This window comes from Cervus elaphus, chromosome 19, assembly GCF_910594005.1.
Source record: "Cervus elaphus chromosome 19, mCerEla1.1, whole genome shotgun sequence".
Lineage (NCBI taxonomy): Eukaryota > Metazoa > Chordata > Mammalia > Artiodactyla > Cervidae > Cervus > Cervus elaphus.
In genome coordinates this window covers 94,644,843-94,933,200 of record NC_057833.1, presented here as the reverse complement: position 1 = coordinate 94,933,200, position 288,358 = coordinate 94,644,843, and the positions used below count along the sequence as shown (strand labels likewise).

The following is a 288,358-nucleotide window of genomic DNA, read 5'->3' as shown; positions in this document are numbered from 1 at the left end:
TTGAAAAAGACAGAGGGTACAACTGTTACAAAGAACCTAAGGTAGGAGTATGACTCTGATATTCAAGAATCAGATTGATGCCATTGACTGCTGTAAAGTAAGATTGAGAGAGCAATGCAAGGTGATGTTCAAGTTGCCAGATCATGTAGTTCACGGGCTTTGACTGTGCAAAGACTGATAGAATAAAACCAAGCAAGTCAATAGTTCTTTAATGAGGTACCTGGAGAAAAACTCTTGATGACTCAGTGTACTACTAATCCCCTCTGCACAGAGCAGGAAAGATCTGTTCAGCTTCTTCTTGACTTTTCTATGTGACCTCTGGCTTCCAAGGATTAATCCAGTCCAAGAGTTCATGGTTCTGCATCAGTTGTCCACACCATGGCTACCATGAAACACAGTGACCTCACCTACACACAGACACCTGCAGGCATCAGCATCTATTTGACTCAGGAGAAACAGACACACAGGAGTTGATGGTGGAGGATAGTGAGCTATCTTCCTGTCATCAGCTTCACAGAATTCTTGCTCCACAAGCTAAAACTAAAATTTTCTTGACCAAATTCCACAGTATCTTTTCACTTTCCTATATCACAAAGAAAATAATAAAAGAAATTAAAATGAAGCTATTTCTACATCCCAATAGATAGCATTTATTACAAAAATTAATATGACAGTTTACAATGGATTTTGTGTAACTGATGATATTTTTCAAAGAACAATACTTTACTATAGACAACTGACAAACCAACAATCCGAAAAAGCTGTATAACACAAAGCTGTCACTGGATTCTTCACAGAGCTACCCAAGACTATGGAAACATACTTTCCTGAAATAAGTATGAATACAATCAAAACAACTGATTTTCAGCACTTATTATTTACTGTATATTATGTTAAATCCTTCAAACAACTTTGAATGGTAAGCTTTATTAATATTTCATTACTCCAGAGGAAGACATATATAGGAGCACATATACATCAAGTAGCAGAGCTGGTCTTGTCTGACTGCAAGTCCAGGGAACCCAACATCTATTTGCTGTTTATAAAACCACCCAAAAAGGTGGAAATACCCAAATCTAAATGATATAGAATACTTGCAAAGATATAAAGCTATATTACAAAACTCAATTCTAGTTGACCTGTTAAGACAGCAAAAGGAGAGTAGTCCAAAACTTGTTTGGACTTCTCTGGTGGTCCAGTGGCTAAGACTCCACACTGCCAATGCAGGGGATTTAATATCAATCCCTGGTCAGGGAACTAGATCCCATATGCCGCAGCTAAAAGATTCTGCATGCCTCAGCGAAAATAGAAGATTCTGTGTACTTCAACTAAGACCCAGTGCAGCTAAAAACAAACAAACAAACAAACAAACAAAAAAACAATCTTGTTTCCAAGGACAGGAGCTTCTGTGAAGCAAGTACTGTAACACTTGAAGATATGAGGGGCACACTTTTATCTTTCATTCAACCATCAATACAAAATGAAAGAAATTTTTCTGTTTGGAATATTTGTCACAAAACAAAGATCAAGACTATCAGATGGAACAATTAATACTTTGTGTTTTTAAAGTTCATTAAAAAATAATAACTTTCATATACCAAAAAAATTTTGCTATTCTTTTTCAAATTTTAAGTGATTTCATTTGGCATTTATTTTACTTTAATGTTCTCTTCTTCCAAATGTTTTCTATATCTGGTATCTATATCAAATAGAGATCATTTTTACCTGTTACTAAAATAATCCTGTCATGATATATTGGTTCATAATAAAAACAGACTATAAAAACACATTTTTTACTCAAAACAGCTGAAAATTGTAACATCATACCACCACAGAAAATTATTCACTATTATTATGGTCACATTATTTGAAAGCATGTAAATACAATGTTATGAAAATGTGGAATAATTTTTGATTTCAAGAATTTCTGAGAATTCCTGGAAATTCCAATCTGTCATTCCTGAATGATGAATGTTAATATCAGTTGGGGATTTGGAAAAATTATTCTGGATCATCAGCTTTCACAGCTTTTAAAGCAGCAGATCCCTTTTATCAAACAAAATCTACCTTGGAAACTGAAGCAAAGATAAAAATGAGGCTCTGGCTATAGGAGATAGCAGAAAAAAGAGACGTGATTCTGATATGAACTTTGTGGCCGAATTGCTGAGTGACTTTAGGGTCATTGCTTTTATTCCTCTAAGTCTTGGTTTCCTCATCAGTAAACTACAATTGATATAGCTCTTCTAGACCCCAGGCTTATTGTGGGAGACAGTTGAGATATTATGGCAAGAAGAGCTTTGCAAACCTGGGATGCTGTTAGGTTCAAAGCAGACAAAGGACTTCTATACTTCTGATACAACCCTTATAACATGGGCCTGATAGGAAAAGCAATAACCAAGTGCCCCAGACTCCACACCATCCTGGCTGCTTTCCAAGACTTCTCCCTCTCTCTGCTTGTGCCTTTCCCTTTTAAGGGTTGGGGCTTCAGGATGTAAATGAGACCTTGAGTTTAGATTGGAGTCATTCTATATACACATGGCCAAGAGGCACATGAAAAGATGTTCAACACTGTTAATTATTGGGAAATGCAAATCAAAACTACAATGAAATATCACCTCAAACCAGTCCAAATGGGTATCATAAAAAAAAAAAAAAAAAAAAACAAATCCACAAACAATAAATGCTAGAGAGGGTGTGGAGAGAAGGGAACCCTTACACTGCTGGTGGGAATGTAAATTGGTACGGTCACTAAGGAGAACAGTTTGGAGCTTCCTTAAAAACTAAACATAGAGTGTATATGTACCACAGCTTCCTTATCCATTCATCTGCTGATGGGCATCTAGGTTGCTTCCATGTCCTGGCTATTATGAACAGTGCTGCGATGAACATTGGGGTGCACGTGTCTCTTTCAGATCTGGTTTCCTCAGTGTGTATGCGCAGAAGTGGGATTGCTGGGTCATATGGCAGTTCTATTTCCAGTTTTTTAAGAAATCTCCACACTGTTTTCCATAGTGGCTGTACTAGTTTGCATTCCCACCAACAGTGTAAGAGGGTTCCCTTTTTTCCACACCCTCTCCAGCATTTATTGCTTGTAGACTTTTGGATAGCAGCCATCCTGACTGGCGTGTAATGGTACCTCATTGTGGTTTTGATTTGCATTTCTCTAATAATGAGTGATGTTGAGCATCTTTTCATGTGTTTGTTAGCCATCTGTATGTCTTCTTTGGAGAAATGTCTGTTTAGTTCTTTGGCCCATTTTTTGATTGGGTCATTTATTTTTCTGGAATTGAGCTTCAGGAGTTGCTTGTCTATTTTTGAGATTAATCCTTTGTCTGTTTCTTCATTTGCTATTATTTTCTCCCAATCTGACGGCTGTCTTTTCACCTTACTTATAGTTTCCTTTGTAGTGCAAAAGCTTTTAAGTTTCATTAGGTCCCATTTGTTTAGTTTTGCTTTTATTTCCAGTATTCTGGGAGGTGGGTCATAGAGGATCTTGCTGTGATTTATGTCGGAGAGTGTTTTGCCTATGTTCTCCTCTAGGAGTTTTATAGTTTCTGTTCTTACATTTAGATCTTTAATCCATTTTGAGTTTATTTTTGTGTATGGTGTTAGAAAGTGTTCTAGTTTCATTCTTTTACAAGTGGTTGACCAGTTTTCCCAGCACCACTTGTTAAAGAGGTTGTCTTTTTTCCATTGTATATCCTTGCCTCCTTTGTCAAAGATAAGGTGTCCATAGGTTCGTGGATTTATCTCTGGGCTTTCTATTCTGTTCCATTGATCTATATTTCTGTCTTTGTGCCAGTACCATACTGTCTTGATGACTGTGGCTTTGTAGTAGAGTCTGAAGTCAGGCAGGTTGATTCCTCCAGTTCCATTCTTCTTTCTCAAGATTACTTTGGCTATTCGAGGTTTTTTGTATTTCCATACAAATTGTGAAATTCTTTGGTCTAGTTCTGTGAAAAATACCGTTGGTAGCTTGATAGGGATTGCATTGAATCTATAGATTGCTTTGGGTAGAATAGCCATTTTGACAATATTGATTCTTCCAATCCATGAATACGGTATGTTTCTCCATCTGTTTGTGTCCTCTTTGATTTCTTTCATCAGTGTTTTATAGTTTAAGTAAGCCAGAAAGATAAAGAACATTACAGCATACTAACACATATATATGGAATTTAGAAAGATGGTAACGATAACCCTATATGCAAAACAGAAAAAGAGACACAGAAATACAAAACAGACTTTTGAACTCTGCGGGAGAATGTGAGGGTGGGATATTTCAAAAGAACAGCATGTATATTATCTATGGTGAAACAGATCACCAGCCCAGGTGGGATGCATGAGACAAGTGCTCGGGCCTGGTGCACTGGGAAGACCCAGAGGAATTGGGTGGAGAGGGAGGTGGGAGGGGGGATCGGGATGGGGAGTACGTGTAAATCTATGGCTGATTCATATCAATGTATGACAAAACCCACTGAAATGTTGTGTAGTAATTAGCCTCCAACTAATTAAAAAAAAAAAAAACAAAAAAAAACTAAACATAGAGCTACCATATGACCCTGCAATCCCACTCCTGAGCATATATTTGGAGAAAAACACAATCTGAAAGAATACATGCACCCTAATATTCATTGCAGCATTGTTTATGATAGGCAAGACCAGGAAGTAACATAATTTTCCATTAACAGAAGAATGGATAAAGAAGATGTGGTACATATATACAATGGAATATTACTCAACCATTAGCAAGAATGAAATAATGCCATTTGCAGCCACATAGATAGACCTAGAGCTTGTCATAGTGAGTGAAGTAAGTCTGACAGAGAAGGAGAAATGTCATATGAAATACTTATATGTGGAATCTAAAAAGAAATGATACAAATGAACTTACAAAACAGACTTAGAAAATGAACTTATGGTTACTGAGGGTAGGGATGGAGTGAAGCGATAGGGGATCTGGGATGGACATGTATACACTGCTATATTTAAAATGATAACCAACAAGTTCCTTCTATATAGCAAAGGGAACTCTACTCAGTGTTATATGGCAGCCTGTATGGGAGGAGAGTTTGGGGTAGAATGGATACATGTATGTATATGGCTGACTCCCTTCCCTGTTCACCTGAAACTATCATAACATTGTTAATTGGCTATACCCCAGTACAAAATGAAAAGCTTAAAAAAAAAAATAAAATGGAGCCATTCTATAATTAGTTCAGGTCAGGCAGTAAACCAGAAAATTTTACCCCTCACCACCTAAAAGTTATAGATTGTTAAATAAGGAGTGTTATTTATAAGGGATTCCACAGTTCACTGAAATGGGGGCCAGAAGGTTGTATTTCAGTCTGGAACTGCCATGAGATCCAGGGGAATGTGCCAGTTCCCCTCTTAACTTTGAAGGTCAGGAGGGCTTGGATGACGCCACTTCTCCACTCAGGATTCATGGCACCTCATTCGCTGGCTGAACTCACACAGAAAAAGGAATCAGTGGTGTTCATCTGTGTCTGCAGTGCTCTTGCTAAGTGGAGCTCTGACATTGCTCAGGTCAGGGAGCTCTTTTTGCAAATAACAACTGTTTACTAAAAAGTAATTTTCATGTTTACTTTCCATAACCTTGGTACCAGCTTTTAAAAAAATATTACTACATGTAAAAGCAAAAAAAAAAAAAAATGCTTGTTAAAATAAACTTTAACAAAAGTATATAAAGATGAAGTTTCTTCCACCCTCCAATCCTATCCCCCCAGTACGTAATCATATACTTCCAAACTTTTCTCTATGTTTATTCAAATATACGTGTGTGTGTGTGTGTAATTTAGGAGATTATTTTTTGTTTTCTTAGGGAGAGGGGGTGCTTGTTTATTTGCTTCCTATTTTTTCATGAGACCATTCTGTAATTTGCTGTTTTTTAAATATATATTTATAGTAGGCAGTTTCTAAGTCAGTACACTTTTATAATGACTGTCCTATTTTGTGGATATACCAAAATTTGTTTCTACATTTCTGTGTTGATGAATACTTGGATCTTTATACTGCCTTGCTATTAAAAATGATACTGCAAGGACAAAACAACTCAATTTCAGTGAGTACCATACAGCTTTCAACAGAAAGATTTGCTCAGGAAAGGCTGTCTGCTCTAACCTCTGCCAGGATACTGCAGGCCAAGAATTAAATTTTTAGCTCCAGGGTACTCTCTCTCTTAAAGATGTAGCTCCTAAGTTAAGGGCATTAACTAAAAATCAGCTTTCCTGTTTGTCTCCTGAATGCCAAAGGATATTACTTTGAAAAGAGTGATAAAGAACAAGAGAATGACTGTAGTGCACTCAATTTTTCAAATATGAAAACACATGATTGGTATAATTTACTGTCATCACATCAACATTAACACTATCATCATCTTATCAGTATTTGTAGGCAAACTCTTTCCATGGTTAAAGTATTGGATCTAATATAAAGTCTTGCACTAAGAGATGAGTCTCTCTATTCTCGTCTCAAGTTAAACTGCTTGGGGCTGGATGCAGGTCTGGAATCTTCCGTACAAAGTATTTGACAGGTGCTCTTTGAAGCATCTGGAGTGTAGTAAGAATTAGAAGGTGACTGAAAATATGTCATCCTCCCCTGAAAATTCCAGTCCTTATTTTCAGCTCTAACACACTGAGATGCAAAATTACTTCCACATAGTTCAAATACTTTAAGATAACTGGGTATCTTTTCCTTATTCCCAAATCTTTCTTCTGTACTAAACATCCTCTGCTTCTCAAACAAAGTCATATATCCAGACAAACTCTAAGATGACTCTTTAAAATACTTCAAGTTCCACAAACCTATTTGGGATGAGGTCCCAGGAACTAAGTGATACTTCAAACACGTTCTGAGCATTGCAGATTATAGTAAAACTAGGTGCCCTTCCTTGCCTGGACACTGGATATGTCCTAATGGAGACTGAATTTATATCAAGGCACATGAGATGGCTAAATCATACTGAGCATTGAGTCTACTCAATCATTTAGAGTTTTATTTATTTTGCATAAATGCTAGCAGCTTACCAATTAGGGTTTTATTTTAATAGATATCAATTGATATAATAAAAAGGGCAGTGGACTTAAAATCAAAATATCTGGATTAAATCCCTGCAAAAATATTCATAAAGTCATTCAACAACATAGAGCAAACTTATAAATGTATTATTTAAGTCTCTCAGTTTAAGTTTTCTCATGTTTAATTTGGGCTTGATAAAGGTTAAAGATGAAGTGTTTCATAAGTAATTTATAAAGAACTGTGTGATCATTAAGTACTGTTTTTAAAAAAAGCTTAAATGAGAACATTCATTAATTCTTTTTAATTCCACCATGTGAGTTGTGCCCAGCTATTTCTTTATTAAGAAACATTTGATAAGATATAAGAATTAGCAATTATATTAAATATACCTGTGTGCATGCTAAGCTGCTTCTGCTGTGTCCAACTCTTTACGACCCAATGGACTGTAGCCTGCCAGGCTCTTCTGTCCATAGCATTCTCCAGCCATGAATACTGGAGTCGGTTGCCATGCCCTCCTCCAGGGGATCTTCCCAACCCAGGGATTGAATCTGCATCTCTTACATCTCCTGTATTAGCAGGCAGGTTCTTTACCACTAGCAACAACCTGGGAAGCCTTTTAAATATATGTAAACCAAAACTCCCCTTCATGGATCACAGCCTTGTGGTGAAGGGGCTTGCATAACTCAATGAAGCTATGAGCCATGACATGCAGAGCCACCCAAGATGTACAGGTCATAGTGAAGAGTTCTGACAAAATATGGTCCACTGGAGGAGGGAATGGCAAACCACTCCAGTATTCTTGCCATGAAAACCCCATGAACAGTCAAAAAGATATGTCACCAGAATATGAGCCCTCCAGGTCGGAAAGTGTTCAATATGTTACTAGGGAAGAGCAGAGGACAATTACTAACAGCTCCAGAATGAAGTGGCTGGGCCAAAGTGGAAATGCTCAGTTGTGGATGTGTCTGGTGGTGACAGTAAAGTCTGATGCTGTAAAGAACAATATTGCATAGGAACCTGAAATGTTAGGTTCATGAATTAAGATAAACTGAAAGTGGTCAAGCAGGAGATGGCAAGAGTGAACATGGACATCTTAGGGATTAGTGAGTTAAAATGGACAGGAAGGGGCAAATTTAAGTCAGATGACCATTATATCTACTACCATGGGCAGAAATCCCTTAGAAGAAATGGAGTATCCCCCATAGGCAACAAGAGTCCAAAACGCAGTACTTGGGTATAATCTCAAAAATGACAGAATGATCTTGGTTTGTTTCCAAGGCAAGCCATTCAACATCACAGTAATCCAAGTCTATGTGCCAACCACAAATGACAAAGAAGCTGAAGTCAAATGGTTCTGTGAAGACCTACAAGATCTTCTAGAACTAATACTAAAAGAAGATGTCCTTTTCATCATAGGGGATTGGAATGAAGAAGTAGGAAGTCAAGAGATAACTGGAGTAACAGGCAAGTTTGGCCGTGGAGTACAAAATGAAGCAGTGCAAAACCTAACAGAATTTTGTCGAAAGAACACACTACTCATAACAAACACCCTTTTCTAACAACACAAGAGACAATTCTTCACAGACATCACCAGATGGTCAATAACAAAATCAAACTGATTATATTCTTTGCAACCAAAGATGGAGAAGCTCTATACAGTCAGCAAAAACAAGACCAGAAGCAGACTACAGCTCAGATCATGAGCTCCTTCTTGCAAAATTCAAGCTTAAATCGAAGAAAGCAGGGAAAACCAGTAGGCCATTCAGCTATGACATAAATCAAATCCCTTATTTAGAAATACAGGCAAAGTGATGAATAGATTCAAGGGATTAGATCTGGTAGACAGAGTGCCTAAAGAACTATGGAGGGAGGTTTGTAACATTATATGGAGATAGTGACCAAAATCATTCCAAAGAAAAAGAACTGCAAGAAGGCAACCTCAGTGGTTGTCTGAGGAGGTTTTACAAATAGTTGAGGAAAGAACAGAAGCAAAAGTCAAGGGGAAAAGGGAAAGATATACTGAATACAAGAATGCAAGGAGTACTAAAAGAAATTCCATAGCTTGAAGGGAAGTAAAAACAGACAAAACTCCTTATCTATAAGAAAAAAATGAAGAGCACATTATTACATATTTGTGAATAAATGTGAAAACTATTTTCACCTGTTAATAATTATAAATGACAACTGGTTGCCTTAGAAAAACATAACATTAAATTCCATAGTTTATAATTTGTGTGCATGTAAAACACTATAGCAATGACATATAGGATTGAGGCACTGAAAAGTGCTTTGCAAACTTCTTAATTTTAGTTAAATTTTAAGTCTAAGCAGACTGTGGTAATGTAATAAAAAAATAATACAAAGAGATGTAGTTAAGAAGCACTGAAAGTAGGATTTAGGACTACACTAAAGCTTTTGACTGTGTGAATCACAATAAACTGTGGAAAATTCTGAAAGAGATGGGAATACCAGACCACCTTACCTGCCTCCTGAGAAATCTGTATGCAGGTCAAGAAGCAACAGTTAGAACCAGAGATGGAACAACGGACTGGTTCCAAATTGGGAAAGGAGTATGACAAGGCTGTATATTGTCACCTTGCTTATTTAATTCATATGCAGTGACTATCATGCAAAATGCCGGGCTGGATGAAACACAAGCTGGAATCAAGATTACCAGGTGAAATATCTATAACCTCAGATATGCAGATGACACCACCCTTATGGTAGAAAGTGAAGAGGAGCTAAAGAGCCTCTTGATGAGGGTGACAGAGGAGAATGAAAAAGCTGGCTTAAAACTCAACATTCAAAAAACTAAGATCATGGCATCCCTCCCATCACTTCATGGCAAACAGATGGGGAAACAATGGAAACAGTGAGATACTTTATTTTCTTTGGCTCCAAAATCACTGCAGATAGTGATTGCAGCCATGAAATTAAAAGATTCTTGCTTCTTGGAAGAAAAACTGTGGTCAACCTAGACAGCATATTAAAAAGCAGAGACATTACTTTACTGACAAAGGTGCATCTAGTCAAAACTATGGATTTTCCAGTAGTCATGTGTGAATGTGAGAGTTGGACCATAAAGAAAGCTGAGCACCAAAGAATTGATGCTTTTGAACTGTGGTGTTGGAGAAGACTCTTGAGAGTCCCTTGGGCTGCAAGGAGATCAAACTTGGTCAATCCTAAAGGAAATCAGTCCTGAATATTCATTGGAAGGACTGATGCTGAAGCTGAAGCTCCAATACTTTCGCTACCTGGTGAGAAGAACTGACTCATTTGAAAAGACCCTGATACTGGGAAAGATTGAAGGCAGGAGGAGAAGGGAACAACACAGGATGAGATGGTTGGATGGCAATTCTGACTTGATGGACATGAATTTGAGCAAGCTCTGGGAGTTAATGATGGACAGCAAAGTCTGGTGTGCTGCAGTTCATGGGGTTACAAGGAGTAGAAAGCAACCGAGCGACTGAACTGAAAATTTTTCATCCCCCGAAGGATTTGAGTTGTATCAGCACCAGATAAGGAATTTCAGAAAGACATAGGCTTCATCATTACTCTTCCTCTCAAAATTTGGGATTTGGGGCATATGACTTACTTTCAATTGTTTCTTTATCCCTCCCCAAAGCAGTATGTTCCATGAGACATGTTTCACTCTTGAATTACTGGGGCTCGTTCATATGACCATCATAGATGTTTGCATTAATAAACTCCGTTTCTGAATCACTCTCATGAATTAAAAACAAAACTAACAAGTAGTATTATATTTAGCTGTAGTTTTTGGCACCACTCCGTTTTATGCTTTCAATCTAACATTATTTCAGTATGTGGATAATGTCCCATGTAATTACTACTGAGAGATACAATACGAATTTTAAAAATCTATTTCACAAGCATGATTGCAGATAGTATACATAAAAGAAAAGTGGAAAATTCCAGTACTCCACTCCCATATGCTTTCCCCTAACTAAACTTTTCCCATAGTAGGGGCACTGCCAAGCTCTCTTTAGAACTTAATCTAACTTACTTTTGTCCAGTTCTGTTTCTTTACAGTGTCAGGGACCCCCAGTTTCTGTCAGTAGGTTGTTTTCGTCCCCTTGGACCACAGACCTGAACCTCTGCAGTTTGAAAACAATACTTGTGCCTAACAAAAGTAATTAACAAATGCCATTTTTCTCTCAGAAAACATAGGCAACTCAGCTCCTCCATCTCTCTCTCCTGGCACCCCTTGCTCGCTCCCTCCAACATCAAACTGGCCTACTCCAACCCCGTGGAAAGGAAAACAAATGCCTGGGCCCGGCGCCCCAGGGTTTCCAGCCAGCACTGCATCGCCAAAGCCAAGTCTCCAAGCCAAAGGGCTGGTGGGGGGTGGGGGTGGGGGGGAACAGATGCAAATTAACAGGGCTCTTAGGAAAGACTGGTTTTTTCTTCTCCGTCCTGGACTCTGAAATCTCTGTCTGGAAGCCTTGCCTCACTGGTTCTAGAAAGTGCCTCTCTGATTACAGGCCGCCGTCGACTTTCCTAACCTCACAGGAGAGCTGTGACAACTAATTCTTCCTCATTGCCTGCGCCTGGTGTTTTTACTTGCTAGCAGGCTCCAAGCCGCGGCCGCGCCTCCCGGAACCGCTGACCCCGACCGCGGACCTCCCAGCGCAGGGGCGGGGCGGGGAGGGGAAGGCACCCGGGGAGGGTCCCTGCCCGGGACCCCGCCCCTGGCCCGCGCCCCTCCCCCGCGGGACTCTTCGGGTTTTCATTTCAAAATCCTTTTCTTCCTTCTTTGTTTTTCGCCGCCCCGCCCCTTTGTCTTCCTCCGCGGATAAAATCAGACCCCGGGCCTGGCGTCCCGGATGCCGAGCGGACAGCTGGCGGGCGGTGAGTGGGACCGGGCGGGCGGAGAGCTGGGTCGCGGGAGCCGAGAACAGAGGTTCGAGGCCGGCGGACTCGAGGGCGCGCGCAGTCCTGGGCTCGATGCGCTCCGCGCCGCATCCTCGGGAGGTTCCCGAAGTTTTGGGGCGTCCAGAGGGAGCCGTCTCCGGCGCTGGGGGTGGGGGGATCGGTGCTCCCCCCGGGTCTGAAGTCGGCGGCCGTGGCCTTGGGACAGAGGCTCTGTTGGGGAGACCGTCCCTCCTGCGCAGAAGCGGCCCCCAGAGACCGGCTGTGTTGCGCCAACTCGCTGCGCCCCTTTCCCGCGTATCCTGCGCGGTACTGGGCTCCACTGGGGTCTCGGGCTGGCCCTCCCTCGGCACAGCGCTGGGGACCTGGGTCAGGTCGACTCGCAGGTAGGTTTTGCAGTCACTTCCGGACGTGCTTTTCTGGCAGAACCCATCACTTTTACATTCAGGTAAACTGGTGGAGAAGGAAATGGCAACCCACTCCAGTATTCTTGCCTAGAGAATCCTGTGGATGGAGGAGCCTGGTGGGCTGCTGTCCATAGGGTCACACACAGTCGGACACGACTGAAGAGACTTAGCATGCATGCATGTATTGGAAAAGGAAATGGCAACCTATTCCAGTATTCTTGCCTGGAGAATCCCAGGGACAGAGGGGCCTGGTGGGCTGCCGTCTATGGGGTCGCAGAGAGTCAGACAACTGAGCAACTTCACTTCATACCTGGGGGAGGGGGCTTGCAGAGTTTCGGGGAGCAGTTGCTTTGTTTCTATAGAATAAAACGTTTATATTTCAAGACTTAGAGTTTCCTTTCATTTGCTTTTCTGGTCTTATCTTCTCTTAGGATCTACAATTTAGTTTTTACTTTTTTGTTGCATGTTTAGTAGGTATCCATTCAAACTAGTACAAAGATGAAGATACTATGCAGTAAGGTTTTCCCACCTTCTTAAAAGGGTAAAGCTTTAGTATTTTTTATTGGGTGTGACTACATTAGCAGAAGGATAACCTCCATCTATCTATCACAATAAACCTGTCACGGGAAAACTTGGAACACTAGCATCATTTCCAGGAAACCTGGAAAAGCAAAGAATAGTCATCATCATATCCTGTGACGTTGTTGTGTAGGCCAATGAGGTAGGCAGGAGAACACATTAACATTCTGATTAGAAAAGAAGACACAAAATTAGCCCTTTTTACACATAATGCATTTGTGTACCTTGAAAACAACCTAAAATCTCATAAAAAAGAGAGAATTTAATGAAGTGTCTAATTGCATCTAACCACAATTTTAAGTTTTCAATGGATATTATATATCTAAAATAGAATATAGATTAAGACAAAATAAGCCATTTAATTGGCATGAAATAACTTGGAAAATGTATTTATAAAGAGACATAAAGCTCTAGAGACATAGATGAAAATATGCTACATGTGAGAATGTATAGGTTGAAAATACAGTAAAATACATTGTTCTAAAGATATAATTTCTCTGAAAGAACATATAAATTAAACAACATCATAACCAATTTTTTGGGGGGAAGGTTGATTTCAAAACAACTGTTCAGCTCAAGTGGAAAAACAACTACATGCCAGGAAAATTTCAATTCAAAGGAAAGTGTATATATATATATGGGGATTTTTACTATACAATAAAAGGTATTATAAAGCCATAATGATTTAAAGGCTGTAGAATAGGGAATAGATCTACCAAACAAGGAAACTGAAGAGACATATAAGAGTAAAAGGAAAGCTTACATTTGATAAGAATACTTTTAAAGTCAGGGAATGGAGAAGAAATAACATTTAATTGATCATATAGGACAATTAGGTATTTATTTGGGTAACCTAATAATAAAGCTTGAACTTTGCCTCACTTTTAACATACCAATGAAATGTAGATGATTTAAACAATTTAAGTCTTAAATATATGAAACAGAAAAACTGAATGAGTATTTGTGAGTGTGGCATGTGGAAAAGCATTTTTGAGACTGATAGAAAAAGCTAAAGCCCGTGTAGGGACACGATTCTTAACATTTGCAAGAAAAAGAAAAAAACATACAAATGGCAATTGTTAATAGAAGAAGAGCTAGTTTTCTAATGTGCCTAGAACTCTCTTTAAGGACTGAGGATTAAACAATCCAATTTGAGAATGGAAAGTGTTGCTCAGTGGTGTCCGACTCTTTGCAACCCCACTGACTGTAGCCTACCAGGCTCCTCTGTCCGTGGAATTCTCCAGGCAAGAATACTGGATTTGGTTGCCATGCCCTTCTCCAGAGGATCTTCCGGATCCAGGGATGGAACACAGGTTTCCCACATTGCAGGCAGATTCTTTACCATCTGAGAATAAAGAGTGTCAATTCAAAGTAAGAGAAACACAAATGACAAGTGGTAGAAAGACCCTCAGCCATGTTAACTATCAGGAAGATGCAAAGTAAAATAGACTTTGCCTGTTTCGCAGATTTTGAAAGTGTGATAATTCTCTAATAATGTAATGAGATAAATATACTCTTAGTGGAAATGTATTGATAAAACTTTTTTATGGTGATAACAAAATTTTCAAATACTCATTCACTTACTGAAATTCATCATGCTCCTAAGTGTGCAAATAAATATATAAATAAATAAATAAATATGTGTGTCAAAGGTGGTCATAGTAGGATTGTTTTTAATAGAAAATTTGCACATAGTTTTGTAACCATTGATTGGAATTTGGTTATATAACGTATTGTACATCTACAGTGGATAATAATAGTTTAAAACATTTGTTAGTTCTAAGTGTTCTAAAGTGAAAATATGTCCAAAGTTTATTATAAATTGTAACGCAAACAGAAACAAAGAAACAAGTTGAAACACAGTATGTGTAAATGTTTGTGTACATCTGTATGTTTATTATATATATGTGTGCTTTATCATGGTCTGGAATTGAACCTGCGATAGCTCTGAGGATGAGTATATTATTATGTATATTCATGTTCTGTTACATAGTTCCGTAATATATGCATGTTTATAAATGAAAAGTAATGTTATTATAATAGGAAAAATAAAATAATAGTAAGGATCTTGATGGATATGTTAGTTGTCATTCAGTGTAGAAGAAATATATTTTCTATCACAAAGCTTTTCATTTTGCTTGCTCAGTTTGCTTTCTCTTTGAATGCTCTCTTTCAGGTTCTTTCTTGAAAATCCCTTCCTTTATCTGGTTCCTTAGTATTGATTGCTATGATTTCCTATAGGCACACAATTGAAAAGTTGAAAAGTTTTGCCTGAGCGATTTCACAGCCTGTTAACATTTTTATAAACAGAAAACATTGTAATTTTCATACCTTTTATATTAAAGTAGCATTGTCCTAAAATCACTTTTATAGTACTCATTCTTCAGGAAAAGAGAGACACTGTCCTTTAAAAAGGAAAGTATTTAAAATTAGACTACATTTTTGTAGTAGTCTAATTCTTTTTGACTTTTTAGTCAAAAGAATGTATGGCAAAAATGTAGTAAAAATTAATAACAAATTCAAGAAAATGTTCTTAAAGTTTTAATAATATTCAGATAAATAACATAAAAATAATTTATAAAAACTAGCAAACAGTACAATGGGCACATGATAAACAGGCAGTTCACAGAAATGTAACTGAAAGTGACTTTTAAGCATATAATAAAAACTGCTCAAGATATGGAAAATAAACCTGAAATATTTCACCTTTCAGTTTGCAGTGACAAAACTTTTGATAAAACATAGTGTTAGGAATGTAACACAATTTTGTCTGGGTCTGGTTTGTGAGCTGATTCAGATTCATAGAGAAGAGTTTTATAGTAATATTAAAATAAAAATGCTCAAAACTTTATACAGGCAATTGTGCTTCCAAGGATTTGATACACAAATACACAGAGAAGTACATATAAATTTATTTCAGCATTGTTTGTAATGGCATACAATTGGGAACAGTTTAAATTTTCATCAAATAGCCTGTTGAACTGTGGTGTAGTCATTAAAAAAATAAGGTTATATGAACTGAAGTATAATCAACATCAAGATATTTTAATAAATGAAAAAGCAAAATAAAAGCCAGTATATAGGAGACTACCATTTGTATTAGAAGTTATCAGATGGTAGAAAATCTGCCAGGAGACTTAGGTTCAATCCCTGGGTCAGGAAGATCCCCTTGACAAGAGAATGGCAACCTACTCCATTCTTGCCTGAAGAATTCCATGAACAGAGGAGCCTGGTAGGCTACAGTCTATGGAGTCTCAAAGAGTTGGACACAATTGAGCGACTAACACACACACACACACACACACACACATTTGTGTTTGCTTAGAAAACCTCTTGGAAGACACAAAATGCAAAGAGAAGTAGGGTGTAGGTAGGAGGGATCCTTTTTGTGATAAGAGTATGTGTACTTTTGCTGATAATATTTTTAAATGGCTATTTTTGTACGTGTAAGATTTCTTAGTATGATTTTATCGTAGGTCTTCCTGTTTTGTTACAGTTTTTGACACTAGAAGACTAACCAAAAAATGACAAAATAATATATTTTCTGGTAATCTTTCAGATATCATGATTGGCATGGTCATGTTTCCTAAAACATCATGATTATGTTACTCTTCTGCTATTTCTTATACTCCAAGTAACAGAGTAACATGCCCCTCTGAAAATTAAAATAAAGAAGCTTGATATTCTCTTTTAAACAGTTAAACTGTTTGGTAAAAGTTATGTATCAACTGTGACTATCAGTTTGCTCCTGTTTAATCAAATTCTTTTGTTTTAAAATAAAGCCACATAACCAACTTCTTCCTAAAATGAAGGAAATATCCTGTCATAGACTTTTGTTTGGAAGGAACCATGATGAGACTAAAATAAGAAAAATGTATAAAATATAAAAACTTAATATACATTGATCAGATTTTGCCAACATTTTCATTTATTCATAATGAAAATAACTGTTTAATATTGTATGACTGATTTCATGCAAATATATAATTAAATATTTATTCCATGTTCTAGATTCCATGTATCTCTGGGACACTTAAATTGTGTGTTTTATTCCAAGATAACAGACCTAAGTTTATCTTGTTAGTGCAGGCCTCTGTAATTGCTTTTTGAGTAAGATAGTTTCTTCATTCCAGTGCATGTAACAGCAACCTATTAAGTTGCGCAAGCGTGAAATAAGAATGACTGAATTGTTCGCAATCACTGGACTTTATTCATACTGAACCCACTCAACTATCCAGTCCCCTTGTAATCAAGACACTTATAAAACTAATCACCGCAGTACACCACAGGAGCCAAGACTTTGGTTTCAAATCTAGAAAGAGTATTGTGCTTGAAAGTGTGTGTAAACTTTTCATCTTTGGTGAACCTGAGTTCTTTTTAGTTAAAATCACTTTAGGAGAGTAGATTGTCAGTTCTGTTTCTCTTTATTTGTTTTCATTTCAGATTGTAAATTCTGTTATACATTTCTTATAGAAAAAATTGTAAAGGAAATATGGTTTGTATTTTAGTGTCTCTAGATCTTTAATACATTTTTAAGACAAAGCTATCCATGTTATAATTATGCAGATTATTATAAGCATTTTGATTATTTTGCAAATTATTTCTGACCATACTTTTTAAAGAAATGTGACTTTATAATGTTTCAGTATAATGTGTCTTCTTAGCTATTGTGCTAGATATTTATGTAGTTTAGAATTACTACTGTTTCATTCTGTACTACTTTTGTGAGAATGAGAATGTATCACTTAAAATCCTACAACAATATTTTGGATTTCTCTTTACCTTTAGAGGAAATTTACTTGGGTTTACAAATGAAGTTTGAGGGGAAAAAATAGGTATTGTATTAGTAAACTGAAGGTTTAATCGAATTTATTAAGGTAATAATTCTTTTAGAAGAGGGGTATTTTTGAGTGAAGGATAGACACATATAGATCTGAATTTGAGGGGGTCAAATTTGAGGGTGTCAGTGGGAGAGGGGGCAGTGAAGGATATGTAAAAACCACTTGGAAAATGGTTTCAAACCTCATAAGCTTTGTGAAAAAGTCTTCTAAAATTAGTGATTCTCAGAGTGAACCAACAGCATCAGCTCATCCTAAGTCATATTTGGAACAGTTCCAAACTTCTTTTATGTAATTATCCACCTCATCCTTGAAAATCATCATATGTGATTGCTGAGGTGCAGGACTTTTGTGCAAGAAGAAACTTTGGAAATTAATTATACAGGTATACTTACATTCTTGTCTGGGTGTGTTCTGTGTGTCACAAGTTCTATGAAATATTTGCATAGTTTTTCTTCAATTTCAACATGATGAAAGTTTTGTAATTTTGCACTCATGAGAACAAACGGAGTTATATTATTTGGATAATATATGTAGCAAATTTGACTTTCTGAAATATTTTTGATAAGAGTGGAGTGTTTAAGACAAAGATATATCTACATTCATTTTGAAAGTAGTAACATCAAATGATGAGTTAATGTTTGGAAAATCCTTGTAGAAGCATTGCATAGCCTCTTAATCCTTTTGAAAACTTCTGCTAATTACCCTTGAATAGCATTGTAACAAAAATTTTTAAAAAGACACTTGATTTAATGTCATAATCTAAAAATATTTATTCATTTAAAAATATCTTTAACAACTTGATCCAATTTAAAAATCTACACAAAATATCCTCTTTAAGTTTGTCTACAGGAGGTGTTAATTTTAATTTCAAATTTAATGTCTCAGTTGCTTTTGAGTTATTTTAATGTTGGAAATTTATGTACTTATAAAGGTGTTGAAAGAAGTTTTCCCAGTGGAAAAGAAGTAAAACACCTGCACGGTTGATCATGTCCCTGTTTCAGGGCATCATTTTCTTAGTTCTTTATAATAGGTACATAAATATATGTTTCTGTACTTGAATAATTAAATATGCACAGTAGAAATGATATTTAATTCCTTTACTTAAAAATTGAATCTTCACCCCCAACATGAGGGAATAGAGAAAATGAGAAAATATTGGGGCATTCTGCAACTCTTACTGAGCTATGGGGATTCCTCTTTCCCTCTGCTTTAGCCAAGACGGCAGGAATTCTCTGGACTCTGTCCACTTGGCAACTGCTACTGTGTGTCAGGCTGCATTAAAATAGTGTTACATCAGGAATACCAGAGAAAAATTAGGAAACTGATTCTGGTTGGAGAGCGTTTCCCATTATGCTCTTCTTCACCCAAGCTCTTGCTACTGTTTAATTTTCAGGACCCTTGAATGCCCAATCATTTTGTCTAGATTAAGTGCATTCGGTGGTATATGTTTACTGAATCTGACCCAAAACTGGAACATGTGACCTCTGAAGAATTTTTTTTCCTCTGGATTCATGGACCATTTCTCTCCTAATTATACACATACTTCAAAAACCTTACAAAAGGGAAGTTGAAAGGGAGCTCAGTAGAGGAGCCTGTTTTCATTTTAGAGGGTAAAAGGAGGGTACAGTAATCGTAGTGGGGAGAGCTAGAGAGAGCAGTGAGTTGCAGAAAGTAGTTTTCAGTCCATTTGGAATATTAACCTGGCCTCTGATGATGGTTTTGAACAACCCCTTGCCCAGTTTATAGAACTGTGACCTTAATTAGATTATTTAAACTCATGGGCTTCTGTTTCCTTACCTATGTAATGAAAATTACAAGCCATCTCAAGCAATGTATGCAAAGTTCCTAAAATCTCATAGATAATTAGTAGTTGTTATCTAAAACTGAGACCCAATGATACTATTTTATGTATATTGTATTGTATCAGTTCAGTTGGGGAATTAATTAGCTCTCAATAGTATATTACTGCTTAAAAATTGCTTTAAATATTCTCTAAAAAATATTAAAATTTTTCACTTAAAAATCTGATTTTCTATTTGGCCTCATTCAAGATATTTTTGCTTCCCTGCTGGCTCAGCTGGTAAAAGACTCCACCTGCAATGCAGGAGACCTGGGTTCAATTCCTGGGTTGGGAAGATCCCTTGGAAAAGGGAATGGCTACCCACCCCAGTCATCTTGCCTGGAGAATCCCCATGGACAAAGGAGCCCAGCAGGCTACAGTCCATGGGGTTGCAAAGAGTCAGACATGACTGAGCGACTTAAGCACACATGCAAGGTATTTTTTTTTTTTTTCCTCTCAGGTTAGTTTTTATTTTTATTTTTTTTTCTTTTTATTTATTTATTTATTTTTTCAGTGGGTTTTGTCATACATTGACAAGGTATTTTTAAACTGAAGTGTAAAAACAGTTATCTGCTTGAGAATAGAAATATGACTTGTTTACCTAGGCTTCCCTGGGGAACATATTTACATATATAAATATGTGTATAACAGGTAAACAGTTTATATGTCATGTGTTTGGTATATAAAATACATATTTAGTTTATATAAATAATTTAATGTAGTTATCACTACATACAAAGTTGTAGAAATAGTATGTGGTCAAGAGAATTACATTTGTAATTTTTATGATGAGCACAAAAATATAATACTATAGACAATACAAAAGTGACAAAAATTTAAAAATTTAGGGGAACTAGCTCCATGTGAGTCAACTAACAATCAAAAAGCTTTTAAAGAAAGGAAATTTTAGAATATGCAACCCCTCCTTTTTTTTTTGTTTTTCCAGAGAAAGTGGTGTGTAAAGTGCATATGTCCTGTAGTCCTTCATGATCCAGAATCTGTCTTTGCTCAGTTGTGTTCGACTCCTTTTGACACCATGGACTATAGCTCGCCAGGCTCCTCTATCCATGGGATTTCCCTGGCAGAATACTGGAGCAGGTAGCCATTCCTTTCTCCAGGGAATATTCCCAACCCAGGAATGGAACCTGCATCTCCAGCTTGGGAAGCGGATTCTTTACCCCTGCACCAGCTGGGAAGCTCATCTTCTTCCTAAGCTCTATTTATATGGCAAGAAATCTTGCTGCATAATTTTTTTGTAAAATGAATTCTTCACCTACCTCATTCCATTTACTAAAGTACATAAACTGACTCAGTTTAAAATTTACAGCAAACATTTTTATTATCCATGGTAACGTTACATATGAATTAGTCTCTATAATCCACAAAACTTTTGCTGAGCCAAAAGGGATAGATTAATATAAATGTATCACCATTACTGTAAAAAACATTTCAAAAGCCAGACCCACCCAATTAAAATGAATTTTATATTCAGAAGAGTAGCATATCTGAATTAGTTGTTTCTGCTTTATGATTTTATTGTCTGTCACCAGAATGCTGTGCCTCACAGAAACAAAAAGCTCATTGAATAGTACACACAGTTGACCCTTAAACAACACAGGTGTGAACAGTGAGGATCCACTTACATGCAGAATTTTTTCACTAAATAAGAGCTATAGAACTGCATGATTGGAAGTTAATTGAATCTGAGGACGAAAGTGAACCAGGGACAAAAGGATGAACCAGAAAGTTATAGGTGGATTTTGGACTGCTGAGGGTCAGCACCTTGAGTCCTCGTTGTTCAGAGTCAGCGGTATTGTTCTACTTTCAGCTCTGTCCCACCTCAAAAATAAATATTGAAGAGTTTTGGTGTGCAGGAAAGGCAGGCAGCTGCACTGAGTAAAAGAAAAGCCCGGGCAAAATAGTAACATGGTCTAGCCTCAGGGGAACTGGATCTCCAGTCTGATTCTGCCTGAACTTCTTAGTAACTATACAGTGTTGGAGAAAAGTGAAAGTGTTAGTCACTCAATTGTGTCCAACTCTTTGTGACCCCATGGACTGTAGCCTACCAGACTCCTCTGTCCATGGAACTCTCCAGGCGAGAATACTGGAGTGGGTTGCCATTTTCTCTCCAGGGGATCTTCCCGACCCAGGCATTGAACCCAGGTCTCGGGAGTTGGAGGCAGGCTCTTTACAGACTGAGCCACCAGGGAAGACACAAAGAAAGAAAGTGAAAGGCCTTGGAGAATACCCCTTTAAAAGAAAAAAAAGTTTGTTTATTAATTTTTGGCTGTGCTGGATCTTCGTTGCTTCGTGGCTCTTCTTTAGTTTCAGGGAGTGGGACTACTCTTGCTATGGTCCATGGGCTTTTCGTTGTACTGACTTCAGTTTTGGAACACGGGCCCATGAGCTCTAGGGCTCTCCGGCTTCAGTAGTTGCAGCATGCAGGCTCTGTAGTTTTGCCTCCTGGGCTCTAGAGCACAGGCTCAGAAGTTGTATCACATGCGCTTAGTTGCTCTGTGGCATGTCGGATCTTCCTGGGCCTGGGATTGAACTCGTGTCTCCTGGATCGGCAGGTGGGTTCTTTACCACCGAGCCCCCAGGGAAGCCTGAAGAGCCTTTTTAATAACTTCTCTGTGCCTCAAGTTTTCACCTCTATTTTAGTATCTCTTCTATAAAGCTTTCTATGAAAATAATATTTGTAAACTTCCGATGAAGATGTTTTTAAATTATTTTTTTGAATACAAGTTAAAGATAGAAAGGGATCAACAATAATGGGTGATCTGATTTGATATATTGGCTACAAAAATAATAATCAGTTTTTGGGCCTCCAGTCCTTTTCATCCATCAAGAAATGTAAAAAATGTAAAAAAATATATATATATAAAAAAAGAAAAAAAGAGAGAGCAAAAGAACACATAATACATCTAATGAATTTACTGCAAGAATCTAGTTAAACCCTAAATGTATACAATTTGGGGTGGATCAGAGGCCATATTTCTGGATGCCTCTGTCAAATATGACTTGAACTAGTTTGTTTTCAGCAGTGATTTCAAGGAGGCTACCCCTAAACATGTGTGTTTAGATTTTCTTTCTTTCAAAAAAGTAGTTAACCAGCTATTACAATATTCAATCCAGAATCCACAGGCAAGCTAAATCAGAGACAATGCATCTGTTGCTTTTAAACCTCCAATATGGGGGCTGTTTCACTAGGCAGCCATCAAATTTACACTTGTCTTTATTTTGCTTTGTTTGAATAAATTAACAAGTTTAATATGATGTGGGATCTTCCCCAGTGGCTCAGGAGCAATAGATATTTAAAGGGTCACTTATAAAAGGAAGCATCAACAATTCTTTTGAATATAAGTTAAACATTCAGAAAACTAAGATCATGGCATCTGGTCCCATCACTTCATGGCAAATAGATAGGGAAACAGTGGAAACAGTGGCTGACTTTATTTTTGGGGGGCTCCAAAATCACTGCAGATGGTGATTGCATCCATGAAATTAAAAGATGCTTACTCCTTGGAAGGAAAGTTATGACCAACCTAGATAGCATATTAAAAAGCAGAGACATTACTTGGCTAACAAAGGTCCATCTAATCAAGGCTATGGTTTTTCCAGTGGTCATGTATGGATGTGAGAGTTGAACTGCGAAGAAAGCTGAGTACCAAAGAATTGATGCTTTTGAATCATGGTGTTGGAGAAGACTCTTGAGAGTCCCTTGGACTGCAAGGAGATCCAACCAGTCCACCCTAAAGGACATCAGTCCTGGGTGTTCATTGGAAGGACTGATGCTGAAGCTGAAACTCTAGTACTTTGGCCACCTTATGCGAAGAGTTGACTCATTGGAAAAGACCCTGATGCTGGGAGGGTTTGGGGTCAGGAGGAGGAGGGGACGATAGAGGATGAGATGGCTGGATGGCATCACCAACTTGATGGACACGTGTTTGAGTAAACTCTGGGAGTTTGTGATGGACAGGGAGGCCTGGCATGCTGCGACTCATGGGGTTGCAAAGAGTCGGACACGACTGAGCGACTGAACTGAACTGCAATGAAAAGTTTCTGAGTACCTACTATTTTGTAATACTTTTGCATTAGTGGTTCTTTAAAATCTATTAAGCCATCATATCAGTTAAACTTTCTCTTTCAGAGGAGCACATTATTATTTTTAATATTTAAGGAATTAAGAATTCTATTCACTGGGATGGTAATACAAAAGAAAAATTTCCATAGTATATGGGCAAAGTTTAAAGGAAGATAGTATTTAATATTGAGATGGTCCCTTAGATATGATTTATGTTTAAACTGAAGAATACTTGTTAGAAAATAACAAAATATTCCCTAAACTGTAAAAAAACCTTCACCTATAGAACATGAATCCTTCTTACATTGTTTTAGTGTTAGGGAATGGGCAGAGATAATGTACAAATATTTATGTAAATAGAAATTTTATAGCATTGATCATAATACCAAAAAAAGTCTAAACAATAAACATGGAATAGTTTGAACAAATTAAGCTCCAGTCATTGGTACCTAACATTTAAATATTAAATTTATATAATTTAATATAAACATTATATATAATTATATATACATATATATAATTATAATAACATTATAAACAAATATATAAATATAATTAATATAAACATTAAATATTATATAAATGTTAAATAAATATCCACAGTATTTCTGAAATGAGTGACAAAGGTGTGATATCTTTAATATAGTTTTAATTTTCTACTCTTTTAAAAGTGTATTACTAAATAAATCCATTTATCTTAATAACATAAGATAATTAATGTCACTGCCCTAAACTAGAAGCAAATCCTGCAGACACTTAGCTGTGCTTTACTCATTTGTCATTATTTTAGTGGCAAATACAAAAAAGCTCTCCAGCAGTATCTCCACTTTCTTTCTTCTAGTTCTTTCCAATTTGAAACTCCTTACAAGCAATGCTCATGAAATCACATCCGGTAAAACAGCTACTGACCCAGTTAACCTCTTGGACTGTTTAATAAATTGATAACAAATTGTTTAATAAATTGTTTAACAAATTGGTAACAGACAGACAAGAAGTTCAGGCAAGGTTTCATTGGGGTTCATGCTGCAGCGCGTGGAGCGAGAACCAAATGCAGGTGGCCTTGCTAGTTCCCCAAGGAGGCGGCAGGCTGCTTTCCTGAATGGGCTGAGGACGGGGGCGGATCAGTGAGTGGAGAGGAGGCATAGCTTAGGTGGCGTGCCCACCCCTCCCATGGTGCTGTGTGCAGTGACCATGCACAGTACTCTTCTTCTGCTCTAGGCACTTCAGAAATGGTTTGTGGTCTTTTTGTATCTTACTGTTCATAACTGCCCCACTCTGCAGGCCTGTAGTTATTTTCAGTCCCTTATAGTTTGTATTCTGTTGCTCAAGGAGATGAGGGTTCCAGTTTCCAGCCTGTCTTAAAACCCTAATCTCTGATGGTAGGAGATGGGAATTTTTGGTGCCAGCCTAAAACCCAGGATAAAGTCTTACACATGGATGCTGAGTAATCCATGATAAATGACTGAATGACAGACAGCATTTTTTAAACTACATTTTAATACAGACATGTATTCTTGGTCTCTTTACCAGTTAGTTAATTTTACCTAGTGAAGTGCACACTTGTCCAGGATTTGCTCTGTGCCAGGCACTGTGTTAAATGCTACCCGAATGTAACCTTGGTCAGTCTTCACAACAGTTTGTAAGGTGGATCCAACTGTCATCATGTCTATGACACACAGGACTGAGGAACAGAAAGGTCACTCAAGGTCACAGAGCTATCTGTCTGTCTGGGATTGATTTGTCTGAGCCACTATCCATCCTGTGTGAAGTGCGCTGGCATACACAGTTTACCAGCTACCCTCCTCCAAGTATCCTATCTTGTCTGCAAAGGATATCACCCCCTAAAGGTTATATATTAAACCCAACTAGGGGACTGTGGTGGCTTCCTAGGTAGCTTAGTGGTACAGAACCCACCTGCCTATGCAGGAGATGCAGGTTCGATACCTGGGTAGGGACGATCCCTTAGAGAAGGAAATGGCAACACACTCCAGTATTCTTGCCTGGGAAATCCCATGCGCAGAGGAGCCTGACAGGTCACAGTCCATGAGATCACAGAGTTAGACACAACTGCGTGACTAAACAACAACAAAGGGACTGTGATAGATGGACTAGGACTTTGCAAGACCCAGCTGTATTTCCTGCTGCTACTCAGAAACTGAATAGACAGAAATTTCAGACTACTCAGAAATTGTATAGACAGGGACCTCTTGCTTCCTTTTCTCTCTTCTCACAGTGGAAGGCACTGGAGGCAGGCAGAGCCCAAGGTTTTAGATTTCATATGCAGGTTTCCAAGCCTAGTGCCTAAAGAACTGCAAGATTCTCATGTGCCCAGAGTCTCTCTTGCCAAGAGATTAGGACTGCTGCTGCTGCTGCTAAGTCGCGTCAGTTGTGTCCGACTCTGTGCAACCCCATAGACGGCAGCCCACCAGGCTCCCCCGTCCCTGGGATTCTCCAGGCGAGAGCACTGAAGTGGGTTGCCATGTCCTCCAATGCATGAAAGTGAAAAGTGAAAGTGAAGTCCCTCAGTCGTGTCCAACTCTTAGCGACCCCATGGACTGCAGCCTACCAGGCCTCCATCCATGGGATTTTCCAGGCAAGAGTACTGGAGTGGGGTGCCATTGCCTTCTCCGAGAGACTAGGACAGATTCTAGTAAATTGTTGTTTAGTCGCTCAGTCATGTCCTTCTCTGAGACTCCATAAATAGTAGCTCGCCAGGCTCTTCTCTCCCTGAGATTCTCCAGGCAAGAATACTGGAGTGGGTTGCCATTTCCTCTTCCAAGGGATCTTCCCACCCCAGGGATCAAACCCGCGTATCTTGCATTTGGCAGGTGGATTCTTTATCCCTGTGCCACCTGGGAAGCCATTCTGGTAAATATTCAACTGTGAAGAGCTGCTGCTCATTTTTTAGTTTTGTGATTGAAGTTTCAGACATCCCTGGTATGGCTGTAGGGCTTTATTGTGGTTTTATTGAACTTTGCCAGTGTGTCACTGTTTACAAAGGTGAAATTGCAGAGTGAGAATATAAAACAGCTGCAGTGTTTGTTACAGCAAGCAGTATTCAGGAAAATGCTCCTTGCTGGGAGATGCCATTTAAGATATCAGCGCTGCCTTGCACAGCCGCAAACCAGCTTCCCCAACCTCATCCTACTATGTCCGTGTCTCTTTTCCCTCTTAATTACATTTCACTTGGCTTCAGTTAACCTGTAAGTAACTTCAGCCTTGAAAATGCCAAGGCCTCTACAATTAAGAGATCTGTGGACCGTGTAATGCTAGCCTATTACGGAGACACAGCTCAGTTTTCTGATTTCCACTTGATAGAAAGCCAAAAGTCAGCCTTAGTTCAACTTTTGGCACTTTTTCACCTTGCTGAGTGAGAAATCTGAAACAATTCAGTGAATTTTAAGAGAAGATTAAGTTAGCAACATTCGTGATTGTACCAGTTGAACATTATCCTGCTTTGTAGAACATTCTTGATAAAAACCATATTGTAAAGTTTACATGAAAGGGGAAAGAATTTAGAGTGGTGAAAAAAAGAAACCAGTGGCTCAAAGAAGGGAGGAGGTGAATTCCATGAGTACCTGCAGCTTGTGAGGCAATGTGTAGGTGTACTTTACTTTAAATTCATTGATATCCATTACTTTAAAAAACATTTTTATAGATTTAAAAGTTTTTCAAGATTTGTTTATTTTTTCAAGCTGTTTTTCAATCACTCAAATCACATTTGAATGCTAATTTCTGCCTGGTGTGGTTGAGAACTGTTATTTTTCTTTACACTGTGACAACCCGAACGTGCCTGGTCAAAGGTTTCGCCTGCCTTGTGCTCAGTTCACTTCAGGTCAGTTCAGTCGTTCAGTCGCTCAGCCGTGTCCGACTCTTTGCGACCCCATGAATCACAGCATACTAGGCCTCCCTGTCCATCACCAACTCCCGGAGTTTACTCAAACTCATGTCCATTGAGTCGGTGATGCCATCCATTCATCTCATCCTCTGTCAACCCCTTCTCCTCCTGCCCCCAATCCCTCCCAGCATCAGGGTCTTTTCCAATGAGTCAACTCTTCTCATGAGGTGGCCAAAGTATTGGAGTTTCAGCTTCAGCATCAGTCCTTCCAATGAACACCCAAGACTGATGTCCTTTAGGATGGACTGGTTGGATCTCCTTGCCTTGTGTTAAAAATACAGTTTTCCAGGCCCGCACCCCAGAGGTTCTACCTTGCTTTTGGCGTCCAGAATTGCATAATTTTTCCTTCGAGTTTTTTTTTTTTTTCACAAAGATGTTTTTATTTTGTTTATTTTGGCTGTACCACTCCGCTTATGGGATCTTCCTTCCCTGTCCACATGCTTGGCCATGAAAGCATGAAGTCCTAACCACTGGACCACCAGGGAATTTCCATCCTCTAAGTTCTTTTTGTAATAAAATTATTCAAATTTCTATCTTCACTTAGCTCTAGCAGTTGTTAACATTTGTCATTTTGTACTATGCTATGTACTGTTTGTCACTATAGACAGATGGATGGATAGATGGATGGATGGATGGATGAATAGGCAGTTGGATAGATATCTAGATAATTTAGCCCCTTTTCACTAAGGCACTCAATAATCTGTTCTAGTTACTTTCTGTCACATATCTTTGACAGCAATCCCCAGGCTTAATATAGAAAGGAACAACGTAAATTTAGTTAGAAACTTACACTCAACATATACCTGTCACATGGTTCGTCACAATAAAAAAGAAGCCCTTTTTATTGTGAATAATGTCATACATACAAATATGCAAATTTAAACATACATATACTCTTTTAAAACTAGTTATAACCCATCACCCCTGTTCATACCACCCTGTTAGAACTAGAACATTAGCAGGAAGTTCAGGCCCCTTGAGGATCAGCGCTGAACACTTGTCCTACATCACTTCTCCTCCATATGTAACCATTTTCCTGAATTTTGTGTTAATAATTCCCTAACTTTTCTTAAGTTTTCTCCCATACATGTATCAGAAAAAAGTTTTTGTTTCATTTTCCTGCTTTTGAATATTCTTAAATGGATTCATATGTGTTCTCCTATGATTTATTTTGTTTTTTTTGTGTTGTAATTTTGAGATATATCAGTATTGATGGGTATGGCAGGACTTCCCAGTGGTCTCAGTTGTAAAAAGTCCACCTGTCAATGCAGGAGATGCAGCTTAGATCCCTGGGTCAGGAAAATCCCCTGGAGGAGGAAATGGCAATCCAGTCCAGTATTTTTGCCTGGAAAATCTCATGGACAGAGGAGCCTGGTGGGCTACAGTTAAAGGGGTTGAAAACAGTTGGACATGACTTAGTGGCTGAGCGTGCACGCACACATGATGAGTATAACTGTACTTTGTTTTCTCTACCGTATACTGTTACACTTTGTGAATATACCAGATTTTATTTATCCAGTGTACAACTGATGGAAATTGGGAATGTTTTCAGTTTCTTTTGATATGTAGTATGTCAAGAACATTCTCATGTATACCTGTGTGTACTTGTGCAGTCACTTGAGGGTACAATCCTAGGAATGTCCAGAATTTAAGGTTCTAGAAAGGTATGGGCATTTTCCTAAACACCAGATATTACCATCATTAAAGGAATAGGACCAGTTCCTAGAATTCTTGATTGGCCTGTAGTTGAGTCTGTATTTGCAGTGTGTACCAGGAAAGTTTTTACTTTTGTTGTTGTTCAGTCACTAACTCTTGTCCAACTCTTTGTGACCCCATGGACTGCAGCATGCCAGGCTTCCCTGTCCTTCACTATATCCTGGAGTTTGCTCAGATTCACGTCCATTGAGTCAGTGATGCAATCCAACCATCTCATCCTCTGTTGCCCCATTCTCCTCCTGCCGTCAATGTTTCCCAGCATCATAGTCTTTTCCAATGAGTTGACTCTTCTCATCAGGTGTCTAAAGTATTGAAACTTCAGCTTCAGCCCTTCCAATGAATATTCAGTGTTGATTGCCTTTAGGATTGACTGGTTTTATCTCTCCTTGCACTCCAAGGGATTCTGAAGACTCTTCTCCAGTGCCACATTTCAAAAGCATCAATTCTTTGGCACTCAGCCTTCTTTATGGTTCAACTCTCACATCCATATGTAACTACTGGAAAAATCGTAGCTTTGACTAGATGGACCCTTGTCAGCAAAGTGATGTCTCTGCTTTTTAGTACTGTGTCTAGGTTTGTCATAGCTTTTCTTCCAAGGAGCAAACATCTTTAGTTTCATGGCTTCCCTAGTGGCTCAGACAGTAAAGGATCCACCTGCAATGCAGGAGACATGGGTTCAGTCCCTGGTTTGGGAAGATCCTCCGGAGAAGGGAATGGCTGCCCACTCCAGTATTCATGCCTGGAGAATTCCATGGACAGAAGAGCCTGACCAACTACAGTCCGTGAGGTCATCAAGAGACAGACACTACTGAGTGACTAACACGTTCACTTTTACTTTTAAGACACAATTAACTCCAGCTCCAGAGAAGGAGAGGAACTGGGCCAAGACTGGTGGGCCAGGCTTGGCAAGAGCCTAGAATCTGCATACTGGCTTATGCAGTGGTGACATTCACTGGGTCGACTGAGTATCCATATTGACTACTCACTCATATAGTGTTCCAGTGCTTCTTTGACATATCTATTCTGCATTGGTAACTTTTCTGCTCTACTTGAACAACACAAATGACCACATTCTGTACTCTGATAAGCAAGATGATTCATTGGAAAGAACATGGAAAGTACTTCAAAGTACTTAAGTTTAGCAACATTTTCCATTTATGTATTAGATGGTTTTTGTTTGTTTCTTCCACTATTATACTGTTTTATTTATTTTTTGTTTTCAGTCTTTCTTATATATTGGAGTATAGTTGATCAACAATGTTGTGTTAGTTTCAGCTGTAGAGCAGAGTGATTTAGTTACACATGTACCTGTATCTATTCTTTTTCAAATTCTTTTCTCATTTATGATACTACAGCAAAAAGAGTTCTCTGTGCCTACCCAACAGTAGGTCTTTGTTGATTAGTTATTTTAAATATAGCAGTGCATACACGTCAATCCCAAATGCCCAGTCTATTCCTCCCCCAACCTTTCCCCTCTGGTCACCATAAGTTTGTTGTCTAAGTCTGTGGCTCTGTTTTGTACGTGTTTGTTATATCATATTTTTAGAGTTGACATAAAAGTGATATCATGTAATACTTGTCTTTCTCTGCTTGACTTACTTCATTTAGTATGATAATCTCCAGATCCGTCTGTGTTGCTGCAAAGGGCATTATGTCATTCTTTTTAATGACTGAATAATATTCCATTGTGTGTATATATACACCACATCTTCTTTATCCATTCCTCTGCTGATGGACATTTAGGCTTCTTCCATGTCTTGGCTATTGTAAACAGTGCTACAGTTAACATTGGGGTGCATGTATCTTTTTGTAGCATGTTTTTCTCCAGCTATATGCTTAGGAGTGGAATTGCTGGATCATATAGTAGCCCTATTTTTAGTTTTTTAAGGAACCTCTAGACTTTTCTCTATAGTGGCTGCACCAATTTACATATCCACCAACAGCGTTGGAGGGCTCCCTTTTCTATACATCCTCTTCAGCATTTGTTGTTTGTTGATTTTTTGATGATGGCCATTCTGACTGGTGTGAGGTGAGACCTCATTGTAGTTTTGATTTGCATTTCTCTAATAATTAGAGATGTTGAGCATCTTTTCATGTTCCTGTTGGCCATTTGTATGTCTTCTGTGGAGAAAGGCTGTTTACATCTTCTGCCCAACTTTTGACTGGGTTGTTTGTTTTTTCAATATTGAGCTGCACAAGCTATTTGTAAATTTTGAAGATTAACCTCTTATTGGCTGCATTGTTTGCAAATATTTTCTCCCATTTTGTGGGTTGTCCTTTCATTTTGTTTATAGTTTCCTTTGCTGTGCAAATTGGAGATAATACATGAAAAGTCCTCTGCCTTTTCCTGACATTTAGTAAGCATTCAGTATAGCTTTTGATGATGTTCTCTCTTTATTTGTCATCACACAGAACTAAGAAACCTGAAATATTGAAATTCCTTTCTCTAATAATAATCTTTTCCCCTTGATTTAATTAATGGAATCTCTCTCCTAACCCACCTCTTGTTTCAAATATCATCTCAACATTTTTACTTCTTTGAATTATTCTCATAATGTTTTTTAACATAGTTTTTGTTTAAATGTTTAACATGTCTTCTTTTAGCCTCATCTTAAACATAACATGTCTTGATTTAAACTTTTGATTCCTACCTTCCCCAGTTCCCAATTTTCCCACCATCTTCCTCTCTAGTGGAGTTACTGGCATCACCATCAACTTAGATACCCTGGGTTAGAAAGTGAGACTCATCCTTGACTCCTCTCTTTACTGAGTCCATCACCAACTCCTGTAGGTTCTGCTCCCAAATCTTTTTATGCGTCTGACCACATCTGACCCTCTCTGTCACCTCCAGTCTAAACCAGCATCAGTTCTCACATGGATTACTGCTGCCATCCCTACTCCACTGCTTCCAATCCTGCACCCTCAAGATAAAGTTTAAATCGATCTGATCACTCCACTGATTAAAGTCTCCTGAAGACTCCCCCACTGCAATTACAACAGATTCCAAACATTTTACCATGAGTTTTAGGTATGATCAGACCTCTGTCTCCACCTCTGACCTTGGTTCTCTTCTTTCCCTGTATTCCTGTCACACCTGAACTCTTTCTCTCCCTTGAATATCACAAGCTTACTGTTATCTCAGGGCCTTCTCATTTAACTTTCTTGTCTCTCTGGACCTCTTCCCCATAGTTCAGCTAGCTGAAAGGTCACCTCCTGAGAGAGGCTTTCCCTGACCCTCGGGGAGCTCCCCATCCATGTTTTCCTTACTTTAACTTTGTTTTCTTCATAACCGTACTATCTAAATTTAATCTTAAATATTTGTTGACATGTTCCACCCCACTGGAATATAATTTCTAGCAGAGTGCCCATCTGGTTTACTGCTGCATTTTCAACACCACGTAGAAAATAGGTGCTAGGGAAATATTTGTTGAATTAATGAAGGAATGAATGAAAGGTAACTAGAGACTAAAAGAATCACAGAACTTCTTACTTGTATCACTAATTAATAATAGTAACTATGTAAATGTATAAGGTAAAAATTAGGTTTTTTGTTTTGTTTTGTTTTCAGGTTTAATTGGAATTCTTCAAAATGTCAGGTAAGTTTTTGTGAATACATTTCAATATGCTGTATTTTCAATTGTGAATTGTGTGATTCCTTTCCTTAAAAAATTGGATTCTATTTCCTTTTGAAGTTACTTATTCGTGTTTAATATTTGAAGAATATATATACATATATACATTTATTTATTCATTTATGTATATGAGCATTCTTATTTATCTTTGACAGAAAAGGATTAAAAGGGATTTAGAGTGGCATATAGGTAATGAAAGAAATTTCTGATTGTATGTGGGGGAAAATTAGGTAAAGGAAAAATGCAGGTGGGAAAGTAAGTCTGCAAAGAGAGGTAATAGTTAAAAATATATTGATAGGTTGATATCTAATATACATACTGAGTTGCTTTTTATAAGAAATGAGTGTATTTAATATTGGTCATATTCATTGATGCATACCAACAGAAAAAATGAATATATTCTGTAATCATATTATCATTTCCATTGTAAACCATGCACCACCTTTCTCACCCCTAAGATCTCCCCACAACCCCTAAGAAACCTGCAGATGAAACAGAGAATCAAATAAAGTCACCTGATCCAAGGCCTGGTGCCCCTCCTGAATACAGTTCCAGTTTTGTACCAGGTAGGTTAAAAATTCGGAAAGAATCTTCCCCCTCTCCAGAAAACCATCCTCATAGTTAAGATTGCTTTTAAAATTAACTAATTAATTAATTGAATGATTCAGTAAATAAATATTTAATGCCTACAGAGGGCCAAGTAGTTTACTAGATGTTAATTAGAATCCTATTCCTGTTTTCATAGGATTTACAGGCAACTAAGGAAGGAAATTGCACAAACATTGATGGCATTCTTCTTGCTTAAGAATGAAATGAATGTTGTAAGTGCACAAAAGCAGTAACGCTTCTATGGGGGATTGGAGGGAAGCACTGAGGAAATCAAGCTTTACTGGCACAATGAGAAATTTCTCAATCAAAGGAAAGAACACTGTGTCCTGAAGCTCATGGTCATGATGGTCTGGTCTGAGGCATTCATGGGACAAAGGCCAGGAGAAGTGCAGAATAGTGGAGGCGAATGGCTTCAAGTTCTGATTAAGGAGCTTGTTGTTCTGCAACTATTTTTGTAAGTCTGAAAACTCATACTGTATTCAGGGACTCAGCAAAATGGATGCTCATAAGTATGTGGGCAGTATGTAACTTTTTAAAAATTAGATAGTCTTTGACTGAGGAAATAGTTTTAATCAGGATTATATTCATACACATTTTAATGATTTAGAAAATGATAAAGTGTAGTGCTATTTCTTTAAATATATATTTAAGTATATGTTTTGAGATAGAAACAAGTGTTAGGCTGTGGAAGAGCGGAAGAAACCCCGGTGTCCACAGAATACTGGCAAGGGTGTTCTCTTGGCTCCAGACATACGATCCATGGAGCTCAGGTAGCCTTTGTCTTTGCGGTGCTTTCTGAAGTTAGGGCTTCCTTTTCCTCTTTCCCTCATGTGTATGTGTGTTATATGAATCTGAGCATACAGCCCCTGTATGCTCATTACTGCTTAATGCCTGCTAAATCCAAATTTTTGACAATCCTGGGTCATAATTTCACTGTATCTTTACTGTATTTTACTTTGGTGGCTATCAAATTATCTACATAATCTATCTCATATTCACCAGTCACTCTATATCCAAGTACCTAGGTTATACTAGAACAGAAACTATACCATTTCTAAGAAGTAAGTGTTGGCTATAAATCACCTTCTGTGCATCTGGGAAAGTGTCTGTTCCCTTCTGTATCAAAAAATTAGCAAGAGAGCAGGATACAGTCTTCAAATTAAACGAGTAGGTAAGTTGAAAAATATTATGATGAAGAGCTAATGAATTTTCATATATGAAAATCGCCAACAAAAATTTACTGTGATCACCATCTAGTGGCTGAACGATATACTTGCCTATACTGATGCAAATTGTGTCCCTTTAATTCACATTAAGGAACTGGAAATACTATACTTGAAATACTTAGCTTTAATGAATTTCTTAAGGTTCAATTATATATTCCATTTGCATTATATTACTGGATATTTATTCCCACTGAAAAGAATTTTGACCCAAATATATTTAAAAGAATAGTTAATAAAGAAACCTTTGTTATGTATAGTCTATTGGAAGAGAAAATGACATGTATTTTTAAAGTAAAAAAGGATAATAATAGTCAAAATGACTAAGAAGATACAAATTCCATAAAGCCGTATTTCTCACACTAGTAGTGGTAGGACAATGCTCCAAAACAAAGTTATACAAAGTTAAACATGTTTTATTGTGTTGTGTTTTCTTGCAGAACAATCAGAACTTTTAAGAGCAGTTTTAAAGCTTAAAAGGGAGTATAAAACATATACCATTTCCCTCATGTATCATGCTCTTCTCTTAACATCTCAGAATAATGCATTCTTATAACATAAATCATTTGATTATATACATTTTTATATAATTTTTTTAGAAATATAGTCTCTATACTGAATAGCACCACAATCTAAATAGTAATTTTCTTGCTAATTTGTTGATCTTCAGATTTTGTTCCATGAGATACTTTTATCCTAAGATTACATGGTTAATACCACAACTATTAATCATCAACTCATTAAAACGATATAACAGTTAGTATTTTTGAGATAGTTTGTATGACGTTTTTTAATAATAGTTCTAAAGAGGAGAGAGAGATCCAATATCTACTCCAGTTTGGCTACTCTTGAACATAGTTCTTAAAGAAATTAAAAGTATTTCGTTAGCCAAAAAATTCGTTCAGTTTTAAGTACAAATAAAAGGCATATTTTTCATTTCACCAAGAACTTTATTGCCCAATATATTCCCTAACTAAATGAACTTTTTGGCCAACCCAATACATTCTTTACAACAAACTGAATTTTCTCCATTTTTTCTAAAGACATTAGCTCTTTTTTCTCACTCAGCTCTAATTTGACATTGTTTCTAGTTGCTGTTATTTTCCTTTAGTCTCTCCTGAGTCTGTCTCTATCAAGAGCTCTGTGTAAACTACACTTAAAAACTGGTGTTCCCAGAGGTCCTTGGTCTGATTCCCTGTCCAGCCCCCGGCTGCACCACCCTGTCCCCTCTCTCAGCTCTTTCGTTTACCTGTCTTTTTCCACTCTCATTCGTAATCTTGGGAATATCCCATGGTTTCATTTGCTTTTAACCACTTATGAATCCCTTTGTTGTTGTTTAGTTGCTAAATTGTGTCTGACTCTTGTGACTCTGTAGCCCACCAGGCTCCTCTGTCCGTGGGATTTTCTATCCAAGAATACTGGAGTGGGTTGCCATATCCTTTTTCAGGGAATCTTCCCAGCCCAGGGATTGAACCCTTGTCTCCTGCATTGCTGGCGGATTCTTTACCACTGAGCCACTAGGGAAGCCCTAGGAATCTTTCAGCTCCCACCCAAATCAGTCTCCCCTGCTCTAAACTTACATTTCTACCCGCCTGTAGACCACTTGCCCTTAGTGACCTGGGATCTCAAACTCAGTGATCCTCAATACATCTTTGGCATCTTGTTCCTAAACACATACCCCCTATTCTTTCTCTACACTAGATTCCTGCAGTCAGAAACTTGAGACCCTTTCCTCATATCATGTTACCAAGACAATAGGTCTCTTTAAAGTCGACCATTGTTTTTCCACTTTCTACTCCTTTCATCATAATTAAATTTCCTTACCTCCCATCTAGACTCTTTCAGGCACCTCCTGCCTCAGCCAACCTTCCTATTCATAAAGGCTCTACTTTTCTTTTTTTTTTTTTTAATTTTTTTATTAGTTGGAGGCTAATTACTTCACAACATTTCAGTGGGTTTTGTCATACATTGATATGAATCAGCCATAGATTTACACTTATTCCCCATCCCGATCCCCCCTCCCATCTCCCTCTCCTCTAAATGGAAAACTGGTCACTCCAGTTTGCATGTTATCAGCATAAAGTCCTTTGCACAGAGTAGAGGTCTTTCATCATTATCCCTTCCTCCCACCTTCCTTTCTGCTTTGTTTGCTAAATCTTCACATAAGGCCTTTACCCATGTGGTACTGAGCTTTCCCTATGCAGCTGCTCATTTTGTGCCTGTTATGTCTTAAAACCTTTCCCAGTCGTGAAGGTGCTAACTGGGTCTCATGTGTCAGCACTTACATCATAGGGTATCTCCTCTGCCTCAGTTCCTTGCCCCTCCTCTTTAATCCCTTCATCCACCATGCGTCTACCTATGTGAGTGTTATAGACCTAGGTCCTCGGACTATTTAATCAATAGAAATTGAAAAGATGCCAGACGAGAAATTCAAACAGGGCTTACTGAGGCTCATGCTACAGCAAGAGGAAGTGAGAACAAGTAACAGGTGCCAAGTAGGTGAGGTAGTCCCTTAAATGGAGTGAGGGAAGGGGTGAATCAGTGGGTTGGACAGGACGCATAGGGGGTGGTCTGCCCACCCCCTTAGCTGTGCTGTGTGCAGAAATCATGGGCAGTATTCTCCTTTTGCATACATAAGGTCATATTTCCTTATGGTATATTTTAGTTTCTGTAAGGTTTTAGTAATGGCTCCATTTTCGTTCCTCACTTTAGTAATTGAAGTCTATTTTTTCCCTTGGTCAGTGTGGCTTAAGATTTCTCAATTTGTTGATCTTTTAAAAGAACCTACTTTTGGTTTTGTTGATTTTGTCTATCTTTATTTTTTCATTTCACTCTCTTCCATTTCAATCTTTATCATTTCCTCCTGGTGGCTTTGAGTTTGGTTTATTTCTAAGGTGGAAAGTTGGGTTACTGGTTTGAGATGTCTCTTTCTTTCTTTTTGGCTGCAAGGGTCTTTGTTGCTCTCCATGGGCTTTCTCTAGTTGCAGCAAGCAGGGGCTATTCTTTTTTGTAGTGTGTGGGCGTCTCATTGTGGTAGCTTCTTTTAAAGCAGAGCACAGGCTTTATGGCCTGCAGGCTTCAGTGATTGTGGCCCGTGAGCTTAGTCACTCCAAGTCATGTGGAATCTTCCTGGAGCAGAAAACAAACCCATTTCTCCTGCATTGTTCTTAACCACTGGACCACCAGGGAAGTCTAAGATATTTCTTTTTTAATGTAGGTGTTAATAGCTATAAATTGCTCTCTAAGCACTGTTTCAACTACATCCCATAAGCTTTGGTATATAATGTTTTTATTTTATTCATCTCAAAGTATTTTCTAATTTCCCTCATGATTTTTTTTTATCCCTTTGATAATTTAGGAGTACATTATTTTATTTCCTCATATTTGTGGTTTCCCAAATTTCCTTCTGTTATTATTGATATCTGGTTTTACTCCATTGTAATAGAATATATTTTGTTTAGGTTTCATATGTCTTAAATTTATTGAGACTTGTTTTGTGGCTCAGCCAGTAGGTCTGTCTTTGAGAAGGTTCTGTGTGCATTTGAGAAGAATGTTATAGAGTTTATTGTTGGGTGAAGTGTTCTATACATTCTGTTATGTCTAGTTTCATTTGTAGTATTGTTCACACTTCTGTTTCCTTTTTGGTCTTCTGCTCATGTATTCTACCCATTATTGTGAATGGGATATTGCAATCTCTAACTATTGTTTGCTGAATTGCCTATTTCACTTTATATTTGTCAGTTTTTGCTTGATATATTTTGAAACTCTGTTTTTCTGTTTTTAGGTATGTATAATTGTTAGGTCTTCTTGACAGAGTGCCACTTCTGTTATTATAAAATATCCTTTACCTCTAGTAATAGTTTTCATCTTATTTTTATTAATGAAGTACTAATACATGCTACAACATTGATGAAACAAAAATATGCCACAAAAAGCAATCAGGTACAAAGGCTATGTATTACATGATTTTATTTATATGAAATGTCCAGTTTAGGCAAATCTGTGGAGGTAGTAGTTTCTAGGGCCTGGGAGAAAGGTGGGGAATGATTGGTAATTGGTATAGGATTTTTTAGGCGGTGATGAACTATTCTGGAGTTAGACAGTAGTCTTTAAAAGAACCCCTTTGCAGTTAAGTAGACCTTACCATCTTTCTGACTGTAAACAATATGTGTGTTTGCTTAGTTGCTCAGTTGTGTGACTCTTTGCGACCCCATGGACTACAGCCCACCAGGCTCCTTTGTCCATGGGGATTCTCCAGGCAAGAATACTGAAGTGGACTGCCATGCCCTCCTCCAGGGGATCCTCCCAACCCAGGGATTGAACCCAGGTCTCCCCCATTGCAGGCATATTCTTTACCATCTGAGCTACCAGAGAAGACCTTAAACAATAGTACCAATAAACACAGTAGCAAAAAATTTGCCATTCTAACTGTATGCTAGGCCCAGTGAAGTAGGAATATTATCATCTCCAAAGAAGGAAACTAATGCATAAAGGCTAACATGTTAACTTGATATTTGAACCTTACTTCTATGCCTATGAAATGGAAATAATTACTTCATAAGATTTAAAAGTATTAAATGAGTTAAGGATAAATCCCCTTAGTGCATTTCAGTACATTCTATATACTCATAAAATGGAACACCTTGTTATTTTTAAGTGATGGTTGTGTGATCCATATCATTTCCATGTAAAAAGTCATGCTGACACCACCACATATTGTAGCATTCATAATGTATAATTCTTCCATTTGTTTTTGAATGCAGGGCCCACTGGACCAGCTATCCCTCCACCTGCAGGCTACCCAGGAGGCTTGCCTATGGGATACTATGGTCCACATCAGCCCAGTACCTTCCCCTTGTACATGCAGACTAGAAGTATCTGCCCCATCCAGTACCAACCTGGAAAATATCCTGCACCACAACTTTCTGCTCCAGTAATATGGATGCCAACGCCGACTCCCATACCACACTGTCCTCCGGGTCTGGAATGCCTTGCCCAGGTACTCCACACAAATCCAAATTATTTTCTTAGAAAGGATGACTGGGGATCCAAGAAGAAGAGACTGGATAGAGTACATGAAGGTAATGGGTCAGTGATGACAGATGTTTAATTTGTGTGACTATAGGAATGGTGATGATAATTTCAGGAATGGGAATGGGGAAGAAAGAAGATAGGGATTTGTTTTTTGTGGTACAAATATGACTCTCCTGAAGGGTGTGTGCTGAATTTTAAGACATTCACAATGTCCTGTTGAACGCAGTTTAAAAAATAGCAATAGGGATAGTAGAAAGTCTATGAAAATGTTAATTAGGTTGTCATTTGTTTAGAAGTAAAGGGTGAACAACAAGAAAAGCAATGTTACAAAGAACAGAGGACAGTGAATGAGTCACTCAGTACCTTTGCTTTTTTTCACTACCCATAGTTTTCATCAGCCAGTCCTGCTTCCTCCCAAAACACACAATGTAAATAAAAATAGAAGCCATCCAAGAATATTGTCCATATGCTGGGAAAGATGAAGGCAAAAGGAGAAGGGGATGGCAAAGGATGAGATGGCTATATAGCATCACCAACTCAATGGACATGAATTTAAGCAAACTCTGAGAGACAATGGAGGACAGGGGAGCTTGGCATACTGCAGTCCATGGGGTCTCAAGGAGTCAGACACAACTTAGCAACTAAACAACAACAACAATAGCAAGGATATTGTTTCAGGCCAAGTTCCAGAGAACCACTTTTCACAACATAGAGACTCCCTAATTTTCATGTATATGGACATTTTAGGATCAAGACAGCTATTTCAGAAACTGGAGCAATATGCCAACATGTTTGTGTACTGAATGGTATTGTTTTAAAACCCATGTCAGAAACAAAAATGTTGCTTAAAGAAAATAAGATAAACCTAGTATTGTAAATACCTTAGAAACTACTAAATTATGTTCACATTTAGAAAAAGCAAGTGTTTAAAAATCTTAAAAGCAAGGGACTTGCTCATTTAATACTTGTCTCCCCACATAGTCAACCAAATGTTCCTTGGCATTGACATGTTTCTCTTTGACTTTATATCGGAGAAGGCAATGGCACCCCACTCCAGGACTCTTGCCTGGAAAATCCCATGGATGGAGGAGCCTGGTAGGCTGCCTGGTAGGAGCCTGGTCCATGGGGTCACTAAGAGTCGGACACGACTGAGCGACTTCACTTTCACTTTTCACTTTCACACATTGGAGAAGGAAATGGCAATACTGACTGTTAATCCTGAGCCCTGAAAACCATTGTTACAAAGTTATAGTGTTGATCTTGAAAATAAAACCACTAGATCAGGAAAATTTGGATTTTACATAAACCAAAAACTTCATTAAATTATTGTTTGACAAAATATTGATGAAATACAGAGCCTTCAGGTAAAGTGCTAGAATAACCCCTGTATTATTTTGGAAGCTTATAAAATGCTTATAAGTTAATCAGGTTTAAAAAGTTTATTTTTTCATAAACTTTCATATTTTCTAAAAACAGAAAATTTCCTTAGAAATCCAATATCTGATGTCATTTTTTAAAAAAATGTATAGCTTTAATATTGTTCATTCAAATATTTAAAAATTTTCTTAATTTCTTCTATTATTTTGAATGAAGTTAAATGAACATATTTTATGCATACTGTTTTCCCTTTTAGGAGTGTTTTTAGTTTAAAAAAATGTAAAAGAAACAAAACAGGTTTACAGCCAGACAAACCTGGCTTTTTATTCTAGCTCTGTGCCCTCCTCGTTCTACCTTTAGTAACTTTTCTAACCTCTTGGTGCTTGAATTTCATCATCTATAAAATAGTACTAATGATACCTACCCAATTGGGCTGTTAGGAGAATTTTTAATGAGATAAAGTTTATAATATGCCTGATATTTCTGGCACAAGGACCCACCCAGTGGATAATAACCTGTGCAGATATTATTACTTGAAACACCTTATGTATATGCATGGAAGACAAAGAGCCAAGCATCCAGGCATTTTCTTTTATATAGTTTTCTTTCTCTCTCTCTCTTTTTTATTTTTTCTTTGCACCACTTGAAGGCATGTGGGATCTTCATTTCCTGACTAGGGACTGAACCCATGCCCCCTGCAATGGAAGCTTGGAGTCTTAACCACTGGACCTCCAGGGAAGTCCCTGTCCTAGTGTTTTGCTATCTCATGCGCTAATTACATGAATCATTCTCAGGACTATCCTGACACTTTAACATCCAGGCTATCAGGTTTACGTTATTTCTAGACACTGGATTGGCCAGTGACTTCACACTTGGTTAGTACTGCTTCTTAAAACTATAGCATCTTACTTGATAAACTCCATTCACATTAATAGGCATCATTTCTTTAGCATATTTTGCTCAGCAGTGGAAGCTCTTACCAAGCAGTGAATACTTTTACATTTTAGTTATAGGTATTAGAGAGCCCCTAGATTTTTTCAAAGGGATTGTAAAGCAACCCTGAGTGGCCGCCTTTGATAATTTTATAAGACATGTTTAGACTCTAACCTGATTGAGTTTTTATAAAGAAAATATTTTAGTCAAATAAAGATTGTATCCTCTCTATGCCCTCCTGTAGTTGATCATGCCACAAAACTTTCATGTCTGTTTACATTTGTAAATCCATGGCTGATTCATATCAATGTATGACAAAACCCACTGGAAAAAAAAAATAATAATAAAAAAATAAAGAAAGAAAGAAAGAAAGAAAAAAAAATTTTGCTTATTACCACATTAATGTGGTGTTCATTAATTAGAGTATTCAACAAATAGTTGGTGAAATATGGCATTTCAGGCAATGTTTTGGGACTCAAGGATTAGGAATGATCTGATGATCTAAGTGGGGGCAACAGAGTATGAGATGGTTGGATGGCATCACTGATTCAATGGACCTGAGTTTGAGCAACTCTGGGAGATAGTGCAGGACAGGGAAGTCTAGCATGCTTCAGTCCATTGGGTCGCAGAGTTGGACACAACTTAGCAACTGAACAGCAACAAAAATTATGTAAGTTATCTAAAATTACAGAGATATGATTAGTCTGTCTTTAAGGGGGTTTCTTTTCTGCTAGAATATTCTTAAGTATAACAGATGATGGGCCAGTCAAACTGTTTATCTTTACAGTGACCCCTAAGTTAAGGAAGAAGTTGATCTGATGGTATGCCCAACCTCCATTTTCAAGGGATCAAATCCCTAAACATTTCCTCTCCTTTGCCCTATTCCTAATCACATACTTCCAGCTCTTTGGGTCCTCCCCTGTTAAAGTAGGCACTAGGGAAGCAGCAGCTCAAGTGAATGGAAGTTGGTGTATTAACCTCTTTCAGAGGTACCTGTGAAGATTGGACATTCCTGTGGAAGAAAATTGGCTTCTCTGTGGCTGGTCTATGTTAAACTGTCCTGAACTTTCTGATATCTCCAGTCTGTAGGTGACATGATGGACGCTAGGAGCAATTGATGTCAACACAGCTTATTCTAGATGCTGTTACTGGAGCAAGAAAATGATTTTATAATATTTTAAACAAATGTTTCAATATTTTTTGGTGGAACTGAAGGAAAGTGTTCTTTCTGGATAGCTCTGTTAATAACCACCTGATCAGGTCAGTTCAGTTCAGTTCAGTCGCTCAGTCATGTCTGACTCTTTGTGACCCCATGAACCACAGCACGCCAGGCCTCCCTGTCCATCACCAACTCCTGGAGTCCACCCAAACCCATGTCCATTGAGTCAGTGATGCCATCCAATCATCTTATCCTCTGTCGTCCCCTTCTCCTCCTGCCCTCAATCTTTCCCAGCATCAGGGTCTTCTCAAATGAGTCAGCTCTTCGCATCAGGCAGCCAAAGTAATGGAGCTTCAGCTTCAACATCAGTCCTTCCAATGAACACTCAGGACTTATCTCCTTTAGGATGGACTGGTCAAGTGCCAATAGGCTAATTTCACTTCATATGTTTTTGATTCCATTCAGTTTCAAAAAGGTGTTCTTGTATCCATTGATATGTTTTAGCCTCTATCTCATTAGTTTTTTTTTTCTAATATGGGTTTAATTTATGTCTGCTATTTCTCTCTCCTAATTAATTGCTTTGTTCTATCCCAACAGTTGGACAACATACACGTTCTTCAGCATTTTGAACCCCTGGAAAGTATGTATGATTTTGTAGTGTCCAGTAATATTTGAATCAGGTGAAAATTTGCATTATCCAACTTCTAGTTCCTTATTTATATTGATCATTTTTTAGTGTTTTAAAGAGAAAAGACTATTTTCTATTGCCCTATCTTCAAGAAAGTAACAAAGGGACTTACTTGTGTAATTTTGTCTATTTACACATCATACCTAAGACTTCAAAAGGACTTATATTTTATTTGGTCGAATCTCCTATCCTTTATCCATCTTAACTCCTCCATATTCACTTTTCATGGACAAGGAAAGAAGAAGCCAAGAGATTAGTTGAGTTAGCCAAGGGCACCCTAGTCAGCTAATCAGTGGAGGAGCTGGAAATAGTCTCTGTCTGCTGAGTTCTAAGTCCATGCTATGGAAGTAAGAAGAAATCAAGGTAAACACAATGCCTGTTCTCCCAAATTTCCTGACCCTCACTGTACGAGATTCATTTCATTCACTTGACCACTACATGGAGCCTTTAACTTGTCTTGGTTGATTTTCTTATTTACAACTAGTGATGACCCTAATCATCTCAGCATATTTCATGAGCTGATTCATTCATTTATGGTCCAGTGGATAATTTCATTTAAATAGTTTTATAATTAAAGTTTTCTGAATTCAAATACTACAGGTATATCATTTCCAGTATTTGTTTCTATGTGGAAAAGTTTATACTGAACGTCTTAAAAGAAATGTTATAAATTTTCAAAATAACTTATATACTTTTAGGACAGGTGAATATTATTGGCATTCTAATCATTGCATATTTTTCATTAGGAATTTTTTAAAAAGCTGTTTTGTTTTAGACCCCTGTCAAATACTACAGAAAGACTTCGTGGGGCCCATTTTAACTGCTTCTAAAATAAGAAATCTCTCATTTTATTTTTAGTGATAACAGGTTTTGAAACTAATAATAGATATGATATTAAAAACAACATGGGCCAGATGGTTTACTTTGTGACTGAAGACACAGATGACTACACCAGGAATGCTTACCGGACATTGAGGCCCTTCGTGCTCCGGGTCACTGACTGTATGGGCCGGGAAGTCATGACAATGCAAAGACCTTTCAGATGCACCTGCTGCTGCTTCTGTTGCCCCTCCACCAGGCAAGAGGTAAGAGGACAGATGAGACAGAGGTTTCACCCATTGTTTTTTCCTGATTCAATTCTTCACCGCGCAGTTACGCTCCTTCCAAAGCCACTCAGGAGGGGACTTTCATAGCAAAGCAGAATGGAAGCTAGTGGGGAGGAAGGGAGCCAAATGCCAAATAATCCTACCTATGAAGAATCACTAAGGCAGTTTTCTAGTGGGTTCATGTCTTTGGGTGCTAATTAGGGGGATCAAGTACCAATTAAGGTTATTTACTACTGAAGTGACAGCACGCATGCAGTCAAGTGTTTGAAATTCTATCAGCTGTATCTGTTGAACTAGAAATTAGCAATTCCATGGACTATAGCCGGGCAGGCTCCTCTATCCATGGGATTCTCCAGGCTATAATACTGGAGTGGGTTTCCATGCCCTCCTCCAGGGGAACTTCTTAACCCAGGGCTCAACCCCTCCTCTCTTACATCTCCTTCCTGCATTGGCAAGCGGAAAGACCATTACCTACAACTCATTTATCTAAATGTTCCTATATATCCCTAAATAAGTTCACACTAAATATAGACACACTTCTAAAATCGGAAGGAACTTCAGATACTTTTACTTTACCCATTATATCTACACCTTGTTACAGATAAAGAAAGGGTGACTCAAAAAAATAATTTTTTTGGTGGTGTTACAAAAAAAATGTTTTTGGAGGATGGTGTTACATTTGGAAGATGGTGGAACTAGAAAGCAAATGTGTCAAGTTACACTTTGGTTGTTCTTCTATAATCCACACTACCCTTGGAAAATTGTGTGCTGCAAGGAAAAGAAAAGCAGTTTCAGAGAGTGATCCAAGAGAATTTGAATTTCAGATATGCCACTGACTTAAAACTGGGCAATTTACTTAACCCAGTGGTCCCCAAACATTTCGGCACCAGGGGCCAGTTTCATGGAAGAGAATTTTTCCATGACCTGGGTCAGGGGATGGTTTGGAGATAATTCTCATAAGGAGTTCACAGCCTTAGTTCCCTAGCGTGCGCAATTCACAGTAGGGTTCATGCTTCCCTGAGAATCAGGTGCCACCACTGATCTGACAGGAGGCGGAGCTCTGGCAGTAATGCAAGTGATGGGAAGCAAGCAGCTGTAAATACAGATATGCCTGCCACTCACTTCCTGCCATGTGGCCCATTCCTAACAGGCAACAGACTGGTACCAGTCCATGGTCTGGGGATTGGGGATGCCTGATTTAGCCTGTTTGAGCCTCAGTGTTCTTAATCCATGACCTGGGCAGAACAATATCCCTTAGATTTATTGAGATTTTAATTATATGTTAAGTACCAGCCTTTGCAATAGAATTAACTTATAGCCCTTGATTTATTATTTATAGTCTTGATTTATTTATTTATTTATTATTTATAGTCTTGATTTATTCACCTATAAAATGGATATATTGATAGTACTATCTCATAGGATGATTATTTTGAGGATCATGTAGTAAATAAATGTCAGCTGTGTTACCGCGTATGTGTGGGCTTAGTCACTTCAGTTGTGACCGACTCTTTGCAACCCCCTGGACTGTAGCCTGCCAGGCTCCTCTGTCCATGGGATTCTCCAGGCAAGAATACTGGAGAGGGTTACCATGCTCTCTTCAAGGGGAACTTCTTGACCCAGGGATTGAACCTGTGTCTTCTGCAGCTCATGCATTGCAGGCGGAGTCTTTACCGCTGAGCCACGGGGAAGTCCTGTTAGCACAGTGCCTGGAAAATGGTGTAGTGCTCAGTGAATATTAGCAATTGTCAGATAGCTTACTCCTCTGTCACTATTGTCTTTGTAACAACTGTAATATTTGAGATGAATCTCCACCTCATCTGATACTTGTATGCACATTCTGTTGTCTTCACAGCATTTAATTTTCAGAATGCCTCTTTCCCTTAAGTTTTCTATTATAATTGTCATGTCTGAGTTGTCAATCTGAGAAGCTAGCATGTTACTTTTTTGTGGATTGTGCCACAAGACATGGCCCCCTAGGTCAGGGACAAAGAACTTTATTACATCCCAGTAAGCAGCATGAGGGACTTCTCTGGTGCCTCAGATGGTAAAGAATCCACCTGCCAATGCAGGAAATACATGGTTGATCCCTGGGCTGGGAAGATCCCCAGGAAGGATCAGCAACCCAATCCAATATTTTTGTCTGGAAAATCCCACAGACAGAGGAGTCTGGCAGGCTATTGTGCATAGGGTAGCAGAGAGTCGGATAGGACCTAGCAACCAAACCACCGTCACCAGGCAGCATGAGCTGCAGCACATGTGCATGGCTTGCCTCCTCCCCACATTCTACAGAGATGACTCAGAGGATCCCAAGTAGATGCTCCATATACAACTGAGGGACACAGAGCCTAGAGAACTGACCATTTTATAACTAGCAGTAATTTTGTCCTGAAGGGAACAGGGCCTCATCTCTCAAGGCTGATCTCTGATATACTACCCTAAGATATAGCCCAGGAAAAATGGAAGACTCTGCACCAATGACAGTTTCCCTAGTTCTGGAGAAAATTAAGAACACATCGTGTGTGTGTGTGTGTGTGTGTGTGTGTGTGTGTGTGTGTGTATAAATATGGCATCTTCACCCACCTCTGTCCCTGCTTCATTTGGCAGCTGGAGGTGCAGTGTCCTCCCGGCATCACCATGGGCTTTGTAGCCGAACACTGGAACCTGTGCAGGGCCGTGTACAGCCTCCAAAATGAGAAGAAAGAAGATATGATGGGAGTACTTGGGCCGTGTTCCACCTATGGCTGTGGTTCAGATTCTGTTTTTGAGGTAAACAAATATAAACATGTTTCTACAATTTTTTTTTTTTTCCCAAAGTACTAACAGGCCCCAGAATGATCTGGCTTTAGATGATTTTTGTATGTGTGTGAATGAATAATGTGAGGAAAGAGTTAACTAACAGGTTGACATCAAGAAGTTTTCAAATTATTTTTAGGGGATTGCTTAATGCTTTCCACAAGCATTTTTTCTGATTTCCGTATTGGATGAAAATAAGAAGAAACCATTTAAAATATTCAACCTGAGAGTAAATAGGCTGACCTAGTGCGTTCATTTTATTCTTGGATGTTTTTCACTGACCATTTTACCAAGGATTTCCAATCAGAATATAGGTCCTGAGTAATGAAGAGGCCCCACATATCACAGAACAAATAGAGCATCCCTGAGGTTGTGGAAGCTAGAAGCCTGCTGCATCCTGAAAACACAATACAGTGCTCATAACTTGGAATTCTCCAGGCCAGAATACTGGAGTGGGTAGCCTTTCCCTTCTCCAGGGGATCTTCCCAAGCCAGAAATTGAACCCAAGTCTCCTGCATTGCAGGTAGATTCTTTACCAGCTAAGCCCTAAGGGAGTCGAATGATATCTTAGTACCCTACAGTTCTGACAAAGGAGATTCCTGGGCTCCTTAAAGCATTCTTCCTAATGCTTTGGAATTCAGCAAGACTCATAATCTAAAATTGCTCATTCAAATATTTTCTATGACACCCAATAAACTTCCCTTAGTTCTTGTTTTACATAAGTATATTGTCAACCATTACTTACTTATTAAAAGACCATTGTAGATAGGTAGAAAATGAAGATAAGCCAGATTTTGAGGGCAGGATGTTTGGATCATTCTAATTACCAAAATTGCTCAAAATTCTCCAAGCCAGGCTTCAGCAATATGTGAACTGAGAACTTTCAGTTGTTCAAGCTGGTTTTAGAAAAGGCAGAGGAACCAGAGATCAAATTACCAATATCCGCTGAATCATCGAAAAAGCAAGAGAGTTCCAGAAAAACATCTATTTCTGCTTTATTGACTACACCAAAGCCTTCGACTGTGTGGATCACAATAAACTGTGGAAAATTCTGAAAGAGATGGGAATACCAGACCACCTGACCTGCCTCTTGAGATACCTGTATGCAGGTCAGGAAGCAACAGTTAGAACCGGACATGGAACAACAGACTGGTTCCAAATAGGAAAAGGAGTACATCAAGGCTGTATATTGTCACCCTGCTTATTTAACTTATATGCAGAGTACATCATGAGAAACGCTGGGCTGGAAGAAGCACAAGCTGGAATCAAGATTGCTGGGAGAAATATCAATAACCTCAGATATGCAGATGACACCACCCTTATGGCAGAAAGTGAAGAGGAACTAAAAAGTCTCTTGATGAAAGTGGAAGAGGAGAGTGAAAAAGTTGGCTTAAAGCTCAACATTCAGAAAACTAAGATCATGGCATCTGGTCCCATTACCTCATGGGAAATAGATGGGGAGACAGTGGAAACAGTGTCAGACTTTATTTTTTTGGTCTCCAAAATCACTGCAGATGGTGACTGCAGCCATGAAATTAAAAGACGCTTACTCCTTGCAAGGAAAATTATGACCACCCTAGATAGCATATTAAAAAGCAGAGACATTACTTTGCCAACAAAGGCCCATCTGGTCAAGGCTATGGTTTTTCCATTGGTCATGTATGGAAATGAGAGTTGGACTGTGAAGAAAGCTGAGTGACGAAAAATTGATGCTTTTGAACTATGGTGTTGGAGAAGACTCTTGAGAGTCCCTTGGACTGCAAGGAGATCCAACCAGTCCATCCTAAAGGAGATCAGTCCTGGGTGTTCACTGGAAAGACTGATATTGAAGCTGAAAATCCAGTACTTTGGCCACCTGGTGTGAAGAGTTGACTCATTGGAAAAGACCCTGATGCTGGGAGGGACTTGGGGCAGGAGGAGAAGGGGACGATAGAGGATGAGATGGCTGGATGGCATCACCGATGGGCATGGGTTTGAGTAAACTCCGGGAGTTTGTGATGGACAAGGAGGCCTAGCGTGATGCGATTCATGGGGTCACAAAGAGTCGGACACGACTGAGCGACTGAACTGAACTGAATTAACAAAAAGTGATATTTGTGTGTTTTCCTTGTGACAAGTGCCAGAATCTCCCTTTTAGAAGCTGAAGCCCTTTGAGATTCTGAGACAGGACTAGGGCTTTCCCGGTGGTCCAGTGGTTAAGAATCTGCCTTGCAATGCAGGGGATTAGGTGGTCAGGGAACTAAGATCCCACATACTACAGAGCAACGAAGCCCTTGCACCACAACTGCTGAGCCCAGGGGCTACAACTAGAGTCTGCGCGCCGCAACGAAAGGTCCCGGGTACCACAACTAAGACCCGATGCAGCTAAATAAGTAAATAAATACTTTAAAGAACACAGCGCCCACAGAAGCCTGAGTGATTACATGGATTCTATGAAGTGCAATAAAGCAGACCACCTTGGATTGTAGCCCGCCAGGCTCTTCTGTTCAAGGAATTCTGTAAGCAAGAATGCTGGAGTGAATTGCCGTTCCCTCCTCTAGGGGCTCTTCCTTACCCAGGGATCAAACCTGGGTCTCCTGCAAGGTGGGGAGATTCTTTGCCATCTGAGCCACCAGGGAAGCCCCAAATAAATAAATACTAGAAAAAAGAAAAAGAAGAAGAGCCAGGACCCATAGAAGTCTGAATGATTACAGGGATTTTGTGAAGTACAGACCATCTTACTTTTGTTAGCTTGTTTCCCTCCAGTGGAGAGACTCCCTCCCAATCTGTAATTCCCACCCTTTACTTTAGGAAAAGAATTTCAAAATCAGTTTAAATCGTACCTCCACTGAAAGGCTTTCCTAATAACTCAGTGGAGGATGAAGAAAAGAACATGAGGCCTGAGAATTGTAAGATATTCCCCTGCTCGGTTGTTAACCAGTTCCAGGGCACTTAACTCTTCCTGGCCATAATTCCCTATTTGAAATTTTATTATTACTATATTCATTTCCTGCCCTGTGCTTGTACTGAAAAGTAGTGAAAGCGACCTCAGGGTGAACTGCTTACAAACAGGAGAATAAAGCATATGTTTTAACACCTTTTAATCATCCTGAAGTCATATTCTTGTCTTTCTAGATCCTGTCCCTGGATGGTGTTTCCATTATTGGCAGTATCACTCGGAAGTGGAATGGTGTGTTATCAGCAATGAGCGATGCTGACCACTTTGAAATTCACTTCCCATTAGACCTGGATGTGACCATGAAAGCCATGATTTTTGGAGCTTGCTTCCTCATTGTAAGCCTTTTGCTGTTGAGCTATTCTGAGAGAATTATTCTTTATGATGAAAGGCAATAAGGTTTGAAACTGACTCTGCCACTTACTGATTATGTCTTGTTCAGTCACTAAGTCGTGTCCGACTCTTTGTGAGTTATATGTCTTGCAAAGTGTTTAACACTTGCAAGCCTCAGTTTCCTCATTTGTAAAATGGAAATGGAATATGTATGTGTATACACACACACACACACACACACACATATATATATATATGTATTTTGCAGGGTTATAAATATTAGCTATTATATTAGTAAAGGAGCCAGGACCATGCTTGAAAGATACTAAGCATCCACTCAATGTGATTGTCATCACTGCATGTTACTTATTATTCTCACTACTTAAAGATGCCTGTCCTTTGATTTCTTAGTGAAATAAAATAAGTCTAAAGCTTATGTTCTTTCTCTTCACCCATTACCTCTTTGTCAATATACTCCTTGGTGTTGTACCATCCTATATTTATTAGGTACAATTCCTTTGCTGTATTTCTATCTGATTAATGGCTAATATTATTAAGTAAAGCATCAAAATAAAATTGGTAGCATTTACCTTAAAATATCTATTTAACATATTGCAATTGATATATTTAACTTGTTTAATCCTTTTTAAAACATGTTTAATTTGCATTTCTCTGATAATGAGTGATGTTGAACATCTTTTCATGTGTTTGTTAGCCATGTGTATGTCTTCTTTGGAGAAATGTCTGTTTAGTTCTTTGGCCCATTTTTTGATTGGGTCATTTATTTTTCTGGAATTGAGCTGCAGGAGTTGCTTGTATATTTTTGAGATTAATCCTTTGCCTGTTGCTTTGTTTGCTATTATTTTCTCCCAATCTGAGGGCTGTCTTTTCACCTTGCTTATAGTTTCCTTTGTAGTGCAAAAGCTTTTAAGTTTCATTAGGTCCCATTTGTTTATTTTTGCTTTTATTTCCAATATTCTGGGAGGTGGATCATAGAGGATCCTGCTGTGATTTATGTCAGAGAGTGTTTTTCCTATGTTCTCCTCTAGGAGTTTTATAGTTTCTGGTCTGACATTTAGATCTTTAATCCATTTTGAGTTTATTTTTATGTATGGTGTTAGAAAGTGTTCTAGTTTCATTCTTTTACAAGTGGTTGACCAGTTTTCCCAACACCACTTGTGAAAGAGGTTGTCTTTTTTCCATTGTATATCCTTGCCTCCTTTGTCGAAGATAAGGTGTCCATAGGTTCGTGGATTTATCTCTGGGCTTTCTATTCTGTTCCATTGGTCTATACATCACTCATTATCAGAGAAATGCAAATGAAAACCACAATGAGGTACCATTACACACCAGTCAGAATGCCTGCTATCCAAAAGTCTACAAGCAATAAATGCTGGAGAGGGTGTGGAGAAAAGGGAACCCTCTTACACTGTTGGTGGGAATGCAAACTAGTACAGCCGCTATGGAGAGCAGTGTGGAGATTTCTTAAAATACTGGAAATAGAACTGCCATGTGACCCAGCAATCCCACTTCTGGGCATACACACTGAGGAAACCAGATCTGAAAGAGACACGTGTACCCCAATGTTCATCACAGCACTGTTTATAATAGCCAGGACATGGAAGCAACCTAGATGCCCATCAGCAGACAAATCGATAAGGAAGCTGTGGTACATATACACAATGCACTATTACTCAGCCATTAAAAAGAATTCATTTGAATCAGTTCTAATGAGATGGATGAAACTGGAGCCCATCATACAGGGTGAAGTCAGCCAGAAAGATAAAAGACCAATACAGTATACTAACACATATATATGGAATTTAGAAAGATGGTAACGATAACCCTGTATGCAAAACAGAAAAAGAGACACATATGTACAGAACAGACTTTTGGACTCTGTGGGAGAAGGTGAGGGTGGGATGTTTCGAGAGAACAGCATCGAAACATGTGTATTATCTAGGGTGAAACAGATCACCAGCCCAGGTGGGATGCATGAGACAAGTGCTCGGGCCTGGTGCACTGGGAAGACCCAGAGGGATCGGGTGGAGAGGGAGGTTGAGGGCGGGGATCAGGATGGGGAATACATGTAAATCCATGGCTGAGTCATGTCAATGTATGGCAAAAACCACTACAATATTGTAAAGTAATTAGCCTCCAACTAATAAAAATAAATGGAAAAAAAAAACATGTTTAATATAGATTATCAAGTTTTTCCTCATTTCAACAATGAAAATTTAGTTAATTGGTACCCCAAGTGGAAAGTTTATTTACTTTTCACAGTTTCACATTTGCAATTGCTGTTCTTCTTATTAGGTTCTCTTCATGAAGATTTCACGAAAGATTTCATGATTTATTCTTACCTGGAATGAGAAGATTACCTGTTAAGTTATAAAGAGTAACATTTTATGCATTGCACTTAATTACTTATGCACTGTTTTATTTATATAATTATTTATCTATCTAATTTGATATTTATTACACCTATAATTATTTTTCTAATTTCAGGACTTCATGTATTTTGAAAGCTCTCCACCACAACGTTCAAACATTCATCATGATTGATGGAACCGCACATCAGCAATGGTGATTAATTAAAGAAAAATTTAGAAAAGTTGCCTGGGCTCATAGTCAGCCCTCAACTATTCACAGATATATTTATCTGCTCTTGAAGATTAATGTTGTTGGATGTTAGCATTGACAGGTAGGCTGAGAGTGTAAGTGGAAGAACACATCTAAACGTGTTTCAGTTGCTTATCTGTCTACTTGGTAGACATGGAGTTTGCCATGAAAAAACTATGACTCATTAACCAAGTGAATATATATATATATATATATTCATATATATGGTGAACTTCCAAACACTTTAAACATGAGATAAGAGGAATCCCAAAGCTCTTACACTAATTGATAGTAAAATGATAGACTTTTAAGGGCAATCTTTGTTGAGATAGAGTCATATAGGCTCTATCTCTAACCCTTTCCTCTCCATCATGTCCAGTTGCTGAAGACAAGTTTGATTCCAGGTGAAAAGAATGATACACTTCATTATTAAAAGCAAAAAGGAAGGCAGATAGAAATATTATGTTTTATTGCACAAGAAAAATTTTACTTGTGCAAATGTATCAGAAATTTGTTTTGCAAACTTATGAAAATTTCCATGGAAATTTTTATTTTATTACAAAATAAAACATGTTTTTTATATCATAAAGTTATATTTCCCATGCTTCATTTACTAGCATACACAATCAGGAGCTGTCTCCCTATGAAGATAGGGTCAGACAATCAGGAAAAGAGGTGACCAGGGCCATGACCAATCTGGATCTCTGAGCAATTTAGAGACATCAGTGCCCTTATGAGAAGCTTTCATTTGATACATTTAACCTCTCTTGGCTATAGATGACTTACATATAAAATAGGTTTGGTCAAATCTCTAGGACTGCCTGTTAAACCTTTGTATCTCATTTGATATGACACAGAAGAGATGATTTTTTTTTTCTCTTAAAAGAAGATGCCTGATTCAAACCAGGCTGTTCAAATTGCAAGAGTAGGAGTTTCACTTTTAAATTTTGAAATGTGACATTCTCTGTAGCATTTTGTAAATGCAAAAACTGCAAAAGCAGATACTGTGTAATATTACTTTGCTGTTTTTTATTTAAATGATAGATAAATCTGTATCTAGGAAAAGAAAATGATAAAAGAGCAAACATGCTACTTCTCTGGGATCTATAGCTTATCAGTAAAGGTTATTTAGACTAACATAGTAAATGTAAAAATTATACTTATTTGTATTAGCTAAAAGCACACTTAGTGAACACACTCTGATAAATCAGCTTGCCTCTACTGCACTTTAGTTTCCTATTTGGACAAGAACTGTGTTCTTTCAACACAACAAGTATATAGAATGGAATGTGTTCTGCTGCTGCTTATTAAAAGAAGCAAGACTGAATGTGCTTAAGTATGAGATGAAAGCCTTTGCCCATTGAATTTCCTATTGAAGTTTGTATTGAAGTGAAAGAAAGATGCCTCATTTTTAAATTATATTCATGTTTTCATGATAAGTGTTGTTTTACCCAGTTTCTTGCAATGTTCATTTTTATATGCTACTGTTAGCTTTCTAAAAAAAAAAAGTAAAATCTGTTGCTTTCTAAGATAATAATTTTATTTGGAAAGGTACTTGTAGTCTTAAATAGATGGATATATTATTTCTTATAATGATGTATGACATTTGATATAACAAGTGAGACAATAGTATTCAGAAAGTTTACTATATAAACTTTTCATTTTTATTTGCTACATCCCTACATTCTAAGGCCTGATGCATAATACTAGGAAAAAATTAGTTTTAGCATGGCATTTAAAATTTCTATTTAAAGTTTTTGCAGTAGTAACATGTCTCTTGCAATTTCCTTCTTTAAAATAATAGTTTCTTATGTTTTTATACTACAGTTTATATTATAACTTTTATATTTCTTATATAAAAATAAGAAATATATAAAAATACACAATATTTCATTGTGCAAAATTGATCAGACTGATGAACACAACAAGCTGTTTTCTGAAATGTGTGTGTTTTCATGTTTCATCATATTGTTTTTGGCTTCTAAATAAATATAATATGGTTTATAGTGAAATACTGTTTTATTTTTGACTTGTGATTGAGTCTTTGCAATAGACTGTTTGTATCCTCCCTCAACAAAATTTATGGGTTACCCAAGTGTGATGGTGTTTGGAATAGAGGCTTCAGGAGGTGAAAGGTCATGCAGGTGAAGCCCTCATGAATGGGATTAGTGCCCTTATAATCTGCCAACCTTGATCTTGAACATCCCACCCTTCAGAGCCATCAGAAATCAATGCATTGTTTAAGCCACTCAGTCTACAGTATTTATGTAATAGCAGCCCAAACAGACTAAGAAACAAATTGGTACTGAGAAGTGACAATGGTGCATAACAAATATGTAAAAATGTGGTACTGGGTGAGGAATAGAGGCTAGAATTTTGAAGTGCATACTGAAGAAAACATAGGTTGCCATGAACAGAATTTTAAAGATGATTCTGATGAGAGCTCAGAAAGAGGAACACTGTAGAAAACACCTTAATCTTCTTAGAGAATACCTATCTAACCATGAATAGGATGTTGGTAGAAATATGGACAATAAAGACCAAGATGGAAATGAGGAACTGATTATTGAAAACTAGAAGAGATTCAATCCTTACTGTAAAGTAGCAAACAAACAAACAAACAAAACTTTGGTGAATTGTGTTTCTGTTTAGCCTTTGGTGAAAGGTGGAACTTGCAAGTGGTAAAACAGAATACCAAGCTGAAACAATTTCTAAGCAAAATGTTGAACTGCAACTTGGCTCTTCCTGACTGCTGACAGTAAAATTCAAACTGAGAGACTGGACTTAAAGATGAGATTGTTAAGCCACAAGGAAGCAGAATTTAAGATTAGGAAAATCCTCAGCCTATCCATCTTGCAAAAAATGAGACCACTGAGGGTGTGGCCAAGTGACTGAGAAGGAGGTTAGTATGGATCTGATTGGAAACCAGGTACTACTCTCCAAGACAATGAAGAATGATCCCCAAAAGGAATTCAGAGAGAACCAAGCTGCCACTCCCATCACAGTCCCTGAGTGCAAGGGCCTGGGGAGCAGAGTGGTTCAAAGAAGGGCCCACCAGCACCTTTGGGACCTTGGTGCCAGCTATTGGGTGCCACCTCACAGGTAGGGCTCTGGTCTCTGTAGTCTGGTGCCACACCCCGACACTGAAGACACGCTCTGGTGTTGGGTTGGCCAAAAAGTTCGTTTGAGTTTTCTTATACCATGGAAAATCAATGAACTTTTTGGCCAGCTCACTAGCCCACAGTGCAGCACAAGTCTCAGGGGGTGCCCTTCCAGAGAGCACAGACTGCAAACTTTGGTGATGACCATCTGACCTGTCTCCACTGGCACAAGCCTGGCAGAGGGGGAGGGAGAGGCATGGCTGCCTCCACCTAGATTTCAGAGGATGGGGCCATCTGGAAGAGTCATGGACCAAGGACCCCAGACCCAGAGAACCATGGAGCCCAGGCAGGGAGTGGCTACAGGCCTTCCTGTGGAGCGCAGGGGTGATACTGCCATCCCAATGGGTCTAGAAGACAGAGCATTGAGTCAAAGGAGATTATTCTTGAACCTTAAGGTTTAATGTTGTTTGTGCTCTTCTATCTTGGATGTACTTGGGACCTGTCCTCCTTTATTATTCTCTGTTCTACCCTTTGGGATTGGAAATGTTTATCCTATGCCTGCCCTACCATTGTATTTTGGAAGCACATGTTGTTTGATTTCACAGGTTAACAGCTGGAGAGCAATTTGCCTCAGGTTGGATCATACCTTGCGTCTCATCCATATTTGAGTTGAATAATACTCAGATAAGACTTCAGACTTCATAGGAGTAACTAGCTTTCTAGATATAACCAAGCTATTTATGAGTACTTATTTCAATTCTGCTTATTTAAGACACATTTAAATTTTAAGTATGATTTCAATGCCAGTATATCATGTAGAAAATCTGCTAGAAATTGTAACTGTCATTTAAGACATTTTTTCCTTAACGACAGATTTCCCAGAAATGTTACCAAAAATATGGCTACTGGACTAATTTACTAGTTGAATTTTCCAACCAACTAGATGCTAAATTAAGCTCAAGTATAGAGTAAGCAGTGATTCCAGGGAATGGCCTCCTGCCTGTGATGGGACTGCTGGCTACTTTTCAGTCCTTTCTCCTCCCAGTATTCAAGATTTAATGTAATTTATATTGAAAGATGAAAGTTTGGGAAAGCTATAGGCCTGGATTTAATAAACGAATACCAAGTTCAGATTTTTGGCTAGAAATATCTGCTATTTAAAATGGATCTATTACCTTAAGTTGGTTGACCATCACAGTGCATTTCTCATTAGCCTCAAGGTCTCCTAAATTGTAAAACAAACCCAGAAGAGAGAAAAACAAAATAACACATTCCAAATGTAGTCAGAGTGAGGCAACATAGTGTGCTACATGATTACACATAATAGCACCTGGTAGGAATCCATTCAGTAGACGTTCACCTCTGCCTATTGAATGACAATAAAGTCAGTGGATATATTTTTGCAATTGTTATGGTGGTGTTCTTTAGTCACTAAGTCGTGTCCAAGTCTTTTCTCCATGGGGCCTGCCAGACCCCTCTGTGCATGGGATTTCCCAAGCAAGAATACTAGAGAGGGTTGCCATTTTCCTTCTCTAGGGGATCTTCCTGACCCAGGGATTGAACCAACATCTTCTGTGTTGGCAGGCAGATTCTTTACCACTGAACCACCAGGGAAGTCCAGTATTTGTTATCAGTTCAGTTCAGTCACTGTTGTGTCTGACTCTTTGGGACCCCATGAACCGCAGCATGCCAGGCCTCCCTGTCCATCACCAACTCCCGGAGTCCACCCAAACCCATGTCCATTGAATCGGTGATGCCATCCAGCCATCTCATCCTCTGTCCTCCCCTTCTCCTCCTGCCCTCAATCTTCCCCAGCATCAGGGTCTTTTCCAATGAGTCAGCTCTTCACATCAGGTGGTCAAAGTATTGGAGTTTCAGCTTCAAAATCAGTCCTACCAATGAACACCCAGGACTGATCTCCTTTAGAATGGACTGGTTGGATCTCCTTGCAGTCCAAGGGACTCTTAAGAGTCTTCTCCAACACTACAGTTCAAAAGCATCAATTCTTCAACGCTCAGCTTTCTTTATAGTCCAACTCTCACATCCATGCATGACTACTGGAAAAACCATAGCCTTGACTAGATGGACCTTTGTTGACAAAGTAATGTCTCTGCTTTTTAATATGCTATCTAGGTTGGTCATAAGTTTCCTTCCAAGGAGTAAGTGTCTTTTAATTTCATGGCTGCAATCACCATCTGCAGTGATTTTGAAGCCCAGAAAAATAAAGTCAGCCACTGTTTCCACTGTTTCCCCATCTATCTGCCATGAAGTGATGGGACCGGATGCCATGATCTTAGTTTTCTGAATGTTGAGCTTTAAGCCAACTTTTTCACTCTCCTCCTTCACCTTCATCAAGAGTAGCCAGTAAAAAGTTTTAACATGCTCTCTACTATTTCACTCTATCAATCATTACTTTATTAAACATCTACTCCATTCAGACACTGGGATACTTGTGAGTCAGAAGGAAGCACAAATGTGAAAAGGACACAATTATTAGCTCACAAGCTAGTGTGTGAGACAGATTTTTAAGCAGGACCAGTGTGGACATGTGTTCAATGGGATGTTGGAACATTCAATAGAGACCATGTCACTAGCATGATCTCAAGTGTTGGGTGACATATTTCTGTCTCATTTCCTCAGATAGTTCAGGCTGGCTGGTTGTGTCATATGCTCAGGTAAACTTCTTGTCACTGCTAGAGATGAATAAGATGAGTTTTACAGCGTGTTGGCAAACTGAATACATGGTAAATATAACTGAAATGATCAATTTGACAAATTTTTATCAAACAAAGTAGGAGTTGATGGTTTATTACAGTAAATATAGAGCCTAGGACAGTGATGCATTTAAGATGCTCAACAAACATTTTGTTATCTTAAAAGCACTTATTTATGTATAATTGACACATAATATTATAGTGGTGTCAGATATGTAGCATAATTATTCATTAATTGTAAACATTACAATATGATCACCACACTGAGTCTACAGGCATGCCTGGCAGATACTGCAGGTTCAGTTCCAAACCAACACAATAAAGCAAACATTGCAATTAAGTGATTCACACAATTGTTTTGTTTGTTTCTCAGTGCACATAAAAGTTATGTGAATACTATACTGTAGTCTGTTAAGAGTGAAATAACATTTGTGTCTAAAAAATAAATAGTTTTAAAATAGTTTAGTGCTAAAAAATGCTGTCATTTGAGTCTTTAGCAAGTTGTAGTAACATTAGACATCACTGATCACAGATTACTATACAAAATATGACAGTGATGAAAAAGTTTGATGTATTGAAAAGTCACCCTAAAATATGACACAGAGACATGAAGTGAGCACCGATAGACTTGCTCTACACTGTTCAGTTCAGTTCAGCTGCTCAGTCGTGTCCGACTCTTTGGGACCCCATGGACGGTAGCACACCAGGCCTCCCTGTCCATCACCAGCTCCCAGATTTTACCCAAACTCATGTCCATTGAATCGGTGATGCCATCCATCCATCTCATCTTCTGTTGTCCCCTTCTCCTCCTGTGTTCAATCTTTCCCAGCATCAGGGTCTTTTCCAATGAGTCAGCTCTTCGCATCAGGTGGCCAAAGTGTTGAAGCTTCAGCTTCAACATCAGTCCTTCCAATGAACACTCAGGACTGATCTCCTTTAAGATGGACTGGCTGAATCTCCTTGCAGTCCAAGGGACTCTCAAGAGTCTTCTCCAACACCACAGTTCAAAAGCATCAATTCTTCAGTGCTTAGCTTTCTTTATAGTCCAACTCTCACATCTATACATGACTACTGAAAAAACTATAGCCTTGACTAGATGGAATTTTGTTGGCAAAGTAATGCCTCTGCTTTTTAATATGCTATCTAGGTTGGTCATAACTTTCCCTCCAAGGAGTAAGCATCTTTTAATTTTATGGCTGCAATCACCATCTGCAGTGATTTTGTAGCCTCAAAAAATAAAGTCTGCCACTGTTTCCACTGTTTCCCCATCTATCCAAGGTTGCCATAAACCTGCAATTAAAAAAAAAAAAAGTAGTATCTGCAAAGCATAATGAAGTAAAATGAGGTATGCTTGTAGTTTCTATCTGTCATCATACAAAATTAACTTTTAAGATTTATTCTCTCGGCAACTTTCAGGGATGCCCTGCAGTACAGTGTTACAGACTGTAGTTACCATGCTGCACATTATATGCCCATTACTTATTTATTTCATAAGTGGAAGTTTGTGCATCTTGACACCCCTCACCTATTTTGCCCACTACTTTCCTCTCCCCTCTGGAAACCACAATTCTGTTCTCCGTACCTATGATTTTTGTTTTGTCTTTTGTTTTTCAGTCGTAAGTTGTGTCCGACTCTTTGTGACCCCATGGACTGCAGCACACCGGTCTCCCCTGTCCTTCACTATCTCCCAGAGTTCGCTCAAATTCATGTCCATTGAGTTGGTGATGCTATCTAACCATCACATCCTATGCCACTCCCATCTCCTTTTGCCCTCAATATTTACCAGCATCAGGGTCTTTTCCAGTTAGTCAGCTCTTCGCATCAGGTGGCTGAAGTACTGGAGCTTCAGCTTCAGCATCAGTCCTTCCAATGAATATTCAGGATTGATTTCCTTTAGGACTGACTCATTTGACCTCCTTGCATTCCAAGGGACTCTCAAGTCTTCTCCAGCACCACAATTCAAAAACATCAGTTCTTCGGTGCTCAGCCTTCTTTATGGTCCAACTCTCACATCCATACATGACCACTGGAAAAACCATAGCTTTGACTAGACAGACTCTTGTCAGCAATGTGATTTGTTTTTTAGATTCCACATATAAAGGAAATCATTCAGTAGTTATCTTTCTCTGTCTGACTAATTTCTGTAGCATAATGACCTAAGGTCCATCCATATTTTCATAAATGGCAAGATTTCATTCTGTTTAAGGCTGAGTAGTATTCCATTGTGTATGTGTGGATATGTAGATAGAGATATATACCTATATGAAGACAGAAATATACCACAATTTCTTTAGCCCTTCATCTTTCAGTAGATGCTTAGGTTGTTTCCATAGGTCTTGACTATTAATTGAAAACAATGCTGCAATGAGCATGGGGGTGCATGTGCCTTTTTTGAATTAATGTTTTTGTTTTTGTTGGGTAAATACCAAGAAGTAGAATTGCTGGGTTGTATGTTAGTTCTATTTTTACTTTTCGGAGGAACTTCCACAATATTTTCCATAGGGACTGCACCAATTTACATTCCCATCAACTGTACACAAGGGATCACTTTCTTCCATGTCCTCTCCAACACTGTTATTTTTTGTCTTTTTATTGATCACCATTCTGACAGGTGTGAGGTGATGTCTCATTGTGGTTCTGATTCACATTTCCTGATGATTAGTGATGCTGAATATTTTTTCATGTGCCTGTTGACCATCTGCATATCTTCTTTGGAAAAATATCTATTCATATTCTCTGTCCATAGTCTGGCTTTTTGCTATTGAGTTTTATGAATTCTTTTTGTATCTTAGATATATGCTTTCCAAAGATTTTCTCGCATTCAGTAGGCTGTCCCTTCATCTTGTTGATGGTTTCCTTTGCTATGCAGAAGCTCTGATGTAGTACCACTTTTTTTTTTTTTTTGTTCAGTTGCTTTACTTTCAGAGTAACATCACACTGCCAGCAAGGCAGTGGAAAAAACACCTTGATTGTGCCTGCTTGCCAGCTTCAGTCATGAAGCAAGAGAGAGGCTTTTGTGTGTGTGACTGCAGGCTTTAGCAAAAGAGTGGGAGAATGATGTGACGACTCACGCTCATGGGTCCCCTGGTCCAAGCCAGGGAGCAGTGGGCGCTTCAGCTTCTCAACCACACCAGCTTTAGTGAGGCAGCAAGAGGGTGTCGCAGTCACATATGCCCTGCTGTGCTGTCAGGGTAGAGGGGAGTATGAAATCCACTATCACCTATTTCCCTGGAGAGAGTCCTAACACCCCACTGCCTCTCCAGCAGCACTAAATTTGTTTAGTGTTCCTGATACTTTGGTTAGGTAACAAATGATTCATTTAAAATGGTGCCGGCTCTAATGGAAAAAAAAAACCTAAAAAGTATTTATATGGTTAGATAGATTATATATACACATATATTTATATAAATATATGTAACTGAATCACTTTGCTGTACGCCTGAAACTAACACAAATTGTGAGTCAACTATTTCAATGAAAATATTTTAAAAACCAGGTACAATAAAAGTATGATATTTAAATGCAAAAATAATAAAATGGTGCCAGTTCTTCTGTAATTCAGGCTCAGATAAATTTATTTGGGGAGATTTCAAGAACATTTGGAGAAGGCAATGGCACCCCACTCCAGTACTCTTACCTGGAAAATCCCATGGATGGAGGAGCCTGGTGGGCTGCAGTCCATGGAGTTCCTGAGAGTCAGACATGACTGAGCGACTTCACTTTCACTTTTCACTTTTCACTTTCATGCATTGGAGAAGGAATGGCAACCCACTCCAGTGTTCTTGCCTGGAGAATCCCCGGGGCGGGGGAGCCTGGTGGGCTGCCGTCTATGGGGTCGCACAGAGTCAGACACGACTGAAGTGGCTTAGCAGCAGCAGCAGCAAAAACATTCTTTTTTCCTTGAACAGTTTTAAGAAAACATGTTGCTCAAATTGTCTTAGCTAACAAGCATTAAATATGATTTAAGTTTTAATTTTTCTTATAACATAAAACAGAGTTAGAAATTAGTTTACAAAAAAAAAAGAAAGAAAACCTTGGTTTTGCAGCAGTCAACACATAGAGGGTGCCAGAGAAATGCAGTTAGAATAATAAAACCTATTTATCTAGTTTTACAGAACACCTTTTTCTGTCCACTATAGGGGGCAGCACCAGCTCATGGATTTCTTTAGTAAACTCTGCTCATTTTTTCATCCGATAATATATCGGTACTAATCTGTAACTTTTAGAATCTGAGGACTTTAGAGTTAAAAGAGCATTAAGGACTATCTGCCCCCTATTCTAATATAGAAGCAAAGAAATTGAGAAAAGCCATGGTCATGTAGTCAAAGTTACACCAGCAATTTGCATTAATTCTAAAACCAGAAGTAAAAACTATCTCCATTCTTTCCCTGTCTCTCTCACTTTTTTGCTGTACCATGAGGCTTGTGAGATCTTAGTTTCCCAACTAGGGATTGATCCCAGGGCCACAGCAATGAAAACACTGGATCCTAATCACTGGACCCCTAGGGAGTTCCCGGATCTCCATTCTTTACTCCAATTTCCTTCTACCACACCAGAAATTTAGCAGTGATTGAAAACATTTTAATGTAACATTTTTCATAGCACTGTACTTTTAAGCAATAAAAAAACCAAAACCCAGTTTAAAAATTTTCTAATGTTCTAAATCATTTTTAAGCACAGGCTTACTGAGTCTACAGCACTTCATTGCACCATACCAATTTCATACAGGTCATCTAACTATAAAGGAGAAACTAAATTACAATGTTATAAAACCAACAACTTTTAAAAACATTTAAAATGTTTATGTCATGAGTAACATAGAGGTTTACTTATTTATTCATTTATCCACTGATACTATGATATCTTCTATAGTCACCACTCAGATCTGAGTTTAATTTCCTTATTAAAATATGTCTCTTTTTTTTTGGTAAAAGTCTATTCATTATTTGAAAAGTTTTCTTGCTTTGATGAAATACAATTTTGGGTTCAAAGTGGACCATCAGTTAGGCAAAGACGATCTCACCCTTATCCTGAGTAGGGTAAAGGAAATGCAGACATATGGGCAATTGAAGACAACTCTTGCCCAGATGTGTCCTGATCCGTCTGCTGGCCCAGCAGATGGCATGGAACAGATGACGTGGCTGGGGATGTCAGAATATTTCATTCAGGGATCTGGTGGTTGTAGTGACAGCAAAGAGGATTATTCCTGGCAATGCTCAGCCACTATTTCACCCCCTTAGGTTGTCATTACTTTTTTTTTTTTCCTAGTTAGACCATTTTTTATTTTTCTATGTGTTTTCTGTGTTTGTATATCTCTCTCCATATGGCTTTGTATATTCCTGTTTACAACATGTTCATGGCACTTGTTTGAGACACTGCCACAAGACTTGCCTGGACATGGAAATCAGGGAGAGCTCATGCTATTGTCTTCACTGATAGCTCTATAACTTTCAAAGAGAAACTGTATTTATATTGCTGATGTTTTGAAACATTTATCTCGTGAATGAAATTCACGGTGAGGTAGACAAAGGAGGGAAGCAGAAGTTCTTTTTATCCTGATAAGGCTGTTTTAAGGATATGTGGGGTTCTCTGGTGTAGAATCAGTTGGGGCTTCCCAGGTGGTTCAGTGGTAAAGAATTCGCCTGCCAATGCAGGAGATGCAGGTTTGATTCCTGGGTCAGGAAAATCCCCTGGAGAAGGAAATGGCAACCCACTCCAACATTCTTGCCTGAGAAATCCCATGGACAGAGGAGCCTGCCAGGCTATAGACCATGTGATCACAAACAGCCGGACATGACTGAATATGTATGCACTAAGTCAGTTCGGCTCACTGCCCCAGGCAGAGCTGGTAAACAGGAGGGTCCCTGGCGGAAGCTTGACCTACAAAACTTACCTCGTAGAAGAGGTAAAAATGTGTGCTCCCTACAGACATGCTGCCTCCCCAAAGAGAGGCAAAAACAAGCAACTGCTTATGTCCAGTTCCTTCTTTCAAACTCACTAGCTGGTAAATCATTCCGCTCCGTGAGGCGAGTGAATGAGGGGACAGAGCATGGCCAGGGGCTTTCTTCAGTGCCAGCGCCATCACGTGGGACATCAGGAGTGGAGGGTGATTGGAGGAGAGGGTGTTCTGTCCTTCAAATCTCTTCTCACCTTCTTCCCTTCTGATTTCACTGATTCACAGGGAAGGCTTGAATAACCTTAATATTTTCTTAACATGGTGATGTGACAAAGTTCTGGTCCATTACATGTGAAGTCTGGCCACTTCTTTAGGAGATGAAAGACACATATCACTTGCCTCTAGTTGCTTCCTCCTTCCTTGCGGCTGGGAAAACAGATCAAGGTTTTAATAGTTGATACCTCTGGAAATTAGAATTGGGAAAGTTCATCTTTATTTTTACTATTATTATTACTTTTAGTTTATTTGTCTGTGCCAGGTCTTAACTGTGGCATATGGAATTTAGTTCCCTGACCAGGGATTGAACCTGGGCTCCCTGTATTGGGACCACCAGAGAAGCCCCTCATATTTATTTTAGATGCTCTTTTATTGCTTGGATTTATTATAATAAATCATTATTATAATTTTAAAAATGAAAGATAAACTTAAACAGTTTCCTAGAGCTGGCTGTCTCTAGGATGCCATATTTTTGGCTCCCTAATTCTGAAGGAGCATTGAAATTTACTGGGAGCTTTTCCTTAACTGCAGTAGGCTAAGAGGCTGTCCCCTTAGACAGTGATTTAATTGCTCCGGGGTAGGATCTGGGCGTGAATGTTTTCAACAAATCCCTTAGATTTCTGTGTTGTACAGTACAGGATGAGACTCACTGGACATCAGTTATTAGTTCCTTGTTGTTCCAGTGTCACCTGGAATGCTTTAAAAAAAAAATCCCGTGCCCGCTGAATCTCAGAACAACTGCACCAGAATCTGGAGTTCCTTGGGTGATTCTTATGTGTGCAGCCAAGCTTGGCAACAGCTGTTACTGCCTCCAAGCCTCCAGGAAACTCCCCTCCAATTTGCTTGTTTAACTGTTTCCGTGTCCTAGCTAAATGAATAGGGTTGCTAGATAAAATACAAGATACTCCTTAGTTAAATTCGAATTGCAAATATCAATTTTTAGTAAAAGATTATTCCATGCAATATTTGAGACTCACACACACAATATTATTCAGTGTTTATAGGACACTTGCATTTAACTGGGATTTTTGTATTTTCACTTGTGAAATCTGGCAAGCCTACAAACAAAGCAAATGCTATTCCAAAGCTCACAGAACAGTAATGTAAACCTTTGTATGTAAAGGAGCTTTAAGAAGGTAGAATTCTTGAGGAGGAAGCAAAGAGAGATCACATTACTAATGTCCAGTAAAACAACCGAAAAGTCTTCTTCATTCATCCCTCTAACCCAAAAGTCCTAGGTTTTATAACAACTGGCTCAGTTTCTATGCTGGATTCTCCACCCAATTCAATAAATAAGCCTGTTACTCCCCAAACTCTGCTCCTGTCACTCCCACTCCACCCTCAATCTATCCTCCTTCCAGCCAACTAAATCAACCTACTTTGAGATGTTGCTCATTTTTTGCTGAACCATACAGAATAGGTACTAAACCAAGAAAAATCACTGATGGGTTGGCCTGTGTGTGTGTGTGTGTGTGTGTGCATGTGTGCATGTGTGTGTGCAGAACCATTAGAAGTCTTTCTGTAGGTATTATCCTGCTTTTAAAATTCATGTGGAAATGTCAGCTTCAGGAGACACAGCCTATCAGTGTTCAACTAGGAATTTGGGTAAATTTACCTCCTAACTGCTTCTTCCAGCATCAGTTTCAAATGAAGGTCACAGACTCACCTTCAGTCAATGGTCTATTGAAGAGAAAAACATGCTATTGTCTCTGCCAGCTTGTCAATTTCATCATCTAGAATTTTTCATTAACCACACAAATCACCTGTATAGATAAAAAAATACACAATAAGAAAACAGGAATGCTTAAATTGCATACAGCATCTAATATTCAATTAGGAGTGGGGAAGCTTGCATAAGGTACGTATTGGGTGTTTTCTGTAGAGACATGTGCTGTATCAGAAGAATATACTAGATTTTGGGGGATCCAGATTTCACTCTGGATACCTTGCTAACCTATTAATAAGTGACCCTCAGCTAGAAATAAAAGTCCTGTACTCTTCCATTTCCACATCTGTAAAATTAAAAGCACAATTCCTGACTTGTTTTGATAGCTTTGTTAATATGAGAATTTCAATAAGATGATTTACGTGCAGAAGACTGAACTATTTCAAGCATCAGCATTTTTACTAAGTACAAGATAAGAGGAAACAGTAATATGGCTTGCTTTGTTGTATGTATACAAGGAATCTTAGCCACTTTCTTTTGTAGTCTATTTTCAGATAACAAAGCAAACTGGTCCAGAAATATGCTCAAGGGATGAAAGAAATGCTAGTTAGTAGGCCAATTGTAAGCACTGATTTTTTTTAAAGAAAAAAGGAACGATAACAAGTGCCAAGCCACAAGATTCATTTCTTTAGAGGCTCCTGGCATCCTAACTGGGGATCGTGGATTTGTTAAATGATCATATTCCCTTCCCTTGGTTAGATGGAAGCATTAAGTCATCTGAACCAAGGATGAGTCACAAACTTACGGGAAGATCCCCGAAGTCTGAGTGGTAAAGTCTATGAAATGGAAAAAAATGCATATGGATGCCCTGTTGCTCTATGTTTATAGATTGGCTAGTTTAAGTCTCCCTAATGAACCAGAATCACTTCTGTTTTTAGAGTTCAAGGAAACTGCATTACATTTGGCACCTTTAAATTGGAATATGTGATCATTTGGATAAGCTCTGGAGGCAAGTATACTATAATAGTTGTCATGAAGACTAAAAAAATAAAATTGAAGGGCATGTTTATTGTTGTTTAGTCTCTCAGTTGTGTCTGACTTTGCGACCCAATGGACTATAGCCAGCTAGGCTCCTCTGTTCTTGGGGATTTCCAGGCAAGAACACTGGAATGAGTTGCCATTTCCTTCTCCAGGGTATATTCCCCACCCAGGGATTGAACCTGTGTCTCCTGCCTTGGTAAGTCAGCAAGTGGATTCTTGACCACTGAGCCACCAGGGAAGCCTAGGGCATTTTCAAACCCTTCCCAAAAGAAAAGAAAAGCAATGAAAGGAACCATATTACCTAGTTACATACAATGTATATGTTCAATTCCTTACACTAAATTCTTTACAAGCATGTCTGCCCACATTAAATATTATATATTTATATATCTCTTTAACAGGGGTGTACATCTACTTCCACTGTATTTATACAATGTATCTCACAGAGAGTGAGGCTGGTGTGGAGAAACTTCTGTGGTCTTGGTCGCTAACACAGTTTTGAAAATCATCTTTTAAAAATGACTTCCCAAACCACAAAACTCAGTTTGTACCATAAACTCTATGATTCCACTGAATCACTCATGACATTTACTCACTTATCTCAAATCTACTCATGACATTCACTCACTTATCTCAAATCTTCTCTTAAAGATTATCCAAATTAAGAAACTGCCTTCTGAAAACCTTGCAGTAACTTTCCATTTATCCATAAGTTAAAACAAACTGTGTTTCCTCTCTGGGCCATTCTTCCAAGATCTTAAGTTTATTTTCCCTTTCTCTTCACAGTTTACTTCCTCAGAAAGACACCCTCTAAACCCCCTATCTAAAATATTCCCAAATCACCCTCTCATTGTCAGTACCTAGAACCATCAAAAATATTTGTTTGTTTATAATTACTGAGCAGGCAGGGATTTTGTTTGTCATGTTTATCACTATAACCTTACTGCCTACAACGGTGACCAACAAGAAGCAGAGACTAATGAATGTTGAATAAATGCCAATGAACAGAGACAAAATAATACACTAGCCTCTGTGAGGATCATTTCAAAAGAGGAATGTAAAAGGATATGAATTAGCACAGCATCATTAGGATAATTGTACAGCCGTGCTGGCTCCTTTGAATGAGACACACTACTCATTTGGAAATATTCATAAGCCATATAAATTTTTTTTGTTAAAAAATACATTATACAGTTGATAAGTGCAGAATGTTGAGACACCAACCCTGCACAGAGTGGAAAATCCAAGTATAACTTCACAGTGGACCCTCCTTAGCCTGAGTCCCACATCTTTTGGATTCAACCAACCAGACAGTGTAGTACTGTAGCACATTATTTAGTGGAAAAAAAAGAGAAAAAACTCATGTAGAGTGGCTTCCCTGGTGGCTCAGACAGTAAAGAATCTGCCTAAAATGCAGGAGACCTGGGTTCAATCCCCGGGTTGGGAAGATCGCCTGGAGGAGGGCACGGCAACACACCTCAGTATTCTTGCCTGGAGAATCCATGGACAGAGGAGCCTGGAGGGCTACAGTCCTCAAGGTTGCAAAGAGTCAGACATGACTGAGCGACTAAGCACAGCAGAGTACATACCGCACAGACTGGATCCATGCAGTTCACATCTGTGTTGCTCAAGACTCAGCTATACATATTCCACTAGACTCTGCTCTTACGTTCTTTTAAACCTTTTGGCAAGAGATACAGTAAGTCCTCTATATATGAATCTTCAAGTTGTGAACTCTCAAGGATGTGAACATGTGTCTCTTTCCAGCAAGGAACCAGAACCTGTGTCATCAACATCAGGCATGAGTGAAATTGGAGCTTGCCCTCCACTCCTATTGCTGACGATGCTTCAGCTCTACCATTTTCCATCTCCTCTCCCTCCTCCAATCAATAACTCTTCTTGCCTGTTCACTCGATGTCAGCCCCTGTATGCCAGCTGTTACAAGGTATTACTGTACTTTTCACGGCACTATACTATAGAATTAAAAATGTTTTCTTTATTGTTCATGTTTGTTTTTTATTTATTATAAGACTATTGCAGTATACTATGACTATATAGCCAATTGTGTTAGAGTACCTAGGCTAACTTCTTTGAACTTAAAAACAAATTGGACTTACGAACATACTCTCGGAACAAAACTCATTCATACAGAGGGCGCTTACTGTATTTAACTTCTGACTATAGCTTTTCTCCTGTGATACAAGTCTCAGGATAATTTTCTCCTTAACCAATTTGCTCTGCAGAAATCCTTTCTGCCTAGGCTCTCTCTGATGACTGGGATTAGGAATTGAACAGATGTCTCAGAAGTAGGCACAAGAGCTTAGGAGATGTTCGTTGGACTCTTTTTCATCTCAGAACAATGGGTTGCTGGTAGATGAAGCTACTGATTGAGGAGATAGGAGTTTACTATATTGTTTTGGACATTTGTTACAAGGGGGAAATAAGGAGACTTTTTAGGGGGTGAAATAGTGAACCTGGGGCAATGTCAATAGTTTCTGGAAGGGAGGAGTGATATTTGCAACTTTTTCTTGTCTTCTTTGTGGTTGTATCAGGAATGGCACATCAATTACAGATGGCAGAGTCTGGTAAAGTGTTTGTATTTGAGCCTGAAGTTCATGGAAAGGCATAATTAGTGATTTTGTTCATGTCTATGTTGGGAAGACTTATTCAAATTGGTAAATACTTAACAACTAATGGGCTTCCCTTGTAGCTCAGTTGGTAAAGAATCCTCCTATAATGCAGGAGACCTGGGTTCAATTCCTGGGTTGGGAAGATCCCCTGGAGAAAGAAATGGCAACCCACTCCAGTATTCTTGCCTGGAGAATCCCATGGACTGTAGCCCGCCAGGCTCCTCTGTCCATGGGGCTGCAAGAGTCAGTCACGACTTAGTGACTAAACCACCTAACAACAATAATAACTTAGCAGGCTATTGACTCTGGGCACAGAAACAGAAACTTGGGCACAAGAGAACTCTATCAAGATTAACTTAGCTAATTTAGCAGAAGTAAACAAAGCTAAAATATAAATTTGTTCAGAGAGAGATGCCAGTGAGAAGTAAACCGACTCTTGGGTTAAAGACAAGACACAAAACTGATATGATATGATCACCAGGTTGGCTGACATGCATGCCCCCACACACATAGGTATGAGCGCACATACAAACTCGCATAGCTCATAAACATTCTCACTCACATACATGCAGACACAGCGCTAAAACAAACACATCAGAATGTAAACTCTGGTCACTTATGAGTGATTGAATTATGAGGGATTTTATTTTGTTTCTACTTTATTTTTCCATTTTCCTTGCCAAACTTTCTCGTTCGATCTCTTCAAACCCAGCTCGGCTACCAGAGAACCCTAATCCTTCTACAGCCCGGTCCAGCCAGGTCCCCAGCTGTCCAACCCTCCATCTTACTCCCTGGGCCCTGAAGCCTTTTGTTGCATCTCTTGTTTATTCTTCATCCCCGGGTCCAAGTTCACAGGGTTCGACTGTTGTTTACCTTACACTCCAGAGAATAATTTCCATTGTCTGGAACTCAGGCAGTTTTAAAACATTGTCACAAAGTTCTTTGACACTAAACCTGATGAGTGGTAGGGTCTATGTCCTCTCCACTAGAATACAGGCAGTCTTGTGATGGACTGTTTCAACCAATCCAATGTGGTGGGAATGATACTGCGTGATTTGTGAAACTGTGCCATGAAAGGCATTGCAACTTCTAACTTGTTTTCTGAAATCTTTGCCCCGAGTCCCTGTGCCAGGCCTGACCACCTTGAGCCTGCCATGTTGTGAGAGCCTCGGACCCATGGAAACACCATGCATAGGTGCTAAGCCCAGTAATGAAAGTAAATGAGCCCTTAGCTGATTCCAGCTCTGTAGGGTTCCTCCCAGTCTTCAAATCTTTCCAGCTGGGCTCCAGACATGGAGAAGCAGAGTCAAGCTGTTTATACTGTGCCCTGTCTGAATTCTTGACAGGAGAATTTTTGAGTTTAATGAAATGGCTGTTTTAAAGTGCCCTGCCAAATTTGAGGGTGATCTGTTACACAGCAATAGCAGCTATAACAGGAAACTTGAACCCAACTTGAGTCAGATTTCTGACAAAGAGCTGAAATCAGGTTTTTTTGTTTGTTTTTTATGGCTCAGGAGCCAAACACAAGCATTTTCCTCAGGTTGATATAATGCTTTTCCCAAGTGATTCATCAAACCAAGGAGCCTGAATGAGAAACTCTGCTTCCTATTACACAGATGCCCAAGGACACCCTAGGAAAAGCTAGAGATGCCTCAGAATATGTTATATACTTTCCTTAATAAGGAAATACCCTTAATAAGTCATTCCTTTCTCAGTGAAACTTTTGCATCCTTGGAATTTTACGACTTGTTTTCTTCACTTTCCAAGTTCTATAAATCTTCTCATTTCCTAAAAAGCATGCATTCTCTTGCCCCTTGGCCTTCCATTTTTTATTTAGCTAAGGATTTTCATCTTCGAAAATTTTCTCCAGGTTTTACCTAAGGTCACATATACCTGTAATGTCAGAGATCAGAAGAGGAGATGAGGTAAAAGTAAAGACCAAGAATAGAAATTGAAAACGGAGAAGGCCTTCCCTCGTGACCCAATTGATAAGAATCCACCTGCCAATGTAGGGGATGCAGGTTTGATCCCTGGTCCAGGAGGATTCCACTCACTGTGGAGCAACTAAACCCATGTGTCCCAACTACTGAAGTCTGCACGCCTAGAGCTCACACTTGGCAACAAGAGAATTTACCACTTTGAGAAGCCCGTACACTTCAACAAATAGTAACCCCTGCTCATCTCAACCAGAGAGAAGCCTGGGCAGCAATGAAGACCCAGCACAGCCAAAAACAAAATAAATAAATACATAAAGTGTAAAGAAGACACAGGAGAAATTTAGAAACTAAAAGAATGTCAAAAGAATGATCATCCTTGGTTATTTACAGTGTCAGTATGCTCCATGTATTATGCTATTTCAACATTAACAGCAGTCTTAGTGATGAAGTTATTTTTATTATTCCCATAATAAATGTATGTACAGATTTTCCCAGGGTGGCAGGGGTGATAGTCATATCCAAGAATCTGATATGATATCCTACCATTTTAACCATAAGACCATACAGATGACAAATAGCCAAAACTATTTCATAATAATACTAAATGCTTCACTCATTATCTAAAGAGTATGCCGTGGGGTTTTCCACTATATATTGGAAACAGCTGCATAACTCAAATGACCAATGCATTTCAAATTTCCAATGTACAATGTTATAGTATCATGTATGGATCAAAGACGCACTCACAGTGAAAATAGACAAGTGGATTTTAATTTAATGGGTGCCAAAAGGCCACAGACATGGTTTCAGATTTCACTTTGCAATTAATTTTTCAGAAACTACTACTTTTCAAATTTTGATGTGGCATCAAAGAGGAATATGAAAAGTCAATTACAATAATCTTGTCTTTTTAGACTATAGATTTGTGTGAGACTAGATATCCTCCATATAATTCAACCAAAAGCAAAAACATTACTACAAGTTGAATGTAGAAAAAGTTATGAGAATCTAGCTGTTTTTTATTAAGTCACATATTAAAAACACTTACCATTCTTCCTACTAAACTTTTTGCTATGGAAAATATAGGTTTTTTTTCATAAAATATGATATTGGTGTTACATATAATGAGTTTTTCACTGGTACTGTAAAATCAACAAATAACTATTATCAAAAAGTCTGATTTAATTTTGCATGTGGTAAACATCAGTGAATAAATAATCAAAAGGTCTTTGGGAGCTGCCTTAGGCAATTTGGGCTGCTACAACAAAATATCTTGGACTGAGAGGCTTATATAATAAATATTTATTCTTTTAGTTTTGAAGGGTTAGTTCAAGATCAATGTGTCAAGAGAATCCATGTTTGGTAAGCACCTCTGCCCGATTTGAAAATGGTTACCTTTTTCCTCTATCTTCACCTCTTTCCTCTATGGCAGAGGATAAGAGAGGTCTTTTTAAATGGGCATTAATCGGACTTCCCTGGGCTTCTAGGTGGAAGAATCCACCTGCCAATGCAGGAGACACAGGAGACAGGGGTTCAATCCCTGGATTGTGGAAGATCCCCTGGAGGAGGGCATGGCAACCCACTCCAGTATTCTTTTTATTTTTGTAAATGAAATATTTTAATAATATTTAAATATTTTAAAATCTTCCTTTCACTCCAGTATTCTTGCCTGGAGAATCCCATGGACAGAGGAGCCTGAAGGGCTACAGTCTATAGGGTCAAAAAGAGTCAGGCATGACTGAGCATGCAGATACGCAATCAGACTTTCTTGGTGGTCCAGTGGTTGGGAGTCCACCTGCTAATGCAGGGCACATGGGTTCAATCCCTAGTCCAGGAATATCCTACATGCCTCGAGGCAACTAATCTGGATGCCACAACTAATGAATCCCCAAGCTCTAGAGCCTGTGCTCCATGTCAAGAGAAACCACTGCAATGAGAAGCCTGTGCACTGCAACTAGAGAAAGCCCAGGTACAGCAAGGAAAACCCAGTGCAGCCAACAAATAATTTAAAATAAATAAAAAACAAAAGGACACTAATACTATCATGGAGATTCCATCCTCATGACTTCATCTAAATCTAATTACCTACCAAAGACACCATCACCAAATGCTATCACATTGGTGGTTAAGGCTTTGGTATATAGATAAATTAATTTTGGGGAGACAAACTTTCAGTCCTTCCAGATATTTAATAATTTTTAAGGGTGCAAGGTGTTCCTAAAATAAAAAAAATAAAATTGATAATCTCTGGTCCAGACATTGGGTGGATGTTAATATGGTGTCAAAGATGTGGGCCTTTTTATTTTATTATAATGGAATTTGCAGTGTATAAAAGTGCTTTAGGAAAGTGCAAAGAGAGGTTGCAGGTATGGGTTGCAGTATGTGAGTTTAAGTGACTCATCCCAGAACACAGGTGGAGGTTCCTGCCTGGGAGGATCAGTGACAACAATGAATGAAGGTACATCTTTGGGGCAACGGGAATAGGGAGAGAGAGAAGGCAGGTGACTTCAAATTGGTGACTTCCTTTAAACTGGTGACTTCCACTTTTCTGTTAAGCAGAAGACAAAGGATTCTTTTGAGGTTCCAATTGCGAGTTGAATCTTGAGGAAAAAATTAGAGAACACTACAAACCTTTATGGGAATGAACACGAAAATTCCCTGGGAGCATGTAGTCTTATGTTGGCAAATGATTAAAGATAAAGTTTTGAATTCCTGAAACTACCTATGGAAAACCTTCATCAATTTTTCTTTTTCCTTTTGGGAAAGTCACTATTCATAGTCTTCTTGCATGTCCTACCATAGATTAAAAGCAATGTGGTTATTTCAAATTTAGCTGGTAGTTTAAAAGGGTAGAGCAAGAGTTATACTATTCATAAGGTTGAAAATTCACACTTGATCAAAAATCTCTTCCTGGAATTAGCATCTAAAGTTCCTTAAAACAGAACTTCATTGATATAATTTTAAAACTATGTGGTGGATTCTACCCTGTTTCTGTCACAATCCAGGATGACATGTCTGTTTTTCAAGCAATTCTCTGAAAGTATTTAAAAATGCTATATCAGCTTATTCATATTTCAGAATGATGAAAAATGTTTTCATGGGGGAAGTTGGTTTGGAGTTAGAGGTTGCAAGGCAGATGGAAGGCTTTGACATAACTCTGGGCCTGCCACGCATCAGTGGACTGGGCAGTGAGAGAAGGTAATTTTTGGGGACAAGTTAGTGGAGAAGCAGAAGATCTCAAGGTACAAAATGTGACCTTGTACATAATTATGGAATCATCCTACATTTTACAATCAGCTACTTCCCTTTAAGAGGGGCTACATGTTTTATTGCTGAACTGCACAAGAGATTAGTGACACTATCAGTGATGTCAAATTGTATCATTCCTTGTGATGATCCAGGGAAATATAAAATCTGTGTCTCATGTTCAATCGCAACACCTTCACTCTGTCAGGGGACAAAACCTTTCTTCAAGTAATGCATCAAAAAGCCACACAGATTGCTTTAAAAAAAAATCTCGCATAGAGCTTTCATTTATTTATTTATTTGTTTACTTCACCATGCAGCATGCAGGATCTTGGTTCCCAGAACAGGGATAGAAACTGTATCTCCTGCAGTGGAAGAGCAGCTGGATCACCAGGGAAGTCCCTAGATTTCTCTTATAGACAGACATATGATGGTCTCAGCAACAATTGATGAGAAAAGCACAGTATCAACTTGGATTGTCTTGCTGGTGATCAAGGGTCAAAGTCTAAATCTTCACCTTAACCTTTGAAGCTTTGTGCTGCGTCCTCTGACAGTAAGATCTCCTCTCCCCAATTCCATTTTCCTTCTCTAGTCCATTTCCTCTCACACACTCTTTACTCATTACTGGTCAGCAATTTGTGTTGGCTCTCCTGCTTGTGATCCTCAAATCCTCAGAGTAGACTTTCCTCAGCTCCTTTTTCATCTAGTGAAATTCCACTCACTATTTAGGTCTTTGTTTAAACATTTTCTCATTGAAGTCTTGCCTGGCTACATTAGCTTCCCGTGGTCACTCAATTCCAAGCACTTTGTGCTTCCCTTTTTCATGACCCTCAGCATGGGCTTCCCTGGTGACTCAGATGGTAAAGAATCTGCCTACAGTGCAGGAGACCCAGGTTTGATCCCTTGGTTGGGAGGATACCCTGGAGAAGGGGATGGCTTCCCACTTCAATATTCTTGCCTGAGGATTCCATGGACAGAGGAGCCTAGCAAACTACAATCCATGGTGTTGGACATGACTGAGAGACTAACACTTTCACTTTCATCATGCCTGTAATTTCTTTTTCCACCTCGGTCCTCTCTGATAGATTGGAAGTTCCAGGAGGACCCTGGGAATATTTCTGTTGAGTTCAACACACTCTAGCCCCAACACTCTGGATGTCCACCAAGTTTAAAACTTCACAAATGAATTAAAATATTTGTCAATTAATAAAGCATCAAAATAATTTTTGTTAAAGATGTTCTTATCTAGACCCTTTGAACCACATCTACTGATTTAAAATACCATTAGTACACTTTATTCCTTCAAGGGGAAGTATTAATAAAACCAGTGTATTTTAGTTGGAACAGATATGTTTCTATTGACAGAGAAAACAAGCATACGTTATCTTCAAAAACTTCTTTAAAACATTTCTCTCATGATCACCTCATTCCTTTAGATCAAATTTAAGTTGTATTGAAATAGTAATATAATTGCATGCATGCTTAGTCATTTCAGTTGTGTCTGACTCTGTGCAACCCTATGAACTGTAGCCCGCCAGGTTCTTCTGTCCATGGGCTTCTCCAAGAAAGAATATTGGAGTGGGCTGCCATGCCCTTCTTCAAGGAATTGTTCCAATCCAGGAATAAAACCCATATCTCTTATGTCTCCTGCACCGGTAGGAGGTGCTCTTTACCACTAGCACCAACTGAGAAGCCCATTAATATAACTACATATTGTCAAATGCACAAATATTACATGGAATCCAATAAACAATCTATGTAAACAGTTTAAGAAACAGGACATTTCCACCATATGGAAAACTCTCTCATCTTGCTTTTCAGTTGATTCTCCTTTTACCCCTCACTTGGCCAACAAAGTTCCATAAAGTCAAAGCTATGGTTTTTCCAGTAGTCACGTATGGATGTGAGAGCTGAGTGCCAAAGAATTGATGCTTTCAAACTGTGGTGCTGGAGAAAACTCTTGAGAGTCCCTTGGACAGCAGGGATGTCAAACCAGTGAATCCTAAAGGAAATCAAACCTGATTATTTGTTGGAAAAACTGATGCTGAAGCTGAAGCTCCAATATTTTGGCCACCTGATGTGAGGAGCAGACACACGAGGAAAGACCCTGATGCTGGGAAAGACAGTAGGCAGGCGGAGAAGGGGATGACAGAGGATGAGATGGTTAGATGGCATAACTGACTCAATGGACCTGAGTTTGAGCAAACTCAGGGAGATGGTGAAGGACAGGAAGCCTGGTGTCCGTGGGGCTACAGAGAGTTGGACACAGCCGAGCGCCTGAACAGAGACAAGCCTCCGACCCCTGCAACAGTTACTGTTCTGATTTCTACAGCCAGAAACACAAAAAGCAGCAACTAATACAGGCAGCCATATGAACGAATCTCAAAAATACTATGTAGAGTGAAAGAAGCCAGATGCAAAGAACACAGACTGTGATTCCTTTTCTGTGGATAACCAGATTTTAAAATGCTTTCTCCAGCATGACTCTGACTGCCATCATGTACTGATAAGGATCACACAGGAGGCATACAGGAGGTCCTGACCCTCACGCTGTGAAGGCAGGCACATGGGAAACATTTTACAATACGAGAAAGAAAGCTAATTCAAAAATTCCTCCTTCAAATACTTTCTATTCTTTCAAATTTCATCCAACACATTGTACTTCTTTCTTGAAATTTCTAGCCCCATGAATGTAGCAAATTACATTGTATGTATAATGATTGTTAGAGGCACACCAAGACCTACTTACCTATACAATAAAAAAGCAAGCACATGATTAAATAAATTCCCATGTTAGTTACTCAGTCATGTCTGACCCTTTGCGATCCCATGGACCATAGCTAGCCAGGCTCCTCTATCCATGGAATTCTCCAGGCAAGAATATTAGAGTGGGTTGCCATTCCCCTCTCCAGGGGACCTTCCTGACCCTGGGATTGAACCTGTGTCTCCTGCATCGCAGGTGGATTCTTTACCATCTGAGCCACCAGGGAAACCAAAATTTCCATGGCCCCAAATTAAACTTAACACACCTTTTTAAAAACTGGAGTATAATTGCTTTACAATGTTGTGTTATTTTCTGCTATACAACAAGTTGAGTCAGCTATATGTTTACATATACTCCCTCCCTCTTGAAACCTCCCCCTGCCAGTCCCATCACTCTAGGTTGTCACAGAGCAGCAGGTTTACCTCCCGATGCTATAAAGCAGCTTTACACATGATCATGTATATATGTCAATGCTACATATCCAATTCATCCCACTCAGTCTTTCCCCATCTTGTGTCCACAAGTCCTAAACTTTACATATTTAGTCCCTCAAAACATATACAACTTTGTCTGTAAAAAATTCCTTAATTCTATACTGTGGAGAAACAGCAATATTATATGGTAAACAGTTAATATGAAAATGAAGGTCTTCTAAGGAAATCATCATGACATCAGGAAAGTTATTAATAAAACACAGTCAAGATGAACAGATTTTACAAAGCACTGGCATATGTATTACTGACATCAGAAAGAAGTTTTGTGAACCAGGTAGAGTTTTGTAAAGTTGCCCATAATTGTCTCTTGTTTTTCCATTGACTTGGATTACCAAATGGGGGACATACTTCTATAGAAAATATTTTTGTAATTTCCCTGTTGGTTTGGTAGTTAAGACTCTGCCTCCCAATGCAAGAAACATGGGTTCAACTCCTGGTTGGGGAACTAATATCCCTCATGCCACGAACAACCAAGCCTGTTACTCCACAGCCAGAGAAGCCACATGCTAGGGCCACAACTAAGACCCGACATAGCCAAAAACAAATAAAACATTTCCCATTCCATATTGTTTCAATCCTGATAAAATACCACACTTGCTTTGTGTTTTCAATTTTTAAGTGCCAGTTTTGTGATAAATTCTAAGTTTCACAATAAGTCACTGTAAGTAGAAATATAATACTGTAAACTAACATTATTTTTGATATATAATAAAAGTTTAGAAGGTCAGTTTTCATTCCAATCCCAAAGAAAGGCAATGCCAAAGAATGTTCAAATTACTGCACAACTGCACTCATTTCACATGCTAGCAAAATAATGCTCAAAATTCTTCAAGCTGGGTGTCAACAGTATGTGAACCAAGAACTTCCAGATGTTAAACTTGGATTTAGAAAAGGCAGAGGAACCAGAGATCAAACTGACAACATCAGTTGGATCATAGAAAAAGCAAGAGAATTCCAGAAAAGCATCTACTTTTGCTTCATCGACTACACTAAAGCATTTGTCTGTGTGGATCACAACAAACTGTGTAAAATTCTTAAAAGAGATAAGAATATCAGACCACCTTACCTGCCTCCTGAGAAACGTGTATGTGGTCAAGAAGCAACTGGAAATGGGACAGCAGACTGGTTCCAAATTGGGAAAGCAGTACTTCAAGGCTGTATATTGTCACCCTGCTTATTTAACATATATGCAGAGTACATCATGTGAAATGCCAATCTGGATAAAGCACAAGCTGGAATCAAGATTGCCTAGAGAAATATCAATAACCTCAGATATGCAGATGACACCACCCTAATGGCAGAAAGTGAAGAGGAGCTAAAGAGCCTGTTGATGAAGGTGAAAGAGAGAATTAAAAAGCTGGCTTAAAACTCAACATTCAAAAAGCTAAGATCATGGCATTCAGTCCCATCAATTCATGGCAAACAGATGGGGAAACAATGGAATTAGTGGCAGACTTTACTTTCTTGTGCTCCAAAATCACTGCAGATGGTGACTACAGCCATGAAATTTAAAAACGCTTGCTCCTTGGACAAAAAGCCATGACCAACCTAGACAGCATATTAAAATGCAGAGACATTACTTTCCCAACAGAAGTCCATCTAGTCAAAGCTATGATTTTTCCAGTAGTCATGTATGGATGTGGGAGTTGGACTATAAAGAAGGCTGAGAGCTGAAGAAATGATACTTTTGAACTCTGGTGTTGGAGAAGACTCCTGAGAGTCCCTTGGACAGCTAAGAGATCAAATCAGCAAATCCTAAAGGAAATCAACCCTTGAATATTCACTGAAAGGACTGATGCTGAAGCTGAAGCTCCAATGCTTTCGCCACCTGATGTGAAGAGTCAACTCATTAGAAAAGACCCTGATGTTAGGGCAGATTGAAGACAGGAGGAGAAGAGGACAACAGAGGATGAGGTCGTTTGATGGCATCACCGACTCAATGGACTTGAGTTTGAGCAAACTCTGGGAGATGGTGGGCAGAGAAGCCTGTTGAGATGCAGTCCTTGAGGTCACAAAGAGTTGGATACAACTGAGCTACTGAACAACAATGAAAGTTTAGAATTTGACTGGAAAAAAAAGTATGGCTCAACCAAATACCCCTCACAGGACTGAAAAAGTACAAAGACCAATAGTTAATCTTCCCAAAATGATAGATGGTGACAGGCTTGACACCAGTTTCTTAGGGTCTGCACCAAAAATAACTGGAGAAATGGAGATTCATATATAAAGATGCAAAAGAGATCAATTAAAAACACAGAAATTCAATTAAGCTATTCATTACATCTGGGATGGGGAAGGGGTGGGCTTCGCAGGTGGCTCAGAAGCCTTCTAAGGTGGTAAAGCCTGCAATGCAGGAGACCTGGGTTCCATCCCTGGATTAGGAACATTCCCTGGAGAAGGGATGGCAACCCACTCCAGGACGTGGTGGTTAAAATCATGTATGAAAAGTCAATCTCCTATTTTACTAAAGTAAAAATGTATCAATTAGTGAAACCTTGGTTTAAAAATGAATTGGGTTTTTACATGTGACAGAAAGTGGGGGAGAAGTAAAAGTGCTCATTCATTCATCAGATATTTATGGCACGCCAGGAATTTTCAGGGCTTTATGACAGGGTTGTGTGAAATATAAACATGAATCAGGCCTGGCTCTGTGTCAAAGGAGAATATAACCCATGTGTGAAGAAGTATGTGAACTCTGAGATAGCAAAGGTGATGAAGAGATGGAGATGAAATACAATGCAGGGCAGAGAGGGAGGGAGCAGCTGCCGCTGCCAGGATCAGGGAAACCCTTTAGTGATAAGATGATGAACTGCTTCCCTTTTTCAATGGAATGTCCAGACACCACTAAATTCATCCTTTAGTGACTACATTCATCTTGATCATATGCTTTAATAAGAACATACCTTTAATAATATGTTGATCTCTTGGAACTTATACATCCTTTAGAGATAATTTTTTCTATCGGGCAAGATTAGGGTAGTCCCTCAGTTTTTGATAAACCAAAGTCTCAGAATCAGAATTATTAGATACACTTATACATTCATTTTCAAGTCTGCTCTCTGCCCCCTCTCAAATTATTTTATTAAAATCACTAGTTTTTCCTTAGGAAATGATAATAGAAATATAATTATTTATGACCAACACAGATACTTATTTGCTGGGTAAGGCTGAGGGAAATACATTTTCTTATGTGTTATTTATTATATGCAAGTGTGGTATGCATATTTCTTGTATAACCTTATAATAATAAACATTTTCTGCTTTCTATGTGCCAAGAAATGTACTGAAACTTTTCACACTTTGCCCCTTCAATCCATCAAGCACACCATGCGCTAGGTACCACAATATTAATACTCCCATTTTACTGATGGGGAAGTTGAGCCTCAATGTAGTTAAGAAACAGAAATCTGGTTAAACGTAGCAGATTAAATACATGCGTTCATGTCTGCTTTCTCCAGAAATCCCACTGAAATGTAAGTAAAGGAATAAAATCCAAATGGGTAAACCCAAGAGCTGATATAAATAGATAATAAGGATAATACCTGCTAACTGTATTAGCAGGGCGGAAGAAGCTGAAACCTGATTGCCTGCAGAACAAGGATTTCAACAAGAAACAAAACAGTTCTTACTAGCCAAAGGCTCATAATTTGGAACTATCAAACACCTTGGACTATGAGTTTGAGTTGTAGAGCTATAAACAAAAAGATTGGTTTAAAGTCTGTAGAGGAAGGTCTATGTAGATCCCCTATCCTACCTGGCGTGGCCTGAAACCTATCCTTCCTTGATTTCCCTTCCCTACCCTCCCAGAGGATGGAGATTTATTCTCTGCAGAATATAAAATAGAGAGGCACAGACTCAGGGACCCAGATCTAATGAAAATGATAGAAAATACAACACTGAAAACAAGATAGCTAAATTTTAAAAAATGTAAATAATTATTAATTCCAGGAAAAGCAGAAAGCATATAAAAAAGAAAATTAAACCAAAGTAAATTATCTAGCTTAAAAGTAAATGATATTTACATGACCATAATCTTGCAAATCTTAGATATTATTCAAACTAAAATCTTAGGTATTATTCAAACTAAAACTGACATACTTTGGACAGTTTGAAGAAGTGTGTGTGTGTGTGTGTGTGTGTGTGTGTGTGTGTGATGAGTACTGAATCCTCAACTTCCTTTGTAGTCAGTCAACAAACACATAATGAGATATGTCGGCTGTCAACAATTACACGGAGCCTCAACTTTGTTTAAGTTTCCAAAACAAACTCTCTTCAAGTGACTCAGGAAACCAATCTTTCTTCAAAAAGATCGCCACTAGCTAAACAATCTCTTTCCACCAACATGATTGGTTTAAGGATGACCTTGTGACCTGCTTCTCACCAAAGACACCAGGGGAAGTCTTTCGATACTTTTTGTTATTGTTGGGTGAGTGGAGCAGCTTTTGGACAAAGACGTGAAAAAAAAAGCTGCTTCCTTTCTTTTTCTGGATATCTTCCTGTCAATGTAGTCCCCAGAACTCCTGCATATGTCTTACTACTAGCCCAAGAATCAAACTGGGCATGTCAAGAACATCAGGAAAAAAAAAAAGGGCCAGAGGCCTAACATGCTGTGCCCAGGGATCTCCTTACTTCTGGATACCTTTTTGATATTTGAAAGTAAATTCTCTTTAATTTAGCCAACCCAAGATTAAAAAACCAAGTCAAGTTTTCATAGGTGCTAAGTGGTAGAAGTAGGATTGGAAACCAGGTTTGCTTGAGTCAAAGAGCTGAGATAAACATAATGCCATATCATCAGTATCTTCAAGATATACTTTAAAAATGAAAATTTTGTGACAGAGAAAGCAATTAGGGCATACAAAAGTTAGATGACGTGCCCTCCTAGTCAAAAGAGAAGACAACTTTAAAACCCTAACAATTTTCATTGCTTTATTTTTGCAATAAAAAATGGCATTTTTGGTAACTTTTTCTTTTTTGGTAACTGAATGATCAAAAACCAATGATTTTCTTGGTCTACAGTATACTTTCCAAGAAGACTGATATTGTGAATTGATGTGGTCAAAAGAAACATGAAAACACATAATATTCCGTAATTCTGTTATTCGGCTATCTACCAAAATCAACACACTTTATTCTTCAGTTCAGTTCAGTCACACAGCCATGTCCAACTCTTTGTCACCCCATGAACCACAGCATGCCAGGCCTCCCTGTCCATCACCAACTCCTGGAGTCCACCCAAACTCATGTCCATTGAGTCAGTGATGCCACCCAACCATCTCATCCTCTGTCGTCCCCTTCTCCTCCTGCCCCCAATCCCTTCCAGCATCAGGGTCTTTTCCAATGAGTCAACTCTTTGCATCAGGTGACCAAAGTATTGGAGTTTCAGGTTCAACATCAGTCCTTCCAATGAACACCCAGGACTGATGGCCTTTAGGATGGACTGGTTGGATCTCCTTGCAGTCCAAGGGACTCTCAAGAGTCTTCTCCAACACCACAGTTCAAAAGCATCAATTCTTCAATGCTCAGCTTTCTTTATAGTCCAACTCTCACATCCATACATGACCAATGGAAAAACCATAGCCTTGACTAGACAGACCTTTGTTGACAAAGTAATGTCTCTGCTTTTTAATATGCTATCTAGGTTGGTCATAACTTTCCTTCCAAGGAGTAAGTGTCTTTTAATTTCATGGCTGCAGTCACCATCTGCAGTGATGTTGGAGCCCCCCAAAATAAAATCTAACACTGTTTCCACTGTTTCCCCATCTATTTGCCATGAAGTGATATGACCGGATGCCATGATCTTAGTTTTCTGAATGTTGAGCTTTAAGCCAACTTTTTCACTCTCCTCTTTCACTTTCATCAAGAGGCTCTTGAGTTCTTCATTTTCTGCCTTAAGGGTAGTGTCATCTGCATAGCTGAGGTTATTGATACGTCTACCGGCAATCTTGATTCCAACTTGTGCTTCCTCCAGCTCAGCGTTTCTGATGATGTCCTCTGCATATAAGTTAAATAAGCAGGGTGACAATATATGGCCTTGAGGTACTCCTTTTCCTATTTGGAACCAGTCTGTTGTTCCATGTCCAGTTCTGTTGCTTCCTGACCAGCATATAGGTTTAAAATGACAAAAATATATTATCTCTAGAGAATTTAAAATATTGTTTGATCTGGGAAATTAGGATATACAAAGTAATGTAATATCCAAAAAATCAGAATGTTAATTTTTCCTTTATGAAATTTTAATTTAGACATATTTTAGACTACAGAAACATATAATATGATTTACTTTACTACTTAACACAGTGATTTATGCATGCATGAAGATATTCAAAGTGAGAGAAGTGTCTGATTCATCTTGGAATCCTGAAGACATTGTGTCTGCACGGTAATTATTTGTTGAATGAATAGCTGAACAGTGCTTGCTTCGGCAGCACATATACTAAAATTGGAACGATACAGAGAAGATTAGCATGGCCCCTGCGCAAGGATGACACGCAAATGAATAGCTGAACAACTACGAACCGAATTTAAGGAAATCACGGGTGGAATAAAGAGAAAATAGGATTTTCTCCTTTGTGATGGACTTGGGGCAATTTTTCTGTGTGGATACTAGTGACATTTACTTCTTTTGATGTAGGCAATTATCAAATAACTGAAGAATTAAAATGGAAACAGAGTAATTGATATAATATTTCTCAATTTCAGAGATTTTTAAATTTTTAAAGAAAAAATTCAATTCTTGTTGAAAAATGTGTTCTTTAAATGATTATTTGCCTTTTATAGTCTATACCTACCATGTAGAAATTACCCACAATCCTTTGCACCTAAATAGTGTTTTCACTTTGGGCTAAAATTGGTGTTAGTTATTTCTAAATTGTGATTTTTAAGAGTCATATTAACCACTGAGAAAAAAAAAAAAAGTAACACTAGAGCGGCAATTAAGAAAAATACTGTGATTGAAGTCAAAGATAAATTAGAGGGCAGTCACCAAATGGCTACCTGCAAGGAATTCACTGAACATTTCACATAAGATTCAAAGAGGCTCAGAAGAAGTCAGCAAATGGCCTACATGATCATTATGGCTAACTTCAAAAAGTATGAAGAGGCTCTGTGAATTGTGATCTGTGTCTATAGTACAGAAAATTATATCTGATGCAAACCATCCCTTTTGGAAACCTGTAATGGAAAATGTTCAAAGAAGACAATACTTATAATTCTTGGTGCTTCTTTCAGACTGGGCATGGTGTGTTCTTCCCTATTGCTACAACCTTTACAGTAAATTTTCTTTCCTCTTAGTTTTGTTGCAAAAATATTTCCTTAGTGTATGTCAAAAAATTCATTTTTCAGATTTCAGGAATGATAGATTAAAAATAGTACTAGCACTTCATGACCTGCTTCTAAATAATATCCATTTCTCTAAGACAAAAGCTTTATAATTTTCTATTTGCTCTCTGTTTTTTTTTATGACCTCTAATATTAGAGTTACATCTGTTTTATTGTGTGATGAATCTGTTTATTTTCTTAGTTAGGCTCTGCTTCATTTCAAATTAGCATTCTTGGAGATCACACCAAATTACATTATAATTCAGTTATTTAACTCAGTATTCTGTTGAATTAAAACCTTGTAATCAATGTATGCTAGTTACATTCTATCAAAAACAGCTCTTCCACAGCAGAGATGATCACAGCAGACTAGCTGTGGTAGGTCAGGGCACATAAAGAAGTAAACAACAGTGAGTGCTAAGATAATGCCAGGCCTTGAGAAGGTTCAGAGGTTGGGGAAGAAGCTACAGAACTCTGTTCTCTGGAGATATATGAGACTACAAGGAAAAATCTCTTTCTAAGATGAAGAAGGCTATCAGACAGGGAACCAAGATAATGACTAAGATGTTTGAGCTAAGGTGTGTAAGGAAGTGCTCAGTCACAGAGGAATAACATTAACAATGGACTGTAGAATGCCAGACTCCTCTGTCCATGGAATTTTTCAGGCAGGAACATTGGAGCAGGTTGCCATTTCCTTCTCCAGGGGATCTTCCTGACTCAGGAATCGAAACCACATCTCTTGTGTCTCCTGAATTGGCAGGTGGATTCTTTACTACTGTGCCACCTGTTGTTTTTCAGTCACTAAGTCATGGCTGACTCTTTGTGAACCCATGAACGGCAGTATTCCAGGCTTCCCTGTTCTTCACTATCTCCCAGAGTTTGCTCAAACTCATGTCCATTGAGTCAGTGATGCTATCCAAGGATCTCATCTTTTGTCACCTCCTTCTCCTCTTGCCTTCAATCTTTAAACAGCATCAGGGTCTTTTCCAATCAGTCAGTTCTTTGTATCAGGTAGCCAAAGTATTGGAACTTCAGCTTCAGCAGCAGTCCTTCCAGTGAATATTCAGGGTTGATTTTCTTTGGGATTGACAGGGTTGATTTCCTTTAGGATTGACTGGTTTGATCTCCTTTGCTGTCCAGTGGAATCTCAAGAGTCTTCTCCAACACCATAATTCAAAACAGTTCTTCAGCACTCAGCCTTCTTTATGATCCAACTGTCACATCTGTACATGACTAGTGGAAAAAAAAAAAACCCATAGCTTTGACTATATGGACCTTTGTCAGCAAAGTGATGTCTCTGCTTTTTAATATGCTGTCTAGGTTTGTCATAGATTTTCTTCCAAGGAGCAAACATTTTTAAATTTCTTCGCTGTCCACAGTGATTTTGGAGTCCAGGAAAATAAAGTCTGTCACTGTTTCCATTGTTTCCCCATCTATTTGCCATGAAGTGATGGACCAGATGCCATAACCTTAGTTTTTGAATGTTGAGTTTCACTCTCCTCTTTCACGCTCATGAAGAGGCTCTTTAGTTCTTCGCTTTCTGCCATAAGGGTGGTGTCATCTGCATATACAAGGTTATTGGTATTTCTCCTGGCAATCTTGATTCTAGTGTTTGTTTCATTCACCCTGGCATTTCACGTGATATATTCTGAATGTAAGTTAAATAAGCAAGGGGACAATATATAGCCTTGATGTACTCCTTTTCCAATTTGGAACCAAGCTGTTGTTCCACATCTGGTTTTAACTATTGTTTCTTGACCAGCATACAGGTTTCTCTGGAGACAGGTAGGGTGGTCTGGTATTTCCATTTCTTTAAGAATTTTCCACAGTTTGTGATTCACATAGGCAAAGGATTTCATGTAGTCAATGAAGCAGGAGTAGAATTCCCTTGCTTTCTCTATGATCCAATGAATGTTGGCAATTTGATCTCTGGTTCCTTTGCCTTTTCTAAATCCAGCTGTACATCTGGAAGTTCTCAGTTCATACATTGTTGAAACCTAGCTTGAAAGATTTTGAGCATTATGTTGCTAGCATGTGAAATAATTGCCTGGTAGTTTAAACCTTCTTTGCATTGCCTTTCTTTGGGGTTGGAATGAAAACTGACTTTTCCCAGTCCTGTGGCCACTGTTGAGTTTTCCAAATTTGCTGGCAGGTTTGAGTACAGCACTTTAACAGCATCATCTTTTAGTATCTGAAATAGCTCAGTTGGAATTCCATCACCTCAACTAGCTTTGTGCTGCCTGGGAAGCCTCTAAAGTAACAATACCATTATAAGAAACTGAGCAGCGTGTAGGTTCAGAGTTGACTAAGGAAGATCCATTTTGGTGCTGAGCCCAGAAATTGCTGATTTTTGACTAGACTCATTATAGTGTCAATGCTTATGGAAAGGATTGGGGCTACATTCAAAGGATAGGAAAAGGAGTGAGTTAAGGTTTAATGATGCCTAAGGTTTATATCATTTTAGGAATCATTTAAAAAAGACACTAGAGTTACAAGTATAAAATAAGATAAACAAGTAAATACTTATATAGAATAAGAAAAGAAAACCTAACAACCTAACAACTTACTGGATTCTTAGGGATTGAGCCTCCTAAGATCTCCTTGGATAGTTTCTGAGAAATGTTTTCTTAGTAATTATTCCTGATAAACTGGCTTTCTTCCCAACCTCAGACACTGTACAATCCCCAGCCACTCCTAATACTCACAGAGGCCTTTGCAACTGAGGAACATTGACACCTAAACTTTATTGGCTTTAGGGCAAATCTACCTCTGGACAGAGATGATTCCAGAGAAAAGGGTGAAATTGTCCTGAGAAGCAGGAGAATGAGGGAACATGAAAAATCATGAGAAATTGTTGAAGAGAAATTTTTGACACAATGCTGTGGTTAATCATAATTAATGTCATTCTGGAGTTCCCTATGTCATAGCTTAAAACTGGTAAAATATGTTTGGAAGGCTGAATGCAGAAGCCACAGACTTCTGCTCCTGACTTTGGAGGGTGACTCATGGCCGAGAGAGCTCTGTCCCAATCAGTGCGACTAGTCACAAAACATCTGCCAGGATCATCTTTGGAATGCTTGCACTCTCTGGCTTGCTTTACTATCCTGGCCTGCGCTCCCAGCGTTTAATCTGGCTGCATTTAGTTTTACATCTGACATCATTCTGCTAGGTACAAGGATTTCACAAGTCATAGCTGCCAAGAGAAGATTCTATATAATCATGCTCAGATGACTAAAACATATAATGAAGTTTTTTTTTTTTTTTTTTTTTTTAAATGGTACTTTGTCTAGAAGTGCTGAATGAGAACCAGGATTCATAAATAAAGGGTTTTTGAAGCCAAAGAAATAAAAACCTTCAGAAGATAACCCAGGCACATTTCCCCTGTGATACATAATTGTTTTTGTTGGATGAAGAAATCTATTTTGCTTACCATATGTTAAGCAACTCACTTTCTTTTCTCATACGGGTTTTGTTTGGATTTCCAGCTCTTGAAAAGTCACTTTGGAAATTGTTCCCCACAAGTTGCAGCCTGAAGATTTTGAAAGGAAAATAGCTTGAGTCACAAGCTGGACCCACCATATATAGACAAGACCTTCAGACTGGTGGCAACTTACTCCCTCTACAATTAGAAAGGCAGACTCCTGACATGGGCAGGAAAGCTCTGATTTAGTTGAAGAGTCACAGAATGAAAGAATGAAAGCTTTATTTCACAGGGTCCTCCAAACCCTCATTTCCAGTTTGTATCTTACAGTCTTTCCTGCCCCCATCTAAAGTGTGATATTAAACTCATATTTCCAGTGCTAAAAATCAATGACCTTTTCTCAGGTTTCCTCCTCCCCTTTCCAAGTCTCTTTTATGTAGATGTTTTCCTGTTTGTCTGACTTTTATCAGTTTCCTTTTGCAGACTCCTCTCCTCCTCCACCCCCTAAGGAGTCTGTCTTTCAGTTTCTTGGCTGTCTGGTTGTTTTTCCTCCTCCTCTATTTCATTTAACCCCTCCCTTCCTTTCAACTCCCAAGGCTATTATATGTGTTTCCAAGACTTTACTTTTCATTCACTCAACAAATATTCATTGAATAAATACCTTTGACTTACTTTTTCCCACTCTTACACCCACATTCAAACCACTAAATTTTGTTGACTCTACAATCAAAAATTGATTTTGAAACTAACTTTCTTTTATTGTTACCAACCCAGTTGAAACCAGCATCATCTGCTTGACTATTGCATTCGAATCCAAACTGACCTTCACACTTGGTGACTTATTTTCCCAGCCATCTCCCTTAGTTTAGTCTCACTCAGTGTGCAATCCCTTTCAAAACCTACATCCAGTCTTGTCACTGCTCTGCTTGTAGCCATCCAAGTGGCACATGCTCTCTCTCTCTTCCAATTGTGGTAAGAACATGAAACATGAAATCTACCCTCTTAACATATTTTTGAGTATACAACAGAGTAGTGTTATCTACAGAAACAATGCTGTACAGCAGATCTTTAGAACTTGCTTATCTTGCAAAACAGAAATTTCTCCCCTGTTGTCAGTAGTTTTGCCTTCCTGTCTTGACCCAGCCTCTGGCAACCACCATTCTCTTCTTTGCTTCTATGATTTTGACTATTTTAGATACAAGTGGAATCATATAGTATTTATCCTTCTGTGACTGGCTTATTTCACTCATCATAACATTCTCAAGGCCAAAGTTGATACTAGGCTCTACAGAGTCACACTGTCTGATTATCTGTCTGTCCTACTCATTGCTTGTTACCCCTTTCAGGTTTCATCTCTTACTATTCTTACTCACAGTTACTGAACTCCTGCTCAATTCCTCTTGCCCCCTTCCAACACTTCTGATATGTTCTAGCTCCGGGGTCTTTGCAGTTCCTGTTTTTCTTCCCAGACATAGCTCCCTCACACAGCATGACTACCTCTCCCTCACCATTTTCAAATCTTTGCTCAAGCATCATCTTAGCAAGGCCTCCCCAAGACTCATCTCCTCAAAGTTTCCGTCTACCTTCTCCTTCTTGGTTCCTTTTAGTTACCTTTCCTTATTTATTTTCTTTTTACACTCTTCCCTATTATGTGTTTATTATCTCCTTCTTTACATGAGGGTAAAAGCTACATCATTGACAGACATTTATTTGTTTTTTCACTGATATATCTGTCTTACCAGCATGTAGAACAGTGCCCAAACATATTAAGCACACAGTGGGTATGTTTTGAATGAACAGATGAATGAATGAATACATGCTACTATGTGCCAGTACTAAGCACAGTAATGAAGAAAAATTAGATCCTATTCTCAATAAACAAATTGTCTTATGAGACAGACTTGGTTAAAGAGTTAGAAAACATACATCATCAAAATGTCTACAAACAGTCATCAAGATACTATAAAGCTACAGTCATCAAGACAGTATGGCACTGGCAAAAAGACAGAAATACAGATCAGTGGAACAAAATAGAAACCCCAGAGATAAATCCACGCACCTATGGACAACTTATCTTCAACAAAGGAGGCAAGAACATACAATGGAAAAAAGACAATCTCTTTAACCAGTGCTGCTGGGAAAGCTGGTCAACCACCTGTGAAAGAATGAAGCTAGAACACTTTCTAACACCACACACAAAAATAAACTCAAAATGGATTAAAGACCTAAATGTAAGACCCCAAATTATAAACCTCCTAGAGGAAAACATAGGCAAAACACTCTCTGACATAAATCACAGCAGGATCCTCTACGACTCACCTCCGGGAGTAATGAAAATGCAAGCAAAAACAAACAAATGGGACATAATTAAACTTAAAAGCTTTTGCACCGTGAAGGAAACTATAAGCAAGGTGAAAAGACAGCTTTCATAATGGGGGAAAATAATAGCAAATGAAGCAACTGACAAAGAATTAATCTCAAAAATATACAAGCAGCTCATACAGCTCAATACCAGAAAAATAAATGACCCAATCAAAATATGGGCCAAAGAACTAAACAGACATTTCTTCAAAGAAGACATACAGATGGCTAACAAACACATGAAAAGATGCTCAACATCACTCATTATCAGAGAAATGCAGATCAAAACCACAATGAGGTACCATCTCACACCGGTCAGAATGGCTGCTATCCAAAAGTCTACAAACAATAAATGCTGGAAAGGGTGTGGAGAAAAGGGAACTCTCTTACACTGTTGGTGGGAATGCAAACTAGTACAGCCACTATGGAGAACAGTGTGGAGATTCTTTAAAAAACTGGAAATAGAACTGTCATATGACCCAGCAATCCCACTCCTGGGCATACACACTGAGGAAACCAGAATTGAAAGAGACACGTGTACTCCAATGTTCATCACAGCACTATTTACAATAGCCAGGACATGGAAGCAGCCTAGATGTCCCATTTGCAGATGAATGGATAAGAAAACTGTGGTACATATACACAATGGAATATTACTTAGCTATTAAAAAGAATACATGTGAATCAGTTCTAATGAGGTGGATAAAACTGGAGCCCATTATACAGAGTGAATTAAGTCAGAAAGAAAAACACCAATATAGTATATTAACACATATATATGGAATTTAGAAAGATGGTAACAATGACCCTATACGTAAGACAGCAAAAGAGACACAGATATAAAGAGCAGACTTTTGGACTCTATGGGAGGTGGTGAAGGTGGGATGATTTGAGAGAATAGTATTGAAACATGTATATTACCATATGTGAAACAGATCACCAGTCCAAGTTCGATGCATGAAACAGGGCACTGAAAGCCAGTGCACTGGGACAACCCTGAGGGATGGGATGGGGAGGGAGGTGGGAGAGGGCTTCAGGATGGAGGAGACATGTACACCCATGGCTGATTCATGTCAATGTATGGCAAAAACCACTACAGTACTGTAAAGTGATTAGCCTCCAATTAAAATAAATTAATTAATTTTAAAAAAGTCTACAAACAATAAATGTTGGAGAGGGTGTGGAGAAAAGGGAACCCTCTTGCACTGTTGGTGGGAATGTAAATTGATACAACCATTATGGAAAACAGTATGGAGATGTTTTTGAAAACTAGGAATAAAACCACCATATGAGCCAGCAATCCCACTACTAGGCATATACCCTGAAGAAATCAAAATGAAAAAAGACGCACATACCCTAATATTCATTGCAGCACTACTTACAATATCTAGAACATTGAAGCAACCTAGGTGTCCCTTGATAGATGAATGGATAAAGAAGCTGTGGTCAATATATATGATGGCATATTACTCAGCCATACAAAAATAATGCATTTGAATCAATTCTAACGAGGTGGATGAACCTAGGGCCTATTATAAAGAGTGAAGTAAGTCAGAAAGAGAAAGATAAATATCATACAGTAACACATATATATGGAATCTAGAAAGATGGTAGTGATGAAATTATTTGCAGGGCAGCAGTGGAGACACAGACATAGAGAGCAGACTTATGGACACAGTGTGAGTGGGAGGAAAGAGAGAGTGAAATGTATGGAGAAAGCAACATGGAAACTTAAAATACCGTATGTTAAATAGATAGCCAGTGAGAATTTGCTATATGACGCAGGGAACTCAAACAGGGGCTCTGTAACAGCCTATCGGGGTGGAATGGGGAGGGAGATGGGAAGGAGTTTCAAGAGGAAGGGGACATATGTTTACCTGATTCATGCTGATGTTTAGCAGAAATCAACAAAATTCTATAAAGCAATTAACCTTCAATTAAAAAAATAAACAAATTGAAAAAAAAGAAAAAAGAGTGGAGCAGGGATACCTAACCCAGCCTGAGATAGGACAAGGCATTCAAGTTGGGCTTTCCATAGGAGACGTCACCTGAGCCTGACAGAAGTTAGCCCAATGAAAGAAGATAGGAGAGGTGTGGAGAAGAACCTTTTATTCCTCCTGAGAGCACTCTTTTTTTTTCCTAATTAATTTTTATTGGAGTATGGGCTTCCCTGCTGGCCCAGACTGTAAAGATTCTGCCTGCAATGTAGGGGATCTGGGTTTGATCCCTGAGTCAGGAAGATCTCCTGGAGAAGAGAATGGCTACCCACATCAGTATTTTTGCCTGGAGAATTCCATGGACAGAGGAGCCTAGCGGGCTGCAGTCAATAGCGTCATAAAGAGTTGGATACGGCTGGGTGACAAACACTTTTTCGCTTTCGTAGTTGATTTACAATGTTGTGTCAGTTTCTGTGCACTGAATCGTATAACCACTCTTTTTTAGATTTTTTTCCCATATAGGTCATTATAGTTCCCTATGCTCTACAGTAGGCTTTCCTTGTGGCTCAGACAGTAAAGAGTCCGCCTGCAATGCAGGATATCTGAGTTCGATCCCTGGCTTGGGAAGATCCTCTGGAAGAGGGCATAGCAATCCACTCCAGTATTCTTGCCTGGAGAATCCCGTATACCTGTACCAAGGATCCTGGTGGGCTAAGTCCATGGGGTCGCAAAGAGTTGGACACAACTGAAGCGACTAACATATACACATGTTATACAGTAGATCCTTATTAGCCATCTATTTTAGAAGAGTTTTTTAACAGAGGGATAATATGAACAAAGGCATGGTGGCTGAGCAGATGCTGTTGCTATTACTGCTTCTCCATTTCTCCTCAATTCTCCTTACCATTTCTGAGCATGCCAACCTCAATTCTCACGGCCAAGATCTGCACATTCTTGGGGAGTGGCTGTGCCTGTGAGCATAGCAGGCTGGGGATGTCTGAGAATGAATGAGTGCTTCTAGCCCTTAGTCAGCTACTGATGAGTATTAGCATATGTTTATATATATAAACATTTCTCTGCCCCTTGACTAGGATATTTCAGTGGGGTGTACTTTATACTGGTTTCAGTGGGGTGTACTTTATACCGGTTCTGTGGGATTGTGGTGACCTACTGTGGTAGATTTAAAAATGTACCTATTATTGGCTAGTTCTCTTTCCAGTGTCACTTCACTTTCAACTATCCCTTTTCCTTGAAACTTCCAACAAACTGCTGGTCCTTGAAACTTGGCTTAGGGTCTGCCTCTAGAAGAACCAAGAGGAAGACAGTGACTACTTCCCAAACTCTAGAGAATAGAAATGATAGTCTTTGATCTGCCTTGGGAGATAATAAAGCAAACCAGATTGGTTATAGGGAGAGGTGATCAGGTTTGATAGTGAAGGAATTTGAATTCTAGGTTAAGAGACGTGGCTTGCATCCAAATTTCTTCTGAAATCTTTGAGTTTGGGGATAAAATAAGCAAAAGGATGTCAGAGTATGATGAATCTAACTGTTATATCTGGGGCAGGAAGGATCTCGAGGGAGGGCGATCATTTAGGAAACAGTTTAGCACAGTTAGGAGTGCCTTAGTGAAGTGGCAGTAACAATGGAAAGGAACAGAGGAGAGAAAATATGAGGGGAAAAAATGACAGGATTAGGAGTCTAGTTCTGTGTGTTGCGGGGAGGGAGGTGGGGGGAGGAGAGAAGTAGAAAATGTCTGAGGCTTTGTGAGTTAAAAAGCAGCAGTATCATTAACAGAGATGAGGGAGCTATTGAATAGGATTTGGATTTCATGAGTTAAAGACATTCGGAGTTTGTGCCAGTGGAATGTCCAAGTAGAAATGTTCAGCAGACAGCTGGAAATATAAGAAGGCAGGAAGGATTTGGTTTCAGAATTGAGGCTCTCTCAGACAGCGATAAATGTGTCTGGCTATTTTGAAAAGCCCAAAGAAACACTTACTTTATACAAGTCGTATAGTCCTGACCTTGTGATTCTCAGTAGAGGAGGAATGTCATAGTAACCTGCAATTATTGGTGGACTTCACAGTTGAAACAGACAACCCCTTGTGATGTGGAGAGGCTGAAGGTATGCATGGGGGCAAGAAGGGGACTGAGAGGACAGAAAGCTAGGTTCTAACCATTGCATGTTCTTGAAGATAGTAGACAACCAGGGAAGTGAGGAATCAAGTTCAAGGAGTTTGGCAGAATTCAGGCGCAGTAGACAGGTTTGCAATTCTGGAGACTGAGATTTGGCCAAAAGAACAGTCGTTTCCAGCAGAGTCCTTATATTCAGAGGACTGATGCTGTTTGTTTTTGCCTAGTTTTGTGGAGCAGCGTTGGCCAGACACAGAAAGATGTTATTAAGGAATCCCTTCTTTAGCCTTTCTTCTTCAGGCTAAGCAAACCTTATTTCATTCTTCCAGGTCATACTTTCCATTTCTTTAATTATTTGTTACTCTTCTCTGAACTTTCTCTAATTTCCCTCTTAAAATACCGAGACCAAATGTTACAAACACAGTAACAGCTCTTAGATCTGGACACAGGAAATGCGGCTTTTTCTAAGGTGTCACACCCAGGTATCATTTCTTTGCTGGTTTTCCACCTGTTTTTAATGTGAACATCAAGTACTCATCTAGATATCATGCTAATTTCAGACACAACGTGATCATAGTGAAACATTTTTTTCCCCCAGTAATTTTCTGTTTTAACTTCAAAAGCTCGGAGTTGGAAAGGGTATTGGCTCAAGTCAGTCTCCCGAGCCCCCTCGCATCCCTCGCCCTTATTTTAGGAAAATGGAAAACTGCCATACTGCCGGTCTGATTCCTTTCTCCCATAAAGTAGGTAATGTCATGACATATATGAGGTAAATTGTCAGGCTTTTACCTTATTTGTGCGTTTGCCTCTGCTCATCCCAACAGATGAAACACTGGGCTAGCTGAAATGTGATGAGAAGTATTACATTAAACGGAATTTGCTCAGACATGAGTCAAAATTGGAAGCAAGGGAGGACGCGCCAGGGAGCCGCGAGATGGCTCTGACAACATCTCTGGGAGTAATTTTCCATGTGGACCGCAGGAGGATCTTGTAAGGCACAGCCCCAGGTTAAACATGCTGGACTCTGATTCCGCAGAATTTAAAAGCCATTACTGGAGAGAGTCTACGGCTCTCCTGGCGCGGGCAGAGGAAGAAGAAATGTTCAATGGATAATAAAAACTTTCGGTTTACAGAGTAAACTAAAAACAGGGCCTTTCTTTCACAGGGTTTAGAAACTCGCCTCTGCGTTAACGGGGGTGTGGGGTGAGAGTGTGGGTGTGTACATCTCCAGCGCTCAAGGCCTGGCGAGGCCCCACTCAGCCAAGATTACCGAGATTTGTAGTCCCTTCTGACCCGAGGGTAGGATCTAAATCCAGAGGAGAACAGATTCCCACCCTCTGAGGCTACCGGGAAGCTCGGGTCACTGGGGGAACTCAGAGTAGGGAGCGGGGAGCGCCGCCCGCCGGCCAGACTGCGGGCGTCTCCTCCCCGCCGCCTCAGGCCCACTCCCAAACCGAACGACCAGCTTCCTGGTTCCATCCAGAAGCCCTGCGTGAGCCTCCACACGTAGCCGCAGACGGCTCCTTAAATAGGTCGGAGTAGAGCAAACAATCCCAGACGTGGGGCTGGGGCAGGCGAGCCGAAGCGACCAGTGCACGCAGCGGCGCGGCGGGTCAGCCGGCGGCCAATAGCCGGGGTGCAGCCCGCCCCGTCGCCTCCCCCTCGGGGAGGCTATAAGTCGCCCGCGGCGCCCGGGGCGCCCGCCGCCCTGTGCTTCCCAAACCGCCGGGTTTCCCGCGCCGCTCTCCGCCGCGCTCGCGTTGCTGGCCGCCGGTCCCCCGCGCACATTCTGCCCGCCCGCTCCCGCCTGCTGTCCTCGACTCGGGGCGGACCAGGGGTCCACGCTCTCGCGAGAAGTGCGCCGCTGCCGGGCGGCTGGGGTGCCGGAGCCAGCGCGGGCCCTCGAGGGGCCGAAGATGGGGTGGTGCTCTGTGAAGACGCAGCTGCTGCTGCTCCTGGCGGCGCTGGTCCTCCAGCCCTGGAATCCCTGCCTGGGTGCAGACTCCGAGAAGCCCTCCAGCATCCCCACAGGTGAGCGCTCCCGCGGGCCGCCCTGTCCCGCGAGGCTGGGCCGGATGGGCGGTTCATTCATCCGCTGGCCCTTCGCTTGGGGCCCGCCAGGTGAGTAGGTGGAGGGGGACCGGTCCCTCCCAGGTCCGCGGAGGTTGATTTGGAGCGAGTCTGTCCTTCCCCCAGGACCATCGAGGTGGGTGGGGCGGACTGTTCTTTCTTCCCAGCACCGCCCAGGTCTTCCCCAGAACTGAGCTCCGGCGGTGCTGGTCCCGGGAGGAATGTACGAGCATCCGCCCTCATGGGCTGTTGGAATCCTCCGGAACCGGAGAGCGCACGAAGTTTTCTTCAACACAAGTTGGGGGTTTCATTTTGGACTTGGAGGTCCCAGGGTTCCAACACCTTTCCTGCAACTTTACTTTCTCCTCTTTTGCTGGAGTTGGCAGGATTTATCCTTACTGGACGAGGCGGTACTCCGTCTGTGACCTTAACACGGGGCTCAGTGTACTTTCTGATTGATGCTGACACATTCCTTCCAGCGCCCCAGGAAGCTGCCGGTAACACCTACCACCTGCCAAAAACAACGCTCACAAACCTTGGTTGTTTTCAGTAAGATGGCTTGGCTACCCAATACCTCCCTCCGGGAGGCAGCTTTCCTCCTTGGGGATTTGGAGGGAACGCTTCTCTTGCCTTTAGGCACACTCTCCCTAAGCCTGATGCTGTTCCTTGTTTTCAGAAGGTCTAACTGCAGTCCATAGTTGAGTCAAGGTCATTTAAGACACAACTTTTTTACATTTAGCAAGATTAAAGACGACCTCACCACATGTTCGTGGAAACATACTTTGCATCCACTTACTGCACATGCGATATCCTTGGGCTTTTCCACTTTTGTACACTAACTCAATGCTCTCTGAAATTAGATCTCGCATTTAAATGTCCTTCTGTATTGCTTTTTTTTTTTTTTAATTAAGATCATTTTGTCTTTTGGGAGTAGGTGAGTAAATAGGGCTCTTTCTGTTTGAATTTTACTTAAGCACAAGGACAGAAATTTCTATTTTAGGTCTACATTCCGAAGTTGACATTTGGTGTAAAACCTAATCAGTCTATGTAAGCAATACATTTGTCTTCATCTGTAAGTGTTTCAGAAAACTGCAGTGGAGTACGTTGCCCATCTTTCTACATTCCTGCCAAACAACAAACAGTACATGCTTTGTTAGCTTGAGAAACTTCAGCATTCAGATAGATTTTTGTCAGTTACAGGATACTTTTATTTTTCTCAGGTATATGTGATGGCTTCAAAGTGAGTTTCTCAACCCTTTGTGGTTCCTTTAAATTTGAACTAAAATTTTTTCATTACTTTACAATTATCTTTTAGTGTAACATCTAGATAAGAAAATGCCTTCAGCAAACTTGGAGACAAAGAATAATTCCCAGGAAAATGACTTTCTTTGCTGAAAACCCAAGGAAACTTACTGGGAAATAAAATAACCTCTAAGGGTTTTGCTGCTTTTAGAGGGACCTCTTCAGCCTTTGCATATTTTATTTCACTTCATTCTCAGCACTCCTTACTTTTTGTAGAAGACATCTCTTTGTGGTTGCGTTTAGGTTTACATTCAAAATCATCTTCCTTTCCTAATGTGACTTTTAAATTTCATGGAGGTGGACTGTAAAGTTTGAATGGATTGTGACATCAGAGAAGGAAATTTCAGATATGAATGCTTTTTTTTTTTTCAGAAAGTGACCACATAAAACCCACTGCTGAAATCTGAAGACTGGTTGTGGTGAATGGGCATGGGAAATTCAGAATCACATAAATTCAGAAATATATTGACTTATAATAGGTGGAGCTCCTAGTTGCCAGTTTGATCATGAACTGTTGTATAAGTAGATGTGATAAGCTAATATATATATATAGATGGTACAGTGCTTGATAACATAGGGAGAATCATGGATTGTGTTCCATTTTCTTTCTAAAATATTACAACTGAAAATTGCTTAATTGAAAACTTACAGTGCTTGATAACATAGGGAGAATCATGGATTGTGTTCCATTTTCTTTCTAAAATATTACAACTGAAAATTGCTTAATTGAAAACTTACAGTGCTTGATAACATAGGGAGAATCATGGATTGTGTTCCATTTTCTTTCTAAAATATTACAACTGAAAATTGTTTAATTGAAAACTTTATGTCAGTATCAAGCATACTTCAGAACTCTGTGTTGTCTAGCTTACTCAATAGGAGGTGTTTAAGGAATACTATCATCTCTAACCCCCTATTTTTGCCAATATATCCCAGCTAGCCATGAAGAAATAGATTAGACCAGGGTTTTGTGGCCTTATTTACATTTTGAACCAGATAACTATTACATTTTACAATGTTTAGTAGCATCCTTTGTCTCCACCTATTGGATACCAGGAGCACCCTTCTTCAGGTGTGAATATGATATATGTCTCAAAATGGAAAATAATCATATGTCTTCCAAGGGACACAATTGCCCAGGATTGGGAACCACTGGATTAGACAAATCCACTTGTATTTGAGGCCATGTTGTGTTATAGTATTACTAGGATGATGTTAGCCACTCTAAACTTCCCTGATGGTTCAGACGGTAGAGAATCTGCCTGAAGTTCAGGAGATCCGGGTTCAATCCCTGGGTCAGGAAGATCACCTGGTGAAGGGAATGGCACCCCACTCCAGTATTCTTGCCTGGAGAATCCCATGGACGGAGGAGCCTAGTGGGCTACAGTCCATGGGGTCGCAAAGAGTTGGACATGACTGAGCGACTAACGCTTTCTTTTGGAAACAAATATTTATAGTGATTTTCAGTTTTTTCACTGTAGTAGAGAATGTACTGTTTGAATCACATTAATCAGTTTTTGGACTATAGTTTTTCCTAGCTTTGATGCTGTGTGTTAACTGAAGTTGAAAATACTGCTTTTTGTTCTCTTGACTGAGAGTTCTGCTATGTACTTCATTCATTCCTGTTTGATTGCCACTTTATTCTCAACATGGAAAGACTCTGAAGAGGATTTGGTTAAAAATAATCATTTTCTCCTAGAATCATTTATAGGAATTTTGCCTTAAAATTTTATTTCCATGGGAGCTTTCGAGTCAAAACCCTCCTAATGAGTGTCAGCAAATCAAGTTCATTCCCTAATTTATGTTTCCTGAACTTTTCTGCCTTCTCAGTGAGAGAAGGAAAACAGTGGATGTATTGCTGCCAAGGATTTCTAATCAAGTCTCCAGACATGGATCAACATTTTGTGTGTTTTCTAAGGTACCTTGACCATCCATGGTCTAAATTGGGCAGAAACCACGTCTTAGGGAAAAATGGAGGAAGTGGTTTCAGATGTTTCTGTCAAGACCAGTATTTTTCAAGCATGTTCATTTATAAACTCTTTAATTTACCCTGGCACATTCATGGAGGAAAGGGAAGGTTGTCCCTATCTGCTGATGTAAACTGGCAATTACGGGGTGGAGAGGAAAAGACCGAGGTCCTGGAGAAACCTCCAGAAGAAGAGAGGGAGGCTTGTCCTCTGTGTACTTTCTGTGTCCTGGGTTCCAGCCATATAGACTGACCAGCCTCTGCCTTGCATTCATATAAAAATAGACATATGAAACAATTCAGGAGAATGAGAGGACCGGAGATGAAAATGAAATTAAGATATCCTTTTCTACCCATCACATTGACTAAAGCATCTAAAAAATAAATTCTGATCACACCAACTGTTGTGAGGATGAAGTTTCAAACTGTCAATGGAAGCACAACACTTTTGGAGAAACATTAGTAATATCTGGTGAAATTGAGAATCAACATATCCTACAACCCTAGATGTACGTGTACATGTCTCTCAAATTTGTGTCTGTTCTCCTTGGAATTCTGTTCTTTATTTAAATCTAGCTCCTAAGAAATTCTTCCCCTTACTATCTTTTTTTTTGGCTCTCTTTCTAACTTCTTAATGCTGTTGATTTATACAAACCATATCTGCTTTGTAAGATAGATGTTTATGTTTAATAAATGGTACATTCTTTGGCCTGAGGGTTGAGTCTTTTTCCTTTTTATGCTCCTCATATTACCTTTCCTGTTCTTTTAACACAAAGAAGATTCTCTGTTAATGTTTGATATGTTTCAGGCCACCTTGAAGAATTATGAAAAGTGGCATGCAGTCAATGGGATTGCTAGCTGTTTCTTTCCCTGGGGTTTTAACTAAATTCACTTTTTCTCCCTGGGACCCACACAGCATCATGATCAAGGAACTTACCCATGAAACATCAAGCTAGGTCTTGTTTCTGAACAAGTTTTTGGCAACTCTCCTCCACATGTGGCATTTTCTGCTCTACGTACCTTTCTCAATGTAAAATCACAGCTTCAAAAATAATTTCAGGTGTCTGGATACCATGATTCTCTTATAGACAGTGAAATGGATGTTTGGATGGTGTGTCATTTACAGAAGATCAGATAGCTGAAAGCAAAAGAAGAGGGCTTCTACCCTTTCTTCAGGCCACACTCCATGTCTTTCCTGACCATTGTTCTGTTGGACTTTTGGGACCTATGGGAAAAATATAGAAACTGGGCATCAGAGATCTGAAAGAAGCAAAAGGGCTACTTTGCTAAAGAGCACTAATTTGTAGGTTTGTGTAAGTGGAGGGGAAAGGGACAGAAAGAGCCTAAAGAAAACCCTTTGCTGATACTTGTAGCAAACTACAGCCCATGGGCCAAATCCAGTGAACTACAAACAGCTACTTGCTTTTGTATGGCTAGTGAGCTATTGATGGCTTTCATATTTTTAAAAAGCTGAAAAATATCAAAAGAAAAATAACATATCATGACATGTAAAAGTTATATGAAATCCAGTATTCAGGGTCCATAAAGATTTATTGGCTCATAGCCACATTCATTCATTAACGTATCATCTGTGCCGGGCCTGGTACTACAAGGCAGAGTGGAGTGGTGATTGTCACAGAGGCTGTATGGCCGGCACATTCGAAATTATTTCCTCAGGCCTGTACAGAAACCCTTTGCCCACTTTCAGGAAACGATGTTCCCACTTAAGCCATGTCTCCTGCAGATCTGCTGTTCCCCTTGGAAAGAGTCGGACTGTGGACAGTAGCAGCTGGCTCCGGCATTTAAGAGGGCTGTTTTTCATTTTAGACTTCGCCAGTGATTTCTGTGGCATTTTGAATTCAAACAGAGAGCTTCTCTGTTACATCTTTTTAAACCTGGTGTTCAATACTAACTAGACATGTACTTTGGTGTAAATAGTGTGCTTACGATACAAAATGAATAAAACACTGTTGTCCATTGGAAAGGAGATGCATATTTCTTCTTTAGAGCTTTTGTGTGTTCTAGATATTTGGTCTGGAAACTTGGTTATGAATTTGTGGCTTCATTCCTTGGAGGAAATATTTAGCACATTTACCAATGAGTATTCTTCTTCAACCATTGCTGTAAAACTTAGGCTAAACTGAAATTGCTGCTTTTAAAATGATGGATATATCCTTTTACATTTTACTTCTTTGCATTTGCTGCAGTGTTTGCCTCACTAAACTAAACTTAAATAACAGATCTAATTTTAACAACAATTGAGATTTTAATTAGCCAAGAAATAGTTATGCAGAGGAATAGAATTATAAATAGTGTATTATGATTTGTTGTCATTATGCTGCTTACTGTGTTTTTAAAAACTGAAACATAGTTGATTTGCTACTTACTACCTTACAGTCTATTATGTTGCAACCTGTGTTTGATTATGGTGCTGCTGAGTTTATTACTACCCTCTTAACCGTGTCACAAGAGTGCTCCTTTAAAAAATACTGATTATGATAAAATAAAATTACAGAAACCTTAAATTAGTTTTAATGTTTCCCATTCAGGATAACTTTATTTAAAACAAAATTCCAAGACTGGAGCTATGTTATTTTATACTTGGGGGAAAAATTTCCATTTCATGTTTGCTTCTGTGTGTTGAAAGAGACAAATCAACATCTGTTAATGATTTTGATTTAGTTTTTAAATATAAATCTCTTAAAAAAACTAATTCAGGTGAGTGCGTTTACATATTTAATTACTAGATGGATTGATAAGTATTTTTCAGGCCTTGGTTATGTTAGTAGTATATTGTAGCAGTTTTTTGGAAAATAACAATCATTTTTTATTCTGATTGAAATATGAATATATCTCCTGCCTTAAATTTATTTCTTAAAGATGTGATTATTTGCAAAGATGCTTAATTTGTTAGTGTGGACATATACGTTGTTTACTCTTTATATTCTGCTACAAAAAAATTTGGTTTAAAATTTAGTTTGTATAGGGTTGGAATTACATTTTATTTAGTTAAGGAGAAAATTTTGAATGAATGGTGAATAGATAATCTTTACTTTATAATCAAAATCTTCACTAGAAATAGAAGAAAACACATTGTAATTTCATGCTTATTATTGTTAATACATTCTCTAAAACTTTTAATACAAATAAGAATTTTCGCGGACATACAGCTAAAATGAGGGGGCTAAATGGTCAGGAAAAGTGCTTCTTCTAGCAAACATGATCAAATTTATAAAATGGGATACAGTTATAATTAAAACTCATTTGTTATGTTGACTTTAATATTACTTTTATTATTTTGAATGCATAGACGTCCTGGTGTTACTACATTAAACGATCATCTGCTCATTTACTTTAGGGTTACATACTCAAATTTTTAAAAGGACTTCTGTTTATTTTTCTAGTTACTGCTAATCTATTTCAACATTTCTTCCACGGAGAGAGAGAGAGGATTTTCCTCTGGTAAAAGTGCTGTGGTTCTACTTTTCTAATGATGTGAACATTATCCGGTAAAGATTCTTATGGCAGGAAGGAACTTGCAAGCATACACAGTTTTCATTGCTCTCATCACCAGCCCCGTTCAGACCCAGATATTCAGGGGCACTAAGGGAACACTGAATATGTATCATGCCATGCAGCTTCACTCTGCGGGCACAGCAGCAAGTGGAAGAAATACGTGGAATCCTGGCAGCCTTGAATTCCTGATTCTGGGGCATTGTTCAGAAAAAGCCCCAGAAACTCTGCATCTTAGTTCCAGTGACACAGATCCCCAACATAGAGCCAGTGTCCCATCAGTGAGGCTCTGTCATAGACTAGTCTGCTTTACTGGTTTGAAGTTACAACCTTTACAGAGCCTAAGTTGCTAATTACTTATAGGTGCTACATATGTGGCTAACATATTATTAACCAGAGACTTATTAATACGTCTTTTGTTACCCAAGTGTTATTGACTGTAAACTTTTCAATATTCACTTACATAACAAATTGCTGGCCACAGGCATTGATTCCTGCTTTAATCCCCTGGTCAATAATGTGCCAGGAAGGAAGCCATTTACTTTTAGATTTTTAAAATGCACTCTCAAACTGATTATTTAAACATTTAATCCTTTCTTCCTGGGTCTAGGAGTATACTAAACACCAGTGGCTATTTTAGCTTGCCAAAGAAAAAAAGCAAATATATTAATAGAATTAATTTCTTTTTTTTTTAGTTACCTGGCTAACAGTTTGCAGGCAGAAAGATTCAAATGACCTCCCTAATTCAATTCCCTGGGGAAGTCCTACAGTGCTGCTCTGCAGATGGTAAACCAGCCCTCTGATGGGATTTTCCAGTCCTGCCTAAGCCAGCTCTGAGGCCCCTTGTCTTCCAAGGCTCCCCGCTCCCCGTTCTCCTGCACTACCACAACTGTGACCAGAGAGCCTTGCTCATCTAGAGCCTCTGAAATTCCTGCCGGCCATGTCTAGAGAGGGACAATTCTCCTTTTCTTCTTAGTTTAAACAGGGTTGGAATTTTTTAAACATTGACATTACTAGGTAACCAAGAGCAAAACAAAACAAAACCCCAAACTGGAAAACCACCAAAAGCAAAGCAACGAACATACAAAGTAGAGACTCACAGTTCTTGCCCTATTCTGACTTTAGTTAAAGGCCTGCATACCTGGCACATCCTTAGGGATTTATAGATTATGTGTCTTTGCTCAGCTTTCCTTTCTCCACTCTTCCATCCCAATTCTCAGTTATTCTCACCATTTTATTTTACCCAGACAGATCTTTTTTTTTTTCCAGGGTTGGAATCCACAAAGTCCATAATTAGATAAATGTTATTGTTGTTCAGTTGCTAAATTCTATCCAACTCTTTGCGACCCCATGGACTGCAGCGCCCCAGGCTTCCCTGTCCTTCATTATCTCCTGGAGTTTGCTCAAATTCATGTTCATTGAGTTGGTGATGCCATCCAATCATCTCACCCCTGTCACCCTCTTCTCCTCCTGCCCTCAATTTTTCCCAGCATCAGGGTCTTTTCCAATGAGTTGGTTCTTTGCACCAGGTGGCTAAAATATTAGTAGGTTGTAAGATAATAAAAAATATACCTTTAGTTTGGTCTCTACTCCCCAGTTCCTGCTAATATTTGGTCTTTGAGCCTGGTTTCTGACATAAAACTGCTAAAAACCCTTGTAATTTCCTGAGTGATAAGAGTGTCTGACACAGAGTTCCTGTATCTCTTAGAATTTCCTGGGTGATAGGAGCATCTTTTGTTCTAATGAGATAACTCCTCGTAGGCTCATGAATGGGACGGGTCACTAGAAAGACCAGACTATCATTAGAAGCTTGAAACTTTCAGCCCTACCCCTCCATATTCTGGAGAGAGAGAGGGTTTTGAAAACCAGTTAATAATTGACCTTGCCTATGGGATGAAGCCTCTATCAGTTCAGTTCAGTGGCTCAGTTGTATTTGACTCTTTGCAACCCCATGAATCACAGCATGCCAGGCCTACCAGCCCATCACCAACTCCCAGAGTTTACTCAAACCCGTGTCCATCGAATCAGTGATGCCATCCAGCCATCTCATCCTCTGTCATCCCCTTCTCCTCCTCCCCCAATCCCTCCCAGCATCAGGGTCTTTTCCAATGAGTCAACTCTTTGCATCAGGTGGCCAAAGTACTGGAGTTTCAGCTTCAGCATCAGTCCTTCCAATGAACACCCAGGACTAATGTCCTTTAGGATGGACTGGTTGGATCTCCTTGCCCTCCAAGGGACTCTCAAGAGTCTTCTCTAACACCACAGTTCAAAAGCATCAATTTTTCAGTGCTCAGCTTTCTTCACAGTCCAACTCTCACTACCATACACAATCAAACATCATAGCCTTGACTAGATGGACCTTTGTTGTCAAAGTAATGTCTCTGCTTTTTAATATGCTATCTAGCTTGGTCATAACTTTCCTTCCAAGGAGTAAGCGTCTTTTAATTTCATGGCTGCAGTCACCATCTGCAGTGATTTTGGAGCCCAGAAAAATAAAGTCAGCCACTGTTTCCACTGTTTCCCCATCTATTTCCCATGAAGTGATGGGACCAGATGCCATGATCTTAGTTTTCTGAATGTGGAGCTTTAAGCCAACTTTTTCACTCTCCTCTTTCACTTTTATCAAGAGGCTTTTTAGTTCCTCTTCACTTTCTGCCAGAAGGGTGGTGTCATCTGCATATCTGAGGTTATTGATATTTCTCCCAGCAATCTTGATTCCAGCTTGTGCTTCTTCCAGCCCAGCATTTCTCATGATGTACTCTGCATATAAGTTAAATAAGCAAGGTGACAATATACAGCCTTGACGTACTCCTTTTCCTATTTGGAACCAGTCTGTTGTTACATGTCCAGTTCAAACTGTTGCTTCCTGATCTGCATATAGGTTTCTCAAGAGGCAGGTCAGATCGTCTGGTATTCCCATCTCTTTCAGAGTTTTCCTCAGTTTATTGTGATCCACACAATCTGAGGCTTTGGCATAGTCAAAAAAGCAGAAATAGATGTTTTTCTGGAACTCTCTTGCTTTTTTGATGATCCAGCGGATGTTGGTAATTTGATCTCTGGTTCCTCTGCCTTTTCTAAAACCAGCTTGAACATCTGGAATTTCACGGTTTACATATTGCTGAAGCCTGCCTTGGAGAATTTTGAGCATTGCAATTGTGTGGTAGTTTGAACATTCTTTGGGATTGCCTTTCTTTGGAATTGGAATGAAAATTGACCTTTTCGAGTCCTGTGGCCACTGCTGAGTTTTCCAAATTTGCTGACATATTGAGTGCAGCACTTTCACAGCATCATCTTTCAGGATTTGAAATAACTCAACTGGAATTCCATCACCTCCACTAGCTTTGTTCATAGTGATGCTTTCTAAGGCCCACCTGACTTCACATTCCAGGATGTCTGGCTCTGGGTGAGTGATCACACCATCGTGATTATCTGGGTCATGAAGATCTTTTTTTTGTACAGTTCTTCTGTGTATTCTTGCCATCTCTTCTTAATATCTTCTGCTTCTGTTAGGTCCATACCATTTCTGTCCTTTATCAAATCCATTTTTGCATGAAATGTTCCTTTGATATCTTTAATTTTCTTGAAGAGATCTCTAGTCTTTCCCATTGTGTTGTTTTACTCTATTTCTTTTCACTGATCACCGAGGAAGACTTTCTTATCTCTTCTTGCTATTCTTTGGAACTCTGCATTCAAATGGGAGTATCTTTCCTTTTCTCCTTTGCTTTTTGCTTCTCTTCTTTTCACAGCTATTTGTAAGGCCTCCTCAGACAGCCATTTTGCCTTTTTGCACTTCTTTTCTATAGGGATGATCTTGATCCCTATCTCTGTACAATGTCATGAACCTCAGTCCATAGTTCATCAGGCACTCTATCAGATCTAGTCCCTTAAATCTATTTCTCACTTCCACTGTATAGCCATAAGGGATTTGATTTAGGTCATAGCTGAATGGTCTAGTGGTTTTCCCTACTTTCTTCAATTTTAGTCTGAATTTGGCAATAAGGAGTTCATGATCTGAGCCACAGTCAGCTCCCGGTCTTGTTTTTACTGACTGTATAGAGCTTCGCCATCTTTGGCTGCAAACAATATAATCAACCTGATTTCGGTGTTGACCATCTGGTGATGTCCATGTGTAGAGTCTTCTCTTGTGTTGTTGGAAGAGGGTGTTTGCTATGACCAGTGCATTCTCTTGGCAAAACTGTATTAGCTTTTGCCCTGCTTCATTCTGTACTCCAAGGCCAAATTTGCCTGTTACTCCAGGTGTTTCTTGACTTCCTACTTTTGCATCCCAGTCCCCTATAATGAAAAGGACATCTTTTTTGGGTGTTAGTTCTAAAAGGCCTTTAGGTCTTCATAGAACCATTCAACTTCAGCTTCTTCAGCGTGACTGGTTGGGGCATAGGCTTGGATTACCGTGATATTGAATGGTTTGCCTTGAATACGAACAGAGATCATTCTGAGACTGCATCCAAGTACTGCATTTTGGACTCTTTTGTTGATCATGATGGCTACTCCATTTCTTCTAAGGAATTCCTGCCCACAGCAGAAGATATAATGGTCATCTGAGTTAAATTCACCCATTCCTGTCCATTTCAGTCTGCTGATTCCTAGGATGTCGACATTCACTCTTGCCATCTCCTGTTTGACCACTTCCAATTTGCCTTGATTCATGGACCTAGCATTCCAAGTTCCTATGCAATATTGCTCTTTAAAGCATCCGACCTTGCTTCTATCACCAGTCACATCCACAACTGTGTATTGTTTTTGCTTTGGCTCCATCCCTTCATTCTTTCTGGAGTTATTTCTCCAGTAGCACATTGGGCACCTACCAACCTGGGGAGTTCTGACCTTGGAAGTGGGGTAGCTCATCTTGGCCACCGCCCCTGACCTGGGACGTGGGGTAGCTCCTCTGGGCCTCTTCTGCGACGTCGCAGACTGGCACTCTCTGTCGCCACCCCTGACCTTGGTAGCACTTCACAGTCATGCTTCTGCGCGGTCCGTTGCAGCCAGTGCGCTTCTGCAGAACGCCTCTATAGAGATCCCCAAAGTACAGCACTTGGAGTGCTTCTGAATCTACAAACCAGGAAGGTGGTATAAAGTTGACTCCATGGCGACAGAAGCTCTCACCCTTGGGACCCTGTAGACCTCTCCCTGTGTATTTCTTCATCTTGCTATTCCTTTGTATCCTGTAACACATATCTTCTGTAATAAATGGGCAGTAGTAAGTCAACTATTTTCCTTGGTTCTCTGAGCCTGCTAGCAAATTACTAAGCCCAAGGAGAGGAGTCTTGGGAACCTCTGATTTGTAGCAAAGTCAGGCAGAAGTTGTGGATAACCTGGGATCCTTCTGCTTGTGATGGTATCTGAAATGGGAATACTTATGGGACTGAGTCCTTAACCTGTTGGGTCTGTGCTAATTCTGGGTAAATCGAATTGAATTCCAGGACACCCGGGTGACATGGGAGAAAGGGTCTGTGTGGGTGACAATTAATATTTGAAAATTTAATTCAATGAGTATTAATTGAATGTCTAGTCTGTGTTCTGATTTGACTTATGTGGAGAAAAAGTAGAAAACCATGAAAAACAAAAGCTCATCAGGCTCAGTGTGGTTCCACATTGAAATTCTAAGCTGCTTACATGGAAAATAATGTGTATTAAAACTGAACAAATTAAAAGGGCACTTATGATGAAGTGGCCTGTTGGGAAGACCATAGACATCTGGGCATCAGGAAACCTACATCTAAGTTCCAACCCTTTCACTCACTAAGAGCCAGTTACCTTTCTTCTCCAGACTTCTTTGTAATGTATGCTCTCTAGTTCTCTTATTTGATGTTTCTGAAATTCTAAATGTCAGGGTGTGTAGTGGAGACAAAGTGCCTCAGGAATCAGAAAGAGGCCTCAAGGAAACTATCAATGTTTTTGTTAGGCCAAAGAAAGCATAGATACAAAGTTGTTTGTATTTTCAGATTTTAATTATTCTGTCAGAAGCTGGATTTAGGCTTTGATATTGTTTTTTTCTAAATAACTTTTGAGTTAGAGGTAAGTAAGTAAGGCCAAGAATAACGAGAATTAAATTTACATTTAAAAATATTCCAAGTGTTTCAGTGTGAGAGGAGGAAACAATCTGGTGTTTATATGAAGCTGTTTTCCATCTTCTGAGGAGAATCATATATCCTACAGTACATTTAAATACTGTAAACTGTTTTTAACGGCTTCACAGGTGGCTCAGTGATAAAGAATCCACCTGCCAATGCAGGAGATGCAGGAGATATGAATTTCATTCCTGGGTTGGGAAGATCCCCTGCAGGAGGAAATGGCAACCCACCCCAGTATTCTTGCCTGGGAAATTCCATGGTCCATGGAGTGGCAAAGAGTTGGACATGAGTGAGCACAAACAACTGTTTTAAAAAAATAACTATATTTTCTGTTTCAGTCTTAAGTCCTGTTGATTTACACAAATGATGCTGGTAACTCCTTTGAAGTTGAATTTTTTTTTAAATTAAATGTGCTGTTTAAGAATTGGAAGTGCTTCTCCAAATTGTTCTAAAACACTTATCAAATCACCTAGATCTACTTTTTTGAGGCATTAAATATCTTGAAAATATGATTGCATGTAGTAAACTAGAAGCAAGGTAAATAAAAAGAAAATCAGCTCATGGGAGAAAAGCTTTTGTAAGCACTGTGTTGTGTATGCATAGTGTTTGCTACTCACAGAAATAGCTGCTTTTTGTTAATAAATATAATTTTATTTCTTGGCTGTGCTGGGTCTTTGTTGTTGTGCAGGGTTTTCTCTAGTTGCAGTGAGCAAGTCCTGCTCTCTAGTTGCAGTATGTGAATTTCTCAAGGTGGTGGCTTCTCTTGTTGCAGAGCATGGGCTCTGGGCCATGAGTTTTAGTAGCTGTAGCTTGTGGGCTCAGTAGTTGTGGCTCATGGGCTTAGTTGCTCTGTGGCATATGGGATCTTCCCAGATCAGGGATTGAACCCTTGCCCCCTGCTTTGGTTGGTGGACTCTTCACCACTGAGCCACCAGGGAAATCCTGAGGTAATTATTAAGCCTTGAGAATGGAGTAGAAATTTGGAATGCCATTTGGTCTGGACTTTTCTTTGATGTATTGTTCAATCAATGTCACAGTAATGTGTTTGCACCCCTGGAATGGATGCAGTCTTGGACCCAGACCTTGGAGGAGGTGGTGGTGTCCTTTGCTTCTTCTCTTTTTCTGGCTATTTTTCCTACAGCTGTAGATGGATTTTATGTAAATTGAAGGAAGCAGTTCAAAGAAAACAATTGGATGGTAAAGAGGGTGGCGTAGTTTTGAAAACATACAGTTGTTACCTTTTCAAATGTAAGATTGTAAAAAAAATCACAGAAACATTTAATCTGGATATGGTTTTTGGAGACTAACTGTTATTTAGCAAATAAACAGGTATGTTTATCTGTTTAGCAGATGTTTCTCCTGTAGAGTAGGTAAGGTTGAAGAAAAGTCTGTTTCATTAAAATAATTAACCTTTGTATTATTATAAAATAGTTGATGTATTCATGTCTCTCAAGTGTGAGCATGAAATTTTTCTGCAGGGTATATAATCCCAAATAGCCCAGTCTTTCTTCTCCATAGCAAGTCCCTGAATGACTCTGTTATACCAGTGACAACAGCCCTATGGCGGCTTACAGTTTATGGCTGAGTTGGTAAGTAAGGTTTTTTTAGGTTGAGGTAAAAGATAAACTAAGAAGCTTATTTTTGCCATGCCCTCCTCCAGGGGATCCTCCCAACCCAGAGATTGACACCTGATCTCTTACATCTCCTACATTGTCAGGTGGGTTCTTTACCACTGAGAAGCCCCAAAAAATAAACTAAGAAGCTTATTTTAAGCCATATAGGTAAACCTAAGAAATGTTCACAATGGACAGTTATATCTCCTTTTCTAAAATTGAATTTAAGTTCTTCATTGATGTAAGGTATGACTTTTTCTTAAGTATCAGAATGGTGCATGTTTGAATGAGTTTAGAGCATATCTGAATTGTAGAAAATCCTTGTGAAAAATGAGTCTTACTGTGTGAAGAGGAGCCTTACTGTGTGACAGGAGGTGGAGATGAAGTGGAGAAGAGAATGTGAAATTGCTTGCGGTTCTGTTAGAAAAGTATACAATATGTGATTCTAATGGGTTCAGGCACTTAATTCAGAAATACCTGAAAGTGTCACTGCTTCAAATGCTGTCAGAGGGGAAATTTGCTTATGTAAAATTGGACATGCCCTAAATGGAAATATAGGTTTGAATAGTTTCGTATGAGGCATTTGTTTACCTGGATTATGCTAAGTGATGGCATAGCATGTTGTATTAACCTTAATAAACTGTACATCCCAGCCATCGTTGCTCTATGTGACTCTGTTCTGCAGTTTTGTGTCCATGGATCCTGGTGGGTTGTGCACACTGACAATGTGCAGTACTGGATTTGCTTTACATTTGATCACAAGGAATTAGCTGGTTGCTGTGGCGATTGGCAGAGGTTCAGAAACCTAGACACTGTGACTCTGTGTTGCCATCCATGGGTGTGTTCCATGGTGGAAAAAATTGCTTCACATTTCTTGAGTTTCTGATAAATTGGGGTGCAAGTCCATTGTGCTTTGAATTATCTGGAAAGCTGTTTTGATCCCACTTTCAACCTGAATATATTATTAAGAGTTTGAGGAAGATACTAGTTTGCTCTTCAAACATTGGGTCAATTGCAAAGGCATTATAGAAGGGAAGTTTGCTTTCTGAATACAGCCAGAGAGGGTTCACCATTCAGGAAGGGGCTAGACACCTCCAAATGGAAGTTGAAGGCAAGCCAGAGCTTACCTGACTTACTGGGAAAATGATTTATTTTAAGGCCAGATATTCATAACTGATTATATGCTAATTATGAAAGATTCTGCATGGAAGACAGTATAGGATAATGCTAAGGAGATGGGTTTTGGTATCAATCTGTATTTAAAGTCCATGTCTGCCACTTATTTGCTGATTGTCCTGGAAAGAAGTTACTTAACCTCTCTAAATCATAGTTTAAAATGGTAACTGCCTTCTGCATTTGACTTGAGGATTAAATATGCTAATACCAGTGAAAGGCTTAGCACAGAGTCTGCAAACAGAAATTGCTCAACACTGCTACTAGCTAAATGTATTATTTTAAGGAGTGCAATTCCCATTAACATTATTTAAAGTGGAGCATATGATGCATGAAATGAATTCTTGTGTTCTGATTGATAATGGAGAGGAAAGTGTAGGCTGTCAGTGAATAATAGAAAATAAGTTTTAACAAGTTAAGCTATAAAGACAACTTTTTCCAGGGGAACCCAAAGAAAATAAATAAGTTTAGCAGTATAGTTTCTTTGGTGATGTTCTTTGATTATTTACTTGATTTCAGAATTTTGAAGTCACTTTTCCTCATTTCTCTTTTTTCCTTTGATATTCAGATATGTTGAATTTTAACCACTATTTTTTCTCTTTCTGTTTTTGTTTGTTTGTTTCATCTGTAGTGGAAAGCATATATGTATATATTTAAATATCTCAAAGAGATAAGGCTTTTCTTTTTTTAGACATAGTCTTAAGGCTATTATCACACCCAACAGTCATTCCATCATATTGTCTAATACTTATTCAGGTTCACTTTTGCTCCCTGTTCTCCAAACTGGCTTTTAACAGTTGGTTTATTTGGTCAGGATCCATCAATTTCTCCTAAACACCCCTTCAAGCTATCGTCATTTTAGTCTGTAGTCCAGACTGCAGATCTGGACTCTGGCAGCTTGAAGGCCAAATTCAGCCTGCCTACTGTTTTTCAGAAAACTTGAACTAAGTGCTCTGTTTTTAAAATCAGGAAAATTTACTTAAAAGTCTGACACTTATTTCTCTTGGGATGGGTGGGATGGGGAGGAGACTAGGAGATCTTGGATTTGCCCTCCCACAGGGCAGATGATGATAGTTGACTGGTGCTCAACTATCAGAGGGGCTCCCCCTGAAGATGGTGCTTGTGTGCTCCTGTTCATCGTAGCTCCCCCAATGCCCCCTGTTCCTGCCCCTCCCACCCGCCCCACCGGCCCCGGCCTCTTCTCTATTTATTGTCTGTCACAACTCCAGGTCTGGGTAACACCACAGAATGAGATAGTTATACTTGCTTCTGAAATTGTTAAATTGTTGTTTAGTTGCTAAGTCATGTCTGACTCTTTGCAACCCCATGGACTGTAACCCACCAGGCTCCTCTGTGCATGGGATTCTCCAGGCATGAATACTGGAGTGGATTGCCATTTCCTTCTCCAGGGGATCTTCCTGATTCAGGAATCGAACCTGGGTCTCCTATGTTGGCAGATTTTTTACTGTTTGAGTCAGCAGTGAAGCTCTTAATTTGCTTCATCTTTCCATACTAATTTTTCTTAAGGCTTGTAGCTTTCAACTGAGGATTTTTTTTTCCCCCTCCATGTAATGTTTGGTAATGTCTAGAGACATTTTTGATTGTGTTGAGGGATGGGTGCTACTGGCATCCTGTGGGTAGAGACCAGGGATGCTGCTAAAACATCTGGCAATGAACAGCAGAAGACAATTGTGTGTGCTTCGGCAGTCATTCATGTTCGACTCTTTGCAACCCCAGGGACTGTAGCCTGCCAGGCTCCTGTTTGTGGGATTCTCCAGGCAGGAATACTGGAGTATTCCCTTTTTCAGGGAATTTAAGAGAATTAGTTCGCCCCCAAATGTCAGTAGAGCCAAGGCTGAGAAACTCTGCTCTAGTCAAATGGCACATTTCCAATTTTACTGCCTTTTTTAGAAACTTCCTGTGCTGTCCCTATTTCCAAATGTGCTTATCATTATTTCTCAATTTTCACTTGATAATGCATACTTAGACTCCTTAGTCTAGCCAAGATACCATGATTTTATTTTTTTAAAAGTCATTTCTGTTTTTCCAGTTTGTTCCCACTGTCAAAATCCAAATTACCGTTTTTTTTTTTTTTTCAATTTTAAATGTTGTATTTTTTTGCCATACCACAGACATGTGGGATCTTAGTTCCCCAACTGGGGATCAAACCTATGTTTCTGCAGTGGAAGCCTGGATTCTTAGCTACTAGACCACAAGCAAAGTGCCCTCTACATAATATTTTCAAGTCTTTGGTTTTGTCCGTTCATGTTTTTGATGACAGTTTTCCATGTTATTCTCCAAAAATTATCTTGTTAGAACTGGGAACTTTTTAGAAAAATAATTTACTTTAATTGGAAGATAATTGCTTTGCAATATTGTAGTGGTTTTTGCCATACATCAATATGAATCAGCCATAGGTACACATGTGTCCATCCTGACCGCCCCCCCCCCACTTCCCTCCTTACTCCATCCCTCTGAGTTGTCCCAGATCATTGCCTTCGAGTGCCCTGCTTCATGCATCAAACTTGCACTGGTCATCATCTATTTTATATATGGTAATATACATGTTTCAATGCTATTCTCTCAAATCATCCCACCCTCACCTCCCATATAGTTCAAAAGTCTGTTTCTTACGTGTGTGTCTCTTTTGCTGCCTTGCATATAGGGTCATTGTTAACCTCTTTATAAATTCCATATATATACATTAATATACTGTATTGGTGTTTCTTTTTTGGATTTACTTCACTCTGTATAATAGGCTTTAGTTTCATCCACCTCATTAGAACTGACTCAAATGCGGTCTTTTTTATAACTGAGCAATAAAATGCAACCCACTCCAGTATTCTCACCTGGAGAATCCCATGGATAAAGAGCCTGCAGTCCATAGGGTCACGAAGAGTCAGATTCGACTGAAGTGACTTAGCACACAATATTCCATTGTGTGTATGTACCACAACTTCCTTATCCATTCGTCTGCTGATGGACATCTAGGTTGCTTCCGTGTCCTAGCTATTGTAAACAGTGCTGCAATGAACACTGGGGTACTTGTGTCTTCAGTTCTGATTTCCTTGGTGTGTATGCCCAGCTGTAGGATTGCTGGGTCGTATGGCGGTTCTATTTCTGGTTCTTTGAGGAATCTCTATATTGTTCTTCATAGTGTCTGTACTAGTTTGCATGTAGAACTGGGAACTTAAAAAAATTTTTTTAATGTATTTATTTTTGGCTGCACTGAGTCTCCATTGCTGCATCTGGGCTTTCTCTAGTTGTGGTGTGAGGTCTTCTCATTGTGGTGGCTTCTGTTGTTGCAGAGCACAGGCTCTGAGTGCCTGGGTTCAGTAGTTGTGGTGCATGGGCTTAGTTGCCCCAGGGCATGTGGGATCTGCCTGGACCAGGAATCGAACCCATGTCCACTGCATTGGCAGGCAGATTCTTAACCACTGGGCTACCAAGGAAGTCCAGAATGGGGGACTTTCTTAAAAATGATCTATTTTAACACTTTCTCTCATTACTGTTTCTGTTTCTCCAATTCAAGAAGCTGCATCTGGGGGAATTAGATGCTACATACAAGGTGTCTCCTAGTTTCTTGTTCCCCTGTCTGTGCTGGGCTCCTGCAATCAATATTATTTGCTAGCTTATAATCTGTTACTTAATTGGAGATTTAGTATGTTATTCTCAGCCTCTTCATGTGAACTGGCTTCATATTCTCAGCTGGATTTTAAACTGCAGGAGTACAGAGACAGTATCTCTTATTGTTGGTACCACATCTGTGAATTGCTGTGCCTCAGACCTTGAAGCCTATGGAAGCTTCTTTGCCTTTAGACCTTACAGAAGGGTAATCAGACAACACATGCCGCATCAGTCACAACGGATGAGGCAAGTGGGCACCTCTGTGTGTCAGTGCTCTGTTCAGCAGAGAGAGGCCAATCTAGATGTATTGAGCAGGAGGTGATTTGACAAAAGAAATTACGGGGTTACACAACTGTTGAAAAGGCTGAGCCTCTGGCCTTGACTCCTGGAACAGCAGAGAGCTGATCAAGCTAAGAGGTTAGTATCTCATTTCCAGCTGGGGGGAACCAGAAGGCCTCCATTAGGACTATTGAAGCATGAGTATGTGGCTATAAGTGGCATCCTGGGATCAGGAGGCTGCCTCCGCTGACTTGTGCACTGGAAGCTGGTGACTAGACTCTAGAAAGCAGAATTCAACCATTGCCTCTGCTGCATACCTATCTGTGTGTCTCCCTCCTGCTCTTGCTCCACAAAGTGGAAGACTGGAACACTGAGGTAGGGTGACCCCATGTCTTCCTGACTGTGTTTGCCAATAGAAATGGCCAGAAATGGTGGGAAGCCTGTCTCTCTTCCAAATTTCATAGTAAGGTGTCTGAAAAGAGGGGCATGATTTTCATCTAGAAGCTTAGCTCCAAAGGAGTTGGGGAAATGTAGCTTTAATAGTTATTTTTTCCATAACTTACCTCAGTAATTGTTCTCCCTGAAGCTTGAGAAAACATTCAAAAGTTTTAGAAATCTATGTCTTTTTGATAGTAGGAATGCAAGTGTGGGCTCAGCATTATGTGAAACACAGGCTCAGCTTCTTAAGAAGGGCTCTCTTATAAAGTTTGAAGATTATTACTTTCCTAAATTTCAAAAATTACTGAAGATAGTCATGGAAAAATGAAGTAAAACCATAAAATAAAGGTAAGTAAGTAATAAGAATTTACCTCCTCTTGCCCTCCATTTTTAGGCCAGCCCAGTGGTTCCTAGCTTATGCGGGAACAATGTAGTGTAGCTATCTCTAATTACCATTTTACAGTGTTTGTTTCACTTTCAGCTATTTATTTTTGTTTTCTAGTCCTTTCATCTTATACAACACCCTGTTAATTTCAGTAAGTATTTAGTTGGCTAAAGTGTCTTTTATGAGATGAAACAACTGGGACTTACTCAAGGCTTTTGGAATTTGCAAAGGTCAAGAGATAATGGAAAAACTCTAGCTCATTTAGGAAGGAAGGATTTTTTTTGACACCACTTTTTAAGTATTCATGAAAGCAAAAGTACAAACAAGCAAACAAACCCCCAAAACCTTTGTGAATTACCATAACTACGCTTCATAATTATACATTTATTTTTAGTGATTTTTATTGAAAGCTTGGTTTTCATCTAACGCTTTTTTACATTTGTAGTTTCTCTGCTCAGAGCAGAAGCTATAAATAGTCTTGTGGCTGAAAGTTCTGCTGAGCAAATCTACAGAAGATTATCTTACATTAAAATTAGAAGTTGGTTTTCCTCAAAATTTCTTAGAGTTGGGACGTGCATATGTGTTTCATTTTATTCGACTTTTCTAAGTTCTTTCCAACTGCCTATGACACTTATTTATTTTTAAATTATATTTGTTTTGCTTATCACTTGTGACAACTTGCTTGTCATTTGTGACAATAAATGGCATCTATTTTAAAATTACACTTGTTTTGTATCATTGTGACAATCATGTGTCTTTAACTCTTAAGGGTTAAAATGAAGAAACAAACAGAACTAGATTGGAAATGGATGGATTTGGTTAATAATTACGTATGTAGGTTTAATATGCTACCATGGCAATTTTAGCTTTTTGGTTGGGTGTATGTTTAAATGAAACACTTCAAAACTTTTTGCTTGAATTTTGATGAAGATAAAAATAAACCCATGGTGAAACTGGGTTTATTTTGATGACATGTGCCCAATACTATAATGTATGCACAGTATGCTGTCAGTTTAGCCTTCTCTAATAATGTTTTTATCTATAAATCATTCTGAAAGTTTTAATAAGAAATGACAGAGCTCTTGTAAGAAATGGTGAAGCACCAGGAGGAATCAGTAAGAACTTGGATATAACAAACTTCATGAAAATTGTATAACTTCATTTAAAAATTGCATTTTTGGTTCCAATGAAAATGAAAACATTTAAAAATATTCAATTTGTTCATAATCCCACTATCATTAATAAAGGATGTAAAATATTTTGATAGTACCTTTTCCTGTACATATATCCTCATATGTTTTCTTTATAAAATGCTTTCAAACTGTGGTGTTGGAGAAGACTCTTCAAGAGTCTCTTGGACTGCAAACCAGTCAATTCTAAAGAAAATCAACCCTAATTATTCATTGGAAGGACTGATGCTGAAGCTCCAGTACTCTGGCTACCTGATGGGAAGAACCAACTCATTGGAAAAGACTCTGATGCTGGGAAAGATTGAAGGCAGGAGGAGAAGTGGGACGACAGAAAATAAGATGGTAGGATGGCATCACTGACTCAATGGACATGAGTTTGAGCAAACTCCAGGAGATGGTGAAGAACAGGGAAACCTGGCATGCTGCAGTCCATGGGATGGCAGGGTCAGACATGCCTAAGTGACTGAACAACAATGACAACAATATCCAGTATGTAACAATACTGGATATATAGTTTGCTGTTTTGTACTAACAGAAATAATATCATAGGGATGTTCTCAAAAATGAGTTTTGGTGTCTATTTTTACAGGATAGGCCCAAGAAACAAAGTATTGAAATCAAAGGATATGGGTTCTTATATCTCTTGTTCTGTATCCTTGAGTCACTTTCCAGAAGGTTGTATGGATTTTCATCTTCCCTAACAGGGTCCCAGATGATCTGCAGTATGAAATTCTGCAGCTTTACTTTTTAAAGAATCTCTTCTAGTTTATAGGGGAAAATAAAGTGTGCCTCTCTTTATCTTCCTTTTTAAATTTCTTAAATTTATGGTCAATTATTTCTTTCCTTGCCAAAATAAAATCTTTCATTTTTTTAGGCACTGTTATTTCTTCTGTGAGCAGCATATTCATATCAATGAAGCATACATCTTAGTTGAGTGAGAAAGGACAATAAATAGATGTACCCAGTGGATACAGGTACTAAGAAGAAAGTAAAATGAGATTGGTGACAAGAGTGCTGAGATTGGAAATGCTATGTTGGGTGCTTCTTCCAGAGAAGGTTTTTCTTAGTGGTTACATTTGAGCCCAGACCTGAAGGAAGGGGTTTTGTTGGGAGGAGTGAGCATTATCAGCTTCCCAGGTGGCTCGGTGGTGAAGAACCTGCCTGCCAATGCAGGAGACACAGGAGATGCCAGTTCAGTCCCTGGGTTGGGAAGATTCCCTGGAGGAGGAAATGGCAACCCACTCCAGTGTTCTTGCCTGGAGAATCCCATGGACAGAGGAGCCTGGTGGGCTACAGTCTGTAGGGTCACAAATTGTCAGACACGACTTAGTGAGTAAACAGCAGTGAGCGTTACAGGCAGTAGGAATGACTAGAGCAAGTGTCTTGAGTGTAGAATGTGTTTGGCGTGTCCCTGGGACAGCACATTTCCCTGTCCCCGCAGTGGGGCAGGGAGGGCCAGGCCCTCCAAGAGGCGATCAGAATGACAGGACCAGACCACTTGGGGACTATTGAAAGGTTGTTGCTGAAAGATAAGACGCCGGGATTCTTGGCCTCCAGAGGAGACAAATTCAATCTGGGGCCAGAGACGAGGCTGGATCACTCAGAGCTTTTGTGTAATAAAGTTTTATTAAAGTATAAAGGAGATAGAGAAAGCTTCTGACATAGGCATCAGAAGGGGGCAGAAAGAGTACCCCCCTGCTAGTCTTCAGCTGGATGTTATACAGTCCCTAGCAGTCTGTTAATGAAAAGAAAGGAATGTCTTAAAACTCAGAATGGCACCAGGCCCCTCATCCATAAGATGCATTTTGGGATAATCTTGGCACCAGATGATTCATCCCAGGCCATAAAACGATTGACTTGAATCTTGTAGAAGGGCAGATTACCATACAAATAGTTTCATTTACATAGATTAGGGGAACAATATCTGAGTATGACATACTGGTCTGTCAAGTAGGTTCTGAGCCATTTGGCGGAACCGACTTCATGACAAAGTCTGGGGTAAAAGTATAGTACATTAACATAGCTTAAGACAAACATTTTCATAAGAAAAATGTATTGGTTAACTCAAGGTTTGAGAATAGCTAGCTTCAGGTGAAACCAGATGTCATGTTAACACAGTATTTTAAGAGAAACCTCCTTTTAAATTTGTACAGAGAAGGGGAAAAAAATATCCCTAGTTTGTTTTCTCCTGCTGCTTAAGAGAGAGAAAAATGTCTGACACTTGCAGCCTATTTCCTCCATTTGGAGACCTGGCCTTCCTGCCTGTTACCCTCTCACTATGGTATGGAGCTTGGGTTTGATGGAGAACAAGAAGGAAACTACTGAACAGTTTTGAGACAAAAAGAAACAAGATCTACATGGATTAGAATAAATTGCCACCTGTGAATGGAGAGGGCTGAGTTTCACCCCCATCCATTCTCCCACGGCTTCTCTGCTAGGTGGCTGGATGTAGTACAACTGCTCAACTATATTCAGGGGCCTGCAGGGGACATGTAGACATGTCACTCTGGTGGCCCTGTAGAGAAGATCGAAGTGGGTACAGGTAAATGTGGGGAGATCCCTTAGGAGGCCAAGTGTCCAGGGAGGAGATGATGCTGTCCAGGCAGACAAGGTGGATTTGTGAGGCTGGATTCTGTCTTGCTGGTAGAACTTGCAGATTGATTGGGGCTGAATGTGAGAGGAACTTAGGAATTAATACTTTACATGTTAAACATTTAAATTTGGGAAATCTCTGGTGGTCCAGGGGTTAGGACTCTATGCTTCCATTGCAGGGGGCACAGGTTCCATTCCTGGTCTGAGACCTAAGATCCCCACAAGCTGTGTCCAAGGCCAAAAAGAAAAAAAAAAAAGTTTAAAGTTGTCAAGTTCAGTTCAGTTGCTCAGTCGTGTCCAACTCTGTGAACCCATGGACTGCAGCACGCTAGGTCTTCCTGTCCATCACCGACTCCCAGAGTTTACTCAAATTCATGTCCATTGAGTCAGTGATGCCATCCAACCATCTCATCCTCTGTTGTCCCTTTCTCTTCCTGCCTTCAGTCTTTCCTAGCATCAGGATCTTTTCCGATGAGTCAACTTGCCAAAACCTACATTAATTAGGAATAACTGCTGGCCATTCTTTATAATCTCCCTTTTGTTTATGTGGATCGAAACTTCCTAATGAAGGATTTTGGTGACTATTTTACAGTTATTTGAATAATCACCGTTATTAAAACTTATAGTCCTTTTGTGTGTGTGTGTGTGCCTCTAATGTTGGTACTGAGGTGTTTTTTCAGTAGAATGTGAGTGCTGAGAAACAGGCCCCCACAACAGAAGTTGTGCAAGGGAAGTCAGAATGTGAAACTCCAGGAAGAAGGCCAGAGCAGCTGCTGTGATTCACTAAGCTGTGAGTTTGGAAGCCAGCAATCTGCAAAATGGTAGTTAAAGTGCTGAAAAATTACAAAGCAGCTTGAAGCAGATTTTTAAGTTTACAAGACTTGTCATGTAACCAGAGCAAGTAAGATAGGAGGAGATAGGATGGGGGAATACAGGTTCATGACTGTGGGCTCAGTGCTCGTGTACCACCCCTCGTTGGCTGGGGTTTTCACTAGGCATCAGTGCGCTTGACTTGACAGGAGATCAGAATGTGCTGATCACGCCCTTCTCTCATAATTTGATGCAGTCTGTTAATCAGAAGGCTTTATTGTGAATTTTGCATTCTTTATTATTTTTTATGCTTAAGTTGCATTTAAAGACAAGCACTGGGAGATATATGTGACCGGAAACTTTTCCCCTTTCCCCTTGCTTTCCATTTAGTTCAGTGGGAAAGTTAATCTTGTGAAATGAGAGGTTTGGGTTTTGTAGGATTTTCACTGATAATCCTTTATATAAAAACATAGCTACCATGCAGCTGGAGAAATGTCCCTCCTGATTCTGATATGTGCCACTCTTGGCTTTCAGAAGCAGATGGAGGGAGAAACAGTGGAAAAAAGAGACTGAAAATGAATATGCAAAGGGAGGAAAAAAAAATAGAAGAGGGAAGCATGAGAAGGATGCTTTGGTACAGCTGGACAGGGACAGTGAATGTGGCACTAAACCGTTCCGCTGATTGAATCAAACTTAAACACTTGTTGGATTACCTGATTGTCTGTTTACTGGGGGGCGGGGGGTGGGGTGGAAACCCAACACTGTACACATACTGGTGTAGGTAACAAAAATCTGTTTTAAAAAGTTTCTTTTAATGAAGAATCCTAAATAACTATAGATGGTAACTTAATTTGTAGTTTATTTAGACTTAGTTTCAAAGGGCTAAATATTTCCTTCCTCTTTTTGAAAAGTAAGGAAGGAATGGTGTTAAATTGTAACTCAGTAATTGCTTTTCTGACAGGAACTGAGTCAATGACTCAGAAAGGGACATTGTTACCAACCCTCTAACTCTCTGGGGGCAGAAGTGAGAATACCCAGAACAAATGACAGAGATGGCGCCTGAGATTTTACTACTGCTGGATCATATTGAATTCACCCCTTTATACAAACAGCACATTTCTTCACCTGAAACCATCTTTCCCTTCAGGTCTCGGTTTTAATGTAGTTCCTCAGAATTCTTCCCTAACCTTCCAGTTTAGAACAACTCCTGTTAAAATCTCTCACCTCCTTCTTGTTTGAATTCATTCTTAACATTTACCACAATTTCCACTTATACTTATTTATGCAATTGGTTGCTTGCTATCTGCCACCCCACCCCACCCACCCTTATATTGTAAGTTCCATGAAGACAGTGATTTTTTTAATTAATTTTTATTGGAGCATAGTTGCTGTACAATGTTGTGTTAGTTTCCACTTACAGCAAAGTGACTCAGCCATATGTATATGTGTACACGTATCCTCTCGTTTTTGGATTTCCTTCCCACTTAGGTCACCACAGAGCTCAGCGCTGAGCTCAGGTCCCTGTGCTATACAGCAGATTCTCATTAGTCATCTATTTTATACATATAAATATGGCACACACATACACATGCCAATCCGAGTCTCCCAGTTAATCCTCCCCCAGCCCCTCCTTGGTTTCTTTCTATACATTTGATTTCTACATCCGTGTCTATGTTTCTGCTTTAAAAATAAGGTCATCTATACCATTTTTGTGAAGACAGTGATTGATACTTCCAAAACTATTTATTGAAGAGCCTGTTGATGAAAGTGAAAGAAGAGAGTGAAAAAGTTGGCTTAAAACTCAACATTCAGAAAACTAAGATCATGGCAACTGGTCACATCAGTTCATGGCAAATAGATGGAGAAACAATGAAAATGGTGACAGAATTTATTTTTTTGGGTTCCAAAATCATTGCAGATGGTGATTGCAGCCATGAAGTTAAAAGATGCTTGCTCCTTGGAAGAAAAGTTATGACCAAACTAGATAGCCTATTAGAAAGCAGAGATATTACTTTGGCAACAAAGATCCATCTAGTCAAAGCTATGGTTTTTCCAGTAGTCATATATGAATGTGAGAGTTGGACTATAAAGAGAGTTGAGCGCCAAAGAATTGATGCTTTTGAACTGTGGTGTTGGAGAAGACTCTTGAGAGTCACTTGAACTGCAAGGAGACCCAGCAAGTCCATCCTAAAGGAAATCAGTCCTGAATATTCATTGGTAGGACTGATGCTGAAGCTGAAACTCCAATACTTTGGCCACCTGATGCCAAGAACTGACTCATTTGAAAAACCCTGATGTTGCAAAAGTTTGAAGGTGGGAGGAGAAGGGGATGACAGAGGATGAGATGGTTGGATGGCATCACCGACTCAATGGACATGAGTTTGAGTAAACTCCGGGAGTTGGTGATGGACAGAGAAACCTGGCGTGCTGCAGTCCATGGGGTCGCAAATAGTCGGACATGACTGAGCGACTGAACTGAACTGAACTGAACTGCTATTGACAACTAGGCGTTGGGTCTACATTGCTCCTGCAATTTACATTATACTCGTGTATTTTTTTTTTTCCCGTTTTTTAGCCATTGTATCTCTAATGTTTAGCACAGTGCCTATTTCACAGAGAACAGTCAGTGACTAGTTGGTGAGAGAATGAAGATAAAATTCAGTGAGGATTATTTACAGAGCTCAAAGGTGGAGTGGAGTCAAGCCTTAAATCTGAAGTTGAGGAATATAAACTCCTGAGACTAGGGGCTCCTTTTTCCTATCCCAGGCTGAAATTTCCTGATCCCCTTGCTTCTGTGGTGCTCCTTTGATGCACAAGAGTCTTTCTCTGACCACAGTGATCTCCCTCTCTGAAAGGAGAAAAAAGAACTCAGAAATTCTGCCCGATGAATTGGTTTGAGAAGAGTTCTGGACTCTTTATACATGCAGGGTCCAAGATTATATCGTACAAAGGATGAAGAGTATGGAGGTTTTGTCTAGAGTGTTCGCTTCTTGTCAAATACTACTCTTTTTATTTTGGCAGAAGAGTTTGTAGGTAGGTTGTGTGAGTGCATGTATGTGTATTTTCTTGTCCAGAGGAGTTTTAAATTTTTCCCACACCACTTGAATAATTATCGAAGCAATACAGGTTTTCAGCAAATAACCAAGGAAGCCTGAGATATTTTTCAGTGCTTCAGCCTGAGAATGTTTTAGGTCAACATAACTTTCAGTATGAAGTAGGACCTCCTTAATGTTAGATTTTATTTTGTAAACTGCATCTGGGTAGCATTTATAGTTCAAGTAGGCTACAAGATACATCGCTAAAGACTTCGTGTGGTAGTGATCATTTTATTATTGGTGAACACTTAAAAGTGTAGCAATTTTACTTTTAACACAGGTAATTAACTTCATACTTTTATTTTTTGGCCATGATTAATCTAAACCTCCAGCTGTTTCTTTATGTTACTTATGATTAAAGATAGGAAAATTATTTGCTGGTTTATTTAATACACATTATGTACAAATGAGTTTTCTACCTCAGCATACATAATACAGTATAAAAATCAGAAGGAGGCAGTTACTCGAGAAATGTGCCATGTTACTGATGGAAGCAGACATTCTGATACCTAGATATCAAAATAGAGACTGTAAAATTAAAGGTCAGCAATAAGATGTGAAAAATACTGTCTGGGCCCACTAGGAATGGTGATAAATGGCTGTGTAGAATGTGTTTTGGGGAATTACTGTATCACTGGAATGTACAGTAAGAAATGATCACAAAGCATCAGGAAGAGGTTATATTTGTTTAGCATTCTTTGCTTAATTACAGTATTTTATACAATGATTTCTATTAAAGAGTGTTTAGAGAAAGATCAAAAGATTGCACAACTTAAATAATTGGAATTCTCAATGACCAAAAATGCAGACAGAGAGTAATTTGTGAATTTAATAAATCTTCTCTATTCTCATTTTAAACCATAGTGTTTATTTCTGAAAACATACATATAGTGTTATTTGATGTATATGTGCATATTTAGCAATATACTGTTTAGGGCATTATTGTGAGTTTTCTTCTACTTGGAGAATTTGGAATTAATAGGAAGTGAGGAGTGTTGGAGAGATGCCCCAATGCTAAGAAATACTGCATGCTTTATCCCTGCTTCCAGGTGCCAGTGAAATAAGACTTTACGGGGACCAGCTCTCTGATGAGTTGTGCCAGGACCCCTGCGGCAGTGGGAATGTCTTCTTTGATTCCGGTGTGTAGAGGCTTCTTGAGAGCTCAGATTTTTGAGTCCTTGCAGCAGCTGGCCCCATTTGATACTGGCCAGGTTTTCTAACTAGGGCATCTGCAAAGGGTCCCTGAATGAGCTGTTGACTCAGTAAGATACATTCTGACCCAGTATATAGGAGCAAATCCTCCCCCACTCCCTGGGGATTTCTACTGGTGAGATTAGGTTACATTCAGAAGGGAGCTATTTTATAAATATCTGCTTTAAATATGTATTTTTTTAATGACTACTTCATCCCTTCCTATGTTTTGTTCTTTTTGAGGAACCAGTGGGTGAGGTATTAATTGACCCTGATTGTTAAGGAGATGGGGAAAGAGAGGGCAGGGAGGGTCAGGGTTTTCACAGTGACCTTCCTCTAACAGGGCTGTTTGCCAGCAGCTGATATTTCTTCTCCCCAGTTGCTTTTCTGCGTACATGTTCTAATCCTTGTAACACATTTCTTACTAATGACTTAAAGAGATGGCATTTATACAGGAATGTGCAAGTATGGCTTGCATATTCTACAAAAATAGATTTAAAGAGAGAAAACCTCTGCATGTTGATTTCTCAAACCAGTGAAGATCTAAGTAACTATTATGGATACAGAAAAGTTTTACATTTTAGAATGAGCTCAGCCATCCTCTGGTTTTATGTGTTAAAATAAAACACTTGATCTACATTTAGGTTATCTGTTGGTTGGAGTCCATAACTCCTTCAGGGACAAACAAGTATCACCAAAAGACAAGTTACAGGGACTTGTCTAAAGAGAAGTTAGAGGGACTTGTCTCCACCTCAGGACAGGAATTGTGGCATTTAGATTTTTTACCACTTTGAAGGTCACAGTAATTGCCTTTGATTTAAACACTTACCATTTTACCCAAGCAGCAGACGAATCATTTAAGGTTAATCTTCTTAAATAATCTAGAGTCCTTCACTACTGTCTTTCAAACCCCACTTTTAATGTCAGTCAATCTTGTTTAATCTGCTCTCAAAACATATCCAGGTAGATCACTTTATATCTTCTTTTAAAGCTACTCCTTGGTGCATGTCACCATGGCCTAGATTATTGTAATCCTGTCCCAGTCAGGCTTCCTAACTTTACTCTTGACTTCTTCCAGTCGTAGCAACCAGATGAGCCTGTTAAACTTCAGTCTGATTATGGAGCACAGTATGCTATAGCAGTTATGGGCACAGACTCTGGAGCCAGGATGTCTGGGTTCATGTAGCAGTCTTGCCATATATCCTGTGTTTAGTTTGGGGCAACATATTTAAATATAAAATTGAAGTAACAGTATATAGATTAAAAGTGTTAGTAGTATCTACATGATAGACATTGCCAAAGAAAGGCAATGCCAAAGAATGCTCAAACTACCATACAGTTTTACTCATCTCACACGCTAGTAAAGTAATGCTCAAAATTCTCCAAGCCAGGCTTCAACAGTATGTGAACCATGAACTTCCAGATGTTCAAGCTGGATTTAGAAAAGGCAGAGGAACCAGAGATCAAATTGCCAGCATCTGTTGGATCATCAAAAAAGCAAGAGAGTTCCAGAAAAAACATCTATTTCTGCTTTATTGACTATGCCAAAGCCTTTGACTGTGTGGATCACCACAAACTGTGGAAAATTCTGAAAGAGATGGGCATACCAGACCACCTGACCTACCTCTTGAGAAATCTGTATGTAGGTCAGGAAGCAACAGTTAGAACTGGACATGTAACAACAGACTGGTTCCAAATCAGGAAAGGCGTACGTCAAGGCTGTATATTGTCACCCTGCTTATTTAACTTATATGCAGAGGACATCATGAGAAATGCTGGGCTGGATAAAGCACAAGCTGGAATCAAGATTGCCGATAGAAGTATCAATAACCTCAGATATGCAGATGACACTACCCTTATGGCAGAAGGTGAAGAGGAACTAAAAAGCCTCTTGATGAAAGTGAAAGAGGAGAGTGAAAAAGTTGGCTTAAAGCTCGACATTCAGAAAACTAAGATCATGGGATCTGGTCCCATCACTTCAAGGCAAATAGATGGGGAAACAGTGTAAACAGTGGCAGACTTTATTTTGGGGGGCTCCAAAATCACTGCAGATGGTGACTGCAGCCATGAAATTAAAAGACGCTTACTCCTTGGAAGGAAAGTTATGACCAAGCTAGACAGCATATTAAAAAGCAGAGACATTAGTTTGCCAACAAAGGTCCTCCTATCAAGGCTATGGTTTTTCCAGTGGTCATGTATGGATGTGAGAGTTGGACTGTGAAGAAAGCTGAGTGCCGAAGAATTGATGCTTTTGAACTGTGGTGTTGGAGAAGAGTCTTGAGAGTCCCTTGGACTGCAAGGAGATCCAACCAGTCCATCCTGAAGGAGATAAGTCCTGGGTGTTCATTGGAAGGACTGATGCTGAAGCTGAAACTCCAGTACTTTGGCCACCTCCTGCGAAGAGTTGACTCATTGGGAAAGACCCTGATGCTGGGAGGGATTGGCGGCAGGAGGAGAAGGGGACAACAGAGGATGAGATGGCTGGATGGCATCACTACTCGATGGACATGAGTTTGAGTAAACTCCGGGAGTTTGTGATGGACAAGGGAGGCCTGGAGTGCTGCGATTCATGGGGTTGCAAAGAGTCGGACACGACTGAGTGACTGAACTGAACATGGCAGACACTATTACTAGTAGCAGCAGTTGTAGCTGTAATAGTAATAGTATTGATATTTTAGCAATTGCTGTGTTGTCGTTTTACTCAAAATCCTCTAGTACCTTCCCATTGCATTTGGAGTAGAAGTCAGAATCTTTGAAATGCCCTTCTGGGTCCTGCACAACCTAACCACTCTGATTTCTATACGCATCTCATTTTCTCCCTTGCTTAGTCTCCTCTGTGTTCTGTAGTGTACTCCCTGCCCCCTTCCCCCGAAGGGCATATGAGACCTGAAACTGGCTCATTCAGATTCTTCATATTTGTTCTTTCCTCTTATTGGAAAGCATCCACCGAGATATCTGCAGGGTTAACTGCTCCTTCCACCTCACACCACTTTCTTGATGAAACTTGACTATGCTATTCCCAATGCCAGCAATTTAAGCCTGTCTTTAGCCCTGTAAATTAGAAGAAATTATTCTTTGTTTTGGTTTTTGCTCTTCTGCATTAGAATGTAAACTCCATGATGGCAAAGATTTACTTTTTGTCTCTTGTGTCCACTCTGGAATCTTCAAACCCTGAAGAGTGTCTGTCATATAGTAGGCACACAATAATATTTATTGAAGGAGTGATGAAATTATGGCACTTTAACACTGTTAATTCTCTGTCAGACTCTTCACAGACATTCCTGTCTCTTACAGCTCAGTGCCCCTGGCCATGGCCTCTGTGGTCTGCTACGTCTTGGTTGACAGTTGGTCTCTCTCACTGATAAGTTGTGATTTGCAATTTAACCATTTCCTGTCATTCTGGATTCTGAAAACACTATTATTTCCTCCTCATTTCTGAGTATCTCATCTTATCCCATCTTTGAGGCCCACCTGAAATGTTTTTCTTTAGTGGCACTACCCGCAGCTACTCTTGGCTTCTTTTTTCATTATTTTATTTCATTGTGCTGTTATCTAGAGAGAGCTCAATATGTATGTGTTTACTGGCATACCTAGAATCTAAGTCTTATAATGTGATCCCTGTTCAGCATTATCAGCATCTCCTGGTGCTGATGCCTGGTGCACAGAAATTATTTCCAAATCTCTCTTAAGATATAACAAACCAAAAATTCTGGGGATATGGTACAGAAATTTATATTTTAATAAGGCTTTGTGTATTTCTGATACAAGCTGATGCTTGAGAACAACTGGACAAGAACATCAGCATGATGGACTGGACTTGGAGTGCCTGGATTCTTACTAGTTAAATCTTCAGAGTTTAGCAATCCCCAGAGATGGAAGGAAACTAAAGTAGGTGTAGAAGGCCAGAGGTAGAATGTTCTAAGAATGAGTAAACAAAACCTTTTCTCTGAAACATAGAAACTGGGAAATATGTCTACAGGATAAAGGTGAGCCAGGGAAATGGACATCTGTTAGTGAATGCTTAAGTCCATGATTCAGATTTTCTTCCTGTGGAGTTAATTTTGAACAGTAGAAGGTTAGCAGAGAACTTGGAAGTTGTAGCATTAGCTTTGGGCAAATCTTGAGAAGGGTAAGCCACTCTAAGACTGAGGTGGCACATGGCCTTTCCTGGATAGTAAACACTTGGGGTACCAGCTCTGAGCCTGGAATATTTTGACAGGAGCTAAAATTGAGGAAGAAGATACAAAACCAGACTCAAGTCATCTTTTGAAATAATATGTTATGATAGGTATCTGACCACTGGTGGGAAAAGTGGACAGAAAACTCAATAACCAAGGAAAGGAACATGTCTCTGCAGAAGAGCTTGGAATTCAGGAACCTGAGGACAGAGACTAGGTTGGTGTGAACTCTTGGAGCAAGGTTAAATGGCCTCAGGGGTGATGTTTAGAGGCCGGGGGGGGGGGGGTGAGGGGGTGGGGGGTGCTGATTATCATAGAAACATTAAAGTCAACAAATTGTGTCAACATATAAAATTAAATATTTTGCTTGAAGACAGGTGATATACATTATACACTTTCTGTCTCTTTATTGCCCAAATGATAATAGACTGAAATGAAACACTTAAAAATAACTGCTCTTTGTGTATTCTCTGTGTTAAGCGCTTTGGTAATGTCTAACTCTTTGCAACCCCATGGACTGAAGCCCACCAGGCTCCTCTGTCTATGGGGATTCTTCAGGCAAGAATACTGGAGTGGGTTGCCATGCCCTCCTCCAGGGCATGATCCTGACCCAGGGATTGAACCCAAGTCTCTTACATCTCCTGCACTGGCAGGTGGTTTCTTAACCACTATTGCTACCTGGGAATCCCAACTTACTCTTTATGAGGGCTTATTTTAATCACGTAAGTGTGTTCACTATATGATACCAATCTTTTAATTTTTTTTCCCTTAATTTCCAACTGGAATTAAACTGTACTTCAAGCACCAGGATAATATAAACTCATGTTCAGAAAGACCTTTGGGTTCCTGTTAAAATGGACCTACAAACACGTTATAATGGGCACTAACTCAGAACAGTTAACATGGTCAAGGTTTTATTAATATATTGTTTTGAATAATGTAAAATGGTAAAAGGTCAATTAGGTAGATTTCCTCTGTTGCTGTCCTTCAAACATTCCAAGTCCCATGTTGAGGTGCACACTTATCCACAGAACACCATCCCCACCCCATGGAGTTAACCTAGATCTGAATGTGGTACAGGGGTTTGGATTTGATTTGAGGCTGTTCTGGGAGGTTAGCCATCTCAAGGTCCTGAGGTTAATCACCCACAGACTTGTTCAACAATGACTTGTCAATGAGAATCATCCATGTATGTCTTTTAACATGTGACCTAGTTTAGAATTCAAGGAAGTTACTCTTCAAAATTGAAAGAAGAAATAAGAAGGAGGAAATATCAGACACACAGACAACAGGGAGCTGATTGGGTCAGAGATAATTCCATCTTAGGTGAGTTTTTGTCAGTGTGGCAGATGGAAACACATAGAGAACCTTTTATGTGGGGCTTTATAGCCAATTGTTATAAAGTGAATTTTACTTAGAAAAAACATATTACGGGACAGAATTATGTTCTTGTTACTTTTGGTGTTTCCAGTATTTGTATACTTTGAGGCATTCTTTTTTTTTTTTTTTTTTTTTAACTATCTTTAAAAAATCACAAATCACCTTGCAATCATAGTTGACATAAAAATATTTTTCTTTAAAGCATTAATGTATTGATTTGACATAGGTTTTAATAATTCAGAATGGAACCCACAGAATTCCTTGTTTGGAATAATATTAGAGAAAACCTCAACAGATTTCATCATGTGGTTAGGTTTAACTTCAACCATATGATGAAAGAAATAAATATGAAAAAGTGATACTATAAAAAGTGGAGGAACATATGAAAAATTATTTTGTAATTATAATATGTGGAAAGACTTTCTAAAATATAATACAAACCTAGGAATGTAAGAGTTAATGGCTGATAAAAACAATGTTGTAGGAGGAGAGATTTTTGCCTGGCAGAAATCAGAGTCAAAACAAAGGTCAAATGATAAATAGTAAATGGGAGGAGTCTTGGGTGTTCATTGGAAGGACTGATGTTGAAGCTGAAACTCCAATACTTTGGCCACCTGATGCAAAGAGCTGACTCATTTAAAAAGACCCTGATGCTGGGAAAGATTGAGGGCAGGAGGAGAAGAGGACGACAGAGTCTGAGTTGGTTGGATGGCATCATCGACTCAATGGACATGGGTTTGGGTGGACTCCAGGAGTTGGTGATGGACAGGGAGGCCTGGCGTGCTGCAGTTCATGGGGTCGCAAAGAGTTGTACACGACTGAGCAACTGAACTGGACTGAAATGGGAGGGAATTTTTGACCCAGAAATTCTTTTTTAAATTTATTCTACAGATACAATCTTACATGTATGAAATTACTTATGTGCATCATTATCAATTGCAGCTTTTATGTACAGTATTAGATTGGAAATAATTTAATATCTGCCATTAGTATGGTGGTAATCAAATTATGGTTCATTCATATGATTGAATACTCTGCTGCTGGATTCCATTTGAAAATATATCAAAGATATGTAAAGGTTTTTAAAATGATGAAAAAAAATTAATTGCAAAAATAACAAGAAAACAACAAAATGGCAGTAAGCACATGTCTATCAATAATTATTTGAATGTAAGTGGATTAAATTCTCCAATCTAAATATGTAAAGTGGCTGAATAGTTTAACCAAAAAGACTAAGAATTATCTGCATGTTGCCTGCAAGAGCCTCCTCTAGATATAAGGAAACACATAAACCACAAGTAAAGGGATAGAAAAATATATTCCATGTAAAAGGAACCCAAAAGAAAAACTGGAGTAGCTGTACTTACATTAGACAATGTAGACTTTAACACAAAGACTGTAATAAGAGACAGAAAAGATTCTACATAATGAAAAAGGGGGTAGTCAACAAGAAGATACATCATTTGTAATTATTTATGCACTCAATATCAGTTCAGTTCAGTTCAGTTCAGTCGCTCAGTCGTGTCTGACTCTTTGCGACCCCATGAATCACAGCATGCCAGGCCTCCCTGTCCATCACAAACTCCCGGAGTTTACTCAAACACATGTCCATTGAGTCGGTGATGCCATCCAGCCATCTTATCCTCTGTTGTCCCCTTCTCCTCCTGCCGCCAATCCCTCCCAGCATCAGGGTCTTTCCCAATGAGTCAACTCTTCGCAGGAGGTGGCCAAAGTACTGGAGTTTCAGCTTCAGCATCAGTCCTTCCAATGAACACCCAGGACTGATCTGCTTTAGGATGGACTGATTGGATCTCCTTGCAGTCCAAGGGATTCTCAAGAGTCTTCTCCAACACCACAGTTCAAAAGCATCAATTCTTTGGCACTCAGCTTTTTTCACAGTCCAACTCTCACATCCATACATGACCACTGGAAAAACCATAGCCTTGATTAGATGGACCTTTGTTGGCAAACTAATGTCTCTGCTTTTTAATATGCTGTCTAGGTTGGTCATGACTTTCCTTCCAAGGAGTAAGCGTCTTTTAATTTCATGGCTGCAATCACCATCTGCAGTGATTTTGGAGCCCCCAAAATAAAGTCTGCCACTGTTTACACTGTTTCCCCATCTATTTGCCTTGAAGTGATGGGACCAGATGCCATGAACTTAGTTTTCTGAATGTGGAGCTTTAAGCCAACTTTGTCACTCTCCTCTTTCACTTTCATTAAGAGGCTTTCTAGTTCCTCTTCACTTTCTGCCATAAGGGTAGTGTCATCTGCATATCTGAGATTATTGATATTTCTCATAGCAATCTTGATTCCAGCTTGTGCTTTATCCAGCCCAGCATTTCTCATGATGTCCTCTTCATATAAGTTAAATAAGCAGGGTGACAATATACAGCCTTGACGTACTCCTTTTGCTATTTGGAACCAGTCTGTTGTTCCATGTCTGGCTCTAACTGTTGCTTCCTGACCTGCATATAGGTTTCTTAAGAGGCAGGTCAGATGGTCTGGTATGCCCATCTCTTTCAGAATTTTCCACAGTTTGTGGTGATCCACACAGTCAAAGGCTTTGACATAGTCACTAAAGCAGAAATATACATTTTTTCTGGAACTCTCTTGCTTTTTCAATGATCCAGCGAATGTTGGCAATTTGATCTCTGGTTCCTCTGCCTTTTCTAAAACCAGCTTGAACATCTGGAACTTTACGGTTCACGTATTGCTGAAGCCTGGCTTGGAGAATTTTGAGCATTTCTTTACTAGCGTGTGAGATGAGTGCAATTGTGCGGTAGTTTGAGCATTCTTTGGGATTGCCTTTCTTTGGGATTGGAATGAAAACTGACCTTTTCGAGTCCTGTGGCCACTGCTGAGTTTTCCAAATTTGCTGTCATGTTGTGTGCAGCATTTTCACAGCATCATCCTTTAGGATTTGAAATAGCTCAACTGGAATTCCATCACCTCCACTAGCTTTGTTCTTAATGATATACTCAATATAGGAGCACCTAAATATGTGAAGCAAATATTAATGGACACAAAGGGAGAAATAAACAGTAATATAATAAGAACAGGAGACTTTAATACCCTGTTTAATCAATGGTTAGATCATCTAGACTGAAAAATCAATAAAGAAACATCGGCCTTAAATTACATGTTAGATCAGATATTTACAGAAAATTCCATGTAAAAGCAACAGGATGCGCATTCTTATGAAGTACATATGGGACATTTTCCAGGACAGGTCATGTGTTAGGTCACAAGACAAATCTTAATTCATTTGTTGTTGTTCAGTTGCCCAGTCGTGCCTGACTGTTTGCAACCACATGGACTGCAGCACGCCAGCCTGTCCTTCCCTCCCACCTCCCGGAGTTTGCCCAAGTTCATGTTTATTGCATCATTGCAGAAGGAGAAGGTGTCAGAGGATGAGATGACTGAATGGCATTAACAATGCAATAATACATTTAAGAGTATTCAAATCATATCAAATATATTTTTCAACCACAATGGTATTAAGGTAGAAATTAATGACATGAAGAAAAATGGAAAATTCACAAGTATGTAAAGATTAAGCAACATGTTACTGAACAAGCAATGAGTCTAAGAAGAAATCAAAAGAGAGAGAAAATATACCTTGAGACAAAAATGGAAATGTACCATTCAAAAGTCTTTCTACTAACTTGGAGCTTCATTTGTTCTCTACTTCTGGTTCTTTGAGTTGTAAAGTTAGGTTATTATTTGAAACTTTGCTTGATTGTTGAGGTTGGCATTTATCACTATGAGCTTCCTTAGAACTGCTTCTTCTGTCTAATGGGCCAATTCAGTTTCCTAGTAATCTGTCTTTTAAAGTCAGTTTATTTTTTAAACTCTGATTTTATTATTTATTTATTTTTGGTTGTTCTGGGTCTTCATAGCTTTGTGCAGCCTTTCTCTAGTTGCAGTGAGTGGGAGTTAGTCTTGCAGTGCGTGAGCACCTCACTGTGTGGCTTCTCTTGTGGAGCCTGGGCTCCAGGCCTACAGGCTTCAGTAGTTGCAGCTGGTGGGCTCAGTCATTGTGGCACAGGGCTTAGTTGCTCCGTGGCATGTGGGATCTTCTTGGACCAGGGATTGAGCCTGTGTCCCCTGCTTTGGCTGGTGGATTCTTATCCTCTGTGAACCAGGTTTGTCCTCTTAGTAATCTCTTATATGGAAACTTCAACTTGTTAGCCAGTGTGAGGAACTAGCAAGTTGTGAGGTATTATTCTGAACTGCCAAAATATATTCGATGCCATAAAACTCTCAAGGCAGGTGAGGAGGTGCTCCTGTACAGATTGTGTTCATTTTACGCTATGTGGGTACAATGGGAAATGCCCTCTTTAAAAATATGTAATTATAATGTGTTCATGGCAACGTGGAATGAGAGAAGCAAATGTTTCAGTGTACATGAGGGTGATGAATGAAAATTGGGCCTTTTGTTTCCTTTTTAGCCCTGCCACACTTTATCAGGTCTGCTTTTAATTTTGCATCCCAGATTGATTTATTTTCATTCCTTTAGGTTAGGCAAGATTGTTTAAAAAGATTTTTTTTTCCATTATAGGGAAGTAGGGTTCATCTTGGCTTAGCACCTCACCCTTACAACTTTGTCTCAGATGGGCCACAAGTGCATCTCAGGGTGGCCTCTGACCTTGGACAACTGTTTTGTTTTTGTTTTTTTCAATTGTAGGTGAATTAGCAGTAGTGTATTATCTCAGTCCCTGCTGTTTCATTCTGGTAATTAACTTTATTATTGATACCCTTTGGTTATGAGTCTAGGAAATATTTTTAGTGCATATGCAAAACGTGGAATAAAGAGCATAGATCAGATTGTAAATCAAATGCAATAATCTATTTGAAAAGACTACACAAACTTGAGACCAGATTTCTGGCAGGCAGTTCATAGTCTCTGCTGAAGCATTTGGCCAGCAGATGGGTTACACCATTGCACTCAAAGGAGGTTCATTCTCATTACCAGTGTCTTTCTATTTTAGAGGTTGCTGTAACCTTTAAACCTTTGGAATTCAACAGATTGGAGCTGCTCTGTTTGTGAAAGGGCTGATCCTTTTTCCTTTGACATTAAAATTACATTCAAGGTATGCGTTTCCTAACTTTTGAAGAGATCAATTTAGTCTCCAAGTCGTAAATTCTGGAATATGATTCTGTATTAGTTTTATAAATACTTGTAAAGATAGCAAACTGCTTTTTCAAGACAGTCCATTCATTCTGGACTTTTTTTTAAAACAAACTTTTAAATTTCTATTGGAGTATAGCCTATTAACTGTGTTGTGATAGTTTCAGGTGAAACAGCGAAGGAATTCAGCCATACATATACATGTAACCATTCTCCCAAAAACTCCCCTCCCATCCAGGCTACTACATACATTCTGGGTACTTTTAATTGTACTTCATATTTAATATGACCTGAATGTTTGTGTCCACCCAAAATTTGTATGTTGAAATCCTAATCCACAAAGGTGGGACCTTTGGAAGGTGCTTATGTCATGAGGTTTGAGTCACAATGACTTTGATTAGGGTTTTTATAAAATAGGTTCTGAAGATACCCCAGCCTCTTTCACCATGTTAAATTATGAAGGCACATATAGTATGAGATGTTTGATCCTGTGTGTGAGAAAGATATTCATTAGGTCTACTTAAGCTGATATCCAGAGATCAAAGTTTATTCTTATTTGCCTTATATAACACAGTTCTCATAGATGAACGCATTTCATCAAATAGGCATGTTTACTAGTCAACACATATGTTACTACAGTGGCCTGGACATTTGTGTCCCCCTCAAATTCATATGTTGAAATTCTCACCTTCACTATCCAAGGACTTTGGGAAAGACTTCGGTCATGAGGGTAGAGCCGTCATGAATGGGATTAGTTTTCTTATAAAAGAGACTCCATAGGGACTTCCCTGGTGGTCCAGTGGCTGAGACTCCAGGCTCCCAATGCAGAGGGCTCAGGTTCAATCTTTGGTCAGGAAACTAGATCACACATTCTGCAACTAAGAGTTTGCATGCCATAACTAAGACCTGGGTGAAGCCAAATAAATAAATATTTAAAAAGAGAGAGAGACCCCAGAGGGCCCCTAAGCCCCTCCTCATGTGAGGACATAGAGAAAAGGCACTGGCTATGAGCTGAGAAAAGAGGTACTTCTGAGGAGTGGAGGCTGTCTTAGTGCACTTTGATCTTGTGGTGCCCAGGGCCTCTGGAGGTCTTAATCTGACCCTGTTTCACTCGATATATGGTGTTGACCTTCTGGTTCCAGAAGAGTTTATCCTAACTTAATGTTCTCCTGGACCATTTGCCATCCAGTCTGTTACACAAACTAGCAATACTCACCCTCTGTAGTCCCACTACCCATATTGCTAGGGTGACCAACTCATCCTGGACTTTTCAAGTGTGAAAACTGAAAGCCCTGTATTCTGGGAAACTTTTTAGTCCTGAACATACTGGAATGGTTGGTTACCCTACATGCTTCCTTTCCCCCACTACCCCCCAGCTCATCTCATTTGTTTTATGTCTGTGTGTTGTCCAGAGTAGGGCTTCATATGTGACTCAATGGTAAAGAATCTGCCTGCCAATACGTGAGATGCAGGAGATGCAGGTTCAATCCCTGGGTCAGGAAGTAGGAAATGGAGTGGGAAATGGCTCCAGTATTCTTGCCTGGAATATTCCATGGAAAGAGGAGCCTGGCAGTCTGCAGTCTATGGGGTTGAAAAGAGTTGGGCATGACTTTATGACTGAGAACATTGTCCAGAGTGGGCTGTGGAACTTAGGCATCCATCTAAATACTAACATGTGTGAAGATGTTCCCTATGTAGCATTAATGCTTGGAAGTTATTTTTTTCTTTAAGCCTTTCCTTGCTCCCCTTTTTCCTACAGAAATACTAAGGAATTCTCTGATGTCTCTTTGACATATACTTTTTAGGTTTTTTTCCTCGAAATTGTGGCGTGAATTGCACTTGAGGAATTTTGGTCTCTTGAATTTCTTTCAACAGTTCCACAAAATAAAATGTATTTTCTTGCCACCTAGACTCCATGACTTCAGTGTGTCACAGTGTTTAAGTGACTCAGGGCTTAAAAAAAGCAACAAAATTGTGTAATGAGACCTAGAAAAGCCACTTTTTTTAGTAATTAAGAATCATCAATTCCTGATTACCACCAGTTGCAGGTTCTTGGACAAGTCTGATTTTCTCTTTAGGTCTTGGTTTCCTTCCTTATAAAAAAAAAGTGGATTTTGCTAGACTAAACTCTGGGATCACAGTTTATGTTAAAATGAAATGATTCTCATATGTATACCTACGTTGATATTTGACAGAAAACAACAAATTCTGTAATGCAATTATACTTCAATTAAAAAATAAATTAAAAAAATGAAATGATTCTCAACCAGTAGAGAAGCAGGGTGTGATCATCTTATCTATTAAATATTTCCTTATGGATTCTATTTGGAGTCTTTTCTGTATCTCTCTAGCGTGGCCTCTGAACCCAGAATCTAATAGTCAGGTATCAGATATATAATCAGTTAGGCCCTTAGTGCCTTTTTCAGATGAAGACTTGCTGCCTGTAGCTAGAAGCATAATGGGTAAGCTCTCCCCAAAACAATTCCCAGGCTCCCCAGTTCAGTAGGAGGACTCAGATGATTCAGCATATCGTCATATTGATAGCTATGACTGTTAACATTGAAAGAATACCAAGCAAAGTCAGCAAAGGGAAAAGACACACAGGCAAATTCCAGGGAAACCAGACACAGCTTCCAAGAGTCTTTTCTCAGGGGAGTCACCAGCAACCAGTTGTGATCACACATGTGAAATGTTATTTATCGGAAACACTTGTTAGAGACTTGTTAGAGACTTAGGTTTTTATTCAGGGCTGGTCACAGAGGCAACTTCTGTACCAGAATTCCAAAGTCCTAGAAGGAAAGCTGGTGTTCAGCATAAATACCTTGTTTGTACAATTCAGATACAAGGAGCTGCTCTTATCTGGGAGTGATGGAAATCGTCTCCAAAGTCAGGTTTCCAGATGCCAGTTGGGCATCAATCCTGCAAAGTAAGATTGAAGTCTTAGGCTTGCTATGTTATCTTTTTTGTACATGTAATAAAACAAATTTTGCTTCCAGTCTCTTGACCTCTTACCACCAAGTGAGGCACGTGAAACACTGGAAAGAAATGGACTGTGGGGAATAACTGAAATTCCACTTTCTGCTATGCTGGTAACTTGGGTGACTTTGGCTAAGTTAAATTATTTAACCTTAGTTTTTCCATCTGTGAATTGGATATGATAATGCAAACTACACAGGGATTTTTCCGGGAACAAATTATTTTGTACATCCAAAGAATCTGCCTGCAGTGTGGGAGACCCAGGTTCAATCCCTGGGTCGGGAAGATCCCCCTGGAGAAGGAAATGGCAAACCACTCCAGTATTCTTGCCTAGAGAGTTCCATGGACAGAGGAGCCTGGCAGGCTACACTCCATAGAGTTGAAAACAGTCAGACATGACTGAAGGGACCTACCATGCACACAAGCACAGATAAAACATGACATCCATTGTTCCTGTATCTGCTCATTCAACAAAATGTTTATTAAGAATCGATTGCATGCTAAACGCTATGAGAGGCCCTGGAGGTATAGGGCTGAGCAAAAAACATCCTGCCTTTTTGGAATTAACAGTCTAGTTGGGGAAAGAGACTCTAATCTTGAATAATAACTGAGCAAATTAATATATAATTATAGTTTGTCATAAAGTGCTCCAAAAGAGAGGTAGAGAATGCAGTAGGAATGTATAATGGGTATTGACCTGCTTGAGTAGGTCAGAGAAGATTCCCCTGAGAAAATGGCATATATGTGTGTGTGTGTGTGTGTATAAGAATCTCAATGAGTTGAATAGGCAGGGGCTACTTCAAGAGATCAGAGGAGACATTAGATAAAGCCTTTGCATCCGCAATTATCTTCAGGGTGGGAGGAGGGAGCAGGCCATTGTTGGAGAATGGAAAAGAAGGTCTGCAGTTGGAGGAGAGAGAGCAAAATGGAGAATAAGATCAAAGAGGGGAGAGGTAGTCAAGAACAAGTTTGAGGTAATGGAGCTTGGTCACCATTCTAAGAGCAATGGAAAGTAATTTAAGGATGTTTAGCAGTGGAGTGATGTGGTTAGATATCTAAGGCTTCTGAAAGATAAGTCTGCATTGTAGAGATATGATTGGAGTGGGTGTAGTGGGGTTTAGGAGTGTATTGTGGAAATGGACTAGTCATAACTTGAGTAAACTTGCTTGGAGATGGAGAGAAATGAAAAGACTTGAGAAGATGTATGTACACTTTCTATATTACTTTAATAAACAGCTTCCACTTGAACTGTTTTTACATAGATTTTTTCCGCCATTTTAGTTGCCATCCACCGCCAGCTCTTATCTGTAAGGGATGCATTCCAAGACCCCTAGTGGATGCCTGAAACTGTGGATATTCCCAAACCCTATATGTACTGTTTTTTCCTATACATATTATGTATCTATAATGAAGTTTAATTTATAGGTTAGGCACAGTAAGAGATTAACAACAATCATTAATAGAATAGTTATAACAATATAATATAATAAAGGTTTTGTGAATGTGATCTTTCAAAATATCTTATTTATAAACTTAATGCCTTTTCTATATTAATTAAGGACTTAACCATGCACTATGGCTGTGTCTTTTACAGTTTGAAGTGAGAAAGTTAATCTAGAATGCATTTCTTTTTCTTTCTTCACAATTTCACAGATAGAGGATTTGTTCTTAGTGTAGATCTTAGAAATCTCAGCTCTTTTTCCTTATTAAGTCAGAACTTTCACCTTTTCATTTAAAGGAAGCACTTTATGGCTCTCTTTGGTGTATTTGAATTGCCAACATTACTAGTCTTGTGCTTTGGGGCCATAAGAGTGACTTATGGCCCCAAAGCACAAGTCAAATAAGGGTAACTTGAAGACAAGCACTGTGATGCTGTGACAGTGGATCTGATAGCTGAGACAATTACTAAGTGACTTATTGACGAGCTACACTCGACAGGGCAATGATTCAGGTCACGGGTGAGAGAGAGCAGGATGGCAAGAGATTTTACCAAGCTACTGTGAAGTGAAATATTTTCTGCCATATTGATGAGCAAGAAATGTCACAGCCATCAGCGATTCCAGCCCTCCAAATGTGAATGAGAGCTCCCTGAAGGGAATACAATGTCTGTGATCCTGCAGATGCTGCCACACCCCATGATAATTGATGAGAAGCTGGAGGGAGGCGATGCAAGAAGCCGCCATCCACCATATCTGCCACCCCTTAAGGTGAATAAGGAATCAAGGACATAAACAATCAAGAAACAAGATTTGGCCCCAGATCGCTGAGGTGCATAGGGAAGGAATGAATTCAGTGAGCCCAGAGACTTGCCTCTTTCCATACACAGAGAAATGCTAGATACCTTAGCTTGATATCTGGCTTTCCTTATTTAACAATAATCTTTGATGTTCAGACTGTCTACCTCTTTTGCTGAAAACATGTATATGGCCTGATTCCCTGTCCTGCCTCCTTGGAGCATACTCTCACGGCTACAGTCTCCCAGGCCCGGAGTCCTTAACATTCCCACCAAATTCTCTGCTTTCAGGTTGTAACTGAGTTTTTAGTCAGTTCTACTCAGAATGGTGTACAGTTTAACAACTTATGAATTATTTATTTTGAGAATTTTCCATTTAATATTTTCAAACCATGATGGACCCATGGGTGACAGAAACCATGGATAAAGGGACAGTGCTATACCAGTATTATGAAATCTTGAAAGTTGAAAGACATTTGTAGGATGTGGATGGACCTAGAGACTGTCATACATAGTGAAATAAGTCAGAAAGAGGAAATCAAATATTGTATATGTGGAATCTAGAAAAATGGTATAGATGAACTTATTTACTAAACAGAAGTAGAGACATAATCATAGGAAACAAACTTATGTGAAAAATACCGTTGGTAGCTTGATAGGGATTGCATTGAATCTATAGATTGCTTTGGGTAGAATAGCCATTTTGACAATATTGATTCTTCCAATCCATGAACACGGTATGTTTCTCCATCTGTTTGTGTCCTCTTTGATTTCTTTCATCAGTGTTTTATAGTTTTCTATGTATAGGTCTTTTGTTTCTTTAGGTAGATATACTCCTAAGTATTTTATTCTTTTTGTTGCAATGGTGAATGGTATTGTTTCCTTAATTTCTCTTTCTGTTTTTTCATTGTTAGTATATAGGAATGCAAGGGATTTCTGTGTGTTAATTTTATATCCTGCAACTTTACTATATTCATTGATTAGTTCTAGTAATTTTCTGGTAGAGTCTTTAGGGTTTTCTATGTAGAGGATCATGTCATCTGCAAACAGTGAGAGTTTCACTTCTTCTTTTCCTATCTGGATTCCTTTTACTTCTTTTTCTGCTCTGATTGCTGTGGCCAGAACTTCCAACACTATGTTGAACAGTAGTGGTGAGAGTGGGCACCCTTGTCTTGTTCCTGATTTCAGGGGGAATGCTTTCAATTTTTCACCATTGAGGGTGATGCTTGCTGTGGGTTTGTCATTTGTATGGAAATACAAAAAACCTCGAATAGCCAAAGTAATCTTGAGAAAGAAGAATGGAACTGGAGGAATCAACCTGCCTGACTTCAGACTCTACTACAAAGCCACAGTCATCAAGACAGTATGGTACTGGCACAAAGACAGAAATATAGATCAATGGAACAGAATAGAAAGCCCAGAGATAAATCCACGAACCTATGGACACCTTATCTTTGACAAAGGAGGCAAGGATATACAATGGAAAAAAGACAACCTCTTTAACAAGTGGTGCTGGGAAAACTGGTCAACCACTTGTAAAAGAATGAAACTAGAACACTTTCTAACACCATACACAAAAATAAACTCAAAATGGATTAAAGATCTAAATGTAAGACCAGAAACTATAAAACTCCTAGAGGAGAACATAGGCAAAACACTCTCTGACATAAATCACAGCAAGATCCTCTATGACCCACCTCCCAGAATATTGGAAATAAAAGCAAAACTAAACAAATGGGATCTAATGAAACTTAAAAGCTTTTGCACTACAAAGGAAACTATAAGTAAGGTGAAAAGACAGCCGTCAGATTGGGAGAAAATAATAGCAAATGAAGAAACAGACAAAGGATTAATCTCAAAAATATACAAGCAACTCCTGAAGCTCAATTCCAGAAAAATAAATGACCCAATCAAAAAATGGGCCAGAGAACTAAACAGACATTTCTCCAAAGAAGACATACAGATGGCTAACAAACACATGAAAAGGTGCTCAACATCACTCATTATTAGAGAAATGCAAATCAAAACCACAATGAGGTACCATTACACGCCAGTCAGGATGGCTGCTATCCAAAAGACTACAAGCAATAAATGCTGGAGAGGGTGTGGAGAAAAGGGAACCCTCTTACACTGTTGGTGGGAATGCAAACTAGTACAGCCGCTATGGAAAACAGTGTGGAGATTCCTTAAAAAACTGGAAATAGAACTGCCATATGACCCAGCAATCCCACTTTTGGGCATACACACTGAGGAAACCAGATCTGAAAGAGACACGTGCACCCCAATGTTCATTGCAGCACTGTTTATAATAGCCAGGACATGGAAGCAACCTAGATGCCCATCAGCAGATGAATGGATAAGGAAGCTGTGGTACATATACACCATGGAATATTACTCAGCTGTCAAAAAGAATTCATTTGAATCAGTCCTAATGAGATGGATGAAACTGGAGCCCATTATACAGAGTGAAGTAAGCCAGAAAGATAAAGAACATTACAGCATACTAACACATATATATGGAATTTAGAAAGATGGTAATGATAACCCTATATGCAAAACAGAAAAAGAGACACAGAAATACAGAACAGACTTTTGAACTCTGTGGGAGAATGTGAGGGTGGGATGTTTCAAAAGAACAGCATGTATACTATCTATGGTGAAACAGATCACCAGCCCAGGTGGGATGCATGAGACAAGTGCTCGGGCCTGGTGCACTGGGAAGACCCAGAGGAGTCGGGTGAAGAGGGAGGTGGGAGGGGGGATCGGGATGGGGAATAAGTGTAAATCTATGGCTGATTCATATCAATGTATGACAAAACCCACTGAAATGTTGTGAAGTAATTAGCCTCCAACTAATAAAAAAATTAAAAAAAAAAAAAAAGGAAACAAACTTATGAACAAGAAGGGGGAAAATAGAGTGGTGGGATGAATTGAGAGATTGGGATTGACATATATACATGATTATGTATAAAAATAGGTAACTAATGATAATCTAGTGGAGGTGAAGGAATTCTAGCTGAGCTATTTCAAATCCTAAAAGATGATGCTGTGAAAGTGCTACACTCAATATGCCAACAAATTTGAAAAGCTCAGCAGTGGCCACAGGACTTGGAAAAGGTCAGTTTCATTCCAGTCCCAATGAAGGACAAGGCCAAAGAATGTTCAAACTGCTGCATAGTTACACTTCATTTCATGTGCTAGCAAGGTAATGCTCAAAATCCTTCAAGATGGGCTTCAACAGTACATGAACTGAGAACTTCCAGATGTACAAACTGGATTTAAAAAAGGCAGAGGAACCAGAGACCAAATTGCCAAGGTCTGTTGGATCATAGAAAATGTAAAAGAATTCCAGGAAAACATCTACTTCTGCTTCACTGACTACGCTAAAGCCTTTGAATATGTGGATCACAACAAACTGTGGGAAATTCTCAAAGAGATGAGAATGCCAGACCACCTTACCTGCTTCCTGAGAAGCCTATATGGAGGTAGAGAAGCAATAGTTAGAACCGGTCATGGAACAGTGTACTGGTTCAAAATTGGAAAAGAAGTATGTCAAGGCTGTATATTGTCAAGCTGTATGTTTAACTTATATGCAGAGTGCATCATGCAAAATGCTGGGCTGGATAAAGCACAACCTGGAATCAAGATTGCAGGGAGAAATATCAATAACCTCAGATATACAGATGATACCACCCTTATGACAGAAGCGAAGAGGAACTAAGCTTCTTGATGAAGGTGCAAAAGGAGAGGGAAAAGCTGGCTTAAAAATCAACATCCCAAAAGCTAAGATCATGGCATCCGGTCCCATCACTTCATGGCAAATAGATGGGGAAACAATGGAAGTAGTGACAAACTATTTCCTTGGGCTCCAAAATCACTGCGAATGGTAACTGCAGCCTTGAAAGTAAAAGACACTTGCTGCCTGGAAGAAAAGTTATGACCAACCTAGACAGTTTATTAAAAAGCAAGCAGAAACATTACTTTGCTGACCTATGTCCATATAGTCAAAGCAATGGTTTTTCCACTAGTCATGTATGGATGTGAGAGTTGGACCATAAAGAAGGCTGGGTGCTTAAGAATTGATGCTTTTGAACTGTGGTATTGGAGAAGACTTTTGAGAGTTCCTTGGACAGCAAGGAGCTCAAACCAGTCAATCCTAAAGGAAATGAACCCTGAACCTTCATTTGAAGGACTGCTGCTGAAGCTGAAGCTCCAATACTTTAGCCACCTGTTATGAAGAGCTGACTCATTAGAAAAGACCCTGATGCAGGAAATGATTGAAGGCAGGAGGAGAAGGGGACAACAGAGGAGAGATGGTTGAATGGCATCACTGACTGAATGATGATGGGCAAGAGTTTGAGCAAGCTCCAGGAGATGATAAAGAAAAGGGAAGCCTGACATGCTACCGTCCATGGGGCTCAAAGAACCTGACAGGCCTGAGCTACTGAACAACAACAGAGAATCTCCTCTACAGCTCAGGGAACTCTACTCAGTGCTCTGTGGTGACTTTAAAAAGAAAGGATATATCTATGCATGTATCTGATTCACTTTGCTGTACTTTAGAAAGTAACACAACATTGTAAGCAACTGTACTCCACTAAAAATTAATGATAAAAAAGAGATTCCATGGTGTATATGTACCACAGCTTCCTTATCCATTCATCTGCTGATGGGCATCTAGGTTGCTTCCATGTCCTGGCTATTATAAACAGTGCTGCGATGAACATTGGGGTGCACGTGTCTCTTTCAGATCTGGTTTCCTCAGTGTGTATGCCCAGAAGTGGGATTGCTGGGTCATATGGCAGTTCTATTTCCAGTTTTTTAAGAAATCTCCACACTGTTTTCCATAGCGGCTGTACTAGTTTGCATTCCCACCAACAGTGTAAGAGGGTTCCCTTTTCTCCACACCCTCTCCAGCATTTATTGCTTGTAGACTTTTGGATAGCAGGGTACCTCATTGCGGTTTTGATTTGCATTTCTCTAATAATGAGTGATGTTGAGCATCTTTTCATGTGTTTGTTAGCCATCTGTATGTCTTCTTTGGAGAAATGTCTGTTTAGTTCTTTGGCCCATTTTTTGATTGGGTCATTTATTTTTCTGGAATTGAGCTGCAGGAGTTGCTTGTATATTTTTGAGATTAATCCTTTGTCTGTTTCTTCATTTGCTATTATTTTCTCCCAATATGAGGGCTGTCTTTTCACCTTACTTATAGTTTCCTTTGTAGTGCAAAAGCTTTTAAGTTTCATTAGGTCCCATTTGTTTAGTTTTGCTTTTATTTCCAATATTCTGGGAGGTGGGTCATAGAAGATCTTGCTGTGATTTATGTCGGAGAGTGTTTTGCCTACACCATGGAATATTACTCAGCCATTAAAAAGAATTCATTTGAACCAGTCCTAATGAGATGGATGAAGCTGGAGCCCATTATACAGAGTGAAGTAAGCCAGAAAGATAAAGAACATTACAGCATACTAACACATATATATGGAATTTAGAAAGGTGATAACGATAACCCTATATGCAAAACAGAAAAAGAGACACAGAAATACAGAACAGACTTTTGAACTTTGTGGGAGAATGTGAGGGTGGGATATTTCAAAAGAACAGCATGTATACTATCTATAGTGAAACAGATCACCAGCCCAGGTGGGATGCATGAGACAAGTGCTCCGGCCTGGTGCACTGGGAAGACCCAGAGGAATCGGGTGGAGAGGGAGGTGGGAGGGGGGATCGGGATTGGGAATACATGTAAATCCATGGCTGATTCATATCAATGTATGACAAAACCCACTGGAAAAAAAAAATAATAATAAAAAAAAAAAGAGATTCAGCTCTTGAATAAATAACTGATAGAGGTGGAGATTGAGTTATATAACTTACTGAGATTTGCATTTCCACTACAACCTCCCTTACACATTTATCTTTTGAGGAGAAAAAGTAAGACACTGTCTAACACATATGTAGTATCATACACTTTATATACATTAACTCATTAACCATCACAGCAAGCCTATCAGGTGCTATTATTACATTTATATTATAAGTGAGAAACATGAGACACAGAGTTTAAGTAACTGACCCATTTCAAACAAGTAATAAGTGGTAGGTCTGAGACTGGAACCCATATAGTTTGTTGTCAGATCCATATGGCCAACCACAGTGGCAAACTATAATGTTTAGGCCAAATCCGGCCCATAACTGTTTTTATGCAGCCAGCCAGAAAACCTAGAAAAATTTTTTTTTTAATTTTAGAAATGTTTTAAAGAAGAAAGAAAAAAAGAGAATCGTGACAGGGATTACATATAGACTACAAAGCCTAAAATATTTACTATTTGGACTTTTACAGTGAAAGTTTGCTGGCTGTTATGGTAACCATTCCTAGAAAATGTGTTCCTTGAATAGGAAGTTGAGCACCACTGAGTTTTAAAGATGAAAGATACTTCTTTCATAAAATGAGTTATAGCAGAGTAAGGGCAATGTACTCAGAGCTCCTTCTCGGGTAGAATTTTTTTTTTTTTTATTTTTGCAAATTTAAAATTAAGACTGAATGTAGAGCAAGTTTCTTGGCAAGATAGGAGATTTATCCCTCTGAGTAAGATCAAAGGTAGCTGGGCTGGTGCTGAGTTACTGAATGTGCTGCCTGTCATTAAGACAATGAATTTCATCTGGATTTATGGGCTGATCAGAGAATCATTTGGAGACAGGACATATCAGCCAAAAACTTTCTATTTTAAAGCTACGATTTGTTTTTGGAAAGAAAATTTAGGTCAACACTAAAAATTGATAAATTCTGTTATTAAATCAACATCTAGAGAAAAAACATGACTCTAACAATGTGTTTTTCTCTGAGCTGTAAATTTATTAAGAGAGAACATAGTGTGGAGTTTGTTTGTTTGTTTTTGCCTTTCTAAATAAATTGTCTTGATTTTTGGAGAAGTTGTGTTATTCATCTAAATTTTTCTAGAGAGCTAAGTATTAAGGCACTAAAATATTTATTAAACCTTACTATAGTGCTAGGTATTTTGGTGGACTTTGTATATATGATTATAGAAGGATTTTTTTTTTTTTTTTGGCTCTGATATGATTTTCATTTGATAAACGGTTCACATCAACCACACCCTATTGATGCCTTACATGTTTCTTGCTTGTGGTAACTGCGTTAATCCACTTTCTGACAAGAGTCAGGCCGTGGCTTTAGAGGTTATATTTGGCCAGAGTTGGACTTATATTTTCTTTACCACATTCTTAGACTGGTTTTGTTAGTGGTTGATGGGTGCCCATTTTTCAAGCCCATTTTCTCAACATCTCACTTGATCCTTTTGGTTGTTGTGGGTGGATTGGGTGAGGTACTAACTATAGTTGTTTAAATTATAATATTCTTTGTTTAGAAAATTTTTTTCTGTCTATTCCATTTTTCCTTTTCAGACTGTTAAAACAAGTTTTACACTGAATATTTTTCAGATTGGAATATTATGGATTATGCTTTTTAATTGTAGGAATTTCCAAACATACGTAAATGGAATTCAGTTTTAAGCATCATCATATGTGGGCAATCTTGTCTAATTTTTTATCTTCCTCCTCCATTGCCTCCTATCTACCCCTAAGAATTTTAAAACAGGTCACAAACACTATATCCTTTCATTGGATAAATACTTGAATATTTGTCTCTAAATTATCAGGACCCTTTAAAAAATATCAGTACCATTATTAGCATGCTAAAATGAGCAATAGTTTCTTAATATTTACAAATATAAGTTGGTGTTCAAATTTCCCTAATTTTCTCACAGATACCTTATTGGCAGTCGACTTTCCATGTCAGGGCCCTAATAAAGGCAGTGATGTATGTTTGGTTGCCTGGTCTCTTAATTCTGGTGGGATATGGTATGTTAGTTTCCCTTTCCTCTTTTTCTCTTTTGACATTGATTTTGGAGATCAGTGGTCTTCTGTCCTAATACTTCTGGTAAACTTATGGTATGAATTTTCCTGGAATCTGAATTATGTGTTAAATGTAGCTTAAAGTTTTTAACAATAATACGTCATAAGACAATGGGCAAGTTGAACTGTTGAACTACTGGCTGGCAAGAACTTGTGAATGGTACACGTCAGCACTTTCTTCTTTTACTTCCCCTAGTTTAGTAAAATTTATCTTTCTCACAGCTATAATACTAATAGCAGGTAAGAAGAAACAAACATTTGTATGTAATGTTATTGAAGAGACCTTTCTTTGATGAAATTACTTATTAACTTGGTTTTGCTTTTTTGTAATTAGCAGTAACACTGAAACAACAGGAGTCTTTATTTGCATAGGATTACCAGACACAGTCAGGCTAGGTATTTTTAGTTTTGCCTTCTGAGTCATTAGATTAGGTAATATTTCTGTCTGCCTGAGGGTCTGGCCAACATTACTTTCCTATTAAGGATGGTGAAATCCTTGCTGTTAATTTTTTGCTGAAAATTATAAGTATAAAGATCCGTCTAGGCAAAATCTGTAAACTTATAGCTAATACTCTATGATTTATGTAGAAAAAGCTAATAAAGCTGTCTTTAAATACAGTCATTTTATGATAGCAAAGAGTACTTAAAAAGTATTTCCTTTACTCTTATGAAATAGAATCTAGTATTCTTTTATTCAGAATTTATTGTGAATGCTAATGTGTCAAGTTTTCTTAATTGATTAAGCCCTGTTTGAAACTTTACAAATGAAATTTTGTTTTTTAAAAAAGAATAATTTATTGGAAAAGTGCTGACAGCTTTATTGAAAATGACTTATTTTTGCTTGAATATCTGTTTCTCATAATGGTGAAAGTTATGTGAGAAATACACATTTCTAGAAAAATATATGAGTGTTAGTATTTATCTTCATGGTAATGTTTTCCTTTTTGTTGATTGACTTGCTTGAACTGATTTCAATAAGTGTGTTACACTTATTTATATTTTGTTTATTTTCAAAATTTGATGATTACCTGGGATCATATGAAATAGTTTTTAATTGTTATAATACATTAATGCTATGTATTTCATTTTCAGTGGTTGTCTATTGTTTAGGAGATACTTAACACTGTAAATTTTTTCTTATTGATAACAGTAATTGAGAGTCAAATGACATAACTCAGTGCTTAGAATGTTGAAAAGACATTTTGTTTTCATAGTTAATTTTGCTTTCTTAGTCCACTGGTCCTCCGATACCCTAAGGTTTAAAAAAGAAAATGCTCTAGCACCTTTGGGGTTTTCTGATGTATTTGTTTCTTTTTTGCATTTGTCCAACATATCTTTTCCTTATAAGCATTTTTCCTTAATAGCTTCTATAGGTAATTTGAGATGACTCCTTAAATATATTTTCTTCTATTAAGAAGAGGTGTTTTGTTAGACTGAAAATAATAATCCATTATAAAATGATGACTCAAAGCTGTGTATTTACTAGGGCAGTGTTGATTTCGGTTCCTTTTATTCTTTCTTTATTTATTTTTTTCCTTTTATTCTTTAAAGAAAAAACAAAACACTGAAGGTGATATAAATGTGGATTTTATAGACTTCACATTTACAAACATTCTTTGATAGGAAAAATATTAAGATTCTGTTTCTAAGTATTTTTTCCCAATTTGTCATAATTTATTTGAAAAAGTTAGGATTGATCTCATGATCAGATCTTTTTGTTTTGTATGTGTGCTTTGAGGAATGTAATGTCCTCTGAACCTAATTGATGTGTGTATTCATCAGTGATGATTTATAGGTGGCAATAAAGCTGGTTGATTAGATAATATGTAGGAGAGTTTGTCTTTACAGATAAAACCTTGTGCAATTTTATGGAAGTGTTTCTGTTAGTGCTGAAATCCTCCATTGAGGGCATGCTTTATCGTAAATATTAATATACTTTCTTACCATTAAAATAATTCATTATTTGACAGTCTGTCATTTGGTAGTAATAGAACCAATTTTAATTGCCTAGTTTTTCAACAGCTCTTTGTTTAGGCTCATGTAGACTAACAAACCAGAACATTCCCATGGGTTTAATGGGGTCTCTAATCACTATAGTGATCTCTGTAAAGTGTGAGTAGTTAGACTCTTAGTAAACTGTCTTATGTTATTCCCTCTGTCTTTGCAGATAAATTATTGGTCATAACTGTAGCAACAAAAGAAAGTGATGGATTCCATCGATTTATGCAATCAGCCAAATACTTCAATTATACTGTGAAGGTATGGTATATCTTTTAATTCATGGAGATTTTAGACTGTGTGCCTGAAGTATGTTTTTCATAATGAAAACAATAACAACAGCAACATGATCTATAATCCACAGGAGGGAGATGAAATTTGATTACAAAATTGTTGTTAGTTTACACTTACTTGATTGTTTCAGATAGGTTTCGGCCTTGTAAATACTATGCCACTCAGACAATAATTTCCTAGTATTCACTAATGCTTTGTATAAACATGTTCTATAAAACAACAGAAGGATATTTAGAAGGATATACACACACACACATATATATTTGTTTTGCGGAGTCTTATATGGGTATAATTAAGATTTTATAGTAATTTTTTCAATTTGAATTTTTTTTTTTTGTAGTGGGTTTGTCTACCTTGGTATATTTATTCATTTAGGAGAATTGGAAACATTACTGTGAAGCAGATACTTTTTTTGTTCCCTTATTGGGAGGTGCTTTTCTTGTTTTTTGTTTGTTTTAGAGGAATTTAGTAACATTATAAAAGGGCTGTATGACTTATCTCTAGGAGAATATCTTATTGATAAATGGTCAGAAGAAACTTGGGAAATTTGGTAGGACTAGTAAACTGAGCTATGAAAGACCTGCTTTGTTTTTTTTTTTAAAGTTATTTATTTTTTAATAGAAATAAGGCTCTATCAGCTAAGTCTTTTCCACATATAGAGGAGAAGAGGGAGATATCCCAAGGTAGGAAAAGAAACAAATGAATTTAATACATTTACACAACAAAACAATAAAACTTAAAAAAAAAACGAGAGAGAGACTGCTTTTTGCTTAGGGAAAAAGTGAGCTGTTCTAGAATATAATGTGCAAAAAAGATAATATTTGCTACATAACTGCTAGAAGACTAAGTACATATGTTAATGTAGAACAACTGTTAAAAGAATCTAACTTTGCTAAAGAAAGAGATCTAGGTGTTTAATATAGGATAAAGGAGAAATACATTAGAGAAGTTTGTTAGGATACAGAGGAAATACTGTAGTATTTCCTACATGGTAATGGAGAAAAATTATGGTAAGATAATTCTGAAATCCAATGAAGGACATCATAAGGGTTCAGAATGGGGAGAGTGTGGTACATTTCTTATGTGTGAGACACTGTTAGGACCTTTATACATGGCATGCTGTTGATTCATTATATAAACCATGTAAGGTAAGTATTACTTTGCTTATGAGCGAGGAAATTTGCCCCAGGGCATGTAACTTTAGGGGGTCAAATCTTGGACCCCAGCACCCTTTCTCTGACTCTGGAACTTTTGATCCTTCTGCTGTCTTTCCATTATGTGGTCCTGAAGTATGGACCTCAGACCACCAACATCAGCATCAGCTGGGAAACAGGAATGAGGCTTCTTAGGCTTCTCTCCACCTTCTGAATCATAGACCGGGAGTTGGGCCCAGCAATCTGTTTTAACAAAGCCTCTATGTGATTCTGATGCATACTAAAGTCTGTCACACTGATGGAGTGGAAAGAAAATAAGAGACTAGAGCTGAATCAACGCAGCACTACATAAGACCGGGTGCTCAGATATTTAGGCCCAGTATCACTGTAGTATTGGAGAAGTCCAAAAGGTTGTGGAACAGAAGTATAACAAATGTCAGGGCCAGCAGAAGCCACTTTTTAGGTCAAGAACTAATGTTCTAATAGACTAGCTCCAATATAAATCCAAATTCCCACACTAGTGTTTCTTTCTCCCTTCAATATAAGTAGTGAGGAAGTGCTGGTAGGGATCTGAGGCTGGGAGTCCCACAAGCTCTACCAGCCAGGCTTGTATTTGGCTCAATGGTAAGTAAATTTAGAATTAATAATATTTATTTTCTAAATTAATTTTATATTTCTCTTTTGCATTCTTAATTTCATTCCCTCTGAATTCACAAATCTTTTAGTACAGCGGTCCCCAACCCCCAGGCCACAGGCTGGTACCAGTCTATGGCCTGTTAGGAACCTGTCTGCATAGCAGGAGGTGAGCGCGGGTGAGCCAGTGAAACTTCATCTATATTTTCAGCCATTCATTGCTCATGTTATGTTATGACCTGAGCACCACCTCCTGTCATCAGCAGAGGCATTAGATTCTTATAGGAGAGCATGAACTCTGAACTGCACATGTGAAGGATCTCGGTTGCATGCTCTTATGAGAATCTAAAGCCTGATGATCTGAGGTGGAGCTATGAAAATGATGCTAGTGAGGGGAGTGGCTGTAAATACAGACTATACATTGTATTATATATCACAATATAAAAACGATCCCCAACCCCGGTCCATGGGACAATTGTTTTCCATGAAATTGGCCTCAGGTGCCAATATGGTTGGGGACCACTGTGTTAGCAGATCCTTGTTTCAGGAACTTCAGAGTTTGTTTTGATGAAGCAAAGGTCCAAGGTGTGTCTGTGGCAGAGGGGCTCATAGGCTTGTTTCCTGCTTCTCCACAACCTGGGGCGTCAGCAGGCACACAGTTCAGGAGGCAGCTGCTGAGGCTGGGCAAACAGAACCCAGGATGACTCAGGTTTAGCTCTGAGTAATTGTGCTTAGGTGATTTCTTGCACTGATAAATAATTAAACTTTTGAGGGAAACATGAGCTTAAGATTCTTAAGGTAAGGATGATGGCATTTGACCTGATGCCCTCTGTGTTTCCTGGGATAACCAATTTGGTGTCAGCAGGGAAATAGCTCAAGGGCCCCATCCAGGATTCACTGAGCTTCCAGGGCTCCCCCTTGTTGATCAGACAGATTTCTTGCCAGATTGAAAAGTGATCTGGAAAGTTTCTTCATTTTTCTTTCCTTTTCATTTCAGTCTGAATAAAGAGAAATAAGATATGAGAAATACTTTCTGTGGCTTCCCTCATCAATCCCCAACTTCCTTGGATTAGTGTCTACTTTTGAAATGTTAACATTGAGAATGGCATTTTATGGGGTGGATAACATTAAAGAATTATGACCTGACCTAGGCATCAAGTTTTTTTCTGTCTAGCATCATGAGTGTAGCATTTAAAGAGTGGTGCTATGTTATATTGTACAAGCTGCTGGTGACTTCCAGTGTTTATGACACTTCATAACCTGAGTTTTGCCTGGGGACAAAATGTTGATTTCATTTACAGGTCCTTGGTCAAGGAGAAGAGTGGAGAGGTGGTGATGGAATTAATACTATCGGAGGAGGCCAAAAAGTGAGATTGATGAAAGAAGTCATGGAACATTATGCCAATCAAGAGGATCTGGTTGTCTTGTTTACTGAATGGTAAGAGAAACAACTTGTAGCTTTTTTTTTTTTTTTTTTCTGTCAGTTGGTGCCATCCTTTTGGAAGACGCCTTTTTTTTTAAAAAAAATTTAAAATTAAAAAAAAAAAATTTGGCTGTGCTAGATCTTCGTTGCGGCACACAGATTCTTCATTGCAGTGCATGGGCTTCTCTTTATTTGCGGTGCATCGGCTTACTTGCCCCGGGGCATGTGGGCTCTTAGTCCTCTGGTGAACAATCTAATCCATGTCCCCTGTGTTGGACAATGGATTCTTAACCATTGGACTGCCAGTGAAGTCCCAAATATGTGGCTTTCTAAGTCTGTATTAAATTATTTTAAAAGAGTTGAAATTCATACTTACAGAATATATATTATTTTATTCACAATGAATCATTGTTTTAAAAAGTATATATTATTCATAATTATAAAACCATGGTCTGACATATTTAAGTAATATGATCAAATTTGATGAGCTATCATAAATACCAATGGGAAGACAAGGCATAGGCTAAAATTTTTGTGAAATTCATGTCTTAACCCTGATTTGAGATAGAATAAAGATCATATTGAACCTTTCTATTGAGAGAGTAGCTCAGTGGATTCTGGTTGTCTAGGAGGAAATAGATAATGTAAGTTATAAGCGAAAAATTTTTTAAAAAAAGCATGTTTAATAAGAAAGAAAAATCTTTCTCATATGTAAATATCTTTTCTTCTACCAAATGTGGAGTGTTTGCTGTGTTTCCTTATCTTCTCTCTTTTTTTAATAATGTCAGGTTGTCATGAAGCAGTATTGGTAGACACCTTTTGTTCTACCATTTTCCCTACATTCTTTTTTATTTTTTAGTCATTGGTTATCATTTTAAATCTCCTTGCATTTTCCTCTTTAAGTTAGGGAAGTTTTTATATCTCTCCCTCAATTTGAAGTCCAAAACCACAAATTATTATGGATGAAAATAAGAACAGTGCTTTATATGTATTTGTTAAATAAAGGCAGAAATTTTGAATTGAAAATAGACATACTGGAGTTCTGGTGCCATCAATACTTACAAATTTTGAAAGGTTCATATATTTGCATCTTTAGAATTTCCCTGTTGTCTCCCAGGGAAAAATAAAGCTCTGCTTATAGTTACTTATTCTTGCAACATGAGATTGATGTTTAGCTTGTGTACCAAGACATTTTCTACAGACTCTATTATATATATATATATAATCTATTTTATATACATATATATATATATATGTATATAAAACCCTTAGGAAAATAGAACAGGATGTTCATATTAACTGTTTGTATTAAACATTGAGTATGTTTGGTTTAAAATTACCAGCCATTTTGGTCAGCTTGAACTTGCCACATGTGTCTCTTGATTTTGACTTGGAGGCAAATTCTCCTTGTAAAAGTTACCAAATATGAGCCAGCAGTTGTTTTGGGTTCCTGAATCTCTTTCTGCATTTTAGGAAGAATTACTTTTCCTCACCCTTTGCTCGTTTATCAGACTACGCCTCCCATTTAAGGGAGCCCCCCCATTTAAGATTTAGGTTTGGAAGAAACTGGTTTAGTAAGGGGCCAATTGGTTTCTGATAAGAAAAGGGTCACTGTGAGATATCTGAAGACAACTGGAGGTTGCGTTTATTTATTTAGTTGATACTTTAAGACCCAGTGTGACCAAAAGATAACAATAGAATTTTAATGGAAGGTCTAGTGTGTACCAGGCACTGTGTTTGGGATATATCAGTGAACTGAGGATAAAATTTCTTGACAACTGCCTCTGTGAAAAGAGCCAGCTAACTGAAATCACACAGGCCCATCTCCCCAAGCTCTAGTCTAAGAAGCAGCGGTAACATTTTCTCTTTCATGACTCACCATATCTGTCTTCCTGGAGAAACCTAGGGATGATGAGACAGTAACCAAGATAAGAAGGATGGACAATTGGTACCACTTTAGAGCTCTTTTATTTTATTTTTCCTAAAAGACAATACCCTTTAAAAAATATTGTGGACAAGTGATCAGTACAGTTGAAATTGTGGGTAATCCAAAATCAGGGAAAAATGAATTTGACTCTAAATTATTTGAAATAGGAAAGCCATTTTGCAATAGAATTGTTACTCTCCTAATTAACCTTACCTCCAGTTAAGGCTACAGTTCAGAATATATTCATTTTAGTAAATCAAACCAATTACTATTTGTTATGTGAGATTTTAGGGACAATTTAACTGTACTAATTAGTTTTATGGAAGTGTTCAGTTCAGTCGCTCAGTCATGTCCAACTCTTTGTGACCCCATGAACCGCAGCACTCCAAGCCTCCCTGTCCATCACCAATTCCCGGAGTCCACCCAAACCTATGTCTATTGAGTCGGTGATGCCATCCAACCATCTCATCCTCTGTCATCCCCTTCTCCTCCTGCCCTCAATCTTTCCCAGCATCAGGGTCTTTTCCAATAGTCAACTCTTTGCATGAGGTGGCCAAAGTATTGGAGTTTCAGCTTCAACATCAGTCCTTCCATTGAACACCCAGGACTGATCTGCTTTAGGACGGACTGGTTGGATCTCCTTGCAGTCCAAGGGACTCTCAAGAGTCTTCTCCAATACCATGGTTCGAAAGTATCAATTCTTCAGCACTCAGCTTTCTTTACAGTCCAACTCTCACATCCATACATGACCACTGGAAAAACCATAGCCTTGACTAGATGGACCTTTGTTGGCAAAGTAATGTCTTTGCTTTTTAATATGCTGTCTAGTTTGGTCATAACTTTCCTTCCAAGGAGTAAGCGTCTTTTAATTTCATGGCTGCAATCACCATCTGCAGTGATTTTGGAGCCCAGAAAAATAAAGTCTGCCACTGTTTCCACTATTTCCCCATCTATTTGCCATGAAGTGATGGAATTTGCTATTTATGGAAGTATAGGTCACTATTATATAAAAAAAAACCCAAGATTTATGTACTTAATTGTTTAAATAGTCCTTAAGAAAATAGCTTTGTTGAGATATGATTTATATACCTTGACATATGCTCACTTTAAGTGAAAAACTCAAAATTTTTATTAAATTTACAGAGTCGTGGAATTGTTGTCACTGCTCAATTCTGGAACATTTCCCATATCTTAAAATGATCCCTAGTGTTCATTGCAACAGACTTTTGTGAATTAATTTGAAAGCAATCTTATAACATCACTTCCATGGGAATACGTATTCTAAACTGACTTTTGGATGAACATTTAAAGTTAGAGACAGTGTTCATAAATATACGAAGTTAAGATTTACCATATTTAATTTAGATAAGTAAATAAATATTTAACAGGGGTTTGGATTATTCTTAAAATGAACACTGAAACTCTTCATATGAGAAAGTGCCACGAACTTTTTTTTCAAGTGACTTCACCTGCCTTGTGTGTGTGTGTGTGTTTTATTGCAGTTAAGATGCTTTGTGAAATTGACAGTCTCCTCTTGATTCGAACAACTACCAGTATACATAATGGATCTGATGACTTTAACAGACTGGATAAAGTATGATGAGCTCTTTTGAAGTAGGCTCATAGAGATTTTGGGGACACATATTGTAACATGTGACTACCATTCTGGTTTTTTAAAAATTCAGTCTACCTTACTCCTACCATTATTTATCAAGAGCTTATAAATTGCAAAGTCAATTCCTTTATCTTACCTCAAAGTCATAAAGTTAACCATCTTTAAGCAAATACTTCTATGAACCAAGGAGTTGCTATATACCAAAATCTTGGGGTAAATATTTTCAGGGAGGAAATAATCATTTTGGTGAGTCCAGTAACCACCACCAAATATGCCTTTCAAGTATTTCATATATTTCAAATATTTCATAAAGGATTCTTTCTGTAAAAAGCACATCTGATTAATGACATTTACATTTAGTGCCACCACAAAATATAAATTTCAGCCCACATCACAATCTGATCAAGAAATGGTTTGTTGTTGTTTTGTGGAATAAGAGAAAGCAACACTTCAGAACATTGATTTTTTTTATTTTTTATTTTTAGTCAGCTTATGAGGCACTCACTTAATTGCTTATTGAGCTTTTCACCTTTACAGTTTGCTTCGAATGCTGAACGACTGTAGAATGGTCTATGCTGAGTTCTTCAGCAACTTCCTGTGTCATTTAAGAGGATCAGCTTCAATGATTCTCTCAATTGATCGTTGTCATCTTCCAATGGCCGGCCACTGAGCTCCTTGTCTTCGAAGCTCTCATCTCCTTTGCAAAACTTCTTGAACCACCACTGCACTGTACACTCATTAGCAGTTCCTGGGCTAAATGCATTGTTTATGTTGTGAATTGTCTCCATGCTTTATGACCCATTTTAAACTCAAATAAGAAAATTGCTTGAATTTGCTTTTCATCTAACATCATTTCCCTAGTCTAAAGTAAATATAAAATAAATAGCAAGTAATAAGTCTTGAAAAAAAACAATTAAAGCTAGAAATGTGCATTCAAATGATGTATAACATAGCCACATTTATTTAGAATGTATTCCACCATCAAACAGCAAATTCAACAATGCAAAAACTGCAGTTACATTTGCACCAACCTGATAGTAGTTTTCTAAATGACTCTGTTATGGGACTCAGTAAACACTCACTGAAAATATAGGGATGAGCTTAGTCACAGAAATCTTTGCTGTTAGCATATATAGCATATATACTATTCTCTCACTTTGATAATACATTACTAATTTCTGTTCACTTATCATATTGAATTGTAATTGTTTTTATGCTTCAGATAGTAAAACTGAGGGTTATACCTGATTTGAATATTGTCAGGATATTTAGCAAGGAATCAATAAATACTAGCTAAGAGAGAATGGCATTAAAAGACGGAGAAGCATTTTTCAAGAGGCAGAAGTATGATGGATGCTTTAAAACTATTTGTAAAGATTTTTTTTTCATTCATTTGGAGAAATGAAATGACTTATAAAGGCAGCAAAGCATCCAAACTCTCTAAATCTCAAAGATAGAAATTATTTTAAAAATTGATTGTTGGTTAGAAACTATGTAAATGCTGCTGCTGCTTTTGATCTTTCCTGTGTTGACCAATGTTTGTTTCTTTTAGCTTCTAATTCAATATTAGAAAAAGTGACATCAGTGAGCAGATTTTTCACTTGGTATTCAGAATACATGTCTTGAGCAAAAACTTTGACCCAGGTACTGAACTTAACACTATAGAAAAAGAGATCCACAAAGATCCCACTGTGAAGGAATCTCATATTGTACTAGTTCTGCAGACAAAACTGAACTGACCTAATTTAAACGAAAAATTTATTTTCATGGTCAAACATTGGCGTAATCTCTTCAGAATCATTTACTTTTAGAAAATTGGGGAAGAGTGTTTTATTGGATCATTTTGCTAATCGTTTGTGAACATAGTTTTTATGATTTTGTCATTGTTATAAGAAATATAATTTGTATTTATTAAAATTCTATAGGTGACCAGATCCTATCTTATTTTATTCTATGAAATAACCATGTTGTATCTTTCATAATTTGAGCTACATTCCCAATATGCCTACATTTTATATTGCCTTTGATAGTTTATTGGCAAATAGTTTATTGGGAATAGTTTAGTGGGAAATGACAACCCACTCCAGTATTCTTGCCTGGAGAACCCCATGGACAGAGGAGCCTGGTGGGCTGCTGTCCATGGGGTCGCAAAGAGTTGGACACGACTGAGCAGCTAACTAACACACATAGTTTATACAGAAGACAGAGTAAGATTTCTCTGAAAGCAAAGCTTTTTAAGATTGATGGCTGTAATTTTAACTAATTATGGCAGATTTATTTGATAGACTTCTTGTCAATGAGGTGTGCAGACACAAAGAACCTAGTCATTAGCAATGGACAATATTTCATTATATTAGTATGAAGGAAAGCCAAAACACATCAGAGTTTTCAGTTTCTACATGGCTTTTTAATGTTTTCCCTTGTTTTTGAAGCAAAGGTTAAAACCTTTAGCTGTCACTTAAACATACTGCATTGCCTTCAGGCTCATCCATGATGTGAAGTATGATTAGGAATTACATGGGAAATGAATGACTTTTTTAAAAAATTGTTCAAATGTTCTTATTAGTGTTTACTGACTATATTAGTGGGTATGTTGGAATAAGGAAGAACCAGACTGTATACAAAAGAAGGATTGGTTGTTTATATATTGCTAGATAAATGGTACTAATTTGTCTACTTTTTGTGTGTAGACATAAACCAGATTTTCCCCAAACTAGATTATCTACAAACCAGATTACCTACTCCTTGAATCTTTTTTTTTTTTTTGAGTAAATATGTATTATTAAGCATCTGTGACTGTGTAAAATATGGTGCTAGCTGCTATGGCTATATTGGTGGTGGGGCAGGGGTTGACTGGGACAGAAATCTTGCCCTCTGGATAGGCTTTTCTATCCACAGCTTTGTATGTGTTTTCTGGCGTAGCTACATAATAATACTAATATTACATAATAATAATGTAACATTACATAATAATATGTATATATTATTGTATATAGTATATTGCATATAATATGTAGTAATATTATAATACTACATAATAATAATATTATTATAGCTACATAATAATAAATGCTGGGGATTGAAAAAAAGCTTCTTGCTTTCTTCACTGATTCAACGAACACTTAGTTGTGTGTGCACATGTGTGTGTGCTGTCACTTCAGTTGTGTCTGATTCTGTGTGACCCTATGGACTGTAGCCTGCCAGGCTACTCTGTTCATGGGATTCTCCAGGCAAGAATGCTGGAGGAGATTGCCATGCCTTCCTCAAGAGGATCTTCCTGACCTCGGGATCAAACCCGAGTCTCACGTCTCCTGCGTTGGTAGGCAGGTTCTTTACCATACTTACTGGGCACTAAGTATGCATCAGATTGGAAAGTTCTAGTGTTGCAGAGATAAGTTTAACTATCATTTAAAATTAGAGGGAGATTTTCATTTAACCATTTATTTCACAAGTAAAGAGGCTGATGCAGAGGCACCGAGTGATGACGACCCGTGGTCACACCGATCGCTAGCAGCGTGAACAGCTTGAGGTCTTGCCACGGTGTCTCCTTGGCTGCCCTGCCTGCTGGGAGTTACCGCAGGACTTGGCTACTCTCAGGAAACTGTCTGGAGAAAATGACTCTCCACCTGGGCAGTGTCCTCATTTGACCCCTACCTCAGCCCAGCCTCGGTAGGAGTATTATATTCAGAAAATGAAATTACGGTACCATTAAAAAAAATCCTCCCAGTAGTTGTTTTTAAAATAGTCCCTACTTTGTCCAAGTTTATTCTTTCCCCTTCCTTCGAAATCCCTACGATAAATTTAATCATTTCTCTTGTGATTATTTTGTAATTTATTCAGCAAGTTCAACTGAGTAGACATTTTCAACTGCTTTATGAAAATGAAGGGGGAGTGGTTCTATAGTATTGTTTTTAGCATCAATTATCTCTGAAAAATATAGATATGTATTTAAGATGAAGACATGATTAAAGAGAGAATTATCAGGTGTATTGCTTCTTGCATGCTTCATTAGACTTTAAGCTTTTAAAAACCAGCTGCTAATAGTTTAGGTAATCATAACTTTTGGCTTAAATTCATATCAGTACTGATGAATAAAGTGTGGGTTGGGGAGGAACAAATAAATAAGATTAGGAAACACTTCTGCTGTTTTCCTCTCTGACTTAGGTGAATAATACACAGATGAATAAAGTCATGTATTTGGCATGTGAAGGAAGACAATGTAGTCTAGTATAAATAGTCACTGCCAGCATGAAGTTCAGTTCAGCTCAGTTCAGTCACTCGGTCGTGTCCAACTCTTTGCGACCCCATGGACTGCATGCAGCATGCCAGTCTTCCCTGTCCATGACAAATAGAAAATGACACATTCTGTGGAAAAAGAGAGGAAAAGAGTTGTGGGGATTAAGAGGATGGAAATGATCTTTTCCATTTATGCTGCTCACGTAGAGGTTTGTAGAGGAGGTGAGATTTGGATGAGGGTGAGTGGTTTGAATCTGATTGGGAAAAGATGTGCTAAGCTGATGAAACATTATGATTAAAGACATGGAAGACAGATTAAATAATTCAGTGTGACTTCGGAACAGATTATTTAATGGAAAGTTAATGTGAGTCTGATTCATTTAGATTTTATTTTACAGGCCAGGGTTTGTTAGGCTGTGATCTGGCCCAGGCTCTTTTCTGTAAATACTTTTGTTGTAGCACAAGTGTGCTCAGTTATTTACATATTGCCTATGGCTGTGTTGTACCACAATGGCAGAGTTGAGTCATCCAGCAGAGACCATATTGCCCTCAAAGCCTAAGGAATTTTCTCTAAAAGGCTAGATAGTAAATATTTGCTAAGTCCCGCTTTAGACCATAGTTCTGATCCAGTCAAGGGACTGATCCAGTCAAGGGACTGGCACAGAAAGGCTTTCAGGAGAGTTTGTCAGATGGTCCTTATTGGAGGGGATGGGTGATGGGGAGGCTTATAAGATTTTTGAATTAGTCTAGTCCAGTGTCTTCTAGTGGCAGTGGAGCGGCTTTAAATTCTAAATAGATTAAGTAGATGGAATCAATGGGTTATGGAGAAAGATTTGATGAGAGAGGCCATGGAAAGGGAAGAGGCAGCGCTGAATAAAGGATTTTCAACTTGAGTGACTGTATGGTTGATCCTGCCACAGAAATAGGGAATGCAGAAGGACAAATGCTTGTAAAAGTTTCAGTGACCTGTCTGAGATAGAACACTGACGTGCCTGGTAGAGGACTCAGAATGACCACATAAGGTGACAACTTTATGGTTTTTGCAGGACCCAGGAATATTTACCACAGTGAACTGTGGAAAGTTTTATCTTATTCTTCACATTTAAATGTATCAAGTTCCTATGAGCATTATTTTTATGACCGTTTTGGGCATTTTTAAAAAAGTTTGACCTTTTGAGTTGATGTGACCAACGTCATTTTAAGTAGAAAAACTTTCTTGCCCTTTGAAAAGTTTTAAATCCGTTCAAAAAAACTTTTTTAAAGTACTTCAACACAGAAATAGCAGTGCTACTAGAATGAAGTGAGAAAGTTTCAACAACCTTAAATTTTTATTCAAAGTCAAATCCTTACTTGAATCATGTGAAGAGAATTTTTGCTTACATTTTGATCTATAGGAATTGCTTTTTGTTATAAAGGTAATACCTACTTATAAAATTGTGAAATTATCAGAGTACAAGTTGCCCACAACTCCTCCTTTTCAAGCTGTTGACTTTTGCTAATAGTTTGAGATATACTGTGGAGATATTAAGTCCTTCGCTGGTGTTACAAAGACAAAACAATCATTTGCCAACTGTACCTTTATAACTTCGAATACATGTTATTTGTTGTTGTTTAGTTTCTAAGTTGTGTCTGACTCTTTTGCGACTCCATGGACTGTAGCTTGCCAGGCTCCTCCATCCATGGAATTTCCCAGGCAAGAATATTGAAGTGGGTTGCTGTGGCCTCCTCCAGGGGATCTTGCCAACCCAGGGATAAAACCTGTGTTCCCTGCATTGACAGGCAGATTCTTTACCTTTGAGCCACCAGGAAAGTTTGAATACATGATGCTACCTGCAAAATATCTGAATCAGTTTGGTCCAAGTCTCCAATCATATGATTCTCTGACATAAAGAGCTCTTTTTATCCATCTCTCCAGACAGTTTATGGGGTCCTGTACCTCAGAGGGTTTGTTTTATTTGCCTTACCTCTCAGGGCTTAGTTACCCTGGTAACTGGTCTTATAAAGCTAGTTTTATTTCCTAATCTTCAGTATTTAAAAAAGAAAATTATATCAGCAACTAGTAGTCTGGAGGAAAATACCCTGTTAGAAAAGATAGGGTTATCCTACAAGGCAGAAATCTAAAGTGGTCATACTTATGAAATCAGTTGTACTTATTTATAAGAAAAAGAGAAATATTTATATAAATATTTTGTGAAGTCAGATTAATTTAGTTTTTCAAATAAACATGGAGGGGAGTTGGCTTGAGGTTTTAGTCAAAACAAATTTATTCTGATTTAAAATTTACCTTAAAATGTGTATTTGGCTGAAAATAAAATTATTTAAAAGTACAGGCTTGTGTAAATTTGAAAGTAAGTTTTTGTCCTACCTCTCATTTCTTCAGGTTCCTTTCCTATAGTAACAAAAATGTTAATTTTGTTAACTTTTTTGAAAGATTATTGTGGTGTTAATTTTTAATTTTTGTAACAATAGCTTGATGAGATATAAGCACTACTTTCCCCATCATTTTATGCTTCAAGCAACAGAAGCATAAAGAGTTTGTTACTAACTTTCCTATGGTTACTCAGATAGCAAGTGATAGAGCTGGAATTAGAATTAGAAACCCATCTGTTAGACTTCAGATTGTGTGAACTGAATCACTTTATGATTATGTTATTAACAGTATTAAAAATTTTCTACCCATTGATTCTAAAAGAAAGAAAAAATTATGTCAAATATGTTTGTGTGTGTGTGTATATATATACACACACACATATGTGTATATATATACACACACATATGTGTATATATATAGATACACACACATATGTGTATACACACACATATGTGTATATATATAGATAGATATGTTTTAATTTTGAAGTTTTTTTGTAACATAAAAAGCAATGATAAAATTTAAATTCTCTAGGACAATTTAGAATGAAAAAAAAATGGTGTAGCTCTCTGAATTCAACTTTACTTTTACTAAGTTTTAAAAATTGCCTAGGCATAATTGCTAAATTTAGTTTCACATTAGCAACATTTCAATCTTCTTTAAAAAAAAAAAAAAGATTCAGAAGTGGACTATCTGGTGGGAGTGAATATGTCAAGTAATTTTTATTTGTAAAGCCTGGTTCACCATGAAAGGGAAAGAAGAACAGAGGGTAGGCAGCTTCCTTTTTAAAGCCCAGGACTTGGAGGTTGTATGAACACACCAGTTCCACTCACATTCCACTGGACAGACTTGGTCATGTGTAATGGTCAGGCTTCAGAGTAGTCTTTAGCCATGTGCCCAATTAACATATGGGGATTCCATTATTAAAATAAACGCACAGGAGTGTAGATGGGAGTCAGCGTCTCTTCCACACATGTGTTCTTGCTAAAGTAATTTTATAAAGTTTCATTGGATTTTTGCTTCTATAGATATGAGAAGCATATCTCATATGAGGTGTTTTATTTTGATGAAATAAATCATGTATAGGCATGTATGCTCAGTCATGTCCAACTCTTTGCGACCTCATGGACTGTAGCCAGCTAGGCTCTTCTGTCCATGGAATTTTCCAGGCAAGAACATGAGTGGATTGCCATTTCCTTCTTCAGGGAATCTTCCTGACCCAGAGATTGAACCCATGTTTCCTGCATCACCTGCATTGGCAGACAGATTCTTTACCAGCTGAGCCATGGGGGGGAAGCCCAAATTCATGTACAGAAAGTTAATAAATGTTGCCTGATACATACTACTATCTTAGCATATTAACAGACTCCTCAAGAGCAAGTCTGGCAAAGTGTGAGGAACAGCCTCCTTACTCCCCAATTCAAATATCATAGCAGGGGCTTCCTTAGTGGTCCAGTGGTTAAGACTGTGCACTTCCACTGCAGTGGGCATGGGTTTGGTCCCTGGTGGGGGAACTAAGATCCTGCATGCAGCATGGTGTAGCCAAAAAAAAAAAAAAAAAAAAAAACCCAACAACTTCCCCAATCCTTCCTTGCTGGTATCCCCTTCCTGCCTCTGCACCACTTCAGGTATCACAGAAGTGCATTTGAACTACTGGCTATTAGGAAGGCCTGGTGCTGAATTAAAGAGCATTTGTTTACTCTTCTTGCTTGCCACCTGGGATGTCAGGTCATGAAATTATCATCTTTGGTTTTGAGGTACTCTAATGTTAAAAAAGATGCAGAAGAATTTGTGGTTGTAGCAAAAATAGAGAACTTATTGAAGAGAGGAAACAGGTAGTGTGTGTTGCGTTTCATATTATAAGTCATTGTGATTCTATGGATGAACTGTGGGTAATACAGTCTTCAGAAGAATCAATGAAACTATAAATTTAATTTTTAACATTTTAAAATATATTGGGCTTTAAAAAGATACATGTCTGTATGCATTTATTTTAGGACTTCAGGCTAAATAGTTATTCAAATTTAAATTTATACTGATGACACTTGGTAGGTAGAAACATTTTGTCAAAGGTAATGAAATCTGCAAAAATTATTATATAGATGAGTACAAATTAAAAAGAAATATTAGGCAGTTACAATGGCAGCCTCTGTCAGTAATAGCACATCTACTATGTCATACAACAAGTTATTGATTTTAAACTTTTCAACACTTTTGGAATTTTGATTTTGGAGAGTAAATGATTATTGAAAAAATTAAGACTAATACTAAAAAAGCTGTCTTTTATTTGGACTTCATTGCCAATGTAACTTAAACACTAATAATACATTCCATATAATTTCAGTTGAGGGAAACTTGTTTGGTTTACTCTGCAAATAGTTGGAATTAATTTGATGTTGGATTCTAAATTCTCATTTTTATTAGAGAATAATAATCTCTTGGTTTATATCTCTAAATTTTGACAACTGTATTTTAAAATTTCTTTTTTTCCCCTCTCATCGAACAGCTTTAATGTTATATTTGCTGGTGGTCCAGAAGAAGTTCTAAAAAAGTTTCAAAAGTCAAACCACAAAGTGGTCTTTGCAGCTGATGGAATTCTGTGGCCAGATAAAAGACTAGCAGACAAGTATCCCATTGTGCACATTGGGAAACGCTACCTGAATTCAGGAGGTGAGTAAGATACTGGAAGAAAAGTATAATGCGAGTCATAGATTAAAATATTGATGAGACCACCTTTTAAAAAAAATATAACTATAGATATGTTTTAAATAACCATTATCTTCTTATTACTATGGAAAAATTATATCTGTTTAAATTCACAGTGCATTTTATAGTTGACAAAGCATTTTCTCATGTATTATATGATGCTCCTAAAAATACTAGTAATGGGTTATTACTAGTGTAAATGTTATTTATGTGTAAATGTTATTATTTCTACATTATAAGTGAGAAAACCATGTTTCCCTAATTTAAGTGACTTCTCCAATAGGCATTCACTTATTAAAGGAAAAACTACAGGGATTCTGGTCTTCTGACTATAATTTCATTAAGAATTTTCTGGCTCTAGGTTAACAGGCTTAGTAAATTCCCTTACTTAGGAAAGAGTGCAAGCTACACTTGAGTAGCTTTAACAAATAGGCATTAACTTTATCTATATTTTAAACAAATGGCCTGGTGACTCAGATGGTAGAGAATCTGCCTGCCAATGCAGGAGATCCAGGTTTGATCCCTGGGTCAGGAAGATCCCCTGGAGAAGGGCATGGCAACCCACTCCAGTATTCTTGCCTGGAGAATCCCATGGACAGAAGAGCCTGGTGGGCTATAGTTCATGGGTTGCAAAGAGTCAGACACAACTGAGCGACTAACATTTTGGCTTTCTTTCACTTTTATTTTCTTATTTTAAATATATCAGAGCAAATGATTTGTCTTGAAATCCCTAGTCAAAAAGATTCAACATTGAGTGCCTAGGTGAACTTAAAGTCCTGCCTTAGCTATACCACTATGAATTAAGAAATAAATGATCAAGTTTCCCCCTCCCAATCAAAAAATAAAATGAAGTTTGACTTTAGACATTATTTTATTTCTTTAGACTGAGATTAATATAAAAATATGGCCAGAAAACATGGATATAGGACAGGTAACTTGTCAGAGAAACAATGTTGGGTGGAAATTGCAAGCCACACTGGGAAAACAGATTTAATTGTAAATTACATAAAATAACCGATTGTATTCAGGCCAGTTCAAATAAGTGCTGTTTGAGATAGTAGATCTGGGTTCTAGACTTCACTCAGTTACTTTTGTATATGAAACTTTTGACAAGTAACTTAGTTACAGTTCTACTCACCTGCATTTTCTTTTAGAAACCCATTTCCATGGTGATTCTTTGGAACTCCGTCAGCCCATATAAATTTGCTCTTCTGAAACCTTAAATCTTAGTGTGTACTGCCAAGTTTCAGCTCACTTTTTTTCTCTTCAGTACATTTTTTGTTCAAGGTTTTGGGGATCTCCTAACCATTTTCTTTTTCTCCTAACTTATCTACCATCTTTGGGTTTTACTTCAACATTCAAGTCAGAACCTAGGGTTTCTCATATTGTTCACACTGTCCTCTTAAATTTACAGTACAGATGGCTGCCTGCTTTTGACTTCTCTGTCTGGGCAATTTTAAATGAGAATGAGAGCTCCATTTGCTCCCAACTGTCAGACCCTCAGTGACACATGGCTTATCTTTTACCCTAAGTCCTAGATAGATTAAAAGCCACCTAGCTATGGAATTCTGGGATGAGTTTTACTTTGTATTTATTAGTTTTTCTAAAAATGACATGCTTAGTGAAACATAATATATGTAAAATCTAGATAGTGAAATATTTACTCAAATCTCAATTTCAAACAGAGGCACAGTACTTTGGAAACAGCAAAACTAGCGAGTGCCTTTGAGAGCAAGTTTAATTAAGGAGAATGTGTTTATAAGTGAGAAAGTGATCATGTTCTGCTGCTGCTGCTGCTGCTGCTAAGTCGCTTCGGTCGTGCCGGACTCCGTAGAACCTTGTAGAAGGCAGCCCACCAGGCTCCCCTGTCCGTAGGATTCTCCAGGCAAGGGTACTGGAGTGGGTTGCCATTTCCTTCTCCAATGCATGCACGCATGCCAAGTCGCTTCAGTCGTGTCCGACTCTGTGTGACCCCCATGGACAGCGGCCCACAGGCCCCTCTGACCATGGGATTCCCCAGGCAGGAATACTGGAGTGGGTTTCCATTACCTGCTCCAGGGGATCTTCCTGACTCAGGGATCGAACCCAGGTATCCTGCCTTGCAGGCAAATTCTTTACCATCTGAGCTACCAGGGAAGCCCAAAAGTGATCAGACAGGGATATCAGAACATCATCCTTATTCTTTCTGTAGTCAGAATAATTAAAGAAATGCTAGAAAATCTAAGTATATTCAATAAAGTTTATGTAAATTTATGAATGATACATAGAGTTATTTAACAGATATGAATTTTGTTTGTGTGTACCTCATTTAGTTAAAAAAATCATCATGGAGAGTAAACATGTTTCCTTATGAGGAAAATGGTGGAATATTAGAAACTTTACTCTTCTGAAATAATATGGCAGTTTAATAGAAAAATGTAAACCATAAACTATATATCACATGCTATGAAAATAAAAGTAGTTCCTTCTCATTTTTAAGGACATTTGTAATTTATAAAAAGGATAAGGAAACATAATTTTTGAAAAACAGTAACATAAACCATTGGAAAATGTCATATGTTGCTGCTTAGACATGTTTTTTTAATCACAGATTTGTTTTAAGAGTTAAAAAATATATATTTTTCAGTGTTTTAGGATTTTTCTAATTTGGCAAAAATGAGGAAAAAATGAGCCACGAGTGATTGATTTAGTCATGTTTTCGTTTTGTCTTGTTTTCTCTAGTTAATATTCCTGCCTATTTCTTTTAATTCTTTTATTACTATGAGAACATTTTAATTTTGAGGATAATAAGTTAGATTTCTTTTCAATTCTCAGGAGTGAAATTGCTCCTTGTTAAAAAGTATTGTATATCAGTGAAACATAGCAGCTTGGCTGCATTTCTGAGATTCAGAGGGAGACTCAAACACGGGAAAAATGATCCTGCTGTCTGTGTCTTTTATAGACAACTGTTGTTGGCATATTTAATGCTTGTGCTCTAAGGCCAAGGTAAAAAATCCAATTTTAGACTTCCTTTTTCCAGACCATGACAAAACCTAGCCAGAAAATGGTTTAGCAGACATAGTAATGACTAGCTCAGTGAAGGAAAAATTCCCAAAATGTCCTAGATATAAAATTTCTTTGGGATGTTTGCAGTCAGTGACAAATCCAACATTCTTTTGATTGCGTTAACATCTCTGGCACTGACATCAAAACCACTGTAGTAGAGATTTTTTTTTTTTTTCCCCAGAAACAGTGAATCTTTTACACAGGATCTAAGAACAGCATTTCAGAAGAAAGAAAATTCTTCTGATTCTGACTTTTTCCTAGTAACTTTTTTTTTCCCTGACATGTGTTTGAAAATATTAGTTCCCTCTCTTGTATCAATTAATTTGGGGAGATGGGTTGAATGGATGGGTTGTAGTAGCATGGAAACATATACACTGCCGTATGTAAAATAGATAGCTAGTGAGAATTTGCTGTATCACTCAGGGAACTCAAACTGTGGCTCTGTGACAACCTAGAGGGGTTGGATGTAGCGGGAGGTGGGAGGGAAGTTCAAGAGGGAGGGGACATATGTGTACCTATGGCTGATTCATGTTGATGTATGGCAGAAACCAATGCAATATTGTAAAGCAGTTGTCCTTTAATTAAAAATAAATAAATTAAAAAATTAATTTGGGGAATGTGTTTATTCAAAGAGAGACTTTTATTTGCACTTGGTAGTAAAAGCTTTTTCTGTTTGAATTTATATATGAAACAAAGGACACTCAATAACTCATATTTCTCTCATGGTGAGCTGTGAAATTCTAAACTATGGATTAGGACTAATAGCTTTACAAATCTATGCAACTGGTCTATGAAATTAACACAGACATGAGTTTTGGTCTTTGAATTCTAAATCCTCTATTCATTCTCTTTTCTATTGCAGGATTTATTGGTTATGCTCCTTATATCAACCGTATAGTTCAACAGTGGAATCTCCAGGATAATGATGATGATCAGTTATTTTACACTAAAATTTACATTGATCCAATGAAGAGGGTAGGTAATAGCTCTCACTTTCAACGTAATATCTGGGTTCAAGTGGCTACTGGCACTCCAGTCACTGATCCATATTCTGGGCAATTTTACAGGCAGAATAATTAATAAGGGGCCATCTCAATTGTGTCAATTCTAAGGAGCCTATCAGGAAGTCTCACAAAATACTTTCTCATATTTTTCTTTGATTAGAACATATTTGTTTGGCTACCCATAATATGGAAAGGGTTTCCCTGGTGGTTCAGTCAGTAAAGAATCTGCCTGCAGTGCAGGAAACCGAGGTTAGATCCCTGAGTCAGGAAGATCCCTGGAGAAAGAAATGGCAACCCCCTCCACTATTCTTGCCTGGGAAATCCCATGGACAGAGGAGCCTCGTGGGCTACAGTCCATGGGGTCGCCAGTGTCGGACATGACTTAGCGACTAAACCACACACCACACCATATCACAAAATGCAGAGGAGTTTTTTTCTTTATTTTGATCACATGTGTTCTACTAAAAATCTGAATTCTCTTATTAAGGGGAAGAATGTTGGGAACTAGAGCACCTTGCCTTAAACCCTAAGGACAATATTCCTGAGATTGATTTAAATGGAACTTTGGAGAAAAGTAAAAACAAAGTTCTTTAATTTGATACTGAATGATACTATTTTCAGTATAATTACCTATAAGTTAATGTTCCATAAGTTTATTTTGTATAATCAATACAGTGCTAAAATTTATTCAATTGTGTGTTTCAGGGTACTGTCATTAGGAAACAAGTTTTTTTTTTTTTTTTTTTAAGTATATTTTATTTTTTTTTCCATTTATTTTTATTAGTTGGAGGCTAATTACTTTACAATATTGTAGTGGCTTTTGTCATACATTGACATGAATAAGCCATGGATTTACATGTATTTCCCATCCCGATCCCCCCTCCCACCTCCCTCTCCACCTGATTCCTCTGGGTCTTCCCAGTACACCAGCCCTGAGCACTTGTCTCATGCATCCCACCTGGGCTGGTGATCTGTTTCACCCTAGATAATATACATGGTTCAATGCTGTTCTCTCGAAACATCCCACCCTCGCCTTCTCCCACAGAGTCCAAAAGTCTGTTCTGTACATCTGTGTCTCTTTTTCTGTCTTGCATATAGGGTTATTGTTACCATCTTTCTAAATTCCATATATAGGTGTTAGTATACTCTATTGGTCTTTATCTTTCTGGCTTACTTCACTCTGTATGATGGGCTCCAGTTTCATCCATCTCATTAGAACTGATTCAAATGCATTCTTTTTAATGGCTGAGTAATATTCCATGGTGTATATGTACCACAGCTTCCTTATCCATTCATCTGCTGATGGGCATCTAGGTTGCTTCCATGTCCTGGCTATTATAAACAGTGCTGCGATGAACACTGGGGTGCACGTGTCTCTTTCAGATCTGGTTTCCTCAGTGTGTATGCCCAGAAGTGGGTTTGCTGGGCCATATGGCAGTTCTAATTCCAGTTTTTTTAAGAAATCTCCACACTGTTTTCCATAGTGGCTGTACTAGTTTGCATTCCCACCAACAGTGTAAGAGGGTTCCCTTTTCTCCACACCCTCTCCAGCATTTATTGCTTGTAGACTTTTGGATAGCAGCCATCCTGACTGGTGTGTAATGGTACCTCATTGTGGTTTTGATTTGCATTTCTCTCATAATGAGTGATGTTGAACATCTTTTCATGTGTTTGTTAGCCATGTGTATGTCTTCTTTGGAGAAATGTCTGTTTAGTTCTTTGGCCCATTTTTTGATTGGGTCATTTATTTTTCTGGAATTGAGCTTCAGGAGTTGCTTGTCTATTTTTGAGATTAATCCTTTGTCTGTTGCTTCATTTGCTATTATTTTCTCCCAATCTGAGGACTGTCTTTTCACCTTGCTTATAGTTTCCTTTGTTGTGCTAAAGCTTTTAAGTTTCATTAGGTCCCATTTGTTTAGTTTTGCTTTTATTTCCAATATTCTGGGAGGTGGGTCATAGAGGATCCTGCTGTGATTTATGTCGGAGAGTGTTTTGCCTATGTTCTCCTCTAGGAGTTTTATAGTTTCTGGTCTTACATTTAGATCTTTAATCCATTTTGAGTTTATTTTTGTGTGTGGTGTTAGAAAGTGTTCTAGTTTCATTCTTTTACAAGTGGTTGACCAGTTTTCCCAGCACCACTTGTTAAAGAGGTTGTCTTTTGTCCATTGTATATCCTTGCCTCCTTTGTCAAAGATAAGGTGTCCATAGGTTCGTGGATTTATCTCTGGGCTTTCTATTCTGTTCCATTGATCTATATTTCTGTCTTTGTGCCAGTACCATACTGTCTTGATGACTGTGGCTTTGTAGTAGAGCCTGAAGTGAGGCAGGTTGATTCCTCCAGTTCCATTCTTCTTTCTCAAGATTGCTTTGGCTATTCGAGGTTTTTTGTATTTCCATACAAATTGTGAAATTATTTGTTCTAGTTCTGTGAAAAATACTGTTGGTAGCTTGATAGAGATTGCATTGAATCTATAGATTGCCTTGGGTAGTATAGCCATTTTGACAATATTGATTCTTGCAATCCATGAACACGGTATATTTCTCCAACTGTGTGTGTCCTCTTTGATTTCTTTTATCAGTGTTTTATAGTTTTCTATGTATAGGTCTTTGTTTCTTTAGGTAGTTATACTCCTAAGTATTTTATTCTTTTTGTTGCAATGGTGAATGGTATTGTTTCCTTAATTTCTCTTTCTGTTTTCTCATTGTTAGTGTATAGGAATGCAAGGGATTTCTGTGTGTTAATTTTATATCCTGCAATTTTACTATATTTGTTGATTAGGTCTAGTAATTTTCTGGTAGAGTCTTTAGGTTTTTCTATGTAGAGGATCATGTCATCTGCAAACAGTGAGTTTTCACTTCTTTTCCTATCTGGATTCCTTTTACTTCTTTTTCTGCTCTGATTGCTGTGGCCAAAACTTCTAAACCTATGTTGAATAGTAGTGGTGAGAGTGGGCACCCTTGTCTTGTTCCTGATTTCAGGGGAAATGCTTTCAATTTTTCACCATTGAGGATAATGCTTGCTGTGGGTTTGTCATATATAGCTTTTATTATGTTTAGCTATGTTCCTTCTATTCCTGGTTTCTGGAGAGTTTTAATCATAAATGGGTGTTGAATTTTGTCAAAGGCTTTTCTGCATCTCTTGAGATAATCATATGGTTTTTAACTTTCAATTTGTTAATGTGATATAGTACATTGATTGATTTGTGGATATTAAAGAATCCTTGCATTCCTGGGATAAAGTCCACTTGGTCGTGGTGTATGATTTTTTTTTAATATGTTGTTGGATTCTGTTTGCTAGAATTTTGTTAAGGATTTTTGCATCTATGTTCATCAGTGATATTGGCCTGTAGTTTTCTTTTTTTGTGGCATCTTTGTCTGGTTTTGGAATTAGGGTGATGGTGGCCTCATAGAATGAGTTTGGAAGCCTACCTTCATCTGCAATTTTCTGGAAGAGTTTGAGTAAGATAGGTGTTAGCTCTTCTCTAAATTTTTGGTAGAATTCAGCTGTGACGCCATCTGGTCCTGGACTTTTTTTCCTGGAAGATTTCTGATTACAGTTTCGATTTCCTTGCTTGTGATGGGTCTGTTAAGACCTTCTATTTCTTCCCGGTTCAGTTTTGGAAAGTTATACTTTTCTAAGAATTTGTCCATTTCTCCCAAGTTGTCCATTTTATTGGCGTAGAGCTGCTGGTAGTAGTCTTTTATGATCCTTTGTATTTCAGTGTTGTCTGTTGTGATCTCTCAATTTTCATTTCTAATTTTGTAGATTTGGTTCTTCTCCCTTTGTTTCTTAATGAGTCTTTCTAACGGTTTGTCAATTTTGTTTATCTTTTCAAAAAACCAGCTTTTAGCTTTGTTGATTTTTGCTATGGTCTCTTTAGTTTCTTTTGCATTTATTTCTGCCCTAATTTTTAAAATTTCTTTCCTTCTGCTAACTCTGGGGTTCTTCATTTCTTCCTTCTCTAGTTGCTTTAGGTGTAGAGTTAGGTTATTTATTTGCCTTTTTTCTTGTTTCTTGATGTAAGCCTGTAATGCTATGAACCTTCCCCTTAGCACTGCTTTTACAGTGTCCTGTAGGTTTTGCGTTGCTATGTTTTCATTTTCATTCATTTCTATGCATATGTTGATTTCTTTTTTGGTTTCTTCTATGATTTGTTGTTTATTCAGAAGTGTGTTATTTAGCTTCCATATGTTTGTATTTTTAATAATTTTTTTCCCTGCAATTGAGATCTAATCTTACTGCATTGTCATCAGAAAAGATGACTGGAATGATTTCAGTTTTTTTGAATTTACCAAGGCTAGATTTATGGCCAAGGATGTGATCTATTCTGCAGAAGGTTCCGTGTGCACTTGAGAAAAATGTGAAGTTGATTGTTTTGGGGTGAAATGTCCTATAGATATCAATTAGGTCTAGCTGGTCCATTGTGTCATTTGAAGTTTGAGTTTCTTTGTTAATTTTCTGTTTAGTTGATCTATCCATAGTTGTGAGTGGGGTATTAAAGTCTCCCACTATTATTGTGTTACTATCAATTTCCTCTTTCATACTCGTTAGCGTTTGCCTTACATATTGTGGTGCTCCTATGTTGGGTGCATATATATTTATAATTATTATATCTTCTTCTTGGATTGATCCTTTGATCATTATGTAGTGTCCTTCTTTGTCTCTCTTTACAGCTTTTATTTTAAAGTCTATTTCATCTGATATGAGTATTGCAACTCCTGCTTTCTTGTGGTCTCCATTTGCATGAAATATTTTTATCCAGCCCTTCACTTTCAGTCTGTATGTGTCCCTTGTTTTGAGGTGGGTCTCTTGTAGACAGCATATATAGGGGTCTTGTTTTTGTATCCATTCAGCCAGTCTTTGTCTTTTGGTTGGGACATTCAACCCATTTACATTTAAGGTAATTATTGATAGGTATGGTCCTGTTGCCATTTACTTTGTTGTTTTGGGTTTATGTTTATACAACCTTTCAGTGTTTCCTGTCTAGAGAAGATCCTTTAGCATTTGTTGAAGAGCTGGTTTGGTGGTGCTGAATTCTCTCAGCTTTTGCTTGTCTGTAAAGCTTTTGAATTCTCCTTCATATCTAAATGAGATCCTTGCTGGATACAGTAATCTAGGTTGTAGGTTATTCTCTTTCATTACTCTAAGTATGTCCTGCCGTTCCCTTCTGGCCTGAAGGGTTTCTATTGATAGATCAGCTGTTATCCTTATGGGAATCCCTTTGTGTGTTATTTGTTGTTTCTCCCTTGCTGCTTTTAATATTTGTTCTTTGTGTTTGATCTTTGTTAATTTGATTAATATGTGTCTTGGGGTGTTTCACCTTGGGTTTATCCTGTTTGGGACTCTCTGGGTTTCTTGGATCTGTGTAACTATTTCCTTCCCCATTTTAGGGAAGTTTTCAGCTATTATCTCCTTGAGTATTTTCTCATGGCCTTTCTTTTTGTCTTCTTCTTCTGTTACTCCTATGATTCGAATGTTGGGGTGTTTCACATTGTCCCAGAGGTCCCTGAGGTTGTCCTCATTTCTTTTGATTCTTTTTTCTTTTTTCCTCTCTGCTTCATTTATTTCTACCATTTTATCTTCTACCTCACTTATTCTGTCTTCTGCCTCTGTTATTCTACTGTTGGTTCCCTCCAGAGTGTTTTTGATCTCATTTATTGTGTTATTCATTTTTAATTGACTCTTTTTTATTTCTTCTAGGTCCTTATTAAGCATTTCTTGCATCTTCTCAATCTTTGTCTCCAGGCTATTTATCTATTACTCCATTTTGTTTTCACGATTTTGGATCATTTTTATTATCATTATTCTAAATTCTTTTTCAGGTAGATTCCCTATCTCCTCCTCTTTTGTTTGACTTGGTGGGCATTTTTCATGTTGCTTTACCTGTTGGGTATTTCTCTGCCTTTTCATCTTGTTTAGATTGCTGTGTCTGGAGTGGCCTTTCTGTATTCTGGGAGTCTGTGGTTCCTTTTTAATGTGGAGGTTTCTCCCAGTGGGTGGGGTTGGACAATTGGCTTGTCAAGGTTTCCTGGTTAGGGAAGCTTGCATCGGTGTTCTGGTGTGTGGATCTGGATTTCTTCTCTCTGGTGTGTAATGGAGTGTCCAGTAATGAGTTTTGAGATGGGTCTATGTGTTAGGTGTGACTTTGGGCAGCCTGTATGTTGACACTCAGGTCTATGTTCCTGCGTTGCTAAAGAATTTGCATGGTATGTCTTGTTCTGGAGCTTATTGGCTCTTGGGTGGTGGTTGGTTTCGGTGTAGGTATGGAGGCTTTTGGATGGTCTCTTATTACTTAAAGTTCCATGTAGTCAGGAGTTCTCTGGTGTTCTCAGGTTTTGGACTTAAGTCTCCTGCCCTGGATTTCAGTTTTATTCTTCCAGTAGTCTCAAGACTTCTCCAACTATACAGCACTGATAATAAAACTTCTAGGTTAATGGTGAAAAGTTTTTCCACCGTGAGGTTCACCTAGAGAGGTTCACAGAGTTACATGAAGAAGAGGAGAGGAAGGAGGGAGATAGAGATGAGCAGGAGGAGAAAAAGGGGGACTCAAGACGAGAGAGACAGATCTACGTAGTTCTCCGTTCCCAAAGTGTTCCCTGTAGCCCAGACACCCACAGAGATTCACAGAATTTGATTGGGAAGAAAAGGGGAAGGGAGGAAATAGAGGTGTTCTGAGGTAGAAAATGGAGAGTCAAAAGTGGGAGAGAGTAATCAACACACTCCTGAGTAAAAATGGGTACTGAATATTGGATTCTTAAATGTCCAAAATTGATATCAAATACTGAAAAACAAAGATTAAAAATCTAGGGTAGAGGTTAGACTCTTAAAAGTAGAATATTAAAAACAAAAACAAAAACACAAAAAATTTTAGAAATATATATGAAGTTCAGTTTAAAAATATGCCTTCTCCTTTTTTTTTTGCAAGGTTATAGTGAAATGAAAATGAAAATTAAGGAGTAATGTTGGAGTAATAGAGGACTTTAAAAGAAAATAAGAGAAAAAAAATAAAACTAGAAAAAACAATTTTTTTCCTAATTAAAAAAATACTAAATATATATGAAAATGAAAATGAAAGTTAAGGAGTAATGGAGGAGTAATAGGGAATTTTAAAAGAAAATAAAAGAGAAAAAATAATAAAAGAAAAGAATAGAAAAAAATTTTAATTAAAAAGAAAAAAAGTAAAAATATATCTAGGAATTTCTCTGGAGCTGTTGCGGTCAGTGTGGGTTTGGTTCAGTTTCAGATAGCTCCTCCTTCCAGCTTATGCTTCTTGATATCTGTAGGCCCCCTCCGGTGTAGTCAGTGTTATCTATAGGGATTTTAATCTGTTGCACTGGTCCCTTCTGAAGCAGTTCCCTTTGTTTATTTGGCTTCTGTTTGCCAGTCTCTTCAGTGTCTAATTTCAGCCCCAACACAGGCGGGCGGAGGTGGTCTCTTGTTTAAGTTCGCTTGTTCAGCCGCGCTGCAGGGAGGGAGGGGCGCTGCAGACAGATATCGCTGGCCTGTGTGGGGAGCACTCACAGTGTTCTGGCCACACTGGGTTTGCCCCCCTCACGGATGTGTGTTCTCCCCGTCTACACTGCTCAGGCTCCTGGCTGCTCTATATGGAGCGGGCCCTGTGTTGCGTGCGGTTCCAGTTTTCGGGTATTCCACAAAAGTGTGGACTCGGTTGGGCCTGCGTTTTGTGCCTTCCCCAGCCCTAGCAGCTCAGGCCACCAGGAGCTTGACAGGCGCACTCTCCCCGGGTGTGGTGCGCCTTCTCCCCTCCGCGGTTCCAGCCTCAGTTTCCCAGCGTGACAGTCGGGTGCGTACGCCTTGTGTCTATTCTTGGGAGCTGGCCTCTAGCCGTGCCCCTCCCGGCGAATGTCGACCATCCAGAATCTCAGGAAATCTTTGGTTAGAAACTGGAGGCCTATTTGCAGTTTGGTAGGGGGTGCCATCTGGGACCGAGTTTGCCCCTTTCCCCTCCCCTCTGCCTCCTGCCTCCGGCAGGGATGGGCCGGTCTGCAGCTGGCTAGCTCTTCTCTGGAATTGTTCAGTCTCTTTGTTCTGTGAACGGCTGGCAGTGTGGTCGGGCCGGTTAATTTTCTTTCTCTCTCTCTTGCTATCCCACAGTTTAAGTTGCTATCTCAAGTTAGCTCCCTCCGATTGCCCTCAGGGCATTCAGGCTCAGTCCTTACCCTAAGCAATGCCTCCTGCTCCTCTCCGTTCCGCCCCCACTTGCTGGTGGTGGATGCGGGCGTCTGGGGTACTTTAATGCTGGGAGTTGCTTTTAGGCATGTAATCTGTGGGTTTTGTTAATTTTTCCTCCCAGTTAGGTTGCCCTCCGAGATTCGAAAACTTCCCCCAGACCCGCCCGTGAGAGGGTTTCCTGGTGTTTGGAAACTTCCTCTATTATGACTCCCTTCCCAGGACGGGTCTCTGTCCCTAGCTCTTTTGTCTCTCCTTTTATCTTTTATATTTTGTCCTACCTCCTTTCGAAGATGATGGGCTGCTTTTCTGGGCGCCTGATGTCTTCTGCTAGCAGTCAGAAGTTGTTTTGTGAAGTTTGCTCAGCGTTCAAATGTTCTTTCGATGAATTTGTAGGGGAGAAAGTGGTCTCCCCATCCTATTCCTCCGCCATCTTGGCTCCTCCCCCTAAAGTATATTTTAGAGTGAGTTTGCACTGTGTCTGCTTTTGTATTTTTGATAAATACTATCTAAATATTTTCATTAGATACTTCTTAAGAAACTTTATTCTTAATTTTTTTTTTTTTTTTTTTTTTACTGTCTCTTATGTGCCTGACACAACCAGCCTGAGGCCTTGATCTCTCATTCGAGAGGAGAAACCTACTCTTGGCATGCGTGCTAGCCCTTGCAGCTTGATGCCTGTCTTTCTGAGTGTAATTCCACAGTGAAAGTGTTCTGAGTGTTATTTAATTGCTTTTGCTTTAGGATGCTTCCTCTAAAATCTCACTGCTGGGTCTGTAGTATTTTTAGTTGTGTAAATCCTATTTATGTTTTCTCTAGGCATAAGATTTAATGTGGTTAGCATGTGTCTTAGTCTGCTTGGTTTGCCATAACAAAATATCATAGACTGGGTGGCTTAAATAACAGAAAATGTTTTCTCAGAGTTCTGGAGGCTAGAAGTCTGAGATCAGGGTGCCAGAATAGTTGGATTCTGGGGAGAACTCTCTTCTTGGTTTGTAGATGGCAGCCACCTTCTTGCTTCTTTCCACATGGTGGAGAGAGAGGTAAGAGATAGAGAGTGAAGTTTGGGTCTTGAACATATGAATTTTCAGGGAACACAAACATTGCATCTGTAATAGCATACAAAGACAATTTTAAAAATATAATTTCAGAGCAATGTAGCTGAAAAATTGGTCCGTTGAGAATAAGGTTGTAAAGTAAATTAATGTTTAATGATTAGTTTGTCTTCCAGGGAGCAAGTGTCTTAATTTCATGGATGCAGTCACCATCTGCAGTGATTTTGGAACCAAAGAAAATAAAATTTGCCACTGTTTCCAATTTTTCCCTATCTGTTTGCCATGAATTGATGGGACCAAATGTCAAGATCTTAGTTTTTTAAATGTTGAGATTTAAGCCAGCCTTTTCTCTTTCTTCTTTCACCTTCATTAAGAAGCTCTTTAGTTCCTCTTCACTTTCTGTCATTATATTGGTATCATCTGCGGGGCTGAGGTTGTTGATATTTCTCCCAGCAATCTTGATTCCAGCTTGTGATTCATCTAGCCTGGCATTTTGCATGATGTGTTCTACATATAAGTTAAATAAGCAGGGTGATAATATACAGCCTTGATGACCTCCTTCCCCAATTTGGAACCAGTTTGTTGTTCCATGTCTGGTTCTAACTGTTGCTTTTTAACCTGCATACAGGTTTCTTTGGAGACAGGTAAGGTGGTCTTGTATTCCATCTCTTTAAGAATATTTCACAGTTTGTTGTGATCCAAACAGTCAAAAGCTTTAGTGTAGTCAGTGAAGCAGATGTCTTTCTGAAATCTCCTTGCTTTTTCTTTGATCCAACAGATGTTGGCAATTTGATTTCTGGTTCCTCTGCCTTTTCTAAATCCAGCTTGTACATCTGGAAGTTCTCGGTTCACATAACTGAATCCTAGCTTAAAGGATTTTGATCATTACCTTGCTAGCATGTGAAATAAGCCCAACTGTACGGTAGTTTGAACATTTTTTGGCATTGACTGTCTTTGGAATTGGAATGAAAACTGACCTTTTCTAGTCCTGTGGTCACTGCTGAGTTTTCCAAATATGCAGACATATTGAGTGCAGCACATTAACAGAATCATCCTTTAGGATTTTAAATAGCTCAACTGGGATTCTATCACTTCCACTAGCTTTGTTTATAGTAATGCTTCCTAAGGCCTGCTTGATTTCACATTCCAGGATGTCTGGCTCTAGATGAGTGACCACACTATCATTTTTATCCATGTCATTAAGACCTTTTTTGTGTAGTTCTTCTGTATATTCTTGCTACTTCTTCTTAATATCTTCTGCTTTGGTTAGGTCCTGGACATTTCTATCCTTTATTGTGCCCATCTTTGCATAAACTGTTGCCTTAGTTTCTCCAGTTTTCTTCAAGAGATCTCTAGTCTTTCCTATTGTATTGTTTTCTTATTTCTTTGCATTGTTTACTTAAGAAGGCTTTCTTATCTCTCCTTGCTATTATCTGGAACTCTGCATTCAGTTGGGTATATCTTTCCCTTTCTCCTTTGCCTTTTGCTTCTCTTCTTATAAACCTGTTTTAGCAGTCAGACAGATGATACTGCATAATAATAATTATGAGGTTGGGTTGCATAATAATAATACCCAACCTCAATAGCTTAACATAACATATAACATGGGTCTTTCTGAAGAAGTTTATTGGAATAATTTGTGTTTCAGATCTTTATATTTCCCCAAAGAGCAAACTTTATCAACATGATAGTGTTGTTTGCTGTTTCTTTTGCATTTTAAATATTTTTTTTTCATTCTTATTTTTAGGAAGCTATTAACATCACATTGGATCACAAATGTAAAATTTTCCAGACCTTAAATGGAGCTGTAGGTATGCTTCCTAAATAGTGGGTTACTCATGTGTGCAAATGAACACCAGTGTTTTCAACTGTTTATCATTTTTTATATTCATTTTGGAGCTATGACTAAGGTTGACATGTAGGTATTGCAACTGTTAAGCAAAATATTGGAGTTAAGCTGAGCTTGATATAAATGCATTCAGTTGAAATCATTTCCTAAGAATAGTACAAAAAGATAAACTTCAGCCCTTAGGTAACTTAACTTTATTGATTTATGGGGACTCTAGATATAGTTTTAAATTAATTACACTTTGTTATTACAGTTTTCAGTATCAGCTTTTAATATTGTGAATTACTCAGCAGTATTAAATTATTTTAACCTAGGTTAAAAGTAACTGGTAATGAGACATGTACACTGTGGAGTGTGGTATATGTGTGTGTGCATGCCTGTATATGTTTTCCTGGTAGACATGTATTTAGATAAAAATACATGAATACATTAAATTTAATTAATTGATACATTAAAAAAGTACACTGATACATTAATGCATTAATACCTCACAAATTAAAAATATATTGCAATTTGATATACTTCTTTAAGGCAGTTCATAAATAAAAAGATTCTTAGAGTGGAAGGCATTTAGTTCGGAGTGCTCTGGAAATATGAGGAAAGGAGCTTGAAAACAACAAAAAAGTTTCTGCTCCTACTTTCAGTTCCTTGTGCTGACTTATGTATTCCTGGAATTAGCATTAGGCCTGATTTTCAAGAACTGGAAGTACTATCAATGATGGCCAGTTGTAGAAACCTAGCTTTTGCCTGGCAGTTTTCTACTTGCTAGACATATATTGTTGTGATCTTCATAATAACCTAGAAAAGCAGGCAAGGATCCCATTTTACAGATGAATAAATTGAGACAATAATTTAATTCATTTGGGATTACATCACTTTCAAAAGATAGAGACGGTATTGCGAAGATGCCTTCTTTCAACCAAGACCTCTCAGTGCCTTAGCTGTTTGCCAGCACCAGGTTGGAGAAAGTTAGGTGCTTAGAATCTGCGTCTGTGTCAGTCTTGTCCTTCATTTTGGACATCTGCTGACTTGAAGCAGGCAAAGTTTCTCAAAGTGTGGCATATGGAATAGTATGCATGAGAAATTTTTAACAAACTAAAATGTATAGATAGATGTGTACATGTATATGTGTATATGAACACATACATACACATTTTAAATGACTAAAATCTGTCTTTTTTAAAATCCAGATGAAGTTGTTTTGAAATTTGAAAATGGAAAAGCCAGAGCTAAAAATGTATTTTATGAAACATTACCAGTGATGATTAATGGAAATGGGCCCACCAAGGTGAGTCACAGTGGACACCTTTCTCTGTTTCTTTATTTCTTGAGGATAGATTACAGAGAAGTATATATTGATAGAATGACTTCTTCTCCTCCTTCCCCTTTTCCCCCTTCTCCCCCTCTCCCTCCTTCCCTTCCTTTCCACTCCCTGCCCCATTTCCTTCTCTCCCACCTTTTCCTCCCCCTCCTCCTCCTTTAATATCTTTAAGAGGCTTGATAAATAACAAGGTTCTACTGTATAGACAGGGGTATTCAATACCCTCTGATAAATCATAATGGAAAAATGTCTATTCATGAATTGTTTTGTATATACATACATATATATATATATATATATATATATATATATACATACACATACATATATATATGCACACACATATACACACAAACATACACATATATGGTTAGTGATATTGTGCTTAAAACAATGTTCTGGGATACCAAGATGATGCTTGGCTTACCCATAAGTACATAGAAAAGAGATTATTAGATAAATTTGTATTGTGGGAAGAGAGATGGGAGATGAAGTCTGCTATTTCAGAAGAGTGAGAAGCCTGAATTCCAATAAAAGCTATATGCATGGGAAGACAGTCAAGGAAAAGCCCACATTGGCAGCCTTTCCACCATAAAAATGGAGAAAATAGATTACCCTTCTCTAGTTACTTTCCACCTTGCCTTTCATCACATTCCAGCCCTCCTACAGAACCTTGGCTATGGACTCCTTTATCTGTCTGATAACAGTTTTCCCAGCTCTAATCTCTCCTTCTCATCAGCATTTTAAAGATGTTAAGTCTTTCTCATTCTATGAACCTATCCAACACAAACTGTAACATCCTTCTCAATCTACATTGCTTCCCAGCAATGTAGGACATTTTCCTTCCCCTCACAGCCACACTCTTTAGAGACTATTGCTCTTCCCACCCCCCAGGAATGGCTCCTGCCAAAGTGTTGTGTTGTGATATCCTTGTTGAGGAGTAGACACTAAGGAGCTCTCATGTATCTTTCATCCAAAGATAACGTTTGATGATGTTCATCCCATTTGGTTCAGTTTGAAATACTTCCCTTTGCTTCCATCATGCTCTGCTGGTTTGTCTAATAACTTTCTGGCCATTCCTCATTCTTTTTTAGTCTCTCTATTTTTCTTATATATATATATAATTTATTTTCTTATTTTTGGTTGTGCTGGGTTTTCCTTGCTGTGGGTGCACTTTCTCTAGTTGTGGCTAGTGAGGGCTGCTCTCTAGCTGTGGTGCTAGAGCTTCTCACTGCGGTGGCTTTTCTTGTTGCAGAGCACAGACTCTGGGCACATGGGCTTTAGTAGTTGCAGTGCAGAGGCTCAGTAGTTGTGGCTCTCAGGCTCTAGAGCCCAGGGTCAGTATTTGTGGTGCAGAGGTTTAGTTGCTCAGTGGCATGTGAGATCTTCCCAAACCAGGGATTGAACCTGCGTCCCCTGCATTGGCAGGAAGATTCTTAACCACTGGACCACCAGGGAAAGTCCCTTAATATAAATTTTTAAAACTTAACACTTTGTGTAGTGAAATTCAGGGGTCCGATGGTCCTCTTCCTGTACTGTTTTAGTTATTCTAAAACAGTTTATTTAGTTTTAGTATTCTATAGGTATCTGTCGGAGACATTCTTTTCTCTGCATTCTTAGGTAATCTGCTTCATTCCCCAACCAGCAAATCTCTCAGTGCTGATTATTTTCAAATCCTTGCTGTAGCTTCTATCTTTCCTGAGCTCTGAGTTTGAATGCCCAATTGTTAGATTTATCTGTGTATCAAATAAGACATGGAGCTCAAGACCTTCAGTTCTTTCCCTCTTCCATCCAGTTGATTAGCCACAACCTGGTGTTTGTTTTGGCTGTAGATGCCTCTGTCTTCCAGTCCCCCTGGAGAAGTAAATGGCAACCCACTCCAGTATTCTTGCCTGGGAAATCCCATGGACAGAAGAGCCTGGCGGGCTACAGTCCGTGGGGTCGCAAGAGTTGGACACGACTGAGCGACTAAACTGACCATCCAATCCAAGAGCTATACCTTCTAACTCTGTGCATGGTGGTTTGACTAATTTTCTTAGAGTCAAGAGCAACTTTTTAGTTCAGGCCACCTGCAACCTCTCACCAATAACAGTCATCTGCTAGCAACTTGGACTTAGAGTATTCTGCAGAAGCAAAAACCCAGTCACATTACTCAACCTGTGTGCTGCCCCTTATAGTCTTAGGTATGAAGTTCCACATTCTCAACTTGTTTTGTAAAGCTCTTTTTTTTCCCTTTGAAGTTTGCTTCTGATTTAGGTGTCCCCAGTCTACCATCCCATCTGCTCTCCTACTCTTGATACTATAATATCTATACACCATTTCTCATTCTCATTCTCTCCCTCAACTCCTGCCATACTGAGTTAATTTAAACTTTGCAAACGTTTCATGTTTCCTCTGTCTGCAAGTCTTCTGTACATGCACATCACTGTTCTGGAATCCTCTGACCCTGATTCCTATCTGCTGTACCCATTTATTAAATGCTATTCGTCTTTTGTGTCTGCTTAGTCACTCAGTTGTGTCTGACTCTTTTGTGACCCTTTGGACAGAAACCTGCCGGGCTTCTCTATCCATGGGACTCTCCAGGCAAGAATACTGGAGTGGGTTGCCATGCCTTCTTCCAGGGGATCATCCCGACCCAGGGATGGAACCCATGTCTCCTGTCTCCTGCATTGTAGGTGGATTCTTTACCTGCTGAGCCATTCATCTTTTAGGTGTCAGCTTAGTCTTTATTCCTCAAGTTTCCTACATGCTTTTATAATATCTGGAACTTTGTCTATCACAGAACATAATACCACACACAGGGATACCACACAGGGATAGGATTGACCTGTTTTAAGTTTTTGTCTCTTACTGGGTCTGTAAGCCTAGGTATTATAGAAATCGTATCTATCCTGTTCACTTTTTGTTTTGCCAGGCTTCAACACATGTGCAGCATATATTAGTCTTTCAATAAATTGTGGTTGAATGTCAAGGTCTATAAATAGTCCTATGACGTAGCATTATTCTTGGGAATAGTGAAGTGGATTTTTTTCTGGCAGGGCAAAATATTCATGCAATATGTGTGGGTCCCTGTAACTGTCCCTAGACAGATAAATGAACTTCTACAGCCAGACATCTATAACTAAATAGTGTGCTATTTCTCCTTGGTAATGTAATACTTGAATCAAACTTTAAGAGGGCGGTTGGTCCCAAAAATTTAGCTCTCTTGAGTGAGGCCTGGTATTCAGTGATTTCATTGTATTCACCAGTTTTTTCCAGATTTCCAGGGTAATGCTGATAGTTTTACAAAGTGATTAAAAGACTTCTCATAAGAACACTAACTCTAGTCCTTAGTCATTTAGAAAGTTCTGTATGTACTAAGAAATTTTAAGTCTTCCAAGCAACATTTTTAGTTTGGGCTCTCTGTTTCTGGCATTTCAAGCAGTATGATGATCCCATTATATTTTCTGTGACATGACCTTATAATTCTATTTGGCAGCAAAAATGAAGTAATTTTTTTATTGTAAAATTATATTTGGTATAATATAAAATTTGAGAAAGGACTATATAAATGAGCATTCAATGAATGCCAATACTTTATTTAGTAATATGTTAAAAAATATCACATTTTACCTAGGATAATGAAGAAAAAAAAAAAGCAGATTACTCTTTTTAGATACACCATTTTTATTTAACCATCATAAAGATGAAAGGATTTTTATATATTTTGTATGTTAGCTTTATTTATTATTTTATTTAGTAAGGAATGATTATAATGTCAGTGGTTTTGAGCCATAACCTCATGAATGTTAATATTTAAGCCATTTTTATTTAAAAATGTGCATAATGTATAAATGATAAATTGTTGATAATGTGTTTATAGACCAAAGTATGTAAAGATGAGTTTATTTCTTAGTTACTTTCTTGAAATTTCATGCTATTAGGAAGAACAACTTTTAAATTATAAATAATTTAAAAAATTACTTATAAGCCCACTACATCTCATTGTGTTTTCATTCATGGTTGCTTTCAGTCTTTATGTCCTTGCAATATGTACCTTTGAGCATTCATGTTTTTCATTTGTTTTCATAATGATGTATAAACCACTTTGTTGCTTTTAAATTAACATTTTATTTGAAATATGTTTTTTATTTATTATACATAATTGTCTTCATACTTGTCCAGGTATAATCTAATATAAATCAGTTTTTAGATAGAAACCATGATTTCTGGTTTGAAGTTTTGCTTTTTATTCTTGAAACTTATTTACTGTTAGTAACACATCGTAAGATGCTTATTTTAATTCCTAACTTTTTTCTTTTAAATATCAGATAATGTACTTCTTAAGGTAAATCATTATGAAATTGGTAGTATTTATACACAAACAGAAGTTAGACATAAGAAAAGCAGATCATCTAATCTGCACATGAAAACAAGTCATTTCAGAAATGAATATGATCTGCAATAAAATAGGGACTCTAATTTTGTGCATATAAACCTCAATGCTTGGGTCACTATGACCTTGAATACCTGGGTGACTTGAAAAAAAATGAAAGAAAAAAGAAAAGATTCAGTTGGAAAAGTTTCTCTGCCAGTGACATGACATCACCCTTGGAAATGTTTCGATATTGTGAAAACAGGATTAAGAAAGCCCTACCACCTAGTAGCTGGGGACTTCCTGGAACAGCCTAACTACATAAACAGCTTTCTGCACTTTCCAAAGCTGCCAGCACAAATGTCTGTGACTTTTGATGAAGAAAACAGATGTAAACAAAGGGTAAGGGTGATGAGTAACCTCTGCCTGTGTGATGAGAGATCCAAAAAGAGAGAGATTTCCAGTCTTAGTGATCTCTGAAAATCCAATAGACGTAAAAAGTAAAAAAGTTATGAAGTTTAAATTCTGAAAACTAAAAGTAATGTCTTTTATGCTCTAAACTTTTAAAAAAGATATTGATTTTCATATTCACCTAGGGGTCCTAACAGATCATCAATAATTCATGAAATAAATATTTAATTTCATATGAGATTTCTGAGATGAGGAAGGTGCCAGTCTATATATAGGTGGGAATTTTAGATATGTCCAACCATGGGGGGACTTTTTTTTTTCTTCTAAAAAAATTATTTCCCAGGATATTTAAAACAAAATTGTGTATTTCTCACCAGCTTTTTAAAAAATTCCTTTTAGAAATAATGCTTAATAGAGAACCCATTTAAACATGAATCTCTATTTTTAATTCAAAATCATAATGTCATATAGGACATGAATAATTAACATTTGCACATATAGTTTGACAATAGTAAAATTTTTGTTTTTATTATAGAAACATATTCAAATCATTGTACTGATTCTTGAAATGTCATTAATGATATCATAACTACATATTTTCTGCCTCATAATTTGTTTCCTGACTTTTCATGTAGTACAAGAGGGATGTGAATGAGTTACTTTTCCACGTCTTATAATTGTGCTATACAGAATAATGTGACTGTCTATAATATATGTAAAACAGAGGTTTTCTCTTTGTAATTATACTGTACTTGTTTCAATAGCCTTTGCTTCAGTTTTAGCACAATAGAAATATTTGAATGGAATACCAAATATTTGAAAGGAATCAGATAAAATAGTACTGAACTAACTTCTTTATCTATTCTATACCATAAGATCTCTTTTAAGGTCTTCAGTTCAGTTCAGTCACTGAGTCGTGTCCAACTCTTTGTGACCCCATGAACCACAGTACGCCAGGCCTTCCTGTCCATCACCAACTCCCAGAGTCTCCCAAACACATGTCCATTGATTTGGTGATGCCATCCAACCATCTCACCCTCTGTTGTCCCCTTCTCCTCCTGCCCTCAATCCTTCCCAGCATCAGGGTCTTTTCAAATGAGTCAGCTCTTCGCATCAGGCGACCAAAGTGTTGGAGTTCCAGCTTCAACATCAGTCCTTCCAGTGGACACCCAGGACTGATCTCCTTTAGGACGGACTGGTTGGATCTCCTTGCAGTCCAAGGGACTCTCAAGAGTCCTCTCCAACACCACAGTTCAAAAGCACCAATTCTTCGGCGCTCAGCTTTCTTTATAGTCCAACACTCACATCCATACATGACCACTGGAAAAACCATAGCCTTGATAGACGGACCTTTGTTGGCAAAGTAATGTCTCTGCTTTTTAATATGCTGTCTAGGTTGGTCATAACTTTCCTTCCAAGGAGTAAGCGTCTTTTAATTTCATGGCTGCAGTCACCATCTGCAGTGATTTTGGAGCCCAGAAAAATAAAGTCAGCCGCTGTTTCCACTGTCTCCCCATCTATTTCCCCTGAAGTGATGGGACCGGATGCCATGATCTTAGGAAGCTAGAAAAATTCAGTTGGTACTTCTGTGCATTTTTGACTATCATATTTAACATATGAACATTTTTTTCTTTTAGTTCATCTCATCTTTTCAATGAAAAATTAATGATTATGCAAACATAATGAGGATTTTAGCTGCTTCCTTTTATCAGTAATATAAAATTACAGCCAAAGCTAATTTGTTTTAGCTTCACTGTGTTGAGGTGAGATAATTATAGTTTATGACAAGAAATAATAAGGAAAAAATTTAAAAACTTTAGCTGTTTCTACCATTCTAGGGGTTAAAACTGAAGGTTAGAATGTTTAGTAATTTCTTTAAGTAAGGTCAGCAGAATTTTTCTTAAAATGTTTATATGCTGGGGACGTTCAAGATAGTTTTTTGAGGGCTCAGAGCATCTTTCAATGTGTTTACCTCTCTCTTCCATCCATCTTCCTCCACCTTCTCCTAAATCCAAAACTTAATGAAGGATTTTATAGATAAATTTTATGGATAAATTATCTATAAAGATTTTATAGATAAAATGAATGCCAACAGATGATTAAGGAGAAGGGGGGATAAGTCACAAAAGAGATGCTCTGAGATATATGAAAGGGGTAGGTGGGGAAACAGTGTCATACTTTTTTTTTTTTTTCCTTCCTGTTTTATAATTGACACATAGCACTGTATAACTTTAGTAAATATCTGTCATCTCATATAAGTACAAAATAAAAGAAAAAAATGTTTCTTGTGATGAGAACTCAGGATTCGTTTCTTAACAACTTTCATGAATAACTTAGAGCAGTGTTAATTGTATTTATCATGTTTATTACATCTGTAGTACTTATAGCTGAAATTTGTACCTTTTGATCACCATCCAAGTTCAGCTCGTCCACCTCTTGCCTCTGGTAACCATATATCTGATTTCTTTTTCTATGAGATTGTTTGCTTGCTTGTTTCTTTTTGAAGTATTATAATTGCCTAAAATACTATGTTAGTTCTTGGTGTACAGCATAGTGATTTGATGTTTCTGTACTTTACAAAATGATCACTATAATAACTCTAATTATCATTATATCACCATAAAAGGTATTACATTATTATTTACTACATTCTTCACACTGTTCATTTCATGCACGTCTCATTTATTTTGTACCTGGAAATTTGTACTTATTTATCTCCCTCATCTAAATTTCTCATCCCACCACTCTCATCCCCTCTGGTAACCACCTGTTTGTTCTTGTGTCTATGATTGCTTATGACTAGTTATGTTTATTCATTTGTTTTTAGATTCCACATATGTGTGAAATCATATGGCATTAACCTTTCATTGTCTGACTTATTTCACTTGGAATAAAATCCTCTTGGTTTATCCATGTTGTTGCAAATGGCAAAATTTCATTCCTTTTATGGCTGAGTAATATTACATTATATATATATGTATATATATTTCACAATTTCTTTATACATTCATATAATGATGGACACTTGGGTTGCTTCCATATCCTAGCTATTGTAAATAATGCTTCACTGAACATAGGTGTGTATATATCTTTTTGAATTAGTGTTTTTGTTTTCTTGGAAAAAATATCCAGACATGGAATATGTGCATCATATGTTAGTTCTGTATTTCATTTTTTGAGGGACCTTCATCCTCTTTTCCATAGTGGCTGCATCAATTTGCATTCTCATCAGCATTGCATAAGGGTTCCCACTTTTCTACATCCTTGCCAACACTTGTTACTTGTATTTTTTGATAGTAGCTATTTTAACAGGTATCTCATTGTGGTTTTGGTTGCATTTACCTGATGATTAATTTTGTTGAGCATTTTTTCATCAGTCTGATGGCCATTTGTATGTCTTCTTTGGTGAAATATCTATTTAGATCCCCTGCCTGTATTTTCACTGGGTTGTTGTTTCTTTTTTTTTTTTTTTAATATTAAGTTGTATGAGTTCTTTGTATATTTTGGATATTAACCTCTTTTTTGGACATAGCATTTGCAAATATCTTCTGCCATTCAGTGGGTGGCCTTTTTGTTTTGTTGATGGTATTTTCATGTGCAGAAGTTGTTATATGTGCAAAAACTTTAAGTTTGATTTAGTCCCATTTGTTTATTTTGCTTTTGTTTTCCTTACCTGAGGAGGCATAACCAAAAACCACTGCTAACAACCAATGTTAAAAAGCATACTATCTATGTTTTATTCTATAAGTTTTATGGTTTCAGGTCTTAGATTTAATTCCTTCATCTGTTTTGAGTTTCTTGTTGTATAATATATGGTATGAGAAAGTAGTCCATTTTGGTTCTTTTGAATGTAGCTGTCCAGTTTTCCCAGCACCATTTATTAAAGAGGCTGTCTATTCTCATTGTATATCCTTGCCTTCTATGTCATAGATCATTAACCATATAAGTGTAGGTTTATTTCTGGGCTGTCTATTCTATTCCTTTTATCTATGTGTCTGTTTTCATGTCAATACTATATTGTTTTGATTACTGTCCTTTGTAGTATAGTGTGAAATCGGGGAGCACAATACTTCCAGTTTTGTTCTTCTTTCTCAAGATTGTTTTGGCTATTTGACTTCTTTTGTTGTTTCATATAAATTTTGGGACTATTCTAGTTGTGTGAAAAATGCTGTGGGTATTTTAATAGAAATTACATTGAATCTGGAGGTTGCTCTGAGTAGTATGGACATTTTCACAGTATTAATTCTTTTAGTCTGTGAGCACAGTTTATCTCTTCATTTAATTGTGTCTTCCTCAGTTTCTTTCCCCAATGTTTTATAGTTTCCAGAGTACAAATCTTTCATTTCCTTGATTAAATTTATTCCTAGGAAATTTATTCTTCCCTATGCAATTGTAAATTTCTGGTCAATTATTATTAGTGTATAGAAATGCAATAGATTTCTGTGTCTTGTTTGTATCTTGTAACTTTACTGAATTCATTTGGTAGACCTAATAGTTTTATGTGTGGAGTATTTAAAATTTTCTATATATGGTACATGTCATCTGCAAACAGTGGCAGTTTCGATTTAGATGAATTTTATCTCATTTTCTTGCCTAATTGTTCTGGCAAGGGCTTCCAAACTATGTTGAATAAAAGTGGGAAGAGTGGGATCCTTGTTTTCTTCCTAGTTTAGAGGAAATGCTTTCACCTTTTCACCACTGAATATGACATGAACTGTGGGTTTGTCATATATGGCCTTTAGGTTGAGGTATGTTTCCTTTGTAACCACTTTGTTGAGAGTTTTTGTTGTAAAATGGATACTGAATTTTGTCAAAAGTTTTACTGCATCTGATTATATGATTTTTATCTTTTATTTTGTTAATGTGGTGTTTCACATTGAGTGATTTGAATATATTGAACTATTCTTGTGTCCCTAGAATAAATCCTACTGAATCATGATATATAATCCTTTTAATGTGTTACTGAATTTTGTTTGCTTATCTATATTCTGTTGAAGATTTTTGTATTCATGTTTATCAGGGATAATTATCTATTATTTTCTCTGTTTTCATAGTATCTTTGATTTTGATATCAGGGTAATGCTGGCCATGTAGAATGAGTTTGAAAGCTTTCCTTCCTTCCCCTTTAGTTTTTTGAAATAGTTTGAGATGAATACATATTAAGTCTTCTTTATATGTTTGAGAATACCCTGTTTTATCCCTTCACTTTTTGTGTGATTTTAGATGTCAAGGGAGTACTTTGATGGAAGCATGTATATGGAGCTTGTTTTTCTTTTAATCCATTCAGCCACTCTATTTTCTGGATTTGAACATTTAGTCCATTTACATTTAAAGTAATTATTGACAGACATGTACTTATTACAATGTTGTTAGTTGTTTTCTGGTTATTTTTGGTATTCTTCTCTGTTCCTTTCTTCTCTTAGTCCCTTATGATTTGGTTACTAAGTTATGTTTGTGTTATTTCCTCCTTATCTTTTGTGTATCTATTCTATGTTTTTGATTTATGGTTACCATGAAGTTCTTATATAGTAAATATCAGTATATTTTAAGTTGACCATTGCTCAAATTTGGCTGTATTCTAAAAACACTACATTTTTACTCCCCTCTGCCACATTTTATGTTTTTGGTGTCTTATTTTACATTTTTTATTTTGTACATTGTTAAATAATTACTGTAGATAATATTTGATTTTACTAGTTTTGTATTTTAACCTTCATACTAGCTGTATAGTTGGCTGATCCATTACCTTTACTATATATTTGGCTTTACTGGTGGTATTTTTCTCTTTTATAATTTTCATATTTCTGGTTATGTTCTTGTCTTTTCTATAAGGAAGACCCTTTAACATTTCTTATAAGGTTGGCTTAGTGGTGATGGACTCATTTACCTTTTGCTGTTCTGGTAAACTCTTTATCTCTTCTTCAATACTGAATGTTAACTTCACCAGATAGAGGTTCTTGGTTGTGTTTTTCCTTTCAGTACTTTGAATGCTACTGCTACTGCTAAGTCACTTCAGTTGTGTCCGACTCTGTGCGACCCCATCCCCGGGATTCTCCAGGCAAGAACACTGGAGTGGGTTGCCATTTCCTTCTCCAATGCATAAAAGTGAAAAGTGAAAGTGAAGTCGCTCAGTCATGTCTGACTCTTCGTGACCCCATGGACTGCAGCCTACCAGGCTGCTCCGTCCATGGGATTTTCCAGGCAAGAGTACTGGAGTACTTTGAATATGTCATGCCATTCCTTTTGGTCTACAAATTTTCTGCTGAAAAATCAGCTGATAATCTCACAGGGTTTATTTTGTATGTGACACATTTGTTTTGTTTTGTTTTGTTTTTTGCTGACCATAATACTCTCTTTATCTTTAACTTCTGACATTGTGATGGTAGTGTATTTGTGTAGGTCCCTTTGGATTGACTTTATTTGGAATTCTCTGGGATTCCTAGACTTGAATGTGTTTCTTTCACCAGTTTAGGGGAATTTGCATCCATTATCTCTTGAAATATCTCTGTCCCTTTCTTTTCCTTCTGGGAACTCTATAATACAAATGTTAGAATGCTTATTGTGCCCCAGAGGCTCCTTAAACTATCCTCATCTTTTAAAATTCTTTTTTCATTTTGCTGTTTTGATTGGGTGATTTCCTATTAGCCTCTCTTCCATATTGCTGATCCTTTCCTCTGCATCATCTAATATGCCTGTGATTCCCTCAAGTCTCTAACTTAGCTCCATTTCATTTAATTCTTTTTCTGAGGTTTTGTCTTGTTCTTTTGTTTGGAACATATTTGTCTCCTCATATAAACTAATTTTCTGTTTCTGTGTATTAGGTAGATCACCTATTTTCTCCTGGTCTTTAAAGAGTGCCTTTGTATAGAAGGTGTCCTGTGGGGCCCAGTAGTGTGGCCCCTCCTGGCCAACAGAGACAGGTGCTCCAGGACTGTCCTCTGTGTGGGCTGTGTGCACACTCCTGTTATCACTGAGTTACAATTGCTTTGGGTGCACTAGTATATGGGGCTGGTTCCCAGTACAACCACCTGTAAGGCCTGGCCACAATCTGACCGCTCCTTTATACTCAGAAAGTTTCAACAGATCCGTGCCTCTTAGGCACATGCCCTAAAATTAACAAATGAATTTCCTTCTTGTATGACCCAGGCACTATTCTAACTGCTGCCTCTGCACTGGGATTTGGAAAGAGTGAATCTGTGCCTGCACCCTTTAAGAGCAGTCTCAGTTTCCTACAGGCTTCTGGCTCTGCCACATGTAAGCCCCTCTGGTGTTAAAGCCAGATTTTATGGTGGCTCATCTTCCTGGTGCAGGTCTTCTAAGATGGGGAGCCCAATGTTGGGCTTGGGCCCTTTGGAGAAGACCCCGAGGACTGTGATCCCCCCCTGCTTGTGGATTGCTCCACTGTGGGCATGGGTCCTGACTAAACTGCATCTCTGCTCTTCCTACCTGTCTCATTGTTGCTTTTTCTTTTTATCTCCAGTTATGGAAAATATTTTCTGTTAGTCTTATGGTCGTTCTCAGAGATGGTTCTCTCTATGTAGTTGTAATTTTTGTGTATGTGTGGGGGGAGGTGAGCCCAAGATCTCCCTACTCTGCCATCTTGTTCTACCTCCCCTCCCCACTCTAGTTTATTATTGATAGGGTTTGTGGGGTGGCTCTAATTAGAACTTATTCTAGGTCTTTTTTAATCTACAGGCTTTCTTTTCCTCAAGTCAGTATTCCAGAATCACTGCCCAGAAGCCTGGGTTATAGTGAGTACCATAGTTTCTCAGAAGACTTTAGTGCCTTTTGGTAATAAAAGTATATACAATATTTGTTTTGTGTGGTGATGGTGGTAAGAGGTCACATTGGCACTAACCCATTCCCTGTACATGTCTAGACTGAGCCTTTAAGCATATTTATATTATTACTAAATTACTGTTCACATAACTGCTTTTATTTGTTTTGATTAATAAGTTTCATTAGCTCAATTAAAACTGTGTTAAATTGTTTGACATATTTCTTTAATGGTGTCTCTTCTTATTTTTGATATAATGAAATGTGACTTTTATGATGTATAATGCATTTTTTGGCATTTCTAGACAAAGTTTGCTTTCATTTATATTCACAGTCTGTAGAGAACTTTGTTCATTGTGTATCTCTAGGTGACAGATATTCATAGAATTATTAAGGGGGTGTACCTAATGCAGAAAGCATGCTTTGAAGTTAGAGGTTTGTAGAATGAAAGTACATTGATGGGAAAGTCTTACTTTTGTTAAGTGCAGTTTTCCTTCTTTTCCAGATCCTCCTGAATTATTTTGGAAACTATGTACCTAATGCATGGACACAAGATAATGGCTGCACTCTTTGTGAAGTGGATACAATTGACTTGTCTGCAATAGATGTGAGTGGAATTGACTCTGGATGAAATGTAGTAATAAAAGTATATTTTCATGAAATGCAATGATTTGTAAAATAAAAACAACACATTATTTTATAGTATTGATAATTTGGTAGATGATAGATTTATAAATCTAAAGCAGGATGACAGAAAATTGCTGGATATGTATATTTCTAGAAAAACCAGATGATAATTGACCCCAATTGACCCTAGTAAAAGGGGCTTAGTTGTTAATATTTACTAGCCTGCTATGAGTGGGAATTCTTGTTTTTAGCCTTTAACTTGGTCAAATTTGAGGAAAATAATGGTTATAATGTTTCAGTATTTTTATTGACTAATTTTATCTGTGCTTGATTTTCAAATCTGATGATTTAAAAATAATAAATAACTAAGGACTGTTTTAGTATTTTATATATAGTAACTCATATTAATTTTACAAATCCCATAGGTTTGACTGAGGTTTACAGATGAGAAAACTGAGGTACTTCCACATTAAGTAACTTACCTAAGGCATGCAATTTTTTTTTTTTTTTAATATTGGAAGTGTGATTTGAATTTAGGCAATCTGGTTCTAGACCCTGTAATTTTGACCACTGTGCAATTTTGCCTAGATGTCACATATATATTATATGCCAGGCATAGTGCTACTTTATACACAGATTTCATACAGAATTATAGCTATGGTTTGCCATTTATACTTTGAAGATAAACATGCCATTGGAAGTAATTATTATTTATGTATAAAATGTTTTATGCATCCTTCTGTCATCAACCAGAGCAGTTTTAGGATATCCTGTAGTAATATTTTTCTTCCAAAAAATGGCTCTTGTAATTTGGAAGTCTATTACGTGTATGAACAATGGGTTCTAAGGATAATTTTGTCATTAAGACTGATTGTTTCCTTTACTTACCATAATTTTGTTGAATATCTACAGCATGCCAGATAAGTGTAGACACAAATAAAATTCCCCTTAATATAGTTCTGGTGACTTCTGGACCCATGCAAATTCAAAATAATCTCACTGTAAAGTACTAAATGTCCTGAATTAAGTAGTTTCTGTTTTTATCACTGTCTGAAAGGGAGGATAAAGAGTAATTTGTTCATATTTGGGTGAGTCTGAATAGAGCCCTCTTTTACCTGAAACTAAGATTTTTTTGGCCAGTCTCTGAAATAACAAGCTGAATATTTCCTATCTGGAAAGAAAGCCAGAAAATTTCTGAATGAAGCTGCATCATGAAGATGTTTAAAAATTCATCCTGATCTTTTTTTCAGAAGAGTGCTGTCTTCTGGAGGGAGAGTTAAAATTTTTTATCTGTTTGGTTTCCTGTTAACATAAACTTTCTAGTGCCAAGACAGAAAAATATTTATATTATAATTTTTTATCTTTTTTTTTTGCACATAGGAATAACTTGATTCTCAAGCCGTTTTTGTCTTACAGACTGCTAGAAAGGAAAGCCATTTTATTATAAAAATAAATTTCTCATGTATTTTATTTATTTAGTAATTATGCCTATAAATATTAAAATTATATGAGTAGTTAAGGTCTAGGGCTACCATATTCTAAGATGTGGGCCATAGGCAAGTTTCTTTATATGTAAAAATGATAATGGTTGTCTCAGAGGATTGGTAGGAGGCTTAAAGAAATTACACATATATGTTTATGTATGCAGTGATATTTTATATGATAAATTATATATATGAAATGCTAAGCTTTGAATAATACTTAACTGTTATCATCATTGGTGCACTGTTGTTATCATTAGTGTATAAAATGAGCTTAGATTGATAGTGGAGATGTAGCGTGTTGAAGCTTAACTCTTTACCTACTAATTCATGTGTTCTGAGTTGCTCTAAATCTCCTTTTCCTCATGTTGTAAATTTGGGATAATAAATGACTTCTAAGGTTATTATGAAATTTAAATGACAAGCATCACTTCATTTGATAAGGGAGAGTTGTCATCCAGTTTTTACTCATTTCCCCTATTAAATTGAGAACTCCTGGAAGGTAGATTTTTTTTTCTTTAATGGTTTGTCTTTGTTTATTGACTGAGTAATAAATATTTGGGTAACTGAATGAATACATACAATGAATTGATATATACAACCGTGTTTGAGTTGTACTTCAATCCACACAAATATTAGGTTATCATCCAGATGACAGAGGAATACATGACATATTATGTGTGAAAAGATGGGGGAGAGGTACCTAATTTGGCGCTGAATATATATGGCACTTTAAAAAATCTGTAATCTTTATTTTTAGAAGTTTTTTGTTATTTAAAATTTTTTCTTGGTCAATAGTGTGATGTTCTTATTTGTCTTTTCTTTTTACCTTTTGATCTCCTTCACCCATCTGTATATAATTTGTAATTTAAAAATCTAAAGTTAAAAAAAAAATCTAAAGTTAAGCTTCAAGACATAGATTTAAAAAGGTATTATAAAGAAATCTTTCATATAGTTCCAATAAAAATACCATACTATTGCATGGTTATTTACTTATGTTTCTGCCTTCCTCAACCATTTGTAAGTTTGCAAGCCAGGAACTTTCCCTCCATTTTCTAAATGTTTCTGATCACGAGGATTGACTAATAATAGATATTTCAGAATTTTTCATGAAATGAGTGACAGATAAGCCATCTTCTAACACTTACCCAAACAGAAATTGAGAAAATATACAAAAATCAATACAAGATAAGATATATTAGGATGCAAAATAGCTTTCCTTATATATAACATAATAATGAAGCAAAATAAAGAACTATCAGTAAAATGATATTAATGATTCATACATAAAGTCTCATGATTTTAGTAATGAGACTTAATGAGGTTTCTCATAATAATCTCTATGATTACTTTATTTGAGGCACAGATTAACCATTCAGTTTCCAAGCCATAGAAACAAACAAGGAAGCACAGTTAACATTTTGATTTCTGAGATGAAGCTGTCAAAATAGATTCATATATAAAGAAAGTTTCTTTTAGGACTACTTTAAAGGGAACATTAAATAGTAGAGGAAGCAATAACTTTAATTATAGTGTCCCTGTAGTAAATATAGTAGTGAGGTTCCTCTTCAACTTGAATCATAATGTCAAGATGTTATTCAGTAAAAATCATTGATGGGGTCCACAAAAATGTATTAGAGAATTGCCACTGGGCAATCAACGTTATGTTGTACTGATATTATAGTATGTTTTGTGCTGTATTGATTAATACTTGAATAGAATTTAAAGTAAACCCATGCTAATGATAATTTGTTTTTATGTTTGACATAAAACAAAGGTCTATCCAAATGTAACAATAGGTGTTTTTATTGAGCAACCAACCCCTTTCCTACCTCGATTTCTGAACACATTGTTGACTCTGGATTACCCAAAAGAAGCACTTAAATTCTTTATTCATAACAAAGTAAGTATTTGATAAATGAATTATTTTATATGAAAACTTTGATCTTAGTTGAAACTATTTGTTATTATTTGTTCATGTCTAAAAAATTTTAAAATTTGGGTTAAATTATGTGGGGGTTTTGAAATCATTACTGCTTTGCCTCTTTAGGGGGCTTCCCTTGTAGCTCAATCAGTAAAGAATCTGCCTGCAGTGCAGGAGACTCGGGTCCAATCCCTGAGTTGGGGAGATCCCCTGGAGAAGGAAATGGTGACCCACTCCAGTCTGATTGCCTGGAAAATCTCATGGACAGAGGAGCCTGGTGGGCTGCAGTCCATGGGGTCGCTAAGAGTTGGGCAGGACTGAGCGACACTCACTTACTCACTTACTTGCCTCTTTAGCACCTAAGTATTTTCAAATACAGTAACTAGTATCATAGTATTGAGATGAGCCACATGAAGCTGTCAGTTTTTTTGTGGATCAAAAATGGTTGACTATCAGCCATTTTAATAAATTTAACCTAATATATAGTAAAGAGATGTCAAAGAGTCTATAGTCCTTTGCCTTTGGGTTCGTTCTGGTACTTACTTTTATAGAACTGGTCATAAAATCATAGCTAATGATAATATCTGGGTTTCCCTGGTGGCTCAGATGGTGAAGAATCTGCCTGTATTGCAAGAGATGCGGGTTCAGTCCTTGGGTCAGGAAGATCTCCTGGAGAAGGGGATGGCAACCCACTCCAGTATTTTTGTCTAGAGAATCCCATGGATAGAGGAGCCTGGCAGGCTACAGACCAGGGGATCGCAGAGTCGGATGACTGAAGCAACTCAGCATGCACTCAGTGATAATACTTAACATCAGAACTTGAAATGTCTTCCAGATACAGTATTGTTTTGATTAATCACACAATGGCATACTCTTTCCCAAAGGCTTTTGATACTTTCATTTCCTTCAAAAAATATTCAGATCCTCCCAAATACCTCCCACATATAGTCTAAACTTAAAGACATTTTTCCTCAATGTTTTTCCATTTACTTATCTCTTTCATGTTGAAACTGTTGACATTTATTATCATCTGGAGAAACTCAGTAGCCATGAACTATATATTTTTTTTCTCTCTTTTGTCTTAATACATTTAGTTTGACATTGTTCTTTCTTTCTGGTATACATATCAGCTATTCATTCGCCTTTTCCAGAGACTATTTTATTTAGTATATCTGCAAAAAACTAGCACAAATAAGTTTTAAAGGGTGAATGCATTGAGCATTTGCTTTTTATAAAATGCATTGTAATATATTACTTATATTAAAGTATTTTCTTTTTATGGAATGTGTCTTAAACTTTTCCTCCTTTCATAGGACCTAAAACCCCTTGATAACAGGAGTTTTTATCTTCTTTTATTTAAAATATTACCTCTCTGCAGCTTTTGTATGATGTCATTTTAACGAGCTGCGAAAAACTTTCAAAAATACTTGTGAGATTTGATAAATAAAAAGCTCTGAAGTTCTCTAATGATGGAGATAATCTTATCTAAATTTTAGCAGTCAAATCACACTAGTTTGATGATTTTTGATGTTGATTATTTTCTCATAATATTTCTTTATCAATAAAATCTTATCAATTTTCCCTTCTTTTTGTAAAAAAATGACTCTTTATATGACCATAAATTTTTCTCTCTGATTAAAATAACATTGTAATATTTATTTTATAAAAAACATAACAGATTAATCAGTTAGGTTTAATAGATATTTTTATGGATATTTTATAACACATATCTAAGATTCTCTACCACAAGCCTTTTTTCCCTCTCAAGTTAGAAATGTTTTATAGCACTTAAGGTTTAAGTATTAATGCAAGGATCTGTCGAGAAGTAAATATTAAAATAATTTTAAAGTATCTTTTAAAAAATTCCTAAATATCTTATTTTAGGTTCTTCCTGTGATATTTAGATGGCATTTAAATATATAATGTGTTTAATACAGTTATCATTTTGTCTGTAATTGAGTGAATATGTGAATTGTGGAGTTCACAATTTTGAATGTGAAGTCATCCTTCCATATGAAAACTTCAGTTGTCTTTTCTCTCACTTCTTTTTTTTGAAACTAATTTTCAATTTTTAAAATATGTTACAGGAAGTTTATCATGAAAAGGACATCAAAGTATTTTTTGATAAAGCTAAACATGAAATCACTACTCTAAAAATAGTAGGACCAGAAGAAAACCTAAGTCAAGCTGAAGCCAGAAACATGGGAATGTATGTTTTAGCAAATATAAATTCAACCAGTATCTACTAAAGAAACTTTTCTTCAAAATTAATATTCTAAACTTGGATGTCTCAACTGTGTGTTCACATGTGTGTGTATGTGTGCATGTGTGTGTGTACATGTGTGTATCCATACATGAACAAGCCTCTGCTTTAGAACTATATCTATGTTTGAGTGTATTTATGTCTAAAGGGCAATGAAAATTATTTACAATTTTCTTTTAATGGCTGAGAGTCAATATATTTAATGAAACTATTAACTTCAGGATTTAAATCCTCAGACAAATGAGTCATGTGACTGATGTAACAGTGATTTAAATATGTATTAGCTGAAGGTTTTGTGGGACAGAAATGTATGTTTCAGATATTTTAGTTACCTCCTGGGCTTACCCAGTGGCTCAGTGGTAAAGAATCTGCCTACAATGCAGGAGCCACAGGAGATGCGGGTTTGATCCCTGGGTTGGGAAGATCTTCTGGTGGAAGAAATGGCAGCCCACTCCAGTATTCTTGCCTGGAGAATCCCATGGACAGAGAAGCCTGGTGGGCTGTAGTTCATGGGGTTGCAAAGAGTTGGACATGACTGAAGCGACTTAGCATGCATGATCTAAATAGTACTATAACCAAATAAAGTAAATACTTTAGGTCCTTTGCCTAGCCCCTTTAATAACTTCAGACAGATTATTTATAAAATTTTGGTTGCAGTAAAGACAATCATTTATTCAGTGATTGTTGAATATGTCCATCAGTGGTTAGACAGCTACTAATTAAAAGGTAAGAGATGGTCCCTTCTTAGCAGGAGATATTCTTGTATCGTGCTATGGACGCTCTGCTCCGAGTGATCGACAGTGCCTATTGTGGGCGTATAAGGACTGGCAGGAAAACAGACCTTGGAAAAATCAAACTGGTGTTAGTACTAAGGGTTCTGTAACTTAATCATTGGAGAGTACCGTGGGTCCACATTTAGAACCTGTTTTCTCTTATTTAAAAGCTTCTGTACGTGCTCTGTTGTGTCTGACTTTGCCTCAGCACAGTATTCTCTAATTTGCTTATGTCATTACAATTATCAGCAGTTCATTCCTTTTCATTGCTGACTAGTATTTTTCCATATGAATATATTACAAGTGCTTTATATTCTCTACAGTTGATAGGCATTGGGTTATGTAGAGTTTTAGGCCATTGTGAATAAGACTGCTAAAGAAGATTCTTTATTAGAAGTGTGAATACAATGCACTGTGTGTGTGTGCATGTGTGTGTGTGTGTGCATGTGTGTACATATATCCTTTAGAATATATTTGGAAAATACCAAGGAATGGACTAACTAGGGCACAGGGTTAGGACAGATTATGTTTAACTTTTTAAGAAACTGCCGAATAGTCCAAAATAGATGGACATTTTACACTTTTAACAGCACAGTGGTATAACTCCAGCTGCTCCACATGTTTGTCAACATTTATTGCCCATCTTTTTGTTTTAGCCACCCTACTGGGTATGGAAAGATATCTTACTCTGGCTTTTTAAGTATTGCCTTTTAATGAGAAGAAATTTTAATCTTAATAAAATTCTGTTTCATTTTTTATGCTTTGGTATTTATTTTCTATTTCAGAAATCTTATTCTAATGTCATGAATCCATTGTTTGAAATTTTTCTTTCATAAGCTTTATCATTCTATCATTTATGTCTAAGATGTTTCAATCCGCAATTCATCTTGAATACATTTTTGTGTTTTGAGTGAAGTAGGGGGTCAAATTTCATTCTTTGCAAATGAAATTCCAGTTGTTTCAACACTCCTTTTATTTCTCTTTTTAAAATTATTTATTTTTTAATTGAAGGATAGTTGCTTTACAGAATTTTGTTGTTTTCTGCCAAATATCAACATGAGTCAGCCATAGATATACATAAGTGCCCTCCCTCTGAACCTTCCTCCCATCTCTCTCCCCATCTCACCTCACTAGGTTGTTACAGAGCCCCACTCCTTTTTAATTTAAGGCTTTTCTTTTCCTATTTAATTGAGTTGGCCTTGGTCCTAAATTAGGTGACTGAGTATTTGTGCGTGATTGGGAACTCTCTATTCTATCTTGTTGCTCTAAGATGAATGCCACACTTTATTACCAAGAATTTATATTCATCTTGAAATCATGTAGTATAAATGTTTCAATTTTTATCCAAGATAATCTGGGCTGCTTTTTAAAAAAATTTTTAGTTTATTATTTTATATTGAGGTATAATTCACATATAATATTTGTCTCAGGTGTGCAACATAATGCTTTAATATTTGCATATGTTGTGAAATAATCACCACAATCTCTAGTTATCATCTGTCACCACACATAGAGTATTATAAAACAATTTCCTCTAATTTTTCTTTTTTGCACAATTTGAACTATCTTCCTGTCCTATCCTGTTTGACAGTTGCTTAGAAACAAATGTGTTATGGAGATAAATATTTTCAATAGCAGAAAGTGATAATTTGGATCAGCAGTGATGGAGGAGAGCTCAGAAAGAACCCCAAATGCAGAAACCACAATACTTGGAAGCTTGTCATGTATCACAAGTAGTTCATTCCTTTGTGTTCCTGATGATAATGCTCCAGACTGTACCAGGAAAAGCATATATCATAATCCATGTCCCCATATAAAAAGCAGGACAGTGACTATGTTAGAAAGAATTCCATGTAAATCAAGTTTAAAAAGTACTGATACCTAAAGAGTTATACACCTGTAGCTCCAAGATTTCACTTAAACTAAATTGTAGATGTACAGAATTTTGCTTTGTGGGTGTGTGTGTGTGTGTGTGTGTGGGTGTGTGTAGAAAATATTTTGATTTGTGAAAAAATTCTGTTGACAAAAACATTAGTATAAAGTATGTTTCCCTTTTAAAGAGAACTAAATGCTGAATCATAAATTGCGCATTTGACCTGATGCTTTATGGTTTAAAGTATTTCATGACTTGAAAATATATTTCACTTGCCCTAAACTTTTTAGTATTACTCTGTCCATGAACATCTGTGTTGATCAACTGACCATTTTGAAATTTAAAGTAATATTTACCCTTTTGGATATTGTCTTACTATTTTGATTAGAAAAGTACTTTAGAAAAACCTTATTTTACGTGAGATTTATGTTAACATTTTTCAACCAATATTTTCAAATATTTGGTTTACTTAATGCTTATTTTATTTCTTTTTCAACAACAGGGATTTTTGCCGTCAGGATGAAAACTGTGAATATTACTTTAGTGTGGATGCAGATGTTGTTTTGACAAATCTAAGGACTTTGAAAATTTTGATTGAACAAAACAGGTACTGTATATGATTCAATGTCAGTTTATTTTAAAATTTTAATTATTTTCTGCATTTATGTGGACATGCCATAATTACTTATCTGTGTTTAGCAAATTGAGGAAACTCACAAGAGATTATTTTCTACAGCTTTCAATTCTAAGAGTTTGTATTTTTTAGAGAAGTCAAGTAGGAAATAACCTGATGAAAATTTAGATGTATTCAGTATGTTACAATCACGAATGTAATGTTTATTAATTATATTTGGCCTATTTTTTTAAACTAGATGAAATTGTGATCTATCTGTAACATTTGGAATTGCTCTATTTTCTAAAGATATTTTTAAAGTGGAATTTCATAAAACTTCTGACCTAAAAAGTTACTACAAGCAGAGTTGGAAGTTCTTAGAATTTGAAAGAAATTTCAGAGGTGCACATTACTCCACAGACTGATCTGTGATTTTATTTAGTACTGAACTAATTATCACTAGGCAGTACCTGTTTTTATTTAGCCAAACTGAAGTGAGAAAATGGCACAGTCTATACCATCTTATAGTGATTTAATCTTTATTTTAGTAATTTACTGCTAACACTAGTATTGAAAGTGAAAAAAAGCGAAGGTGCTAGTTGCTCAGTCATGTCTGATTCTTCACAGCCCCATGGACCATGTATAGCCTGCCAGGCTCCTCTGTCTATGGGATACTCCAACTAAGAATACTGGGGTGGGTAGCTATTCTCTTCTCCAGAGAATCTTACTAGTATTAATATTTCCACTAATAACCTGCCTTTAATGAGTGCTTATTAAGTGCCAGGTATTAATCTATGTATGTTCACAAATATTAACACAATTATTTCTCTTAACAAATAGAATGGTTAGCAATGAAATGTTAAAATTGCTGTTTTGAATTTGATGATTAAAATATGTAAGATGTCTGCTGCCCTCTATTAACCCATCCTATGTATAATTTGTCAATTTGAGAATTCAAAATCTACGGCTGCTCAGTATTAATCTTAGAATTCCATACTCAAAAACATTGAGGCACACAGCAGATGGATTTTCACTTTCATTGTCTCTTTGCCCAGCTCTTTCAGGCAACTAAGATTATAATGAAAAGATTTCTTTCTATTAAGTGTTTGATCTTGTTAGTTGTCTTGAATTATCATTCCTTAAATTAACATAATATGTAGATTCTAATTTATGTTTTTATTTCCGATGCTGTGGGTATTCTAACAAAGCAGATTATAGATGTATCTGGCTAACATTTTATTCTAATAGGAACCAGGAAAAATAAACTACAAACTGTTTTATGACGTGTATTTGTAGACTATGTGTTACTTTTCCATAGGTAATGGAAGGGCACACGTGGTTTTCACAAGATTGGAGTGTTGTGAAATGGTTTTTTTGTGGAGATAGTTGGTCTATTACCTCCCTCTTGAAGGAGTTGTGTGAGATTTTCTTCAGAATTGTGTCACACTACTATAATTTAGATAATTTTTAAGTTAACTCTAGTGAAATTTCAGAATTTGTTACTTCATTTGAAAAATGTTGATGCATTATAAATTAGATTTCCTTAAGAAGAAATCTGACATGTTTTGAATTTGTAACATGTACTTGTCTCAAAGGGACTCCTTTCCTGGTAAATAGTGAGACAGCACTATTCTATTTTGTTTTCTAAAATAGTCAAAAACCAGAAAAATGTTCAGTGTTGCCAGGGCTAGCACAACCCATTATAAAAGTTAAAAAAAAATTGCAACATACTTTAAAGTAATTCAGGACTTAACTTTAGGAAAACTGGCCTATTTACAGATATCTCAGCCCATCTTCATAAATTTTTTTATTCAACAAATATTTATGAGATACCTTAATGCACTAGGGACTGTGATGTCTGCCTAATAACAAGGAAAGTATTTGATTTCATTGGATATAATTTTTGAAATATTTAAAATAAATGATTAAGGTAGTTTCACTTTTATTGGATGCAAGTATGGTCCTTTTAAAAGTTTTTTTTTATACTTTCATTCACATTTTCAATTACTTTTTCTTTTTTATTAGTCTTTTTACCAAGCATGATTGAAAATCAGCAATGTACTTGTTTAAGGATAAGTGAAGGGAGGAAATTCCTTTCTATTTTATTTAGTTTTTTGGACTAACTGCATATGTATTAAATAAGGTTTATTGTTTTCTGTGTCATGTTAAGCCCCAAACACATAATTTTGTGGCAGTTAAAAAATGGATAATTATCTGAATTTGTGTCTCTCTCCTTAGGAAGATCATTGCTCCTCTTGTAACTCGTCATGGAAAACTGTGGTCCAACTTCTGGGGGGCCTTGAGTCCTGATGGATACTACGCTCGGTCTGAAGATTATGTGGATATTGTTCAAGGGAATAGAGTGTAAGTTACTTGATTTGATCTTTTCATGTGAAATATCTTTATGTAAAGATATGGTCTTGTAATATTATATTGAGTTTTCAAATATTTTTTAATCTCTTTCCTTTATGTTAAATGGAAATTTGAAGACCTTGGAGACCACTTGTGATCCTGCAATACTAGTATAAAACTAATATTTTAAAAATTGTTCTTAATGTCATAAATCTTCAAAGGCACACACTCTCAGTTGTGGTAAATACTAAAAGGTAGTGTATGATTACCATGGGTAGATATCTTATGGTTGTTAGAAGAGGGATATTTTTTAAAGTTTGGAAAGGGAACTTCATTTAGCTAATATATTTAGTGGCCAGGATAAATGTTGTTTGATAGCTTATAAACTTTATAAATGAGTCAACAAAAACACCAACAACTAAACCTTCCATCATTTCCTTTTGAAGAATTTTCTGTGTGATATAGCTGGTATTCTGCTTTAAAGAGAAGTTTCTTCACCGTATAATTTCCATTTTCTAGAGTTTGAAAAGAGTATACTTGCTACAAAGTATGTGCCTTATTTATGCTTATTTCAGACACAGAAGTTGAAATTTTTTAAACTAAAGGATGATCACAGTTGAATTAGCTTTTTGCTGAGGTTAAAATAGAGAAGAATGTCATCCTTTTTTTTCAAACAGCTGACTTGAACCAGAGTGACTGAGACATTAAGTGCTTTGCCTAATTTCTCAGATACATCAGCTCAATTAAAGAGGGTTAATGTTTAGAAAAAAAAATCATACAGTGTTTTTGAACAGTTGAGTTGTGAAGGTGTTTTCCTTGTGAAAATTATAATAGGCATGTAATAGTTAATTTGAATGATATAAATGTCATAAAGTCTTTTGTTAGCTACAGTTAAGAAGCATGATAACTGAGAAAATATTATTACAATCATATTCTGTTGTTTCAAAATACTTTAATAGTTTCTGGGATGATTTGTATAGACTATACGCCTGATGTCCATGGGTGTGGCACAAATAAGGCTTCACAGAAGTGGAAGTAGAGAACTCATATTTCATTTAAGCTGTTTTAGTTCAACTTCCTGTCATTGTTGTCTAAAGGAAAAGAATAAGGTAGAGGCTTTTGATTTAGTTAATAGAAGAATGTACCTTATATATAAGAGATGCATGAAAGAATGACATCTTACAATGTGTGTGTGTGTGTGTGTATGAAACAGTGTACTCTTTACCATACCAGTGATTAGTTTCTGAATTAAGTGGGCACACTATATATTTTTGATTGAACATTTCCTTTGAAGCTCATCTAGTAAGACAAAATGATACTATGTATATTGCTTTCCGTCTCTGACTACATTTCCTTGGTCAGGATCTTCCCTTTCTGTTCTGTGAAAGCAAAACATATCCCTTCAAGTGAAACTTCTGTTTTATTGTTTTTAGGAAATGAGTCATGTTCAGAGTAAGCAGACAAGTGTGGGAAAGAAAGAAGGATGAAATAAACAGTGTCTTCCATCACTTGTGTACTTCAAGCTATGTTTATATTCTTCCTTTTTCTACAGACAATTGAGATAGCTTAATGACTTTCGAAAAACTGTATTTTAAGAGAATTTTAGGCTGTGTTCAGTGGTGTGCTGGTAAATGTCTAATAACTGATTCTTGAGGTTCGAAGATGCCCTGGTTTGTAGTTTTGCCCATCTTTGTCTTCTGAATACATCTACTATGGCTGATTTCAAGCTTCCAATGTGGTCACTGAGTGTAGACTTGGGAAGGGAAGCTCAGTGCTCTGGGAAGCCACTGTGAGCTGGATGTGATGTTTTTGCTATCAAAGTGCTTAATCATAAATGCCCATCAGGATATTGTACTCTAACTGGTCAACAAAGTGAGGGATGACAGCTAAAATGCCAAACACATCAACTTTAAAATGAAGTTTATGTAGGGAGATACTAATTTAGCTCATAATATGGATCGGGAAAAATCCTCTGGAGAAGGGATAGGCTACCCACTCCAGTATTCTTGGACTTCCCTTGTGGCTCAGCTGGTAAAGAATCTGCCTATAATGCAGGAGGCCCGGGCTTGATCCCTGGGTTGGGAAGATCCTCTGGAGAAGGGAAAGGCTACCCACTCCAGTATTCTGGCCTGGAGAATTTCATGGACTATACTGTCCATGGGGTCACAAAGAGTTGGACACGACTGAGCAACTTTCACTCACTCACTCATATAGTGTCTACCAAATAATCTCATGTATATGTTTGTGTATATATGCCAGATATCATGAAATGTGTTTGTATCTGTGTGTAACTGACTCCATAGTTTATATATGCAAAATTTTAAACATACAAGGCATTTGTTTTAAAACCATAACAATAAAACTTTAAATATTTTGTATTTGTGGTATTTTGGAATGTCTTATCTTTACTTTCAGAGGGATATGGAATGTCCCATACATGGCTAATGTGTACTTAATTAAAGGAAAGACCCTCCGATCAGAGATGAATGAAAGGAACTATTTTGTTCGTGATAAACTGGATCCTGATATGGCTCTTTGCCGAAATGCTAGAGAAATGGTAGGGAATATGATGATGGCTTGCTTGAATGTCTCTATAAGATGGCTTGCTTTACCGGTTGATGTGTCATTTGTTTTGATAACCTTTTCTTTCTAATTTGTAAGTACTAGCCAATTTTTTGGTTCTATATTGAAATATCAGGAGCAATTATGGAGAATAACTTGCCTGTGCAACACCTGCAGAAACAATTGGAAAAAAGTTTGGCTTAGGCTAACTCACAGGCAACAATAAGATATTCAATTGTAAGCATAGACTGGTTACAAATCAACTTTGCATTTTTAATAATTTGTCTCTAATTTGAAATTCTATACTGAAAAATCTGACCTAATTAAACTTAATAGATGAAGCCTGGGTGAAATAACGATTTACATATTTAAGAAAAACACACTTTTGTCCTAAAGTCAGTATCCAGTATTCCTCTGTCATTATTCATCCCATGCTTTTAAAAAATAGGTCCCTTACCACTAAACTGGGAGAAGAATTAAAATATGTAGTCTGTTTATGTGAAAAATTAATCATACATTGCTAGTCTATAATATATTTTCATTATAAAACTTGAAGTGATTGTAGAAAATTGTTTTCAGAGTGTATAAGTGTGTCTTAAAACATACTTATATGGTTTTATGTTTTAGAAGTGATTGGGTTATTTTATTCAAATTTGTATAAGCAAATGTGTTTATGGAAAAATCAGGAAAGTTGGCAAGTACTTTTTTCTAGTTTAATAAGGCATGTGTTACTTGAAATATGTTTGTTTTTCCTACAAACTTTTGTCCATTGTTACACTGAATGTACTCAGTACTTGTGATTGTAATTTGTGCTCATGTTTGGCTATTTGACTCAACAGCGCACCCTGGAATGGCCTCTCTTACACTTTTTTTTTTTTTTCCTTTTTCTTAATTTTGTATCTAATGAGAACTCTTACTAAGGAATGAGCTTGGATTTATGTTTGACCAACAGAAAAATAAAAAAAGGGCTGGAGTTGTTTCTTTATGTGCACTGTAAGCTTTGCTTGTTCTGCATGCTGTATGTGAAGGACATTTCAGAATGTCAGCTTTTTCTCAAGGGCTGCTATTTTTATTTACCTAAGAATACCTGAGAGAGTGGATGTGCAGGTCAACTTACCCAATCCTTCTCTTCATTTTAGACTTTACAAAGGGAAAAAGACTCCCCTACTCCGGAAACATTCCAAATGCTCAGCCCCCCAAAGGTGTTATTTTATTTACTTTTATTTTTGTTTATTTATTTAAAATACTAGATAATGTATATTGCCTAAAAGTAAAGTTTCTTTAAGAGTCTTCTTTTCATTTAGCTTGGTGTGAACTGTTGGTATTCACTGGTTCTGAATTTGTACATGTGAGCATGTGTTTTGTGTGTTGGGGATAGGCATGTGTATTCAGCTGTTAGTTCTTCAGACTGATTTGCATTTTATGGGTGACAGATGGAAAAGTTAAATACAAATCACTTTCACTAGTTTCTCCAGTTTTTGCTTTTGTTTTTTTTTAAGGCGAGAAGAGGTAGGAGTATGTATAAAGTACATCCTGATTAAAATGAGATTTGATTACTCTTCACTAATTTTCTTTTTATTAATAACCAACTCTTTTTACCATTAAAACAGGTACAAAAAGAAACAACCTTACCTTAATGGTGTTTGCCATAGTTATTAGGTTTGGGGCAAGGACAAGAAACTGATTTTCTTTAGTTGCCTCTTCATGCAGGAGTAAATTCTGTGTTCAATCTTTAAACATCAGAATGTAAAAGTATGAAATAGACTGATAAAATATTGACATTTGAATTTTTGTTTAAAAATGTGATATCTTCTTTGAAAGGAAAAGAAGCCAAAAGAGGTACAATTAATTGCACTTTGGCGTCTCAAAAATATTTCTGCTTTCAAACAGGAATTCTTTTCCCTGATGTCTACATCTAGGACCAATGAGAAAGGGACAAAAACAGTCCTTCTTCCTCCTCTTTTTTTCAGTTGAGTGTCAGTGCTATCAATTAGTTTTGTGTGGTGTCTGAATTCATAATTAATCAAATTCTACTTTTATTTTAAATTATGCATGTTTTATATGAAAAATAAAAATGCATGTTCCTGAATAAAAGATAAAAGTTGAAATTAATATCTTTTGTAAAATTTTTCATGTGGTTAAACTTATTTTCTTATATTTTCCTCCAATATTATTAATACTATTTTTTTTTTGGTATATAGGGTGTTTTTATGTACATTTCTAATAGACATGAATTTGGAAGACTATTATCAACTGCCAATTACAATATTTCCCATTTTAACAATGACCTCTGGCAGATTTTTGAAAATCCTGTGGTATGTATTTCATGCTCAGCTTCATTTATTACTTATTTTTTGTAACTCTAAATGGATATAAATCAATTAGGTTAATAATACAGAAATACAGCAAGAGACTTTAAAGAAGTATTTTTAATTATGTAATCACAGGCCTAATTTATTGTATTTCTTGTCTAAGAACTTTCTTTTTAAAGATATATTAAGTTTGGATAACGGAATTATCAGTTTCTTTGATTTCTCCTAATATTTCTGTTATATGTATTTCAAAACAGCAATAAATTTTCAATCTGAATTTCAGAAGAAAATGTTTATGAATAGCTCATGTATGACAATATTACATTTTGACTTTCAGAAAGAAAATGCAAGAAGTTAGTTTGAGAAAATGCATTTTAAAATAGTTTTTAAATAAAAATTCTGGGAATGTACTCTAAAGATAGCTAGAGAAAACTGCAAAGTGGAATCAGCATATAGAGAAAGTCTTAAGTTGATGAAACTATGTCCAAAATTATTTCTTTTCTATAATTTTTGAATCATGCAGGAATTAATTCATTTTTGTCTTAATCGGTTTTCTTTAGGCAAGATGGCACATTTATTCAAGGGAAAATACTCACTAAAATCTATTTATGGTTTTTTTCCTTGCTATTAGTCAAGTTTTAAATTACGAAGACTCAATCCACCTGTTGAGAATTGTCTTTTACTTTGTAGAAGTGTTGACTTTGGGGAATAGTAGATTTAATGGTCTCTAAAACTCTGTTGTTGGAAAAAGAATATCTTTTGACTTTTTTGTGTGTCTTAAAAGTACTGTTTCACTTTAGCGGCGTATCTCCATCTTTCACAGGAGTAGAATTGAAAACAGGCTCTTTTTTAAAATGATGAGGATGGAATTACCTATTTTACTTTGGCACTAGAACACTTGGTATTTTGAGAGATACAACTATTGATTTCTTGGCTAATACTAGCTTCCTGAAAAAAAAATCCCAAGTTATAGCCTGAAGTGTAGATATTTGTGTGAGATTTAAAATCTTTGGAGAGTATGCAATGAATATATCAGAAATTGGAAATGGTTTTCTTTCCATGGCTTTGTTCTAGTTTTGGTAAATTAGCTTGACTGATATGTCTCATGAAGGATATCCCATAGCAAAGTATTTAATATTACCCCATTATCAGAACTACTAAGAAATTAATAAAGTCAATTGTTCAATGATATTTGAAACCAGTCTAAAATAAAAAGTTAATATTAATGCTTTAATGTAAAATCTTAGGGTCTTATTTCTTTAACTTCAAAAAATCTACAATGATGCCAAAAACGAATACCTAAAAATCTTTAAAGATTCTGAAATGTTATGTATGATTATTTACTTTTAATTCCCCCCCCCCATATTTTAGAATCAGAGAACCAATAAATATTAAAGGGGATAATGAGTAATTTGATCCTTATACATACTATACATACTTTACACACTATGTATAAATTAATTTTGTTAAAGAATTTGAAGATAGTTTTGGTTCTTCCAGATCTAAAAATATCTGAGCTACATATAAGCAGAGAAATGTAAAACTAAGAATGGCAAATAAATTATCAGGACCTTTTTTAAATGTGGCCTCAAAAGATATATTTCAGACAAATATTTTTTGAAACATATTTTGATTGAAATTATTTTGAGTCCTTACCTCAGTTTTTCCCTACTTGCTTACTATTTGTACTTTGCAAAGAGAACACTAAGAATTTTGTTAAACAGTCTAAATATATTTAAGAAAAGATCATTGTGGATATTGAATCTTATTTTAAGATATACCCTTTAAATATTGGGTTTTTAAGTAAAACACTTAACCCAGGAAAAAGATTCCTTAGTTGATATTGACAAAAATTGTTGTATCTTAGTGTGAGGTTGGTGTGTCAGTGATTAGGCTAAGAGAAGATTCAGGTGCATGAGTTAGTATGAAGAAGATCTATTTTTCAACACATGGTCTTAAACCTTAATTTCTATTAACTGAAAGTTATGATAATGTTAGTAACCCCGTTGAACATTCTTTGATACTAATCTAAAGCTGAAGTGAAAATACACATTTTGAATATATCTTAAAAAATCAAAATTATTTTAGAGTAATTCACTATAAAAGTATATAAGCAAGGCCAAGTTGATTAATTTGCTAATTTTTACTAATGTTTGTTGCTAGAGTTATGTTCCCTATCTTTCACTTTTAAAACACGCATATTTGCCTACAGCTATGTATAACTGTCCTGGAGGAGGGTATGGCAGCCCACTCCGTTATTCTTACCTGGAGAGTCCCCATGGACAGAGGAGCCTGATGGGCTACGGTTGGACATGACTGAGGGACTAAATACACACAACTCATGTATATCCACAGAATATAGCATACAGATGTAGAGACTATAAGATTACTCAGAATTTAAAATAGAGTTATAAAACTGCATAAATAAAGACTTTCACAGAATGTTTTCAACATACAAAAAAATCAGGCAAAGTTTAGAAAGCATAAACTCTGGTTTCTGAAAGTTTCTATTTTGTCTACTACACATAGTAATTTATAAATTGCTTGAGCAGTTTCTAAAGTGCATATACTTTATATTTTCCTTTAAAGTATTCGTGGAAAGGTTTTTGCTTTAATCTGAGCAATTGATTTTTTTTCCCCCCCCGTAGGACTGGAAGGAAAAGTATATAAACCGAGATTACTCAAAGATTTTCACTGAAAATATAGTTGAACAGGTTTGTATTAGAAATTACTATGATATATAGAGCATTTTTGTTATACTTTCTAGTAGGGAATATTATTAATGTAATACTCTCTAGCAGAGGGTGTTGTGAAAGTAGAGAAACTGTCCTTTAGGTAAAGTTCATGTGACTTAATTACCAATTTTACAGCCTTGAAGGTCAGATAGTTTAACATGTAGAAAAATGAAAATGAACAATAATATTAAGGTCATGCTATTTTTTTTAGCATACTCCCAATGTCATAACCATTTCAGAAATAAATTTTTGACAGATCTCTGGTGTAAGCCTCTTTCAGTGAAAGTTCATCTTTGAAGAAATAGGACTCCAAACATCACTTCTCAAAGAGGTTTCTTTCAAAATGAACTCTGCTTTAGATGAATGTTCCAAATTATTGCTAATACCTTATTTCAGAGAATGTAAAGGGTCTTTAATTCTGCGATGCTGTTATTTTGTTCACTGTGAGAAAGGAAAAAAAAATACTGCCAATTAAACTATGACACACATTGAAAGAGCTCTGTTAGACTTACTGAGGCAAAGGTGTTGTATGTCATAGGGCACTGTATACATAATAACATTTCATTTCAATGACAAATCATAATGTATCATTTAAAAAGATGTGTCAAAGAGCAGGTCAACAAATGTAGCACCAACTAGATGTATGTATGCATGTGCACACATGCATTTGCACACATGCACACATGTTGAGAACAAAATCAGCATCTGACCAGGTGTACATTCCCTGTGTCATCAGCAACTATATCACAGTGGCTGCCTAGCCAACCATGAGTCTAAGAACAGGTCTTGACTTCATAAAGGTTAAAATGCAAAAAAAAAAAAAGTCTTAGAAATTGTTTTTTAAAAATCTATTGTTTGTAACAGTAGTGTCAGTATTGTTGGGCAAACTTCTTAAAAAGACATCTAAGTGAGATAAATACTGAATATTACTTTTGAAATGCCATTTGTTAGTAAAAAGACACAAAATGTTACTCTCTTCATGGTGGTGTCATGTTTTATATGTAGCCTTGTCCAGATGTTTTTTGGTTTCCTATATTTTCTGAAAAAGCCTGTGATGAATTGGTGGAAGAAATGGAGCATTATGGCCAGTGGTCTGGAGGGAAGCATCATGTAAGTTATTATTTTACATTAAGAACTAAAATGTGTATGTAGGGCAAGGAGGAGTATAGGTATTTAGAGAAAGTGAAGGAGGTTTGTACTTTTTGTCTTACATCCCTGAGTCCTAGACCTCAATGAAGGGGCTACCCAAGGCTGTCAAGAGAACTATGATTTTCATCTAATTCTGCCAATCTTTTTTTAACATTTAATCTATCTGGGCCTCAATTTTATCTCCAATTACACTGGGTGATCCTTCGGGGTCTGTGTCCCCTGGCTGGGGATGGTAAGGTCATATAGGCCTATTGTGTGATATTGCTCTTCTCCAAGGCCTTTTTTTTTTTTTTTTAACTCTGTGTTTTCACAGTGAGCTATAGTGAAAATACCAAAACAAAGTCTATCTGGTTGACTGCCAAAGCTATTTTTTTGTGTGTAAACATAGGAAGGAGGAATCTGTTTGAATGCCTTTGGTGTAATACAGTATTGCATTTACATTCAAAGACTTGACAGGAGGCATTACTGTTGGTGGTTCAATGTATTTCTTTTCCTCTGAGAACCCACAGATACTAGGTCCTTTATAGTACCAAGGAATTTTAGTGGAATACTCTGGAGTATTAATGCCTCTGCTCAAATATATACCCACCTAGTCAGCTGATCAGAAAGGCAGAAGTTTGAAGTATGAGGAAGAACTTGAAGTTGGCAGCTTGTAGGAAAATGAAAAGCAATCATGGAAGGAATTTGGGGGCCACAAGATAGAAGTGAGAAGATTGGCAGGAAAAGTTTATTTTCAGTGACAGGTAGTAGTCCAAGGTGCAGACAAACAAAATCTATGCCCATCAAGCAGCTAAGACTTCCTGAAGGGTCAAAAAACTCATTTTTAAAGGGACATGAAAAGGCTTTGGTGATCAATTGTATTTATTTTCTCATTAGACCTCAAATATCTGTTAAATAAATAGGAAAGCAGTCTACTTACTCTATAATACTTTGCTTCATCACTGATACATTTGCAAAGCCATGTTATCTAAGTTATTTTGATAGTTGTGCAATAAAGCAGATGGTACACCATAATTGAACTGTTATTTTTATTGTCTATTATGATCTTGTGGTTGAAAAAAATTCCAAGACAAAGTCAGTGTAAATTGCACATGGACCACACTTTATAATGTCATGAATGCTCTTTCCAGGATAGCCGTATATCTGGTGGCTATGAAAATGTCCCAACCGATGATATCCACATGAAGCAAATTGGTCTGGAAAATGTATGGCTTCATTTTATCCGGGAGTTTATTGCGCCTGTCACACTGAAAGTCTTTGCAGGCTATTATACTAAGGTAGTTATCCTCCCACTACTGCTACCTACTCCTACCAGTTTTTACACAAATGTGCTATTTTATGTTTTTATTGATAAGCGAATCCATTAGCTTACTTTGCTTTTTTTAGGGATTTGCACTCTTGAATTTTGTAGTAAAATACTCCCCTGAAAGACAGCGCTCCCTTCGCCCTCATCATGATGCTTCTACATTTACCATCAACATTGCACTCAATAATGTGGGAGAAGATTTTCAGGTTATTATGGTTTTTCTATTTTATATTTTTTCAAAACAAATATGTCATTATGAAATGGCCTTTGCCTTATCTTTTTTTTTTTTTTAGATTCTGCTTAGCATCATTTGAATTTTATCACTCATTAAAATTGAAATATAATAAGTTGATACATTTATTTCTCTATCCTTTTAGGGAGGTGGATGCAAATTTCTAAGGTACAATTGCTCTATTGAGTCACCAAGGAAAGGCTGGAGTTTCATGCATCCAGGGAGACTCACCCATCTGCATGAAGGACTTCCTGTTAAAAATGGAACAAGATACATCGCTGTGTCCTTTATAGATCCCTAAGTTATTTTCTTTTCATTGAATTGAGTTTTCTTTGGAATGGATGACTGGCATGAACATGCCTTTGCAGTTGTCCTTGAGAAGATGAGAGGAGTATTTAAATAACTTCCACAAAACAACTTCACTTTAGGCCAAACATTTGAAAAACTTTTCCTAAAAAAATTGTTTGATATTTCTAAATGTCTGCTCTGAGCCTTAAAACACAGATTGAAGAAGAGAAAGGAAAAAAAAATGTAAAAGCAATTATTTATTTCTATGCCTTATTGTCTCTGAGAATAATGACAGTTTTCCGAATTTGTGTTTTAGTTGATTCAGGTACAGATGTACAAGTGACGAATGAGACTAATAATATTTTCTTATTAAAAGAGTGAGAAGAATTTTGTTTATCACCATGTAGACAAAATGGATATAAATGAAAATTTCAAGTTTTGAAATGCAGGAAAACTGGAGTTCTAACTGGATTTGTATGCGACTAATTGCATAAGTACTTTCTTTGACCACCTATTCTGGGATGTTTTTTGGTGGTTATTGAAGGAATATGAGGAAAAATATATAATGCAATGTTTTTCCTCAAGAAACTTAGCAGAAAATACAACTGAGGTGCATATCCAGTGGAAAACATTTTTGTTTAGATTGTTAGATTGTTTTTTACATTTGCCTTAGAAATCAAGCCTTATGGTCCTTCAGATAAATTTTCCAAGGTGGATTAGATTAAGTAGATGTTAGATTTAGGAAAGCTTTCAAGTCTTTTGATTTCTTCAAAAGTACATCAAGCATCAACTTAAGATCATCAAGTGCCCTTAAGTCAAGGCAGGGTCATTTTTAATTTTAGAAAATGAGGAAAAGGAAAATTTCATTGAGATTTAGTAATAACACATGAGTTTTTTTTAATAAAACACTAAGTACTTGAATTTTGTATCAGGAAAATAAAGTTGGTGAGCCTTTGTTCTTCCCTTTTACCTTCTGTCTTCCTCCTAATTCTTTTTTTCAGGAGGGTGATTCACTTTTTTGTCTTCACAGCATAGTCTCCATTTTATCCTTCTTACTGTTTTTATTACTTTTCTTTTATCCCACTTTCAAAAAATTTCCCAACACAAACAATTTTGTGACTTGATTTTTTCACCATTATTCTGAGTGAGGTTTAAATATTCTCATTGTAGCTACTGTTTTTAATTTAAAGGTTAAACTTGAAAAAAAAGTTTTAAGTCATGGTGCCAAATTTCATTTTTCTAACACTGTGTGTTAGAAAATTATGAAAAATAAAATAATTTAAAATGTTTCTGTTCTCTTTATTATTGGTCATTTATGTTTAGAAGAGAATGATGGTGGGGGGGACTGAAAGAATATCTAGATAGAATAAGCTGTGATTTTATTTTGCTTGGTATGTTTACTGATATCCAAACTAAATGAACACTATTTATTGAATTTCCAATTGAATTATAGTATCTTCCATTTCAGACTGACGAGGGAGTTCATCTGATTTATTTCACAAGTGAGAAAATAGACAAAACATTTGTTTATTATATATGTATTTATTCAGTGGTGTTTTTCAAGTCCCTACTATGGTCCAGGCACTGGCCCAGTCATTAAAAATGTGGTGAACAAGATGTTATAATTACTGAGAGATGGATTTAGGAGATAAAGAGTTGTAATTCTACCTTGTTTCTGCTCTTTGGTGGCACTTCATATCCAATAATTTCTACTATCCATCAGTTTGGTAGAAGACATTTTATTAATTATTTGTGAATTATACTATTGTACTTCAAGGATGCTCTTCTAAATATGTACTGCTATGTCATGGATACCAACCATTCAGAACAGACTTTGGTTATAAAAAATAGTTCTACTAGTGTAAGCCAGTTTAATGTCCTTTCTGGTACATTTGACATGAAAGACATAAGTAGATCCTAATTCTTTACAGTTGTGGGTGGTGATTTATAGTAACTATTTTAATCTCATGCCATGTTTCCAGAAATTGGATGAAGGCAACCAGTTGAGCATATTTTCTATGTTCCCCCTCATCCCAGACTTCTTGAAATGATATGAAGTGTACTCTTAAAAAGAACAAGTCATGATTAGTGAAAGTGTGACAAATGCCCATAAGTAGATCAAAAATTTGGAAGATGGAAAACAGGCAGGATTAGATGGATAGAGGAAGCTGTAAGCTGACACATGTTCAGCTTTGGCAGCCAATAATCTGTTCTCTGTTTCTGTGAGTTCAGTTTTGTTTTTTTTTGTTTAATTCCATATTCAAGTGAGAACACACTTATATGTCTTTGTCTGATTTACTTCACTGACTACAATGCTCTTGAGCCTCATCCATGTGGTCACAAATGGCAATATTTCTTTTTCATGGTTGAATTATATTCCTCCTCTTGCAAATGTGTGCACGTGTGTGTGTGTATACACATCATATTTTCCATTTTCTTTAACCATTCATCGATTAATAGACACTTTAGGTTGTTTCTATGTCTTGGCTGTTGTAAGTAATGCTTCAGTGAGCGTGGGAGTGCAAACAACTTTTGGGGGTAATGATTTTGTTTCCTTTGGATATATTCTCAGAAGTGGAAGATCATATCATTGCAATTCTTAATTTTTTGAGGAACTAAAATCTTTTACTATGAAAATATATTTGTGTACTAATTTTTAATTTAAAGAAAGATAAAAACAGTAGAAAGAAGCAATCCTATTTGTAATTTAATTTGAGTAAAGGAAGTGTATTAATGACAATAGTAAGAATTGGTGACTGTGGGTACATGTATATGAGTGTGTGTGTGTGTTTGTGTGTATACATATATTACTGAAGGGCTTTAAATGCTAATGTTATCTAATTCTTAATGTGCATGGGAATCAATATGAATATTTTCCCTGAGTATGGATACTTTAGTAATAGTCCAATATGTTAATTTTCTTCCCTTTGCTTTATTTTTGAAAAATACTAGCACTTTACCTTTATTGGTAACTTACCTAACAGATCAAGCACCTTTCTAGAGAATAAACATGGAAAACAATTAACATATAAATTGAGTGATTCGTGCTAATGACAGAATCTCTTTGCATATTCCTTCATTCCTGTTTTCCTGTCTGTCAAATATCTTTCTTAATTCCATTGCTTGCTAAACCCTAAAGCCTATCTTGTATGACATTTTTGGGGCCTGCCATTCATTGGAATAGAGTGTCCATACAACAAATCCCTTCAAGTTGTAGGAAAGTCAAACAAAATTATCAGTTAAGAGTCAGTTTCAGTAAATACCTAGAAACTGGGTGTTTTGGAAAATTGAAGTCTTTAAGACTTCATGAAAGCAGACTTTGTTAAGCAACATTGTTTATCTGTGATGTTTCAGAATAGCAAGCTCCAGATTTCTTTTAGTATGAGTCTTTGTATAAAAAGCCGTTGGAGAGAAACAGTGGGAAATACATAAAGCTCTTCAATGAAAGCAATGAATTTTGGATTACATTTAAGGAGAAATACACTAAGAAATAAGTAATGAAAGAGTAGAAAACAGTACACATAAACATGCTTTAAAAATGCAAAGTACTATATGGCTAAGTTATTCTAGTACAAAGAATCAGAAAATTGGAAAGATGGATGTGTATACTAGAGATATGTGGACTTCATAAATTTTAAATCGTCCTGCAGTTTTCTTTTTAATTTTAAAGATTGTTTTTAATATTTTTGTTTTATTCTTAATAGAATAAAATAAATTAGAAAATATTCATCTGGAAAAGTAAGTTTTTTGCTGGTTTTTGAGGTGGTATTTATTTTTTTGGTAAATCAAGCAACAATGATTATTTTTACCATGCTATTCTATCTTTACTGAAAATGTTTTAAAAATCTGATTAATTAAACTATTTTGAAAATTAGAAAAGAATTTCTATCTATTTAACAATACAAAACAAGTTAACAACTTAAAGAACAGTTTTAACAAAATAAATGGAAAACATGGTGCATGCTATCAGTAATTTAAGGAAAATGTTGTTCCTTTCAAATTATCTTCATCCCAAAGTAAATATTAGATTGCAAAAGAGAATTAAGGGATGTAGAGGAGAAAAAAAAATGTAGATTTTAATAAGTAGTGAACTTCTCTGTGCTTTACAATTGTAAAGTAATTTTATTTATTTATTGAAAGGAGCTCAGCTGGGTGCTCTGTGATAACCTATAGGGATGTGCTGAGGGGGATGGGAGGGAGGCATAATTTTTAAAAATAGCTCTAAAAGACATTTTTCTTAACACTGGTTTAAGTTGAGTAACTTTTCCTTTAGGAACGTAGTCTGCAATGATAGAAAGAGTCCTTAAGGAAATCGCATCATGATATAAAATTCTGCATCTACTCAGGAGAATTTTATATTTGACAGAGCTTCCCTGGAGGCTCAGACAGTAAAGAATCCACCTTCAATGCGGAAGATCTGGGTTCGATCCCTAGGTTGGGGAGATCCCCTGGAGGAGGGCATGGCAACCCACTCCAGTATTCTTGCCTGGAGAATACCATGGACAAAGGAGCCTGGCAAGCTACAGTCCATGGGGTTGCAGAGTTGGACATGACTGAGTGGCTAAGCACACAGCACAACTTCCAGGTGAGAAATGGACAAATTAAAGCATAACTTTCTTCTACTGACCATAAATGATTAGATAATTGAAAATGCATATTTTAAAAATGAGATTATTAAATTTTGTTGTATTATTTTCAGTTGTGTTTATATAGATATGCATTTTACAAATCATGCTAAATTATGACATCAGAGCCCCACCTTGTGGCCAATATAGAAAACTAATAGAGTCTGAGCTTTAAGCCAAAAGCAAAAGCTTTACATTTTTTTTCAAGTTCATGCTTTCATGATGTACTCTGCATATAAGTTAAATAAGCAGGGTGACAATATACAGCCTTGACGTACTGCTTTTCCTATTTGGAACCAGTCTGTTGTTCCATGTCCAGTTTTAACTGTTGCTTCCTGATCTGCATACAGGTTTCTCAAGAGGCAGGTCAGGTGGTCTGGTATTCCCATCTCTTTCAGAATTATTAACTTATATATGGAGTACATCATGAGAAACGCTGGGCTGGAGGAAGCACAAGCTGGAATCAAGATTGCCAGGAGAAATATTAATAACCTCAGATATGCAGATGATACCACTCTTATGGCAGAAAGTGAAGAGGAACTAAAGAGCCTCTTGATGAAAGTGAAAGAGGAGAGTGAAAACGTTGGCTTAAAGCTCAACATTCATAAAAGTAAGATCATGGCATCCGGTCCCATCACTTTATGGCAAATAGATGGGGAAACAGTGGAAACAGTGGCTGACTTTATTTTTCTGGGCTCCAAAATCACTGCAGATTGTGACTGCAGCCATGAAATTAAAAGACGCTTACTCCTTGGAAGGGAAGTTATGACCAACCTAGACAGCGTATTAAAAAGCAGCGATATTACTTTGTCAACAAAGTTCCATCTATCAAGGCTGTGGTTTTTCCAGTGGTCATGTATGGATGTGAGAGTTGGACTGTAAAGAAAGCTGAGCACCGAAGAATTGATGCTTTTGAACTGTGATGTTGTAGAAGGCTCTTGAGAGTCCCTTGGACTGCAGGGAGATCCAACCAGTCCATCCTAAAGGAGATCAGTCCTGGGTGTTCATTGGAAGGACAGATGTTGAAGCTAAAACTCCAATACTTTGGCCACCTCATGCGAAGAGTTGACTCATTGGAAAAGACTCTGATACAGGGAGGGGTTGGGGGCAGGAGGAGAAGGGGATGACAGAGGATGAGATGGTAGGATGGCATCACCGACACAATGGACATGGGTTTGTGTGGACTCCAGGAGCTGGTGATGGACAGAGAAGCCTGGCGTGCTGCGATTCATGGGGTTGCAAAGAGTCAGACATGACTGAGCGGCTGAAATGAACTGAACATGCTTTCAAATTTTTTCATGAAGGCTAATATAAATAAAAATGATACAAATTGTATGATTTCTTTCAGGAATTCCTTTTTTAGTTTGAAGATACAATATTTTAAAAGGAGGAATTGGGACACCTTATTCTGAAATAAGGGATAGCTAGCATATTCCCAGTTAGCACTGATGAAGTGGATTGTTTTCTATATTTTATCTACCTTAGAAACTGCTAATCTGTGTTCACTGGGTAATATGGACCATTGACAACATCCATATAGAAATAATCAGACTCAATTACAACTGAAACAATAATTGGTTTTGAGTAGACAAAATAACTTCCATGACATTAGAAAATTGAGGAGTTTGATTATAAAAACCAAATGCATTTTAAAAGTTCCTTTGTGGCAGGAAAGGATAAGTCACATTTTTTCCCTCTCATACCCAGCACAGAGCTAGTAAAGTATAGCACTGAAGACAGGTTTTCTGTGACACAAAACTTGGGTGATTCAGACAAACTGTGAAAATCATCTCTGTTTTGGGTTTTGGGGGATTAAGGAAATTTGTTCCTGCTGAAGTTGTTGAAGGGAAGTGTAGTAGAGTAGTTCTAATTTGCTTAAACTCTCACTTATTCAGATGTTGCCCCCACACCTTTCTTGATCATCCTTCCCTCCTTTGATATGCCTTGCACCCTGGATGCTTGGCTAAAGTCAGGTGCTGCTCATATAACTCTAGAGTGACTTCGTTGATTTTCATATTGTCCTAAGAGGGCTTTCCTTTTGGTCTTCTGTGAGCCAAGAAGAGAGGAAATTAAAAAGTATGTGTATTTTTGAAACCTAAATGATTTAGGTGTCGGTGATATCAAGTCTCCAAAGACGGTCCTCAGTGACTCATCCCAAGATTCAACCTCTGCATGGTTCCTTTTCACCTTGAACCTGGGTGGGCCGTCTGCAACCAATGGAGTGCAGTTGAACTTACTCTGCATAACTTCCAAGCTGAGTCATGCAGGACCCCATGGCTTTGATTTCTTGGAACATTCATTCCTAGGCTCTCCATTTGGAATCCAGGTGCCATTCTGTGGAAAGTCCATGCCACAACAAGCACTCCAACAGTGAAAACTCAATTCCTACATCATTTGGCACTGAGTGAATTATTTGGACCTCAAGCTCAGTTGAACCTTCAGATGACTGTTGTCCTCATAGTTGACTTGTGCCTGCAACCACATGTGAGTCCCCAAGCAAGAACCACCCAGCTGAACCCAGTTAACCTTCAGAGCCACAAGAGACAAAGATAACATTGTTCTGAGTCACTAGGTTCTGCGTAGTTTACTACGCAGCAATTGATACTGAACAGGGATAATCGCTTATACTTCCTCTCTAATTGGAACTGCTTTCCTGAGTACTTAACATAACTGGATTACTTATTTCATTTTACTCAATAAGGCCATAAGCTTTTGGTTTTTTTTATATAATTTTATTTATTTTTGGCTATGCTAGGTCTTCTTTGCTGCATGGGCTTTTCTCTAGTTGCAGCAAGCAGGGGCTGCTCTCTAGTTGCAATGAGTGGGCTTCTCATTTTGGTGGCTTTTCTTTTTGTTAAGTACTGACTGTAGGGCATGCAGGCTTCAGCAGTTTCAGCTCCTGGGCTGTAGAGCACAGGCTCAACAATTGTGGTGCACGGGCTTAGCTGCTCCATGGCATGTGGGATCTTCCTGGACCAGGAATCGAACCTGTGTTTCCTACCTTGACAGGCAGATTCTTTACTACTGAGCCACCAGGAAAGCCCAGTCATAAGCTTCTGACAGAAGGGACTGGTCCTTATCCAGTCTCTTCAGTTTTAGAACTTAGCTTGTAGCCTGGCATACAGTAGGTACTTGTATGTGTGAATGAGTATTGGGAGTTGGTTTTATGCCTGAGATTTTGTATTTGAATCAAAATGATCCCTGAAGGAAATAAGAGTTTTCAGTTTAACAGACCCAAATTAAAAAATAAATCTGTGTGTTCTTTGGATATGATATAGGAGGTAAAGACTTGAGAAAGACTGTACAGTCTGTTCCTGAATAAAAGAATATGTAGGTGGCCCCAAGTTGGATAGAGTAATATACAAAGTACTAAGATGTTGTAAAAAGAAACCCATACCACTGCTATCCTCAACATCCCGGCGAAAGGATGGAGACAGGGAGTGGTCAGTTTATGAGTAACCTGCTTGGTGGTTAGCCATATGTTGTATTAGCCTTTCAGTAAGTATTTTGAATTGAATGAATTTGGTTTTATATATCTTAAAACTGTTTTTAGTAAAATGCAAAAGCATTATATCTATATACTGACTCAAGCTTGTGTTTAATCACTCAGTTGTTTCCAACTCTTTTGCAACCTCCTGGACTATAGCCCACCAGTCTCCTCTGTCCTTGGAATTTTCCAGGCAAAAATGCTCGAGTGGGTTGCCATTTCCTACTCCAGGATATAGTGACTAAAAACTCTCTATTTTATCATTACACTTCAAGAAATTGTTCTAAAGTAGAAATATGTGAAAACAGTGGATTTCCAAAGGAGAGTGTGTCCTGAGGTGTATTTTCACTGAAACTAATGTTGTTTCCATAGTTACAGATGGCACAGCTCACTGTGTGTGGCTTGTTGATTTTAACACCATTTTAACATCTATTCAGTATTGTGCTAGAAATGTGAGCAATAATGGAATTAATTAAAACTTCATAATTTCAAAAGTATGGACCTGCATATATTTATTCAAAAACTGAATTGTTTGGAAGAGCTGTAATGTGGATAATGTCAGAAAGAAAAAAAAAAAAACAGAATTTGGAAACTTCTTGACAGCATATCAGTAATAGTTTGAATAAAACAGACTCGTGGAAACGTATTTTTATACAAATATGGAGTATATATTTTGAACTGTTTAAAACTGGGGAAGGATCTGGCAGATCTGAGATGTTTAAAGGGCAACAAACAGTGAAATCAAGTGTGTAAACTGATAAAGCTGTGGGAGAGAACAATGAGATCGAGGAGTTATAATGACTAATTATAGTTCAAAAGGAGGATATGAGAAATGGACATTAAGCCCCATTTAATTTTGTTGACTACAAAGGTTATAACTTCTAATTTGGGACATTTGTTTTGGTCTTAAATTTCAGATTATATTTTGGGGGGAAGCAGATTGTATGTACTGTTTTTCAAACAGTTTCATCCTTTAGCAGACTTGCTTGCAAATATTTATTCCAGTGTTTCATTATTTTTTTTAAGGTCTAAAATGAGGACAGAACAAGAAGTGCAGAATGAGAGCTTGTCTGTGTGACATGATTAATTGGAGAGCTCAGATGCTTAGCTCAGAATATGAATCCTCAGTGATGGTTTACATTTGTGATGGTTACTCCTACTTTTCCCTGAATATCCATGTGCTTCCCAGATTTTCCACCCACTCATGGTTAGGTGGGGTCTTATGACTGTTTTTGGCTACTGGCCTACGAGCAGAAGTGATGTGGATCACTTCCAAGGCCCAAATCTTTAAGAGCCCATCATAGCGACTCTTGAAGCATATATACTAAGGTGTCTGGATCCCAAGTCACTATTTGGAAGTGAGTCTCCATTAAGAAGTGTCAGTCAGGTCCACAACAGAGAGGTATGAGAAAGAAATAAGGTTTACATCTCAAACCGCACTGTAAAGCAATTTAAAAAAAAAGATCCTACAATAAACCATAATAGAAAAGAATATTTTTAAAAAATGTGTGTAAATACATTTATGTATAACCAAGTCACTTTGCTGTATAACAGGAATGTAAATCAACTATACTTCAATTAAAAAAAAAAAAAACCCACTTAGTTTTCAAGGCTTGCAAGATGGCTTATTTTTACCTAATATACCAATCATATGTTTAAGGAAAGCATACATATTTGAAGAAGATAGATTTAGTTATGTATTGATTTTAAAATAATTAAAACCTAGAGTTATTTTAGGGTTTAGGGATTTAATTTGTATCATCTAGCAATAGAATATGATCATGGCCACTCAGAGATGGTGAGGAACAGGGAAGCCTGGTATGCTGCAGTCCCTGGCATTGCAGAGTTGGACATGACTTGGTGTCTATGATGGACTCTTAACAACAAACAATAGAATCTCCAGATTGGAGTGGTCTTAAAAGCTAGGTAGTCCAGTCTCTTTCCTGTTATCACCCTAAGCAAATCCCTTTCAAGTTTCCCTGGTTGATGATCATCCAGAATGTACTTGAAAGCTTCATTTAGTGAATGTTTCTTAGATGTCTCTTATATGCCTGTACCTGATACAATATAATATCATTGTATCTGATATTGCAGATTTGATTTAGACTTATAGATATGATTTACCATACTTGCATTGGGATCCACTGATGGCCAAGTTACTGAATCTTGACACAGACACAGCAAAGAATTTTCTTAATGATGCTGAACTGTCTCTTGTAACTTCTCCTTAAAGTGTATATTTTCACATTTGAAAATGATGTGGAAAAAAATGAATGCCTTTTAATATTGGCTTCTCTTTCAAATATTTAATAGCAGTAATCACAACTGTTTTCTCTTACCTTTCCACCCCCTGTTATCTTTTCCACACTTAACATGTTGCATTTTTACCTAATCCTTTGTATTGGAAGACAAAAATTACCAATTTCTCCTGAGGGCATACTAGGTTCAGAGAGTCGACCAATGCTAAGATGGTCAAGTTAGATTTGGTGCAACAATATAAAGAAGAGACATCTCACGAGTATAGACAGCTTTTATTCCAGACAGTAGTCTGAGTTCCCTCAGTCTTTTGTTTCTTCACTTTCAAAAGCACAGTCTCAGTTTGAGAAACTTCAAGAAGCTTCAAGATGTTATCTCAGGTTATTTGTACAATGGGAAATAAAAGGTCACATAGTCTAGCCTCCTTCCCATGTTCAGGATAGATCACTAGACCTCTGCTTGAGGGTTTGCAGATTGCTCGTCCGTGGTTGAAAAGATCTTGTGTAGTCGCTAAGTTGTGTCCGACTCTTTGAGACCCCATGAACTGTACCCTGCCAGGCCCCTCTGTCCATGGGATTTCCCAGGTGGGAATACTAGAGTGGGTTGCTATTTCCTCCTCCAGGAGCTCTTCCCAACTGAGGGATAGAACCTGCATCTCGTGCATTGGCAGGCAGACTCTTTACCACTGAGCCATCTGGGAAGCCTAAAGATCTTGTTGGCAAAATGCTTTTCCTTCTATTGTGCTGTCAACTGTGCTCATAACTTCTTCCTATTTACTCTTGTTCTGCTTGCTAAAGGAACACAGACTAAGTTGAATGCTCTTTCTATGTGTTGGCAATGCAAATAGATTGTGCTTTTCCTAAATGCTTTCCACGGTAAGCATGTCAGGCTTTTCGCAGTCGTCTCAGCATCCGTCATCTGTGACCCCCTTCCCTTCCCTTTGTCAGCACCACACTTGACGATGTGTCAGTGGAGACCTGATTCTGATCACCCCTTTGGTCTGGTCCCTGTGTTTCTAGATAGAAAGTTAAGATTTTATCATCTTTGATGGGGGTCATACCACAATGATTTAAAAGAAAACGCAAGATTAGTGTTTTTCAACTTAGGCTGCACTTTAAGATCACCTGGGTCAGCATCTAAAAACTGCTGATACTAATATCTTAACTCAGACCAAAGAAACTAGAATCTCTAAGGGTAAGGTCCAAGTAGAGGTATTTTTTTTAAGTGCTTCAGTGATTTTGAAAATATACTAATGAGTTTTAATCTTAAATGAAGATTCTCTCAACCTGTATGTAAATGTAGTTTTTTATTTGGATGCAAAACTTTGGCTCTGTATCAGTCTAATCATCTTTAATATAGGAGTCCTAGAATTTCCAAGTACAATTTTGTGAGGTCAGTCTTCAACAATCTTCCACAAATCTTGAACATTAAAATTATTAAACTGTTCATAAAATGTTTAGAAAAGTTTAAAAAGGAATTTTAAAAAGTATAAAGATTAAATTCAGTTTAATACTTCTTATATTGTTGGGTATATACATAACATCATCATGTATGTGCTGTACAAAATTACATTATGTAGAAACTTCCTACCACCATACTATGAATAAACTTGTATGATCATTCTTGGCAAATGACATAGGCCAGTAATCAAGAGATACAAGAATGTTTTCAAGCATTAATCCTATGCTAGTTAGCTCGGTTTTAAGGCATGTCCAAATTAAACTTCTTTTTAATTCCTTTAACTTTTGATATCTTTCAGCTGTTAAAAGGAATATTTAGAAAGTTTGGCTGTAGAAACCTTTGAGTCTGACACATCTGAAATTAATCAGTGTTGAGTAAGAGTTAAGAGGAACAACTGCAGTTATTTAAATTTGCATCTCTGGGTCATTTGGCAAAGATTTTTTTTTTTTTAATCAAAGTTGTTAAGATTGCCCAAGTGTTGCAATGTAGTGAATTACAGTTTTGCAAAATCCATGTTATTGGCCCTTTATTTAAAAGGAGCCATCCCCATTATTCTTTGAATATTGAATATATTGTTGATAGTAATCATGATGTACAGTTTTGAAGGCACTAGTTCTTAAGTTAAGGTATCATGCACTGATGTTCATAATCTCTTTCACACCCACGTAAAATGAATTGAGGATAGTCCAGAGGAATAATGTCAATATCAATAAAATGAAGGTATAAGAGGTGAGGAAACATTTAGAGGAAGTGCTGAGAAGTTGATTGCAATTGCTCATAAAACTTACTATGCAGTTTTTATAGCTAAGACAAAAGAAGAAAGAATAGGTTATTGACATCAAGTTCTGTTTATATTGCTACAAAGGCATTTTTCACTCCCCAGGTACTTAAATGCTTTTCTGTTTCTGTATGTATTAGATCTTCACGTAGAGAGTCAGTCTTTTCTTTTAATTAATTTATTATAATCAGAGGCTAATTACTTTACAGTATTGTGGTGGTTTTTGCCATACATTGAAATGAATCAGCCACGGGTTTGCTTTCCATGCTATGCCTTCTGTTCAGTCATGTCTGACTCTTTGTGACCCCATGGACTATAACCCTCCAGGCTCCTCTGCACATGGGATTTTTCCCAGGCAAAAATACTGGAATGGGTTGATATTTCCTTCTCAAGGGGATCTTCCCAACCTAGGGATCAAATCTTCCTCTCCTGCCTGGCATACAGGTTAGGATTCAGGTTGGCTGCAGGATATAAAATTAACACAGAAATCCATTGCATTCCTATACACTAACAATGAGAAAACAGAAAGAGAAATTAAGGAAACAATACCATTCACCATTGCAACAAAAAGAATAAATACTTAGGAATATATCTACCTAAAGAAATGAAAGACCTATATATAGAAAACTATAAAACACTGATGAAAGAAATCAAAGAGGACACAAAGATGTCACACACAAAAAAGTGGACACAAAAATCAAAGATGGAGAAATATACCGTGTTCATGGATTGGAAGAATCAATGTTGTCAAAATGGCTATACTACCCAAGGCAATCTATAGATTCAATGCAATCTCTATCAAGCTACCAACAGTATTTTTCACAGAACTAGAACAAATAATTTCACAATTTGTATGGAAATACAAAAAAACCTCAAATAGCCAAAGCAATCTTGAGAAAGAAGAGTGGAACTGGAGGAATCAACCTGCCTCACTTCAGGCTCTACTACAAAGCCACAGTCATCAAGACAGTATGGTACTGGCACAAAGACAGAAATATAGATCAATGGAACAGAATAAAAAGCCCAGAGATAAATCCACGAACCTATGGACACCTTATCTTCGACAAAGGAGGCAAGAATATACGATGGAAAAAAGACAACCTCTTTAACAAGTGGTGCTGGGAAAACTGGTCAACCACTTGTAAAAGAATGAAACTAGAACACTTTCTAACACCATACACAAAAATAAACTCAAAATGGATTAAAGATCTAAATGTAAGACCAGAAACTATAAAACTCCTAGAGGAGAACATAGGAAAAACACTCTTTGACATAAATCACAGTAGGATCCTTTATGAGCCACCTCCCAGAATTTTGGAAATAAAAGCAAGAATAAACAAATGGGATTTAATTAAACTTAAAAGCTTTTGCACAACAAAGGAAACTATAAGCAAGGTGAAAATACAGCTCTCAGAATGGGAGAAAATAATAGCAAACGAAGCAACAGACAAAGGATTAATCTCAAAAATATACAAGCAACTCCTGCAGCTCAATTCCAGAAAAATAAATGACCCAATCAAAAAATGGGCCAAAGAACTAAACAGACATTTCTCCAAAGAAGATGTACACATGGCTAACAAACACATGAAAAGATGCTCCACATCACTCATTATCAGAGAAATGCAAATCAAAACCACAGTGAGGTACCATTACATGCCAGTCAGGATGGCTGCTATCCAAAAGTCTACAAGCAATAAATGCTGGAGAGGGTGTGGAGAAAAGGGAACCCTCTTACACTGTTGGTGGGAATGCAAACTAGTACAGCCACTATGGAAAACAGTGTGGAGATTTCTTAAAAAAACTGGAAATAGAACTGCCATATGACCTAGCAATCCCACTCCTGGGCATACACACTGAGGAAACCAGATCTGAAAGAGACACGTGCACCCCAATGTTCATTGCAGCACTGTTTATAATTGCCAGGACATAGAAGCAACCTAGATGCCCATCAGCAGATGAATGGATAAGGAAGCTATGGTGCATATACATAATGGAATATTACTCAGCCGTTAAAGAGAATTCATTTGAATCAGTTCTAATGAGATGGATGAAGCTGGAGCCCATTATACAGAGTGAAGTAAGCCAGAAAGATAAAGACCAATACAGTATACTAACACATATATATGGAATTTAAAAAGATGGTAACGATACCCCTATATGCAAAACAGAAAAAGAGACACAGATGTATAGAACAGACTTTTGAACTCTGTGGTAGAAGGCGAGGGTGGGATGTTCTGAGAGAATAGCATTGAAACATGTATACTATCAAGGGTGAAACAGACCACCAGCCCAGGTTGGATGCATGAGACAAGTGCTCAGGGCTGGTGCACTGGGAAGACCCAGAGGGATGGGATGGGGAGGTTGGTGGGAGGGGGGATCGGGATGCGGAACACATGTAAATCCATGGCTGATTCATGTCAATAATGGCAAAAACCACTACAATATTGTAAAGTAATTAGACTCCAACTAATAAAAATAAATGAAGGGAAAAAAAAAGTCTTACTAGCATTTTTGACCTCATGAGGTTGGTGCCCCTAATTCCTGCTTTGTTCAAGGGGTCAACTATACATTAATTTTTAAAATTGTGATAATAATTTTTAGTGTTTTAGATAACACTTCATTCCTTTCAACTATCCTTCCTGCTTCTACACTCTCTGCCATATTTCTCTTCCTAAAGGTTCCAAGTATATTTCTTTATCCTTCAGTTTAGGTAAAGCAATATGACTTTCTTTAGCAAAAGAATAATATGGAAGTGGTGAAGTGCCAGTTCCAAGAGTCCTTTTATGTTTCCACTTTCCCTTCCAACTTTGCCACTGGGAAAATATGCTGGGTGAGACTACTAGGCCTCACTGTTTATCATCTATTCTACATCCACAGGTTCAACCAACCACCAATTGAGTTCTACTCTAGTACCTGTTGAAAAAATATCCATGAATAAGTGAACCCATGGAGTTCACACCAGTGTTGTTCAAGTGTCAACTGTATTACCAAATAACTATTGTGACCTATGCAAGTAGTTGTTGTTTCACTTATCAATTCATTTCTTTCAATAAGTATTTGAAGGCCCAGGGCAAACGTACCTAATCTGCCTTTTCTTCTGATTCATCACATAACTGCCACATAATCTCCAGCAAGTCACTTAAGGTTATTTTTAAACTTTCCTTTTTCTTGATGTTCAGTTCTGTAAGATTTAACAATGGTATAAATTCTTGTAACAATCACCATAATCAGGATATGGAATAGAGCATTACATCAAACAATGTTTTTCTTTTACTCGTTTGTATTAGTTGAACTCTTTTGTAATAGTTAAAACCTTTGTAATTTTTCAGTTCAGATCAGTTCAGTCACTCAGTCGTGTCCGACTCTTTGTGACCCCATGAACTGCAGAATGCCAGGCTTCCCTGTCCATTACCAACTTCTGGAGCTTGCTCAAACTCATGTCCATTGAGTTGGTAATGCCATCCAACCAGCTCATTCTCTTTATCCCCTACTCCTCCTGCCTTTAATCTTTCCCAGCATCAGGGTCTTTTCCAGTGAGTCAGCTCTTCACATCAGGTGACCAAAATTTTGGAGCCTCAGTTTTAGCATCAGTCCTTCCAATGAATATTCAAGGCTGATTTCCTGTAGGATTGACTGGTTGGATCTCCTTGCAATCCAAGGGCCTCTCAAGAGTCTTCTCCAACACCACAATTCAATTCTTTGACACTCAGCTTTCTTTATGGTCCAACTCTCACATTCATACATGACTACTGGAAAAACCATAGCTTTGATTAGACAAACTTTGTCGGCAAAGTAATGCCTCTGCTTTTTAATATGCTGTCTAGGTTGGTCATAGCTTTTCTTCCAAGGAGTAAGCGTCTTTTAATTTCATGGCTGCAGTCACTATCTTCAGTGATTTAGGAGCTCAAGAAAATAAAGACTGTCACTGTTTCCATTGTTTCCCTATCTATTTGCCATGAATTGATGGGACTGGATGCCATGATCTTAGTTTTCTGAATGTTGAGTTTTAAGCCAGCTTTTGCATTCTCCTCTTTCACTTTCATCAAGTGGTGCTTTAGTTTCTCTTCACTTTCTGCCATAAGGGTGGTGTCATCTCCATCTCTGAGATTATTGATATTTCTCCCAGCAATCTTGATTTTAGCTTGTGCTTCACCCAGGATGGCATTTCTCATGCATATAAGCTAAATAAGCATGGTGACAATATACAGTCTTGACGTACGCCTTTCCCAGTTTGGAACCAGCCCATTGTTCCTTGTCCAGTTTTAACTGTTGATTCTTGACCTGCATACAGGTTTATCAGGAGGCAGGTAAGATGGTCCGATATTCCCATCTGTCTAAGATCATTTTTTCACTGACCCTGTGAGGCGGGTGTTGAGCCCTGAGTGTCTTGCTTATGGAGCAACACACTGTGGGGACAGTGCCAGGTGGGGAATTTGACTGGGGTGGTACACCTGTCAAAGGTAACGCAGGTTTCCTAAGGTGAGCTCAGGGAGGACAGAAACCTCCCGTGGAGCAGAAGGACAAAAGCTCACTTGATCTTGATTTTCAGTATATAATAGTTAAAACCTCCCCTTATTCCGGATTGCTGGCATCAACTAATCTATTCTTCTTCCAAATACATTTGCTTTCTTTTAGGTTTTCATATTTCTGGACTCATATAACACGTAACCTTTGGCCATTGACTTCTTTCACTCAGCATAATGTCTCTGAGATTCATCAGTAATGTCGCATGTTCCTTTTTATTGTATGCAGTAGTATACTAATAGTAGTTAATAATATTTGCAATAGTAACCCATTAATAGAAGAATGGTTACTTTTAAATCCATTGGCTTATTGAAGGACGTTTAAGTTAGTTTTAGTGTTAGATGATTATGAATAAAATGTCTATAAGCATTCATGTACATATTTTGTATAACCATAAGTTTATATCTCTTTAGAATAAATAGCTGAGTGTGATTTCTGAATCATATGATAAATTTATGATCAGAGAACATGATTGTATAATTACCATTCCTTTAAACTAGTTAATGTTTCTACTATGATACATGATGTGGTCTATCAAGGTGAATGTTCTATGTGCACATGAAAAGAATGAGTATTCTGCTGTTGTTGAGTGACCTGTTCCATAAATGTCAATTTGTCCATTTGTCTGATGGGTTGTTCTGTTCTTCTGTATCCTTAGGATTCCTGAGAAAGGAGTGCTGAAATCTAATAAGAATTGGTATGTTTTTCTTGTCATGTCTACCCATTTTTGCTTTAAGTATTTTGAAACTCTGTTGTTAGTTATATATTTAGCATTGTTATGTCTTATTAACATATTGACTCTTTTATCATTAGCAATACCCCTCTATATTTCTGCTAAGTTTCTTGGCTCTGAGGTTTATTTTGTCTGATAATACTATATTCTAGTTTTCCTCTGACTAGTGATTATATTACTACCATCCTTTTCCTTTCTAATCTACCAATATCATTATATTTAAAGTGGAATTCTTATAGACCATATATATTTGTTACCCTCTTCCCAGTCTAACAGATCTGTCTTTTAACTAGTGAGTGTAAATCATTTGTCTTTAAATTAAATATTGATATGTTTAGAGAGGTCTACCATTCTATTTTTTGTTTTCTTTTGTCTCCTCTATTTTTCATTCCACTGCCTGTGCCTTCTTTGGGGTTATTTGAATATTGTAACTATTACCTTTAATTTTATAAATTGATTTAAATATGTCTTTTTGTATATTTTTCTAATGGTTACTCTAAGTAGTAAATACACATACTTAAGTTTTCATAGTCTACTTAGAATGAATATTTTACCATTTCTACTCAACTGTAGAAACCTTACCACTGTATCTTCCTTTATGATTTAGTTGTGATATTTATTAAGTCTATGTTCACTGAATAATTACTTTCAACCATTTAAAAACTTAAAGAACCATTTTAAATAACTTCAAGGAAAAATACTCTGTTTATTTATCAATGTTTACTATTTGTGTTGCTCTTCTTTTATTCCCCAAAGTCCATATTTCTCTCTAGTATCTTTTCCCTTTCACCTGAAAAGTTTTACGATACTTGTAATACTCTTTTACAATGCTTGTATAGCAGGTTTTCTGGTGATAAATTCTCTTAGTTTTTATTCATTTGAGAATATACTTATTTCCTTTTAAATTGTGAATTTAAGTCATTTTTACTGAATTATAGGTTGAAAGTTATTTTCTTATAGTGCAGTAGCACTATAAGCACTATACTTTTTGTTCCCCTGCCTTCTTTTTGATGATAAATCTAGTCATTTGAATAGTTATTCTCCTATATGTGAAGCTTTATTTTCCTTATCTCTGATTTCATCACTTTGATTGTGATATGTATCAACATAGAATTCTTTGAGTTTATGCATTAGGGATTTGCTGAACTTCTTGAATCTGCAAGTTTATACCTTTAGCAAAGTTGAAAAGTTTTTAGGCATTATTTCTTAAAATATATATGTTTTCTGTGCAATAATTTTTTCTCTTTTCTTTCTGAAACCCCCAAAACACACGTGTTAGGCTTTCTGATATTTTCTTCATGTTCTTCATACTCTGTTCATTTTTTATTTCAATTCCTTTCAATTCTCCAACTATCAAATTAAATAATTTTTACTGATCTACATCCAAGTTCATTAACTCCTTCTCTTGTCTTCATTCTACTTTTGAGCTCAGCTAGTAAATTTTCTTTTATTTGGTGATTGTATTTTTCAGTTTGAAAATTTCCATTTGGCTCTTTTTTATAGCTTCTATTTCTCTGATGAAATTTGTCTTTGCATTTGTTTTAAGAATGTTTATTGTTACTTCTTTGAGCATTTCATAATAGTTTCTCTAAAGTCTTTGCCAGCTAATTCAACACCTTATTCATATTAGGTTAATGTCTGTTGATTTCCTTTCCCTTGGTAATTTGTCAGACATTTCTGATTTTTTTATGTATTGAAAAATTTGGGACTGAATGCTGAATATTTTGATATTAGGCTATAAGCATCTGGGTCTTGATTAGATCCTACAGAGAATGCTTTTTTGTTGTTGTCACTGTTTTGTTTTAGCAAGCAATTAGCTTAGTTAGGTGCTGGCTGCAGTTTCTAATATGCATTATGTGGACCGTGATTCAAATGTCAGTATACGTCTCAAAATCTTGCAATGTTATTCAGTTCTCTATTGCATGTGTGCCTCCTGGGGGCCAATCTGAAGTCTGAGGGTAGTCTACCTCATATTTCCATTCTCAAAGCTACTGGTTTACTGTTTAGGGTCCTATATACTGCTCGGTTCAGGGATAAGTCAAAGGATTCAAATAAAATATTTTGAGGTCCTTTTATTGAGCTCTATCTTCTCTATAGTGATTCCCCAGACAGTCTCCCTCCCAAAATCTCTCCTTTTTGGTCCTCTATTGGTCTTTTTGACCTGCATGTGGGTCCTGAGCTTGCTTCTGCTTCTAGATGCAAGTGGTGGGAGAACAGAGACAATAAATGGAGATTTTCCTTCATGATCTTTGGACCACATGGGTTCTCTGGTTGGAGAGCAGGATTCTCCTCTCTTCAGGTACCCACCTAGCTTCCACTGCCATCACTACCACAGGGTTGAATCTTCAGGAGTGGGGCTTGCTGGAAGCTTCCAGCAAAGCTGAGAGAGAAAGAAGGAAACTTTAGGGAATTTCCCCCACTTTCTCTGTCTTCTAGAGGCTACACTTCCCAACCCTAAGAACAAAAGAAGATTAATTTCTCTTGAAATGCTCTTTCTCCATACCTGGTACACTGGGACTCCTACTGACTCAAATACAAGGAAATACGCAAGAAAAAAAGAATAGAGCAAGGAAACTTTCCACTGATTGCTTGTACTTTGTGTTCTGCTTTTCTTCCCAAGCCACCTGCTACAATTTACTTAGAGTTCTTGTGTGGTCACTCCACACATTCTGCCAAGGGCTTTTTGTAGTGTTCAGCTGGAGAGGCAGAGTGGAACTGCTTATTCATCTTCACAGGAACTTGAACCCTCACTTAAGTTTTGTAAACTTTAGTTGTTTCATCTTCAAAGTGAGTGTTAATAATAATTGCCTTTTCTAGTTCCTAAGATATTTTTTAGGAATAAAGTGAGATGGTGCTTATGAAAGTGCTCTGTAAACTGGAAAGTACTTTATGATTGTAATCATGGTGATATAATGAGCTTTGAACATTGCTACATAGTTTAAAAACAATTTTTAAAGTTTTGAATTTTAAAAGCCCTTCAACTTTATTGTTCCTGGCAATTCCCCCAATATACAGTGCCACATTAATAAGTATTGGTGTTTGAAAATATGAGACTCCCATGTTAAAGCCAAACCAGTTTCCCCATGGCAGGACTTCTTGAAGCCTCTGAGAGGTTAATGTACATTTTGAACTCCCAAGAGATAAAGGAATAGATTTAGGTACTCCTTTGTGAGCTGTTTTCTTTGCTAAGTGAAGTGAAGTGAAAGTCATTCAGTCATGCCTGACTCTTTGTGACTCCATGGACTGTACAGTCCATGGAATTCTCTAGGCCAGAATACAGAATACCCAGGCATCAAACCCAGGTCTCCCACATTGTAGCTGGATTCTTTACCAGCTGAGCCACCAGGGAAGCCCTTTCTTTGCTAAGGGTCTCTTAAATATAAACAAGTGCATAACTATATATTGTAAGCGCATTCTAGAAAACTCTTCTCTGGAATCTTTAAAATGAATAAGAGTGTTTTAAACTTTAGCAAAGCCTTTATTACCCCTTTTAATCACCTGTTATGGGCTTCCCTGGTGGTTCAGACTGTAAAGAAATTTTCTGCAATGAGGGAGACCCAGGTTCAATCCCTGAGTCAGAAAGATCCCTTGGAGAAGGGAACGGCAACCCACTCCAGTATTATTGTCTGGGGAGTTCTTGCCTGGATAACAAGAAGAGGTGGCAAGATTACACAGAAGAACGCTACAAAAAAGGTCTTAATGACCTGGATAACCACGGTGGTGTGATCACTCACCTAGAGCTAGAGATATTGGAGTGTGAAGTCACGTGGGCCTTAACGAAGCATTACTGCGAACGAAGGTAGTGAAGGTAATGAAACTCAAGCTGATTATCTAAAATCCTAAAAGATGATGCTGTTGAAGTGCTGCACTCACTATGTCAGCAAATTTGAAAAACTCAGCAGTGGCCGCAGGATGGAAAATAGTCACTTTTCATTTCAGTCCCAAAGAAGGGCAAGGCAAAGAATATTCAAACTACTGTACAATTGCATTGATTTCACATGCTAGCAAGGTAATGCCCAAAATCCTTCAAGCTTGTATACAACAGTATGTGAAGTGAGAACTTCCAGATGTACAAGCTGGATTTACAAAAAACAGGAACCAGAGATCATATTATGAACATTTGTTGGCTCATAGAGAAAGCAAGGGAATTTGAGAAAAACTTCTGCTTCATTGACTACATGGATCATAACAAACTGTGGAAAATTCTTAAAGAGATGGGAATACCAGACCACCTTACCTACCTCCTGAGAAACCTGCATGTAGGTCAAAAAGCAACAATAAGAACTGGACATGGAACAACAGACTGATTCCAAATTAGGAAAGGAATATGTCAAGACTATATATTGTCACCCTGCTTGTTTAACTGATATGTAGAGTACATCATGTGAAATGCTACGCTGGACGACTCACAAGCTAGAATCGAGATTACCGGAGGAATATCAGCAACCTCAGCTATGCAGATGATACCACTCTAATGGCAGAAAGCTAGGAGGAACTAAAGAACCTCTTGATGAAAGTGAAAGAGGAGAGTGAAAAAGCTGGCTTAAAATTTAGCATTCAAAAAACTAAGATGATGGCATCTGGTCCCATCACTTCATGGCAAATAGATGGGGGAAAAGTGGAAGCAGTGACAGACTTTATTTTCTTGGGCTCCACAATCACTGCAGATTGTGACTGCAGCCATGTAATTAAAAGACAATTGCACCTTGGAAGAAAAGCTGTGAGAAAACTAGATAGCATATTAAAAAGCAGAGACATCACTGGAAAAAGGTCTGTCTAGTCAAAGCTATGGTTTTTCCAGTAGTTATGTACTGATGTAAGAGTTGGGTCACAAAGAAGGCTGAGATGCTTTTGAATTGTGGTGCTGGAGGAGATTCTTGAGAGTCCTTTGGACAGCAAGGAGATGAAACCAGTCAATTCTAAAGGAAATGAACTCTGAATATTCTTTGGAAGGACTGATGCTGAAACTGAAGCTCCAATACTTTGGCCACCTGATGCGAAGAGCCGACTTATTGGAAAAGACTCTGATGTTGGGAAAGATTTAGTGTGGCAGGAGAAGGGAGCAAAAGAGGATGAGATAGTTTGATGGCATGACTAACTAAGTGGACATGAGTTTGAGCATACTCTGAGAGAGAGTGAAGGACAGGGCAGCCTGGCATTCTGCAGTCCATGGGGTCGCAAAAAGTCCGATTTGACTTAGCGACTGAACAACAATAAATCACTTAACGACTGAACAACAATGAAACACCTGTTAAGCTGAGAGCCTTGTTCACAAATAGACATCTGGTTGAGAGAGATTTTGAGGAGAAAATATGAAGCTTTAAAGAAACACTCAGATGTAAAGCAAAGTATTGTATATTTGGATATTTTTCTGAAATTTCATTCAAGTAATAGTGTTTTATGGCTTCATTTTTCAAACCGTAGCCTATTAGTGTAAGAGTAGTTCGAAAATACTCTTAGAATCTGGTATTAGGATGAAAATCCAGGCTGTGTACTTGTATTATTTCTTATAATTGTGTATTTGTGTACTTGTACTGAGATAAAACCCAGTTCTTTAGAAGAGTGTTACTGAATTACAATGATGTTTTTACATCTCCTGCCTCTCTCAGTTAACAATAATTTTTAGAATTTAGGAATATAATACAATAACAAGCTCTATGTATGTAACCTCATTGTCTTTGTTTGACAAATACTAATTGTTTCCTATCTGTAATGGTCAAAATGGACATAATTCAAAATTTTACATTTTTATATTTTCTATTTTATTTTGCAAAATTTTCTATTTCTGTTTTACATTTTTCTGTAAATAAGTTTATACTAAAAAAGTTCAAGGAGAAGCTATATTCATTAAAAGAGAAAAGAAAGACAATATCACTGTAGACAATGAGGAATTTGACATCTTGAAGGTAACATATGGATGTTAACTTTCCTTTTTTTTTTTTTTTTGGATGTTGATTTATAAATCAGTTTAGGATCTCAAATTCATTACTAAGAAAAATAATTCTAGAGTGGGTAATTGAATTGTCAATCTACCTGCATATGGACTTTTAAAGTGAAAGTGTTAGTAGCTCAGTTGCATCCAACTCTTTGCGACCCCATAGGTTGTAGCCTGTCCATGGAATTCCCCAGACAAGAATACTCAAGTGGATTGCCATTTCCTAAAAGATCATAAGTAGAGGGATTTACATTCACAGATGTCCTGAACTTTGATCAAGAATCAATTTTTTGAAATAAATCATTATATGTTTTATCACATTATAATACAATTCCAATTAAGGCCGTAGTTCACCACTATTTGTCCACTGGGAACTTATCAGCCCCATGTGCTTATAGTCCGTGCCACGCAGACAGTCCTGGGGACTCCCATTCACGCAGTTTGAGAGCACAGATTACCATTACTTGCAAGCTTAAAGCCTAGGTTAAATAAAGCATAGAAAGCAGTAATTCGAGTTTAGCCACAGAAACAGCAAAGTCATATTTGGGGTCAAGTCTGGATATATCTGGCATCTGACCACCATCTGGCTTGTGTTGTTGAGAGGTCAACTGTACTCTCTAAAGAAAAAACATTTTATGGACACTAACTTAAAGCACTCCAAGTGTAAACACTGGTTTACTTTTATTTAAGCAATTTACAAAGTTCATCTGCTTTTTTTTTGTTTTTTAAAGCAAGGGTTAAAACTCATGAAAAGCTGCAGTACAAAAGGCTAACACACTCCATATTTGTGCAGAAGAATTTCATTTTTAGATAGTAAGTCTGGGTGCCTTATTTGTTTCATCAAGTCATTTAGAATGTCAATTTATGGGCAGAAGTCAACTTTGACTGCCCAAAAGCTATGAAAATTTCTCGTCTCCATCCACTATATCTCCATTCCACTAGAGAATGGAAATATTCAATTTCTCAAACTTCCCTGGGTGTATCACCACATCACCCCTAGACTACTGGCCACTGGATAAAAATAATTTTTGTTTTGGGAAAAAAAAAAGGAATTTTTAAAGATTATGGAGATTCTTGGATTCCAATAAAGTTATGTCTCCATGCATTATGGGACAAAATATATAGAGTTTTAGACTCTCAGGATTAAAGTACACAAGAAAAGATAGTATTTTCTTTGGATAATCAATATGGCATTTTTCCTACAAAACCTCTTTAAATCTATTTTAACAAATCTCAGTTTTAATTTGGAACTATTTTTCAGAAGCTAATCATCTATGATCAGAGACACAAGCTGTTTTAGAAAGTGCTTGCATCAGAAAGCTAGCCAAATCTGTTGGTACTCTGATCTTGAACTTTGCAGCCTCCAGAACTGTGAGAAATAAATTTTTTGTTGTTTATAAGCCACTCAGTCAATAGTGTTTTGTTATAGCAGCCAAATGGACTAAGACACAGGGGGAGGTTACTTTGTGTGTGTGTGTGTGTGTGTGTGAGATTTTTTTGTTTTTTGTTTTTACGTAGAAGGCAATTGAGTGGTCCTAATTATCTTCTGTCAACTTCTGAAGAAAGGAAGAGGAGTATGAGATAAGGTAAAGAATAAAAATACTAATGGGGGCCTCCCTAGTGGCTCAGTGGATAAGAATCTGCCTGCCAATGCAGAAGACATGGGTTTGATCCCTAATCCGGGAAGATCCCACATGCCGGTGCGCAGCTAAGTCTGTGCACCACAACTATTGAGCCTGTGCTCTAGAGCCTGGGAGTCAAAACTGCTTAAGTTTGTGCACCCTAGAACCTGTGCTCTGCAACAATAGAAGCCACCACAATGAGAAAGAGGCTTGTGCACTGCATCTACAGAGTAGCCCCTGCTCTACACAACTAGAGAAAAGCCTGTGCAACAGCAAAGACCCAGCACAGCCATAAATGAATTAAAAAAGATACTAATGGAAGTATCTAATGGAAAAATACTAATGAAAGCAGCATACTAATGGAAACAGTATATTAAAGTATACTTTAATACTAAACTTCTCATATTTAATAATAGCATGTGCTATCACTTTCTCCTTTGGGGACCTCTGTTCCTGAAAGAGGAATTGTGCCATGGTCTTTGTGAAGCCATGTACAGTTGCAATAATCCCTGGACCTGTCAGACTATAGCTAAGATGTACACAGTAAAAGCTCATTAAAACAATATAATAGTTTAATCAAAATTCACCAAGGTTTATTAGTTGAAATAAATTTGTAATTGAGACAGTGATTCTAAGTGAAAAAACTACTGCATTGTTTTCTTCAAACATTTGTCCATGGCCTTGTATCCTTGAGATAGATGGTAGGGACAGTCACATTGGCCATGTAAGCCATGTAGGTTTTGGAGTTTACATAAGAACATGGGGAACTACTGACATGTTTTAGCAACTGAGCATGGTCAGTATTACATGATTTAAAGGTCAATCTGCTTACAAAAATGAATTATTTGTAGGGGAGTTTAAAAAAATGGAGTAGCAGAGCCAAGTAAGAGGATCTGGCAATGATCCTAGAAGCATATCATGGTGTCTTTGAATGTGAGAATGGAGAAAATTTGAGAAACTATATCACGTAGGGATGATGAATAAAACATAAATACATAATTGATAGGATAGAAGGAGAAGAAGAGAGATTGGAGCCCATCCTCGAAACTAGATTTATGTCTTGAGCAATTTAGTGGATAGTTGTTCTCAGTAGTATTATCAAAAAACAAAAGCATGTTTGTATTCAGGGGGAGGCAATGAGCTTATTTGGATATATTGAATTTGAGGTGTCTTTAAAGCAGTTAGATGTATAAGCCTAAGTTTCAGAGAAGGGCTTTCTCTAAAAAAGGTGAATGTGGGAATCTTCAGTATAAAGGTGATGTTACCACCCTGGTAGATGCTGAAGAACACCGAATCCTGGTGTGTTGCAGTCTATGGGGTCACAAAGAGTCGGACGTGACTGAGTGACTAAACAACAACAACCACCCTGGGGGTTAGATGAGACATGCCTCACCACCACCCAACCACCAGGAAAGATTAGAACATACAATAAATCAGTCTCCATGGGTTCAGAGCTAATGACAGATGCTAATAAATTGCGGCATGGTCAAGAGGCAAATTTTTCAATGATGGACCATTGAAGTTTCATCATTGGAAATTATCTTAATAAACAAATGGGACCTAATGAAACTTAAAAGCTTTTGCACAACAAAGGAAACTATAAGCAAGGTGAAAAGATAGCCCTCAGATTGGGAGAAAATAATAGCAAATGAAGCAACAGACAAAGGATTAATCTCAAAAATAGACAAGCAACTCCTGCAGCTCAATTCCAGAAAAATAAATGACCCAATCAAAAAATTGGCCAAAGAACTAAACAGACATTTCTCCAAAGAAGATATACAGATGGCTAACAAACACATGAAAAGATGCTCCACGTCGTTCATTATCAGAGAAATGCAAATCAAAACCACAATGAGGTACCATTACATGCCAGTCAGGATGGCTGCTATCCAAAAGTCTACAAGCAATAAATGCTGGAAAGGGTGTGGAGACAAGGGAACCCTCTTACACTGTTGGTGGGAATGCAAACTAGTATAGCCACTATGGAGAACAGTGTGGAGATTTCTTAAAAAACTGGAAATAGAACTGCCATATGACCCAGCAATCCCACTCTTGGGCATACACACCGAGGAAACCAGATCTGAAAGAGACACGTGCACCCCAATGTTCATCACAGGACGGTTTATAACAGCCAGGATATGGAAGCAACCTAGATGCCCATCAGCAGACGAATGGATATGGAAGCTGTGGTACATATACACCATGGAATATTACTCAGCCGTTAAAAAGAATTCATTTGAATCAGTTCTAATGAGATGGATGAAACTGGAGCCCATCATACAGAGTGAAGTAAGCCAGAAAGATAAAGAACATTACAGCATACTAACACATATATATGGAATTTAGAAAGGTGGTAATGATAACCCTATATGCATAACAGAAAAAGAGACACAGATGTACAGAATAGACTTTTGGACTCTGTGGGAGAAGGCAAGGGTGGGATGTTTCGAGAGAACAGCATCAAAACATGTATATTATCTAGGGTAAAACAGATCACCAGCCCAGGTTGGATGCATGAGACAAGTGCTTGGGCCTGGTGCACTGGGAAGACCCAGAGGAATCGGGTAGAGAGGGAAGTGGGAGGGGGGATCGGGATGGGGAATACATGTAAATCCATGGCTGATTCATGTCAATAATGACAAAACCCACTACAGTGTTGTAGAGTAATTGGCCTCCAACTAATAAAAATAAATGAAAAAAAAAAAAAAAAGGAAATTCCATCCGTTCCACACAGGTTGACCTTGGGACACCTCGATAGGAAAAGAAAGAAAAGAAAAAGACCTTGTTAGAGAAATGTGAAAGCGCAAGTCGTTCAGTTGTGTCCGATTCTTTGTGACCCCATGTCCTGTATAGTCCATGGAATTCTCTAGGCCAGAATACTGGAGTAGGTAACCTTTCCCTTCTCCAGGGGCTCTTCCCAACCCAGTAATTGAACCGGGGTCTCCTGCACTGCAGGCAGATTCTTTACCAACTGAGCTATCAGGGAAGCCGGTATCCTGAAGTCTGAAATAAATTCATTTATTTTCTCTTCTGTAGAAATGACATTTCAAAAATGAATTTGATTATAGGAAACTTGTGTCTGTACTTAAACACTGAAACATATAAGCACAGACTTATTTTTTTATAATTACAGACTTAATTGAAAAATAATTCAAACTCAAATTACTTTGATCTTTATCTTTCTCTCTCCCTCAATTTTGATAGTAAATGCTACACCTATGTCTTCCCCAACCCAAAGCATTGATCTTATTGACTAAAGCTGTCAATTACAACAGACAATGCTGAAGATTTGGTTTAAAAAAGTACAAAGCATATGAACCATGTTTAATTAAATTCTGTTGGTTGAAAACACATGAAAGAAATTTTCATTTATGCAAAGCTCTGAATTTGCTCTTTTCAGAATCTCCAGTTTTTGAAGGAGATGGCTAATGACAAAAATCACATCAGCTCCCAAGTGGAAAATAGTGCTCAGGGCTTCCATGGGTCACCAAGTCTCTTCCAGTATTATAAAACAGAGCCCTCCCCAACTCTCTCATGTATTAAAGTAGTTAACAGCTTTATAAAATAAAAGCAGACATAATATAAGTATTTATAATTCATGGTACTCATGATTTTTAAAAATAATCGTGATTGTTTGAAAATCTTTAGAAATCCACTGAGCCAAGTAGGAGCCAATTATAGAGTAAAAATTAGACACATGGCACTGGGTGATTATAGTTTGAAGAGACCACAAATTGTAGACTTTTTCCCACTTATTTTTGTGTAATTACTTTTCAAATACTGCCTTAAAAATTATTTTTTCTGTGTATGATTGAAGTTGTATTGAGGGATCTCTTTCCTTAAAAATAAAAACAACATTTGAACTGTTTATAATTTAATGCAATAGTATCTCTCTTTAATAGTGTTAAATTTTTATTTATACTGGATATATGACTTTTTTCCCTCTCATTTATTTTATCACCCTTCTGCCCCTTAAAAATTTTTTTTAATTTTATTTTTTTAAATTTTTAAATTTTTTTCATTTATTTTTATTAGTTGGAGGCTAATTACTTTACAGTATTGTAGTGGTTTTTGCCATACATTGACATGAATCAGCCATGGATTTACATGTGTTCCCCATCCCGATTAAATTTTTATATAATTTTCATTTGATTCAGCATCTTTATGCCTCTGATTCCTTAGAATTTTGCTTCTTTCAGAGAATATTTGACTCTAAGTTTCCTGTATTTGTCAGAGTACTTTGAAAAACCTAAGATCTTTGTTAAATCTTATTCCTGGAGCAGCTTTTATAGTCAGCTCAGCACCAACACTTTGGAAATATTAAGAAAGAAAAGACATAGATTCCAAAACATTAGACCCAGCATGAAATGAAAATTTCAGTTGCATTGACTCCGACTCTTGGAACCTCAATAAAGCATCAGTGTTTAACCCTCTTTCCAACTTGCCTCTCAGATTGAGAGAAGATTTACTTGATGGACCAGAGCAATGTTGGCTGTGGAACTGGAGTTTATCTGGAGACTTTTCAACCAAGCTGCTAAGGAGAGCAAAGCACAAAAGCATGAGTGCTGCCAAAGTAAGAATTTCAATGTGATTTACTGAAAATATCTGACTGCACAAGCCAGGCAAGCACTGAGGTGGGAAAAAGGAAGCCTGCATCCTAACATGATCACTGCTCTATCAATAAATTAACTACATGATCTTCACCAGGCTCTTCCCTTTTCCTGGCCAAGTGTCTTATCTCTGACATGTTGAGAAGAATTAGAACTCTGGTAGCCCATAGATGTGGTTTATTTGATTCACATAGCTCTCACCCTCCTTCTTTCTTTTTCCTCTTCTCCTTCCTATCTTCTCTCTATCCTTACATCTATCCCTCTCTCCCTCTCCTCTTCTCTTGCCCCCCTCCCTCCTCCCTTCCCTCCTCCCTTCCCTCCTCCCTTCTCTCCTCCCTCTTTTCCTTCCTTCCTCTTTCCCTCCCTTCCTTCTTTTCTTCCCTCCTTCCTTTCTTTTTCCCTTTCTTGTCTTAATTAAATTATTCCAGAGGTTTAAGCAATATAAACATTTTGATCTTTTAACCAAAGAGCCTTGGACATTTTAAAACTCCTTATAACAACAAGATACCTCTACACAGCCACTAGAATGGCCAAAATCTGGAATACTGACAACCCCAAATGCTCAAGAGGAGCCAGAACAGTAGGGACACTAATTCATTGCTGGTGGGAATGCAAAATGAGACAGCCACTTTGGAAACAGTTTGGTGGTTTCTTACAAACTAAACACACTCTTACCATATAATCCAGCAATCATATTCTATGGTATTTACTCAAATGAATTGAAAGCTTATGTCTATACAAAAACCTGCACATAGATGTTTATAGGAGCATTATTCATAATTGTCAAAACTTGGAAGCAACCAACATGTCTTTTAGTGGGTGAATTGGTAAGTAAACTGTGATCCATCCAGACAAAGGAATGTTATTCAATGGTAAAGAATAAATGAGCTGTCAAACTATGAAAAGACACAGAGGAAACTTAAATGCATATTACTAGTGAAAGAAGTCAATCTGCAAAGGCTATGTACTATATGCTTCTAACTTTATTACATTCTGGAAAAGTAAAACTATGTATGGAGATAGTAAAAATATTGGTGATTGCCTCGGGTTGTGGGGAGGGATGGCTGAATAGTTGAAGCACAGAGGACTTTTAGGTAAGTGAAAATACTCGTGTCAAAATAAAAGAAAAGACTCTGTGCTTAAATGGTATGTCATACATCTGTCCCAACACATAGAATGTACAATACTAAGAGTGAACATCAGTGTAAACTCTAGAATAATGATGGGTTGATGTAGGTTTATCAGTGATAACAGGTGTACCACTCCAGTGGGCGACATTGATCAGGAGGAGGCTATGTGTGTGTGTGGAGACAGAATGAAAACAGAGACTCTATTTTCCTCAGTCTCTGCTCAGTTTTGCTGTGAATCTAAAATTATCCTAAAAAATCTAAAGTTTATGCATTTAAAAAAAAAATTGTTGAAGGGCATTTGGAATTGAGAAGCCATTTGACACACTAGTTATAAGATGACCTTAGGAATCAGACCTTTGAGTCTATATATGTGTAGGGGCAAGGTTTATGGGACATCTCAGCACCTTCTGTTCAGTTTTTCCATGAACCTGAAATTGCCCTAAAATTTGTCTATTCCATTCAGTTCAGTTCAGTCACTCAGTTGTGTCTGACTCTTTGCGACCCCATGGACTGCAGCACACCAGGCCTCCCTGTACATCACCAACTCCCGGAGTTTACCCAAACTCATGTCCATTTAGTTGGTGATGCCATCCAATCTTCTCATCCTCTGTCGTCCCCTTCTCCTCCTGCCCCCAATCCCTCCCAGCATCAGGGTCTTTTCCAATGAGTCAACTCTACGCATCAGGTGGCCAAAATATTGGAGTTTCAGCTTCAGCATCAGTCCTTCCAATGAACACCCAGGACTGATCTCCTTTAGGATGGACTGGTTGGATCTCCTTGCAGTCCAAGGGACTCTCAAGAGTCTTCTCCAACACCACAGTTCAAAGGCATCAATTCTGCAGTGCTCAGCTTTCTTTATAGTGCAATTCAGATCCATACATGACCACTGGAAAAACCATAGCCTTGACTAGATGGACCTTTGTTGACAAAGTAATGTCTTGCTTTTTAATATGCTGTCTAGTTTGGTCATAACTTTCCTTCCAAGAATTAAGTGTCTTTTAATTTCATGCCTGTAGTCACCATCTGCAGTGATTTTGGAGACCAAAAAAATAAAGTCAGCCACTGTTTCCCCATCTATTTGCCATGAAGTGATGGGACCAGATGCCATGACCTTAGTTTTCTGAATGTTGAGCTTTAAGCCAACTTTTTCACTCTCCTCTTTCACTTTCATCAAGAGGCCCTTTAGTTCTTTGTTTTCTGCCATAAGGGTAGTGTCATCTGCATTTCTGAGGTTATTGATATTTTCCCCAGCAATCTTGATTCCAGATTGTGCATCCTCCAGCCTAACATTTCTCATGATGTACTCTGCATATAAGTTAAATAAGCAGAGTAACAATATACAGCCTTGACGTACTCCTTTACCTATTTGGAACCAGTCTGTTGTTCCATGTCCAGTTCTAACTGTTGCTTCCTGACCTGCATACAGGTTTCTCAAGAGGCAGGTCAGGTGGTCTGGTAGTCCCATCTCTTTCAGAATTTTCCACAGTTTATTGTGATCCACACAGTAAAAGGCTTTGGCATAGTCAATAAAACAGAAATAGATGTTTTTCTGGAACTCTCTTGCTTTTTTGATGATCCAGCAGATGTTGGCAATTTGATCTCTGTTTCCTCTGCCTTTTCTAAAACCTGCTTGTACATCTGGAAGTTCACGGTTCATGTATTGCTGAAGCCTGGCTTGGAGAATTTTGAGCATTACTTACTAGTGTGTGAGATGAGTGCAATAAATAAATAAAATGACAAAACCAAACCAAACTAGGTTATTTTACATATGGCTCTGTCTTTCCTGTTTCTTAGAAATTAGAACTAGGTTTTTTTTTTTTTTTTTTTTTTTACATGTAACTCTGTGTTTCCCATTTCTCAGAAATCAGAAGACCTGGCAATGCAGAGGCTAGGTCTGCGCGTGGAAGAAGCAGCCAGAACTAAGTGGTGTCCTGCTGTTTCACAAGAGGTACACACATACCTGATGGCCACAGTCCCCACTGGGCTCTCTTTATCCACTCATGTCCCTGACCTCAGCAAGGACTTTGGTTTGTGACCTAAGGCATCTAGGCTTGTGATCTCTGTGATGCTTTCCTTTTATCTCAAGATGTCTATAATTCTCACTGGGCAAACCAATAATTATGTCTTTGTATTGCCATTTCAGCAATCTGGCAAATAAGCTGGAAAACCTTAGTACAAGACCAGACTTATTTAACACAACCACACATGCTTTCTTCTCCAGGTTTTCCTTGTGGGTGGCATACTCTCTGTACCATGCATCTTTCCACATCTTCCTTTGAAGACACTGACTTTCCGTTTAAACATCATATCCTCAAAACCAGATGATGTACTTAAAAGAAAATCAGCCTCTTTCCCTCCTTTACAATGGATTCTTATTTCTGAACTCAAAAGTGTGCAACTTTAAAACTCGCAGCTTGAGTGGTTAACCAACTGCAGCTCAACTCCCAAAATGATCTTATCCTTTAGGGAAATTATTTAAAATGAAAAAGTCAGTATTTTTTTTTCCTTATTCTTATCTCCATGGCCCATCAATTTTTGAAGGTGGGAAGTTTTTGTTAATGTTTTCCAAATACACCTTTTAGAAGGAATTGCATGGCCATGATGTTTTTGTCTATAGACACAAGATTAGCATTTAGGGCCATGAATATAGCGGGAATGTCTAGTTCAGTAAATGTGTCTGAGGCTCAAATCCTCTAATTGACTTTTTTATTTTTTTTCTTGCTTGCTTCTGAATCATAATTTAGCATTTAATTTATTTATTTTTGGCTGTATTTATTTATTTATTTTTGGTCTTCGTTGCTACACACAGGCTTTGTCTAATTGCAGTGAGTGGGGGCTACTCTCTAGTTGCAGTGTGGTAACTTCTTGTGAAGCAGAGCTCTAGAACATGTGAACTCAGCAGTTATGTAGCACGGGCTTAGTTGCCCCACAACATGTGAAATCTTCCCAGAGCAGGAATTGAAGCATTGTCCCCTGCATTGGTAGGCAATTCTCAACAACTGGACTACCAGTGAAGTCCTGAATAGTAATACTTTGAAGCACTGTAAAAAAAAAAAAAAAAAAAATCCATTTCTCTTTCTGAAATAAGTGACTTCTTTCAGTGTTTCTCTTTATAATATATAGTTCTTAACTTGTGATATCCAGCTGCCAGCAATTCTTCCTCCCATTTAGCATTCAGTCCTTTGCTGATCTTTGAAATAGATGTGTCTTCTTCAGAGCTAACGGGACCTGAATTTTGCTCTTATTTCTAATTTACTGCCTTATTTCCCTCTCTGCCACTGTGCATTCTTCCTAAATAAAATTCTTGATTACTGTTGATAAATCCTCATTATTGTTCTGACATCAATAATTGTCTTAAATAACAACTTTACATTAAAATTTATTAATTTTCTGATAGAGTTTGGAGTTCCTTCATAAAAGGAACTACATATCTTCCAAGGCTTTGCTGTTTTCTAATGCTTACTAATTCTGGGGGTTATCAACTTGATTCTCATTTTATTCTCAATTCTATATGCTATAACTGGGCTTGCATTTTTTTCCTTGTGAAAATTTAGTTCTAAAATTAACTAGTCTTATGCATGTGTACTAAGTTGCTTCAGTTGTTTCTGACTCTTTGTGAGCCTGTAGACTGTAGCTTGCCAGACGCTTCTATCCATGGGATTTTCCAGGTAAGAATACTGGAGTGCATTGCCATTTCCTCCTCCAGAGGATCTTCCAGACCCAGGGATCTAACTAGTGTCTCTTATGTATCCTGCATTGGTAGGCAGGTCATTTACCACTAGCACCACTTAGGAAACCCATAACTAGTCAGACTTCTGGCACGTCCCATTCTGCTTAAGATCTCTAGTAATTTGTTAGGGAGATTCTCTTTAAGGGGCTGTTCTAGCACTCTTTCCAGACCAATTTTCCAGCAGCTTATGTAAATTGATTTGAACAAATGGACCAGCTAAATAAATTGCTTTTATATCAAGGACTTACTAAAGGAAAAGATTTCCTTTACTTACTTGGACATTATAAACAAAGGAGAAAGTGTCATTAACTATGATTTTCTCATTTTCATAAATTTATTGTAGCATAGGTTAATTTTAGAGTGCAAGCATTCTTTGCTTGGGACAAGTATTGATTTCTGTAACTGCTGTTAGGGGTCCCCCCTTCCTGACCATGGCTTAGGGACACAGGGTTACCTTTTCATGTCTCAAAGAGATAGCAGGGTAGATTTGGGTCTCTGAACAGTATCTAATCAGGGATTATGTAATGCCATCCATAGCAAAAGCAACCCTAGTGTGATCACTCATGATCAGTCCTTCCATGTTGCTCTCATCAAAACTCTACTCATCAAAAGAAAAGCAACTTTTCACCAGCTCCTCTCCCCTTGCAGAAGAAGACACAATTTTTCACTGCCTCATTTCTTAATAAGGTACAAGTCTAATTACACAAGCTCATAGCTTTACCTTGTAGAGGGAAAATGAAAATGAAAGTGGCTCAGTCGTGTTGAACTCTTGGCCACCCCGTGGACTATATTGTCCATGGAGTTCTCCAGGTCAGAATACTGGAATGGATAGCCATTCCCTTCTCCAGGGGAAGCCCACCTTGTAGAGGGAGACATGTTTAATAAATCTAGTACAAAAACGTCTTTGATTTGCAGTGTATTTTAGAGAAAAAATATGCACGAAAAGTAATAATACCTTAGAAAGCCAATATCATGTAGTGGTAAGAGCTTTAATTCTGGAACTAGACACTTTTGATTTGAATATTGGCTTCATCTTTGGCTTCAGTGTGAGTACATTCACTTACTACATGTGTAATCTTGAATAAGGAAACTATCCTTTGTGAGTCTCAGGTTCCAAACTTGTAAAATATGAGTAAACAATGTACTCCTATTTTATAGGCTTGCTACAATGATTAAATGTGTCAATTCATATGAAAGGACTTAGAACAGTGCCTTAGAATTAATTTAAAACAAGGTCATTATTTCAAATTTCTTCATGGTTTGGCTTAGGTCCCTTTCTGTTTTCTTGGGTAGTGTCCTTTTAGGTGGTTAATATTAATACTACCCACTAATATTTTGAATTTATCTGTGGTATGGGGTTGTTATGACAGACACACAGAATATTAAAGGTAACCCTAGGCTAGTTGAGGGGTTCTTCCTGCAGGGCAATCCCAGTGGCTCATAGATGGAAGGATTTTGTTTTTTAAAATGCAAAAAAAAAAAAAAAAAAAAAGTAATTGAAGGATAATCGCTTTACAATGTTGTGTATTTCTGCTGTACAACAACATGGATCAGTTGGAAGCCTTTCTGAAGGAGTCTGGAAAGCAGTAGTATAGTAGGGTCTGATTTGATATTTTCAGAGATCCCTGACTGCTATTATCCCAGCCTGACCCCCGAGTTGTTCAGCACTCCTCAGTATTCTGGGTGGGAGGAGAAAGAAGTGGTTCTCCTAGGCAGCCTCCTACACAGCTAGGAGAGCTGGGCATACACTCTCACTTTGCCCCATGGGACACATCATATTCTGAGGAAATGGCAACCCACTCCAGTATTCTTGCCTGGGAAATCTCATGGACAGAGGAGGCTGACTGGCTGCAGTCCATGGGGTCACAAGGTCAGGTAGGACTGGGACACCATACCACACTGGGCATTAAGTTGTGCTACCTTGGGGGAGGGGATGGTGGGCTTAGCGAAACAGTTCCTCATACCCTCTTCAATGAATTTCATCTATTTTTTGCCCCAGTAGTGTGCTCAAACTTCTCTGCTATACTCCTGGGCTTCTACAAAGGGACTCTCATCTATGATTATCAAAATTGGTGTCCTCTGAGGGGCAAGACAGTAGATGACATCAAAATGGCAAGATAACAGTTATTTCTCATAGCTCTAGGTCTTTCATTTTGAAAAGACCCTCTCATTCTTTTTGAAAAAAAATTATTTATTAATATTTATTTGCTTTTGACTGTGCTGGGTCTCTGTTACAGGCTTCCTCTGCTTGTGGTGAGCAGGGACTACTCTTTAGTTGTTGTTCACAGGCTTCTTATTGCTGTGGCTTCTCTTGTTGCAGGGCATGGGCTATAGGGTGTGCTGGTTTCCGTAGCTGTGGCCCATGGGCTTAGTTGCCCCATGGCAAGTGGGATCTTGCCAGACCAGAGATTGAACCCATGTCTCTTGCAATGGTAGGCAGATTCTTTTTTATTTTAAATTTATTTATTTTTTAATTGAAGGATAATTGCTTTACAGAATTTCGTTGTTTTATCTCAAACATCAACATGAATCAGCCATAGGTGTACATATGTCCCCTCCCTCTTGAAACTCCCTCCCATCTCGCTCCCCATTCTAACCCTCTAGATTGATACAGGGCCCCTGTTTGAGTTCTCTGAGACATATAGCAAATTCTCTTTGGCTATTTTACATACGGTAATGTAAGTTTCCATGTTACTGTCTCCATACAGCTCACCTCTCCTCCACTCTCCCCGTGTCCATAAGTCTGTTTGTCCATCAGTCAATATGTCGCTGCCTTGCAAATAAACTTGTCAGTATCATCTTTCTAGATTCCATATATACACATTAGTATATGATATTTATCTTTCTCTTTCTGACTTACTTCACTCTATATAATAGGCTCTAGGTTCATCCACCTCATTAGCACTGACTCAAATGTGTTCCTTTTTATGGCTGAGTAATATTCCATTGTGCATATGTACCACAACTTCTTTATCCATTCATCTGTTGATGGACAGATGGGCTTCCCTGGGGGCTCAACATGTAAAGAATCTGCCTGCAATGCAGGAGACCTGGGTTTGATCCCTGGGTTGGGAAGATCCCCTGGAGAAGGGAAAGGCTATCCACTTCAGTATTCTGGCCTGGAAAATTCCATGGACTATGTAGTCCATGGGTTTGCAAAGAGACAGACACAACTGAGTGACTTTCACTCTGTATTCTAGCTATTGTAAATAGTGCTGCAATGAACATTGGGGTACATGTATCTTTTTCAATTTTGGTTTCTTCAGTGTGTATTCCTAGAAGTGGGATTGCTGGGTCATATATGGTTTTATTCCTAGTTTTTTTTAAGGAATCTCCGTACCGTCTTCCATAGTGGCTGTACCAATTTATATTCCCACCAACAGTGCAAGAAGGTTCCCTTTTCTCCATGCCCTCTCCAGAATTTATTGTTTGTAGACTTTTTGATGATAACCATTCTGACCAGTGTGAGGTGATAGCTCATTGTAGTTTTGCTTTGCATTTCTCTGATAATGACCAACGTTGAGCATCTTTTTATGTGCTTGTTAGCCATCTGTATGTCTTCTTTGGAGAAATGTCTCTTTAGATCTTTTCCCCACTTTTTGATTGGGTTGTTTGTTTTTCTGGTATTGAGTTGTATGAGCTCCTTGTATATTTTATTTTATTTATTTATTTTTCTTGTATATTTTAAAAATTAATCCTTTGTCAGTTGTTTCATTTGTGATTATTTTCTCCCATTCTGAGCACTGTCTTTTCACCTTGTTTATAGTTTCCTTTACTGTGGAAAGGTAAATCAGGTGCCACTTGTTTACTTTTGTTTTTATTTCATTACTCTAGGAGGTGGGTCATAGAGGATCTTGCTTTGATTTACGTCATCAAGTGTTCTGCCTGTGTTTTCATCTGAGTTTAATAGTTTCTGGTCTTATATTTAGGCCTTTAATCCATTTTGAGTTTATCTTTGTGTATGGTGTTAGGAAGAGTTTTAATTTCATTCTTTTACATGTAACCATACAGTTTTCCCAGCACCACTTATTGAGAAGACTATCTTTGCCCCGTTGTATATTCTTGCCTACTTTGTAAAAAATAAGAAACCCATAAGTGTGTGGGTTGATTTCTGGGCTTCTATCTTATTCCATTGGTCTGTATTTCTGTTTTTGTGCCAGCACCATACTCTCTTGATGACTGTAGCTTTGTAGTATATTCTGAAGTCAGGAAGTTTGACTCCTCCAGCCCCATTCTTCTTTCTCAAGACTGCTTTGGATATTCGGGGTCTTTTGTGTTTCCATATGAATTGTGAAATTTTTTGTTCTAGTTCTGTGAAAAATGCCATTGCTAATTTGACAGGGATCACATTGAATCTGTAGATTGCATTTGGTAGTATTGTCATTTTCACAATATTGATCCTTTCTACCCAGGAACATGAAATATCTCTCCATCTGTTTATGTCATCTTTTTGATTTCTTTCATCAGTGTATTTCAATTTTCTGTGTACAGTTCTTTTGCCTCCTTATGTAAGTTTATTCCCAGATATTTTATTATTTTTGTTGCAATTGTGAATGGAATTGATTCTATTATTTCTCTTTCTGATTTTTCATTGTTAGTATATAGAAATGTAAGTGATGCCTGTGTTTTGATTTTGTATCTGTAACTTTGCTAAATTCACTCATTATCTCTAGTAATTTTCTGATAATGTCTTTAGGGTTTTTCATGTATAGTACCTTGTCATCTGCAAAGAGTGAGAACTTTACTTCTTTTCCAATCTGGGTTCCTTTTATTTCATTTTTCCTCTGGTTGCTGTAGCTAGGACTTCCAAAACTATGTTGAATAATAGTGGTGAAATTGGACACCCATGTCTTGTTCCTGATCTTAGGGAAAATGCTTTCAGTTTTACATCATTGAGAATAATGTTTGCTGTGGGCTTATCATATATGGCCTTTACTGTGTTGAGATAGGTTCCATGTATGTCCATTTTTGAAGAGTTTTTCTCATAAATGGCTGCGAACTTTTCTCAAGGGCTATTTTCTGCATCTATTGAGATTATCTTTCAATTTGTTAATATGGTGTATCACACCAATTGATTTGCATATATTTAAGAATCCTTGCATTTCTGGAATAAACCCAACTTGATCATGGTGTATGAGCTTTGCGATGTGTTGCTGAATTCTGTTTGCTAGAATTTTGTTGAGGATCTTTGCATCTATGTTCATCAGTGATATTGGCCTGTAGTTTTCTTTTTATGTGTTGTCTTTGTCTGGTTTTGGTATTGGTAGTGTCCTTCCTTATCTCTTGTAATAGTCTTTATTTTAATGTCTATTTTGTCTGATATGAGTATTGTTACTCAGACTTTCTTTTGCTTTCCATATGCATGGAATATATTTTTCCACCCTCTCACTTTCAGTCTATACGTTTCTTTAGGTCTGAAGTGGGTTTCTTGTAGACAGCATATATATGGATCTTGTTTTTGTCAATCTGTGTCAAAAACATCAGCCAATCTGTGTCTTTTGGTTAGAGTGTTTAATCTATTTACATTTAAGGTAATTATTGATACATATGTTCCCATTGCTATTTTCTTAATTGTTTAAGGTTTGTTTTTGTAGATATTTTTCTTGTATTTCTTGACTATGTAAGTCCCTATAACATTTGTTGTAAAGCTGGTTTGGTGGTACTGAATTCTCTTGACTTTTGCTTGTCTGAAAAGCTTTTTATTTCTCCATCAATTTTGAATGAGATCTTTTCCAGATATAGTAATCTTGGTTATAGATATTTCCATTTCAGTTCTTTAAATATATCCCGCCATTCCCTTCTGGCCTGCAGAGTTTCTACTTAAAGATCAGTTGTTAAACGTATGGGGTTTCCCTTGTATGTTACTTGTTGCTTTTAATATTCTTTGTGTTTAGTCTTTATTAGTTTGATTAGTATGTGTCTTGACATATTTCTCCTTTGGTTTGTATAGGACTCTTTGCACCTCTTGGACTTGGTTGACTATTTCCTCTCCCATTTTGGGGAAATTTTCAACTGTAATCTCTTAAAAATTTTTCTCATATCCTCTCTTTTTCTCCTCTTCTTCTGGGACCCCTATAATTCAAATATTGGTGCATTTAGTATTGTCTCAGAGATCTCAGAGTCTATCCTCAGTTCTTTTCATTCTTTTTATTTTATTCTGCTTTTCAGCAGTTATTTCCACCATTTTATCCTCCAGTTCACTTATCCATTCTTCTGCTTCAGATATTCTGCTATTGATTCCTTCTAGAGTATTTCAATTTCAGTACTTATGCTGTTTGTCTCTGTATGTTTATTCTTTAATTCTTCTAGATCTTTGTTAATTGATTATTACATTTTCTCCATTTTATTTTCAAGGTTTTCAATCATCCTTAATCTCATTATTCCGAATTCTTTTTCAGGTAATGTGCCTATTTCCTCTTCATTTATTTGGACTTGTGTGTTTCTAGTTTGTTCCTTCATTTTGTGGTATTTCCCTGCCATTTCATTTTTTTTTTTTTTAACTTACTGTGTTTGAGGTCTCCTTTTCCAAGGCTTCAAGGTTGAATTCTTTCTTTCTTTGATTTCTGCCTTTGTAAGTTTGGTCCAGTGGTTTGTATAAGCTTTGTGTAGTATGTAACTTTTGCTTGCATTCTAGTGGGAGGAGGTGGATTGTTTTTTTATTTTTCCTTTGATGGACAGGGCTGAGTGAGGCAGTAATCCTGTCTGCTGATGATTTGGTTTGTATTTTTGTCTTATTTGTTGTTTGGATGAGGTGTCCTACACAGGGTGCTACTGGTAGTTGTGTGATGCTGGGTCTTGTATTCAAGTGGTTGCTTTTGTGAGAGTTCTCACTATTTGATACTGCCTAGGGTTAGGAGTTCTCTAGTAGTGTAAGGTCTTGGAGTCAGTGCTCCCACTCCAAAGGCTCAGGGCTTGATCTCTGGCCAGGAACAGAGATTCCACAGGTGGTTTGTTATGGCATTAAATGGGATTAAAACAAATACCCCCAAACAAGAAACCAAAGACTAACCCCAGACAAATGGCAATTACAAAATCAGGCAAATAATAATTAAAATTATGGAATATACACACACATATGTACACCCATAAACAAAATCAAAACTGTCCTACAAAAATAAAGTCCAATAGATTGACCTGGCCAACAAAGAAACCAAAAATGATATCCTCCTGTTAAGAACCAAACTAACCAAAGCACAAACTAAAAAACAAAACTAAAACAAAAATAAAGCAATGAAAACACAACTAACAAGTATGGTGAGAAAATTAAAGAAAAGAAAGAATAGAAATGCAAAGTTAAATAGAGGTAAATAAAGAAGATTTATATATACTAAAGATTAATTGCAAGGGGAGTAGAATAGTAGGAAAAGGAAAACAAAGGAAAAATGTAGAAAAAAATAGTAAGTTTAAAAAATTTAAAAATTTAAATTAAAGAAAGAGAAAAAAAGGAAAACCCTACAGAACTACAAAAGGCCAACATAAACACAGAAGTTTATAACATAAATAAAAAATGTGATTGAAAAAAAACTGAAAAGTTGAAATAGATTTTATCATGCTAATAAAATTGACAACCACAATGGGGGTTGGGGGGGAAGGAAAAAAATTCCAAAAGAAATTTCAGAGCAAGTAAAAATATAAGAATAATAAATGTTTTTCTTGAGTCTCTGCTGTCAGCATCCTTGCCCTTAAAGGGAGGCACAGTCCACCTTGCCTCCCTAGGATGACTTCCAATCCTGTGCTGGTCTCTGGACATGCAGTGAGGGCAGCTGAGACTCTAATCTGTTCCTCCTCTTGTGTTTTCTTGCCTCCAATGTTTACAAATGCCAGAACTATTGTATTTTCTTTTGTGGGAACTCTCAGTGTCCTTTTATCTATCCCATAGACACTGCTGCTGCTGCTGCTAAGTTGCTTCAGTCCTGTCCAACTCTGTGCGACCACATGGGCTACAGCCTACCAGGCTCCTCCGTCCATGGGATTTACCAGGCAAGAGTACTGGAGTGGGGCGCCATTGCCCTCTCCATCCATAGACACGAGTCTGCCTAGTTGATCGCGTGGATTTAATCTGCAGCTTGTACAGCCAGTGGGAAGGTTTTGGGTCCTCTTCCTTAGCCACACTGCCCCTGGGTTTCAACTGTGGCTTTATTTCTACCTCTGCATGTGAGTGGTCCACTGGGGTTTGCTCCTGAGACTGCTCTGGAGGACTTGGGCTTGCCCCTGTGAGGGACAGGTATGGAGGTGGTGCAGCTGCTTGGGTCACAGGGGCCCTAGCAGCACCAGGTACTCAGGGGAGTTGGAGATTAGGGAAGCAGGAAATATAGTGCTCTGAAAGGGTAGGGCAACCTGCTCCAGCATTCATGCCTGGAGAACCCCCCTAACAGAGAAGGCTGGCAGGCCACAGTCCACAGGACTGCAAAGAGTTGGACACAAGTGAAGCGACCCCCTGGTATAGACTCAAGATTTTTTTTATGCCTGTGGAAGCTCTGCCTCAGTGAGGGTTGAACATGAAGATAGTGAAGCTGCTTGAGTTGCAGGGACCCTGGTGGCACCAAGCGTGCAGGGACATGGACTGTCTCAGCTACAGAAATTATGGCCCTATCAGAGTCTTTTTTTTCCAGCCTCTGGCAGGTGGTGATCAGAAGGCCTCTTTGGCTAGTCTTTCTCCATTGCTCCACCTGTTCAGACACTTAGAGAGCTCCTTTCTTAGGTCCTTCTCTGTTGTTTGGTGCATCAGGCACATAAATTGGCCCCCCTGGCTAGGGTCCTACTCTGTTGTTCCACTTGTAAGGCACTTAAAAGGGCGCCCTGGGTAGGGTACTACTCTATTGATCCACCTATCAGGTGTTTCACGGGCCAGGCTGTCTCAGCTGCCTGTGCTGACATGTGGGAAGAGAGAGCTATGTTGATGGCTCCACCCCCTAGGCATAACTCAGCAGTATCGCCTTGCTTCCATGACTGCCTGGCTTTCCTCCACAGGCATTTCCCTCCACATTCTCCTCCCTCACATCCCCTTGATCCGTCTCCCAGCAGTCAACAGCAGCCCTCGCCCTGGGATTGCTCCACAGTCCCTACATTCCAGCTCCCAGCTGCTGCGCCATTTAGGGGACCTGCGCCCCTGTCCCTGGCTATGGCAAGGACTGTCTGATTCTCATTCCATTTAGGCTGTCACAGATCAGCTGCTTCCTTCAGCCTCAAATGTTTCTCTTCGGACCCAGACAGTTGCCCCAATGTGTGGATCAGACCCCTGCTTCAGTTCCCCCACCCAACAAGGGCAGGCCCAGGCCTACAAATACTCCTGTTTTCCCCCTAGTTCCTTCATCCTACTGAGTTTTGCATGGTTCTATATATTCTTTTCTGGTGGTCAGGTCCTTCTGCCCACTCTCAGCTGATGCTCTGCAAGCGCTTCTGTGTCTGAAGCTGTATTCTTGATGTATCCGTGAAAAGAGATGTACTCCATGTGTACCTACTCCTCTGCCATCTTGTTCCCAGCGGCAGGCATATTCCTAACTACTGGACCACCAGGGAAATCACTCCATTTCTTAAGTGAGTGTTGTAGGTAACATTCTCTGTTGCCTCCGAAGACTTGCTTGGCTCCTTTCTGTGACTGAAACATAATTAAAATATTGGAATCTTTACCTTCCCCATCTTTTCTTGCAGGTAATGTTTGACTTACTGAAACAAGCTGGATATTGAAGAGGACAAAATTGGCATACATGCTATCTTTGAGGCCAAGTTGATTGGCACTAGTTAAACCCAAAGAAGGCTATGTATAGGGCTTCCCAGGTGGTGCTAGTGATAAAGAACCTTCCTGCCAGTGCAGGAAATGTAAGAGAAACTGGTTTGGTCCCTGGGTTGGGAGGATCCCCCAGAGGAGGGCGTGGCAACCCACTCCAGTATTCTTGCCTGGAGAATCCCACGGACAGAGGAACTGGGCAGGCTATATAGTCCATAGTGTCGCATACAGTTGGACGTGACTGAAGCGATTTAGCACACACACATGCACAAGGCTATGTAGAGTGAGGCACACCCAGGTTCTGGGGCACACCCAGAACCCACAGAGAAAAGATAAAATTTTTAGAAAAAACTCTCAAGGACGAAGACTTTGACCTAGAGATGAAGGTCTTGGACTCATTTCTCCAGCTTTTCTTACAAATGACTCCCACCACTTTTTTTTGAAATGCAAGATTTTCTTTATGTTGATTAGAAGGGACTCAAGTCCAGGGCAATTGAAATGTTCAATCATGGCTATGTGTTTTTACAATAAAGACTCAGTGAAATTTTATGCTCCTGTGAGTGTGTCTTGAGATGATGAATTTGTTGCTTGTTCTCATTGAGTTTCTGAAAATTTCTCCAACTAGACTGGTCTTTTTGTTCTCTACTCTAAAAAGCTCTAGGGAAGCCATACCACCGAGCAGTAACTCTAATAATGGTACTATATTTAATATAATGAAATTTAACAATATGTGTGAAAGGATATGACAGATTCAAAGATCTAAAGTGATAATTATACTTATTATTTATTAATCAGCCACCTTTCATAAAGCTTCCTCTCTGTACCAAAATATTTGTTAAGTAAGGGACTTTAATCACTGTATTTCTTATCTATGTTCTTGAACTTGCAAAATAGGAACAACAGCACTATTTTACAAATGAGAAAATTGAGGCTTATAGAGGTTAAAACAATCTACCCCCAACTTACTCATAATTATTTCACAATGATTAAAGAATATTATTTGCATGCACATTGTATGAAAGTGACTGCTACTGAGCCACTTACTCTTTTTGACCATCATCTGTGTATACACACAGATAATTTTAATATTGTCATTTCAAAAAAGAAGAGTGAAATTCTCCAAAGGCTTTTATTAAAAAAAATAATAATAATAATCTTCCCAACCTCCTCCCATTTTCTTTTTGCCTGATCCAGCTTGATCCCATCCTGTGACTCAACAGTTATTTCTATCCTGCCCAACTGTTTGACTTTTACTTACACAAGCTCAGTCCAGAGTCCAGCTGAATTCCTAGCAGAATCAGGCTTATTTCTATCTGGCAGCTTCAAATGTAAAATACACAAGCACTTTTTATCTTTCTCTTAACTAATGGAAAGTTTCCTTTATTTTTAAGCTCTCCATACCTCCCAGAAACACACAAAGTTTTGTAAATTTTTACAAAATTTTCCAAAATTTTTTACAAAAGCCTTTTATAAGTATTGGCCAGGCTCAGTAAAATAAGTAACTGACTTTTCACCATGTTGTTCATTTGTCTGGACTTGTTGCCCACCCACAAGACCGAAGAGTGACCTAAATCTAGGAACTGTTTTCAGCACAGCACTGATCCATGTGAGACGTTCCAATAGAATAAGGTCATGTTAGGGAGACTTGTGTGTGCTGCTAGTCAGAATTCTGAGAGTTCACCGCTTATTTTAAAACTTGTCCCATTGGAGTATAACTTTCTTATTTACTTTACACACATTTGAAATACTATATTATGGTTTTTAGTCCATAGGAGGGCAATGTTGAGCTACAGGAAAATCCTTGCAGTTTTTTTTTTTTTTTTTACAAAAGAACATATAGAATGTATTAATTTAAAAATTAATGAACTGAAACAAATTAACTGATTTAAACATACTACAAGATGATAGTTATTTAATAACATTCCCACATTGGATACTGACTGGCTTCATGTTTGTCATACTGATATTTAATTTGTAAATTGATGTAAATTATTCTTTTCACTCAAAGCCAAACCATGGCTGTCTCTTTGGAGAAGGTTGTGTTCTCCTTGTGTAGCTTTTATTTATTTTAGTTATTGGAAATGCTTAAATTATTTACAAACAGAATTTTTTTTTTAAACTGTTTTTGTTAATGGTCTCCTGATGATAGCTCTGCTTGAAGAGAAAAGAATTCTTATAGATCAAATTTCTAAACTGCTTTGACATCTTTCTTTGGGTCAGAATTTGAGGTTCAATTTAAATGCCACCATAAAGTTCTCAGAGCAAACAATTAACCAAATGTAATGTTTAAAGTGAGTTACAAGGAAAAGGAAATTAAATTTCAGCCAAATTTTAAGCTATAAAATTTGGTCATGTATCAGAATTATTTTCCTAAAAAGAGCCATAAATCAATATCACACACTACCATTTCAACCTGTATAAAAGCAAGTCTATTCTGAATTTTTAAAGCAAGTATTGTATGTAGAATTTAAGTGTAATTATGTGTTTGTGTGAAAAGTGAAAGTGAAAGTCACTCAGTCGTGTTAGACTCTTTGAGACCCCATGGGCTATACAGCTCATGGAATTCTCCAGGCCAGAACACTGGAGTGGGTAGCCTTTCCCTTCTCCAGGGGATCTTCCTAACCCAGAGATCAAACTGAGGTTTCCTGCTTTGCAGGCAGATTCTTTACCAGATAAGCCACGAGGGAATTGTTTGTGTGAGAAAATGACAAATTTTGTGGTTTTGAAAGCTTATCATACTCTCCTAGATTGAAAAAGCAACTTGTCTTCTCTAAGTATCTCTATGTCCCATTTACCAGGGCATTGTGATAGAAGTCTTATTGTTGATAACCTACCTCTCCATTTCCGTGCAGAAGCATGGTGCATCTTGTCTGTGGGTTAGTTCTTGAGTCCAAGGAAGTAGCAAACTACTGGATCAGTAACAATAAAAGCCAACATTTTAGAAAAGCTTACTGTGTGCCAAAGGCTGTTATCCAAATACTGTTATTAATTTATTTACCCCTCACAACAATGCTATAAGTTCTATTATTAGCATCACTTACTGGATAAGGAAACTGAGCTATAGATTGAGCACATTATAGGTGTTCAAGGTCACAGGGCTTCCCAAGAGACAGAGCCAGGTACACTTTAGGGGACTTGCTCCTCATCACTACTTCAAGGTAAAAAGCAGCATGGATGGGGTCTGCTCTGATGGCCCCGAGGTAAAGAACCCGCCTTCCAATGCAGGGAATGTGGTTTGATCCCTGGAGGGGGAGCTAAGATCTCCCATGCCAACCCCGCATGCCACAAGTAGAGTGCATGAGTGCCACAGTTAGGGCCACACGCTCTGGAGACCACATGCCCAGAGGACCAAGACCTGATGCAGCCGAAAATAAATTAACTAATTTAAAAAACCTCAGAGTGGATCAAAGATTACAAGTAGTGATGCATGTGGTGTTTCAGAGTAAAGGGAAAATATATGAATGTTAGGCAATATTTAAAATATTTCCTCAGTATCTTTTGTTTAATATGGTGCCTCTAGGTGGGTGTGGGTGGATGTGGGTAGGTAAGTGCCAAAGAGGAACGTCATTGTAAGACTGACTTTTTCAATCTACCTGCATGTCTTAACATTCATGATGACAAGCTTTTGGTTTTTTTTTTTTTTATATGTTAATAATATGATAAATGGATTACAATTCCCCAGAGGGTGGAAATTGTGCCTTGATAATTTTCTGTGTCTTTTGTTACATCTGATCCAATAGCACTGATATGTGAAAATGATGCATTTGGAAAAATAAATAATGGATGACCAAAAAAATAATTACTCAGTGTTAAAAGGCAGGTATGTATACAGTCAAATGCAGAAACCACTGGCACACATCTTTGGTCCATAGTTTAGATCTGAGTAATATCTTTGGGGGATTTATTCTGTCTGTTTACACTGAGGAAGAATAGTTTGGGTCTGAACTACTGTCTGGATAGTTCACTTCAACTTTATCAGTAGGTATATTTTTCTCTCTAGTTATTTACTTTAAGAAAGATCTCTGACTTCCCATTTAAGATAATATAAAAATTTAAACCCCATGCAAGTTTCTAAATGATTTTCATCAGCATATATGCAGAGAGATCTATTTGACTTTTTTAATTTAAAAAAGTTCTTATCTAGTTCTTATCTAGAAGTAAGAAACACCATATACAGTAATTCTTGTGAAATTCTAGTCAAATACCGAATGTTTACCCCAAATAGGGCATACTTTTATCCATTCTATGAAATTTAGAACTCTATATAAAAACTATTATTGAATTTCAAGAAATTGCAAAGAGTAGTTTCTCATGGCAAAGAAACCCTTCAGGGAGGGTCAACATTGGTGCACCCCTAGGGGTGTGTATGTATGTATGCGTTGTGTGTGCACATGCATGCATGATAATGAAAACAAAAATAAATGCAGATTAAAACACAAAGTAAAGGATATAGATTTTACAGGAAGAAAATGAGAAAAGAAAGAAAGAAAAAAGAAAGAAACTAATTAGTGAAGGAAAAAGGAAGGAGAATGGGATGGATTGTAGCAATTTGTTCAGTAATTTCCCCATTTCCTATTCATCCTCAGCCCATTAATAAAGAATTTTAATTGAATATGTGCCACAATAAAGCCTATAGGTCATTTTAATGACTGCAGCTGTGTGAACACATAGGGGAGGTAGTGCTGTCACTTAACTGGTCTTGCATCTCATTAGGCTGAAAGGTTAATTTTCATCTACCATCCCATCCCACCCAGCAGTGGGCACACAGACTTCCTTAAAAAACTCCCATCCTCAGGTATCTTTGTAAGGCATGGAGAAATATGGAGGAAATGGATCAAAATTCAAGAGAAGCAGAGAGAGAGAAAGAAGACAGAAGAAAAATGGAAGATGATGAGAACTTCATTTTAACGTTATTAGGTTGAAATTTGAATTTGGTTACATGAGAACAACTAGAGATGAAGAGATATGTGTAAAATCTTCACTACATAACATAAAATAGTTTCCTCTTCTGGCCTCCACACTGCATAGATGTTTAAACAAATCAGTTAATAATGACTTTGAGTGGAATCAGTTCCATCATGTAATTTATTCCCAGAGACATCGACTGAAGCTCATTCCTCTAGAAAGAAATCAATACATTTCTTGTTCAGATGTGATTGAATCCAGAACCACTCAAAGCTGAATGGATCAGCCCTATGGAAGGAGTGAGAGTAATAAAACAATTTTATCTGTTGTAATTTTACTAATTTTAGTCTAATTTCTAATAACTCAGAAATTCAGTGACTTTTCAAGGCTAACTGAAACAGCTACTGATATCATTGTGAACACCAGAAAATTTCACCAGAGTGAAGCTCATATACCTTCTTCATGAGGAAATCTTTGGGTTAATGCAATTGTCCTCTGAGATAGCTAGTCAGGAAAAGTTTCTAGGAGGAAATTTAGAGAATGAAAGACTGAATATTGGCTCAGCTATCTCATAATTAAAAGATAAGGATGTTTTTTAAATGGCTATAATCTACTTTTATATCTAAACTAATGTTTATTTTAAAATAGTTTTTAATTTACTGGGAAGTTTCAAAGATGATGTAGAGAGTTCCAACATACACCATATACAGTTTTCCCTATTGTTAATATATTACTATTGCAGATGAACAAATAATGGTATATTATTAAAAATTAAATTCCATACTTTATTTGGATTTTATTAGTTTTTCTCTAATGTTCTTTGTCCATTCCCAGAAGAGCAAATTACATTTGTCCTTGTGTTTCTTTATGTTCCTCTGGGTTGTGGCAGATTTCTCAGACTTTCTTTGCTTTTTATGACCTTGACAGTTTTGAGGGGTACTGGTCAGGTGTTTTGTAGAATGTCTGATATTTGGGTTTGTCTGATAGTTTTTTCAGGTTAGGTGGGTTATGGTTTTGGGGGAGGAAGACCGCAGAGGTGAAGTGTTACTTTCAACATTCTATATTAAGAGTACATTCTATCCACATGAACTGTCGCCAGTGATGTTGACCTTGATCATCTGAGAAAAAAGCAGGCTTCTCCACTATGAAATAACATGTTGCCCCCACTCTGCTTCCCAAACTGTGCTATTTAGAAACAGATCACTAAGCATTGTGAAAATTAAAGGGTGAGGAATGGAACTTTACCTCCTGGAGGGTTAAATATCTACATAATTAGAAATTTTTCTGTAGGGGAGATTTTATGTATTCAATCATTTATATCATATGGACTCCTGGATATTTGTTAATATTTTATACTTTGAGCTACAATGCAATATTATGTTATTTGTTATTGTTGTTCCATTTGTTCCAATTTTGACCATTTGGTATCTGTGTTCTTTGGATATATTGCCACCATTGTTTTGTCTTTTGTGTACTTTCTTATTTCTGGCACTTCAGGATTCTGTGGACTCACTTTGCTGTGTCTCCAAGAAGAAATTGGAAAATTGTATTAGAAATAAGATATGGGCACAGGGTGTACAATCAGCTTTTTTGTTACATTTTATTTGTATGAGGTCAATTATTTTCTGTTGGACTTGTTGGAGAGATGGCCCTTGATTCTGTCCCCAAGTGAAGGAGCGTGAGACACCTGCATATTGAGTTTCTGTGTCTGTACTTCCTTTCTGTTTTTTTCATGATACTCAATTATAATCATTGGATATTCTTGAGGATCTTTATTTCCATTTTCCATCTTGAAAAAAGCTAGGGAGTATGTCATTATCCCCTGTGGACATTCAGAATAGCCTCTATAGATTCCAGGTTAATTTTTAATTAAAATTTGTATCAGTACAGGTTGGGCTTCCCTGGTGGCTCAGACAGTAGAGAATCTTCCTGCAATTCAGGAGACTGGGGTTTGACCCCTGGGTCAGGAAGATCCCCTGGAGAAGGCAATGGCAACCCACTCTAGTATTCTTGCCTGGAGAATTCCTTGGACAGAGGAGCTAGCCCAGAGGAGTCTGTGGGGCCACAAAGAATCTGACAGACTGAAGGACTAACACTTTTACAAGTTAAATAGTGTTAATTTTTTTTTTTTTGCTGTCGTTAGTAAATGAATGTTTTAGTTTGTCAGAAACCACCTAACACAACATCTTTTTAGAAGCCAAATTTTGTGACTAGTATACAGCTTATCCCCTTGTATTTTCTAATGGTTAGGCAAAGGAAAGTGATAAATAAAAAGTATCAGGACTTCCCTAGCACTTCAGTGGTTGAGAATCTGACTTCCAATGCAGGGAATGTGGGTTAGATCCCTGGTCAGGGAACTATGATCCCATATGCCGAGCAGCAACTAAGCATGTGTGCCATACCTATGAGCCTGGGTACCTCAACCAGAGAGCCTGCATGCTTCAAACTAAAGAGCCCACACACTCTGGAGCCTGCAGCCATAACTAGAGAGACGCCTGTGCACCACAAAGAAATAACCCATGTGCTGTAACTAAGACCTGAGGCAGACAAATATACACACACACACACACACACACACACACATATATATATGCATATATATATATACATATATATGTATATATATATAAAGATATTGTGTAGACAGTACTTGAATAAAATAGAGTAAGTAAAAGTACATTGTAATTTTTAAAATTCATAATTTTAATTTCTCATAACATTGGTGTGCTGTACTGACATTAATCTCATTAGTATATTTCAGTCCAGTCGCTCAGTCATGTCCAACTCTTTGCAAACCCATGGACTGCAGCATGCCAGGGCTCCCTGTCCAGCACCAACTATTGGAGCTTCCTCAAACTCATGTCCATTGAGTCCGAGATGCCATCCAACCATCTCCTCCTCTGTCATCACCTTCTCTTTCAATATTTCCCAGCATTAGGGTCTTTTCAAATGAGTCAGCTCTTTGCATCAGGTGGCCAAAATATTGGAGTTTCAGCTTAAACATCAGTCCTTCCAAAGAATATTAAGGACTGGTTTCCTTTAGAAAGGACTTGTTGGATCTCCTTGCCATCCAAGGGACCCTCCAGAGTCTTCTCCAACGCCACAGTTCAAAAGCATCAATTCTTTGGCACTCAGCGGTTCTTATACTCCAACTCTCACATCCATACATGACGACTGGAAAAACCATACCCTTGACTAGATGGACCTTTGTTGACAAAGTGATGTCTCTGCTTTTCAATATGCTGTCTAGGTTGGTCATAGCTTTTCTTCCAAAGAGCAAGCGTCTTTTAATTTAATGGCTGCAATCACCATCTGCAGTGATTTTGGAGCCCAGAAAAATAGTGTCAGCCAATGTTTCCACTGTCTCCCCATCTATTTCCTATGAAGTGATAGGACCAGATGCCATGATCTTAGTTTTCTGAATGTTGAGCTTTAAGCCAACTTTTTCACTCTCCTCCTTCACTTTCATCAAGAGGCTCTTTAGTTCTTCTTTGCTTTCTGCCATAAGGGTGGTGTCATCTGCATATCTGAGGTTATTGATATTTCTCCTGGCAATCTTGATTCCAGCTTGTGCTTCCTCCAGCCCAGCGTTTCTCATGATGTATTCTGCATATAAGTTAAATAAGCAGGGTGACAATATACAGCCTTGACATACTCCTTTTCCTGTTTGGAACCAATCTGTTGTTCCATGTCCGGTTCTAACGGTTACTTCCTGACCTGCATACAGATTTCTCAAGAGGCAGGTCAGGTGGTCTGGTATTCCCATCTCCTTCAGAATTTTCCACAGTTTATTGTGATCCACACAGTAAAAGGCTTTGGCATAGTCAATAAAGCAGAAATAGATGTTTTTCTGAAACTCTTGCTTTTTTGATGATCCAGCAAATGTTGGCAATTTGATCTCTAGTTTCTCTGCCTTTTCTAAATCCAGCTTGAACATCTGAAAATTCATGGTTCACATATTGCTGAAGCCTGGCTTGGAGAATTTTGAGCATTACTTTACTATCATGTGAGATGAGTGCTATTGTGTGGTAGTTTGAGCATTCTTTAGCATTGCCTTTCTTAGGGACTGGAATGAAAACTGACTTTTTCCAGTCCTGTGGCCGCTGCTGAGTTTTCCAAATTTGCTGGCATAGTGAGTGCAGCACGTTCACAGCATCATCTTTTAGGATTTGAAATAACTCAACTGGGATTCCATCACCTCCACTAGCTTTGTTCGTAGTGATGTTTCCTATGTAGTGATGCTTCACTTGACTTCACATTCCAGGATGTCTGGCTCTAAGTGAGTGATCACAACATCATGGTTATCTGGGTCGTGAAGATCATTTTTTGTCCAGTTCTTCTGTGTATTCTTGCTACCTCTTCTTAATATCTTCTGCTTCTGTTAGGTCCCTACGATTTCTGTCCTTTATTGAGCCCATTTTGCATGAAATGTTCCCTCGGTATCTCTCGTTTTCTAGAAGAGATCTCTAGCGTGGCACTGGAGTGGCGAGTGTCTGAAAGGAAATACCCCACATCCAAGGTCAGAGAAACCCCAGTAAGACAATAGGCGCTGGAGTGGCTGTGAAGGGATACCCCACATCCAAGGGCAAAGGAGAAGCCCTAGCTAGACGGTGGAAGGGGTGAATTCATGTTTAGAATCAAACCCCATTCCCACCAGAGATGCTCAAAGGGCTCAAACAAACTTTATGCACACCAGGACCCAGGGACCCCACAGAGATTAAGACAGAACTGTGTTTGAGCATCTCCTGTGGAGGTATGGTTTGGTGGTGGTCTGCCACAGGGACAGGGCTCTGGGTGCAGCAGACTTGGGTATGGCATAAGCCCTCTTGGAGGAGGTCACCATTAACCCCACCGTAGAGCCACCAGAACTTACACAGGACTGGCAAAACAGACTCTTGGAGGGCACAACAGAACCTTGTGTGCTAGGACCTAGGAGAAAGGAGCAGTAATCACACAAGAGGCTGTCCCAGACTTACCTGTGGGTGTCCGGGGGTCTCCGGCGGATGCTGGGTCGGTGGTGGTCTCCTGCAGGGTTGGGGGCACTGAGTGTAGCAGTGTGTGCATGGGATCTTTTGAGGGAGGTCGCCATTATCTTCATTACCTCCACCAGGTAAATAGCAGGGAAAGAACACAGCTCCATCCATCAACAGAAAACTGGATTAAAAATTTACTTGAGCTTGGCCCTACCTATCAGAACAAAACCCAGTTTCCCCCTCAGTCAGTCTATCCCATCAGGAAGCTTCCATAAGCCTCTTATCCTTCTCTATTAGAGGGATATCATAGTGAAGTCACTCAGTAGTGTCCAACTCTTTGCGACCCCATGTACTGTAGCCTACCAAGCTTCTCCGTCCATGGGATTTTCCAGGCAAGAATACTGGAGTGGGTTGCCATTTTCTTCTCCAGGAGATATTCCCAACCCAGGGATTGAGCCCAGGTCTCCCACATTGTAGGCAGACGCTTTACCATCTGAGCCACCAGGGAAGTCCTACCAGAGGGCAGACTGCCTGAAAACCACCATCACAGAAAACTAACCAATCTAATGACATGGACCACAGCCTTGTATTACTCAGTGAAAGTATGAGCCACGCCATGTAGGGCCACCCAAGATGGCCCTGGTGGAGAGTTCTGACAAAATGTGGTCCACTGGAGAAGGGAATGGCACACCACTTCAGTATTCTTGCCTTGAGAACCCCATGAACAGTACAGAAAGGCAAAAAGATAGGACACTGAAAGACGAATGCCCCAGGTTGGTAGATGCCAATATGCTACTGGAGATCAGTGGAGAACCAACTCCAGAAAGAATGAAGGGATGGAGCCAAATCAAAAACAACATCCAATTGTGGATGTGACTGGTGGTGGAAGCAAGGTCCGATGCTGTAAAGAGCAGTATTGCATAGGAACCTGGAATGTTAGGTCCATGAATCAAGGCACATTGGAAGTGGTCAAACAGGAGATGGCAAGAGTGAATGTCAACATTTTAGAAATCAGTGAACTGAAATGGACTGAAATGGGTGAATTCAACTCAGATAACCATGATATCTACTACTGTGGGCAGGAATCCCTTAGAAGAAATGGAGTAGCCATCATAGTCAACAAAAGAGTCTGAAATGCAGTACTTGGATGCAGTCTCAGAAACGACAGAATGATCTCTGTTCGTATCCAAGGCAAACCATTCAATATCACAGTAATCCAAGTCTATGCCCCAACCAGTAATGCTGAAGAAGCTGAAGTTGAACGGTTCTATGAAGACCTATAAGACCTTCTAGAACTAACACCTAAGAAAGATGTCCTCTTCATTATAGGGGACTGGAATGCAAAAGTAGGAAGTCAAGAAACACCTGGAATAACAGGTAAATTTGGCCTTGGAGTACAGAATGAAGCAGGGCAAAGGCTCATAGAGTTTTTCCAAGAGAACACACTGGTCATAGCAAAAACCCTCTCCAACAACACAAGTGAAGACTCTACACATGGACATCACCAGATGGTCAACATCAAAACCAGATTGATTACATTCTTTGCAGCCAAAGATGGAAAATCTCTATCCAGCCGGCAAAAACAAGACCAAGAGCTGACTGTGGTTTGGATCATGAACTCCTTATTGCCAAATTCAGAGTTAAATGGAAGAAAGTAGGGAAAACCACTAGACCATTCAGGTATGACCTAAATCAAATCCCTAATGATTATACAGTGGAGGTGAGAAATAGATTTAAGGGACCATAGCTGATAGAGTGCCTGATGAACAATGGATAGAGGTTCATGACACTGTACAGGAGATAGGGAGCAAGCCCATCCCAAGAAAAAGCAATGCAAAAAAGCAAAACGGCTGTCTGAGGAGGCCTTACAAATAGCTGTGGAAAGAAGAGAAGCAAAAAGCAAAGGAGAAAAGGAAAGATATTCCCATTTGAATGCAGAGTTCCAAAGAAGAGCAAGGAGAGATAAGAAAGCCTTCCTCAGTGATCAGTGCGAAGAAATAGAGAAAAACAATTGAATGGGAAAGACTAGAGATCTCTTCAAGAAAATTAGAGATACCAAGGGAATATTAGTATATTTGGATAAGAAATAATATTGGAATTGTTTTCAGTAATTCTGTAGGGGTTCTTTAAATTGTTAGTCAAGCCCAAGTTTCATAGCACTCTTTTCTTTTTCTTTTTTTTTTTCTTTTCTATTCATAGCACCTACCAGTCAGGGCCAGTGATTTTCAAAAATGTGATCCCCAGAGCAGCAGCAGCAGTATCATCTGGGAACTTGTCAGACATGTGGTCTGTGTCTTACCAAAATCTCTAGGTGATTCTGATGTATGCTGCAGACTGGGAAATACTGGACTTCAAGTTATGCTACAACCCCAAACTTTAATGGCTTAAAGCATAAAAAGTTTGTATCTGACTCAAGCTACATGCCAGCAGTGGGACAGCCAGGAAGACAGAAGATGCTTTACAACATCAACTGTTTCTGTGGTAATGGCAGCTGGAAAGTAAAATACACACTGGTTCTTGAAGCATTTTCTGGGAAGTGATACTTTCTTCTCCTCATAATTCTTCAAATAAAGGAAGCCTCTCTTGGCCACTCAACTTCAAAGGGTGTATGAGGTAGTGCCTTCCTATCAGGCATCACAAAGGATGGAAAGATAGATTTATTTAGCAAACATGGTGAATATCTACTATAGTATTGGGTATCACATTTTTTCCAATAGAAGTATAATGGGATTTACATATGTAATTAAAATTATCTAGTATTCACTTTAGAAAAGTAAGAAAAAGTAAATTAAATTAATATTAATAAAATATTTTATTTAATTCAACATATACAAAGTAGTATCATTTTGACTAGAATCAGTGTAAAATTACTAATGAGATGTTTTGCTTCTTTTTGTTTTTTCATCCAAAGTCTTAGAAGTCTGCTGTGTATTTTGCATGTATAACACAGCCTCAGTTTGAATTAGCCCAGTTTTAAGTGCTCAATAAATATATGTGACTGGATAATTTCAATTTGAACAAATCTTGAGTATGTCAAGACAGTATCTGCCACATAGTAGGCATTCTATAAACCTGTGTAAAATGTTGAATGATTGCAAACCATAAATATTTTTAAAAATAGTTTTCTTTCTTTATCATACTACTGGATTTTGGTCTTGGTTTTCTTTTCAAATTCTGTCCCCTTGTGAATTAATACTACTTTTTAAGGCACATTCTAAATTTCAGGGATGTTTGTGAAAATTAGATTTCAAAACTTTCATTAGAAAAATTATTACAACTATTTATTTTTAAAAATATCTTCTTCTGTTTACTGTGGCTGTCTAGTTTTACATTTTAATCTATGACTTCTTGCTGTCTTTCTTGTGTAATATTTTTGTGTGTTTGTGACAGAATTATGTCAAATTTAAGCTGAGCTTAAAAGTTGAACATATGGCCTCCACCCAAATTGATGTTAAAGTATGAGGATTAAATGCAAAAATAATTTTCAGTTAAGTAGGAAAGGCTGTGAATTAAAGCTCAAAGGCTCAAGTTTATGTTCAATAAAACTGTGTAATATAAAGCTGCTCTTTATTGCCATGACACCCTCCTTTTTAGTTTGCATATTCCAAGATGTAAACTGTCTGCTTAGTCTTTGTTTGAGAAACTTTGACACAACATTAAAAAAAAATACGACATTAAATTCTGAAATACTATTTTTTCCTTACTCCAGAGCATCCCTCCACTCAATCCCCATGGCCTTCACTGCTCCCTACCCCCCCCTCCAACCTATGGACTTCCCACATTCCTCATCACCTTTGTCAGCTTCCTAAGCTACTATTAAGGAATATATTTGCCAAAAAATGTATTCATTTAGTATGTTCAGCATTGTCTTATAATACCATCCATGAGATCCAGTGATTTGATAACTGAAGACTACGTCTGCAATACAAACTCTTCTTCAGAAAGTTCCTAAAGGACACATTTGCAAAAAAAAAATCTTTATATTAAAAAGAGTTTAACTTATGTGGTACTGTCTTTGTTTCTGAGTTGTGTAGAAAAAATAAGGGCCCAGTGGTTTGGTAAATCATGTCTTCTCATGGATACACTCAATAGAGGAGAAGAGTTTTTTTTGTGTGTGTGTGGATATAACTTGTGTTTTAAAGGGGAAAATGATCTAAGTAGTCTACATGAGAATTTAGATCATGCTTCTCTAACCACAGGGAGTGTGGTTGGTGAGTGCCTCCAGCTTCTGGCCTCAGAAACTCATCCTTGCCTTTGTGCTTATCCCACACTTCCCACACTGCTACCCTGGCGGCTCAGCAGTAAAGAATCCACCTGCCAATTCAGGTGACAATAGGAGATGTGGGTTCAATCCCTGGGCTGGGAAGATCCCCTGGAGAAGGAAATGGCAACCCACTCTAGTATTCCTGCCTGGGAAATCCCATGGACAGAGGAGCCTGGCGGGTTGCAGTCTATGGGGTTGCAAAGAGTCAGGCATGACTGAACAACTAAACAACAACACACTTCACATGGGCTCTTTGCACCCAGTGATGGAGCATGGCAGAGAGGGATGCTGAAGCACAAAGACTTCTGGGAGTCACAGAACTGTTCTGACAGTCTGCTCTGGGTGGAGGACCCCTTGATGGATTAGCCAGAATTTCCCTAGACACTTCCATCCAACCATTTTCATCTTTTTCTTTTTATTTGGAGTCAGACTTGTTTATATCTGAGGGCTCCTCCACACTTGTCTGGCTACCTCCCTATTTTCTTTCACAGAGACATTTCCTTGGACAAAATCCTTTGACATTAATCCAGTCTTGGCATCTGCTTCTTGGAGGACCAGGACTAATGTAAGTCCTTTGGATTCCCTTAGATTTGGCTTCTAAAAGAGAGTGTCACCTTATCAGAACATGGTGATGGAGCCTGAGCAGTGGGACGAGGGTACCCTGTGGGTGCTGGTGGCCTTGGTGGAGGCAGGATGTCGGAGTCGGGGCAGAGTGAGAAGAGAATTGGCAGAGGAGGGCAGTGGTTGTTGCGGGGGCTCGGAATGAGACGTTAGAATCTGAGGGAAGGAGAAGAGTCACCGGGGTTGAAGGGCAGTAGTAACACTGGGACATTTGTTGTGTATGAGGGGAATTGAGCCAAAAATAAAGGATAATGAAAACCATGTCAGAAATGGAAGTTACAGATATGGAAAATGAGAACATTGTTTAAGACCTGTGGGTTGGGGAACAAATAGTAGATGTGATGGTTTTCAATGTGGAAATGAATATTTTTATAAAAGTATGCATATAAACAATACATGCTCCCCAGCTCTATCTGGGGATAACTCTTTGATAATAATGGGCATAACTATCACCCAGATGTTGGTTTCTATCAAACATTATTCATTAAAGAAACTGGAACTCCTTGAGGAAATAAATGGCTGTTTCTGGGACTAGAGAATGGAGAGCACAAGATGAGCCTGGAACATTATTTTGTGCCAGAAAGTAAGGAATTCTCAAAGAATAATGGGATTACATTAGAAACACACAGGAGTCAACTTCAAAACTTTGCTGCTGACCAAATTTAGGACAATTTGGGGACAAGATTGATAATAATGGGTTATAAGCAATGGAACAAAGTATGAATCCATGCCTTCATACTATATATAAATAAATAAAGAAGGGAAAGTTTTTCCTTCATAGAATGTCAACTAATGGATATAGATACAAATAATAGAAGTAGATGAACTCACAATTAAACAGCAATGCTAAAAATAATTAATTCAACCAAGAACTATCAATGGATACTAAAACTATGGGTGAAAGTTTGATGAGGAACAGAATATTTACATCTCAAAATATTTCCTCACAAAATGTTTATTAGTGACAAAGGGTAAAAGAGCCACCAGCTGGTGAGAACAACAACAAAACACCTGGCAGGATCCCTCTTAAGAAATCAGTTAACAGTTCTAATAATAAAAGCATTCAAAATCATGTACAAGATTAATAGAATCAGAAAAAGAGAGCATTTCTGCTGCCAAATTTCTCCCCAAAATCTAATCTGACTTTCATCATGAGGCAACATCAGAAAAACAAACAAAAATTCAACTCGAACTGAGGTATGTATTGATAAGGTCTCAGTTATAATTTTTTTCAGATCAAAGAACTTGAAAAAAACACTGGAAAAAATAATGTCATGGCAGGTACTTAAGGACTCAATTCCCCATTTGCTCTGGAAAAATGAGAACATGCAATTTGTCAGATTAGATTTGAGGAGTTGAAGTGGCCAAGATTTCCCAATAGTGGTGTGTACAGCTTCCCAGAGATTCTTTACTTGTTCTTCTCCCAGTCAAGTTAATATCTGGAATTCATGCATATTTACAGAAGACTGAAACTCTGACTAAAAATCTTCTAAACTTAAATTTGTAAGTTTAAAAATTATTTTGAATTGATTTATGCAACAGACAGTGTTTTCTTTATTTTCACTTTTGTTATTTTTTAATCCTAAAATACATTGGGTAACAGATCTGAAGATAACTAGAAAAGACAGATTTAAAATATCCCAAACATAAGCATTTCTCTCATTGTCTCCCTGCTGGTCAGGGGCATATATTACAAAAGGGTCAGGAAAAAGAAGGAGGAAGAAGAAGCAAGAAAATGAGAAGGGAAAGAGAAAGGGAAAAGGAAAAAGAAAAGATTGAGCAAAAGAGAAAAAAGAAAAGGAGGATGAGGAGAACGAAAGCACGTTTGTTAAGGTACTTTAGATGCAAGAATAAAATTGACATTTATTAGGTTGATATCATGTGCCTGGTGTTAATTTAGATGCTTGCTAAACAGCAAGTAAGAAAAAAGCTTAGAGTAATTACGTATCTTCTCAATGGCTAGTTAGATGGTATTTCTGTCTGTCTTCAAAGCTCCAGTGTTATCCTAAGTGATGTTAGTAAATAATTAACTGTCTAACTGGTGAAATAAAGGATGAAAATGCTCCACTAGATGTTAGCATTGAGGTGATTTATTGCTTTTCCTTCAATACAGTTTCCTTATTTAAAAAAATTGAAAAGACATCCAAAGTAGTCAAAAATGTGTTGAATTTTACTGTCTTGGAATATTATCTGAGTAATGTTTTTACTAATTTTCAGCTCACTAAAGTACCATTTCGTCCCTATGTAGATTATACATAGTGAAGTCAGAAAGAGAAAGACAAATATAGTCTATTAATACATATATATGGAATCTAGAAAATGATTCTGATGAACCTATTTTCAAGGAAAGAAAGGAGAGGTGGTTGTAGAGAATGGACTTGTGGCCACAGTGAGGGAGGGGGAGAGTGGGATGAGTGGAGAAAGGAGCGTCAACACTATCAGGTGTAAGACGGACAGCTGATGAGAAGTTGCTGTGTGGCACAGGAAGCTTGGTCTGGCACTTTGTGGTGGCCTGGAGGGATGGGATGGGGAGGAGGGGAGGAAGACTAGAAAGGGACATATGGATGTATAATTATGGCTGCTTTGTGTTGCTGTATGGAAGAAACCAACACAACACAGTACAAATTTTTTAAAAAATAAACTAAAAAAATTTTAAAAATCTGAGTAAAATTGAATGCCCTAAAATAGCTAATGAATAGTATTAGATTTTTCAAATAAAATTTCATTTAAAATTGTCTTACTGGACAGCAAGAGAGACACAGATGTATTGAACAGTCTTTTGGACTCTGTGGGAGAGGGCAAGGGTGGGATGATATGGGAGAATGGCATTGAAACATGTAAATTATCATATGTGAAATGAATCGCCAGTCCAGGTTGGATGCATGATACAGGATGCTCACGGCTGGTGCACTGGAATGACCCAGAGGGATGGGATGGGGAGGGAGTTGGGAGGGGTTCAGGATGGGGAACACATGTACACCCATGGCAGATTCAAGTCAATATATGGCAAAACCAATACAATTTTGTAAAGTCAAATAAATAAATAATTTATATTAAAAAAAAAAAAAAACAACTCCAACAACAAAATAAAAAGAGCTACATAGAGCTACATATGCAACTCCAACAACAAAATAAAAAGAGCTACATAGAGCTACATATTTCACATACACTTAACAACATTGTATATTCTAAACAGTTTATACTACTGTTATGACAAAAGAAGAGAATAAAAAATTATGTTTCCCTCAGCGACAAAGCAAAGTAGGTAAAAAATTTATTCAAATAAACTTTTGACTGATAAAAAAATACATAAACAAAATTGTATGACTGAACTGTCCCCTGAATACTTTTGAATTTTCAAAAAGTCAAGCTATTATAAAGTACTCAAATATTAAGTCAATGGTTCAATTTGTTTTGACAAATGTATACACCTTTACGCAAAACACAGAACATTTCCATCAACCAAAAAAGTTCCTTTGTACTCTTTCCTAGTCAGTTTCTCCCACCCTTGAAGCTGGAAGCATGTAGTGATTTGATTTGTATCAACACTATTATGTTATATAAGTTATAAATTAGCTTTGCTAATTCTAGGATTGTACACACATGGAACCTACAGAAATTTTTTTTTTTTTTTCTGAATTTATCCACTCAGCACAATATTCTGATATCCATCCATGTTGCTGGATGTATCAGAGGTTTGTTTCTTTTTATTGTGAGTAGCATTCACTGTATGAATCTAACAGTTTGTTTATCCATTCCCCTGTTGATGGATAGCTGGCTGATTTTGGTTATTATGAATAAATTTGATTGGACATTGTAAAAGCCTGTTTGTGGACATATCCTTTCAATTCTCTTGGATTGGAATTGCAGGGTCAAAAGCTAGGTGTGTACTCAGCTTTTTAATCAATTGCCAAACAACTTTCCAAACTGGTTGTGCCATTTATATGCTCTCACCAGCACAAAGTATGAGAATTCTTGTTGTTTCAAACTCTGTCCAACATTTGGTGGTGTTGTTTGGTCTCTTCCATTTTGGGCATACTTGTGGCTATGTAACGGAATACTTCTGAATACTTTTGCAGGGGTGGAAATGTTTCCTTTACCTCTCATGGTCCATTGGCTAATCTAATAATTAAATTGACATAAAACAGATTAACATGAAAAAGCCAATTTTAATGTTGGATGTATGGGAGCCCCAGAGATCTGAGACTAAAGGGCAATTTGAGCAGTTGAGGCTTCTAGGCCATCCTGAGTTACAGAATGGGCGTGGTCATCAAAGAGTGGGTGGGGAAGTCTAGGACAATGAAACAATGGTGATTAGATGTTTTCCTTGCCATACAGATAGGTCATTCTGATAAAAGTTGTTTCTGATAATATCTCTCTTTCTCTGAGCCAGGTTCCCTCTCTTAATTCTCTTAGGTAATAAGTGTGTGTGTTAGTTGCTCAGTCATATCCAACTCTTTGCAACCCCATGGACTGTAGCCTGCCAGACTCCTCTGTCCATGGATTCTCCAGGCAAGAATACTGGAGAGTTGTCAGGCAATCCTCCAGGGGATATTCCAGACCCAGTAATCCAACCTGGGTCTCCTGCATTGCAGGTGGATTTTTTACCATCTGAGTCACCAGGGAATTCCTGTGGACTGTAGCCCACCAGGGTCTTCTTTCCATGGGATTTTTCAAGCAAGAATACTGGATTGGGTTGCCATTTCCTAATCCAGGGGATCTTCCCAACCCAGGGATGGAACCTGTGTCTCTTGTGTATTCTGCATTGACAGGTGGATTCTTGATCACTGCACCACATGGGAAGACCCTTAGGTAGTAAAGGGAGAGATAAAACGTTTTTCCTGGGCCTTGACTGTCTTCAGCTTAAAATAATCTACATACTTAAGCCATACACTTTGGGAGGCTCATTCTGAGCTCCTTCACTTTCAAGAAAGCTGAAATATAGGCCATGAGGGATCCTGTAGTAGTCTTTAGGGCTGCTGCAGATATTTAAGACCTCCCTTCCTTCTGAACACATGATAAGATTACACTTGTTATCAATATTAGACGTTCACAGTAAACAAAAAGTCCTCTGCAGACCTGTGCTGAACGTGCAATAAGATATAGAAATAATCATTATTTTTAACTTTGGGATTTTTGTGTCATTTGTTACAATAGCATAACCTAACCTAGCCTGAAATGTGATTCTAAATATTTCTTGCCCCATTGAGGTCTATTTTCGCTATCTATGAACTTGGGATAATGTGTAAGAGAGATCAGAAAATATTGGAAGGAAGTAATGTATATTTTGTTAGCCCTATTCATGTGAAAGACAATCTATTAAGTACCTTACACAAGTTATTCTTTTGAAGACTCTGTTCTCTCCTGTGGCTCAGTTGTGTCTAAATCTTTGCGACCCCATGGACTGTAGCCCACCAGCCTCCTCTGTCTATAGAATTTTCCAAGTAAGAATACTGGAGTGGATTGCCATTCTCTCCTCTAGGGGATCTTCCTGACCTAGGGATCAAACCTGCATCTTCTACCTCTCCTGCCTTGGCAGGCAGATTCTTTACCACTGAGCCACCACTGTTACCTTGAAATAGATTTCATCATTTTCTAGTCACTCAAATGAAGAAACTGTGGGTTAGAGTGTTGATTAACTTGTTCAAGCTTGTAAAAACTGGTGAGTGTGGGTGCCCTTTCTCTTTCACTTGTACTATTTTCATTGCTCTGTGCTATTTGAAGTCGGATTATATTGACAGTGACAGAATTAGAAGTTATTGTTATGGCCTTTAATACTGTGTAGACATAAAAACAAAATGTAGAAATAATGTGTAACTTCTAATTCTAAAAGTAGAATAGTTGTTGACAAAATTGGGAAGACAGAACTCCAATGGCCTGAAGACATGTTTTGTGAGCCAATGTATACCGGGAAATAAAGCTATAAATAAAATGGCATTTTGAAATGCAATTGAGGGATCTATGTCCCAAGGCGCTATCAGTGTTTGACTTTGACAAGTTTAGAGATAGTCTGCAGTACTGATGGGTCATATAGGAAGAATTTTCAGTCACTTTCCAAAGGTCAGGTATACTTGTTACATTGCTGAATGGGAATAATCTGCAGTCATCTTTTCAATAATTTGTTGACTGAAAAATAAAAACACAATGTGAGAGTTGTGATTTAAGTTCTGTTTGGGGCAAAATGAGGACTATAGCCTGAAAGATAGCATCTCAGATCTGTCTCTCTGAGGAACTGCTCCAAAGAGTTGGTAGGAAGGTCAGCATATATATACATCATTTTGGAGGAGTACATGCAGTCATGTGCACATTTTTGGCAGAATATTGCTGCTAGTCTCATGAAGGTTACTGCTGGTCATAAGGAACAGATGTTTCCATTAATGATTTTAGTGCTTTTCTAGATATGAGAAAATGTACCAGCTTTTCTCACAGAGGGCCTCATTCCTGATCTCCATCCTGACCTCCTTTCAGGCTGTGCTGAAATTTAGTGATTATGATGGCTGGTGACTTATCCTTATAGGTGCAGATGGCAAGATTTAGCTGGCAAATTCTGATTTGCCCAAGTGACAGGAGCAATATAGTTTACAGAGCCTATTATAGAATGGCTTTATATATAAAACCACACACACACACACACACACATGTGCGGACTGTAGCCCACCAGGCTCCTCCATCCATGGGATTTTCCAGGCAAGGATACTGGATTGCAGTGCCATTTCCTTCTCCAAGGGATCTTCCCAACCCAGGGATCGAACCCAGATCTCCCACATTGCAGACAGGTGCTTTACCATCTGAGCCACCAGGGAAGCCCATTAATGAACCATAATAAGAAATAAAATATTGATACATGCTACAGCATAAATTAGCCTTGAAAGCATTGCACTAAGCGTAGAAGTCAAGACTCAAAGGTTAGCCAGTCAGTGAGTTCAGTCGCTCAGTCGTGTCTGAATCTTTGCGACCCCATGAATCGCAGCACGCCAGGCCTCCCTTTCCATCACAAACTCCCGGAGTCTACCCAAACTCACGTCCATCGAGTCGGTGATGCCATCCAACCATCTCATCCTCTGTCATCCCCTTCTCCTCCTGCCCTCAATCCCTCTCAGCATCAGGGTCTTTTCCAATGACTCAACTCTTTGCATGAGGTGGCCAAAGTATTGGAGTTTCAGTTTCAGCATCAGTCCTTCCAATGGACACTCAGGACTGATCTTTAGGATGGACTGGTTGGATCTCCTTGCAGTCCAAGGGACTCTCAAGAGTCTTCTCCAATGCCACAGTTCAAAAGCATCAATT

At 37.8% G+C, this 288,358-nt stretch overlaps 2 protein-coding genes, 1 long non-coding RNA gene and 1 other non-coding gene across 7 annotated transcripts; all 4 read left to right on the top strand.

Annotated features, from left to right (window-relative positions):
* Positions 1–11,505: 11,505 nt before the first annotated feature.
* PLSCR4 (phospholipid scramblase 4) lies at positions 11,506–55,745 on the top strand. Of its 3 annotated transcripts, none has more exons than XM_043874542.1 (9): positions 11,515–11,904; positions 32,859–32,886; positions 33,381–33,488; positions 39,518–39,753; positions 43,855–43,897; positions 44,804–45,030; positions 47,659–47,820; positions 50,962–51,120; positions 53,624–55,745. In XM_043874542.1, exons 2-9 carry the CDS (start codon positions 32,880–32,882, stop codon positions 53,678–53,680), a joined length of 999 nt encoding a protein of 332 aa, XP_043730477.1. In that variant the 5' UTR covers positions 11,515–11,904; positions 32,859–32,879; the 3' UTR covers positions 53,681–55,745. The 3 variants fall into 3 exon arrangements, with proteins under 3 accessions (XP_043730479.1, XP_043730477.1, XP_043730478.1); XM_043874543.1 differs by lacking the exon at positions 11,515–11,904 and adding an exon at positions 11,925–12,311; XM_043874544.1 differs by lacking the exons at positions 32,859–32,886; positions 33,381–33,488 and having other exon boundaries at positions 11,506–11,904.
* A 30,166-nt stretch (positions 55,746–85,911) lies between these two features.
* Positions 85,912–86,014, top strand: LOC122676217. The gene has a single exon (XR_006335499.1). It is a non-coding gene; the product is annotated as a U6 spliceosomal RNA (small nuclear RNA).
* A 12,213-nt stretch (positions 86,015–98,227) lies between these two features.
* PLOD2 (procollagen-lysine,2-oxoglutarate 5-dioxygenase 2) lies at positions 98,228–222,979 on the top strand. 2 transcript variants are annotated; one of them, XM_043875218.1, is made up of 20 exons: positions 98,243–98,699; positions 154,005–154,096; positions 157,218–157,354; positions 169,995–170,158; positions 174,102–174,214; positions 185,237–185,300; positions 186,529–186,626; positions 199,706–199,807; positions 203,086–203,211; positions 205,320–205,441; positions 208,644–208,748; positions 210,993–211,118; positions 213,522–213,663; positions 214,808–214,870; positions 215,870–215,983; positions 218,629–218,694; positions 219,721–219,825; positions 220,995–221,141; positions 221,251–221,376; positions 221,548–222,979. In XM_043875218.1, exons 1-20 carry the CDS (start codon positions 98,585–98,587, stop codon positions 221,701–221,703), a joined length of 2,283 nt encoding a protein of 760 aa, XP_043731153.1. In that variant the 5' UTR covers positions 98,243–98,584; the 3' UTR covers positions 221,704–222,979. The 2 variants fall into 2 exon arrangements, with proteins under 2 accessions (XP_043731154.1, XP_043731153.1); XM_043875219.1 differs by lacking the exon at positions 214,808–214,870 and having other exon boundaries at positions 98,228–98,699.
* Positions 222,980–238,498: 15,519 nt separating this feature from the next.
* LOC122675976 lies at positions 238,499–271,628 on the top strand. The gene is made up of 3 exons (XR_006335381.1): positions 238,499–239,518; positions 251,564–251,684; positions 265,941–271,628. It is a non-coding gene; the product is annotated as an uncharacterized LOC122675976 (long non-coding RNA).
* The last annotated feature ends 16,730 nt before the right edge of the window (positions 271,629–288,358 follow it).

What these genes read in the sequence shown, in the direction of transcription:
- PLSCR4 (XM_043874542.1), top strand. An exon ending in CAGTTCCAGTTTTGTACCAG is followed by an intron (nt 33,489 to 39,517) that starts GTAGGTTAAAAA and finishes TTTTGAATGCAG; the next exon opens with GGCCCACTGGACCAGCTATC. An exon ending in GCATTTTGAACCCCTGGAAA is followed by an intron (nt 43,898 to 44,803) that starts GTATGTATGATT and finishes TTTTATTTTTAG; the next exon opens with TGATAACAGGTTTTGAAACT.
- PLOD2 (XM_043875218.1), top strand. Translation starts at nt 98,585, where the DNA reads ATGGGGTGGTGCTCTGTGAAGACGCAGCTGCTGCTGCTCCTGGCGGCG. An exon ending in GACCTTAAATGGAGCTGTAG is followed by an intron (nt 185,301 to 186,528) that starts GTATGCTTCCTA and finishes TTTAAAATCCAG; the next exon opens with ATGAAGTTGTTTTGAAATTT. An exon ending in GGTCTGGAGGGAAGCATCAT is followed by an intron (nt 219,826 to 220,994) that starts GTAAGTTATTAT and finishes TGCTCTTTCCAG; the next exon opens with GATAGCCGTATATCTGGTGG.